Source organism: Esox lucius, chromosome 3, assembly GCF_011004845.1.
Source record: "Esox lucius isolate fEsoLuc1 chromosome 3, fEsoLuc1.pri, whole genome shotgun sequence".
NCBI lineage: Eukaryota > Metazoa > Chordata > Actinopteri > Esociformes > Esocidae > Esox > Esox lucius.
The window spans coordinates 9689886-9933678 of record NC_047571.1 but is presented as its reverse complement, the minus strand read 5'-3'; the positions used below and the strand labels follow the sequence as shown (position 1 = coordinate 9933678).

The following is a 243793-nucleotide window of genomic DNA, read 5'->3' as shown; positions in this document are numbered from 1 at the left end:
CTCGAAAGGGGACAGACCGGTAGCAGAGGTGGTCAGGGAATTGTGGGCGTACTCGATCCAGGGAAGATGTTTAGCCCAAGAGGATGGATGCTGAGCCACCACGCAGCGAAGAGACGCTTCCAGGTCCTGATTTGCTCTTTCGGTCTGGCCGTTAGTTTGCGGGTGAAATCCTGAGGAGAGACTCACAGTAGCCCCAAGAGCAGAACAAAAATCCTTCCAGACTTGAGAAACGAATTGTGGGCCCCTGTCCGAAACAATGTCCACCGGTATTCCATGGGGACGGAATACATGTAAGACTAAGAGGTCCGCTGCCTCACTGGCAGTCGGTAGTTTTGGTAATGCAACATAGTGAGCAGATTTAGAGAACCTGTCCACAATCGTGAGTATTGTATCATTACCTTCGGACACGGGGAGACCAGTGACAAAGTCCAGGGCTATGTGGGACCAAGGACGACTTGGAACTGTCAGAGGTTGTAGCAGACCCGAGGGAGACTGGTGGGATGCTTTCCCTCGGGCACAGGTGGTACAGGCTGCCACGAAAGCTCGGACATCAGCTGCTGCTGATGGCCACCAGAAATGCCTTTTTAACAACGTAAGGGTACGCTGCCTCCCTGGATGGCAGGCGAAACGGGATGAATGGACCCACTGCAACACTTCAGACCGCACGGATACAGGGACATAGAGCCGGCCAGGCGGCCCGTCGGCTGGTCCGGGGTCTGAGTCTTGGGCAGCCTTGACCAGAGACTCAATCTCCCAGCGAACTCTGGCCACTACGCAGGTAGGGGGCAGGATGGACTCCGGTACGCTGGACTCCTCAGAGATGGAGAACTGGCAGGACAAGGCATCAGGTTTAACATTGCGAGAACCAGGACGGTAAGTAAGAGTAAAGTTGAACCTGCTGAAGAAGAGAGACCATCTGGCTTGGCGGGAGTTGAGACTCTTAGCAGACTGAGCAAAAGCCAGGTTCTTGTGGTCGGTCCATACTATAAAAGGCTGCTCCGCCCCCTCCAGCCAATGCCGCCATTCCTCTAGCGCCAGTTTGACGGCCAACAATTCACGGTTACCGACGTCATAATGCCTCTCGGCTGGAGACAACTTCCTAGAAAAAAAAGCACAAGGGTGGAGTTTTCGGTCCGTGGGGGAGCGTTGCGACAGCACCGCTCCAACACCTGAGTCCGAGGCATCCACTTCCACAACAAAAGGCAAAGAAGAATCAGGGTGGATGAGCACCGGGGAGGTGGAAAACAGTCCTTTTAGGGTACACATGGCTTGGTCAGCTTCAGGAGACCACACAAACGGAACTTTAGGTGAGGTGAGTTTTGTGAGGGGAGCTACTACCTGACTAAAGCCCTGGATGAATCGCCTGTAGAAATTTGCAAAACCAAGGAAACGTTGTAGATGTTTGCGAGACTGGGGAACGGGCCATTCAGTTACTGCCTTAATCTTGTTGGGGTCTGCCGAAACCTGTCCCTTCTCAATGATGAACCCAAGAAAGGGAACAGACTCACGGTGGAACTCACACTTCTCTGCTTTAACAAAAAGCTTGTTTTCCAACAGACGTTGCAGGACTAGACGGACGTGTGTGACATGTTCAGTGAGTGACTTAGAGAAAACCAGTATATCGTCCAGGTAGACGAAAACAAAACGATTTAACATGTCTCGTAAAACATCATTTACCATAGCTTGGAATACTGCTGGTGCATTCGTGAGACCAAAGGGCATTACCAAATACTCAAAGTGTCCAAGTGGTGTGTTGAAAGCTGTTTTCCACTCATCTCCTTGCTGAATCCTGACGAGATGATAGGCATTGCGCAGATCCAGTTTGGAGAAGACCGTGGCACCCTGCAGTGGTTCAAAAGCAGAATTGATCAGTGGTAAAGGGTATTTATTCTTTACAGTGATGTTGTTCAATCCACGGAAATCAATACAGGGGCGTAGCGTCTTGTCCTTTTTCTCTACGAAAAAGAACCCCGCCCCTACAGGTGATGTTGAGGGGCGAACGATGCCTGCAGCCAGGGACTCCCCGATGTATTTCTCCATAGCCTCTCTCTCTGGTCTGGACAGGTTGTAGAGTCGGCTGGCAGGCAAGGGGGCTCCTGGAAATAGTTCAATCGCACAGTCATAGGGTCTATGGGGTGGCAGAGATGTGGCTTTCACCTTGCTGAACACTTCCGCTAGATCCAGATAATCCTTGGGGACAGAGGACAAATCGGGCAGGTTCTCTGATGCAGTCGGGGTTTTCACGTTGGGAGGGATAGCCGAACCGAGACAAGTGGAATGACAAAAACTGCTCCAACTACTGATGGTTTTGTGTTGCCAGTCTATGTGAGGATTGTGTAACTTTAGCCAAGGAAAACCGAGAATGAGAGGAGATGCGGAGGCAGACACAACTTTGAGGGTGATTTCTTCTCTGTGATTGCCGGAGAGAATGAGAGTAACTGGAATGGTTTGGTGGGTAACCGTAGTCAAACACTGATCGTCAATGGTTGTGACTTTGATAGGGGATGGGAGTGATTCGAGGGGAATGTCAGCCTGTTTAGCCAAATTCAAGTCAATGAAATTATCTTCCGCCCCCGAATCGATGAGGGCCGTCAACGGCAGTGATAACATACCTAATTGGAGTGTGGCAGGGAGTGACATACGGGGGGATGTGGGTTCGGTTACAGGGATGGGGCTCACTAGTGTACCCACTCTCACTAACGAGCCTCCTCTTTTGGGCGTACAGGACAGGCAGCAAGGAAATGGGAGGAGTTGCCACAGTACAGGCACTCACCTGCCTGTCGGCGTCGTACGCGTTCGGCTGGGGATAGCCGAGCCCGGCCCAATTGCATGGGTTCCTCTTCGTCCCCTGCAGCGGAGACGGGTGCGGCCGAGGGAACACTGTGTGGGGGTGATGAACCGGGCCTTGGTGCCCTGGAAACCCTAGTAGGAACGGGTGCGTGTCCGCTCTTCTCCCGTCTCCTTTCTCGGATCCTGTTGTCAATCTTAATGGCCAAGGAAACAAGACCGTGCAGGTTGCTAGGTTCATCGCGAAGAGCTAGCTCATCTTGAACTGAGTGATTAAGTCCATGCGTAAACACTCCCCGTAGTGCCTCGTCGTTCCAGTTTGAATCAGCCGCTAATGTCCAAAAGTCAATAGAGTACTCAGCCACGCTCCGTGTACCCTGTCTAAGGTCCAACAATCTCTTGGACGCGTTTCCGACATGGTCTGGGTGGTCGAAAACGGTACGTAAACGTGTGGAAAACTCAGAAAAGGTTAACCCGGAGAGGTGTTGATTGGTACACATAGCTTCTGCCCACACTAGTGCCTTTCCCCTGAGTAACCCCAGTGTGTAGTGTACCTTAGATGCTTCTGAGGCAAAAGACAGCGGCCTTTGTTGGAAGACGAGACCGCATTGAAGCAAAAATCCTCGGCACTTGTTCAATTCCCCAGAGAACGGCTCGGGAGACGTCACCGGGGGTTCCCGGGCATGTGGTGTAGCATCCACGGCTACGGCAGCTGATTGAGAGGGGGGAGAACTAGGAGCACTGGGAAGAAACAGAGTGGCAATTTGAGAAGAAAGCTGAGCAACTTGCTGGCATAATTGTTGGTTGGTCTCCAGTAATTTGTGGATCAACTGGTCGTGTTGTCCTAACAGAGCTCCCTGATTTTTGATGGCTCGAAACATGCCTTCATCGTCTGATAAACGTGATTCCTCTGCAGGGTCCATGGCCAGTTCGTTCTGTTAGAGTACGTCTGACCCAGAACGCAGAGAAATCACACAGACCACGTAAGGTAGATTCAAAAATAAAGGTTTTAATGGAGAGCCAGGGTCGTATGAGAAAACAGTGTAGGCAGGTCCGAAGCTGGGGGAGAGCTGACGGTGAAGGCTGGGTGGTGAGGCCAGGAGCTAGTAGGCGCAGCAGAGGAAGCAGCAGGTCTGTGCAGGTAACAGGAGAAAAACATAGGGTAAGTACAAACACAGGGAACAAAGGCAAAAAATGGAGCACACGGATGATAATAGCAAGTAACTAGAACTGAGAGCCAAGTACCACATGGGTAGTAGATAACGAACTGGCGCCGAAGAGGTGATCAGCCCGGGTTTAAATATTGCTGGAGTGAATCATGTGGATGAGGTGCAGCTGCGAAGAATGGCTCTGCAGTGAAGACTGCCACGCCCCTTGCCCCACTGAACACACCCCCAGCACTCCAGGTGGAAAAACAAAACAGGGACCGAACCACCTGACTCAGGGCGGAGGGGAAGCAACCCGTAACACATACGCTGATTAGTGGTGCTGATGTCACAACATATAAAATAATTGTATTGCTGTTTGTTTATTATAAGTTCAAGTCATTGTCGAGTCTTCCACTTCAAGTCAAGTCTCAAGTAACTTGTTCTCAAGTCAAAGTCAAGTCATTTTGATACTTTAATCAAGCAAGTCACAAGTCCTGAAAATTGTGACTCGAGTCAGACTCGAGTCAAGTCATGTGACTCGAGTCCCCCACCTCTGCTTTGTAATAATGATTTAGTAAATCTAATTTCTAAGCACTGCTTATTCTGTTGAAACAAAGCGAGCCAACTATACAGAGCCCCATTGCCACAAAGTTTAACATAATGTTTACATGTTAGCTGACACCCTTATGCAGTGCAACTTACAGTCATGATTGCATATTGTACATTTCCGACCTGGTCCCCTGTGTAAATCAAACCCACAACATCTGGTGTTGCAAGTGCCATGCTCTACAAACTGAGCTAACATAGCAACTAATCTTGAATACACTGCATCCAAAAATGGCCATCACAAAGGAAACTGGCCTAATAGTAGTGTTGAAGAAATTTTACAATACTAGTTAGTAACTATCAGTAACCATACTAGCTTGGTGGTGTTTCTGCTTCCACGATGAGCACCCCTTGCCCTCTCAAAGCAATGTTTGTAAAGACAGAAACGGGTCTATAGGCCCTTGCAAACTTCAGAGAAATATTCCTAATTTTCTCCTACTGTTTGGTCAATGTAACGTGTTAATATAGTTGTGCAATTGACAGCTTTTATTCTTGGAAGGTTTTTTGACGCACTGTACTCTTTGTAAATAATAACTATCACTGTGATGTGCAGTGCTCATATGACAGAAATTGCTTCTTCTATTCATATTTGATGATCTTTTACATTTTCAGGAATAGCTTTAATATAATTCAACAGATTTTTTTATTTTGCTTTATTCTGAGTTAGCAAGGGGTTGACAGGGTGTTAAAATAAAGGACTTGGTGGTATGTAGTGCATACAAAAGTGAATACATGATGATGCTGCGTTGTCCTGTGGCAAGGACAACACGGCATCAGGGATTACAAAAGGCAAATCCAGCTGATAAGGTGCCGACTGATGCTTCCCCTCTAGACAAGCTCAACACATATGCTTACTTTGAGGAGGACGACACTTATCCAGCAGGACAGCCCTCCTTGCTCCAGATGACCAGGACCTCTCTTAACTTGTCTGACCACCAATAATTGCTCAACTGATCACACATACTCTCACACATGCAAAAAGACACACACACACACACACACACACATACTTTCTGTATATAATATAAAGTTTGTATAAAGTGTTGTTAATGTGTTTTGTGGTTTTTATTATTATTGTCTATTTTTTATCACTTTGATCTAGTTTTTATTAGTACTATTTCCTTGCATTGTCAAGCAGAAACCTGCAAGTAAGAATTTAGTTGCATCATTTGTCTTATGTATCCAGTGGATACACCCATTAATATTTGCAACTTTATCCTGTAGAATGACCTCTACAGTTTTTAGTCTCCATCTGATAGCCATAGTGAAATATAACACCAATGTAACTACATAGATTACTGGTGACTAAATCTAAACTTCGATTCCTTGTATATCATACCAGATTCTTGCAAAGCAGAGTATATATAACTTTGCTGCTCCATGACCCTACAGCACAGCAGATTTTTATTTTAGTTAAGTTTTCCCCTTTTGTTACAAAGGACAAGGCAGGACAACCACACTCCGACTTCAGTCGTTGACCTAAGAACATTTTTGGAGTAAACAAACACTGCATAAAATCAATGCTGCCAAATAGCTGTAAATTAATTGCCATTGGGATGCCATCAAGATATTTCAAATACAGAAGGACGGGCAAATAAGATAAAAATTTAGGTATATAGCTCAATTTCTTTACCATTTCTGCACTTTGATTAGGATTTTTACATGTAAACGTACTGTTTAGTTTCTAACATGTAAAAACATCTAACCTGCAATTAGACCTTTAATTTAGCCAATATATTTTTTTGCAACAAATTAGTTCATGTTGAGACAGTGGTCACGTTTTGTTTGCCAATTGTGTTAACCCTTCCTGAATGACTATAAGTGTTTGAGAGGCTATTCCCACAGTCAAAAGAGAGAGCAACTAAACTGTGGGATTTATGATATTATTACGCTTGCTTGTGTTTCGAATCTCGGGTCCGCATCCATGCTTTTTTCCACCCTTTTCCATGGTCGGCAAATGATCAAAGCATCCTTCATACGGAAGTCGACGTAGAGATTTTTTTTCCAGGTTTGACTTGCGCAGTAGCTGCTAGGGTGTAGTCGGATATAGTTCTTTTCGTTCTGAAGTTTCTCCATGGCGGTGGGCACGAAGCACTGATACGGTGGAAGTCTGTGAAACAGAAAGAAGGGTGCGCAAGTGAAAGGAGAAGAAATCGGGAAGGAACAAACGCACTCGTGAAGGAAAAGCGATTGAAACAGCTTTCCGCATGGTTTTACTTGTTTTTATCAAGTTCGCGGTAACTGGGTAGTTACCTACAAGTTGAAAGTTCGAAGGTGTAGAAGGATTCGTGGAGCAGTAGCTAACGTTTTTGAAACTTGTGCCTTTAGAATAGCTGAGAATGCGTTGGTTTATTCACGTTTTGTTTTCATTTACTTGTTTGGCAGTATGCAGCCACAGTGCTATGGATGAATGCACTGATGATCTTAATCGGCCTCAGCGATGCATGCCAGAGTTTGTCAACGCTGCCTTCAATGTCACCGTTGTGGCTACCAATACTTGTGGCTCTCCCCCTGAAGAATACTGCGTGCAGACCGGGGTTACAGGGGTCACCAAGTCGTGCCACATCTGCGATGCCAGGGATCCTAGACAACACCACAGTGCTGTGTACCTCACCGATTACAACAATCAACAGGACACCACTTGGTGGCAAAGTCAGACTATGTTAGCGGGTATCCAGTATCCACACTCAATCAATTTGACTCTTCATCTTGGTAAGCGTTTTTTGTACGTGCTTTGTTTTGACCCAAATAGTATTAACCATCCGATCTGATGAGTAGATGGTGGCGTTTTAATCTGTGAGAAAGTAGGGATGTCAAAAGTCACTCTCAATCATTATCCACAAATAAAATAGATGTTACGTTGCTGCGTTTTAAAACATCGTGAATGAACAGCAACAATGTTTCAAATCAAGTCAGGCAGTCACACAGATTGAATTCTGTTTTCTATTTGTAGCAGGTATGAGATCTGCTGAAAGTGTCATAAAAGTTATACAAGTTCTTAATGAATTCCTAAAATGAATGTTTGCTTATTCTTGTTTAAGGAATTCGGCTAATATGCTGTTGGTGCCTTATAGTTAGCCAGAATAATGTATTTTTCAAAATTAGTTATAGTCTGCTTTTACATAATGTGATTAATGGATACAATGTCTTTTATAATTGTTTGCTACAGCTCAAAGTTCTAGCCTTGAGCTATAAAGATCGGGTTCCTGTCTAGAGTAGCTGGGTATTATTAGCTTTGACAAATAAATATTAAGAGTTGTTTTGTGCAGGCTAGGTGAAATGGTTTATGACCTTGTTGTCGGGTTTCCACCTGTTAAACCTAAAATGCCATGTACTGAAAAATAGCTTCTTGACTATTAGTTATTGGAATGGGAGTACTGAAAGACTTTTTCCCGACATTGGGGCTGTCAGAGGATGCACATTCCATATGTTTTTTTTTTTAAACAGTGCTACATTCCAATGCACATTTTTTAAATTATTTTATTCTAGAGCTTGTAATTCTTCTGTGGTTTAGTTAAAGATTTGGTTGTATCTTCTTGATAACCTAAGGTGATAAGCAGGTGGTGGCTGTGCTCGCCTGTTCTTGAATTGGACATGCTCTGAAATACCTGCTATTTAATTATATTTATTTTATCAGGTTTTGAGACCAAAACTTCTTCTGATATGTTTCATTGTCAGTGTGCACATTCTTCCAGACAATACACTGAAATCGCAGTACAGTTCAGTTCTTGCCCAATGAATGTCATTGTTGCTTAGCTATCAAGTACAGTATAGTTTGGCAATAAATCACTGGTGGAGGCATTCTGTCCAATTCAAAGATATTGGTCGCAACTTTATCTGGTCTGTGATAACATTATCTATTTGATGCATACAGAAAGTTAGATTGAACTCTGTAAAATATCACTGTTCCTTTTGTGAAATTGCGCTCACATTTCCAACTTAGTATTGTTATTACCTGATCCCTCAGTCTGGTTCCTCTTAAGGTTTTGTCCTAATGTTGGACCCTCCTAGGGAGTTTTTCTTAGCCACTGAGTTGTAACTCTTGTTGCTTGCTCTTTGGGGTTTTGGGATGGGTATCTGTAAAAGCACTTTGTGACAACTGTTGATGTTAAACAAAGACTTTATAAAATATATTTGCTTGATTGTTTGATGGATGGATTGACCTCAGCTCTTGATGCAATTAGCCTTAACTTTCAGGGTTGCTGAAATTGTCTGAGTGATACATTATTAGTTTACTTGCTGGAAATGGCATGAACACTACATTTGAAGCTTTTAAAGTTATTAATAATTCCGAAATAGATACTTGCACGGATTTTTTCAAAGATGTTCTCATTTTTACATATTTCCTGCATTCTGTCATGGGCAACATTGAGCTTTTAATGTCATAGAATTTCAGACTTAGGCCTTATAGAACATTTCAGGGCCCACAAGACTGGCACTCTTGGCCTGAAGCGACCTGCTAGATTCCCATTTTCACTTGACAGGCAATTGTCCACTTATTAAGTTGTTCACATTACACGAATCAATGAATTTCTGCCTCCCAAGCATACTGATATTGTGGAGGAGGTGATTCAATGAGAGTGGGAAAGGATGCGCTTGAGCACCTATTCTGCTTGTCAGCAACTCAAAGCCACAATGGCGGAGGTGGATGGCCCGTCTTTGTAAGGCAGACAGCGCTTGTTTACATTCTTCGTGCCAAACTTTTTTAAAGAAAACAATGACAGCAATCCAAGTATTGCTTTAGGTAGTTGACTTGTTGAGGTGAAATCGAATAGTTTCATTCACTGTTATGCTGTTTTTTGACCATGCTGTTTGTGTTATTATTATACCCATTCATCCACAACATTGGCTACTTTAAGCCGGTTGTTGGTTTAATTCCCACATGGGTTGATTGAATCTTTTTTTAATGGTAAGTCACTTAAGATTAAAGCACTCGTAAATGATTGTATTTGTTTTAAAGATGTAATCTTTTGTTTGTATTTATTCATAGCTTTGATGACTTTCATCTCTTTATGCCCTTGAAGGGCTGGTTTGGGCAGGAAGAAGGCATGTTTCAACTTGTCAATACAGCAGACATTTGATTAGAGGTGGAAGTAGTGTCCTGGGTTAGTAAGCAGGTAGAGTTGGGAACTTGAAAGAAAAAGGAGAAAACTAGTTACAATCTGTTGAATAGCAAATAGGCATATCATCAAATTGAAATCAACCACTTTTCTAATAGAGTATCTTCCACATGAAATGTTGGATTGTTTGCACATGATATTCCCCAGTCTAACCATTACCCAGTGCTGAAAATAAATCCATATTCATGATGTGCCCATCTCTGAGGGAAATTCTCTTCATCTATGCACTGAAATGTCAGTCTCAATGAAGAATGTGAACAATGAGGGAGACATCCCCTTGAGGTTACTGTTTCGGATGTACTTTGAAAGCATTTGTATAGATCCTTAAAAGAGAAGGACCGCCTGTTCTAATGGCATGGATTACCTCTCCCTAGCCCACTTAAAAGTGTACAAAATAGTTGCCATGGTTGGTTACAGTTTGTGTTCCAAAAGAGTCTTTACTGGTACAGTAAAAACGAACAAAGCAAACTGCACATGAAATGACCACCCATCGGATATGTACAGTTTATCCAGTAAACAAGTAACTTATTAACTCAAATTAATGAAGAAACCGGTAAAGCTACATTTATGAGAGACATACTTTTTTGCCTGGCCTACAAAGGGTTCATTCTAGAAGTTACAAGATTGTTTTCGAAGTCCCGGTTCTGAACAAATCTTTGTCTTACTTTTGCTCAAACCCTTTGTATGACCTACCCTCTGTAGGCTTACATCTCAAACCATATAGTCTAAGAATAAGCAAAACCTATGTCTACACATAGAACTTAGGTCTTTGTTTTGTTAGTTTGACATATTGCCTGTTGAAATGTACAATGTCTTAGTATGGGAATCCTTGAATTTTCCTCTAATCTGGAACGTGGTTCGTAGCCAAACTATAGCCTTGTCCGGCACAGAGGAAGCAGTTTGTCTGTCCCAGGAACGAGATGGTGTGCATCAGTGTGGGAAAGCCAGGAGGAGTCTTTCTCTAGCCCCTGGGGTCTCTAGTCATCATATTCCTTGTAGGCATTCCCAAGAACCATAAAAGACGATAATTTCTTAAGTCTGGCCAGCTGTTGCAAATTATACCAATCTGAAAATGGAGGAAGGAGTGACAGGGACGGGGGAAACGAGACGTCATCTGGCTGGAACCTATTGTTTTGCTGGCAAAAGAGTGATCTCAGCGTGGGAAGCTTGTATTACGAATGCCATAGGTTTTTCAGATGGCCAAACACAGGTGTCTGATTTACATTTTTAACAATGCAATAGTAAACATGACTTCCCCCATAAATTACGCCCCCCTCCCCACAAGAACAGTCAATGTAATGTTGTAAATTCTGGGACTCTGTGTCTGATATCATTCACCCTTGTTTAGTCTAAGTTGTGCTAGTGGTGTCTGGTGAGTATATGTGCGTTATTTCTATACTATGACAATGTTACATAGACCTGGCATATCACGTTTAATGCAGAATAGTCGTTCTGTTCCAGAGGTGTAATGTTTAGATTTTTCCCCCCACCAAAATGGTGGGAAATTTCATGTTTGTGGACTGTATGTATTCTTAAGATAAATGTGTGACTTGTGAAGGGAGGAACCTGTGTAATAAAGTTAATAAGTGGAGGTTGACACTAATGGTTGCCTACTATCCCAGTTCAAGTAGATGGAACAGTCAGGCAGGTGAAGTGTGCTTTGGGACTGCCTGAATGTGAAAGTAGCCTACATTTCTTCCCAAAAAATTATGGACTCTGGTGTTTATACATGGGCATTAGCCCCACACAAGCCTCACACTTCTCCCTGAATTCCCTCTCCAGTCCTTGCTTTCAATACCCGCTGGCTGCGTGTTCACCATGCTCTCTTTAGCATTACATAAAAAAGCTTTAAGATTATTTTTGTAATGAGAAGCACTGATTACATCATTTCTAAGAATGTACCTAATAGGATACAGTTATTTTCCTTTTCAAATAACCAAAGTATTATTATAAATTCTAAATGGACTAGCTGATTTGAAGATGGCTCATTTATTCCAACGACAAGCTGCGGTTTTGGAATAGTATAATTGCATCCGGTCTATTTTGCGCTTATGCTAAAGCTTACTTTGCCTGACTGCTAGTGCCATTTAGAATTGGTTTTCCATATTTTTATAGCTCTTAATTTGGTTTGTTGTTTTTTTCTAAGAAACATATAGCCTTTTTTTAACCACTAAATGACCTGTTGGGAATTGAGAGCATGTAACCTCTCCAACAGGTGATTGAAACGTGTTCTAAAAAGGCCAGCCATTGCTTAACAACTCTGATGTTCAGCATGTAAAATAACGTGCAAAAGGATGCTTTAATATATTGAGCAAATTAGTATTTTATAATCGGAAAAACTGGCATGTTTTAGTTAGAATAGGAAGCAGTGTGTACCTGTAGTTGATTAATTTTGCTGAAGTGCAGACCCATAGATATAGCATTGCACTAATAACCATCTTAATAAAGACGTAAAAGTTAAAACCTTGACAATAACATATTTTCTACCTAGTAGGATGAGATGAATTCCATCAATCTAACTGTCATTAGTCTCTTGCAAACTCTTATCACATACACTACAGAAACATTACTAAGGTATATGTTACAGATGGGACTTGGCTACCTAGCAAAATATGTATTAGCTTCTTGATTTCTTTTGACTTGGGATAATAGTGAGTACTTGACTAAGTTAAGAGTAATGTACATTTGCTCAGTTTGTTAGCTAACATTTGAAGATCAGGTAATGATGCCATACATGCTCTCAGACCTTCTCAGCTCCTTTCTTTGAAGATTTTGACCCCACCACAAATTTGGTATCAAGCCATCCCTGCATTTCAGTTGCACATGCCACTTTGCACCTTCAGTTTACCTGCACTGGACTTTTAGAATTGCCATAGTAATTGCATTATTCAGTTGTTCAGTTGTTTACCACTCATTTCAGTTGCACATACTACCTTACACCTCCAACTTGCTTGATTGCACAATTTGAATTGCCCTTTTTACTTGGATTTGCCTCATCGAACAACTATTTATTCCCACCTGCACATACATGTACTTAATACATTTTCTGCCCTCTCCTATTTGCCTTCATTGCTCATTTAGAATTGCCATTTGCACTGTATTTGCCTTCACTGCACATCTATACATTCTTGTAGAGATATATTATAGTATGTTACACTCTTCTATTTGCTCTTCTGGTTAGATGCAAACTGCCTTTTGTTCTACTCGTACTGTTCAATGCCAGTTAAATTGAATAATCAAATCTAAATAGCATTTTAATAAGACTTACCTATAACAATTTATAAAAAATGTACTATATTGTTTTGGTGTATGAGCAATTTAATGAAAATCAAGATATGCTTAGACAACCAGAACCATTGTTATGTCTTTTATCATCACACATATGCTATGCATAGCCTGTCCATCCATCAGTGCACTAAGTGCTGTTCTTCAAAATCAAACAAATTAATAAATTCTGACATAGAAAGATGTGCACACACTATCTTTGATTTATCTAAAAATAAAGCATCTTGTAAAAAGAAAATACATTTATTGTGACTGGTGGACCAAAAGGTACATTTCCCACCCTGGTCTCACTACTAGTAACTACTTATAAATACATTTTTATACATTGTTCTGTACCCGGTTGTTTTCTAAGAAACAATGTAAATTCTTTACCCAAAAACATTATAGAAAACTGGGGGCAATTTGAAATGTTTTAGCTTTACCAAATCCCAGTTTAGGAATGGTGCGTGCACACCCTAAAATGTCCTCATATTTTTATAACAAAAAAACAACCATTTAATATTTTTCGTGTAGAGGCATTTAAACATTGTTAAAAGGAATGGCATTTGTGGCCTAGGGAGTTCCGTACACATGTACTGTCTAACTTCCAGCCACTGATCTCTCAGCAAACAAACAAATATTTTCCCACAGTCTCTTTCCAATAACTACTAATACTCGCTTTACCACTAATTAAACTATGTGGATTTATGTGCTCTTGGCTGTTTCAAGCAGTTGAATGTTGTTTGTTTGGGGTGGACATATTGAAAAAAACATCAGAAAGCATTGCACTCACTTTAGAATGTTTCCTCTCTGTACACTGTTTTTAGTAGAACTAGGTTTTGTTTATTGCAGTTTATAAAATAATATTTGGACATTTGAAGGAAAACATTTTTTGGGGACCCCCCTTGGCGAATAATTGATATCAACCGTATCTGAGTTTCTCTTTTTGCCTCTGGGTACATAATGTTGGTTTGAGCGGCTGTAGGAAGACCCTCATACAGTCTAAAAGACTATTTTTATTAGTGAAATGTCTGGTGACGCAAATGGCTGTCTGTCTTATTTCACAAACAATTCATAGACTTCAAAGAAAAGCATTGTGCAGTTGAAGTGAGTAACTGATCCTTCTTTTCCCCTTAAAATTGCGAGTATAAATACAGCTGTTTTCACATGTCTGTAGAGGTGTCACATGACACTTCGGTCCATATGGTAATCCACCATAATGCAGAATTGCTTGCATGTTTACAGTTCACATTTTTCTTATTTAATGTTATGGATCCGGAAGCTATTACGCATGCTCAAAAGCTGTTATTTGCTAGTTACATTCCTCTTAATTGTCTTACTGTCATGGCTAAAAATATTGGCACCATTGTATTGAGAGCGTGTTTGGTAACTGCTATCCAACTTATTTCTCTGTTTAATAGTCAGGATGTTTCTGCATGACACAGTGCACTGTGGTAAAACAAGAAACACATAAGCAACCAGCACTTTGGCCAGGTCACTGACCTGGAAGGCGTATTAACTCCCTGACAATGTTGTTTATCTGGTAATTAACATGGCAAGTTCAGCTGCTGGTGATAGTAGAATTGTTTTGATGATTTATTCTGTTTCTTCGTATGTCACTGCTCATTCCATTCCAATTCACATTGTGCTGGATGTCGTCTTTAGACCTCAGTAGCCACTGGGTGTATCGGTCAGGAAAGTATTCCACATTATCGTTGTATGTGACAATTGTCATTACACTATGAAATAATAAGTCTCATTCATCTAAATAAAGCTATCATGGTGTAAAAATAACCCTAAAGGTCAGCGAATAACCGGATCTGCAGACACTTAGGAAAATGAAATATGCAGCTTGGCTTTGACAGGCGTTATGCCTTGGGGAAAATCTTTTTCCGGGCATGATACATGCTTTACTTGAAAATGTACTCACAAAGTCACAGTGATAAAGCTTTTAGTGATTTTTGAAGTAATTTTTTTATCCCAGGTGTTTGGCTAGGCCGAAATGTGTCTGTTAGACAAGACAAGGCCAAGGCTCTTTCGATTACTCAACAGGATTTATCATAGAGGGGAGAAGCTTATTTGAATGAAAAAAGCAAAAAATGCTTTGGCTCTCTTGTGTTGGTCCAGTTCACCAAAGATCACTTTGGTTTCCGCAGACGAAAGTCAAGCCAGGGGTATAATCAGATTCCCTGTTGTGACTTCCCTTCTCTGCCTGGCCAAACATGGTCTCTTCCTGTGGAAGAACAAGGCCATTTCTTCACTTTGTTGTGACATTCCCGTCTTTGTAGAGATAACCACTCAATTTCAGCAGAATAATATTTACGGTAAATCTAGGTCTTGCCACTCTGATCTTACTTCAGTGTAAATTTCACATTAGGCAGTCATTAAAACTCAAAATGTAGGCCTTCTTCCCCCTCTTTCCTAAAAATGAACCTATATCTTACTGCAATAGGTAGACGTTTACCATAGAGTCTGCTTTTGTGAGCTGGCTAGTTTTTAGCTTTATTATATTATTCATTAGCATAAGCAAGTTGGAATTACAGTAAAGTAATTGAATGTATCGGATTGATCCGGAGAGAGAATTGGGGGTATAAATTTAATATAAAATATATGATAAACCTTTATGAGAGAATGCATTTTTCTGCAAATCGCTTCTATGTTTATAGTTAAATAGGATTTTATTTTTCACGGGACACATTAATAAAGCAAAATTGCAGCCACCTTAGGAATTCCACCAGTGGCAGTTGAAAATCTTTGTAAAAACCTTCTCTGCATCAAAAGGTCCCTCCAGTGTCTCTGACGACAGACAGTCCTATCTTTAGATCTGAGGCATGGGTGACCGCTACCCACCTTCCCCTCCTAAAGTCCTACAACCTCACAAAACCCTTTTGTCTTTTTTCTTTACACGGGGGAGGGTTATTCCGTTGCCGGATTAGTCTTTTTGTTTGGTCATTCCTACCCGTCTGGCCATATCGTCCCCTACACCCCCCATCCACCTCTTTCTCTTCTGGATCTCTCTGTTCCTTTAATTTACCTGCCTGTCTTTCCATCTTTTAGGGAAAGTCTTTCAGACAGCTCACAGGTCCAAACCTTTTTGGAGGCCTTTGGAGAAGATTCATGCTGTGATGGGGATCCCTAAAAAGCTTAACTACAGCCTGTGTTTGCTGTCTATTCATCAGTGTTTACTTTGAAGTTGAAACTTAACATTCTTGCCGGTCTGCGCTAATTAAAAGGCCGGTGGGTAGTATTAGGGCAGTCCTTCTTTGGCGGCCAAATTAAAGCACCCCTTGCTTCACGGTCACATGCCGTCAATGGCTTGACAACGTAGACATCAGGCCTGTAGATAACTCCAGATCTCAAAAGACGTTCATAGAGTGTTTTGTCTCTTGTATTGTTATGATGGCTGAGCTTGTGCTAAAACCACCAGAGGCTTGGCAATCCCTATGCCCATTGTGCTTCAACAAGGGCAGAATGTTCCTAAGACGCTTACCAATGATATTTCATGAATCCACTACCCCATCCAGATTTTCTGCTTTTGAGAACAAGCGATATTGTAAAAAATGCCACAATGATGCTAATTCGTACCTTCGGAAGCAAAATATAACCAACTAATACCCTCATTAGCCTTTGCTCTCTCGTCACCCTTTGACAGGGATTATTAAGAGTGTGGTGTTCATTCTTGTTTACTTAAGTGTTCAGGATTTTAAGTCCAACATGCTAATACAATGTTGGTAGAATATACAGCTTTGATTGCTGAAAGTAATCAACTTTTTATCAAAAATGTTTTAAAAGCCTGAATGTAAATTATTGTTCTAATCATGAGATGTTACAGTTTGAAAATTCTGGTTCATGGCGACAGTTTTATTATACCTTACATACTTTACAACACAGGAACTACCTGGAGCATAGAGTGAAGTAATTTAACTAATATAAGACACTGCAAATTGTAACATGTTTGCTGGCTGTTTGGATTCAATGACTGTTATTAACCTACCAGTACAACTATAGAAGTTGCTGTCTTGGAAACAACATGAAGCTGTTCCTGTACACTTAGGCAGACTTTTGTGTTCTACAGTAAAACAGCATTACATTCTCAATGGATTTACATTTGGTCCGGGAATTGCTAGCGACTTCAGTAATATATTATCAAGATTTGTGTACTTTGCTGTTCAAATCTGTTTCGAACATTTTGCTCAGTGAGAGTCATGAGAAGTTTTACTCAGTCATGGAAGGTGTTAAAAAAAAGAATGTCTCCCTATTTAAGCCTGAATTCATTCCAAAAGCTGGTTACAGGGATTCCAGCTTTTAAAAGCAGTATTTTGAGAGACTGCCATTCATGATAAATGCTGTAGATGTCGGCTCAGTCAAATTGCCTTTACAAAAGCAACAATGCCTGTAACCCACTTTCAGATCAACTCCAGTCCCTAGCCTTAAACTAGTATTTAGCATTGGCTGTATCTCCTGTAAAATCTGTAAGAATGGCACCCCAAGAATGATAGGATTTGAAAAGTTACGCCCTCAAGCTTGTCATTACTGTGTTTTTGCAAACAACTGAATACCTATTACTAGAGCTTTTCTCGGGACCTTTGTTATTTTAGACTCTCCCTATCAATTAGCATACATTGATTGATTGCCAACTGTTTAAGTCCCCGGTGAGAGAGTGGGGTGACAAACAACTTAAACTATTTAAATTCATGTTACTACTGGTATTTCATTATCTAAATGCTTATTTGATAACAGCACATCACACCCATGCTGATGTAGATGGAATATCAGCCGCTGTCCAAAGGCCTCTTATCCGATCAATGCATGAGAAGGAATGCTTACACTTGTTTTTCCATCAACCTTTTGAGCTAACATGTAATTTTAATGCTAGATGTAAGACAATTAATATAGCAAGATCATTTTCTAAAACTTTTTTCCACGTGTGCATTATGCTTTCATAAGTTGTCGTCTCGCCTGGCTGTCTTAAGGTTAAGACAGACTGTGTAATGTTAATGAACAGGCTTTGAAGTGACTTCTATATTATTACAGTGTAGTAATGTGAATGTGAACTGTAATTTCTTTCATCCAGATTTTTTGCCAATATGCGTTGCATCTCCAGGGAACAAACTGGTGCCAATGTTTTAAATAATGGTTCAGTGAGGGAAAACATTATTTGATCCCCTGCTGATTTTGTATGTTGGCCCACTGACAAAGAAATGATCAGTCTATAATTTTAATGGTAGGTTTATTTGAACAATGAGAGACAGAATAACAAAAACAAAATCCAGAGAAACGCATTTCAAAAATGTTATTAATTGATTTGCATTTTAATGAGTTAAATAAGTATTTGAACCCCTCTCAATCTGAAAGATGTCTGGCTCCCAGGTGTCTTTTATTCAGGTAACGAGCTGGACCATCGCCAAGCAGCTTGGTGAGAAGGTGACAGCAGTTGATGTGATTATTCGCAAATGGAAGAAACACAAAATAACTGTCAATCTCCCTTGGTCTGGGGCTCCATGCAAAATCTCACCTCACGGAGTTGCAATGATCATGAGAGAACGGTGAGGAAGCCCAGAACTACATGGGAGGATCTTGTCAATTATCTCAAAGCAGCTGGGAACATAGTCCCCAGGAAAACAATTGGTAACACACTATGGCGTGAAGGACTGAAATCCCGCAGCGCCCGCAAGGTCCCCCTGCTCAAGAAAGCACATGTACAGGCCCGTCTGAAGTTTGCCAATGAACATCTGAATGATTCAGAGGAGAACTGGGTGAAAGTGTTGGGGTCAGATGAGACCAAAATCGAGCTCTTTGGCATCAACGTGTTTGGAGGAGGAGGAATGCTGCCTATTACCCCAAGAACACCATCCCCACCATCAAGCATGAAGGTGGAAACATTATGCTTTGGGGGTGTTTTTCTGCTAAGGGGACAGGACAACTTCACTGCATCAAAGGAACGATGGTCGGGGCCATGTACCGTCAAATCTTGGGTGAGAACCTCCTTCCCTCAGCCAAGGCATTGAAAATGGGTCGTGGTTTGGTATTCCAGCATGACAATGACCCAAAACACACGGCCAAGGCAACCAAGGAGGGGCTCAAGAAGAAGCACATTAAGGTCCTGGAGTGGCCTAGCCATTAAGGTCCTGGAGTGGCCTAGCCATTAAGGTCCTGGAGTGGCCTAGCCAGTCTCCAGACCTTAATCCCATCTCACTGTTCAAATAAACCTACCATTAAATTATAGACTGATCATTTCTTGGTCAGTGGGCAAATGTACAAAATCAGCAGGGGATAAAATAGCTCTTTAGCTATGATAGTGAAAACCTCTAGCCTGTATAGCCAGTTTTTCATGGACATTTAAGTGTCATATAGCTTTTCAGATAATGTATAGAAATATGCAGGTCTACTGTGTTGACTCAATATTTTTTTATTTGCTTCCTGTGACATTTGACTGGAAATGTAGGTTATTCGTCTTCCTCATGCTGGTTCAGACTAAACAATGTCGGATACAATAGATGAAGCGATGAAATCTGAAAGCGCAGAAGTCAACCTTTTCATTTGCTGTGAAGGGGAGGCAGTTAACATTTTAGATGTTGTCTAGTTAGTAGATGGCTCCTTCCTTATCTCTTGGAGAGGCACTTTTGAATCCTAGCACTATTTTTGTATATCCAAAATAAAGTATTTCTTTTTAGCTCTTCATAACCCTTTATTCTGGCTAGATCAGTTCTGTTTAAGTTTTCTGTCACAAAGGTAGCTGAATTATATATACATACATACATACATACATACATACATACATACATACATACATACATACATACATACATACATACATACATACATACATACATACACACATACACACATACATACATACATACATACATACATACATACATACATACATACATACATACATACATACATACATACAGTCATACAGTGGATATGAAAAGTCTACACACCCCTGTGAAAATGCCAGGTTTTTGTGATGTAAAAGAATGAGACAAAGATAAATCATGTCAACTTTTTCATGGCACATCTTGATGGGCCGTGCTAATAAACTCCTGTTTTTCAATTGAATTGTTAAAGGTGGAAAAAGTTCTGACATTATTTATCTTTGTCTCATTCTTTTAAATCACAAGAACTTGGCATTTTAACAGGGGTGTTTAGACTTCTTATATCCACTGTATATACAGCTCTGGAAAAAATTAAGAGACCACTGCACCTTATTCATTTTAACCCAAGAGACCTCTGCAAATTGAAGAAAAAGGTGCAGTGGTCTCTTATTTCTTTCCAGAGCTATATATATATTAGACATTTCTGTCAGTGGAGGATTTCTAAATAAACCCACTGTGGGATTTCCCATTGGATGACATTCACCTTGATCTTTGCCAACGTGTTTGAAACCTACCCTCCAAATAATTGCATACAAATAGAAGAAAATAGACAAATCATTGACTTGAACCAGAACTCCTGATCTACTTGCTGCTTATTCTATCCTATAGTCTATATACTGGTAGAAAACCTTTGGAAAAACCGGCCCCAGGGATGACAGTTTTTTGGCAGCAGTCGTCAAGGCTGGTAGTTTGCAATTTCTACCAGTAGGGGGGAAATCATTTAACTCAGGATCCCAAAAATGCCTTGTCTTAAGTTTGAACAAAATATTAAGTTCTCCTATACTGGTCACTCACAAATCCTAGAGAGGGCTACTTGGTGTGCCATAACTCGTAGGGAGAGCTACTGGGTGTAGTTTCCAGGCATTGAAATGTCATCCTAGCCCTAATGTGCAATGGGGTGGCAGAAAGCCTGGGAATTGAATTGAATCCCGTAACCTGCTTGGTGGGGGAATAAAATATGTCCTTTTTGTCCTATAGCGAGACTGTTAATGCTAATTGCCCCTGTAAGTCACCCATGATAAGAGCGTCTGCTAAATGACTTCAATGTGACTTGGCATATTGACACAACAGTAGTAGCTGGAGACCTAGCTATGTGATTGTACTTGTCACCCTTTCCGCAGACCAGCTACACCCGTACTTCTACATGGACAACCACATCCACCATGCCACAATCTGAGGCTGTGGGAAATAGACTTAACACACCCGTGACCTCCCAGAAAACAAATAAGTGGTGCACTCAACTGCGTGGGGGGGCCAGGTTGTTGTCCCCATTGGGAAACGGTGACTTCGATGTGCCCAGGAAATGATTAGAAGTCTGAGAGGATTTTCTATTATTACAGACTGTGTGTGTGTCTGTGTGTGTGTGTGTGTGTCTGTGAAAGAGATGCATTACACAGGCATGCAGTTGCTTGCAGGATCTTAGCTTGTTCCCAGTTTGGAATGATTCCTCTGTGGTTGGGTGCAAGGCAGGTACAAAAAAAAAGTCTTCTTTCAAGGCACTCTGCAAATAGTAGTAAACAGATAATTATGGGGAGGTTGCACTAGACATGTGAACTGAATTCTTCATTGCCTAGGTAGAAATCTGATACTTGGCTCCTTTGGTTCCTCTACTTCCTTTACTGAAGACATATTTTCCAGCTGCGTTTGATAATTGTATAGTTGTTGGAGATCGTACTGGAGACCACCAGCCTTCCCACAAATGTGTGGTGTCAATGTTCAGAAAATCTGTAAATTATAAAGAAAGACCTGTGGGACAACATTTCAGTGAGGTTGTGTTTAATAAAAATACTTTATTGGAATAAATAACTTTTTCTTTCCTTTTGTGTTTGTTAGAGATGATCAATACTCATCTAATATTTGTTACATCGGTTATAGTACACAATACAGCTCCATACAACTGACGATTGAGTTCTTGTCGTTCTGTCAACATTAGGTCCAGGTGTTTGTTCCTAGCAGCACTTATCAGTTTAAATTTGTTATTGATAACGACAGGCCTGGAAATCGGAAGTAGAGGAGGATGTCATGCATCAAGCAGAGATTACTTCCTGCTACGAAGCTAACCCTGAGGCAGGGATAGGAGTCTCACTCAACCCCCCCATGCATAGCATGCTATTTGAGGAGGACGGGCCGGACATGAGGTTTGGCATGACTTCAGTAACTGTTTATGCAGCTGTTACATGTCTGACATCCATGTTAAAACATGCGTCCGGGGAAACTCTGGCTTTAATACAGTAAAATGATAGACCCATGGATGAAAGTTATGAATCTGTTGACTTATTACATAATTTTTTTTAAATGCTCCCCAAGTTCAACACTGCTAAGCCCTTCCACCTAGACAGTCCTTCTAATGAGGGTTTCCCCTGGGATTCTTTTTTGCAGCAGCTGTGGTAACCGTATTGGGGGAGGAAGTTAGTCACTGAGTACTGGGAGGAGGGGGTCGGTGTATGAGTACTGGAGGAGGGGGTCGGTGTTCGAGTACTGGGGGAGTGGGTCGGTGTTCGAGTACTGGAGGAGGGGGTCGGTGTTCAAGTACTGGGAGGAGGGTGTCAGTGTTCGAGTACTGGGGGAGTGGGTCGGTGTATGAGTACTGGAGGAGGGGGTCGGTGTATGAGTACTGGAGGAGGGGGTCGGTGTTCGAGTACTGGGGGAGGGGGTCGGTGTATGAGTACTGGGGGAGGGGGTCGGTGTTCGAGTACTGGGGGAGGGGGTCGGTGTTCGAGTACTGGGGAAGGGGGTCGGTGTTCGAGTACTGGAGGAGGGGGTCGGTGTTCGAGTACCGGGAGGAGGGGGTCGGTGTTCGAGTACCGGGAGGAGGGGGTCGGTGTTCGAGTACCGGGAGGAGGGGGTCGGTGTTCGAGTACCGGGAGGAGGGGGTCGGTGTTCGAGTACCGGGAGGAGGGGGTCGGTGTTCGAGTACCGGGAGGAGGGGGTCGGTGTTCGTGTACCGGGAGGAGGGGGTCGGTGTTCGAGTACCGGGAGGAGGGGGTCGGTGTTCGAGTACCGGGAGGAGGGGGTAGGTGTTCGAGTACCGGGGGGAGTGGGTCGGTGTTCGTGTACCGGGGGGAGGGGGTCGGTGTTCGTGTACCGGGGGAAGGGGGTCGGTGTTCGTGTACCGGGGGAAGGGGGTCGGTGTTCGTGTACCGGGGGAAGGGGGTCGGTGTTCGTGTACCGGGGGAAGGGGTCAGTCTGAGCTAATGCTACTTCGAAATGCCCCGGAACTGCATACAAATACATAGTGTGTTCCACCTCAAGTTCGTCTGTGGGTTAGTTAAAAATTTTTTTTTAAACAAAATAGGACTTCGATCAGGTGTCAGCAGGAGAAACAATTACAAAGCCTGTGCCAATTTATGTAAAAAGTTACTCTTCAAAAATCAGTGGATAAAGAAAAATTTATTTGTAGGTCAACTCCAGACTATCTTTTGAAATCCTGCCCATTTGAGTTGGTAGGGCATGGCGCTTGCAAAGCCAGGGTTGTGGGTGGAATTCCCATGGTGGGAGCAGTACGGACCAAAGTATGCACTTTGCTCACTGCTTTAAATTCCTCAGAATAAGACCCTTTACTCGATAAATTCATTGTAAAATGGATAATGTTAATGTTTTCGAGAGCAATTGTAATGATTTGGATACTGGGCCATCGCTGCCAAATTGATATTGGGAGTTATTGGATGGTAGTTTTTTTTGGTAGCAGGGAATTTATTCAGGTTAAATATCTAGCACCCTTTTATATTATCATTCTTGAAATCTTATTTTTATTTTTTTTACTTCATTACTTACTTTGAGGCTGCCCAAAGCAAGTGCCGACACGTAGTCAAGAGGTTGAGAGATCTGGAGCAACGCAAACCCCTTACCACTCCTGCCGTGTGTTAAACCTGTGGTTCTCAACCCGGGCTCTTAGGGCCCTTGGGGGTACTAGGCCTATCTGCCGGGTACTTGATAAGACTCGGGGCCTTTTGAAACCACAGTATATAAAGGAGACAAAAGGGAATATGTGCCTTATTTTACATAATATCGTACAGGATGTTTCAGTTTACATTGGCATGTACTCCGACAAGCCAAGAGAGGGTTGTGGGGGGAATTGAGGGAGCAACTTGATCAGTTCCCACTGTACCGATGACTTTTCATGAGGTAGTCTATATAAAATATTGTTAGGTACACAAGGCCGAATAGTTACTGTAGAGTCATTTTGGTCATCCATCATCCTTAACTCTGTCATAGAGATGGATCATTAGCAAACAAACATCTCTTTTTGGTGACTTTTGGGATCTTCTGCAGATGAATGTTAAATGAATTCACTATTGATTGTGTAACCTAGGTGCAGAAAAACTTTATAGTGAAAAGAATGTTATGCTGGTCCATTCTACCATTACCAGTAAAGTGTTATTTTTATAGTGTGAGGTTGGATAATATTGTTATGCAAACAACATATTGTTAGACTACTATGGGGGCTAAAATTTGACTGTATAGATCAGGGGTATTCTAATCTTACCCTATGAGGGCACATGCAATTTAAAGAAAGTGCTTTTACAGCCAGATGTACCTTATCAGACCAACTAATTAGTTTAAAACCCAAGCCGTAACTGAGGAGAGGACTTTCCTCTGACCTTTTTTCCACCAGACTAAAGATCCCAAAGCTGCACACGTGTAACTTTACCTGTACTTCACGCTTTTGTGGTCTCCTGCCCTTCACACTGTCAATTGTGAATGGTTTTTCTTGAAGTTTTACCTGTATAACGACCATTAGATCTTAATTTGTTTGTGACCATTTAGTCATTTAGCAAATGACAACATTTGGAGCTACTTACTGCAGCAGTTATAGCTTAGTCCTGTTTGGAAGTAGGACCGGCATGTGTTCTGTTACATGGAGCAGGAACATCCAGTCATATGGTTCATTTGGCTTCCTTTTTTAGATATAGATGTCTGTAACATGTCTGAGTGATGTGGTTTTGTTCAAAGAGCAGATTGAGATGCACAGACGGTGTGTGAGCGTTATCCAGACTTGCGTAGGTGGCTTATTCACTGCAAGGCTGTAAAATGCTTTACTCATACTGGTTTTAATTTAAACCAGTTTCCCCAACATGCTTAGTTAGGAATATTTACAAAGCAACAAATCTATCTAGATTTCCTGTTATTATTATTTTTAAAGCCAGAGAAATTGAGTGTATTAACTACAGTATTCAAAGACAAGCCCGGGAAGGCTATTGAGCGACACTGGGAGCAAATTGTCCCTGCTGTGCCCTGCTGGGCTCTCTTGTCTTGAGTTATTTAGGCAGGGTGGGGCAACGGAGGACATTCTGTTTGTTCCTGTCATCCATGTGTTGTTACACCTATTGACTGGGTGGCTTCATCTTAGGTGGCCTGGGCAATTGAAGGTTAGCCAAACAGAGTCATTCTTTTGTCTGGCCTACACGTCAAGGACAAAACCAAGCAGCCTGGTTTTAGTTAGCTACATTTTACTGTTCGTATTGTTATTTAAAATAAGTGTGAGTTTGTAGTGCCTGTAGTATCATATGTAAAACCTTGCCTGTTGCCAAATGCAGATATATTTGTTTTTGTCGTATTTACAAGAGACTTATTTAAAGGCCTAGCGACTGTTAAAGCCTTCTAAAATCTTAAGACATTTTAAATAACCCACTAGTATTTTCCTGCATCTTTCTGTTAATGCACTGAAAGAGTGCATTAGTCCATCCATATGTTTGTTGGGTGCCGTTTATGTCTGCCCGTTGTGTTTGTGTTATTCATGGTACTCAATTTTAGCTTTATACGGGGGGAGATTCTAGATTACATTTGAGTAGTTTTTAATCTTTAGTAAATTTTTTTACAGAAAAGTTGCCTATATGCATACCTGATAGGATGTCATCAGGATTAATTATTTTAATCATTCGATGGGCCTTTAGTGTAGCCTAGTCTGAAATCACATGAGGGCTACAGAAGCACCACTTGCTCTTATGCCTTTGAAATAAGATGTGTACCCATACACCTCAAAGGTAGGGTTTTTTTAACATCCAAACTTGTTGTTTTTCTATAAACAGAACAAAGATAGGTCCGAAAGCTGAAAAAGATTTGTAGAAAGTGCTTTTTTGCCCCTAGACAGTAACTAGTGGGAGAATCCCAGTCTTGCCAACGCAGCTCTTTTCACACTGGTAACCACGGAGATGGGAACCCCCACCACTCCAGAGTGAATGACGGGGTGTTGTCTTTAACCATTTAACGCCATGATTACCTCCTACCCTTCCTTGGTGTCTTCCTGCTTGTCCTCCTCTGCCCAACTTAATTGGAGGCCCAATGTGAGACAGAATGGGTTCTAAATTGCTCCCTATTCCTGATGTAGTGGACAACTCTGAAACCAGGCCCATGGAAAGGGGGTTGTTATTTATTACCCAGAATCATGGTACTACTTCTTTCTTACGTCAACAAGAGTCTTTTCAGCGTGTGATTTAAAACACAGTGCCGCCAATCTTACAGCTTTACTACAGTACTCATTGGTAAAGAATATTTGGTTGAGGGAGACTGAGTTCTGTGATGTATTCCACATATGTACCATATATGCCCCAAAACACTCAAACACACAAATGTTATCCCATTTAAAGAAAGTATTGGTGCATTACATTGGACTTTGGCCATTTTGTCATGGTTCTGGGTCGATGTTGAAGCAATTTAAACAAAGCACCTTTCGGGAGCCCGTCTGAATGGTTTGAAGTTAGGGGCCGCCTCGAAAGACGTGTCACTGAAAAGATTCCGATAGCCGATCACTACTTCCTGTGTGCAAACATGGAGGCATGTAGCGCTAGAATGAACAGGTCTGCCTGCCAACACCACTCAGGCCATCTTGTCACAGGCCTCGCAATAAGTATGCTTGTTTGTAATACTATCCCACTTCCTACTTCAAACATTTTAACTATTTATCAATCCACTCGTGTCATTCTAAATGACTCCAGCATGCTGATTTGAGTAACAGGAGGCAGTTTTAGGCTATGGATTAAAAAGTGAACTTATCGCTTCCTCATTCTGTCCGTTGAAAGGTTGGAATAATGCTTGCAAACTGTTATCGAACAACGGCTTCAATAGACAATTGTTTTTAGGTGTATTTGGCGATGTTCAATTCATTGGCAGAGTTGTTGTTGTTTTCTTGATCAACTGAGAGCAGCATTTTTCCTACTCAGAATGTTTTGATTCACACTGCAATGTTGATAGGGGTGGCTCTTTCAAAAATGTGACGTGCGCTACTTCGAAAGGTGGCGAGAGAGAGCGTGTTCTGCATGTTTATGCTACAAATGAATCTAGCAGCTTGACAGAGTTGGGTTCGTTACTTCCTAAATTAAATCTAGTGTTTTTTTATTTTATTTATACTTGATTCTCCCTGTCTATATAATTTTGCGGGCGAAGTCTAATTTTTTAGTGAGACCTGCAAGAACTAGTAACTTGTCATAACCATTAACGCTGCGGTGTGGCTCGTGCACACAACTACCCATGTGGCAACCAAATATCAGCCACTTTGACCAAAACAGCTGTAAAAGAGTGTAAAATGAGCCCTACCAATGGCAGTTACCATAAACCAAGTGCAACTATTAACATATGCATGTAAGGGCCAGACATTTTGTTAATGACACATTGATGTTTCAATCATTTCAACTGCTGAAGTCTTTGCACAAGTCTGATCATGATGGCTCTGTTAGGGCTTTAGAGAGAAAAATATTGAATGAGTGCACATTGTTGGTGTTTGACAGAGTTTAGAACATAGCTCAAACTTGTATATTCCATATGGGCTGGGATCCAAACTGTTGTAAGAGCACATTTTTCACTGGCAGTCCAGTTTCCATGGTTCCCCCCAATAAAGGATAGATATGTAGTTTAGGATGCAGTTCAATTCGGTCATTATTGGGTTATATATGAGCGTTATTTCATGTAACAATAATGGCTGTATTGGGTTGGAATCATTGAGAGAGCAGCCGTGTGATTCAGACCAGTGGATAAAGGACTAATCTGTAGTTAATGGCCCATACACTAAACCAGGGGTTCTTGAACATTTTGCCGCGTTCATCCCAAAGTGTTGTTGTTCAAACCCCACACCCTGGCGCGCACTTCCATATAATTCACATGTGAACACAGACGCACAAACAAACACTGTATCAATGTTGCCTGTGATTAATAGGTGTGTCACCGATAAATGTTCTAAACGTAAGTTGCAGAATTTGGGGATTTACTCCCGCCGTTTTAGCTGAAGTCCACGTTGTTAGCACCCGATATCAGTTGAGTATGACATCGTTGTATCGAGTTCACAGCAAGCAGAATTATAGTCCTACCAGTGTGCGCCGGTGGTTGAATGTTTTAATAGAAATCATGGCTTGCAATCACTGGGCAGAGTGACTGTGACAGACACAACTGTCCTCCTGAAATATCAAATTCCCTATTCAATATTGCACCTACATCTCTGTAGGCAGCTCTGTAATACGGTGCTCTCTATAAACTTATGGTAGAAACCTGATCACCTATCCAAGGTGTCATCATTATTTCACCTGCTCATCCTTTCTGTATTTAAAAGTATTCAAAATAATTATCTAGTTTTTCAAATGCATCTGATTACAATATTTTTGCTGATAACTTCATAGATTGTACTTTCTTTTTTCTTTTTTTGTGTAATGGAGTATTCTTCAAAAAGTCCTTTACTTTAAGGTCTTCCTGGCCTTTTCTGAAGAAGGCAGTGTTTGAAAATGTGAGTGTGCAAATCTTTTTGTCAGTGAGTCATTTTCAGAAATGGCACTGGCTGTGTTTGGTTTCAGACTGTCTGGTACCTTCTGATTGACCACTATCACCAGGGGCAACACTCCCACTGTTTGGTGGAAATAAAGAGCTGTCAACCTTTTGGCGTCATTACGATTTTTCTTAGCATGCTGGGAAAGCACCTCTTCCTAACAGGGGAGAGACTCCCTGAGAATCACTGAACTTGCCGGAAACCGTTTACTTTAGAGATCCGCAGGTTGAGGGGGGGGATCTTTACACTCTTCTGACAGTTCTCATCGAGACAGTTACTAACAGGCTATCTGCCCTTCGCATGGCGAGGAACTCCAGCACATTCCCCAAATTCTGCAATTGTAATGTGTTCCTCCCCCAATCTCTTCTAAATAAAATCCCAATTTGTTCAGCGTTTTATCTTGGGGGGGTTTTACTTTTCCGACTCGGACCCCACACAGCACCTGTTAAAGAGCAGAGAAACGGCCCAAATGTGCTTTTTCACCTCAGTATCCCTTTTGTTATCTGTTGTATGCAGAAGCACACCACCATAAGCTAAGGTTTCCATTTTTTGGTCTTTCCTGGGGTGAAGTTGGGTTGGGCACGCACTTGACAGTGAGGCGTGTGCAGCGTGTAAGAGAAACAATCACATTTCAAATTCCGCTTTTAGAATTTGATGTCCATTAATTAGCCCTTTAGGTTACCGGTTCCTACTGTGATCATATCAGCAAATCGTTAACCGGATTGGATTAGCGCCCGAATTTAATGGGAGTGTGGAGAGTTCATGACATAGTTGTTGCCGTGTCCTGTCTGCATCGCTGTGCATTGGCGCAGCCCGTGGGAGTGTCGAGTTAAACAGATGTTATACACATCTCCTGAGCCGAAGGGGAAAATCGCATACGAGAAGGAGGAGAAAAAAACTTGTCATGCCCACACGTTAAAAATCAATGCGGTCATTGTTCATCTTCCATGTAAAGAATGCAATGAGGTCATGGGAGGAAATTTAATTGGACCATGCTGTGGCTTGGGGCTTAAGCCTGGACATTAACCGACACCCCACAACAACTTGTAATCCCCGCCCATCCCCCAGATATTCCCCGCCACTCACCCCAGGGCCATGCTCCGCTGGGTGTTAAAGGATGTAAGGAATGCAAGCAAGGGGCCCGAATCACACAGCCAGATCATCCCAGCAAACCTTGTGAAAGGTGCATTTAAGAACACATCTTAAGGTAGCATGCTGAACAGGGCGGCCAAATCCTGGTCCCGCAGGGTCCAAACCCCTGTGGTTTTCAGACGTGGGACAAGGTGAGGGAAATAAAATACCAGCTATAGTAGAAACAAAATGCAGGTTTTAACCCTCTGGTTACTAAGACTGGGCTGCCCTGTCGTAGAAAGTAATGTTTCAAAATTGCAGTCTTTTTTTTTTAAAAGGCTTATTCTGAAGTTTTCCATTCAAAATCTGCATGGAATGAAACGCATTGAAAAGAGTTTAAGCCTAACCTATTTCTGTTCATTTGTCTGAACTTATTAAGCTTTTTCTCAATGGTCTTATTTATTTGTATTATTCCTTTCATAAGCTGAAGGCTTGAGTATTCCGTTCTTGTTTAGCAGAAGGATTGACTAAATACAAAATTTGCTGCACAAGGGTTTTATTTCTCAGGAGTCTTAAGAGAGTTGACAGCTGGCTAGAATAAAAAGGTAATTTGGAGGTATTGAGCCTTTTCGCCTAGGAAGACGCAATGACTTGCACCAGCATTTTCTCGTAAGTCTCTGTTTGCCAAAACACTCACCCTGAAGCCATCAGGTCTGTTTATGCCTTTTGGATATCAAGGAAAACTTATCCCAAACCAAGTCACCAATTATCGTTTTTTTCATCTCGCATCTCATAGAAAAGGGGTTTTGAGAGATCTCTCATCAAATTACCCAAGGATGTCAACATTACATTCAGAGGAATCTGATGTCAAAGGAACAGGAAGCCACCTAATATGAAAAAACTATTACCACATAACCATTGGGTCACTTTACACTTTTCATTCTGCATGATAAATTATTATGGTTAAGGAAAACCTTCTGGCCTTTGGGGCAATTACTGTTAACTGCCTTACTCAAGGGCAGGTCTCCAGATTACAATATCCACTGGGATTGGGTAGCCTAACACTACTTACCCTGCCTTGACACAGTCTGCAACATCCGATAAGAGGGAAACCGTAACATAAACCAGCCAGCAGTCAAAATGAAGAAAAAGTCTATCACTAGCTACTGAATGTCAAGGACACAAAGTGAATGTCTCTTGACTGATAAGACACGCACATGGGGTAGATTCTGAATTAATGGCAGAGTGGACGTCTTCCTCTCACAAATGTAAATGTAATCTCAAAGAAGGATCTCTACTGTTTTCAAATGGATTTATAATGTTGTCTTCTGGAATACCTGCCATCTGTTTTCCTTCAGTGCTCTCAGCATCGCCTATGTGATTAACAGGCAAACATCATGAAAGACGTTCCAACTTTGTGCATTGAATGGCTTCCATGTGATGATATGACACTGATATGATATGATACTACCTTTTCAAAGACCCTCGCATCATCCCCTGCTGACCACCTGGAATGTCGCCCTTGGTAGTTTTCTACAGAATGGTCCCAGATATGTCGGTTGAAAGGCCTTGGTCTTTGGGTTTGTCAGCATACAAGTCCAGACCTGTAGTGTTAACACTCGACACGTTTTCTAATGACACGTTAGAGACCGAGTCCACACCGTGGCTTGTCAGAATGTTTCTGCAACGAAAATGTGGATTTCAGAGTTCCTCCTAAACCAGTCAGTTGTTGTATCGTCAAGTCAGTGCATACTGAAGAAGCTGCATTTTTATGTGCGGAATTTGCCTGTAATTACATGATTCGTTGAATGTAAAGTCTAACACCTTTAAAGTGTGGGATAAAAACCACCTGTTCAGGTATGACCATTTATGGTTCACCAACCGGACAACCGTGTTGAAATTCAGTCAACGCTTGATTTGTGATACGTGCATGTTTTATTCTCCAGAACATGGCAAAGATCCTCTTTTTGAAACAGTCATATGCATTTACATTTCAATAATACATTTCTCCCAATGAACAGTCACCCTCAATTCTCTTGCCCGTGTTCCCCCATTAGCGTCACTGTGGAACGGAAGCACATTCCAACTAGTTGATTCTCGATCTCCCCTCCCCCAAACGCCACCGCCATATCAGCAAGTCATGGCTTCACTCAACTAGAACATCCTTGAGGAGTGGGCAGATGCACACATGGTTAAAGTTCCCTCCTTTTAGTTCTCCGCCATCAATCCCAAGAGGGAATTTTCATTTAAAGCCTCACCGAAGGTCGGGGGCCTAAAAGGCCTCAATGGTGTCTGTGTCTTAGAGTGAAAGGGTTTAAGTCGGGTTTAACCAATGCCATTTAATTGAGTAATAAGGCTAATATAGCATAACCGCTCTGGCAATTTCTTTAGGCTAATTCTTTTAGTACAATAAAGCTCATCCAAAGCTGATCATGTGTCATTGTTTTGGATTTGGAAGTCATTTTCTTGATTGAGAATCTGACAACTTTCCAGCCCTAGCATACTCTGACTTCGAGTTTTGCTAATGTGGGAAAACCTTAACACGAGACAACCGACTTTTTATGTACAATGATCTTAAGCTTTTTAAAGTTTTTTTTATACTTCTAGGACAGGGGTGGGCAATATTTTTCACTGGATGGCCACATTTAAAATGCCAAAGAGTTTCACAGGCCAGATTACTTTTTTAACCAACATGCTTAAAAACACAGCATTGCTGACTCAACTTGCATATTATATTTATGCATATTTATTTTCCATGCAATGCCATTTTCATAATCAAAGTTAACAATTTACTTTAACAATGTGTTTTGGATTATTCTCTGTTAACTGTTATTATGGCAGACAGAGGCCTCAGAAATCCCTTTTCAAGATTATTACTCAATATTATGAAATCTCTTTTGAAGATGTTCACTCAGTGCAAATGTTGGTATAATTGCCGTTGTTGATCATCATACAAGTTTTTATACTACATGCTTCTACAGTTATTCGGGCAGCCCAGACTCATGAAATCAACTTTAAGGTTACTCACAATGTGGACTGGAGAGCCTTGTGTGGGCGTTCACAAGTGAGGTGTCAGGAGTCATTTCTGTTGAAGCAATGTGCAGTGCTGCAACAAGATGCTCATCGGTGAGGCTGGATGTGCGCTTGAACTTGTTGAATTTCAGCATTGGATGACAGTTTTTAGCATTGGGCTGCATGCCTGCTCTGGAAGTGTTCTCCAATTAAAAACTGCGACGTTAGCTTCACATATTATACAAGTTGCTATACCTGCAGCATCTACAAATAAATATTTTTGTCCATTCTTTTTTAAATGCCCTTCATTAATTATCAACTTCTCTTGGACAATTTCAGATATCGCTAGCCATCACGTATTGGTAAGAACTAATGATAATTAACACGCGTGGATTGTTGTGCTGGTCCATAGTTACGTATCATAGCAACACAGAAAGCTTGTTTTAACGTAAGTATTTTTAACCGACGGTATGATACTACTGTACTTATTACTCAGTGTGCCACAGGACTTTTAATTTGAAATTAAATAAATACGCAGCTGTAAATAAAGTCAAAAATACTCGACGTAATCTGCAGAGCTCGTCAAGTATTTTTATTTTGTATTATTATTAATGTTTTGGATGTATAGCGGGATAGAATGACTCAACAGGCCGTATCCGGCCCGGGGCCTTATCTTGCCCATGTCTGTTCTAGAACAACACAATACTTCACCACAGCATTGCCATTTTTTTCTGCTCTCAAATACACATCATTTTGCTTATCAATACAATAATCAATTGTTCTTTGTAGAAAGATGAAATCCTGCTTGGTTTTATACTCTAGAGCCACGTTTCCTAAACCTCAACAAATTCAGTTAGACGACAAATCATCAAGCTTACTATTCAGGTACTCATGTTCAGGGTTAAAATAAAAATGGGAAATGTCTGAGAGGGACCCAAGGAGAGGTTTGGGAGCCACTGTTTTAGACAGCTGTGAGCCTGAAAACTGAATCATTGCCGTTCATCATTTTTTATGATGCTACTCTCATTGTTGATAAGTAGAAATACAACTGATGTCATTGCACATTGACCCTAACAGATATGGGAGTCTCTCTCTCTCTCTCTCTCTCTCTCTTTCTCTCTGTCACTCTCGCTGTCCCTCCAATCAATTCATCTAAAGGGAGAGAGGACCGTAGAGATTAGTACAATAATGTTGAGAAGAGTATAGGTGAGTACAGTAGAGGTACAGGACAGTAGAGTACACTGCGAAGCGAAGACGTGTATGATTGGTTCAGATCCGTTCTGCGTTTGCCGCTGCTACTGGCTATAAAATGTTTATCGAGAAACATTACACAACATCAATGAAACAATGGATTCCAGATGCATAGAATATCCCTGCGGTGGTGTGTCATGCTTTTGCCTAGCTTCTGTACAGGTGGCATTGGTTGGTCCAGTGAGGCAGTACCCTGCCTCCGGTGCCCTGCTGCCAGACACAACTCGTGGTCCTTTGAGCAAAACCACACCATTTTACCCCGCGGTCTGTCTGTAAAACCTGAAAATGAAAAATGGATCTGTACAACCATGCACTTAGGGCTTCTCACATGAAAGAAGGCTGCCATAACAGCTACAGCATACTGCCAAACATCTTTTGAATGGGAATGTACAAAGAAAACCCTGTCATCCAACAACTTTTAAAAAACCTGCCAAAGACTCAGGACTCAACCATCCTTTCAAAGGCACTTTTCTGACTATGTTCAGGTTAGCCTTTTCCTTGCATGTGAACTAGACCTGTAGTCTAATGACCACCTGTATTCAGTGTTGATGTGTCCATTGTCTCCACAGAGTGGGTTGCTCCCGGATGGGGTTGACGAGGGGCCCTTTGGTGTTTGCCTCTCGTCTTGCCACTCCATCGCTGCACCAACAGATGCTGTTTGTCTTGTTTGAGAGGATGCGGGGGCGGTTTTCGGAATGATATGTCAATGGCAGTGTCTGTTCCCAGTGGGATTCCCCGCTGCTCGAGTGCTCTTAGGATTGCTTGTTCACAGAATGCAGCATTGGGATACTTTGGTTGTCATGTCTGTTCGTTGTAATGACTGTTGGAAAAAGTAAGCAAATCCTATGGAAATCGGCAGACAAATGGTCGGCGGGCCAATTGGTTGAGCTCGAAGTTCTTCATGCCCATAGCGTGTTATGTAAATGTCTCATTGTAGTTCCCTCATGCTTTAATTTTCTACTTTCTCAGGGTCAGTCTGAAATGTTTGTTCCTGTTCCGATTTATAAGCAGTCAATTACCCCAAAAAGAAAAATAATATGTTTTGTTAGATGTTGCAGACTTGCCTCTAAATATTCTAGATTCAGTGATCCATGGCCTGTTCCGGTTAAAATCGGTGCAAGTCATGTTTGGTGCAAAGCAAGTACTCCAGAACATGAAGGGCATGCTTTACAATTCACTTCAATCTCACTGCATATGTATAAATGTGCAACTGAACCAGATCACACCCTGCACTTAAAGATATAGGCCATTCAGATTAACCTTGACCCACAAAAGTTTGCTCGGTTAACAGAGTTACGATTCAGCAAGTTCATTGTCATGGTGAGGGCAACAACATACAGACCTCATCAGAAGGACATTTTTGGAATTCATTATTTCTTGCAGGTTTTTCCCCTTTCACTTCTGTGGTTGAGAAATCCATGTTATAAGTAAGCTATATAGCTTCACCTGTATTTGCACATGGCACATTATTTCCTGTCTAGATTTTGGGAGAGGTCTTAGATCTGTTTATAGAGCGAATTCTTTCCAAAAGCAGTAGCTCTTGTTGCTCTGTTGAAAGATTGTCATTTCTTTGCACAAAATGAATGATCTCTATCCAAAACATTTCTTCTGCCTCGTAGCCGATATAGTCTAATCTTTATCCCTTGTAACTTCTGGCCTGCTCAGACATGCCAACTATGTTTTGAAAAAGCCCTCTAGTTTTTAGAAAGGACACTGGAGACCTTCGGAAATCATCTATTGTTTTGGCTTAAAGGGCTATGTTTTTTTCAGTACACAACACACTGTCACGGTGGCAGAACAACCGGTTTTTGCCCCTCTCCGGTTGACCCAATGTGTTTCTTGCTGCGTTGTGAAGAGATATCTGTATCTTTTATTACCTGCCTGTTAGTTTGGTTAAGTTGTATTGTGTTCACCATGAAACTGAGCTCCTCCTTTGGGTAAACTTTAATCGTTGTCCCTTTTCTTCTCCCCGTCAGGCAAGTCTTTTGACATCACTTACGTGCGACTGAAGTTCCACACAAGCCGACCAGAGAGCTTTGCCATCTACAAGCGGACACGTGAGGACGGCCCGTGGACACCCTACCAGTACTACAGTGGTTCCTGTGAGAAGACCTACCAGAAGACCAACCGGGGCTTCATCCGCACCGGCGAGGATGAGCAGCAGGCCTTGTGCACGGACGAGTTCAGCGACATCTCACCCTTGACCGGAGGAAACGTGGCCTTTTCCACCCTGGAGGGTCGGCCCAGTGCTTACAACTTTGACAACAGCCCAGTTCTGCAGGTAAATTCAACACCGGTTTATTAGTTTGTAGCGTTTTAGAGATATTGATATAGGAACAACACTGCAAGTTTATAGTTTGAATCTTCCTGTCCCTCCTGATGTGTAGTATTTTCAGACTGGTGTGTCCCTGTTTTTTTGTTTTTTTTAAATGTTTTATTATTGGCTCTCTGAGGTAAAGAGTAATAGTACATGTTTTATCAGTTGAGTTGAGGCAATCGATGTGGATGAGTAGCAGGACAGTGTAGCGATAAGTTGGCCCGTATACGTGAGATATTTTGGCAGGGACATGGGCCATTGGCAGGCGGGCCCAGTGGAAGGGAGTAGCATTAGTCCAGGTGGGAAAGCGTGAGAGCTTGACCAGTGCCAAGTGTTGCAACATGTTGCTAGGCGACTCCCCCAGATTTCCCACTACTCTACTGATTGAACTTGGCTCTACAGAGGCACAGCTGGAGATGTTTGTTGCTTTTCACTCACAAATTTTAACATTGCTTTCAGCTCTTTAGAATTTGTGAGTGTGTGTATGGGTTTGGTTTTAAAATACATGCTCTAGTAAGATACTTACTATGTTTGTGTAAGAAAGTTATTTTAACTCCTCATTTACTTTTTGTTGATGTAATACTACCTTCTTGGTTATATAGTGTCAGCAGATGCAGGATATTTCAAATATATTTTAACCTGTTTATTATTCTTGTTTATAACAAGTGTTCTGCTGATGATTTAGTACAGATATCTCAGATGTTAATGGCTGCTCTTGTTATTTTCCTCCTGGGTGTAATACTGAAGCTTTCATAGCTAATGCTCTACTTCTAGCAAATGAACTAATTTTGCTCTGGTGCCATATACTTCCATATTTGACTTTCTCATGTGGCGTATGGCTATTTATACCAAAGCCCCAGAACTCTGTTTGGAATGGATAGCTTTCTAAGGCGTCAAAGGGCTATGTTGCTTGGATGCTTGTATTTGTTAAATGGAGTCTGTTGGTAATATTTGAATGGTTGTTGGGTGATTTATCATGACATAGTCAACAGACTCAAAATAATATTTCACATATTATTTTCAGCAAACTTACATATTATAGCCCAAAGGTTTAAGATCATCAACGGTGAAGAAAAGAAAAACCTACAATCATATTTTCATCCAGTTTTGGATGAAAGTCTGGATTCCGCTAGAAATTCTTTCTTGAAATACGTTTTTAATTAGCTTGGGGGTCGTAGTTAGGCTTCTACTAATCCAGCAGACTGTTTATTGGCAGAGATCTTTGCCTGTCAAAGGGTGGTGAGGTTTTAAAATGTCAGCCAGTAGTTCTGAAAGTACTATGTGCCACAGCAGTCACTTATTTTTTCATCTTCCACGTCTTGGTAAAAGTGCGTAAAGAGAGAAACCCCCTTGAACTTATCCTGCAGATGCCCTTTTGGCTGTGTTTACTATGTTATAAAGCTATTATTTATTTGCACAGTATACATGATCCTAATTCTAGCTCCAAGATGGTGGCCGTTTAAAGTAAAGGTAGATTACAAATGTATCCATGTTGTGTGTAATTATTTGAAATTGATATCTAATGCACAACCTATCAATAACTTAACATATGCATTTGGTGTCTTTAAGATCCCGGAGTGATCTTGTCAGCATTTACAGCCCTTTCAGAAAAAAAATTTGAACAGACTGTTAAAATGTTGAATGTAAACTGCATTGATTTATGATTTTTTTTAAAGCTTTTTGTGTGGAACAGAAAACCTCTTACAGATGTTACACTATGGTTTCCAACTGTATTTAGTAATACTGTTTAAGCACTCTCCTGTTGCTTACTACATATTTTGTTCTGTTCTGCATTAGTTCTAAACAAGCATTTAAAATGTCTCCATATCTTTTTCAGTGAGTGTGTCTAAGGTTTTGTTTATTTTGGGAGTTCTTTTATACACCCTTAGGACCAGGTATCAGGCTTAATCTTCCATTACAAAATGAACCTTTCAACCCGATATTAAAATTCCTTCAACTTCAAGCAAATGTCAAGCAATCCGTGCACTTTTCTTTGAAATCTCCATTCCTCAGTCCCTTTTATTTTTTTTTACCAGTCAAACAAGATGTAAATAAATGACTAACTCCACATATCTAGAAGGCAATGCCTGGCAGACGTGTTTCAGATGTTAGTCTGACCTGGCTACGCTGTGTCTGTTTGTGTCTGTTCTGGCAGGAGTGGGTGACGGCCACAGATATCAAGGTGACCCTGAACAGGCTCAACACGTTCGGAGACGAGGTCTTCAACGATCCCAAGGTCCTGAAGTCCTACTACTACGCTATCTCAGACTTTGCTGTGGGAGGAAGGTGAGAACAGTTTCCTCTGCGACACACTATTTCTGTCCTGCCACAGCCACATCCACTGCCCTGCTTTTCCCGTTGTGCACAGAGGTTTTTTATTTCACTATTGTGGAATTTGTTACTTATTACACAAGGAAGAAAAGGATAGAGACTGCAATATGATTGATTGTGTTAGAGTGAAGGAACAAACAAAAACGCCTAATCTTACCGTTATTATCAAACTCCCCAAGTGTTGACCACAAAGATGGTTTTGTCTGGGTGTTGTCAATTATCTAAAGTAGGATCGTCTGCCGACTACAGATGGAGTTCATATCACGTCTTGCTCCCGTTTTAGAATCTCCCAGGACCAAACTCGACTAATTCTGAACTGATAAGCTGGAGGGAGAAGAGGGGATCAGACACGTATTAAACAAGTGTTTAACTGCCCCCCTTACCACTGCAGTGTCTTTTCACCTTAATCTGTTTGAAATGTGGAGCAGATTTCCATTACACAGCCACATTCCTGGCATTCCTGCCTGGGAGTGCTGGATTACAGTACACGGCGAACAGAATGGGGCGGGCCCCGATATCACGGCAGAGATGAGTCCAAGGACCAAATCGGCAAACCTCTAGTTCAGTAGGCCTCCAGCCCACCTGTCAGGACACCAGGTTCACTGTTCGCAAGCCAGCTACAACACATCCACCAGCTAAATACGTGGAAAACTGGACTGACAATTACTTCAAAATGGAAAATAGTGTGACGGACGTTGGCTTTGGTGTTCTGGATGAACAAACCACCTATTCTTCTTAATAAGCTCCTAATACTATAGTGTCTCGCTTCCTGACATCACTTTTTCCATGCTTTGTTTCCAAGGAACACCTGAAACAATACCCATAGTTGGCTGCCATGCAAGTCTTCTCTTGTTCCAAGGGGATGTTTTGGGGTGTCTCAGCTGGAGAATATTTAGCCTGTCTGCATTGGGAAAACGTCATGGTGATATCAGGGCAAATATAACTCTGAGTGCCAAAGTACTTCTGTAATAGTAGTTACGCTCTAGGACAGAGGTGACTTATGTGATAACGCTGACCTTATTGTAGATGGACCGTTAGATTGCAAGTAAGGATGGTTATACTGCTAAACCAAGTTATCACATCCGCTTTTTCCCTTGTTTCGTCTTAATCAATGAGGTGACATGGACGGCACCCGAACTGTTCCTAGACCCAAACTTCTATTCTAAGACTGGAACCGAAATCTGGCTGGTATTTCTAACACATCGGCCCATTTTTTGAGGCCCCTACAAAGACAGGAAATGCCTTGTCTGTCAGGCTCTCGATATTACCCTGGTTATTATCATTTTGCGCCAAAGTAGTTTCAGTTGGCTAAAAATCTACCAGCCCCTCTGGCATTTGCCAGAAACTCCAGATGCTCACTCCACCTCACAGGTCCTAATCCCAGATCAGCCTTGTGTAATGACCCAGATGTTTAGACGATTGGTGCGTTGTTGCTCTCCTGATGATTAACAGGCTTGTTCACCACTTCCAGGTGCAAGTGTAACGGCCATGCCAGTGAGTGTGTGAAAAACCCTGGCTTCAGCAAGCCGGTCTGCAACTGCAAGCACAACACGGAGGGGGACGACTGCAACCTGTGCAAACCCTTCTACAACGACCGTCCCTGGAGAAGAGCCACGGCCGAGAACCCTAACGAGTGTCTGCGTAAGTCTCCCCCTCCCACCGCCCCTCCCGCCCCACCCAGGGATCCTTCCTGTTCTTGTGCAGGCCTATCCAGGCAGAAGTCAGTATCATACTGCAAATGCATGACTAATCTGGTGCAATACAGGCCGCGCCATACTTCTCACAGTCACTCCCACACCCGTCTCAATCTGCCCCATAATCGCTCTCCCAAGACTAAACTTTTCCAGTAGACCACTTAGGCAAAAGCGTGCCTGATATGGATAGGTGTGCCAAATGAAATGTCCCAGCCTTAACCGCAGGGAGGATTCAGTGTGCTGTTTAGTTTGAAATCAGATTAGTGGGGAGCTGTACCAACCTCTTGCAAAGAACGTGCCCAGAAGTAAATATTTATAGTGCTCACGTTACTTCTGTTGTTCGGTGTGTTCTTCTGGCCCCCATAACCCCCCCTCCCCCCCACACACACACACACACACACGTATACATTTGTTTGAGATATATTAATGGCATTTTCTCTTCTTCCTGTAACAGCTTGCAACTGTAATGGCAAGAGTTCAGAGTGCTACTTCGATCCCGAGCTGTACCGTGCCACTGGCCACGGAGGACACTGCCGCTTCTGTGCCGACAACACCGGCGGGCCCAACTGCGAGCGGTGCCTGGCCAACTACTACCGGGATGGATCTGGCAACCGCTGCCTGCCTTGCAACTGCAACCCAGTGGGTGAGTGTCCCGGTCCTCGTCATGAGAAATGGCGACAGTTTTGATCGGTGTAAATAGAGAGATTTGCGCATTCAGATTTGTAGCCTATTTCCTGTTTGGGTTGGAGCACTGCTACTGACCAGGGGGCCGTGGGATGCGCTACACGTGGAATCGGGTGCCATTTTGGGTCAAAGCATTCCGGTTTATGTTGGGGTGAATGGACAGTATGAGGCTTGGCTTGATGGTGAGGTGAGCACCTACAGTACTGTGTAGTTGGCCTGTTGTTTACAGCACCAAGCCAGGCTTTGTTTTAGTAGTGCCGTGGCTTAGTACTTGTTTACGTTAGGAGAGAATAAAACGCTAGGTAGACTTATCTTTACTTGCATAATAATTTCCATTGCATGTGAATTTATTCCCGAGGGGCAGGGGGGGTCTATCGAAAATGTTTGTACCTCAGAAGGAGGCGTCTTGACTTATCCATATCTGCAAGTTTACACATCAAAAGGATCGAACCTCTCAAATCTGGTTCGATATGTCTCGGGGAAAATGTAGTGTTATGTAAACAAGCTCTTAGTCTCAAGAGGTTCTAGCTGTGTTTGTCGCCAATCTGTTAAGTTTTATGCTCGCTCTGCTATATAACCTCAGGCTGTCCTTACTGAACACACATCCTAGCCTTAAACCCACCCGAAAAACCGCAGGCCACCCAGACGTTTAATCGGCCGTTAAGCGTTAATTGGGACAAGGTTCACATGTGGAGCGAGTTATCTGGGCTGTTAACCGTGCGTCTGCCTGTGTGGTGAACTGTGTGTTAAACTGTTTTCTGGCTCTGTCGCCAGGCTCTCTGGCTACTCAGTGCGATAACACGGGACGCTGCAGCTGTAAGCCGGGTGTGACCGGGGACAAGTGTGACCGCTGCCAGCCCGGCTTCCACACCCTGACCGAAGCAGGCTGCAGGTACCATTACAACTGCCCTGATCTGTGTGTTTCACCCTGAACATTTCCGCCCTGTTTTTGGGGAGTCTGTTTATCTATCCTTGCTGGTGGTCCAGTAAACGTCATAAGTGTTTAGTTGTTGTAAATTCCTTCGGTGAAGCTCTTACTCAGAGGCCCAAAATTATTTGGACAGTGACACATTCATTGTTGTTTTGAGCAAAACGCTAAACTTTATTATTTTAATCCAAATAAATGTTGTCTTTCAATCCAAAATTCTGCAAAGAAAACATACACAGTGTTGCTATTCTGTTACCACCACAACAAAATCCCCTCTTTTAGGCCATTTCTCACATCTAAAACTCTTCGATTCAAGCATATGAAACTTTTTATCATTACCTGGTAACTGGTAATATGTCAGTGAATGAACAGAAACGTGCATCAACATATCTAAATGTATTAACAGACCGCTCCAGAGAAAATTAAGAGACCAATGCAAATTGAACACTTCTGTTCCTCACTCAAGACTTTGCTTTTGGGCTTTTTTTTGGAAAGGAAAGACAAAGGTGCAGTGGTCTCTTCATTTTTTCCGGAGCTGTATATGCATCATCCCTTTAAGTCTGATTAATGTGGACAGGCCTCTTACACAGTGGCTGTCAGACCCATGCTGTTGATGTGAATAGCACTTCTTCACCTCCCCCTCTGCTCTCCAGACCCTGTTCCTGTAACCCTTCCGGAAGCACACAGGAGTGTGATGTCCAGACAGGCCGTTGCCAGTGTAAGGACAACGTGGAGGGCTTCAGCTGTGACAGGTCAGCGTCAGACCCATTCACCCCCCCCCCCCCCCCCCACAGAGATTCATTACACACACACAGAGAGCGACACTGACTGACTGACTGACTGACTGACACCAGAAATACACTCTAACAAGGATGTCTTTTTAGTTTGGAATGTCTTTGTCTGGGAATTTGTACGGGTTTAGAATGGAACAGGTTACTAAAGCCTGACACAGTTTACAGCATCGTTGATTGAGGGGAACTGTGTGAAAGATCCTCGGCGTAGCAGCATTTCAGCTCCTTCCCTGTTGTGGCATTCTTGGATTAATCCACAGATGTTTAAAAGCAGCCCCTGACACAGAGGCACACAAGAGAGTGGCCCTCTCTCAATGAAAGAATGCTCTGTATGTTTGCGAAATAGAATTAGACAGGCAGGGTGGCTCCCCTAGCAGCAAAGTAGAAAACAGCCCAAAGATAGCTCACCCCTCCCCACCAAGAAAGTCTGACAGCCAGGCCTTCTAAGGCTTTTCCCGAGCCCAGCCGGTCACTGTTGCCTTGTCTGCTGTGCTGCCTGCCTTCCCGCCTGCTTGGCTCTTCTCTTTGTGCACTCGAGTCACCACCCTTCACCCCTGTGCTCCCCCGCCCCCGACACGGCACCTTTTCCCCTCCGCAGCGCCTGGCTCGGCAGCCACTGGTGGGTGTAACATTCCTCACAGCCGCCCAGCTGGGCCGCGGAGGAAATTAATGTCCCCCCAGTGCGGACGCTTACCAAACGATTCCCAATGCGCCAACATGTCGCTTGTCAGAAGACGTTTGCTAATTGAGGTGCCAGTCGGTTCAGTTTGTCAGGTGCAGCGGGGGTCACTCTCAACACGGGGCTGAAACTCCCTAGGCCCGTTTCTCTGTCTGCCTCTCAACACGGGGCTGAAACTCCCTTGGCCCGTTTCTCTGTCTGCCTCTCAACACGGGGCTGAAACTCCCTAGGCCCGTTTCTCTGTCTGCCTCTCAGGAGGCGGCAGTTACGCGCTACTAAATTGTCGTCCACCTCGGCTGTCACCCGAGTAGAAGCTGTCAGCGCATTCCAACCTCTGTCAATGTATACCCATATCGTATTTGAACTCAAATGGCAATATGTGACTCATTGCAGAAAATAGCTTACAGCTCAAACTAAATGTCAGTAGTTCTTGTGTGCCAAACCTATATTTGCAGATATAGGCTTGCCATGTCTCCACAGGGTTGTATATACTTTTTTCTGGACGATTATGTTAAGGAGGTACATTTTTTATTTCAGGTGTAAGCTGGGCTTCTTCAACATGGATCCCCGGAACTCTCAGGGTTGCACCCCTTGTTTCTGCTTCCAGCACTCCTCTGTGTGTAACAGCGCTGAAGGCTACAGCATCAGCACCATCTCCTCCAGCTTTGACATAGGTGATTCCCATTCCTGCCTTTTCCTTATGGGCCGTCCTGGCTCGGGCAAGGCTTACTTCCAGCATGTAAAGTATGTTTAGGATATACACGTTTCGGCGTTAAGATTTTGAGCATTTGGTGAGGTCCCGGTGATGAGAAATGCTGTAACAAACATGCATTGTCCCTAGATAATGAGGGATGGACAGGCCAACAGCGTGACGGCTCCCGTGTCCAAGTCCAGTGGTCTGATGTTGGAGAGATCTCCCTCATCTCTGAGGACTACAATCCTATGTACTTTGTTGCTCCAGGTACTGAGTGAAAGACACTAACTCCAACACTTTTTTTATTTAGACTTTTTATGTCATTTTTTAAAAGAAACAAAAGAATTATCCTAATGTCTTTTATTTTATTTTTTACTTGTTACTGTAGAGAAGTTCCTAAGGAATCAGCTGCTGAGCTATGGCCAGAATCTCACTTTCAACTTCCGCGTGGAGCGGAGAGACGCGCGCCTCTCGGCCGAGGATGTGGTTCTGGAAGGGGCTGGCCTCAGATTGGCTGTGCCTCTCATTGCTCAGGGAAATACGTATCCTGGGGAGAACATGCATACATTTGTGTTCAGGTGGGTGGATGTGTGTAGAATTATATAGAGTGCCACGGCTTCTTATTTTAACTCGATAAGATAATGAATTGGAATGTAAATTAACTGTTTTTCTGTGGTAATAACGTGAAGTGAAGATTGTGCTATAGAAAGAAAATGCGTAAAGTAGTGCCAATTGTTGAAATTGCCCAGCTAACTTTGTTAATGTTTTCTGTCAGGCTCCACGACAGCACAGAATACCCATGGAGGCCCAGTCTCACTCACTCAGAGTTCCAGAAGCTTCTGCACAATCTGACCTCCATCAAGATCCGTGGCTCATACAGCGAGAGAAGTACGAATGCTTACGTACTTGTACATTAGAAGTTCAGAGCTTTAGTAGTGACTGCACTGTTAGGCCAGCAGTGAGGCAGTAAGGTTGTGTGGGCTGATAAGCTTGGATTTGATGCACTTAAAAAATTAGTTTTGAGGACATGAGTTAACCACTGAGAGGATGTTTCAAAATCTAATTTAGTCATAGCAAAAATGCTCAGGAGAAGGTTGAATTTCCTTTCCTTTAAAGACATAACACAATGAGGTCATCAGTTCCTCTCTGAACAACTATCCAGATTAGTATGGACGAAACACTGTAATAAGTCACTTCACGAATACTGAAATGACCAGTTAGCACATTTTCTTAATGGCATCGTATGTTGAGGATAGTTTCACTAGCAATGTTTGGAAGTGGCTTTAAATATAAACCTCTTCTAAATGGCAAAAATGTAACTGTCATCCCGTCCAGGTGCCGGTTACCTTGATGACGTGACCCTGATCACTGCTAGGAAAGGTCCCGGGACACCAGCTCGCTGGGTGGAGAAGTGTACCTGCCCCCAGGGCTATGTGGGTCAGCACTGCGAGAGGTGCGCCCTGGGATACCGAAGGAGTAGACCAGACCTGGGGCCCTTCAGCTCCTGCGACGCCTGCAATTGTAACGGACACAGCGACACATGCAACCCCGATACAGGTCAGTGAGGGGACAAACCCTGGCCCAGTCCCAACCCACATCCCTGTTCAGAGCACCTCTTTAGATCAGGTTCTGTGAGGAAATGTCTGGTGCCGTGATTGTCCCAGTCATAAAGAGCACCCATGGGTCTGCCACTCTTTTCAAATGGGCCCCTGTTTGGAACAGCGGCTCATCCTTAAATGTCTCTTTTAATACTATACTGGAACGCGGTGTACACCAACCTCAGCCCATAATAACACTCAGCTATAAAGAGATTTGTCTGCGTGCCCAGTGGTTTAAAACATGACTGATAGCCAGACAGACTCTCACGAAAATTTAAAAGGTGCCTTGGTTGTGAAACGGCGGAACCCTTCAATCTTGCGCCTTGGCCTAGACTCCCCCTGGTGGCGATGTGGGGACATGACGCGTGTGCGATGTGTCTGTTTCTGAAGGTATATGTGACTGCCAGCACAACACCGCCGGGCTCAGTTGTGAAAGGTGCAAAGACGGTTACTACGGCGACTCCACGGTCGGGAGTCCCAGGGACTGCCAGCCGTGCCCCTGCCCCGGAGGATCCACGTGTGCCGTCGTGCCCAAGACCAAAGAGGTTGTCTGCACCAACTGTCCTGCCGGAACCACAGGTATTTTTATTAGGTGATCTAGGGTTGAGACCGATTTAAATGCTTTACGGACAAGACTCTGCAAATGTTTAGATTAGGGCCAAAGGTAATTATATCTCTTTAGAACACTTTATTCTGTGTAGAATCTCTTTGAAAGAAGTCTGGCTTTTTAATTAACTGTCGATAAAAGTTTTCCTCTAATGTAGTGGCTTTAGAATATAATCGTTCGGAATTGTGCTGAACGTTGTGCTGTCCTTTTTCACAGTTCAGGAGGTGTCCATGTGGCCGTAATCGCATCATTTAAACTCTGTTTAATCTTTGCCCAGGGAAGAGCTGCGAGCTGTGCGATGACGGTTTCTTCGGAGACCCGCTTGGCCAGGATGGCCCAGTGAGGGCGTGTCGGGCCTGCAAGTGCAACGACAACATCGACCCCAATGCCGTGGGCAACTGTGACCGGGAGACCGGAGAGTGCCTCAAGTGCATCTACAACACGGATGGCTTCTTCTGCGACCGCTGCAAAGAGGGCTTCTATGGAAAACCTCTGGCCTCCGACCCCAAGGACAAGTGCAAACGTAAGGCGTTGATCGGTCCGTGACTTGTGAGTCAATGTGTTTGGGTGTGGCCAGTCGAGTTAGATGTACTTCATTGGCTGGCAACAGACCATTTAGCTGCGATGTGCCGGCCTTTGTCTACTCTGTGTGAGTTCAAGTGTTAGTCTTAATGTTTGGGTACATTTGGAGGGAAAACCACCGATTTAAAAGCAGCTGTTGTCACCGTCATGTAGAGAACGTTTTAAATGAAATGGCTTCGATACATGGATTGTGCGTAATTCAGTTTGACCTTTGCAGCTCACTAGTGGGTAGAATTACAACAACTGCTAACAAGTTGACAGAATCACTTGCCCTTGCTGCCAACCGAAAAAGGAATGTAAACAGTGGCACTGGGAGAATGCATTTTTCTCTTGGTCAAAAGCTGTGTATTGTACGGTGATGACTGATGTGTTTATCGGTGGTAACGGAGGGCCTCCGGTAAGATTCACTGGGCCGATCGGCGCGCAGACGGTTGACGTTTCCAGCGGTAGTGACGGTAATCTCCTCCATCCCCAGCGTGTTCCTGCTCTCCATACGGCACGGTCGGCCGGCAGACTAGCTGTCTTCAGGTGACGGGCCAGTGTACCTGCCTCCCCCATGTCACCAACAGGGACTGCAGCGCGTGCGAACCCGGTTACTTCAACCTGCGCAGCGGGACCGGCTGTGAACGGTGAGTCGTTTCTCAGGAGGCGTTGGCCCCCCTTTCCCCTGAGACACACGCTGTATATTCCGGGGGAGGTTTTTACGAGCCGTCGTTAGTCTACGTCGGCTTGTTTTTCCACCTTTTGAACAACTGCGTTCTCTGCGTTTGTGTGGATGCCATCTAACTGCTGAGTCTGAATATTCCTTGGTTCTCTGTCCTGCCAGATGCAACTGCAATCCTATCGGGTCCACCGACGGTCAGTGTGACATCGGATCTGGTCAGTGCGAATGTCAACCCGGCATCACGGGCAAACACTGCGACCGCTGCGAGGTCAACTTCTTCGGGTTCGGGTCATCTGGCTGCAAACGTAAGCGCCTTTTGCTCCCTATCCTCTCTTAACCATTTGGATTCAGCTCTTGGCGTTTCATGACGAGGCACGCACCTGTGAGCGCTCCCTGGCAGTTTCTCATCCCTCTTCTGTCTCGCGGTACTACAGCGTGCGACTGCGACCCGGAGGGCTCTTCCACGGCCCAGTGCAAGGGGGACGGCCGCTGCGAGTGCCGCCCAGGCTTTGTGGGAGCCCGTTGCGACATGTGCGAGGAGAACTACTTCTACAACCGCTCCACCCCCGGCTGCCAGCAGTGCCCGTCCTGCTACTCCCTGATCCGAGACAAGGTTAACACCCCAGTTCTTTCTGGGCCATGATTGGAATGTGGGGAATATGTAGCGTGTTTGAATAGGTGCCTCAACGACCTCTCGTTTTCCCGAAACTTTTTCAAATGCGTTTGGAGATGTTTCCTGCAAGCGGGTCCTGACAAACGGCACAACCTTACCTGGTTTCTTTTTTTGCTATGGTTCAGGTGAACCAGCAGAGGCAGAAGCTGCACGACCTGCAGACGTTGATTGACAATCTGGGCTCCCCTTCGGATACTGTGAGTGACAAGGCGTTTGAGGACCGTCTCAAGGAGGCAGAGAAAGCCATCATGGATCTGCTGAAGGAGGCGCAGACCAGTAAAGGTAAATGCTGTTTTAATCAGTAACTGTTGACTTTTGGCGTTTAATTGCATTTCAGTGATATAAAATGTATGGAATGGCCTTTTTATTTGGGGACATTACGAGTCAGTCAGACGATCAAACAAACGTTGTCCCAAGAGGGAAACGAGATTGGTGTCATTGGCTTGAAGCAATGCTGTAATCTTCCGCTTAGATCAAATGACTCATGAATGGGAGTTCTTGTTCAGAGTCTGCCTCAGGGCATGACAAACCGGCGGCGGTGGTGCTTTTAGTTTATAAATGGCATAGATTAATGACTCCTCGTTGACAGACACTGCTACAGTATCCATAGTAGGAGAATGCCGACTGCTCACCTGTCACTCCTTCAGTACTTGTATATGCCATTTTCTTTAAGGATATCGCTTTCCTACAGAAGCTGTTGAGCTCACAAAGAAATTGCACTTCCGTAGCCAAAAATGGTTCTGGGTTAAATTACACTGTATGGCGGATCATTGAAACTGTTATTTTAGAATCCAAGCCCAATATACCTCGGGTTGTAGTGGATGGATGAGAATGAGTGAGGTTGTTCATTTATTTAGGTGTAAATGTGACTTGGGAATGGTGCTTTCATGTTTTTATTATTAATGTTATAATACATTCTTTTCAGATGTTGACAAAGGCCTTCTGGAACGCCTGGGGGTCCTGAACAGCACTCTGACCACTCAGTGGAACCGTCTCCAGAACATCAAGAACACTGTGGACAACACCGGAAACCTGGCCGACGAGGCCCGCAACCGGGTCCAAGATGCTAAGGACCTGATCGAACGCTCCCGCGAGGAACTGGACAAGGCGAAGGATGCTATCAGCAAAGTGGTGGGTTATCTTGGGATTCTTTCTGAGAAACTAATCTTATTTCAGTAACTAAAGAGTCCTCATAAATGCCAACCAGTACAGTACACCGTTTTCTTTTTGATCGTAAAGCCACATTCAAAAATAGACTAACCATTTAGGGAATAAGACATACTTTGAGAGACAGCCTAATACGTGTGCAGCACTAAATCTCCCAGACCAGAATGAAAAAGTCTCTCTTTATTGTGTCAATTTTTGGCCAAACATAATTTGTTCCCAAACATAGCACATTGATTAATGCCTTCGTCCTGCCTGACTAAAACAACATATTTTTCTACCCCCCAGGACATCCAAACGCCGTCAAACACTGGAGGGCCTAACAATATGACCCTTCTAGCAGAGGAGGCTCGCATCTTGGCTGAAAAGTAAGCGCTGTAGCTTCGATGATGAATTAATGTGGTTCTTTAAAATGTAATGCCATGCAGTCGTTCTCTTATTACTGGATAGGGCCCATATAAACAGCTTTATTGCCGGACCGTGTAAGCGGAGCCGGCCAAGATGAGGGAATGTCTCTTTCTTTCTGACTGACTGACTGACTGGGTGGGTGGACCTTTTTTCAACAGCGTAGTGGTTAGAGAAGCGGACTTGTGAACTATAGGTCCCTATTTTTTATCTCCTCGCAGGCGAAGCGAAGTACGCATTATGAATTGTTCCGTATAGATGAAAACTTCGCTGGCAGTTTACGGTTATATTACGACTGTTTCTGGTGGATTTTCGAAGTACGCATCCGTGCATGCGTTTTGGGTCAGGATAGACAACCTATTTGCTGCTTACAACATACAGGAGTTCCATTAACTTTAACTGAAACTGTATACGGTTATATTGCGACTGTTTCTGGCATGGAAATGTTCATCTTCAGTCCTGCTAGCAATTGCTCAATTCTTATGATTATTCCTAGGAAGTTAGTAGATACTAGTAAGCCTATGACTGGCTAATAAACTGTTAAAAAGGCCAGTGTCAAACGCAATACATAGCTGCTATTTGTGGCGGAGGTAAACTTAGCAAAGAAACGTTAGTCAGTTTAACTGTATCAATGTCATTCACAAATGGCCAATTTACTGTTAAAATGGCCAGTGGCAAAAGAGGATTTGTTCAAGATCAACACGAGGCTTTACTGACAGCCACCATTTATAGCTCCATGGTATAGTGGTTAAGGACACTGTCTTTCACGTGAACGACCCTGGATCGAATCTCAAGAAGGCAACACTTTTTATTGCGGGCTGGCTGAACTAGGCTTGCCTGGTTTCTTGTTTGAATATAATAATCATATATTTATGTTTAGTTATGGAGGCTAGCTACTGCTGAAGCACTGGAGCTCCTATACAGATTATTTAGGTCGCGGCTTGGAATTCTCGCCCTAATTCAAAGCTGTATTTCTTCTGTTACCTCTACAGACATAAAATGGACGCAGATCAAATCGAGAAGATTGCCAAGGACGCCAACGACACGTCCACCAAAGCTCTAAACCTGCTGCTGAAGACTCTAGATGGCGAGAACAAGACCAACCAGGACATTGACGAGCTCAACAGGAAGTATGTCCCTGTCTGCTGCAAGTCTTTTCTGTCATTGTTCTCACAGTTTTTGCTGTAAATTGAAGTAAAATCATGTCCCAATCACACCAGCATTAATATAATGTAAAACAAGCCTTTTAGCAGATTGTTTAAGCCCAGTCAGTAAGTGATCCAGCACATAGCTCTAGTGGCTGGGGTGTTGTACTCGAAAAGTCACTGGTTTGAATTCCTGAGCCTGTTTTTTTGCCCTTCAGGCAAGGCACTTTTATGAAAGCTACCTTGGAAATAAGCGTCTGCTAAATTACAAAATGTTTACATTTCATTTGGGTTTTTCTGTTCGTGATCCATAAGTAAAACCTATATGACAAAATCTGTGTCTCATAAACGTGTTGATGTCCTAAACTTGTCTCATAAACTAGTACCAGTTCAAATTCCGTCAGCTGTTGACTAATTGGTTCGGTCCTGTTTTCCCTCTTAGGTACAATGAAGCCAAGGACCTGGCGAGGAACCTGGAGAAGCAGGCCAACAAGGTGCATGCGGAAGCCGAGGAAGCTGCCGACAATGCCCTGAAGATCTACGCCAACCTGACCAGCTTGCCACCCTTCAACACTAAATCACTGGAGGTCAGTCATTTTCACTGACTGCAGCCCTGTTTTCGATGCCTTATCAGGGCTACATTGTCTTCATTGGTTTCAAGAACAAACTCCTTTGTTTCTTGTGTTGCTTGTGGTCCCAGTACCAAATAAATGACAGTTTACTCTTTAAATTCATTCAAAGGGTTTGTGTGCCGCAAGACACATACATTAATGGTGAATGGTTAGTAAAACGACCTCGGTGTCCTTTCCAAGCCTTGAAATTGCCTTTTGAAATTGTAGGATGAAGCGAACAAGATCAAGAAGGAGGCGTCGGACCTGGACAAGCTGATTGACAAGACTGAGAAGGATTACAATGACCTGAGGGACGACCTGAGGGGGAAGGAAGCCGAGGTCCGCAAGCTGCTTGAGAAGGGCAAGACGGAGCAGCAGGTAGGACAGAATACTTCTTTTTAGGCTTTCAGCATTTCTTGAACTTTCCACAAAAATAACCAGATCCTTAAATCCCAAGTAGAGAATTAATTGACTCCCTTCTTCATTCCATACTAATTCCAGGAATCTTTTAACCTGAATCTCTGAAAAAAACTTTCACAACCGTAGCTTCACTTTTGCTTTCTGTGGCCTTTGCTCTGAATAGATTTGTGTTGCATGTAATCTGTGCCTCAAACGGAGAGCTTGTGAAATGGTTATGGTTTCGGCCCCTTGTCTCCTTCTAAGATTAGAGTGCCTTATTAAATGAGGCATGAAATTGAAAATGACCGCATCGCATATGCGACAAACTACCGCAGCCTTAATGGGCGTCCGTACTTCTACAGCCCTTTAGTAAAGCAGTGAGGGGAAGGCCGTATAGGCCTGCATTTTAACTATGTTTTGTTTGTGGGGGAAAAAAGGTTAATCCCAATGGCTGTCTCTCCTCGTCTGTCCCTGCAGACTGCAGATCAGTTGCTGGCTCGTGCTGATGCTGCCAAGGCGCTAGCGGAGGAGGCTGCTGAGAAGGGGAGGACCACCTACCAGGAGGCTCAAGACATTCTTGGAAATCTCAGAGGTATGTAGTAGCCGAGGCCACGGGAAGGTCTCTCAGGCCCATAGTGGATCTTGGGCCTCGTGTTTTCAGAAGGTCGACTGTGAATACCGTATCGAGGCCACTATTATTTAAAAAAGAAAATGTCAGATTGATGTTAAACAAAATCGGCCGTTGTTGAAAATGTGGTAATAGATTCATAGGGTGGCATGTATAGTTAGGGCAGCAGGGCAGCCTAGTGGTCAAGAGCAGTCATTGAAAGGTTGCTGATTCTGATCTCTCGGACGGCAAGATGAAAAATCTTTTGTACTGCCCCAGAGCAAGGCAGTTAACCCACATTGCTCCCATTTCATTGCTAAAAATGAATGTATTCTTAGTAATACTTAGCTGATAAAATAATGTTATTTATTGTCTACCCAATCATATCGCTCCAAAATACAAAACTGATTTATAGAATATTATAATGCATTTTAAGACATTTTAACTGATGTGAACCTTTTGTTTCTGAAGTCACAAAAACAACAGTTTTCAGACTGATGATCCAATTCTCTGTTAATGAATTACACAGCAGTACATTGAAATGTTCTTGATATTTTAAAAAAGTGATACACAATCAATTATTGTATGGTTTTATGTTGGGAGATATGTTCCTTGCCGTGTGAGTTGTCCGGCAAGTTTTTTTTTAGCGCGTTTTACTCAGTGGTGTTGTCTTTTCCCCTGGTCTGTCCAACACAGACTTTGACAAGAGGGTGAATGACAACAAGACGGCAGCTGTGGATGCCATGAGGAGAATCCCAGAGATCAACGCCACCATCAACGCAGCCAATGACAAGACCAAGCAGGCTGAGGGGGCGCTAGGCAATGCGGCGGCAGATGCCAAGGAGGCCAAGAAGAAGGCAGAGGAGGCAGACCGGATTGCCAGCGCTGTGCAAACGGTCCGTTATGGAGTTCTATTATAGCTAGGAACATCACACGCGTCCGTTGATTGTAAATATTGTCTTCGTATGAACTCCACTCACTGGCCACTTCATTGGTTAGTCCTTGTTGTGTACCTAACGCACGACAAGGTGCTGCAACTGTATGAAGCATGCAGACATAATCAAGCGGTGATTGTTGGTGCCAGACACGGTGGTTGTAGCGTCTCAGAAACAGCTGACTCACTGCCGTCACTAAAGTTTACAGAGAATGGTGTGATAAAACACACACAGGCCGGTGAGGGAGAGTTCTACGGTTGTTATTGAAAGCGGTCTCAGAAGAATGGCCGGAATGGTTCAAGCTGACACAAAGGTCAGAAGTAATGGGTAAACTCCCTTTAACAACAGTGATTGCGCACAGTGTTGAACGTTGAAGCGGATGGGATACAGCAGCAGAAGGCCATGCCGGGTTTCCCTCCTGTCAGTTAAGAACAGGAAGATGGGCGGAATCACCCAAGCTGGACCATTTCAATTGGATAGACTCGATCTCAGTTTGTGCTGCGACCTGCAGATAAATCCATGATTATACCTTGCCTTCAGTCAACCGTACAAGCTGGTGCTGTAATAGTTAGGGGAATGTTTTGGTGGCACGCTTTAGGTCCCTCAATAGCAGAATTTGATCCATTGATGCTGACAGTCCCTTTATCGCCACAGTCTACCCGTGTTCTTCCAGCAGGACCGGGGGCGCATGGCACCAAGCATAAAGCACTCAACACCACAAGCTGGTTCTACCAACACGACAATGACTTCAGTTTACTCCAAACGCCTGCACAGTCCCCCTATCTCAATACAATACAGCACCTTTGGAGGTGGAACGGGAGGTTGGCTGCTTGAATGTGGGGCCGATAATCAGCAGGGACTTGGTGAAGCATTTAGGCTGTCATTGATGTAAAAGCGGTTCCGGCCCAAGTGTAAATCTATTGACAATAAGTCCTACTTCAGACTGTCAGTGTGTATTTAGCCTCCCATACCTTGTCAATTGTTCTGGGTTCCTGTATTGTTCTCATTCTTTTCATGCCAGGTACTATTCCAAGCATTGCGCAATTGTTTTGTCTGTGGGCAACTATCAGTTGAACGTTTAATGAATTGTATCACCTGCCATTTTCGATAGCCAGCGCGCCCTAATCCCCTTTCCTTGGACCCCGCAGGGTTCGGAGAAGACGAAGGCGGACGCGGACAAGGCCTTTGACGACGCCATGAAGCTGGACGGGGAGGTGAACGACATGATGAAAGAGCTGGGCGCCGCGGAGGAAGAGCTGGCCAGGAAGAAGGAGTTGGCCGACCAAGACATGATGATGGCCGGCATGGTGCGTGCGTCCGCTCGTCTCCCCAGCGAGCCCTGTTCAGTCCACTCCTTCTGGCCAGAGCCCCGTGTGGGGTTCAGGGCCCTTTTGGTGCTCCTGTGTCTGCGGCTCTGCTGTTTACATCCACTCATATAATCCACTCCGGAAACCCGTACTTCCTAGAGTGTATTCCTAGAATTCCTGAAAAACCTTTTTGGCTTGAAAATCGACCCGAGGGCCGTGAGAATGTTTGTCCTTAGAAGCAGCATAAACAGAGCTCGGGTTGGTTAATGTTTGCAGCCGCTGTCACAATTACTTAGAGGCATTCTAAACAGCAAGGCTGACCCATAAGCCACAGGGAACGGGGAGATACGCTACTGAGGGTTACGGACCGTTCTGAACTGTTTACCTAGTTCCAGATGTGCGCTGTGGTCAGTAGCGCTGATGGCGACTCTGTAAATATCTTCTCTTGGTGTTTCAGGCATCCGACAACGCTAAAGAAGCGGAGGACAACGCTCGCAAAGCTAAAAGCGCCGTCAAGACGGTCCTCAGCACCATCAACGACCTGCTCAAGTCCCTGGGTGAGTGCCATTGGATTTGGCCTGCTGGTTGTTTCTGAGGGGTTTACACAAGCGAGGATATAATGATGTCTTGCCATCTTGTTCTGTCATTGCTTCTGACTTCTGCATTGTGTCACCAAACTGTGTCAGCGTGGTGTTCTGGGATTACATTTCAGACCGACTGATATTCTGATATTTACATTTTAGTTTAGACATTCACCAGACACTCTTGTCCAGAGCAACTTACAATTAGTTCATTCATCTTAAGCTATCTAGGTGGAACAAACATGCAATTCAGTAATACAAAGTAAAACAAGTTAGTTATTTTAGTCAATAAAGTAGTGGTCAGTAATGTCAGTGCCAGAAGCTAATGTTTACCCCTCCTCTGTTGTGGTTCAGGCAACATTGACAAGGTGGACCTAAGCAAGTTAGGCTTGATTGAGGGGTCGCTGAAGCAGGCCAAGGATAAGATGGCAAACAGTGAACTGGACCGCAAGCTGGCCGATCTGAACGAAGTGGCCAAGAGCCAGGAGGAGATGATCACCGACTATGACAGACAGATCACTGAGATCCGGGCCGACATAGCAAACCTCCAAGACATCCAGAAGACGTTACCAAATGGCTGTTTCAACACCCCGTCTCTAGAGCGCCCTTAACCCCCATCTGTCCATCCCCCTCCTCATATCCTGTCTGTACCACTCCTTTCCACATCTAACACTCGGCCAGAATGCCACCTTTTTACCAAAACAGTTTTTATTTGTTTGTCTTGTCTTTTTTGTTTTGTTTTTACAAAATCCCAATTATCAAGCCAAGTTTTGTGAAGCAAGCGAAGAGCTGAAGCAACTTTGACGTGTGGTAAATGCAGAAACCTGAAATGAACTAAGGGCGGTCGCCAAAAGCCGCGCGTCCATTCTCCTTAGGTGCCTCAGATCTGGAGAGGTGGCATATCTCGCTACAGAGTAATCAAACCCACATGACTGCACCACCTCCAGACTGTTCCTACACTACGATGAAGGGGAAGGTTCTACCATCTTGTTTTGTCACAACTGAAACCACGCCAACAGAGAAAACAAGAAAATTCCTCAGCCTTTTTCAGATTGGGTCTGACACATGATGTATTTGTTTTTATTTGATATGGTATCAAATACGCGCATTCTGTGCCGTCATTCTAGACCCTGGGGCATGTTGGGAATGGTTTGTCTGAGATGTTTTTTTATTTTTTTAGCTTTAGGCATGTTGCAAATTCCAATACATATGTGCCATCCTTGGTGTTAGCAACCATTTGTTTTCAAAAACAAGCAGTGAAGGAATCCTCTACGCTTTTATGATTAATTTGCCTCCATTTGCTCCCAAAGCTATACGTCTTCTTGCATTAACCATGGAGGAAGTAATCCTGTTATTACACATTTTAGTAACACTTTATAATTATATAACATTTGTGAAGGGTTTATGAAAGGGTCATTATTGCAAGATTATAGATTATTTAATAATTTCTAAATCCGTTATAAACCATTTAGGAGCGGTCATATCGCATTGGTCAACATAGTGAGTTAATTGCAGGGAAGGGGTGCGTTGATAAAATCTGATAAGGGTTCATTAGGTAGGAACGATCTAATTGAGTAATTTTTGGTATGTTCATTTGACCATGACATCATGGTTTTAAATCTGGGACAAGGCAGTTTTCTGTTCCTGGGACAGAGCACGAGTGCATCACACCCAATCACAGGAAGTGTTACACACATTTTTGCAGTATTGAACATTACTCCATATCCTGTTCCATGTGCATGACTGAAAACCTTTGGAATTAAATCAGCTGAAGGGTCTTCAAATATGGCTCTGATGTTTAGATATTTCAGATGGGCTTCGACTGCCCGGTTTAAATCATGTTTAAATCATGGTTGAATTATCATTGTATGTTTCTTTTTTTACACTACAAATCATGTTATTATAATTTTTTTTGTTTTACATGTTTTTTTCCCACCCGAAGCTGCTGCTTTATACAGGTCTACTGCAAAACACAAATTACCATTTTTTTTATTAAGGCAAAATTCAACACTATGCAACGTTGTACATTTGCGTAGCAAGACTTTATCTGATACACTGGTGCTAATAATTATTTCAAATGTTATATTTTTGTGTGAATGTTTTTTATTATGATATAGAGTGAGGAATTGTTATTTGTGTAAATATATGCTTAAATGATTCAGGACTGGCTGATTGTTAAACTCTAAACCCAGCAGCCTCCTCATAGGTTCTGTCACAAAATAAAATCAACCGAGACCTCCACATAATATATAGATCTATATAATGAGTTCTGTGGTATAATATGCTTGCTTGTATACATGGCTCAGTGTTGTTGCCTCATAGCTCTGCCATTATTCATTTGTGTTTAATTCTCAGTGGGTTGTCACCAATTAATTGATGAATGCTTTTATAACAAGAACCTCTACCCTTGATTGACAAGATCAGGACTTGCCTTTTGTGTTTAAAGGATGGCTGTAAAGAAGCCACCCATCTACATTAAGCCTAACATTTCATTTTACTGAATTTATATGCTTGGTCTCAAGTTGCTAGTTAATCATTTTTTTGTGCCTTAATATGTGGTCCTAATATTCACATCACTTAGTCCCTCATAGGGTGTCACATTTTTTGTACACTTTACATTTCAGACACTCCTTTCAGTACACTCCTTTCAGTACACTCATTTCAGTACACTCATTTCACAGACACGTTGTCTCCTCACACATGGCCTACACAGGGTCCTTACATTTCAGTAGAACAGCAGGGGTTTCGTCAAGGGGTCCAGAAGAACAGCCAGCCAGTAAAAGGAGTTAAAACCAGCCAGTTGTTTTCTCCAGTCAACAGCTCCGATATCCTTTCACTCCTTTGCAAAGCCTTTTCTCCGCCACGTCATCTGTTCGGTCCTTAGGTTTTGCAAACTTCTTACCTCCTTTTATAGATGAATGGATCTACTTCGCGGCAAACCATCTTTTGCCGTCCCTTACCCCTCCGAGTCACCACAATGCCGTGGATGGATGTGCAACACATACAGTTTGATGTATAAAACAGTATTTCTAATTTATAATGTCTCCAGTATTTGTATTATTTTGTTCCAATAGATTATATGTATGTGCTGCACAATCTTTTGTCGTCCTTTGGCTTATTGAGGGCATCTTTTGTTTGAATACAAGGCGCCTATTCATGAAACGTTTCGTTTGTGAGGACCTGAGAAAACCCTGCGTGTTACCCATTTGCCTGTAAATCCAATTGTAACATTAATAAAAAAAAGTATTACAGGACCTTCTGTTGATGTGTGATTGTCTTAAATGTCATACTGTTTATAGGTTCTAATACAGTGTCCTTCAGAAGTGTTGATCTCCCTCAGACTTCCACATTTTGTGTTACAACGCAAAATCTAAATGGATTTAATCAGTTTTTGCCACTCATCAACGCAAAGTCCATTGTCATTGTGATATAAGGTATATTATTAGAATCTGCCTAGAAAAGGCTATACTCATAAAATGGATTTACCAGTATTTACACCATCAATTATTTTCTGTTTGTAGTAATTCATTTACAACAATTAGTAGATTTGTTGTAAATCTACTAATAGTGGCAAAAAAGTCTAAAAGTAGTAAATCCATTTAGATATAATCTTGTAAAACAGTAACATGGAAATATCCAATACTTTTGAGAGCCACTGTACATTCAGTTTGCTAATGTATCACAATGTTTTTCATTAATCTACTACAACTAACTTATTATATTTAGTCTGAAGAATGTGAAGTTTATTAGTTCTTTTGGGTTTATTGTATGTACAGTGGTTGTAAAAGGATTGCTTCAAAAAAAAATTGAAAGCTCTTAGCAACTGGTATACACCAAAACATTGAGATGACTGTGTGACTATTGATTGCACAATGTCCCTTGTACATCCAGTGAAGCTTGCCACTGTATTCTCATGTTTAAGATGCAGCATGTATTTTTAACAGCTGTATTCATTATCCCCAAAAAGATTAGGAGAAATCCCTTGTTCATCCGCCAAATGAGTTCTGTAGCCAAGTCTCAACTGCAAATTAAACTGACATGGTCTTTTAGACGAGGAAAAAGTAGAAGTTATTAATTCATCAAACGAGGACCTTCGATCAGTCTTGTGGGTTTTACTGGATAACCAAGCTATGTACTGTGAGGTCATTTGTTTCCCAGAGCTCTGAATCAAAAGATACAATTATGATCAATTAACCCCTTCTGTGTTAATAATATTTTATAAAAAATTATTATACTCCTCGTATGTTCTGTCTTCTTTCTTTACTGTAATCAGCATTTGTATATAGCATGTGAGGTGGGCATATAACTGTGATCTAGCCTAGGCTGTTGCTCTACCACACAACCAGTGAGAAACGTGCGCTTCACAGACAATCCAGCGCTACGGGAGGTTTTTGGCACAGAGACACAATTTCAAAATGTTGTTGCCCATTAATGTCTCAACATTAATGAGAAATGGGGATTTCTTTGATGTGTCAACAAGTTTTCCTTTAGACACAGTTCTATGCGTACAGGAGAGGCCCTAGTATGTGCTGAGGGTGTGGCGTTGACCTGAGGCTATGCTAGCAGGAAAGGCGTGGCCTTGAGGGCACCAGCGTCTGTGACTAGTGCACCGTGTCAGCATTACACTGTAAAGGCGTGGCACCCGTTTAAAAGTCATAGCCCTCAGGCACCCTTTTTTCCGCACTTATCAGGAAGGTTACTAATTGCTGCGGCTCTGGCTTTAAGTCTGGTCACACGTCTGATACTGAGGGTGTAGCCAGAGGGTGTGGCCATGCTGAATGATATGTTCAAAGACTCTGTTCTCTATACAATGTGGAAACTAGGCATTGATCCCTGTGAACTGAACAAATGTGAGAACATTTAATAGGCAGGACATTCTGATCTGTCAGCTTTTGTCTTTATGTTACTTCATCTGTAACTGACTGTGGGTGCCTTTTCATTATCATGCTTAAAGGCCCAGTGCAGTCACCATTAGGTTTTTCTTGTGTTTTATATGGTAACCTACAGAAGCTGAACTGTCTCTGTGTGAAAACGTTAAATTGGTGTTGTTTCCCTCAGCTTGCTTGGTGAAGTCAGCTGGTGTAAGAAAAATTTGGCTAGCTGACCAATTACAAAGAAAGCTCCAAAAATGTTCATAGCTAAGTGAGACAACCCCACAACACAATAGTATAAAGAGCACCTTACTTAATACATTAAAACACTGAGCCATCAGAAATGTATATACATTTTTGGACCTATAAGTAATTATGTATCCACTGATTCTTAATGTGTATATAAAAGCTCATTAGTGTAACTGTCTACCCAACTGCAAACCATCTGCGCGATTTGCTCCAATGTTTGTAAACAAAGTAAATATAAACAAACATTGTTCAAACATGGTTCAAACTATAATTTTAATATTGTGGATGATCATTATTTGCATCCACAGCTCCATCTATGAATGGCAAGGAGGGTGCTTTAGCTGTTTCTCAGGGTGTTCCCTACCCAAAGGCAAACCATATTGTCCATGTGTTCAAACATGAAGCAGATGAATCATTATCATTGTGGATTAGAAAATAAACTGCCAACCCCTTTAAGGAGATGGAAAACGTATTATTACAGCAGGGAATGTTCTTTTCAGAGTGTTGTTGCTCAAGAACATACTTCTGTGACCATGGCAAATGATTGGCGTTAGATTGAACACATACAGGATAGGTACACCGGCTCCCTGAAAAAGTAAAATTTCATTCAGAAAGGGAGGTGAATTTGCACATGGTTGCAAGAGCAAAAACACAATTCAAGTGAATAAATGTAAAGCATAAAATGTTGGCTTTTTGTATGTGCCTCCTGTTAGATCATGTTATATAGCTGCTTTTTAATGGATTTGTTTTTCTCTCAGGATATTCTTCAAAGTAATTGGCAGCATATAACCATGTAAGGTATTTTGGTTTGATGTATTTCATTTAATCCTATTTCATGGTGGTGTTAAATTTGCACTCTAGATGTATTGCAAATAATGATTATAATCTAGCTTTTATAATCTCCTCTGAAACAGTGAAAAAGCAGAAGCATCACAATCTAGTTAACTTCTGCATTTGCCCACAGCATAAAAATACCAAAAACTTAATTGGCAAATTGACATAAAGTAACTATATGTTGTGTATTGTGGTTTATGTTTTTGATTTCAATCCTTTTTCCACTGTAGGGTGTTCTCTTTGATGATTTGCAATATGCTTTTGCTGAAAATATTGAAATACCCAACATTCATTATTGAGCTTGAATCACTTAATAAAAATCATTGATCTATTTTAATACTGGGAATATTTATGTTTAAAGACCTCCTCTAGTAATTTCCCAAGAATAAACATAATAAATTCCACAAACACTTTTGGGGAGAATTTTTGTTGTTGTTGCTTATCTGCCTACTTGAGGGTGAAGGCATTCAAGGCGTTGTTCTGATTGGAGGTTATGACATGCTTTAGAACAATTACAGGACTTTCCTGAACTGCCTCTTAAGATGATTCTAATTGACCAAGTTTTCTCAATGACGCGGTTGTGCTCAAGACCATCCTACCATCCAATCTGTATGTAGAAAATGAAAATAAAGTAAATCAGGCGTTAAATTAGATACAAATTAGACTCAGGCATGTTTCACTGATTAACGTAACAGTTCATACAGCATGACATAAATCTATATGAGATTCACATTCAGAAATGTTCCCTTAGGTATGTAAACCGAATTGTAAAGCGGATGCACACATTTTGCACAAGTGAAAAACATCCAGAGAGACTATTTCATGCTGCATCAAAACAACACTCCCCTTTATTCACATCTTGACGATGTCCACATTAATGAGACTGAGCCATTTCCTGTGAGACAGTGGGCAGTGCCTGTGTTTGGGCTCTGAATCACACGTGAGTAACCTCCCAGCTGAGAGACAGCACCTGGCGTGCCCCAGCCTGCCACTGGGGAGGTGTTAAAAGAAGATCACCCAGAGATGTTGGGCAGAAGGATCAGGTGCAGTTCGTCTGATAAGCCTGTTTGATTCTTTTAGGACATTGATCTACTTAATTCCCATTAGATTTGTTGTGACCATGAAAAGCAGTTGGATATTTCTCTGTGTACTTTCTCTTTCCACCTGGTTGACTGTCCAAGGAACCTACACCTATGGAGGATGTGAGTATTTATATATTTTTTCCCTTTCCTCTCAACTGGCCTGGAATAATAGGATATTACCAATAATTTTTGTTATATATATGAGCATTTAATCTGACTTGAGAATCTTGGAATATGTTGTTACTCTTTCATTCTGAACATATATTTCAAGTATTTGGGGGAAACACACAATCGTTGTTCACTCAGTATGCCACCTGAGAATATACAGCAACAATCTGTGGATCAGTCATTTCTGTCTTGCTCAAAGACAGAATGGGAAAAAAGCTTTTTTTTACAGATTGTAGTCTCTCGGATTCAATCTAGCACCTTTTCAGTTACTGGTCAGAGGCTCCAGGCTCCAGGCCACACGCCCTCCCTTTTAGATTATTGGTCTACCCGTAGCAGTTGTGTTGTTGTATTCATGTATAGACTACCGGTACTTCTGTTTTCTGTCTTTAGCAATAGTATATATCAAAATATTACTTAAAGTCGATTGGTATTTACTAGAGGGACGCTGAGTGTGAAGCGGGTATAAAACTGGGTGTGTTTAAACTTTCTTCACACATTGCCGCAGTAAGGTGGGGCAGATGTGTGTTAAGTCTTCAAGTTGCTGAGTTAAGATTTGTTGAGCCTTGGGCAACCATATTAACCCTGAATCACTGCCCTGGCACCCTATTTCGGTGCAGTAATTGTCAAAAGAAAGTAAACTAAAAAGAGAACAGTATGGTTTGGGACGCAGGCAGTGACTCATGTGGTAAAAGGTAATGTCTGTCTTTTCTCCTTGGATCGCGTTGACTGTAGCTTCAGGCTTCTATTTATAGTATCTGAAACAAGCAATAAAAATATGCTACAAGCAGCAGCCTGTCAATGCCACAGGAAGGTTCAAAAGTGATCATTCACAGTGTGGAAATGAAGACTATGTCCTCTCAGCCCATACTTGGGAAAATTGTGATTGATAATTGTGTCGGTGTGGGTTTGATTTAACTGTAACGCGCATCACTACCATAGCAAACAAATAGACATTTGCATGATCGCAAGAATGGTTTAACCCGCAGAAGATTGAGTGATATTTCTGTGAGTATTTTTCCTCTCTCACCACTGGAGATTATGAGATTTGTGTTTGCGGACATCTGTCTATACCACTGTGAGAAAAGAAAGACTGTGATAATCTAACGCCTCCCAAAAGTTTATAAAGATGACAGACTACATAATTACACACTTTTACAGTTTTGACTGTCAAAGAGCTATCACTTTGTGTAGTGCAAGAGAATCTGTACGGAGAGGCTAACAGTCAAAACAGATCAAATTTCAAAACCAAATGTTCTTCATTCACAAACATCCTAATAATGTGTCTTTCACCCCCCATAGCTGACATCTGTCAATGCAATGGGAAGTCACGTTATTGCCTGCCTGACTCTGGGGGTCTCCATTGTGTGGATTGCCAAGGCAACACTGAGGGAAGACATTGTGAGAAGTGCAAGGAGGGATTCCACCACCAGAGGGCAGGAGACAGTTGTCTTCCCTGTCTCTGCAGCCCTGTAGGTGAGTGAACAGGAGGGAACGTCAAACGGGAACCACTAATGGGTCCTTATTTAAAAGTGCCTCATTGTGCTGACCCAGGGTCAGTTTCGCCTTTGACATGAGTGAAACGCACAAGCAGGGGGGAACTCATCCCAAGTCGACGCTCCCCTGATGGCTCCTCTTTATGATGGTCAACGGTCTGTTCCCGCTGGCATGTGACGTGTTGTGTCCGTGGTTACTTCCAGGTTCTGTTGGCTCACGGTGCGACAGTGAAGGGCGTTGCCGCTGTAAAGCAGGAGTAAAGGGGGAGAAATGTGACCAGTGCCTCGATGGAACACCTATCACCTCAGAGGGCTGTTCCGCTCATGGGTAAAGCAGATCATTCAAATGTTTATGTATGTTTTATATTGTTTTTGCTGACCAATGGTGTCTAACCGTGGATTTGATTACTTGCTGACTATTAATAAGAATAATGTGTTCAATCTCTTGTGCAGTGGTCAGCTCTCTGATAGCGCAGAGAAAGACCGAACTCTGCCTTGCTTTTGCTACGGACACTCGACTAAGTGCTCCCCAGCTACGGGATACTCGGCCTACGCCATCACCTCGACTTTTGACGACGGTAACCTGAAAACCCACACACTTGATAAGGACAGAAACAGAAGAGACATACAGTGGTGAATGTGCTCTAGTATCGCTATGGTTAAATATCTGGGAATCCTCTGTTTTGCAGGGCTGGAAGGCTGGCGAGCCGCCCCTGCTGAAGGCGGGTCCTCATCTCAAGTCCGATTCCGCTGGTCCCACACTCACCGCGACCTGGAGGTCATCTCCAAAGACCTCCTGCCTGTCTACCTCTATGCCCCCGGTGACTGCTACTTCCCTTGCTCACAGATCTCTGGTCCCAGGGTCGATCCCTCACTACTTCCTGACTCATGGGGGAAAGGTTGCATACCAAATGGGACCCTGTTCTCCACGTAGTGCACTACATTTGAACACAGCCCATGGGGAATAGGGTCCCGACGTGAGCACTGCAGGAGGGTGGTTGTTTGGTATTTCAGGCATTGCTGGATATGTTGCACCACAACATTCGTTTATCTAAAATTGAGATACTAAACAATCTGTTTTTTCTTCTTGTGTCTAGACTCTTACCTGGGCAACCAGGAGCTAAGTTACGGTCAGAACCTGTCCTTCTCCCTGAGACTGGACCGAGGGATTCGCCATCCGTCCACGGCTGACGTGGTGCTGGAGGGATCCGGGCAGAAGGTAGCAGCTCCCCTGGGAGACCTGAGGAATAATATCCGTTGTGGACAGAGAATCACCTACACATTCAGGTGGGAATCTATCAGAGCATGTGCTCGACATAGCTACAAACATGAACTGAAGCAATGAATACAACAGACCTACCTGAAGAAAGGAAACGAGAGAACGCATTAATCTATCGAGGTCGTGGGAGGGCAAAGTAATGCAGAGTGAATTGACTGATAGGAAACCGGGCTTTGGCAAATTGTCTCAAAGCAGTTAAATAATTTGATCTGCGAGTGACCGATCTACTTGTATTAATTGCGAGATGCCAAAGAGATTAAAACTGGAAAAAAAGCAGACTTTTTTCACAACTATGAATTTTAGACAGAGACTTAATTATTGTTCTTTATCTTATCTATGAAATATGAAAGCTTGATTACACTTTAAAAGCCAGGGGGGTCATCTGCTTGTATAATTACAATAATTTTCAGTTAAGGGAAAGACTGCTGAAGAACACTATGCTATAATATCTAACTGTCAATGTTCTACGATTTACTGACCAAACCACTGCATGTTGCTTCTAACATTCTCAGACTGGATGAGCAACCGAGCAGTAAATGGACACCCCAACTCTCACCATTCCAGTTTCAAACACTCCTCCAAAATCTGACCGCTATCAAAATCCGTGGTACATTCGGGGAAAACGGTGAGAGCTTATTTTCCTGTCAGTTGGACAATGAGATGAAATGCTTCACCTGAACAGACACTTGGTGTTACCCCAGCTCTTGAATATTTTTGTATAAAAAAAAAGTTTTATGCCCTCCCGTGGGCTCACCACCCACAGGAGGGACCATAAGGGGCCGGTGCGAAGAGGATCGGGCGGCAGTCGAAGGCAGGGGCCTAGACAACCCGATCTCTGGACACGGAAACTGGCTCTAGGGACGTGGAATGTCACCTCGCTGGCGGGGAAGGAGCCTGAGTTGGTGCGTGAGGTTGAGAGGTTCCGATTAGAGGTAATCGGGATCACCTCTACACACGGCTTGGGCTCTGGAACCACACTCCTTGAGAGAGGATGGACTCTTCACCACTCTGGAGTTGCCCATGGTGAGAGGCGGCGGGCTGGTGTGGGTTTGCTCATAGCTCCCCAGCTCTGCCGCCATGTGTTGGAGTTTACCCCGGTGAACGAGAGGGTCGTTTCCCTGCGCCTACGGGTCGGGGATAGGTCTCTCACTGTTGTTTGTGCCTACGGGCCGAACGGCAGTGCAGAGTACCCGACCTTCTTGGAGTCTCTGGGAGGGGTGCTGGAAAGTGCTCCGACTGGGGACTCTATTGTTCTACTGGGGGACTTCAACGCCCACGTGGGCAACGACAGTGACACCTGGAGGGGCGTGATTGGGAGGAACGGCCCCCCGGATCTGAACCCGAGTGGTGTTCAATTATTGGACTTCTGTGCTAGTCACAGTTTGTCCATAACGAACACCATGTTCAAGCATAAGGGTGTCCATCAGTGCACGTGGCACCAGGACACCCTAGGCCGCAGGTCGATGATCGACTTTGTTGTCGTCTCATCTGACCTGCGGCCGTATGTCTTGGACACTCGGGTGAAGAGAGGGGCGGAGCTGTCAACTGATCACCACCTGGTGGTGAGTTGGATCCGATGGCGGGGGAGGAAGCTGGACAGACTCGGCAGGCCCAAGCGTACTGTAAGGGTCTGCTGGGAACGTCTGGCCGAGTCTCCTGTCAGAGAGATCTTTAACTCCCACCTCCGGCAGAGTTTCGACTGGATCCCGAGGGAGGTTGGAGATATTGAGTCCGAGTGGACCATGTTCTCCACCGCCATTGTCGAAGCGGCCGCTCGGAGCTGTGGCCGTAAGGTCTCCGGTGCCTGTCGAGGCGGCAATCCCCAAACCCGGTGGTGGACACCGGAAGTAAGGGATGCCGTCAAGCTGAAGAAGGAGTCCTATCAGGCCTGGTTGGCTTGTGGGACTCCTGAGGCAGCTGACGGGTACCGACAGGCCAAGCGGGCTGCAGCCCGGGTGGTTGTGGAGGCAAAAACTCGGGCCTGGGAGGAGTTCGGTGAGGCCATGGAGAAGGACTATCGGCTGGCCTCGAAGAGATTCTGGCAAACCATCCGGCGCCTCAGGAGAGGGAAACAGTGCCCTACCAACGCTGTTTACAGTAGAGGTGGGCAGCTGTTGACCTCAACTGAGGATGTCGTCGGGCGGTGGAAGGAGTACTTCGAGGATCTCCTCAATCCCGCTGACACGTCTTCCATTGAGGAAGCAGAGGATGAGGGCTCAGAGGTGGACTCGTCCATCACCCGGGCTGAAGTCACTGAGGTGGTCAAGAAACTCCTCGGTGGCAAGGCACCGGGGGTGGATGAGATCCGCCCTGAGTACCTCAAGTCTCTGGATGTTGTGGGGCTGTCTTGGTTGACACGCCTGTGCAACATCGCGTGGCGGTCGGGGACAGTGCCTCTGGGATGGCAGACCGGGGTGGTGGTCCCTCTTTTTAAGAAGGGGGACCGGAGGGTGTGTTCCAACTATAGGGGGATCACACTTCTCAGCCTCCCCGGGAAAGTCTATGCCAGGGTTCTGGAGAGGAGAATACGGCCGATAGTAGAACCTCGGATTCAGGAGGAACAGTGTGGTTTTCGTCCGGGCCGTGGAACACTGGACCAGCTCTATACCCTCTACGGGGTGTTGGAGGGTTCATGGGAGTTTGCCCAACCAATCCACATGTGTTTTGTGGATTTGGAGAAAGCATTCGACTGTGTCCCTCGCGGCATCTTGTGGAGGGTGCTTGGGGAATATGGGGTCCTGGGTCCTTTGCTAAGGGCTGTCAGGTCCCTGTACAACCGAAGCAGGAGCTTGGTCCGCATTGCCGGCAGTAAGTCAGACTTGTTCCCAGTGCATGTTGGACTCCGGCAGGGCTGCCCTTTGTCACCGGTTCTGTTCGTAATTTTTATGGACAGAATTTCTAGGCGCAGCCAGGGGCCGGAGGGTGTCAGGTTTGGGGACCACACAATTTCGTCTCTGCTCTTTGCAGATGATGTTGTCGTGTTGGCCCCTTCTAACCAGGACCTTCAGCATGCACTGGGACGGTTTGCAGCCGAGTGTGAAGCGGTGGGGATGAAAATCAGTACCTCCAAATCTGAGGCCATGGTCCTCAGTCGGAAAAGGGTGGCTTGCCCACTTCAGGTTGGTGGAGAGTGCCTGCCTCAAGTGGAGGAGTTTAAGTATCTAGGGGTCTTGTTCACGAGTGAGGGAAGGATGGAACGGGAGATTGACAGACGGATCGGTGCAGCTTCTGCAGTAATGCAGTCGATGTATCGGTCTGTCGTGGTGAAGAAAGAGCTGAGCCGCAAGGCGAAGCTCTCGATTTACCAGTCAATCTACGTTCCTACTCTCACCTATGGTCATGAGCTTTGGGTCATGACCGAAAGGACAAGATCCCGGATACAGGCGGCCGAAATGAGCTTTCTCCGCAGGGTGGCCGGGCGATCCCTTAGAGATAGGGTGAGAAGCTCGGTCACCCGGGAGGAGCTCAGAGTAGAGCCGCTGCTCCTCCACATCGAGAGGGGTCAGCTGAGGTGGCTTGGGCATCTTTTTCGGATGCCTCCGGAACGCCTTCCTGGGAAGGTGTTCCGGTCCCGTCCCACCGGGAAGAGACCCCGGGGAAGACCTAGGACACGCTGGAGGGACTATGTCTCCCGGCTGGCCTGGGAACGCCTCGGTGTCCCCCCGGAAGAGCTAGAGGAAGTGTCTGGGGAGAGGGAAGTCTGGGCATCCCTGCTTAGACTGCTGCCCCCGCGACCCGGCCCCGGATAAAGCGGGAGAAGATGGATGGATGGAAAAAGTTTTATACCAAATATATTTAGATATTTTTTCATGTCATATTTTCTAATCAATTATACAAAATGACTCAATATATTTTTTTCATATTTCATCAATCACTCAGTAAAATGTGAAACATTCCTGTCCTCTGTAGCGCGTGGTTACCTAGACAACGTGCGTTTGGAGTCTGCCCGTCAAGGTCCTGGGGTCCCAGCGCCGTGGGTACAGATGTGTACCTGCCCAGAGGGATCTGAGGGCCTGTTCTGTGAGAAGTGCGCTGTAGGCTATACAAGAAGTTCCCCAAGCAGAGGACCATTCAGCTCCTGTAAGCCCTGCAACTGTCGAGGTGGAACTTGTGACCCTGAAACAGGTTGGTAAATCATTCAACTTTGTCCAAGTGTTACTTTATGTTGGTGTTTACAAAATAATTCTGTTGTTATGAATGATGAGATTTAGTTGATTTGTCAGGATAAAACATCCTTTGGGCATAACCTCTTTCCTGAATAAGTTAGAATAATAGTACAGTTAAAATCAAGGCTTTATGCAGCAATGTTCACAGGTAATTAAATCAAATTGGGTTACACAATGTCTTCATAAACATTTTGTGCTGTGGTAGGAGATTGTTTCTCTGCAGATGAGACACCTGGTCAGGACAACACATGCCCGTCAGGATATTATAATGACCCGGTCCGGCCAGGGAGCTGTCGGAAGTGTCCCTGTCTCAGTGGAGCTTCCTGCACTGTGAGCCCAATAACCCGGGAGGTTCAGTGTGACCGCTGTCCATCTGGCACCACTGGTGAGTCACACAAACAAATTGCAATGTCAAAGTATTGCACTACGCAGGATATAGGGCGCCATTCGGGCTGTACCACATTGCTGTTAGATTGGATAGATTGTTAATCATTCAATGTCAGCTGTTTGTATATTCGATACTTATTCCCGCCTCTTCCTCACCCTACATTCGACAGGCTTACGCTGCAACATCTGTCAGGATGGTTTCTTTGGCGATCCTCAGGGAGAATACGGCTTCCAGGCACCTTGCCAGCCTTGCGATTGCAACGGGCACGCGGACCCTAACGCCGTCCGTAGTTGTGACCCACAGACAGGGAAGTGCCTGAAATGCGTGAATCATACCACTGGCTACTTCTGTGATAGGTGTCTGGAAGGCTATTACCACAACATGCCCTCAGAGGAATGCAAACGTAAGCATGTCAACTTGGGTCTAGCCCGTTCACCTACACAGTACACGTGTAGCCTACACACGCACGAGACACAGCTCGTCCTTTCGAAGTATGAAATAGCCTACGCTCTGCAATGTCATATGCGTTTTATCCATTTTCTACTCTTTGTGATCTAGCGTGTAGCTGCAATCCGCGGGGCTCTCAGTTAAAGACATGCAGTAACGACGGCCAGTGTTTATGCAAAGAAGGCTTTGAGGGGCTGAAGTGCCTGGATTCCACATGCCCCTCCTGCTTTAACAATGTCAAGTATACGGTAAGAGCGATTGGGGTTATTTGGTGAAAGCAACATATCACTGCTCTCTATATTCATGAAATGTCATCCCAAACGGCACCCTATCCACTAAATAAAGGCCCTGGACACAAGTGCGTTACAGAGATATTAAGATGCCATATGACACTGTCGAAAATAATTAACTTGGCCAACAACCAGACAAGATATTTGTGCCGGCTTTTGCACGTAGCCATGCACAGAGTTTATTAAAATATGTTCACATTGTGTTCTGCATCCATATGCTACCTGTACTTGACTTGTGCCAGGTGTATTCTACCTGGCATGCTTCCTGTGAACTACATTAAAGGACATACGCTTTTTCATGAAGCACTACTTTCCACCTGAGCCCTAATCAGATGTAGTCCACTGGGTAGGGAATAGGCAGACGTGTAGGGGATTACCAGATTATAGTGTGGAAGGGTGAGGAGCCCAAAGCACTGAAACCCAAAACCTTTTGAAGTTCTTCCACTATCAGAACTAATTCCTTGCATGGTTTTAATATATTGATCCATGCCACACCTACCCTCCAATGAAATATTCTGAATGTGCACTAGGTACTTAGAGCAGAGCTATCAAAATACCATTTCTGTTGACCTTTACTTAATCTCGGCAACCCAGACCGAAGCCTTGTGTAAATGCTGGCCACCAGAGATTACCAGGGATTCATCTTTTATACATTTTTAAGGTGTTCTGCCTCTGTCGGGTTTTATGTTGCTACAGATAGAGGGGTACACTAGTAGACTGGAGGAGATAAAAAATCTGTTTACGGGGATGGAGAGCGGCCGTCTGCCAGGGACCGACACCCAGATGGAGAAAATGATCAAAGACGCTGAGGACAGAGTGTATGACCTGCAGACTAAAGCACAGAAACTCTCTGGTAATTACTTCCTCAATATTTTACAAGATAGACACTTGGAAGTATTGGTAGATCACACGCTTTATAATGAACGAACATGCTGTTTATTCATATCTATTAATAATCATTATTAATATTAATTTCTGAATTATTAGGCATCTGGCTCACAGTGAAGCATATTCTAAATTTCTGTCAGTGAAAACAATTTGTGAAACATTTGGTTTAGAATGAGTGGGGAAAATGTCATACTAATGCTTTTTTAAATTATTTTTAAAAATAGAATCAGAGAAACTCTTGCAGGGCAAGGTCTCAGAAATCAGTACCGATCAGCTAACTAATGAGAGAGCGATCGCGGTGATCTCCCAAACCATCGGAAGCATCAAGCTGCTGAGCGGGAAGCACGACCGACAGGTCTCCAACGTTAACACACTCATCAACGCTGTGCGGCGCAATCTGCAAGAGGCAAAACGCCAAATTGATAAAGCAGTGAGTAATACAGTAATATTATATGTTTTTCCTCCAATGTATTCTACAAATATATATTTTTTACCTTTATCAGGTAAATTGACAGAGAACACGCTCCCATTTACAGCAACAACCAAGGAGTTACTTTTAGACATATAGCGTATGTGGATACCCTTACTAATTATTGAGTTCAGGTGTTTCAGCCATTGCTCACAGGTGCAGAAAATCCAGCACATAGCCATGAAATCTCCATAGAGAAACACTGGCCGTACAGTGGGTTGTACTTTAGAGCTCAGTGGTATTAAAAGTGGCACTGTTATCGGATGACAACTTTGCAAGTCGGTTCGTGACATTTCTGCCATACTAGAGCTGCCCTGGTCCACTGTAAATGCTATAATTGTGAAGTGGAAGCGTCTAGGAGCAACAACAGCCCAGCCACAAATTGTAGACCATGCAAACTCATATAAAGGGCAGCTGAAGTATGCTGTGGTGTCACTCACCACAGAGTTCAAACAGCTTCTGGAAGCAACATCAGCACAAGAACTGTGTGTTGAGAGCATCACGAAATGGGTTTCCATGGCCAAGCAGCTGTACGCAGGCCTCACATCAACATGGGAAGTGTTGGCTGGAGTGGTGTAAAGCCACTTTCTCACCAGTGGACTCTGGAACAGTGGAAACGTGTTCTCTGGAGTGATGAATTATGCTTCACTTTCTGGAAGCCTGATGGACGATTCTGAGTGTGGCGGATGACAGGAGAACGCTACCTACCTGAATGCATAGCGCCTACTGTAAAGTTTGTTGGAGGAGGGTTAATGGGCTGGGGCTGTGTTTCAGAGTTTGGGCCTTAGTTCCAGTGAATGTTCATCTTAATGTTACAGGATACAAAGACATTTTAGACAAATGGGTGTTTCCAACTTTGTGGCAACAGTTTGGTGATGGCCCTTTCCGTGACTGTGCCCCTGTGCCCCTGTGCACATTGATCAACAAGGTTGTTGTGGAAGAACTCGAGTGGCCTGCACAAAGCCCTGACCTCAACCCCAATGTACACCTTGGGATGGACTGGAACAGTGATTGCGAGCCAGGCCTTCTTTTCCGACATCATTGCCTGACCTCACAAATGCTCTTTTGGCTGGTGTACACCGGGGAGGGAAAATGGCTAATTGGGCCCAATTTGGACATTTTCACTTTTGTTGCCAGCGGTTTAGACAATAATGGCTGTGTGTTATGTTATTTTGAGGGGACAGTAAATTTACACTGTTATACAAGCTGTACACTCACTACTTTACATTGTAGCAAAGTGTCATTTCTTCGGTGTTGTCACATGAAAAGATATAATCAAATATTTACAAAAATGTGAGGGGTGTAATAACTTTTGTGAGATACTGTAGGTGTGATGGTCGGATGTTCACATACAGTGAGGGAAAAATATATTAGATCCCCTGATGATTTTGTACGTTTTCCCACTGACAAAGAAATGATCAGTCTATCATTTTAATGGTAGGTTTATTTGAACAGTCAGACAGAATAACAACAACAAAAATCCTGAAAAACGCATGTCAAAAATGTAATAAATTGATTCGCATTTTAATAAGTGAAACAAGTATTTGATCCCCTCTCAATCAGAAATATTTCTGGCTCCCAGGTGTCTTTTATACTGGTAACGAGCTGAGATTAGGAGCACACTCTTAAAGGGAGTGCTCCTAATCTCAGCTTGTAACCTGTATGAAAAGATACCTGTCCACAGAAGCAGTCAATCAATCAGATTCTAAACTCTCCACCTTGGCCAAAGACCAAAGAGCTATCTAAGTATGTCAGGGACAAGATTGTAAACCTACAGAAGGCTGGAATGGACTACAAGAACATCGTCAAGCAGCTTGGTGAGAAGGTGACAACAGTTAGTGCGATTATTTGCAAATGGAAGAAACACAAAAGAACTGTCAATCTCCCTCGGTCTGGGGCTCCATGCAAGATCTCACCTTGTGGAGTTGCAGTGATCATGAGAACGGTGAGGAATCAGCCCAGAACTACACGGGAGGATCTTGTCAATTATCTCAAGGCAGCTGGGACCATTGTCACCAAAAAAGTTGGTAACACACTATGCCGTGAAGGACTGAAATCCTTCAGCGCCCACAAGGTCCCCCTGCTCAAGAAAGCACATGTACCGGCCCGTCTGAATTATTCAGAGGAGAACTGGGTGAAAGTGTTGTGGTCAGATGAAAATCAAGCTCTTTGGCATCAACTCAATTGCCCGTGTTTGGAGGAGGAGGAATGCTGCCTATTACCCCAAGAACACCATCCCCACCATCAAACATGGAGGTGGAAACATTATGCTTTGAGTGTGTTTTTCTGCTAAGGGGACAGGACAACTTCCCTGCATCAAAGGAACAATGGACGGGGCCATGTACTGTCAAATCCTTTCCTCAGCCAGGGCATTGAAAATGGGTCGTGGATGGGTATTCCAGCATGACAATGACCCAAAACACATGGCCAAGGCAACAAATGAGTGGCTCAAGAAGAAGTACATTTAGGTCCTAGAGTGGCCTAGCCAGTCTCCAGACCTTAATCCCATAGAAACTCTGTGGAGGGAGCTGAAGGTTCCAGTTGCCAAACGTCAGCTTTGAAACCTTAATGACTTGGAGAAGATCTGCAAAGAGTGGGACAAAATCCCTCTTGAGATGTGTGCAAACCTGGTGGCCAACTACAAGAAACGACTGACCTCTGAGATTGCCAGCAAGGGTTTAGCCATCAAGTACTAAGTCATATTTTGCAGAGGGGACGAATACTTATTTCACTCATTAAAATGCAAATCAATTTATAATTTTTTTTACATGTGTTTTTCTGAATTTTTTGTTGTTGTTTGTTACTGTCTCTCACTGTTCAAATAAACCTACCATTAAAATTATAGACTGATAATTTCTTTGTCAGGGGGCAAACGTACAAAATCAGCAGGGGATCAAATAACTTTTTTCCTTTCTGTACTTTTGTGTTAACTGCCTTCCTCAGAGACAAAATGACGTTTCACCCTGTCAGCTTGGGGATTCAATCTAGACCATTTAGACAGTTATACGTGCCGCCCCATATATACAGTATCAGCTGGCTTTAATTTTATTTTCATTCCCTGACCCGTGTTTTAGGAATTACCTTCATCCGATACAGTGGTAGGCACGGAAAACCTCTCAACTTTGGTTGAGAGAGCAAATGACCTGGCTGAAAGGTGAGTACCGCATCACAGCATATCACGTCTTAAATAGACTGGAGGATTCCATGTAAGGAAATGAAACTTTATGACTGTTTATTAGACATCAGAGCATAGCGGGGATAGTGGTCAAGACAGCCAACAGTGCCCTCGCAGAGTCAGAGATGTCCCTGATGAACATGAGATCTGTTATGCTAAAAGAAAACAGGACCAAACAGCTCATCGGTGATCTCAAAGCCAAGTAAGAAACACATTTCTGTCCATGAAACATGTTCATGTAATTCCCTCCATAGGAAAACACTTGATGAACCTGTGGTATATTGATGGGATGAACCTCTATTCAGGTATGATGCTGACCTGGCCCAGGTGAAAGCTATGGATACTGACGCCGCTAGACTGAGCATCTCTGCTGAAAACGAGAGCAAGGAAGCAGCTAACGCTCTGAAGAGGATAGCCTCCCTGGAGCGGAAGATCCCCGGTCCTCTTACGGTACTGAGCAGAGCAGGCCTTGGAAGCCTAAATTCTCTCTGGTCTTTATACTGTGACTACTCTTCTAATTATTTAAATCACACAGATTTTTAACAGTGTCTTTGTCCTGGAACCGAGTTACAGAGTAGTTCCCCTACTAGGTTTATAATGAGCTGAAAAAAACCCATGACATTTCCAGACCTTTCACTATGAACATTCATAAATAATGGTGTATAATAAATATTGTTATCTGAAGCTGTCTCATGGCTTGACTGTAAAGCAAAACCTGATGTTCACTTCCCAAGCTGCATTTAAACATTACAATGCAATTATGGATCAAGAAAATGAGTCAGCAAAACATGAGTTTAGTGTAGGGGGAGAGGTCTAATTAAAACCAGGTTGGTGAGGGAATCTAGGGCAGGTCTCTGCTGATTTGTGAGCACATGTAACTACACTTGCAGCACACACTGAGTCTGACTGAGCTTATGTTTCTTGCAGGACGCTGCCAGTGTGTTGGCAAGGTTAGATGGCATGAAAGAACAGGTGACCAATAATCTCAAAGAATACCAAGCGCTCCAAGACGAAACCCAAGAGGATACGGCTGCAGTAAAGGACCTGCTCATCCAGGGGGATTATGCTCAAAAAGTAAAGAAGAGACATTTTAAAGTCGCCTGTGTAGAACTGCTAGCATTGAGGGCCAAACAGTGACATTCTCAGTAATTAATTAAATTAATTATGTAAATACAGCATTTAATTTACGAAAGTCAACCAAAGCAAAAAGCAATGAATTGCTGGAGGTAACGTCCATCGGTGTTAATTGACTTGCTCTGCATGAGTCAATCGGTCATTCAACCCGTTATAATGAAATAAATTAGCATCCGATGAAAAGAGACAATTGGAAATACAATTTATTATTGTGAAATCAACAGTTGCCAAGGTTTTCAAAATAATCTTTTGCTATTTAAACAATCTTTTGAAAGTGAAGTGCTGTATTAACAAATTTAAAAATTAGTTCATATTGAGATGTTTGGCCCTCTATACAATAGTACATGATATCTTATTTGCCAAATCGAAAGGTTTCTGTGAACTATTTACAAGGAAACTCTCAAATTTTAAGTGTTAGTGTACAGCTTAAAATTGCTTATGACTTTACAACATTTACAGATGATTGGTCAGTCAGTCTGACACCATGTTGATTCCTGGTAAATTCTCTCATCCAGAAATACAAAGGGCTTCTTGAAAAAGCGAATGCAGCAAAGGATGACTCACAAAAGGCTCTGAAGTCTATCACAGATAACATTAATGGGGTGGATGACATACTGAACACGCTTAAAGGTATTTCATTACTTATTTCCACTAAAGTACAGTAGAAGTATTACTAAAGAACCAGCTTATTATGTGACAAGGACAGTCCGCATTAAAAAGTTATTGACAACAACTGAAATTCTAAATGCAAAGCTTGTTTTAGTCTGTTTAATCAATAATGACACCCAACAGCACTACATACAGTTACAGCAGTAGAAAGTGAATCACTGAAATGTCTCAGCGGATCATTTCCAACCTACCGTCTCATAAAAAGTTTTTTATGTAATAAACATTTATTACAACTATCTACAGCACAGTAGGGAAAAATATCTAAAAGTCTATGACCGAAAACAAAAGATACTGACACCATGTTAAACTTTTGATACACCTGAGTGTCTTCAATGTATTCTTGTATTCTGCAGATGATGAAAGACAGATCAGCATGAACAAGGATTTGGCAGACGATGCCATAAATAAATTCTCTGGCATCAACAGAACCATTCAGCAAGCTGTTGGCAGCAACCAAATAGCCCAATTCATCATAGACAGTGTGTCCGTAGACTACGACGAGGCACTGGATACCATCAGCAGCCTGGGAACTGGGATCACGCAACTGGAGGTACCCTATCCAACAGACTCATTTCATTCAGTAGAAATATCCAACTGAGATTCATATGCAAATCCACAGCTTGTGCCTTCAGCTAGAAACTTTGGAAGTAAAATGTCAGTTAGGAAACACAAAGAGGTTAATGTCTCAAGTCACTTATGCTTATGAGGCCATTTGATTCCAGACATTGCCTATTCACAACAAAAATGCTAAAACATTACACTACCAGGCCTGATTTCCTTATTTTATTATTATTATTATATTTGTTTTGTACAAAAGCCTGCATGGAAACTTCAGGATGAGCTCATGGGACTGTTTCTTGTTGTCCACAGAAAATGTCAGCCAATTTACAAGTGCCTACGGGTTTACTGAACAACACCACCAAGCTATATAACGACGTACAGGACTTAAAAGATCAGGCAAGAAGCATTGATGGCAAAGTATTGTTGGAGAAGGACAATGCTGAGAGACAAAAAGAAAATGCTGCACAGGTTGGTTTTACAAACAAATGATTGTGTCTGTGTACGAACAATGTAAACACCTTTATACACTGGTTTATCTTTCCGATATGCACAAATTAATCTTAAAATAAATATATTAAAGGTCTCCAATTAAAAGTCTATGGATTGTAATGATGTGTTTGTCTGTTCCCCAGTCTTCAATGAAAGCAACTGGTGCCTATAATTATGCTAAGGATACCAGAGGAGATGTTGCAGACACGCTACTGGCTGTTAATGACCTCCTGAGCATGTTTGGTAAGTTCCCACAGCAACTTAGTTGCCTTGCCATCCAGACCTAATATGTTTTAAGATGTTTTATGCCATAATGAGTTTTGATGCCCCCGTTGACCATAAATCCTCCTTTTCTGACAGGTGATCAGGGCAGTGTGGATGAGAAGAAGCTGGAAGAGTTGGAGCGGTCTGTTGCTGGTGCTCGTGTCAAGGTCAACCGGCAGCTGAAACCTAGACTGCAGCAGCTTGATGAGATGGAAGCTGGTCAGAAGGCCAAATTGTCCGGCCTCATTGTAGATATCGATATGATTCTGGCCGACATCAAGAACCTGGAGATGATCAAAAATAGCATCCCTAAAGGCTGTTACAACGCCCAACCTATTGAAAATCCTTAACCTCCACCTACCGAGAAATCAAAGGTGACGTCCCAAACACCACCTTACTAGCTCTTTAGTGTAGAACTTTTGAACTGGACCAATAGGGCGTAGGGTGCAATGCATATTTCTGACAAGTAAGTCAGAATATGTCATGGTATTACATGTGAGGATAATGAGTGTTAAACCAAATGTATTTGAAACTGTATGTTGAAATGTGTTAATGTTATTTGCAATGTGGTCTGTGATCAAGTGTTCAAGTCGATATTTTCTGTTGTATTCTGTGAAATAAACTCCAATATTTATTCCTTTCTTAAGAACACAAATCAGGTACCGCATAATTCTGTGCAACACATTAATGTAAATTCATGTCAGTGTGTTTCATATAAGAGATATCATTTCAACATCCAGTTCTAAGTTTACTTTGGGTTTTCAACTAAACATGAAATCAACAACAAACCCTTTCATTGGATTTTGAATAATTTAGTTAAAAGTATTTATTTTGGGCCATTTTAATGCAAATCCAATCAGTTCTCCAAATATACTTTTTTGTTGAACTGATTTGGAAAAACTTTGATTGAACAAATGTATGCCCTGTGGGTAACAGACAATATAACCAACTGGAAAATATTTATGGTTACATCTACATCTTAGTCATTTAGCACTTTTAATCAGAGGGACTTACACTTTAGTACATTAATCTTGAGATAGCTAGCTAGGACAATCAAATACATAGCACAGTCTTAAATGTTTCCTTAAAGCAGATGCATGTTTGCAAGGAAAGACAGTGCATGTTTTTTTTAAGACTAAAGAGGTAACACACTTGGATGAGATTACACACTTGGTTTATTATGCAGGTTTTAAAAGACTGAGAGCAAATAAGTTGTCAGTCTATTCAGTCCACCATCAAAGATGCGAAAATACAAATCATTTCCAAACCTGATCTGAAAGTTGAACTGTAATTTAACACGGAATTCCCTCAAGCTTTGTGTTCACGACTCCTTACCAAATAAATCAATTATCAGAATAAAGTATCGATTAAATATTTATTGAGTTATATATTTTAAACAGACTCAAAGTAACTGCTTAGTTTTTTCCCCACGGATTTCTATGAAATATAGTCTTCTTATTAATTACAATTGGTTTCCTACCAAAACAAAAACACTTATATTAATAAAGCGTTAATAAAATTGCCTGCACGATTCAACCAAGTATGTTAAGTGCTCTGGAATTTTTTGGAATTATGTGGACATACCCCAACAACATCGTAGTGTAGGACCCATACCGGTCATTTAAAAAGATTCATGCAAGTAGACCAATAAAATGTAGAAGTAACATTGTTTGTTCATCTTTTGGTCAATTCATCCTTCTCTGTAGGATGACATCTTCTGTGATGAAATAGCAAGCTTTTTTCTTTTTTTAAACAGTCTGATATTTTTTTCAACAGTTTTCTTCATCCAATTCATGCTTGGGCCACAATTATAGGATGACATTGTTTATGAGTAAACAGAATATCCACTTTTAAAAGTGAGATTCGTACTACACAGTTACTTTAAGGCCTATACCACCCACTCAGGGACTGAGTCCATACTATGATACTTTTTTCATCTGAGATGTTCCACTACGTCTTGTTTATCTGAAACCTGTCTTCAAAATAATAAATAACTTCTTATATGTAAGCGAGGTGTTAGATATGAAGACTCAGTGGAGGCATGTATAGCACTGACCGACCGCTTGAAGGGATATTGAACCCAGTTAGGTTTGTTCATCATTACATTTGGAGACCACATAAGAATCAATGTTGTGAGTCTGGAGCATCTTACACACGTTGTACGATTGATTGCATCACGCCTCCCCTCTAGGCTCTCCAAAAGGCTGGAGAACACAACTATATTGACAACCAGTTGCACTTGTTTCTCTCTTAAAAAAAGAATGAATTACGAGATTTCCAGGAGGCATTGGAATGTATCTTGTTTTTGTTTCATTGGCTATTAAAATTGAATAACAATATTGTTAATGGACACGCATGTATATATATGCAAGACGCGTCGGTCACAATTTGAGCCACTTAAACCAAATAACTGTATATCTTGCATCGACCAATGGAGCAGAATTTGGATATTATCCTGTATACACCCTTTAGGCTTTCTTGCAGTAAGCCTGTGGAATCATTATTGTGCGGGTCAATGGTTACACTCAGCGCTCATTAAACTAAACAGTCTAAAGTGTCCAAGCACTGAACAGGAGGAGCTCCAGTAAGAAGCTATTGATCAAAAGCTATGTCCCCTTCTCCTTTGCAGTACAACATCATTTGAGCACAACTTTATTTCAGGTTCATGATATTATGACAGTGTCGAGTGCAAGGGAGAGGGAGACTTTAGTATCCGTGATTCATCCTCAGGCACATGAAATGCACTTCTATAGGTTGTGCTGTTGTTTTTTCACTAAGTAGAATGTCGAGTAGCTAGCTACATAGTAAGAAAGAGGTTCATTGCATTTGTTTCTTGAGTAGTCCATTTGCTTGGTGGCATGCAGAAAAAACATGTAAAATCCTTAGCAAACAAAAAGAACAATGTACAAATACAAAAAAAACATTCTCTTATGCGCAAACAAATTTTACATGAATGCCTACTGAAGACGAAACATTTTGGCGTTGGTATGCAATCGCAGATACATAGAGACATTTCTATACAAACAGTAGAATCCGAGTGACTAGAAAATGAAGGTGGATACCCACTATATGTTGGTTTCTATGGAAACACTTTCACAACATCTCATATCTACGAAGTGAGTTAGTACTCATGCCAAAACAAAAACAATTGGAACATGCAAAAAAAAAAAGGAATCCTTTAAAATCTAAAGACTGACAGATTTAAATGAAACAGCAAATGCCAACATTCATTAGCTAACAATCTTTGCACCAGCTTTCTACACCAAGCCTGTGGCCCAAAATGGCACTGTGTTCCTTATAAAAGCACGCTACTTTTCACCAGAGCCCTGTATACCATCATCAAAAGTAGTGTGCCACGCAGGGAATAGGGTTGCCATTTGGGACGCGGGCCTAAATGCCATCTCTATCCCACAGAGGCTGCAAGAGCCTTCGCGTACTCGCTTGTGGGAGGTGCCACACAGCCTTCAGGCACCTGGCTGTACATCCACAGGTTCGATGAGTCACTTTAACACAGTCAGAAGGGACATGGACACCTAACACTCCTTAAATGGAAATGCGACAGCTCGATTATACGTTTCACATGAAAGACAGACAGGGACGAGTTGGCCAGCAGTCTGGGGCAGTAGTTCCTATCCAGAGGCATTGATGTAGAGTTGACTCTGCAGGATGTAGTCAATGACCGGCTGGTTCAGGTAGTCCACCACGTGTCCGTCCCCGTGCTGCAGGGCCAGTCTGAGGGAAGGGAACAGCCACTGAATTGGAATACACAGAATGTTCTCTCTGGATGGCTTAGTAGAACTTCAAGGGTCGGCTTAATCTGTCTGGGAAATCTCCCAGTAATGTTTAGGAAATGTTTTTGTTATACCAAAAAGCCATTGAACAGTGACCAAACATACATAACGTATTTTTGAGAAGGTGAAATAAATATGTGCAGAGTGAAATAGAGACATAGTCGAACGGCTGCATTCTTCTTGGTGCCACTCTTTTTTGAACAGGCCTAATCCAAGCCCAAAGGTCAATCAATTATGATTTACAGTGATGCTAACCTGCTCTTGGTTGAACTGACGATGGACATTGGGTGGTTGACGTCGTCTTTAACTACGATGATGTTATCCTGGAAAAGAAAATGTAGTGCACATTTCACAAGTGTTTTAAAATGAAAATAATTTTGTATAATACAGAGCTGATTTAATATTAAAACATGAACATAACATAATAATAATATTACCTTGTACTTGCGCAGCACAGAAGAATGGTTCATTATTCTCTCTGTATCAACTCCATCCCGAGGCACAACGACAATCCCAAAGTCTCCCACAATCACCTCCATCTGCAAACCATTTGTAAGACATTTTGCAGTATTGCCTTACTGAAAAGGGTCCAGTGTAATGGTAAAGGTGAGGTGTCCCAGATGAAACATCTATGCTATGGTATCAAATCATTTGCATCCACACCTCTGGTTCAATTAAAATGTAATCTTTATTCCAAACCATTTGTTCCCCTCTTTGTGTCTTTAGGTTGGGATATGTCATCTTTGAACATTAGCACGAAACTTTAGACAAATGTGTTAGCAAAGTATTCAGTAGACTAGACAAAACTAAAATAGTTATAATTTTCTGTGCGAAGGATAGTTCACAATGGCTTACATCACTGTCTTTCCATAGGCCCGGAATACAAAACGACTCTAGGAGATCACTGCCACACAAGAGCAAGATGCGCAACTCTGGAACATAGACAGAAAGCAAGAACTGAGTCACCCATTAAAAACTGAGTTAATGGGTGGAACTTTCCTGTTCAATGACACAATAATGAACAAAGTAATGATACATTGTTGTTTGCCCTAGCTAGACAAAAGCTTTAATATTTCGACAAAACTTACAATGCACCACATTAATACATTGATCCAAAGGAGACAAATAAGAGAGCGATTAGCTTACCAATTTCCTCATAGCGCATTGCAGTACCAAGGTTGGCATTTTCATCTTTTCAGATAAAAGAAAATGTTATTTTATTGATAGTAAACTTACACTTTACAATGGTAAGTTTTTCAGGAACTTGCTTGTGTAGCCTATTACTTACCCACAAATGTGAACCGGTCAATGTGGGGGCGAACACAACAAATCTTGCCCAAGCTCTCACTCATCTTCCCCCACAGCTTAGCTGTTGAGGCATAAGTATGGAAACATCAGACATTGTAGTTGTAGATTTAGAAACTACAGTTTGAAGAGCAAATGAAGACAGGTATTGGCAAAGGACAACCACTTCTTTTTAAATAAAAAATGTACAACTTTGTTTTCCAAAACAGTTGGGACGCTGCTTAAAAGCAAATGCAGTTTTTCTTGGAAAAATACATGCCTGTTTTGAATTTGATGCCAGCAAAAAAAGTTGGGACATGTTTATAACCGTGTTGCATCACCTCTTCTTTTAATAATACTCTGTAAGTGTTTGGGAAATGAGGAGCCCGGCAGCCATGTTTTCAATAGGTGACAGGTGTGGACTACAGACAGGCCAGTTTAGCACCCGGACTCTTTTACTATGGAGCCATGCTGCTGTAATACGTGCAGAATATGGTTTGGCATTGTCTTGCTGAAATACACCCCTATACCATCACGGATGCTGACTTTTGAACTGTGCGGTGATAACAAGCAGGGTGGTCCCTCTCCTCTTTAGTCCGGGGGACACATGATTCCCAAAAATAATTTCCCATTTTGATTCATCAGACCACAGGACAGTATTCCACCTCGCAGGACCACAGGACAGAGTCCATCTTAATTGAGCTCGTGGCCCAGAGAAGGCAGCAGCTGGTCTGGATGTTGTATAGATATGGTTTCTTCTTTGCATGGTAGAGTTTTAACTTGCATTTGTAGATGCAGCATTGTACTGTGTTCACATACAATGGTTTCCGTAAGTGTTCCTAAGCCTATGCAGTAATGCCACTATAGAATCGGGTCTGTTTGCAATGCAGGGCTGCCTGAAGGTCTGAAGACCATGGACATTCAATATTGGGTTTTGCCCTTGATTTCTCTCGATTTTCTGAATCTTTTATTGATATTATGTAGTGTAGATGATAAGATTCCCAAACTCTTGGCAATTTTACGTTGAGAAACATTATTCTTAAATTGTTGCACTGTTTGCCTGCGCAGTCTTTCACAAATTGGTGAACCCTTCCCCATCTTTACTTCTGAAAGACTCATCCTCACTGGGATGTTCTTTTAATATCCAATCATGTCACTAACCTGTTGCCAATAAACCTAATAAGCCCAGCTTTTTTGAAATGTGTTGCTGGCATCAAACTCAAAGTGGGCATATATTTTCCAAGAAACAATAATATTTCTCAGTTTCAACATTTGACATGTTGTCTTTGTACTATTTTCTATTAAATATATGGTTTAAATGATTTGCACATCATTGCATTCTGTTTTTCTTTACATTATAAACAATGTCCCAACTCATTTGGAAACAGGGTTGTTTCAGGTTCTAGGCAGACATCCATTCTCAACCTAATGTGGACGGCATAAATGGGACCTGGAAGATAGTTCTGAGTAATGGAGACGATCACTCACTGGCCGTGGGCTTGTTGTTATTCGTGTTGTGGTTCTGATAGATGGTGTTCTGGGTGTCATTCCGTGGCTGGCCGATCACTGGAGTGCTGGATGGTGTGTTCACGTTGGACAGAATACATCCGGTGACTCTCTGCGGAAAGGAAAAGACCATAAATGAAAGCTTCACTCTTAGAAAATGCCCTTTAATCCAGTTTAGGCCAGCGGCACAAATAGATTGTTCGGATTGAGGGGTTGCCTCTGTGACACACAGATGTAGTGGTTTTATACAGTGTTCCGAGACTGTGTTGTTGCCATGGAAACAATGTAGACTGTAAAAGAACAGGCCGTTTCAGAAAACAGCTCTAATTCCTCTCCATCTTTAAAAATACTTCCTCCAAGCATGTCATTTAGCCAGTGGGCAGTGAATTAATTCATCATTTATGACTCCATTCGACACACAGTTGGTAATTCTGCCGCATTCAATGTAGGCTACTTTTACTTTTATCAGCAATGAGCATAGCCAGTTCAGACAGGAAATCCGAGTGGTCATTGGTCAGCGACATATCAGCTGACAAATGGGATTGTTCCTATCACAATAGCAGATTTCATACTGACTATATAATTGTCGGGTTACTCACTCACTCTGATGTGCGCTGGGAACCCACCCACCACCCCAGCCTCCACCTGTTACCCACCCACCACCCCTGCCTCCACCTGTTACCCACTCACCACCCCAGCCTCCACCTGTTACCCACCCACCACCCCTGCCTCCACCTGTTACCCACCCACCACCCCTGCCTCCACCTGTTACCCACTCACCACCCCTGCCTCCACCTGTTACCCACCCACCACCCCTGCCTCCACCTGTTACCCACCCACCACCCCTGCCTCCACCTGTTACCCACCCACCACCCCTGCCTCCACCTGTTACCCACCCACCACCCCAGCCTCCACCTGTTACCCACCCACCACCCCTGCCTCCACCTGTTACCCACCCCCCACCCCTGCCTCCACCTGTTACCCACTCACCACCCCAGCCTCTACCTGTTACCCACCCACCACCCCTGCCTCCACCTGTTACCCACTCACCACCCCAGCCTCCACCTGTTACCCACCAACCACCCCTCCCTCCACCTGTTACCCACCCACCACCCCTGCCTCCACCTGTTACCCACTCACCACCCCAGCCTCCATCTGTTATCCACTCACCACCCCTGCCTCCACCTGTTACCAACCCACCACCCCTGCCTCCACCTGTTACCAACCCACCACACCAGCCTCCACCTGTTACCCACCCACCACCCCAGCCTCCACCTGTTACCCACCCACCACCCCAGCCTCCACCTGTTACCCATCCACCACCCCAGCCTCCACCTGTTATCCACTCACCACCCCAGCCTCCACCTGTTACCCACCCACCACCCCTGCCTCCACCTGTTACCCACTCACCACCCCAGCCTGCATCTGTTACCCACCCACCACCCCTGCCTCCACCTGTTACCCACTCACAACCCCTGCCTCCACATGTTACCGACCCACCACCCCCGCCTCCACCTGTTACCCACCCACCACCCCTGCCTCCCCTGCCACACACCACTGCTGCCTCCACCACCTGTTTGGTTCTGTGTTTCCTTTTCATGGGGGGATCGGTACTGTGTACCTTTCTCATTGTCTATGGGGATTGCTATTGATGATATTATGGTGTTGATATCGTTATTCGTAGTATCGTGTACATGATCATGTGATGGCAGTAAGTTACCACAGAGGAGCAGAACGTAACCCCAAGACCTGTAAACAATTATTGTTGTGCATGTTCTAATAAATTGTTAAACTAAAATGTGGTATTTTCTGTCTGAACTACACTTCTTTTATCAAGTTGCTCTTGATATGTTCCATGAATTATAAAATGTACAGCTCATGAGGTAGTACATGTTTTTTGAAATGCCCGGATTGTGGCATTTCCCAGTGCAAAATTAAATGACTGTAAGTGGCTTTGGATAAAATGATGCTAATCCTTGATTACTATTCCCTGAGTTGGCCCGGCTCACCTTCATGAGGTCACGGTGATGCTCCAGCACGCTGCATGTCGTCTGCCATGTGTCCTGGTAGCACTCCCAGGGATCCACTCTGCAGGAAAATTACTCATGATAAAAGAACTCCTGACTATTAATCCGTTCATGTACTGATTTAGGATCAAGTTCCCTCCCACACATTAATCATAATCGCAAAGGCAAAACTGATCCGGGATCAGCACTGGTACTCTTGCTTGAATACAGGCCCTGATCTACATCCTTCTGATCAGCAGGGTAATAAAACTAATGATAACTGACATCTCCTAAATACCTCACACTCCGTGGCTGATAATGGCACTGCATGAAACACATCCTGTCTCAGTGGACCAGTCGAGGAAGGGATTTTGTCCTGTTGACTGAATAACACCTCTGTCTCCTCTGACTTACTGCCATTCAAGATTCACTCAGACGGACTGCCAAACTGAACCCAGTAAGGCTCTGGTCAAAATTAGTGCACAGGGAGTAGGGTACTATTTGGGTGGCAACCTTGTCGTACTCAACTGATATCCAGTGACTCACCTGATCCAGTCAGAGGACTGGACTGCCAGTTGACACATGGTGAGACGATGTCTGCTGGGGACCAGACCCTGTGGACAAAGACACGGGGGATCAATACTCATTCAGCTGGCTGCCATTGTGTTAAGTACGCATTCCGTGGGCAGTGTATTCCCATGTAGGGCACTAGGAAGTGGATACGGTTTGGGACACATTGTGTTCATTCTCTCTACAGTTTTTCTCTGCAAGGAAAATGACAGGTTTGAAATGTTTTATTTGCAAATAATAGAGATATATGTAGAATATTTCTTGTGACTACTTTTCGTAGCTGAGGCCAATTATTTGTGGAACCAGGATGTAATAACATCCTCATTCAATCCATGTATTTTCCGTGCGAGGGACACAACAATTTGAAAAATGCACTGAAGATTTCTGATCTGAGAGATACAGCTCTTCTCTTACATTTATTATTCATGTTTTCTGTTTCTTATAGAGAAAGAAACGGGGACAAGCTTTTCATTAATTCTAGAAACGTCTCAGGAGAATAGATGACGATTGTTGTTTATGACCTGCCCAGGGACTATGGCTGTAAATAAGATGGCTGGCTAAAACATGCACTTTTACAGAGAATTCTGATTACTATGCAATGTCCTTGCAGAAATTAAAGTAATAAAGAATTAAAATTGGCTTACATTAACTGAATGAAGCAACACTCAGCAGTCACAACACAAAGCAGTCACTCATTTGCAAAAATTACCATCAGTTAGTAATATTGATAGATTACTGCTGTAAACTGTAATGACAACTGGCTACGATGAGTTACATACAAACATTATGTAAACACAGTTCTTACCGGTTTTCCATAAGAGTCATGTACAGGTGAAATAATCCCCCCAATGACAATGAACTTCCCTGTTTTGTGAAGGTATTCTCTGGCTTTTTCTGTAAAGACAAAAGAACGCGATTGTAAAATAATTGTAGCGAACGAAGGGAGCAAGAAGCGAACCCAGGTCTCTGGCGGGAAAGATAAACATCATACAAATGACACCCCTCATAGGAAAAACTCACTTGGGGAAAAATTTCATGTAGCTCATGGTGAAGGTCGCCAAACTGGCCCCTCCATTTTGGGAAGGAATTCCCCAATGTTTTGACTGACCACACCACTTTCCTCACCTTGAGCTGAGTTCTGATGGCCTTAAAGCCACCATCCCACTAAAACATAGTAGCGAACATGAGATGGAGATGAAGAGCTAACAGGGGTCTCCAGCATGAGAGGCAGACTCCCATTGCTGGTGGTTTTGCCTTGGGAACCAAATTGACCTCAGCTGGAACTAAATATTTTCATCACTATTTAATGTGCTATCTGGATTTTATTTTTTATTGTTATACTGACATTAAATGTACAAATTACATTCTTAACTTTTTCATTGCCAATACTTCCATATTGCTGATATTCTTGATGAAGAATGTTGACAAGCGCACAATCTGCTACATACATGCAGCTCTTGAAATACCACAATCTTTATCTTGAAATACTACGATTCAAGGATTACTAATGCAAAAGTTTAAATATTCCTTGTATTAGTTCTATAAAAAGTAATTATTTAATCTAAATTCCTGTTGAACATATTTTTTTACTCAGTTGTGATCAATCTAAAACCTTCAGTATGCACAATAGTACCATTTTCACCAGTCATGTTTGCCGTAATGAACGTTTGGTCACTACATTTTTGCTCGTAAAAATGTTTTATAGCTGTTGTCAATATTGAATTACTACATTGTTTGTCAAAGGGTACTGTTGTGAAATAATCTGGTGTGTTGCTGAATGTGAAATGCTTAGCAAATGCATATATAGCACATGTATCTATATACTGTATATACACTCTATATATATATACTGTAGTATAAGCAGTCCATAGAAAAGCAGTTATTGATTCAGCAAGTATTAATGTAGTCCATCTGTTATTGTTGAGTTACTTCCTGCATCTAACAGAGAGATGTATTTGTGTCCTTTTCAAATCACCCTGTCTATTGGAACCTACTCTGTGTCATCATCTTAAAGGGGTGTAATGTACAGTGCCAATGTTAAATGACCAGAGCCACTGCGGATGTCATATACGTCAATATGATTACAAAATGAATTATTCATTAAGGACAAGAGGTCATGAAGTTAGGAACTGGGGAAAGCTACTGTGCGCTTTGAGTGTTAATAAGAAAGAAAGAAAATGGTCTGGGGTTGCACTGCAAATCAGATAATCTAAATGGGCTGCTTCTCAAACAACCCTCTAATCCTAATGTAGCGCTCAACCAAAAGGCTCAGGTCAAAAGCATGCACTATTTTTAGACTGGAGAGGCCACACCAGGATCATTACATTTAATGTTTATAATATACAATAAAAACAAGATTTCAATTAGAACAATAACTTTTAAAACGTACAAGTGCATAGGAGAGTTTAAAAGTGAAAACGATTGCCTTTTCAGACCCCAGACATTGTTAATTGGAGACATTGGGTGAGATGATAAAGATTGCCAAGATTCAAGATTGTGTAGAAAATCTAGAATCTTGTCAACAATTCATGGAGAAGGATGGAAAAGAATTCAACTAAATCGCTGCCATCCATTACATTCTTAACAGAATCACCATCCTTCTCAGCAATGGCCGTCGATGGATGGAAACAAACTCAACTATGGAAATGTGTGATCTGACAACAGTTAATGTTACCTACTTTCATTTCAGCAGCTAGCCCATGCTATACATGCATTTGCTTCCCTTTTGGTTTTATATAATTCTTTTTGAGTCAGAAGGACTCACCAGGGGTTTCCAATGCTTCATATAAGCAGCAAGAGTACTTTCATATAACAGCTACTCCAGGGCATGCATAGAGGGGGGTTTGAAAAATAGGTCAGGAAAACATGGTTTTTTTTCACTTTTCCCTGATATTCCAGGTTTTCACCAGACGCAGCATAGTGACTTCACTCACTCTAATGGAGTATATAACAGGGTAACACTTTATTTTGTGCATCATAAAGGTCCAACTGTAGGAGCTCTTCAGACTATGTGTAGACTTTCAGTAACATTTCAACAATTTACTAACCCTAACCTTCTAACCTTCCCCCAACCAATCCTGAACCTAACCTTAGTAAGCAGATGCTAATCAACAGTTTGGTGACTTAAATGTTCCTGTAGAGTATGTACAGCAGCACACCTGGGCTGTCATTATAAAGTTTAACCATAAAAGGTTATACCTCATGTCTTATGTTAGTCGATGACAGTCGATGTAGAGGTGTCTTCTGAAGACACATTCTGATTATTCTCATGCTGCTCACTCACCCAGGAAGTCTACCAGAATCCTTACACGCTAGAAGAAACACACTCTCCCACCTTCTACCTAGATTTAGCTCAAATGTGTCCAAGATGCCAAAAGGACTTGCTAGAGCTCGATGAGGCAAGGTCATATGCAATATACATATACAAACTCCACAAACCAGGATGGTGCTGACCACTTGCCCTGCTTTCCGTAGTACCTCTGGGATAAACCGCAAGCAGGATTTCAACCCTGTGGTTTCTCAGTAAAACAACTAATTGTGAGGCAGTGACTGTATCATGTGCCATTCAGGGCCCCAACCAATTTCCTTTTCTATAAATGATTTGTTGCAACCTAAAGATTTCATTCACTCTACGGATGATAACTATCTCTTACTATCCAAAGAAACTCTCTATTTTAGACACTGATAGCATTTTATTAAATAAGGGATTTATTCATTTTTAGCATTCCAAGATTTTGATGAGTCAGTTTAACTGTTTAAAAAAGATTAATACAATCCTGGCCAATATGGATTATTTTTTCTAATGTATCTGGCTGTAGAAATATGATCTCCCTAGCATCAGGACAAAATTAAAAACAGTTTTGTTTAGGGTTTAAAACATTCTGGTCAACCTCGAACAAATTGCAAGGCAGCAGTCACATTACATGAAAAAACGGATGAAAACAAGTATGTATGAAAAACATTTTGTCATGAGAGAATTCATATGCTTTCCAGGCATTTTGCTCTGGGAATGAAGTCTGGCTTTTGTGTTTTAGCCAATATATTATATTTTAGATTATTGCTTGACTGTACTGGAATATGATAATAGGATTTGACGTAAGATTTCTCTATCATTATGAATGACGCAGTATCTGCTATCATGCAACCATGCCCAAACACGCACATGAAGCCCTTATGTCCAGGAGCTCAAACTCCCATAAGCCTATTGCCTTTGAATCTCCAAACAGCCAAGCCTACGTTAAAATATCTTCTTCTGTCTTTTTTGAGGACTGGTCCCACTTACGCAGCATACAACCACGAAAATATAGCAGAGGCTAATAACAAACCTGTAGATTTAATTAATAGATTGGATGGAATGTCAGTTTAAACATACACGCTAATCAAAAACTAAAAACAAAATAAAGACACCCACCACTTGAAATGTCAGCGGTAACACTATTAAGTTAATTGTAAGACAAGAGGCCGTCGCCCATTTCAGCACCCACTTCGTGGAGAGCGAACAGGCAATAGGCCATCAAAAAAGGTGCATGACAAAACATAATCCGAACAACAACACGCAATTCTCGCATAATAATATAGATCTAGAGTATATAGGTTAATTACCACGTTAATTCAGACCAAATACCGCGCTCTCATTCTCTACCTAAAACATCTGGAACACAAAACATTATTTTAAAATATCAAGAATACGTACATTATACTTACCGAACATATGAATGTGCCCTTTAGTGATGGGGTTAAAACTTCCACAAGAAAGCAAAATAACGTGCGTTTTAGTGTTCTCAGTCATGTTATAATTTGATGTATCTTTTTCTGAAACTACCGATTTCTTCTTTTTTTGTTTTGCTGTTAGCGACGCAGAGAGAGGCGAGGTTCATTTGGATGCGGCAGTATCCCAGTCTCCTCGCAGGATACAGAGCGTCACTGCACTCCATCTTAAAGGCACAGTACATTTAATAAACTCTGATTTAAAAAAAATGATTTAACAATTGATAGAATAGCCATACTGTTAGGGCATACTTTTTGTGGCATGGGCTTTTATTTTGCTCACAGGTGCATAAAATCCAGCATATAGCTATGAAATCTCCACAGATCAGCATTTCTAGTACAATGGTTCGTACTGAATATCTCAATAACTTTAAACATGGCACTTTCATAAGATGCCACCTTTGTCACAAGTAAGTTTGTGAAATTTCTGCCCCAGTCAGTTGTGAAACTAGATCTGCCCCAGTCAATTGTAAGTGCTGTAGTTGTGAAGTGGAAGCATCTAGGAGCAACAACAGCCCAGCCACAAAGTTGTAGACAACGCAAACCCATTTAGCGGGCTGCAGAGGGCTAAAGTGTGCTGTTGCATCACTCACCACATAGTTCCAAACTGCTTACCGAAGCAACATCAGCACAAGAACTGTGCATTGGGAGTTTCACAAAATGGGTTTCCATGGCCGAGCAGCTGTACACATGCCGTACATCAGCATGCGCTATGCCTAGCATCGGCTGGAGTCTGGAGCAGTGGAAACATGTTCTCTGGAGTGATGAATCATGCTTCACTATCTGGCAGTGTGATGGAAGAATCTGGGTGTGGCGGATGCAAGGGGGAACACAATCTACCAGAATGCATTGTTTCTACTGTAAAGTTTGATGGAAGAGGGATTATGGTCTGGGGCTGTGTTTCAGAGTTTGGGCTAGACCCCTTAGTTCCAGTGAATGGTCATCTTATTGCTACAGAATACAAATACATTTTAGACAAATGGGTGCTTCCAAATTTGTGGCAACAGTTTGGGGAAGGAACTTATCCTTCCCAAAATCATAATTGTCTCTTAACCACCCTTGTTAATTCAACATTTGCAGTCACATTTTAACTTCAAAAACACAAATTCCTTTCTGCTCCCCTCTCTCTACACCATTGAGGAACAGTTATTTCAAAACAGATCTCACTCTATATATTCAAAATAAACACATATCATGTAAAATAATGTTATTATAAAACACATAATTTAGGTAAAATAATTTTGGGAGATCAAAGACAACATGCAGTATCTCCGTGGACCCTAAGGGAACCCTTCACCCCTGGTTGAATACTCCTGCCTAAATGTGAAGCCAAAACATTATGTCCACCTGACTAATATGTTGTTGGTCCTCTGCATGCCACTAAAACAGCCCCAACCAACCAAGGTAGGGACTCTTCAAGACCTCTGAAGGTGTCCAGTCATATCTGGCACCATGACATTAGGAGCAGATCCTTCAAGTCCTGTAAGTTGCGAGGTGGAGCAACTGTGGATTGGACTTGTTGGTCCAACACATCCCACAGATTATCCTGCTGAAAGAGGCCACTAGCATCAGGGAACACCACTGCCATGAAGGGGTGTACCTGGTCTGCAATGATGTTTAGGTAGGTGGCACGTGTCAAGTTGACATCCGCATGAACGCCTGGACCCAGGGTTTCCCAGCAGAACATTGCCCAGAGCATCACACTCCATCCAATGGCTTGTTGTCTTCCTACAGTGCATCCTGGTGACATCACTTCCCCAGGTAAACGGCAGACATGTGCATGGCCATCCACGTGATGTAACGGAAAACGGGACTCATCGGACCACACAACCTTCTTCCACTGCTCCAAGGTCCAGGTCTGATGCTCGCATTCCCATTGTAGGTGCATTCGGCAGTGGACAGGAGTCATCATGGGCACACTGACTGGTCTGTGGCTATGCAGCCCTATACGCAGCAGGGTGTGATGCACTGTGTTGTGACACACATTCCTCCCGTAACCATCATTAACATTTCCTGTGACTTGTGCCACAGTAGACATTCCATCGGTTTGGAACAGATAGAATATCCTTTGTTGCCCTTGCGCATCAAAGAGCCTTGGGCACCCCAACACCCTGTCACCAGTTTGTAATTTGTCCCTCCTCGGACCATTGTCATGGGAATTCACCACAGCTACCTGGGAGCACCCCACAGGCCTCACCATTTCAGAAATGCTCTAATTTAGTCGTCTGGCCATAACAATTTGGTCAAAGTCGCTCAGATCTTTACTCCTGCCTATTTGGCTCATCAGTTTAGCTTAATTGTTCCTGTGCTGGCGCAATACTATTAACTGCTATGCTCTTGTGTGGCTAATGGAAAATTCACCTAGTCTGCAAATATTAAAACCTGAATGTACATTTGCAATAATAGCTTTAGACTACCTAATTATTAATAATTCAGATCAACCCATTATGAATTTACGTCATGTTTGGTAATACGGATTTAGCATTTTTGTCCCCAATAGCCTTAGTAAAACTTCCCGTCTTAGGTGATGTGCTTGACCTCAACAAGCATGTTCGCTGATTCAACACCAACTCTGCCTCTTCTTTTTCTAATTTTATTTCCCTCTTCTTGCTACTCTGGTGGCAGATGTGGGTTTAACCTGCTCTTTGGGGGAATTTGGGGGGGTTGTATAAGCGCAAATCCACTAAATCTCCCAAAAAATCTGGACCTATATGACAGTATCAAGTAGGCTCTATATATATATAGGCCACATACATACATGGTAAGCATTATTATAAATTGGCAATGATGCGTTAAAATGTTGACAAAATTGTAAAGAAATATGAAACAGTCAATGTTTCCATATAATTCGATTATAGTTAGTAAACGTACAGCCTTTTCATTTTAAAATGATTGTCCTCATCCTGAGCAGGGCAGTTGATGGTATACGTATATATTATATGAAATACGCGTTTTACCGCGAAGGATACCAACCGAATTGAAACTAAATTGAAAGCTGGGAAACCGTTCCCTACCCTGTGACGCTCATTCGTGAGCTAGCTACAACACCCTCCTGTGTCGGGCATGAGTATGTGTACACTGGGCCGGTGGCTCACTGGCTTTGCATGGTAGTTGCTTGTGACGGACTGACGAACAATATGGCGCCGGGAGTAGCACTTGCTTCTGGACCAGTTGTTGTCTAAAGACCGGCGATCCGGCAGGATGAACCTCTGCGCCCAGTATTTACGGTAAATGTCAAATTATATAATAAAAAACATTTTGGAAATATTTTTATTACCTACTGACTCAAAGGCTTGATGTGTAACAACATCAGTGGTTAGCGCGCTAACTAGCAAACCTTACTGTAGCTAGCAACGCAAAACAAGAACGCATTTGAGGTAGCAGCTACTGTACTGTAGTTAGCTACGCTAGTTTATTAGCTAGCTATATAACTTAAGAGTAAATGTGGATTGGTTGTTTATCCAAATATGTATCTGTGGTCGAACTTATGTTTACAGATGTGACTAAGTAGGGTACTTTATTAGCTAGCGATGGCTGTTAATGCTAACTACACCGTATTCTAGGTAGCTATGGGTACAGTACTACACAGCTAGCTACAGTAATAGTTAGTTAGCTAGGATGAATAGCTTGCTTAGTTAGCTGTATACCGCCGTAAGATATCACATCGTTAGCAAAGCTTACTTACTAACCACCATAGCTATTTGCATAGTTAGCTAGCTAGCTAAAACGAGTTATCCCATGAGAAAACATCGATAACTAATGCAGATTAACCACTAATTCCCAAGCGCGTTTACTAGTTACAAATATGTAATCCGTTAACTAATAATGTTGGCTAACATACTTAGCTAGCTAACCAGTACTGATTGCAGTTACTCAGGTGTAGTGGGCATGTCGTTTTAGCTTGGCGCTTGATGTCTGAGTCCGATGTCTAACATTTAGAATACTGGGCTAGCTCGTTCTCCAAAAGAGCGTTTAAACATTGGTCATTTTGAAAACATAACATATAACTACATAATCTAACGACAACGTTTACGTTAGTCACTGCAGTGAACCTTTCGGCCCATATTACGTGCTAACAATATTCAAAACATGGCTCCTCGGTTTGGCATTGGCATTAGCAAAACGTCAGGTTAGCTAACAAACGTTGCCAGGAGAATATCTTTGGATTCAGGCAGATAATCGTGCAAGGATATTGTAAATCAAACTCCAAAGTCATCAATCCAAATATAACTAATGATTACTGTTATCCTCGTGTATACATCTACCTAAAGTTAGCTATAACGTTGCCAGCCTGGGACTGGTGTCAAACATCGGAGGTGACAAACTGATAGGATTTGATGAAGTCTCTGCTACAACGTGCATTTCATTTTGTCCTGTTAAGCACGAGCTTGCTGGTGGGCTGACACTTATTCATTGTGCATGTCTCACTCAATGAACTGAAGATGTTCTGTTTTGTGGCTGCTTCGTTATCAGAAAGGAATATGTGAATATTTGGTTGTTACCAGATGGGATGACATTACAAATCGTGCTTTGGCAAGAAACCCAATAGAAACACTTCTCTCTCTACACGGGTAGCCCTGTTTTCTTTTATCACAAGCCTTTTTAGCTACATTGTGGAAGATGATACAAAAACAGTGATGTCAATTTCTACCTTATTTACGAGATGCCAATAGTATTTTATTATTTATAATGATAACAATATAGTAAAGCTGTCCTTTGTCAATTTGTGCGTTAAAAACAGGTTATATTGATAATATTATTCCATAAGACTAATGACAGCCTGTTTCCATACAAAGTTATCATATTTTTCCTTCAAACTAATTGCTGTAGTTTTTAACCTATCCAATTTCAGCATGTCAAACAAATACAATCTACTGCTGTGGTTTGATTGAATTGAGTCAGTGGCAGAGAGGACAGACATAATTGTATAGTAAATGTTTAGTTTTCAAATGTGCTATACAGTGTTTGTTTACACCAGTTATATATGGTTTATACTGAGTAGCCAGTTAGGATATGTGTGTCTGTGGGTCTGTATTGATTGACTTAGCTCTACTGCCTCTGTTGTTTACATTTGAGCAGGCAGGCAGAGGCCCTGAAGGCTGACATGACAGGTATGTTTTTCCTTTCTTTGTTTTGACCCACAGCCCCTGCATATAGAGTTTATGAATTGCACAGATGAATGTTTTCACTGATGCCTTCTAATATTAATGTCAGATTTTGTGTCCTGAAAGTTTGTTGTTCTCTGTATTGTTTTGGATGTTTATCATCCACACATCTGGGACAGGTATTGCATATTCATTTTTCCAAGTCTGCATATGTACCCAAAGGTATCTATGAATAGTCTTGTTTGGTTGAAACAAATGTTGTAGGCCTATTTGATGAAGAATGTTTAGACTAGATGCATTACCTACCTCTTTTCCCCTAGATTCTAAGCTTGGTGCTGCAGAAGTCTGGACTTCAAGGCAGGCACTTCAGGATTTGTACCAGAAAATGCTGGTGACTGACCTGGAGTATGCTTTGGACAAGAAAGTGGAGCAAGATCTGTAAGACCAATTCTACAGTAAATTGATGAAGCAATTAAAGTGTTTAGCCATAATACTATTTTTCTTACTGTTATGTGGTCATGGGGAAGTATAGGCCCAATCATAGTCTAAAATGTGTACAAGCAACAGCGTTATAGACAAGTGGACTGTTGGTATTAATCATTTTTTTGAATTCTAAAGCACAGTCTGTCAAGACACAACACATTGAAATGAATAGACTATGTATACCCAAGTTGCTTTGGGTGGCGTATGTGGGATGACGTAGATGGTTTCAGAGACAGAACTGGATGATGGGCTATCGACTGTGGGCTTTAACCTCACTTTGTAACAATGATATAGTTCTTATAATAACGAAAAAAGTCATATTGAAAGTCTTCTGAAAATCAATGATGGTGTGTTATGTAATCTTGCTTTATTGGCAGTCATTTGACCTGTAGTCCCTTAAATCAAAACAGTCTATAGTCATGTCATTCTTAGGCTGGCTGACCTGACTAGAAATCAGATTTTGTAAGATTAAAAACCACTTTAAAGAAGGTAGATAAGAACTGTGGAGTGAATTGTTTTGCTCTCCAGCACTATACAATCATATGTATGGTTTGAATTAGGTGGCTTTTCATTAACCTTTTTAATACACTCTCAAACAAGAAGGTGCAATTTGATAGCGTTTTTAAAACATTCTTTTTATTTTTAAGCTGGAACCATGCTTTTAAGAATCAAATAACGACACTACAGAGTCAAGCCAAAAACCGAGCAAACCCTAATAGAAGTGAGGTCCAAGCCAATCTGTCCCTGTTTCTCGAGGCAGCTAGTGGATTCTACACACAAGTAAGTTGCAGCTTCAATGTAGCCTATCATCTTTTTATTTGCAAGCCCGGCCGTGGTATATTTGATTAAACAAACCGTTAATTCCATCCACTGAGAAATGTTAATTGTTTCTGAATCTCTATATCAAAATTATATATATATAAAAAAAAAAAAATGTTTGCTCTTAGTGACACCCGATCGTGTCTTCCAACAGTTACTCCAGGAGCTGTGTACTGTGTTCAATGTGGACCTGCCGTGCCGCGTGAAGTCATCTCAGCTTGGAATCATCAGCAATAAGCAGACCAACGCCAGCACCATTGTAAAACCCCAACCTAGCTCTTGCTCTTATATCTGCCAGCATTGTCTTGTCCACCTAGGAGACATTGGTGAGTGTTTTTCTTTGTTTGTTTTTACACATTACTTCCATATGACTTCATACAGTGGGTACATTTTTGGTCAGTCTTTTTTTTTGTAAATCATTGTAGTTTATCTGGGGTAAAAATGCCAAATCATGCGGTGCTTTTAAGGGATTGATTTAATCTTGCCCCCCCCCCCCCCCTTTCAGCACGATATCGCAACCAAACCAGCCAGGCAGAATCCTACTACAGACATGCAGCTCAGCTTGTCCCTTCAAATGGTATGTTGAAACTTAATGTTAAGGCTGTATTTAATGGAACACACAGGATCATTGCTCTTTGCACCTTTCCAAATTTCACCTCAAGAAAAGAAAATCACAATCTTCTTTGAACCTGTTGATGAGTTACCGTGTCAATGTCCTCCTCTTTTCCAACAGGTCAGCCGTACAATCAGTTGGCCATTCTTGCCTCTTCTAAGGGGGACCACCTTACAACCATTTTCTACTACTGCAGGAGCATCGCTGTCAAGTTCCCTTTCCCAGCAGCTTCCACCAACCTGCAGAAAGCTCTTGCTAAAGCTGTTGAAAGGTATCATTGAGGATTGTTGTTGTAAAATGGCTGTTTTCAAGCGGTGTTATGCCCTTTATTTTTGCTACTTTGGGAAGTGACTAATGTTTTCATTAACATATGCTGATATCACCTGGCTGCTTTAAAGTGTGTTGACATCAGCTGCAGCTCAACCTGTATAAATGCCTTATCCCGGTCCCTCGCTTTCAGCCGTGATGAGGTCAAAACAAAGTGGAGTGTGTCAGATTTCATCAAAGCCTTCATCAAGTTCCACGGTCACGTTTACCTGAGCAAGAGTCTGGAGAAGCTGAACAACCTGAGGGAGAAGCTGGAAGAACAGTTTCAGGTTTTTAACTCTAAGTCCTTGCATGCTTTCTGTAGAGGCACTAAGGATCAATTATTCTTAGACATCACTATCAGAGTATTCGCATAACTGTACAAGCAAATGTCTGATTTCCCTGAGACTGATTAATCCTACTCCTGAACTAGAAGGCATTCCTGATTATAATTTTTTTGTTGAAATATTTAGTCCAGGACTAGGCATAATCTTTGTCTGGAAAACTGCCCGTATGTCCTAAGTGACCTAATTTCCTTACATAAAAGTACAACTTCCCCCCCCTCCAGAGGCTGATTCTGCAGAAAGCCTTCAGTTCCCAGCAGCTGGTTCACATCACGGTTATCAACCTGTTTGAGCTACACCATTTGAGGGACTTTAGCAATGAAGTGGACGACCAGAGCTTCAGCTCTGAAGAGCAGATCGGCTGGTTCCAACTTCTTGGCCTCTTCAGTATGTCACTAACTCCACTTATCAAATGCGTGTTTGGTTATGCAGGCGTTCCTTTTGGCTTGTCATTATATTTAAAATTCTGGAAATGCAGATGGCTGATTTTGGTAATCGGTCCCTTCTATTTGCCCACAGGGCTCTTTCTCCCCACTGGCAGATTTGTAATTTTTACAATTTTTCAAGGGTCCAGGTTTGTTTCAGTGCTTTAATGGCCTCCTTATCCCCCTCAGTGTCGTTTCTTGGTGTCATGTGTAGCCGAGCACTGCTGAACAAGAACCGGGGAGAGGAGATTATGGGAGAATGTCCGCTGCCGGCCATCAAGGTGTCCCTGGACTGGCTCAAGCTGCGACCCATTGTTTTTCAGGACAGGGCTGTGGATAAACGACAGTAGTGAGTTTAATTTGTCTTTGTGTCAAGGTGCAGATAGAAAGATGACTCCTGTCTGGGGGTCTTGCATTATCTATCGTTTATATGTTTTGGATCCAAGCAATATCAGTGTTCCTTTTGGGTGTTGTTCTGTATGGCCAGCTGCCGCTTTATCATGATTTTTCTTTTTCTTTCACTTCAGTGTTTGGCCTTGGCTGGTGTCAATTCTGAACAGTTTCCAACCGAAGGAAGATGATGTCTCCTGTGCATCATGTAATGTTCCATTTTATTTCTCTTCTTTCATATGTTTGTTTCGATAGCTCATACATTAACTGGTCATTGTCTCTCTCTCTCTTCCAGTGACTCCCCTTCCAGAGGAGTTTGAACTGCAGGGGTTTCTGGCTCTCCGGCCAGCACTACGGTACCCACTGCTTCTCTCAGCCTGTTGTCTGTGCAAATTGTGTTCTTGTTCTCTTATTAATTCTTCTCTGTTTTGTTGCATGCCTTTTCCAGGACCCTTGATTTCACTAAAGGCCACCAGGGCATCGCTGTGGACAAAGATGGTCTGCCAGTGCGTGCCCGACACCAGAGACTTATCAGCCTAGGGAAATGGGTGGCAGACAACCAGCCGGCGTGAGTTGCTTTGTCTCTACACACTGTTTTTTTCAAAGACTTGCTGCCACATTCATACCAACAATTCCCCCAAAGCTTTTAATCTGTGGTTCGGCCAGTCATTCCGCTACTTTCCATATGTAACATTTCTGGTTATGATGCTTCCAAACAACAAATTGTCACTGTACATTTTCTGAATGTGTTTGGGGAAAATGTAACAACTGTTTTACTTCATGGACCAGAGTCTCTGAAAAAGGTGGCCCTTAAAAGTTATGTCAAGCTAAAAAAAATCAAACATGCTTTTGAAGATGCCCCAGCCTTTCACAATGCCTATGTTATTTTGAGGGGTTAGAATAAATCCAAAGACAAGATTCTGTTTTGCATCCCGTTCATCGGGCAACACCGTAATCTTCTGTATGCTGTGTTTCAGGCTCATTCAGTACAAAGTCAGCGATGGGCTGCTGCTCTTCCTCACCTTCATTGAGGAGCTGGCCATCGAGGAGCCACAGGAGAAAGATGCCCCGGTGCTCCAGGAGTCCTCCAACGGGGAGCAAACGCCAAACGAGGGCAACGCCGGCCTAAAGTCGGTCCTTTCCGCCGGCAAGACCCAGACCGGCGTTTTGGAGAGCGGAGAGAGGCCGGTGGTTACCTTCAAGGAGAACATCAAGCCCCGCGAGCAGAGCAGGGAGCCCAGCCGCATCCACCACCAGAAGGAGGGCGCAAAGGAGCGGAGGGACTTTGGCAAAGGCAACGGCGTGCCGGGGAAAGGAGAGCAGAAGAGGGACGGCAAGAGGAAGAGCGAGGTGAAGAAGAACAGCCACGAGAAAACTGCTGACGCAGGGAAACAGGTCAAACAAGTGCATCCTTTTTCTTTCCTCAGTTGGGATGCTGTGGTTAGAAGTCGGTCCAACTGGTGCCCTGTTCCCTGTGTGGTGCACAGGTCCTCAGTCAAAGTAGTCCACTTTGTAGAGGCCTAGGGCCATTAGCGATGCGTGCCTGCTCTCCCAGCTGGAAAACGTGTCTGCGTTACTGAACCGTGGCTGTTCTGTCTGCAGGTGAAAGCCCAGCCGGAGATTCGGAAGACACCGGTGTCCGAGGCCAGGAAGACTCCGGTCACTCCAACCCAGACAAGCTGCGCCTCCCAGTTCATCCCCATCCACCACCCTGGAGCCTTCCCTCCACTGCCCAGCCGACCAGGTATCCATCAGCGCCACCTCCCGCGGTGACCGCGGATATTACCGCAAACATCCCTTGGTTTTTTCCGTTGGCTAAGTGTAAAGAGCCTATTAGCAGAAGGTTCTGACCAGTAGGTGTTCTTTAGCAGGCTGCCTTGCTCAGCAGACATTTGGGCCTGCGCTCCTGCTCTATGGGTTGACCTGGCTCAGACCAGGCTTACCTGCTTATTAGGGGAAAGTCCAGCTAACACTTGTTATTTTCCAGGTTTCCCCCCTCCAGCCTATGTCATCCCCCCTCCTGTGGCGTTCTCCATGAACCCCGGCTTCACCTTCTCCTCCAGCGTCTCTGGGCCGTTCCTGCAGCCGTCCTCCCATCCCCAGCAGCCCGGTGGTCAGCAGGTAAAGAGAGAGAGAACAGCTCTTTAAGGGCTTGTTATTCTGATCGGATTGATCCTACTCCTGGACTAAAAACCTACTGCTTTTTAGCCCAAAAAATCCTCATTGTAGCCACAAATGAATGGGTGCTTGAAATAATAAAAAAACAACAACAAGACATTAGCATAGCAAATGAATCTTGCACATTTGTCATGGTGTCCAGCAGGTCCAGGCAGGAAAGCCGTCACACATTCCGTACAGCCAGCAGAGGCCGTCGGGGCCTGGGTCCATGAACCAGGGGCCCCCCCAGGGCCAACAGGGCCCTCCCCAGCAGCAGCCCATGCAGCAGTCTGTACAGCTCCAGGTCCTGGCCCAGCAACAGCAGCAGTCGCCCACCAAGCCTCAGCAGCCAGTACAGCTGGGCAAGAGTCCGCCTCACCACCCAGGGATGCCGCAGGTACTTATAGATCCACTTGGTTCCGGACTGGGTAGATTTTACACACCGGTCCCAGTGTGTTTTAAACGCGCTGTAGTCTTTTTACACGGACGGGCTCCTCCTAATGACTGGTGTCCTGTGTTCCCGCTGACCCCACAGTACATGCAGGGTGATCAGGCTGGCCAGATGTGGGGACAGCACCCGGTCCAGCAGCACCAGGGCCAGGCCGCCATGCAGAAGATGCAGGCCATGCAGATGCCTGTCAAGCAGCCCTACTACGGCATGCCTGCGCAGGACCCCTTGAAGATCTTCGATCAGCATACCATGTCGACGTCTGGGCAGATGGCACCGCAGCAGAACAGCCTGGATAAGAAGATGAAGTACCCGGATGTGAAAATGCAGGATTTTTACTGGGAGCCTCCTTACCGCATGGGGGATAACCGACAGATGATGGGGGAGAGGATGGGCAAGAGGCCACCCCCCGGGGCCTTCCACCAGGACCAGGATCACGCACCCAGAGGACCTCCCTTTGAGGTGAGTTTTGTTTACGGCTGTAGATCTGGCACACCAGGCAGGTGTCATAAACCTAGGTCCTCCTGGATTTACAATGGTGTGTTGGGAATGGGGGAGTTTAGCCCCAGTGCAGTCAAAAACGGGTCTTCCTATTAGAGGTGGGCTGTGGAATAGGTTAGGTTCTAGAGGTGGGCTGTGGAATAGGTTAGGTTCTAGAGGTGGGCTGTGGAATAGGTTAGGTTCTAGAGGTGGGCTGTGGAATAGGTTAGGTTCTTCATAATGCTCTTTTTCTTTACTATCCCTCCCCTTTCCTTTTGTTCTTTCTAACACTTTTAAGCATGCTCTTATAATTGGATGGTATTCGTGTGTTATTTGGGACCTAAAAAATTATTTTGCACTGTGGACAGGGTCCTAAAATATGTGCATTTTAGGAAATCAAGTAAATTAAATTAAATTAAATGTTGTTGTTGTTATTATTAGGGATACCTATAAAGTGATTGGCCGTTACCAATTGCCGCTAAATGTTCACCAAGCAATTTGATGGGAGTCCATATGTCTGTGACCCTGTCCCACCGAGAAACTTATGTCACATACTGACGGTCTTTATCTTTCTCTGGACTCAACTGGATATAGAATTTAGGTCTTGTACATTCTGGAACTTCCAGGTGAAAATACATGGCTCTTCAAGCCTTGTGGAAAACCTTGATTCCTTAGACAAAGCCTAAGGAACCTGTCAATCAGTAAGTCCTTGCAAGTCTTCAAACCAGTAAAATACCTTTCTTGGTTAGAGCTCTAGCATTTTTCGCCTTGATTAGAATAGTGGTTGCACATTGCATGGGGATGGCCAGGAAATCAGTGACATAAACCCTCCCAGATTATTTCACTTTTTCCACACTGAAAAAGTGTCTGCAAAATGTGTCCTACCCGGTCTGAAAACTGAGGGACGTGGCACATAGCGCTAACAGACATGTAGGAGGGTTCTTGAAATGTTATTGTGTACTTTCAGGAAATATATACTTTTCCATGAAATAGACAGATGGATATGTTCTAGACATGTATACCCATACCATCTACTGGTTCATTGGCTGATGTGGAGTGCAGGTAATTGTTTTAGATGCAATGTGAGTTTCATTTCTCCCATTCCCAAGAATTTTTAATGCCATGATTTTCAGAGTTCTCAGACGGACTTAGTAGAAATGAAATCATAGTGAATCAACGTTTTACTAATATACCCTAGGCTTTCCCGCACATTCCGTTATATTATTGTATAATGCTTTGTTTTCCTGGGAGTGGATTACTGCTTTAAGACCTCTTAGGGAAGAGCGAGAACGGCCTGAGACTTACTGACAACACGGCTCTACCAATGAATACCGGACCACAGAATAGCAGAAGTTCACTGAGTCGATTCATTGTTTCCCTGTTGTTCTCATGTACCTGTTCCATAAACCTCTGCTCTGCCATGGTATGCTTGGTACCATCTCGGAGGTAAAGGGCGTGCATGGGATGGCAGCCTAGTGGTCAAGTGCACCGTGCCAAGAGCCTAAAGCTGGGTTGGATCCTTGAGCCGTCCTGTCAATGTTGGCTTGCCCCAAATTCTGCCTGAAATCGCTTTGGAAATATGTACACATTTAATGAAAAAAGTGCCTTTTAAAATTGCAATTTGCTAGCTGAGGGTGAAGCTTGGTTTTAAAGTGTTAAGTGCTTTTGACAAAACTAAGCCTGGCCCTTTGCCTGCCTGCCTTCATATCTTTGGACAGCTTCTCCTTTTGTCTACCTGTTTCTCACTGGCTTACCTTTCTGTTTCACTTTCTTTTTTCCTTCCCTCCTTTTTGCTTAATCTCTCACTAGGACAACAAGAGTTCCCCTCTTCTACCTCCAGACCTGTTAAAAAGTCTAGCAGATTTTGAGGATGAGGAAGAGCTGGTCTTTACTAAGCCTCATGATTTCTACCAGGCCTTGGCCGGCCCCCTTAGCACTGCTCCAGGACGAAACATATTTGTATGTAGTCTACTTTTAATCCCCCTGGCTTAACCAGCATGCTAAACACCATGGCCAGTATTCATAAAACGTGCTGATCTGGGAACAGTTTTTAAATCATAATGGGTATGATTGTACTGACAGAGGGGACCTGATCTTAGATCAGCACTGCTATGAGAAGCTTTATGAATACCGGCCCTTTGCAGTTGTTTTATGATGGGTTTTTTGTAGAATAATTGATTTCTAGGGGTCTGTCTCAGTTTAATTACAAAGGACTATACTTTTGATAAAAGATTAAACACAGACTAGTGTTGGATTATAATTGGATGATTTTGTTGCTGCTAAGTGGAGTCATCCCAATAATTAGATCTTACAAAAACACACCCACTGTTCTGACAGATTAAGCTAAATGTTGTGTATGTTGCATGACTGTATTGCTTGAATTGGACTGAAATGGATGCCTGGACACCCTGTGTGCCGGTACAGTTTGTATGTAAGTGCAAGAGCGCCACAATACTTTTGAACTAATATTCCATAAAGAAACAGAAGCTCAAGCAGTAGGCTCCGTTACATAGCTCTAATGAGCACCTGCCCAAGTCAAACACATGTTTTAGGCTATGCCCTCACGATCCACAATAAGACAAATGGAAGTGTTTGACCGTGTTCATTTGAACATTCTATAACTGGGATCAAAATGATAGTTTCCGAACTTCATTATTCACAGCAAAAGACAAACATCTGCAGTGCCAACTAGGGAAGATGACGTTTATCAAAAGGGATTAGTAATTACATCATTATCTGATCCGGTGTTCTCTCCCTGCAGTTGCCAAACCAGTCAAGAATGGAGAGTGGCCCTGATGTGATGGGCCAATCGTCTTCTCTCATGCCTTTATCTGGATTCCCAATTCAGGTTAGTGTCTATGCATGGGAAACTGTCTGCTCTTCAAAGGCCTCCTGCCAGACTTGTTTTGACTGCTGCGTCTCCCGGGAAGCGCTCTGAATTAGGCCACTCTCTGAGCCCTGTTTTGTTAGCTTGGTCTCACCGACATACCTGTTTGCGTTCTAAATGCCACATTTAATGTGTTTCACTGGAACGTCTGACGCTTTGATGGTGACCGTGAGGCCGCACTGTGCGTTCGTCCTTGGTTTAGGAGAGCTCCTATCAGAACAACAGCATTTTCAGCCAGGCGTACGGGAAAAACATGGCTCCCAACCCCAAGCCGGACGTTCCAATGCTGCAGCAGGAACCTTCCCTGTACTCCCTGTTCGAAGGAACTCCATGGTCCCCCTCCCTCCCTGCCAGCTCAGGTACCTGCCCCTCACACCCCTCCCCCCCCGCCCCCCACATCATAGTGTCCAGAAACATTGCAACGACCCACACACACCTCAGTAGTGTCAAATAACACACTTACCACCCGAAAGGGTCAATATTTCAATAATTGTACAGCAAGGCATTTCATACAGGGCACACATTTATAAGCCAGGGCATTATATTCACATGTAATTATATTACATTATAATTACATTACCATATTTTTCCATTTCCACGACAGACCACTCTACACCAGCAAGCCAGTCCCCCCACTCTTCCAATCCAAGCAGTTTACCTTCTTCTCCACCCACGCACAACCACGGCTCCATCCCCTTCTCTAACTTCGGCCCCATAGGAACGCCTGACAGCCGAGACAGGAGGATGGTGGACCGCTGGAAGGTGGACAAGTCTGGTAAGTTGGTCTTACTTCAGGATATTAGGGCCACCAAACGATTAAAATAATGAATTATTGGTCCATGGCCAAGAAGAACAAATTTGATTTGCGTAACTAAAATGGTGCGTTGATTGTAAGGGATGGAAACACCATGTGAATCTGTAAAAGGAGGGAAATGTTGAAGTTCTTTCTCTTTCCTATTCTTGATGTTTCTAACACGCATGCGTACAAAAAGTTTGTTTCCTTTTTGTCTTTCAATGAAAACAAAAATGTATGAAAATGCATTATATATAAAATAAAAATTCAAAAAGTTGTGCATGTTCAAGCGAGCGCTAGCTATATAACAGCTGACATTGATTCACTTTGGGGTGAGTGCTTAAGAATTGGTCCAGAAACCTGTCCATATGGCTTCGAAGTGAGCAGCATTTAAAAAATGTAATGCATTAACACATTTGCTTTGACAGGACTTCTGTACCTGTAGATTCAGTAGGGATGTCAGGGTTGCCTATGGGTCCCAGTTGCTGAATTACCTACCTTTTTATATATTATATAATTTTGATTTTGTAGTTATTTTTAAAGCTAGAGTCGTTATTGTTCTTAATACCTTTCTATTTGTCCAGGGGCCGTGAGTGGGTTTGGTTTGGACTACCTGCCTTCTGCATCGTCGTCCTCAGACCACCGAGGCCCTGAAAACAGCTGGCAACAGGGGAACGCCCCCAGCAGCTCCTGGGCAGCCCAGGAGTCACCCATGGAAGACTCCTCCACTGTGCTCCTAGACAGTTTGAAGGTACCCTACGGCACACACCACTTTCCCTAGGTTTTAGGTTTTCTTGAAATCCCTGTTGGAGGGTCGCAGATTTCCTGTTTAATCTCTACCAACACGATTAATATTCCATACTGAGTCTCTAGATAACTGTTATAATGCACGTTAACTGTTGTTGCTTGCTCTTTAGGGTTTCAGGCTGGGTTTCTGAAAAAGCTATTTGTGACAGCTGCTGATTAAAAATTTGATTGATTGATCGAATTTGGCGGAAGTTACCTGACTAAAATTGCCTAGGTTGTGTAGAATCGTGCTGTGGGACCTTTTATTAGAGCCAAAAAATGTCCTTTAGTTCCTGTCAGATGAAAGTATTTTTCCATGTGGTTGAGTCCCGTGTCTGTGTGTGCTCCCCAGTCCATCTGGTCCAGCTCCATGATGCAGCCGGGCCCGTCAGCACTCGAGCAGCTCCTCATGCAGCAGAAGCAGAAACAGCAGCGCGGCCACGGCGCCATGAACCCTCCACATTGAAGGGCCTGCAGTCACAAGCACTTGTGTGAAGAAGTAAGAAGTGAACGAAAGCAAAAATGACGACAAACGAGCTCCAACTCGGAATTACCGGCATATGGAGGCTGGGGAAGGCTCAACACGACGACCCAACGGGCTCACAACACCCCTCGGCCGACGAGGAGGAACGGCGCAAGTCTACTCTCCCTCCCCCTCTCTCTGTGCCTCCCATGGCAACGAGGGCGTGCAAGCACCTCCCAACACCACCCCGCCGCCGCTGAGCACGAAAGCTACTGCGGGGTCCAACTTGCAGGACTCTTTCATTGAGGAAACTGAAGACCTCTGACAGCCAGTCACAACGTTCCCCTCCCGGGTCTCTCTGGAGAGCGTCAGAGTAGACCACCATCCTTTAGTCCATCTCACTTGGATTCCGTGTGTCTGGTCTCATATCGGGGGGGAAAACCAAACAAAACTCCTCTTGAGCTGCTCTCAGTGTGGATTTACTATCACTGTCTTGATTTACCTATTGTATGAGAGAGGAGCAAAAAATGGCTGTTCAGGGTGTTTTGGGAAGGTGCGGTGGGCCTAAAATGGCAGACGTGGCGGTGAAAAAAGAAGGACTGATCTTTCTGAATTCTTGACTAAATTTTCTTTATCTCGGCGGAAGAGGACGGCCAGGAGTGCGGCTCGATGTAGCTGGGTAATGAGCGAAGGAGTCAACCGCTGTAATGCCACAGTTGGCTTAAAAGCGGGCAAAAAAAAAAGCGTGCCTATCTTAACGTGCACAGAAGGGTTTGAAAATGCAGAAGCAGATGATGCTATTGATGCGATTTTCCAGTTTGCTGATTGGACTGCAGATTGTTGCTTTCTTTAAATGTTTTATAAGGAAGGTGGTGCATCTTTAGGTCGGTCAAGGTTGATGGTTTAACAACAGAAGATTCAACAAATGAGAAGGGGGATCAGAAAATAGATGTAGGGATAGTATTATTAGCTGCAATAGAGATTGCAATTATTAGAAATACTGTATTTTGTGATTTGTTCGTAGCAGTTTTAGCTTCATGAAGTATTGGGTAACTATGTCCAATAGTTTACTGCTTATGGGGGAAGTCTATATTTATATGTTCCTCTTTCCCCCGCTTCCTTCTCTTTCCTCTTCTTTCTTTAAGTAAACAAAAAAAATGTAACTCTCGTTAATGTTCTGCCTTTTAATAGTTTTAAGCAGCTTTATTGGCTCTTTGTGCCTGGTCAGTGTTTATTTTTTATTGTCGTTACTATCATGGTTGGCACTGTCACGTGGGGGGAAACAAGCAAACGGGTCCAGCAGAGCTGCTGGTTCAGCAATATGGGGCACAAGCCAAGCGAGACACGGACAGACCATCAGACAGACCGTCAGACATTCTGTGCTAGGGGCCGGGGGCAGAGGTCCGGCGTTGTCGTCCCAGACTCGCCTTTATGGCTCGGAACGGGAGAGTTCTTTTGATTTATTGTAACTTCTTCACAACCACTACTATAATCACAACAGTTATCGAATAAAAGTAATTGCTTTGTCCTCTAGGGTAGTGGTTATCGTCATATAAAGACCTTGAGAGTTGCCTGCTTGGTTTGCTTGTCTAAAGTCATAGCTCAGCTCTACATACCCCTGTATGTGTGCAATTTTGTCATTGTTTGGGTATTAAGTTCCTGTCACTTGGGGTATTCCAGTGTGAGTCTGTAATCAGCTCAGTTCCACTGATGTCAGGACTGAAACGCCCATTTGCCCAAGCAAGATAATTATTTTTCTCCCTAATAATGAAATCCCTGAAGCACTGAGACAATCAGCAGACCAAGAGACTCCTCAGGCCCATGGTTAGAGGCATGTCTCTAGATTGTCAGTTGAGCCTAGGGGTCGCTGTTGGATAGAGTTTAGAAATATAACGACTATACGGTGGGTCCCTGTTTTTGGTTTAGGACGCAAACAGCATTTTGTATTTAAAAGGTACATGAGGACTGAACATCTTGTATGAGGGAAAGCGTGTTTTTATTTTCGTGTAGAGACAATTTTATTAAAGCCAACTTTAAATGATGTGTCTATTTTCTGTGTGGTTGTGCTTTTCCTGTTGCATAAAAATTGTATTTAATAAGAAAGGAAATAGATTGGACTGAATGTTGGGACAAATTCAGCTAAAAGCTACTAAAAATGCAAAAAAACTAATTCAGCACATCGATGCCACAGGGGAACTGTGCTGTAAATGTGGGCCTGGTTTTTCTCCTGTATTTGCTCATTGTAAAGGGTTCTGATCTGAAATGTGTGGTTCTATGTTGTTGGATCATAGTGGTCTTCCTCAGTGATGTTAAGCTGATCTGGCTGTCTAGGTGGGCTGTTGAGTTAGGAGTAAAACAAGAAAGTTAAAAGAAGCGCTCTGCTCTGTGCATCCTGCCATTTACCGCATTGTTAATGTGGACTATTCTCTTTCAGCCACATCAATAATACTAATAAAAAAAGGACTCAAATGTCTTTCAGCAACAGCAAGGTGTGTGGAAGAGAACCCCGCACTTTGGGCGTTTGTAACATTCCGTACTGCTGTAAGTCCTGTGGGACGTTAAAGGCAATGAAAGAAAAGACAGCTATTAACAGTTCCCTGCACATCTGACCAACCAACAACATAAAGCACTGTGTCCCTGTTTAAGTTCAGTATCATGGAGAGAATCACTGAAACTGCATGATGATTTTGAATTCAGAATGTTTAGAATGCTTCACCTGTTATGTGGAGTGAGGTTGAAATCCTGTGACCTATAAAGGGGATTTTTTTTAGGGAGGGAGAGCTTCATTCAGAAATGGGCTTGTGTTCTAAGCTTTTTGTGTTTTGTCTTTCTGTAGACATTCAGAAATGTTGGAATCAGCTATGCCTTTAATAAAGTAAACCATGTTCTCCCTATTTTTGTGTGATGTAATTTTTTTAAATCACTAGTTAAGGAATGTACATCGACTTTGTAAGGAAGTTGTCTTTTCTGCCCACTTATGATTCATGACCGGCATATACACTCACCTAAAGGATTATTAGGAACACCATACTAATACTGTGTTTGACCCTCTTTCACCTTCAGAACTGCCTTAATTCTATGTGGCATTGATTCAACAAGGTGCTGAAAGCATTCTTTAGAAATGTTGGCCCATATTGATAGGATAGCATCTTGCAGTTGATGGAGATTTGTAGGATCCACATCCAGGGCACGAATCTCCCGATCCACCACATCCCAAAGATGCTCTATTGGGTTGAGATCTGGTGAATGTGGGGGCCATTTCATTACAGTGAACTCATTGTCATGTTCAAGAAACCAATTTGAAATGATTCAAGCTTTGACATGGTGCATTATCCTGCTGGAAGTAGCCATCAGAGGATGGGCACATGGTGGTCATAAAGGGATGGACATGGTCAGAAACAATGCTCAGGTAGGCCGTGGCATTGAAACAATGCCAATTGGCCTAAAGTGTGCCAAGAAAACATCCCCCACACCATTACACCACCACCACCAGCCTGCACAGTGGTAACAAGGCATGATGAATCCATGTTCTCATTCTATTTACGCCAAATTCTGACTCTACCATCTGAATGTCCCAACAAAAATCGAGACTCATCAGACCAGGCAACATTCTTCCAGTCTTCAACTGTCCAATTTTGGTGAGCTTGTGCAAATTGTAGCCTCTTTTTCCTATTTGTAGTGGAGATGAGTGGCACCCGGTGGGGTCTTCTGCTGTTGTAGCCCATCCGCCTCAAGGTTGTGCGTGTTGTGGCTTCACAAATGCTTTGCTGCATACCTCAATCAATCAATCAATCAAATTTTATTTGTAAAGCGCCTTACAGCAGCCAAAAGGTGCACAAAGCGCTTTCCATTAAAAGCTTCAGTAGACAACAGAATATAAAAAATATTAAAACATATAAAAATATAAGATAAATAAAGAAAAATGTATATGTACATATATATACACATACACCCGCATACGCATATACACACACATACACACACATACACATACATACACACAACCTCGGTTGTGAAGAGTGGTTATTTCAGTAAAAGTTGGTCTTCTATCAGCTTGAATCAGTCGGCCCATTCTCCTCTGACCTCTAGCATTAACAAGGCATTTTCTCCCAGTGGACTGCCGCATACTGAATGTTTTTCCCTTTTCACACCATTCTTTGTAAACCCTAAAAATTGTTGTGCGTGAAAATCCAAGTAACTGTGCAGATTGTGAAATACTCAGACCGCTCAGAATTGCTTAAATCACCTTTCTTTCCCATTCTGACATTCAGTTTGGAGTTCAGGAGATTGTCTTGACCAGGACCACACCCCTAAATGCATTGAAGCAACTGCCATGTGATTGGTTGATTAGATAATTGCATTAATGAGAAATTGAACAGGTGTTCCTAATAATCCTTTAGTTGAGTGTACATTACTTATGTATATCGTTGCTGTCTGATTGATCAGTGCAATCTCAAAAACAGACACTGTTCAGGATATTAAAAACATCACATTAGGACCCACATTTATTGATTTAGTCAAAGTGCTCTAAGAACACCATGTTCAGACTCAGGTACAGACTAATGGTAATACCTCCTCTATGGTAATACCTCCTCGTTCCACACGACAGGGCTGCTGTCTTTGGCCTGTCTGCTGTCTTTGGCCTGTCCTGTTTGCTCTAGCCATCGAGCCTCTGGCAGTGGCTATTAGAGCCCACCCATCGATTAACAGTATACAGGTTGGGGAGCGTAACCATACTATTTCCTTTGTACACAGTTGACATCTCCTTTTTGGCCCACTCTGATATATCCATTCCAGCCCTCAAAGATATATTAAATGAATATGGGTCAATCTCTGGGTACAACATTAATTTGACAAAAATGGTGGCTCTTTTATATGTATACCTTATAAAAGGGTTCACTGTCAAAGACTTAAGCAATTAAAAAGTTGGTATATACGGGACTGAGGCTAATGACATATTTAGCTGGGATTCCTCAATCTGCTCAGTGATTCAGATTGCCATGACCAAACTTTAATACTGAAGATAAATCTTGATCAGCAACTAACATGCCTTTTGAGTGGAATCCTGAATAAAACTTATTTGGGGCTTAAGATACCAAACAAACTAAACAAATAATTGTTAAAAACAAATAAAACTTAAAAGGACAGGGAAGGACCTTTATAGATAGACTTTATCGTTATTTGGGGCGAGTAAATTCTATAAAGATGTGTGTATTACCTAAATATCTATACTTGTTTCAGATGTTACCCACTGATGTGCCCAAAGTTTTCTTTAAGCGTCTTAATACTTGTGTATCACAGTTCATTTGAAATAGAAAACGACCTAGGATTAAAATGTCGATACTTCTGCGACCTCTAGAGGGCGGTGGACTCAGTGTTCCTAACTGAATATTTTACTGGGCAGCTCAGGCAAGGACAGTTTGGTCATGGCAATCTGAATCACTGAGCAAATTGAGGAATCCCAGCTAAATATATCATTGGCCTCAGTCCCGTATATACCAACATTTTAATTGCTTAAGCCTTTGACAGTGAACCCTTTTATAAGGTATACATATAAAAAATATGGAGGAGAATATGTGTAAAAACAGGATGTAATCAGCCTATTTACCGCTGAACTCCTTTTCATGTTAATCAACTATTGCTGAAGGCACTGAGGGATGGACTTACATGTATATGGTATGTAAATGGAATTAAGACCTTTGGAGATCTATATAAGGAAGGCAAACTGCAGCCCTTTACTGAGCTTGTATCCCCTAACTGTCCCCAAACATATTTTTTCAGATATCTCAAGGTATGACATTACATTTCTACTGAACGGGGAGGTCGTCTGTTGTCTTTAAGAAACTTCCTCTAGAGAATATGTTGGGTAACCAATCTGGTACCCAACAAGGGTTTTGTCTCCTATGCCTATTCTACCTTCCCGCCAAATATTGGGTTGTGAGATGTTGGGGGTAAAAAAATAAATCTGAGGGAGATCTGGGTTATGCCTTTGAAGAAGAGGAATGGTCGGAGATATGTTTGAATAAACTGATGCAGTATAACTTAATCCATCTAGTGTACTACACACCAGAGAGAATGCATAGGATTAGTTCTAAATACTCTCCCAGATGTAAAGTGGAGACTGGTACTTTGATGCATATGTTCTGGACCTGTCCGCTTCTAAACACATAGGAGCAATGTGCTTGGGCCACTTGGCCAAATCTGGATGATGGACATTCCTGCGGAGGCACGGCTGACTGCTGGGTGATGCGTCTGTACTGGCAGTTAAAGGCTCTAAACTAAGATTCATACAAATTGCCCTTAAAGCAAATGAATGCATAGCACTATGGTGGAGGGATGAGAAACCCCCCTGATGGCAAGGTTGGTAACCGAGTTGGCTTTGTGTGTTCCTAATGAAAAGATAATGTATAACATAAGGCAAAGGCAGAGAGAATGACAAAATGGTGGTGGGTTCATATCGTTCATGGACTCTAAGGCTATCTGATACTGTCCAACCAGACCTTCCTTACATAGCACAATGTATTATATACATTCATAACTATTCCAATAACTTCACATGGTTTAAGACTGAGAGAATATGTTGCCTTTGGGTAGTACAGGTACATGTATTGTTGTAGCATGGGTGTCACCAGGCCAACTGCTCTTTCAGCAAAAAACAAAATTTTCTTGCCACTATTCTGTCCTAGTGAAGCATAACATTCCAGAAAAATACCAACTATCTTTAAGGCTGTCACCTTCCCTCACCACACACCACACACACTCAGGAAACCCTAGTGGTTTCAGGTTAGCTTGCCACATGCACAAGTCACCTGTTAATCTCTCTCATCAATACAGCAAATGATTGAAGAGTTTTTGTTCTGAAGCATTTCACTGTGTACGTTACCACACTGATTCTAACTAGCTATGTGCCCAAACAAAAACATACAACTAGTCATTTACACCAACAATGCCTTGGCTATAAACATCAGTATTCAGCCCATTTGTTAAAGAAAAACTAGTTTTTTCAGCTGTAAAAATGGGCAATACTCTCACTGAGTTCAATCATTCTTTGCAATAACAGTGTATGTTTGATGCCTACCCATCTTAATCCCAAACACAAAATAATTATTTGTATGCTTAATCAAGTGGCGTCCTTCAAGCACAGATTTGACAAAGTATTTTCAGATGCCTGGTAACAAAGGCCAACAATGAGTGGTTTGTCTTTGTTGAGTGGTTTGCCTTTTGTTATGAGTTTGTCATTATGTACTTATCTATGTTTGTCATGAATGATAGATAAGACAACACTGGCCTGACAAATGTAGCCTAAACCTTACGCTTACCAAAACAGCAGTTATGAACACCATTTATAAAGGTGAGTTCAGCCACTGTAAACTATCTAGTAGGTCAAGTAAGAGCCCTCTAATGGATTAGTGAAGAATTTTCACCATAATGAAAACAAAAAAGACTTTCAGACAGATCAAGAAGACTCCAGGAAGTAAGCATGGAGCCACTGACATTGTAACATATAGTGGCTACTCAGCAAAGCGTATACAACTAGTTTGCCTTCAAAACAGGACGACCAATTAACATGATTCTAAAATGTACCTGAAAGAGCCTGGCCTCCATAAGCCCCCTGATCCCACAAGCTTTTGTTTAAATGCTTAATACCCTTGTTATAGCTTGAGCATCTGTGGCTGCCACTGAAACTGGCTCACTTGTCTACATTGACGATATAACTAATGGCAGCTGCAGAACGAATTCTGAATAAAACTGGACTTCTTAAAGAACGAAAACACTGATGCCAACCAAAAACTGTATCTTATACATAGTTCTTAAGTCTGAAAGGTCCCGTAAAGGTATTTTCTTCCTGGTTAATAAGAGAGGAAGATTCAATGTTTAAAACCTGTGCTATTTGCTGTTTTGTAGATTAATACCAAATGTTTCTGTGCACTGAAAATGTATCCGTTTGATGAATCTTCCTTTCTACATGAAGCAATACAGAAATACTACACCAGAAAGTATAATACTGAGCATCCAGTTGACCGGATTGTTTTTGTGTGGGTTTTGGTTGGATTGCTATTACTGACTTTAATTAATTGATAATGGGACTTACAATAGACTCATCTCATCAGTCTCCTGTCGGCAACCACCTCTTCACCATTCTTTTATAAATGTTTTTGTCATCCTGTAATTCAGTGCTGTTCATACAGTATATATACTGTATTTATCATTACCTCATGTACATTACACCTGCACAAAAATTACTTATTTATTCATTCCAGCATTGTTTGCACTCTACTCCATTACACTAGATATATATCCACCTTCATTATGTAAATAATAATACCTCTACAAAAATATTTACTTCCAGCACCCTCATACCCTGCTCATTGCACTATTGTCTCATCCGTCTTACTATGTTATTGTTCTGGTTTATTATGTGTATTTATGTGTACTGTATATTGCAGTCGGTGACTCTTGTTGAGTGTCCTTTGTTTAGTTTTTTTTTATGAGTAAGCACATCATGAGCCTGTATAATCCCGATTCAAATTCCTCGTATGTGTACACATACCTGGCGAAAAAAGCTATTTCTGATTCTTCATAACCTCTTCAGTTGGAAACACACTTTTGGTGATGTTCTTATGCTTCTTTAAGCCTCCTTTTTCTAGCCATGCTATCAACTCCCTTGAGCGGCTTTTGTACTTTGTGCCCATTAGTAGGAGAGCCTATGCTTATTTAAAGTCCCTGTCCGTCTGATGGTAGGGGAATGAACACAGCATGGCTGGGGTGAGAATGGCAAGCGCTGTAGTTGTGTGCAGAGAAGCTCCCAAACCAGGCCGTAATGTAGCCTGTCAAAATGCTCTCAGTGGTGTAGTGGGAGTGTCTTGACAGGTCCCAGCGTGGTCAGTTTTCATCTTGGGGAGTATAGTACCTATTGCATCTGCTAGACAACAGTGGGGGTATTGCTGAACGATGACGAGTCTATTGTTTTGTGGACACTGATTAACTTAAAACTCCTGACTCCCTCCATTGTAGCCCTGTGGATGTGAAATGGGGCCAATGCGCCTTCCGTTGACGATTATGCATTTTAGGATGCGCTTCTGTATTTACCCAAAATATTTTTGGTTGAGGAAATGTTGTGAATCCCCTGACCGACTGACCGACCGACCCTCATTAAATAGCGACCGACCAACCGTCCAACCGACCGACCAACCGACCCTTGTTAAATAGTATAGTGCTCAGGGACGCGGGCCTTTACCTAACAATCTTGTCAAAGCAAATTATATATTAGAATTTCATCTGGATTGACAAAAACTTTGCTGGCTACAACCTGGAGTAGCTATGTTATAGTAAGCCTTAAATAAAGCTGGTTATATAGTGACTATGTCTGGTGGCTCTTTGAATCTGTGCATACTTTTAGGGGTAATATTGGTTAGATCAAAACCCGATTCTCAAAAGTAGGGGTTTCCAAGATTCTCTTTTCTTTTCTCTCTTGACGAAAAAGTCAATTATAGTCACCTATAATTAATACTTTATGGTGTCTAGGGAAATATTAAAACTTGGCATGATGTTTATGTGTGACAAAATGATCTAATGTCGAGATGCTATACTGACGCTGGGCAGATGTATAGCACTGGGGTGTAGTGGTTGAAGACATCGCTACTCATGTGGGAGACCAGCATTTGAATCCCATGGGCACAACAACATGTATGACTATTTATTGCGGGCCGGCTGAACTAGGCTTGCCTGCTTTCTTTTCTGGTTTTGATTTCTTTTTACACTTTTCAAAATGTTGTTTTTCTAATGAAAAATGATTTAATGTGAGGCTAAGTCTGATGTCTAACTCTGTGTGGGTTATTGAACTACGCTTTCTCACTGTGGGTTGGGGTACCACAGTGACTGAATGTTCATTTTGACTTGTACAAAAACCTTCAAGATGATCAGAGCCTTTAAAGTCAATACTGGAACTAACAATACTGGACAAACACATCCTATTACGGTTTTTGTATTTAGGTAAACAGCTTTGGTAATGTGTCAGTATATTATCTATTATTAGTTCAGGTTGGTGTTAACCATAGTTTTACTACTTTGATTAGGAGAGATAGAGAGAAAAGACATTCCAAATCTAGATATTTTCTCCATTAAAATTTTATTTAATTTTATTCTTTCTGTATTTGACATTGCAGACTATTTTGTGTATATGGCTAAAATAACTATGACAAACCAATCTAATGCCAGCCAAAGGTTCATGTAACCTAAATGACTGTGGGTTCTTGTACTACGTTTTCTCACTGTGGGGTGGGATACCACAGTGACTGAACCTTCAGGTTGCCTAGTACAAAAACCCTCAAGATGATCAGAACTGTCAATTCAATAGTGGAACGGAGAATACTGACCAACACTTTCCACTACATATTGGTAAATATTCAGGTTATCATCTTTGCTATTATAGTAGTATATTATTTAATTATTCATTCAGCTTGGTGTTAGTCCTAGTTTTACAATTTTTATTATGAAAGAGTAAACATATTTTATGTGTATATACTTTTTAAAAGAAATGTCCTGGTTTGTCATTTCAAACCCAGTTTGTCAAAATCTGTATTTGGCAGTGTAAAATATGTTATTTTACAAAGGACACATGCAAGAGGTTTTTGTTCTGACACGTTTCACAGTGTGCCTAAGCAAACATTTGGAAAAGCCATCAGACTCACAGTAAATTCAAGTAAGTAACTTCTCAAATATATATTTTTGTTTACAGAGAAACTAGATAATTGTAGAAATGTTAGAATGAGGCAAAAGTGTTTTGGAAAAGTTTTGATAGAAATTGTAATGGAGATATGCAAACATATTGTGAATGTTCAGCCAAATCTGTAGTTTGGGACCATGCTCTTATATGAATGTAATATTTCAAATTATTCATAACACTACCACACTGTAGACATTTTAGATGAGATCTGTCAGGTAAAAGTAATTTGATCTGAATTAGAGGAAATTAGAAAAAATATATAATTTATTAAGAATTGTTATATTAATGATAATATAACTCTAAGATAAGGGTCCAAATCTACCACACCAAGATTTATCAGAAAATACCGTTCTCAAACTAGTTTTGTATGAATCAACTTCTTATGTTATGCAAGATAATTTCCAATGCCCTAACAAAAACTAAGAACATACTTAAACTCATTGTCAAAGTAGAAAACATTTTTACAGAGGTAAATGTGATATACTTCTGGCTTGTTTACATTGGAAAAGATGAAGTTCGATAGCCTAACCATGTGTTACATAGTCTATTTGGTCTATTTGGTGTCTCTACCTAAATAAATATTTTTTGTTAATTAATTATTGATGAAAGTAAAAAAAAAATACAAGTCATCAAAACAAACTTCTCAAGCAACCTGAATTTGAGCACTCTCAACATTTGAGATTCGATTTCATGTAAATTGTTTTAATAATTTAGTCTGTAGAGCAGGAATAATACATAAAATAAACTACAAAAAACTTTTACAGAAGTGGTGTGCTTGGCAGATTATTTAAATTAGTTTGAAGTTGGGATAGCCTAAACATGTGTAAAAAAAGTTGATTTTGTCAATCTTGCGCCCATGGTTTTGGTGTTAATTCATGTTAATTATGCAAATCACACCAACTAATAGGGCCGGTTTCGCAGACATAGATTAAGCCTAGTCTAGGACAAAAAAACAAGCTCAATTGAGTTTTCTATTGAACTAGATTTTTTAGTCCTAGTCTAGGCTTAATCTGTGTCTGCGAAACCAGCCCATAAAATCCTAGTTGTTAAATGTCCATGACTTTTAAGTTTAGGTAGTGCAAACACGTAAAACAAAGATGGTTTGGTCTCTCTATTTTGAAAAGCTTCAGACCTACTATTTTAAGGTTAATTAATGCTAACTCTTCAATTTATGTTAATTTACTCATAGACATAAACCTTTTTAGAGGTTTAAGTTAGTTGGCATAGCTTAAACATATGCAACAAAGTTGGTTTGATTGCTAGCTAGAAAGCTTTAATATAGTTTATAAACATTTAATACATTTTCAATTTAAGATAACAATACATTTAATGCTTTAAATATGGTTTTATAGCTTGATTGGCTAGGAAGCATGACCATTTTGAATACAAAGGTAAACATAGTATCAAAAATCTGAATTCAAGCAACTTAACATGGACCTGTCTGAACATATCAATGTAAGTTTAGAGTTGGTAGCTTAAAAAAGTGTAAGATGAAATAGTTGCCACAATGTCTAAACTTTAGTATATGAACCTTAACCTCCAATCGAGAAGAAATGGCAGGTCATTCAAATAATGTTACAATAAAAAAATCTTATCAAAACAATCTTCTCAATGGCTTAGAGTAGATCGGGCAGAAATAATCAAATAATAATAAGAACTATTATATAAGAAATGCTTTCATTACGGCAAGCACATGTAATTATATAAAATAAGTTATTATTCTGCAGATCTTTATATCTTTGGACTGTTTAGAACAAATATGTTTGTATCTGTCTATTGAAATATTTTATGACGTGTCTATTCAACCCTGTTACCAAAGTAGTTGGGACGCTGTGTAAAATAGAAATAGAAACAGAATGCCAAGATGTGCAATCATTGAAACCATATATTCAATAGAAAATAATACAAAGACAACATATCAAATGTTGAAACTGAAAATGTTTATTGTTCCTTGAAAAATATATGCCAGAAATGCTGGGACAGGGCGACAGAAGCCTGGAAAGTTGTATAATACAAATAAAGAACCTGGTGGAACATCTCACAACTAATTAGGTTTATTGGCAACAGGTCAGTAACATGACTGGGTATAAAAAGAACATCCCGGAGAGGATGAGTCTTTCAGAAGTAAAGATGAGGAGGGGTTCACCACTCTGTGAAAAACTGCACGGGCAAATAGTGCAACAATTTAAGAATAACCTTTCTTAACGTAATTACAAAGAGTTTGGGGATCTCATCATCTACGGTACATAATATCATTAAAAATTTCAGAGAATCCGGAGAAATGTCTGTACGCAAGGGACAAGGGCAAAAACCAATATTGGATGGCCGTGACCTCAGTGGAAATCACTGCATGGGCTCAGGAACACATCCAAAACCCATTGACTGTGAACACAAATGCAAGTTAAGACTTGACCATGCAAAGAAGAAATCATACATAAATAAGATCCAGAACCGCTGTAGCCTTCTCTGGGCCGAAGCTCATTTAAGATGGACTGAGTTGAAGTGGAAAAGTGTCCTGTGGTCTGATTAATCAAAATGTGAAATTATTTTTGGGAGTCATGGACAACGCCTCCTCCGGGCTAAAAAGGAATGGGACCATCCGGCTTGTAATCAGTGCACAGTTCAAAAGCCAACATCGGAGATGGTATGGGGGTGCATCAGTGCACAGGCATGGGTGACGTGCACATCTGTGAAGGCACCATTAATGCTGAACAATATATACAGGTTTTGGAGCAACATATGCTGCCATTCACACAACATATTTTTCAGGGAAGGCCTTGCTTATTCCTCCAAGACAATGCCAACCCACTTTCTGCATGAAATACTATTGCATGGCTCTGTAGTTAGTCCTGGTGCTAAACTGGCCTGCCTGCAGTCCACACCTGTCACCCATTAAAAATATTTGGTGCATTATGAAAAAAAAAATACACAACAAAGGAGACCCAAAATCAGCTGAAGTCCTATGTCAAGCAAGAATGGGAAAACATTTCACTTTCAAAACTACAGCAATTGGTCTCCTCAGTTCCCAAATGTGTACAGAATGTTGTTAAAAGAATAGGTGATGCAACATGCCCGTCCCAACATTTCTGAAACGTGTAGCTGACATCAAATTCAAAATGGACATATTTTTCCAAAAACAATAACATTTCTCAGTTTCAACATTTGATATTTTGTCTTTCAATTAAATATAGGAATACAATTATTTGCACGTAATTGCATTCAGTTTTTATTTGCATTATAGCGTTCCATCTTTTATGGAAACTGGGTTGTATGTTTGCAGAGTTATCAATATATTCTTAATGGCCAAAACCTTTTCCATTTTCCAGACAAAAGTCCTGTCCGCCCAACACTGTCCATCCTCACCCCAGGTGGGACTGAGGGTGGCAGTCCTGAGGTGTGCCTGGCAGCAGGCTTCTTACCCAAGGATGAAGTCATGAATCTGACCCAGGTGAAAAAGGGTCCTTTAAGCCACAGGACAATCACTGCAGCTTTGTCAAGTAGTAATACCTTCTACTATGCGGGATACTCCGAAGACGGTATAGAGAACTGTGAGATGATGAACGTTAAGGCTGAGAGAACGAAGAGTACCAGTGATGATGACGGAACAAAGAGTACCAGTGATAATGACCCTACCAAAGGTGTGTGTTACTGTAATTATCTATATATGAAATAAATACATACAATTTACAGTATTTTGAACAATTGTAATTGACTCATAATTACTTAATTGGCTTTCAGGTAGTGACATAGCTGTTCCTACTTCGGTCGTTTGCAAAGATGAGGAACCCCCCTCTGATCAAACTGATACCAACTATCCCAGTTAGTGATACATTTAATTATTAAACACTTAATTAATTAACACATTATTTCTGTAATGGGTATGTGTGTCCAACGTTTTGACTGGTACAATACATATTACAATTAATTCACACAACTTTGTTTCTTACAGATTACACAAAGGTGAACTTCACATCACTAGTTGTGTATGGTTTAAGAGTTCTGTTTGCCAAAGCCGTGGCATTCAATGTGTTATTTACTGTCAAGGCCCTTGTGTTCTAGGTAAGTGGACTTAACTTTGTTTATGTGTGGCAGATTGTTGACATGAATTAATGAAATTTCAAACCAATATAATAAAATCCTTCTATCCCTTACTATTCTGTTTACAGACCTATTTGGACTACACATAATCAGTTCTAATTTCCTTCCACGTTTGGTTTGTCAATAGCTTTTTTACAAAATATAATTATTTAGTGATTTTCTCTGTGTTGAATGCTGTAATGCTCCCTGCTTGCAATTTGGAAATACTAGAGACACGTACTGAAAAACATTTATTGTGAATATTTCTATTTACTTTTATTATTATTGTATTATTTGTATTTTAAGTACATGAATGCTTTGCAGTTTGTTTAGAAATGTACAAAGCCTGCCACTAGAGAACCCTAACCACGTTTTCACCAGTACATTGAAACAGTCAAACCATATTAACAGATTAAGATCTTTCAGACACCTTGACTTCCAAGAAATGGCTCCAACTGTTACTTTATTCGCATGCGTGCTTGAGCAGTAAGAAGCATGCATTAGTGACAAACACATAGAATGGATATCAACAGTCTACACGTCCTTATTGAAAATGCAGCTGGTTTTTATTTAATGCTGTAATCAAAACAAATAATTTCATACTTTTTAGCCAACAACATTTAAGTGAATAACATTTTAATTTAACATCAACCTAACCAACCTGCATTTTAAATTGTGCCCAGTAGTCATGTTGAAAAGTAATATAATTCTCTAACTTTCTGGCATAGGGCAGAAGGGTTTGTGCCACAATCTTCTTTTAAATGATATCTGGAACGATCCTGACCAGAGACCTTGCCTGACATTAGGTGCTGTGTACTCTGTGTCATGAGCCGTGTTGGCTTTATGAAACATATCTTTTGGAATTTAAGGTAAAAACTTTCTACCGTCCAATAATCAATTTTGAGAGATCAATGTGTCCTCTTGCAAAATATAAAAGGATTGGGTGTTCTCTTTTATGGCTTTTGTCTTGCAATTGGTTGTAACATGCAGGGCAAGTTCAGTTCCTGCCGTAAATCCCTGCTGCTCATTTAAGGTTGCCATGGGCCATATAGTACACTCCCTGATGAGCTTTCTCTTTGCCCTGAAATATAATTTGGTGGGACCTGCCTGTCATCCTGCCTCCACTTCTTAATGGCGGTCTTCACAGTTTTCCATTATAGAGAGTGTAATGTCCTCATCATTTTTTGATATTTCTTTCCTGATGTGTACCTTGTTATGGTGCATCTGTCTTACACTGAGCTCTACTGGTTGGACTTATCATTTCAATCACAACCTTCAACAATAAGACCTCTAGGACTTTTGTTAGCTCCTTGTGGACCATGGCTATCTCTGTAGTATACTAGCAACAAACCTTGAAGTTTTAAAGCAAACCAACTGGAACAGCTTCTTTTATTTTTGGCAAGTCAGAATCGCTTGAATTCATTACCTTTGTCCATTTTCATAAACAACCGCTGCATTGTCAGTAAAGATGTGTATACCTTTGATATCCACTGTACCATATAATTGTTGATCTGTGGCAATATTAAAAGACTGCAATATCATACGCGCCAGACCTCAACCCAACATTTTATAATCACATGGGATTTGTAAATGTAGGCTATGGAAATATATACTGTATGTTTTTATTATTGTAAAGCATGATACATTTTGATAAGGTGAACGTCTATTGACTGATGTTAGTGGAAAATAGGATGGAAACCAGTCACGCTACCGTTTTTCAGAAACATTCGTTTAGGTCTAATTATGACTGATATAGTAGAGAGCAGTGCACCCACCTTCCTAAACGATCTGCAGCACACAACACTCGTTTTGATTGGGATTATTGGTGATAAGTCTGACACAGTGTGAGGTACATTTATACAAGGTGATTTTTATTATTGGAGGAGCTCTGCAATTTCATCATGTGACTAGAGTGCACCTTTAAAATATGGGATGATGTTGCCCCCTGCTGGTTGTAAAATAATGTTCTCTGTTGATGTGACTTCTAGTTCACCACATTTGCTTCGCTGTGTCTGTCTAAATTGTATTTACTTTATTCCTCATATCCTCTCTCCTCGTCTCCTTCTGGTTACCTTTCCTTTCATCTCCTTGAATGTGTTATGAGGTGTCAAGGAAAGACAACATTTGGGAAATAGTACTCTGTTTCACTTGTGTTCTGTATGATCATTTGAACCATTATAATATGGGTTGCTTGTGATAATGGCCGTCTTTTTTAAATAAATAAAATTTTTATTGAATGTTATTCACTTGAAAATTACTTTGGCACATTTTGGTAGAAAGGCACATATAGTACACATCTTGGGATGGGCCCTAGTTAATAATAGTGCTTTATGTGTAAAATGGTTCCCACATGTTATGAAGTAAACATTAACAATGCATTGCACCTCATATCCCATGAGACTAAGGGATACATCCTAATGTAGGTCACAGGTGAAGGTTTAGATTGGTGTTCTCTAATTTTCTCTTCAATGTAGGCCAATGGGTCATATGTATGTAAGTTATATATCTGCTATGTGGATCACTTCCTGCTAGACAAAGATATATGATAAAGTATAGATGAGTCCTCAAAGAAGAAGCATGTTTGTATTCACAAAAAAATACATGAGGACTAAACATGGTACCTAACTTTTTTACAGCAATCTGAAGAGCATTCAGCATGCATTGCACATTCAGATCATTCTATTTTACTATAACAGTTCAGTGGTGCTATGCGTACTTATATAAGGCTATGTATGAATAATTACATAATGGTTGTCTGGAGACACTGTATTTTTCTGAGTGTTTGCAGTGTGTGAGCGTTTCTTTAATGAAGGACTTCCATTGGCAAGGTAAGACTGCAGAGTCAAACTTTCTCTCTTTATGCATTTATGTTGGGCTTTGCATTTCAATTACATGACATTCATTCACATGTCGGGAGATGGTATGAAATAATAAATGTTATTTAAGCCCAAATAGAATCTTAAAACGTTTTGTATTCATGTAAAGTATTTTGACCTCAAATATCTAAATGTGGATATAATATTGGCCGAGATTACTCAATATCTTGAATAACGTCTCTGACTCTGAACATGGGCTTTTTTGTTCACCCTCTAGTGAAGAAGAGGATTCATGTACAGGAGTGTTGCACTGTGGTTGTCTGGATCTAACAATAAGCTGATGTTTGGATCTGGAGTGAAACTCATTGTGCAATCCCGTAAGTAGGATCTATTGTTTTCAATATTGTTGACATTTCCATCTCTGTTATTATGCCGAAAATTGTTGTCTTAAAATAAAAAGGTGATTCTCACTAAATCTAATATCAGCAATTCTGAGCAATGGTCTATATGTAATACTGGAATATCATCAGCTGTCCTAAATACAATATTTAGATTTTGGTTGTCCTTTAAAATATCTGATTTGAAAATGGTCCATAGTCACTTCAGTAATTGTCATGGTGCGTAGGTCAGTGTGAATGCTCAAGGGGGAAGACAGATTTATTTTGGGAATGGAATCAAAATGATTGTGGAGACACGTAAGTTTAATCTTCTTGCTTAAATCCTGTCCTTAACCTTCTTGCTTAAATCCTGTACTAAAATATATATTTTTTGGGGGCGGGGGGGTTCCAATAAATATATTCCTAAAAAGTCTGCGTACTGTTAATGTACATAAAATGATTTATTTTGGTGTGAATATTTTTTAGTATAAAAATAGTGACTCTAAATGTCTAGTAAAATGGCTAGATAAACCAGAATTTAGTGAGCAGGAATTCACTATGTGAGAACAACAACGAACAAAATTACATTTGGAACTGAGATACTACTATGGGTAGAGAAAGGTAAGATTTGTTTTCAGTATAACTTTCAGATTATAACAAAGATTTAAGATTTTTACTCTTGTACCTAAATACAAAGTAGAATATAAAAATGAAGTAACAGGGGCCAAAACTATTTACAGTGTTGGATTTCTGTGAAATATAGGGAGAATATCTATATTCAATACTTAAAAACATGCTTTATACAATCATTACACAGCAAACTGCAAAACTGTAATTGTACTACTGTATTACATTGTGTGAATACTGGGGCAGGAGGAAAACTTATATTTGCTAGTGGAACCAAACTTTTTGTTAATACTGGTAAGTGATCTATCCATCAGTATCACTGAAACCTTTCTATCTTTTTAGGGCATCTTTTATAGAAAATCTGTTTTCACAGGTTTATATGGTTTTCAAACATTTTATGATGGAATTATATAACCTGTGCATTGGGGGTTTATATAATGATGTGTCATGCAGTGTGAATGATGCCGGCACAAAGATTATTTTTGGGAAAGGCACAAGATTACTAATATTAAGTGGTGAGTAAAATGTAGTGAAGTCAAATACTCTGTTTAAACAACCATCCAAATATAGATTTTTTTCTATATATACTATAACCAGTCAAAACAGATCTTGTTAAATGGGAAATTTCTAGGCTTATCTGATTGATAAAATACAAATTTAAATCCTCAACTGAATACCACAGTATATTGTTTTTTCATTTTTATTTTGAATTTTCTTATAGGTTCATTGTAATCTACAGAATTCTCAATTGACATTAAAATGTATTGCACATGTATTGCACGCCTGTGTAGAATAGAGACTGTGGATGGTGTATACCGACTATGCAATTAGATAGTGTGTGTCTACTATATTACTAACCTTCTGTAAATCAGAGAGATTGTTTTTGAGTTGAAAAATTTACTTAATGAAAAAAATCAGAATTAGGTTGCCCATCTTATCAAAGCCAAAAAGATATTAGTCTGTAAAGTATTAGCAGGATAAGGAGTCAGAACGTTATATGTTTTATAGCATAATGATGGAAGAAGCTTTATGATAATAGGCTCTAACAAAACTATGCAAATTGATACACTGAGTTTGCAGTAAAATGCATTGCAATACTAATGATACAACTTTAAAATCTTAAAACATCTGAAACATATTGATTATTTACTATTATTAAAATTATTATGTTTTGGAAATTGGATTACCCTGTCACAGACTCATGTAGTGGTGTGTTGTTAATGAATTCTCAGCGGGGATAGAAAGATTATTTTTGTGAATGGAATCAAAATGAGACACACATGTATCTTAATGGCTATGATACAATTTTCAAACAAACTAAAATATATTAGATTTTCTCAAATTCCAACCCGAGTGGCAAAATGTATTCCTAGAAACGTATAACATAACTGTCCATATAATTTATTATTATTTTGGGATATGATTCTATTGGGTAACATTTATTTAATAATAAAAATGTCACCAAAAATAGTGACTTAGAATGTCAATTCAGAAAGTCAAGGCCGACCAGGTTTTTAGTGAGCATGGATTCACTGTGTGACAACATCAAATTACAAAATTACTTTTGGACGTGGGATTAAACTGTTTGTACAGAAAGGTAAGATTGATTTCAGTATAACATCATTAGGGCTTTTTTATGCTGTTCTTAAATATATAGTGGAATACACAAATGAAGTAGGCTAAACTAACTACAGCTTTGGCTTTTTGTGGAAAACACTTGTGAAATCAGTATTCAATACTCAAATAAAACTCATGGTTTCTTCGAGATTTATGTAGGAATTATTTAAATACATTGTATTTTAAATTTAGAATTCCTACACAGCTAAACTGCTAAACTGTTATTGTACTACTGTGCGACACTGTGTGAATACTGGGACAGCAGGAAAAGTAATATTTGGTAGTGGAACCAAACTTTTTATAAATACGGGTAAGTGATCTATCAACTGATCTTGTCTTTTCAATTCAGATTGTTACAGAGAATCAGTTTGGACAGGTTAATTTTATGCTGAAATATGATCTATGTATTGGGGGCTTATATACTGCTGTGTAGATAATGCCAAGATAAAGATTATTTTTGTGAAAGGCACAAGGCTTCTGGTATTATGTGGTGAGTAAAGTTTGAATTAGTCAATAAGTCAAAGATCTGGCAGACTTTTTGAACTGGCAGCCCTATTCTGAAATGTTTTTCTCCAAAAAGTATTCTGAGATTGTCAGATCTTTCTTAGTTGATCGGAAAGTTCTGAACTGACATGGAAACGCATTGTACACTGGATCATTCATATCAACATATACAACAAGAAAGATAGCATAAGACCAACACTTTCCAAAACAGAGATATGGTTCTCCAGTTGAAGGGTTCAAAGAGTGAAAATATGTGACCAGGGATTAAATGAATGCAACCTTTATTCATTACAGTATTTGCATGGTTTTGCATGTCAGTGTAATAACCATAGGAAGAGGCTTAATAAGATAATAAGATAACATTTATTTATATTTTATTATTATAAAATAAAAGAGTGCAGACTTATGATGGCAGGTCTTGATAAATCAAAGCTGTAAATTGATACAGCTGACTGTTGTAAAATGCATTGCAGTACTAGTGGTACAAGTCTGGAGTATTTGATAAGGTGTGTAGCTCAGTGTGAATGCTCAGGGGGGAAACAAGCTTATTTTTGGAAGTGGAACTAAAGTGATTGTGGAGACTCGTAAGTAACATCTGTAATGGAGGAAGTTTATTTTATTTAAAAATATGAATCCATTACTTTATCATGTTCAGATTGGTCATTTTTGGCTGGTAACAAAACACCAGCCAATAGTAGGCAGATTATATATGATTATTAGTTGAATCAGGTAAGTGGAGCAAAATCTGTATTCATTCATAAAAAGTTAGTAATGACAAATCACAACTGAATGAAAATAACATATTTTTATACAAGGGTAATCAAAATAATGCTATTCTGATAGTCAGTTACTTTATTGTTTTACGTGGGTGATGTACTGTCATAGCTTATTAAGACATGTTGACTGTGGTACAACTGAACTAATCTATATTTGATTACTGGGACAACATACATTCAGTGATAAAATTAAATAATCTATGCTACTTTAACGCTACCAAAGAAAAACACATATTGTCATGTTCTGTAATCATACAACATGGCATTGTGAATATTACCATAGATATTATAATAAACCAACATCAGTTATGTTATACATTTAATCTGTAGAATACATTTGATTACAACATCTACACTGCACGGTTTAGGTAGTATATGGTTTATGTAGTATGGATTTATGATGTGTGAATACTGGAGGTGGTACTGGCAAACTTATCTTTGGGACAGGAACCCGATTAATCATTGAATCCAGTAAGTTCACACATTTTCACCTTCACCATATTACAAAATTATTTAGATTTTTCATAATTGGCACATTGAAAGTTTGCCAAATTAAAATAACATTGACATGGAAAAAGTGGATACAGTTTGAATGATATCAAACAAAAGCACACAACCCAAAACACATTATGGAAATACTGCTTTTAAAGGTAATTGTGCTATAAATGTACTGATCCTTAAAAGTCATTGTCCGTGTTTACCATATGAAGTAGCATTAGAAGTTGTTAATATAATATCTAACATTGTCATATGGCAATATATATGGTCATAGCATAATGTTGAAGATTTACACAATTAAAATGTTACAGAACCATAGTTTGGACCTTTAACAATACAATAATATACGAAAATAATATATAAACTATATTAATATCTTGAATATTGATTAAGATGAGATAGAAAATCTTAGGTTTCTGCTGTTTTTGTACAGCTTTCTCTAAGGTTTTGAATACAAAAAAGCAAAAAAGCTTGTGAAATCAAGTAAGATTTAAAACAAATATCACTCATGTATCTTTTAATTCTACTAATACCTAAGCCTTATATTAGGAATTTCAGTCTAACATCTCATATAGGTTGTAAGTTATATATTCCTTGTATTTACCTTTATAAAAATGATCTGAATCAGCTTCCCAATGTTCTTAGAATAGAACTGAATATAACACAATGAGCATAATTAATCCATTGATGATTATACTGAAATAATGCTTTAATATCACATGCTACATAATTTGATGGACATAACAGTTCATTAGCGAAATATTAAATAGACATGCTTGGACTGTTTTCAATAAATTATTTAAGTGAGGGGAAACAATTGAGTTTGCAATAAAAAAAGGTGAACTAATCAGGCTTCAGATTGTAATCATTGTATGATTTCAGCATTAGATTTTCCCATTCTAGTGCTTCAAGGTTAATGCAATGTGGCATCCTGATGTGTGACTGATGGTATCAACAAAATCATCTTTGGGACAGGTACAAAAGTAATAGTTAACTCACGTAAGTTCATTTTCAGTGTTGTGTTAAATATATTATGGACAGCTCACATCATGTATTCATGTATTTAATTGAAATAGAAAAACAATATTTGAATATAAAAAGTGATAGACATGTAAGTATGTTTCTGTTGAGTGTGCCATACGCAACCTATTTTAACAGTATTTACAAATTTAGACATCTATTAGAAAGTAGAAATGTGGTGTAACACATAGTACTACAGCTGTTATACCTGCAAATATTTTGGGTCAAAAGATTGTGTTATTTGTTTTGATTTCCGCTATAAGCCAGAATTAGAGATTGGTGGCAAATCTTTTTATGGTAGTCAATTCAGGTACTAAAACAAGATTTTGGAAAGATAATAAGTAAAAAATAAATGTTTCCTCATTTAGTTATAGTTAACCCTAATTTCCTGTATTGACGGATTTACCTAGCCAATTCTTGTGCAAATAGAGCTTGGGCAGTTTTTGTAATGTGGATTCATACTGTGTGATTGGTGGAGGTGGGAACAAGATTATCTTTGGAACAGGCACACAATTAATAATTGAATCCAGTAAGTCCCTACATTTTCCTCTGCACAAATGATCTGTGTCAAAATGTATTGGATGTTTAGTTTTTTTGCAGGTGGACTGAATGTTGAAGTAAAATGTATGTACATAAGAAAGTGAAAAATAGGAGAAGTACTATTGTTATACTGAAAGTATAGCAATCAATAATTCCATCTTCTTTACTCTATATTAATTCCATCTTCTTCACTATAATAATACAGCTCCAGAAAAAATTAAGAATCCATTACACCTTTTATTTTACTTTCCAAAAAAGTATATGTATATGGTAGAGTATCAGGCTTGTAGTTTCTATGTGGATATATAGCAGAGTGTGAATGCTGGACAAAAGTTATGGTTTGGAAAAGGAACAAAGTAATCTGTATCAATGGGTAAGCAAAACCAGATCCCAACTAGTACACTTGAAACAGATTCAGTTTCTTTACATTATTAATAGAATTACAGCAAAATATGACTAAAACAAAGATATACATTGTTAAACAAAATAAGATCAACTTTCCCTTTAAATGTAAATTGTGCTAAAATTACACTTTTTGAATCAATACCTTAATTAGAGTCATATAATCAACAAAAAAGTGTGTTTTTAAAATTTCCATATAGTTGAAAAAAGTGTCATAGCAAGTAACTGCTGGTTTTTAACAATGTGTGTCATATGGGAATAAATTCATACAGGGAACAATGCTTAGCAATGACTCAAGTAAGAGCCAATTTATATATTTCATAAATCATTGTTGGGTCATTTAATAAAACAATAACAATAATAGAAAAGAACACAGCGTACTATATTGATGTCTTGAATATTGATTATGATGAGTTAGAAGCTCTGCTGGTAGGACTGTGCTGTTTTTGTTAAACACTTTCATAGTGTGTGAATACTGGAGCACAAAAGCTGATCTTTGGAAGTGGAACAACATTGTTCGTGAAATCAAGTAAGATTCAAAACAGATATCAATATTGTAGTTGTTACTTCTGCCAGCTCTTAAACTTTAATTTACCAAACTCTGTGTGGCCTCTAATGTATACATTGTAAACTGCTATCATTATTCCCAATGACCTCTACCTGCAATTTCCTGCATTTTGCTTTAAAATAATTAACTGAATATGCTTTCAAATGTTCTAAAAAGAGAATCTATACAAATGACATTGATTATTATACCATAAGCATTATTCCATTGATTAGAATACTCTGCAGAATATAGTAAGATGGTTGCATTATTGAAAGAAGATAACGGTACCCAATTTAAAGATTATCATGATAAGGTATGATTTGAATTAGATTATTATCCCCTTAATGGAAGATGGAACATTCTAGATGCTGTAGGTTAATGCTATGTGGGTTCCTAATGTGTGACTGGTGGAAATGACAAAATCATATTTGGGACTGGCACAAAAGTAGTAGTTAACTCAAGTAAGTTATTATTTTATTTTCTATTAAAAATCATGTTTAAAAGGATACAGAAAGTGTTGAATAAGTATGTATATATTATGTTGAACAAATTTTCAAATTACATATTTACAAGAATTTACACAGACATTTCTTTAGAGAAACATGTTGTTACATACCTGTTATACATGTTTCTTTGACAGAAAATATTACATGATATTAGTTTTATCCTAATTATGAGTTGCCAGATTCAGAGTTGTCACTAATCCATTTAGTTCCAGTTCAATTAGTTACTCAAATAATATTCCACATGAAAATATTGAAAAGATTATAATTGAAATTGATTATAATATTGTAAATGTAGAGCCTCCACAGTTTGTGTAGTGTAGATTAATACTGTGTGACTGATGGAGGTGGTTACAAGCTTATCTTTGGAACAGGCACACAACTGATAATTGAATCCAGTAAGTTTATTCTTTTTTCCCCACACACAAATGATCCATGTGATAATGTCTTCCATTTTAGTTTTTTTATTGGTAGATTGAAAGTTCAACTGAAATGAATATGTACATGGAAGAAAAAGAGAAAAAGAGGGGAACATATAGTTTTTTACATTTTCTTATTGCAGTCAACTGTTACTGCATCATCTTCACTATATTACCCTATGGCTATAGTAGTAGACTTGTTGTTTCTGTATGGATTTAAATTAGTATGTGACTGTGGGAGAAAAGTTAATGTTTGGAAGAGGAACAAAGTTGAGTGTATCAACAGCTAGGCAAAAATGCGATCCCAACTACCCGTAACCCGTAACACTCATCAAATGGAGTGAATATATTCTTAATAGATGATTACAGCAAACTAAGACTGAAACACACAACCTAAAAATTGTAGTTCATTGCGCTATAATATTACTGATTGACTCCATCTCTCAATTAGTTTCAGAAAATCTAGGATGTTTACTGGATGTTTAGAAGTTCTATATAGTTAATTGAAGTACCATAGTGTACAATCACTGACTCAAATTCAAGTGCAAATTCAAATATTACACAAAGCATATTTTGGTTTGATAATACACTAACATAGAAGTATACAGTAGGAACTATGAGAATATTCAGCTCGTTACACAGAAATAATGTTGTAGAATATAGTAGATATACTGCATCAATGGAGACAAATAGCTGGTCTGCAATTCAAATAAAGATGAAGTAATCAGGCTTTGGTCTGTTATCCCCATAATGGAAGATTTTACTGCTTCAAGGTTAATGCTATGTGAGTTCTTAATGTGTGACTAGTGGAGTCACAAAAATCATCTTTGGGAGAGGCACAAAATTAATTGTTAACACAAGTAAGTTCATTTTCAATATTGTCTTAAAGATATTTTGAACAGTTATTTTAAATTGAAAACCTAAATTTAAATACAAAAAGTGTAGACTTCTTAATTGTTTTGTCTTTTGCTGACTTAGACATATTTTCATGGCCTACATTTATAGTACTTACACAAATAGACACTTCTTAGAGTATAAATATATGGTATATCATTTTACAACAGTTGTTATACATTTTGTTTTTATGTGCCAATGATTTATTGTTTGCTTTGATTGCAACTACGAGTTATCTGAATCAAAGTTGGGGCCAATTCCATTTAATTTTTAGTAAATTCAGGTACTAAAATAACATGACAGAAAAATAATTTTAAGTCAGTGTTTTAAAATAAATGTCCTGTTCTTGAATTGTAGTTTACCTTCATTTGGTGAATATGCTGATTTACCTAGCTAATTGTTGTAAGCATGCAGCCTGCACAGTTTATGTAACATGGTTTTGTACTGTGTGAATGTTGGAGCTCAAAACAAGATAATCTTTGGGACAGGCACTCGATTAATTATTGAATCCAGTAAGTTCACACATTATCCCTTGCTCATATTATTGGAAGTAAGTCCATACATTTTCACCTTGCAAAAAATAACTGTGTCAAAATGTATTGAATGTTTAGTTTTTTTTATAGTTGGATGGACAGTTCATGTGAAATGTATATATGTGCATAAGAAAAAGAACAATAGGAGAAATAAAATGTTTGATTGCTATACTTTTATATTGAAAGTATAGCAATCAACTGTAATTAATCTTCTTAACTATAGTAATATATGGTATAGTAGCAGGCTTGTAGTTTTTGAATGGATATATAGCAGAGTGTGAACACTGGACAAAAGTTAGTGTTTGGAAAAGGAACAAAGTTATCGGTATCAACAGGTAAGCAAAACCAGATTCCAACTGGTAAGGATTAAAATGATTCAGTCTCTTTACATTATTAATAGAATGATAGCAAAATAACACTAAAACAAGGACATGCTGCATTCAACACAATGCGATAACATTGTCTTTAAATGTAAATTGTACTATAATGATACTTTTTGAATCAACACCGCACCAACACTTAGAGTCATAATCAACATTAAGTGTGTTTATGTTCCCAATAGATGACAAAAGTGTCATAGCAAGTTACTGCTATGGTACTTAACATTGTGTGTCATATGGGAATACATTAATATTTGGTCAGGGAACTATGCTTAGCATTGACTCAAGTAAGTGCCAATTTAAATATTTCATAAATCATCGTTGCGTCTTTTAATAAAACAAAAACAATAATAAAAAAGAACACGGCATACTATATTGTTGTTTTAAATAATGAGTATGATTGAGTTAGAAGCTCAATTATCGTGATAAGGTATGATTTGAATTAAATAAGTATCCCCTAAAAAGAAGATGAAACATTCTAAATGCTTTAAGTTAATGATATGGGAGTTGCTAATGTGTGACTCTTGGAGCTGAGAAAATCATATTTGGGACTGGCACAAAAGTTGTAGTTGACTCAAGTAAGTAAATGTTTTGTATTATATCAAATATCATGCTAAAATAATGTAGTTATGTTTGTTTTTAGAAATTAAAAGTGGTTTGGAATAGTGTAGAACATAGGTCTTCAACCCTCTCCTTGAGACACCCCAGCCATACCATGTATTAGATGTATCCCAGAACTAGCACACCTGAATCCACATTTTAACTATTATATATATATATATATATATATATATATAATGCTGAACCTATTTACAAGACTTTACACAGGTAGACATTTATTAGAGAAACATAGTGTTACATAGTTCTTCTGCTGCTATACATTACATGTTTGTTTGTCAAAAACGATTATATGATATTCGTTTTATCTTAACTATGAGGTGCCAGATTCAGAGTTGGGGCAAAAATAACATTCCACAGGAATGAATTTGACAGACAATAACTCAAATTGATTGATTTACAAAGTATTGTAAACGTAGAGCCTCCCCAGTTTATGTAGTGTAGATCAATACTGTGTGAATGATGGAAGTGGTTTGAAGTTGATCTTTGGAACAGGCACACAATTAATAATTGAATCCAGTAAGTTTCTTTTATTTCCCACAGACAAATGATCCATGTGAAAATGTTTAAAAGAAATGTTTTACTAGGAGATTGAAAGTTCTAGTGAAATGAATATGTACATGGCAAAAAAAGGGAGAAGAGTGTAACATACTGTACTGTATTTTAATGAAAGTGCAGTACTGTAATTGCATAGTTTTCACTATGTTAACCTGCGGTAGTAGTAGACTTGTAGTTTCTGTAGGGATGTACATCAGTGTGTGACTGTGGGAGAAAAGTTAATGTTCGGAAAAGGAACAAAGTTGACTGTTTCAACAGGTAGGACAAAAATCTGATCCCAACTAACCCTAACCCCTAACCCTTATAAAATACAGTAAATATATTCTTAAGATATGATGATATGTACCAAAGACTGAAACACACAACCTAAAATACAATGTGAGAAAATTATTTTGAATATTAATTGTGCAATAATTTTACTGATTGACTCCATCCCTTAGAAAAGAAAATCTGTTAAATTGAAGTGGATCTTTAAAAGTTTCATATAGTTAATAAAAGTGTGTAATTGCTATGGCATGTAGCATTATGTGTCATATGGGAATGCATTTATACTTGGTCAAGGAACAAAACTGGGCATTAACTCAAGTAAGTGCAAATTCAAATATTCCATAAATATAAGTATTTGGGTTGTTTTATAATAAAATGAACATATAAGTATACAATAGAAACAATAACAATACTTGGCTTGTTATAAGGAACTAATGTTGGAGAATATAATGGGTATACTGCATTACTGGAAACAAATAACCGGTCCGCAATTCAAAAGATGAACTAATCAGGCTTCGGGGCTTTTACACAAATTATCCTCTTAATGTAAAATGGAAGATTTTACTGCTTCAAGGGTAATGCAATGTGAGTTATTAATTTGTGACTAGAGGAGCCAACAAAATGTTTTTTGGGAGGGGCACAAAATTCATAATTAACACAGGTAAATTACAAGTTCATTTTCAATATTGTGTTAAAGACATTTTAGACAGCTTATATCCTACAGTAGTTATTTTTAAATTGAACACTTCTATACTAAAAGTGATACAGAATGTCTTCTGTTTCGTTAGCCATATTTATACAGCCATAGCTTTTGCACAAATAAACACTCTTATAGTATATGAATATGGTATTTTACTACAGCTGTTATACATGTTTTATTTTTACATGCCAATTATGCATTATTTTCTTCAATTCCAATTATGAGTAGTCATAATCCAATGAGCAAATTCCTGTAAGTATAGAGCCTACACTGTTTATGTAATGTGTATTCATACTGTGTGAATACTGGTGGTGTTAACAAGATTATCTTTGGGACAGGCACACGTTTAACAATTGATCCCAGTAAGTACATAGATTTTCCCTTTGCAGAATTTGTCTGTGTGAAAATAAATTTCATTTGTATTAGTGAAATTCATAAATATGCACATGGTAAAAAGAGGGAAAGGTGTGGAAAATATATTTTTATAATTAAATAAAATGTTCACTAAAGTAATCTATAGGAGGGTAGGCTAGTAGTATCAACAACTGTTTTAACAGTTTTTTCAAACAGTGACTACAAGATCATCTTTGGGACAAGCACAAAAGTGCTTGAGGCAAATATGTTAATGTTCAATATGCCACCAAAGATATTACGGACAGCTGAAATCTTGATCTATTTAATTTAAATGTAAAACTAACACTTCAGTATGATAAAGTATACAATTTTACAAATGTATACAATATTTTACAAAAGTATACAACCTTTTTCAGCTGAGTGAGCTATATGTACCTCTCCTTTTTAAATTTAATTTACACAGTCAGACATTTATTAGACGTAATATATGTGGTAATATGGTGTTAAATGCTAGTAATTTAGCAGTTTTGTACTAATAGATTGTTTTATTCATTTTCCTTAAATCTGATAGAATCAGATTTAAGGCCAAAGATTATTTTTGAATAAATGTACCTTTATTGAATTGCAGTTCACATAATTACCTAAATGTATTGATTTACCTAGCTAATTCTTGCAAACACAGTGCCTGCACAGTTTATGTAATGTGGTTTTGTACTGTGTGAATGCTGGAGGTCGTGAAAAGGTTATTTTTGGGACAGGCACTCGATTAATTATTGAATCCAGTAAGTTTACATACATTATCTCATGCACCAATTAAAGTGTCAAAATGTATTAAACTTTTTGCAGTTTAATGATGGACAGAAAGTTGAAGTGAAATGTATATATAATATACATTGACAAAAAAGGAAGAAAAAAACTTTAAAAGAATGCATTGAGTGAGACATATTTAAATGGCTTATTTACATAGTATTCACATAGTTAGAAACTTTTGAGGGAGTTGAAACATGCTATTGTTTCTCTGTGCCATCTGACTATTACATTATTTGTTTTGAACTATTGAGCACAGATAAGCATGGATGGGACTAATTCTGTTTCAGTCAATTCAGGTACAACAGTAACATTTCTGATACACATTTCAAACATAATATTTGAAAAATCATGTCCCTTTATTGACTTGTAATTTACTTTCATGTCCTGAATTGACTGATTTACCTTCCATATTCTAAGCATAGAGCCTGTGCAGTTTATGTACTGTTGGTACCTACTGTGTGAATACTGGTGGTGGAACCAAGATTATTTTCGGGACAGGCACACAATTAATAGTTGAATCCAGTAAGTCCATACATTTTCCTCCTTGTAAAAATGATGTTTTATTGAGGGATTGAAAGTTCAATAATACATTTACAAGGAAAATTAGAAGGATTAAGAGTGGAAAATAAATGTTTGAACTTAATTATTGCATATTCACTGTCTGTAGTGCAGTTGCAGACTAGTAGTTTCTGTGGATGTATAAAAATATATAGAATATAGAATGTGAGTTCTAACTGCAATATCTTCAACTTGCCATAATATTTATCTTAGTATACTTCCCATTGTTTTAATAACAGAACCTCAAACAATGGCATGAAATATCTCATTAAGAACATTAGTAATCCATTGATTGTTATTCTGAAACAATGCAGTAGAATAAAGCAGGTATTCTGCATCTTTTGAAGATTATAGATCCACAATAGAAAGAAGGATTCATCATGCTTTAGACTACTTTTCAAGCATGATTTCAGTGATAGAATTGTCCCTTAATACATTTTAATGCTTCTAGGTTAATGTTCTGTGTTTTCTTACTGTGTGACTGGTGGAGTTGGCAAAATCATCTTTGGCACAGGAACAAAAGTAACAGTTAACTCAAGTAAGTTAATTTAAAAAATGAAGTTAAAGATAATTTTGACAGGTCATATCATTTAAAATTGAGACCAACATTTCAGTGTTGAAAGTGATAGAAAAGTGTAGAACCATGCTTTAAAATAAGCACGCTTTGTTTTGTTGAGGGAGCCATATTGACTTGTTTATATAGTATTTACACATGACACTTATTAAAATGTCGAACCAATGTGTTACAAAGTAACACTGTTATACATGTTTTATCTTTGCGCCATTAAAATTTTATTTCATTGACTTCAGGCACTAACATTTCCCCCCCAAAAAAACCTGAAAGATAATTATTGTAAAATAAATGTATCAATTTTCTTTCACCTTCATTTCCTGTATTCACTGATTTACTTGGCTAATTATTGTAAGCATAGAGCCAGCACAGTTAATGTAATGTGGATTCATGCTGTGTGAATACTGGCAGCGGTTTCAAGTTAATCTTTGGGACGGGCACACGATTAATAATTGAATCCAGTAAGTTCTTAAATTTTCCTCTTGCACAAATTATATGTGACATTATGTATTTGATTCTAAGGGTTTATTGGTGAATTGAAAGTTCAAGTGAAACTAATATGAGTCTACATGAAAAAAAAGGGAAAATAACTTTTATTATAATGAGAGGATTAAAATCCATTTTAACCATAGAGATGGATGGTACAGTTGTAGGCTAGTAGTATCCGTATTGATATATAGCATTGTGTGACTGTGGGAAAAAGGTTAATATTCGGAAAAGGAACCAAGTTAACGGTATCAACAGGTAGGCAAAAAAAATAAAACATAATTGCATTTAAATGTAAATGATGCTATAATGTTACAGATTGTATCCATAATTTGAGACGGATAGACACTCAAATTAAAATTTGTATGAAGTTCACAATAATACCATAGCAAGTAATTGCTGTAGCTATGTATTGAAGCAAATCCAAATATTACATATAAATCATACCTCAGTTGTTCAAGAATACAATAAGGTACAAAAATCTAAAACATAGTATATCAATATCCTGAGCAGTGAGGATAAGTTAGAAGCGTTGCTGTTTACGTTAAGCCTTTTCTTAGTGTGTGAATACTGCAGGAAATAAGATGATCTTTGGAAGTGGAACAGCTTTGTTTGTGAGATCAAGTAAGAATTAAAACATATCTCAATATTGTAGCTTTTATTTCTACAAGCCCCTCATCTTTAAATTTTGAATTGTACTCTGACCGCTTATGTATATGTTGTAAACAGCTATTAATTCCCTCAATGAGTGCTAACTGCAATATCTTGAATTTTCCTTTATAAGAATTATTTGAATAAGCTACCCAATGTTGTCCATAGACAACCGCCAAAAGTTGCATTGATCCAGCTCACATCATGAAGTAGTTATAGTTAATTTAAGTGCATTTTCAATATTGTGTTGAAGCTCTTTTGGACCTCTCACACCATTAATATAAATGCAAAATAATTTTTTTTTATTAATAAAGCAATAAAATGGTGTTGAATTACTAATTAATAAAATACAAATATTTTTAGGGTGATATTGATATTTTACTATATTGAATTAACTATTTTAGTGAAGAAATCAATTCCCTTTAAGACATTACCTTCATTTAGTTATGATTTTTTTTTAATGTAGTTTATGATGATTTCATTGTTGGTGGAAAGTACAACATAATGGGAGAAAAGTTACTTTTAGCAGAAAACTAATAATTTAAACATCAGTATTGGCTTTAGTTTACAAAAAATTCAAGAGAGAATCATTAGTGACATTGCAAGGGCCCTTTTGTCCAACAAGATAGAATCTCTTCTTAGTTATATTTTTGCATAGTTGTTCATACATGAGGCAGTTAATGGGAAAAAATTCGATTGCAGAAAAACTCACCAATTGGAGGCAACAGGCATGCAGATAATATTCTAATACATTTGTCCGACATTTCACATTTACAATATTGTAAAAAATATAATAATCAAAGTCTATTTTTAATATTTTAAAGAGATTCAGTTTGCTTGTAAAGTTCAAATATTTTCCTTTTCTTATTAGATGATTTTGTCTATAGTAAAGAGGTTAATGTAATACGGGTTCATGTTGTGTGACTCAACAAGGTGGAATAAAAATCATCTTTGGGCCAGGCACAAAATTGACAGTTGCCTCAAGTAAGTTCATTAAATTAATTACAGTAGTGACCAAAACCTAAAACAAACTATTTCCAGGTTATTTACACAATTGATTATTAATTTTTTACATTCATTTCAGTCAATTCAAGCAGAACCTTTATAATAAATTCCTCTTTATTGAATTGTAATTTACTTTCATGTCCTAAATATACTGAATTTCCTTGCAAAAATATTGTAAGCATAGAGCCTGCACGGTTAATGTAAGATGGATTCACACAGTGTGAATACTGGAAGTTACAAGTTAATCTTTGGGACAGGCACGCGATTAATAATTGAATCCAGTAAGTTCTTACATTTTCCCCTTGCACAAATTATGTGACATGATGTATTTGATTTTAGGGGTTTATTGGTGAAACTAATATTTTCAAGTGAAACTAATATGAGGCTACATGAAAAAAAGTGGGGAACATACCATTCATTATAATTTAAGTATTAAAATCCTCTGTAATTTCATCATCTTAAATATAGAAATCTATAGTACAGTTGTAGGCTAGTAGTAATTTTTGATTATTATTTTGCATTGTGCCAAAAAACAGACTAAAAGATTAAAAAGACTTAACACAAGTTACATTTAAATCACTGTTGCATGATTCAGGTTAGTTAGATTTAGTTTTGTGCACAGATCTAAAACAAGTTAATGTATTGAAACTGATTCGAATGCCAGAATTTTTCAAACAAAATGTATGGTAGTTCTTCATGAGTAATTGCTAAGCAATCTAACATTGTGTTACAAGTGCAACCAAACTCATATTTGGTCATGGAATAAAGCTAATTATTGACTCAGGTAAGTGCAATTTATAAATCAGATGTAGACACAAAAATACACAAATCAAGATACATGGTTTTAAGACTGGTTTCGAGGACAAACTGTAGGTACATATTGTGTGACTACTGGTGGACAAAAATTAATGTATGGATCTGGAACAAAATTAGTAATAAAATCAAGTAAGTGTGTTTTTAAATACTTTTTTTGTTTTGTTTGGGGAAACATTACCTGGTTCAAACAATATTAATAGTTTCACAATATTATAATTTTCCTCTATTAGATGTTTTCCTCTTTTGCTAGGAGGTTTATTTAATGTTGATTCATGTTGTGTGGCTATTGGGTTGGAGTAGGCAAAATATGTTTGCACTGGCACACAATTTGTAGTTTATTGAGTCGTGATTTACATTTTCTAAATTGACTGATTTGCTTTCCTATAAGCATAGAGCCTGAACAGTTTATGAAATGGTGGTTCATACTGTGTGACTTCTTCAAATGGTATCAAGTTTATATTTGGGACAGGCACAGGATTAATAATCGAGTCCAGTAAGTTAATGTATTTTTGTTTTAGACTGAACACAAGTTTTGAAAAAACATGGCTACTAAATTATCCAGAGTAATTATTTTTGGTGTTGTGCACTAGTGTAAAACAAGTTAACGTATGCAACTGATGGAATTAGTCTCACTAAAACTAACTTAGTAATCCATGAGTAATTGTTAAGGGATCTATCACTGTGTGACAAATGCAAACAAACTAATATTTGGTCAAGGAATCAAGCTGGTTATTGATTCACGTAAGTGCAAATGCAATTTTAAAAAGTCATAAACTGTCATTTTGGTCAACATAACAAGTGTGTACCATAACATATTCTAAACATTCAGTGGAAATTGAAAAACAGTATTTTGACACAACCAAACTCCAAATATAGTTTACCGTCATTTTTAAATAATTCTTATTGTAGCTCACTATGATCTTTCTTGTTTGAGTAAGCAAAGGTCTATTCATAGATATTGTCAAGTACCAAAGTAATTTTTGGAACAAAAACCAAAATATTTATTCTAATCAGTAAGATTAGAATATCTTTTTCATTACTGCCCTAAACATGCCAAAAAAAATGTGTTATGTTGATTCAGTCAAATAAATGCTCACAACAGCAAATGCTAACTAGGGAATAATATATTTACGAATCATATATTTGTATGAATGATTTGTAAATCAAGTTCTTTTTACAGTTTATGAGTTTATGTACTGTTGGTTCATGTTGTGAATTTTAGTAACCTTGTTAAAGTCATATTTCGGACAGGCACAAAACTAACTGTTTATTCAGGTATGTTTTTTATTTCAAAATATTTTTTATGGGGAGGTATTCAAAATTGTTTAAGAGTTTCATTGTATTTGATTGTGAAATGCTTTTAGTCTTAGAAAAAGTGTATTTTACAACATGGTTTATGTAATGATGGTTAATGTTGTGTGACAAAAGATGGATATTACAAAATCATCTTTGGAGCACGCACAACATTAATGATTGACTCAAGTAAGTCCATCACATTAATCCCATTAGTGCCAAAAAAATTAAAAAGGTGGCCTATTTCAATTAGTTTTTTACACAGATAGACATTAATTAAAATGTAGAAATATAGTGTTTAATACCGTATAATACAACTAGTATACCTTTTTGTTCATTATGGCAATTTCTAATGTGCTATTGGTTTTTATTCTATGTGTAAGTGAAAATCAGCCAGTTCTAATTTAATTACTGTAAATTTAAATAGTAAAATTCAAATCAAAACAATTTGGATTATAATTCAGATTATTGAAAATGAATGCCACTTTATTGAACTATAATTTATTTTGTTTCTGAATTGAGTGATTTACTATGGTTAATTCTTGCAAACATATAACTCTCACAGTTTATGTAATGTGGATTCATACAGTGCGACTACTACAAGCCGTGACAAAGTTATCTTTGGGACAGGCACACAATTAATTATTGAATCCAGTAAGTTAATACTTTTCTTTGTGTATTGAGCAAATAATTAGATTAAATGTTGTAGATACAACATAGTCATCACAGGTTGTGTAAATATATAGCTATTGAATGACACATGCTAATTACATTTTATGTGATGCATTAATTAAAAGCAAGTACATGAATGCAAGCTGATGGAATTAGTCAATGAAAATGCAAGGTCATTCTCCATGAGCAATTTGATAAAGAATCTAACACTGTGACAAAAAACATAGATATTTATTTAACGTTTCCATTCATCAATGTACTTTTTCTTTAGCGTTTATGTACTGTAGGTTTACGCTGTGTGACTACTGGTAGCCTCGATAAAATGATCTTTGGGACAGGAACAAAATTAACTGTTGATTGGAGTAAGTTTTTTTTATACACAAAATTATTGTTAGCAATGGCAGAGAAACCTTTAATTGCAATTTTTAATGAAATGCATGTAATCTTTGAAGATTAATCTTTTGCTAAGAGGCAGTGCTTGACTTCGGCCGGAACGGTCCGGAACGGCGTTCCCATAGTACTTCTAATTTTGGGCAAACAGCGTCCTGGATCCTTTTATAGTCAAAAGAGCAAGCCTTATTGGAACAAGCCTTATTAACACATACATTTTGATAAACATAGTCTGTGTGCTTTAACAGTTTCTGCACTTATTTTAGCCCAAGTCAAGTGCAGCTAAGAGGTTTATGTAATGTGGAATAATTTTGTGTGACTGGAGATGGTTTCAACAAAATCCTTTTTGGGACAGGCACAGCATTAATAGTTCTCTCAAGTAAGTTTGTTATCACATTAGTGACTTCAGCCTACAGCAGTATGGGAAAGAGATTGCACATGTTTCTTTAATTTTATTACTAGTATGAGCAGTCAAAATCAAAGATGCAAACAATTTTAATCTATTACATTTCAGTTAATTGGGCCAGTAAAATAACATTTCAGATCACTGGAAATGAATGCTTCTTTAATTGTGGTTTAATTTATTGAATTGATTCAGCTGGCAAAATGTTCTAAGCATAGAGCATGCACAGTTTATGTAATGTGGATAACATACTGTGTGACTGCTACAGGGGGTTACAAGATACAATTTGGATCAGGCACACGATTAATAATTCAATCCAGTAAGTCTGCTTTATGTACATTATCTCAATAATCACTAAATGCTGTAGATTCAGCATTTAACACAAGTACACAAGTACAATGAATACATTGCTATCAAATGACCTGGGTTAATTAGATGCGATTAATGTAAAGTTATGCGGTAATATAAAAACAGTCACGTTTGTAATCTAAGATTTATTTAGTGAAGTTTATGCACCATGAGTAACTGATGAAAATTATAACACAGTGTGACAAATGCAATCAAACTCATATTCAGTCAAGGAATTTAGATGACTATTTAAGTCCAAAATGTACTTTCTTATGGTGGTGCAACTTAACATATGTGCAGCATAACAATTTGAAAACATATGAATTAATATGGATAATATTGATAACTCAGATCCTCAAATTTTAAGTAAAAAACAAATGTTTACACAAATATTACTTGAATGCCACAAAGATGCTGTAGATAAGCTTTTTTATAATATGTTATTGCAACTTACTAAGCTCTTTGTTGTGGTTTCAGAAAATGTCCTTCATAGATATTGCTCAAGCAGATGCATTGCCAAAATAATTATTGAAACCAGGAAGTATTACTTTAAACAAATTGCAATGTCTGTTTAATTAAACATTTCATTTAGTTATTTATTTATATGGTGAAATAAAGGCTCATCACAAGAAGTACTTAGTAGCATACAATATTGTTTCAAATCAAATATTAGTTTGAATGGTCAATCAAAAAAGGTACTTTGATTTTAGGGCTTATGTATTGCTGCTTAAGGGCTTATGTATTGTTGCTAGTAAGTTAATACAACTAATCACATTAGTGACTGAAATCTGAATATCTAGCGTAATCATATAGTATTTACCTAAGCTGACACTGATTACAGTGCAGGGACATCATTTCACATTCCATGTACTACAGCTGGTTTAACTGTTGATTTGTGGTTCCAATTGGTGTGCTGTTTGTTTTTATTCCATCAGTAGACAAAATCATAATTGTAACAATTTTTTTAAGCCCATTCAATTCTGGTAGTAAAATACTATTTTAGATCACTGAAGTAACAAGTAAATATTTAATCAATATTTTCACTTATTGGTGCCACAAACATGCAGGCAAATTTGAATTAGGGCCATAGCTCTGTTCCTTAAGTCCAGCAAACCAAGTATTCTTTTTTTACATCTTATAAAGCTCACTACCAAAGTTACTGTCTGGGACATAATAAGATTACAAACCCAATATTTATTTGAGGGATCCCTAAATCTATAAATACCTTAACTTTATGATTTATTTTGCTGTTGTTTGATGTTGTTTGACTAAAAATCATTTTCAGGATAAACTCAAAACAGTCGATTTAAGTATGTTTGTTATCCAAAAAAGATTTTCATGGATAAATTGTGCAAGTCTTAAGACAGCCTAGTCTTCTGCTAAGAGAATTATTCAATGGGAGTTAATGTTGTGTGACTGGATTCTGTGACGGATTATTTGGGTCAGGCAGCATTAATAATACACTCACAAGTTCATTAAGTTAATCACATTTGTAACTTTATTGGGCTGCAGTTCACTTTCATTTTGTGGATTTACCAATTTACCAAGCACATTTTGGTAAGCATACATCCTGCACAGTTTATGTAATGTAGATTTATACTGTGTGACTGCTGGAAGTAGTTACACAGTTATCTTTGGGACAGGCACACAATTAAGAGTTGAATCAAGTAAGTGATTTTTGTCTTGGGCATGGTGTCATTAGTATCAACAGATTTATAACAAGATGTGATAGATACATGGTTATCAAATTATCCAGGTTCATCAAAAGTGCACTAATGTAAAACAAGTTAACTTATGTAAAATTATTGCATTAGTTAACCAAAATGTGGGTTAATTAGCAATGGGTAATTGCTCGGGGATCCAACACTGTGACAATTGCCATAAAATTCATATTCAGTCTAGGAATAAAGTTGACTATAGACTCATGTAAATGCAAAAAAAGTGAGTAATCATGGTAGTGTAACACAACATCATTTATAAATATATTTTATAGATATGTTAAAATACACAACAGGTTGAAGTTAACATAAATCAAAGCACTTCTGTGTTAGAGTGGGTATACTGTATGTTCATATTTTCTGGCTATTAATGGCGAACTTAATATCAGAATCATGAACAAAATTAATAGTAAACTCAAGTTTCTACATTTGAAATACTGCTTTCTTTGGTTGATAACAATATCAATTGACGTTAAAGATAAATCTGAATTGAACAATGCGGTGGAGAAGGTCCTTTAGTTATTGCAATAGGTAGATGCATTGTGTGACTCAGTCAAGCAATAAAGTAATCTTCGGAAAAGGGACTAAGCTAATTATTGAAACCAGTAAGTATTACATCAAGATTTTTTTCAATAATGCCCCAAACATGCAGGAATATTTGAGTAAGAACATTGCCATTTATTCCAGCAAAGAAAGAGATTTTAATAGCTTATTAATAGGATAGAATTAAGGTTCTCAGCAACAAGTAATTGCTGGGAAATGTGATTGCAAATGAAATATTACATTTTCTTTTCCAAATCTATTTTAATGGCAGAAAAATATGTGAACTGTGTTTATATTTCAGTGTATTTGTTTATTGAAATGCACATACGTTTAGAGAATACTAATCTTTTTCAAAAAAAATCTAAAAACACATTTTGAGTGACTATTAAACAAAATCATCTTTTGGACATCCACAAGATTAAATGCTGACTCAAGTAAGTTAATTCAATTGATCACACTAGTGACAAAATCCTAAAAACCTCAACTATTTACATAGTATTTACATAGTATTTACAAAGTGTAGAAACATGGTGGTATATTGCAGTACAACTTTAACACTTTTTCTGTGTTTTTTGTTCCAACTGATTTATTTGACATTTGTTTTAATTCCAACTATGAATAGCCAGAATCAGAGTTTTTCCTTTATTTAGTTTCCTTACATTTCTTGAATGACTGATTTACCTAGGAGATTATTGTAAAGGCAGAGCCTTCAGAGTTTATGTGACTTAGTTCCATACTGTGTGACTACTGGAGGTGCTTACAAGCTCATCTTTGGGGCAGGCACGCGCTTAACAATTGAGTCCAGTAAGTACACTTTTTTGTAAATGTGGTTGTTTCAACAGTTTTAACACAACACAAATATATATATTTTCAATGATCCAGGTTAACTGGAATGTGAATAAAGCAAGTTTCAGTCAGGGAATAAAGCTGACTGTTAATTCACATAAGTGCTATTGTAATAATAAATATTTGACTGCTCATGGTTGTGCAACTTAACGAGTGTGCAGCCTAACATCATAAAAACATATACAGCTCCGGAAACAATTAAGAGACCACTGCACCTTTTTTTTTCCTTTCCAAAAAAGTCGAAAAGGAAGGTTTTGAGTGAGGAACAGAAGGTTTAAAATGAAGAGACCAATGCAAATGTAATGCTTCTGTTCCTCACAAATCTTTGTAGTTATTGTCTTTAATAAATATTTCTCAAAGCACAAGCCTTGTGATTTGGTTGGGCAGGAAATTAAGCATCTGAAAAAGGACCAAACTATTTATTGAAACCATCAATCGTTTTTTAATTAGTGCCCCAAACATACAAAAATATTTGAATTAGGGACATTACATGTCCCTATAATCTAACAAACCAAATCATATTAACATACATCTTATTGATATAGTAAAATAAAGGCTCACAACATTAAGTACTTACTTTAAAACAAAACAATTACAAATCAAATGTCAAGCACTTTTGATTCTGTGCATTCATATTCTCTGGCTTGTGGACAAAATATAATATTTGATCAGGAATACAATGAGTAGTTACCTCAAGTAAGATAATTGTAAATACAGTTTTTACTGTTGGGGGAAACAATTACCATCAATGTAAGAGATTAGTCTGAGCTGAAGTTATATAGCGTAAAATAACCTACTTTGCCCAATAGTGTAGAAAAAACTATAGTAATCAAAGTCCATTGTTCTTATATTAATACCCAGGATTACAATGTTCAGTGTGTTTAATGTTGAATACACTTTTCTCTTATTAGATTATTTTGTTGTTTGTTTAGAGGTTTATATAATATTTGTTCATGTTGTGTGACTCAAACTGGATACAACAAAAAATTTTTTGGGACAGGCACAAAATTAACAGTTGAATCACGTAAGTTCATTGAAATTAATCACACTAATGACCAAAACCTAACAAGTAAAACTATTTACATATTATTTAAACACTTAGATATTATTTATATTGTTGGAATATGGTGTTACATAGTAATATGGCCATTTACATATTAGATTATCATGCCAATGGATTATATTCTCTTTGTTTTTATTCAAACATAATCAGTTCAAAAATCAATTATTTTTAACTTCTGTCAATGTTGGAATTTTTATTTTGTTTAATTTTCTGAATTAACTGAGTTTACCTTGCTAATTCATGTAGACATAGAGCCTACAGAGTTTATGTAATGTTGATTCATACTGTGTGACTAATAACGCAAACAAGCTTGTCTTTGGGACAGGCACACGATTAATAATTGAATCCAGTAAGTAAAATGTTTGTGCATTGTGCCAATAATTACTGTCTGAATGTTGCACATGCTGTGTTAATTACATGGCTATTGAATGTTCCAGTTTCTTAAAGATCTTCAAGGATCTAGGTTGATTTAGTAAAACAAAAGTTAGTTTATGCAATCTGATAATAGAATAAGTCCATCGAAATGTAAGTTAAATCTCCATCAATAACTGCTAACAAACACATTTTTGGCAAAAGAATGAAGCAGACTATTAACTCATGTTTTGTTTTTAATCCGTTACTGCAACTCATTATGATCATTCTTGTTATAGATAGTGTTATTGCTAGATTCCTTGTGTGAATCTGTCAAGCAGCAAAGTAATTTTTGAACAGGGACCAGATTAATTATTGAAACCAGCAAGCCTTTCATTTCAATCAATTCATGTACTAAAATAACAGCCCAGAAAAACTGTTTTTAAAAGTTAACTGTATTTCAGCATTTCAATTATCTATTCTTGCAACCCAGAAATATTTGTCTTGTTAAGGTTTAAGAGAAGGTCCTTCATAGACAATGCCCAAGGCAAATGCATTGTGAAACTCAGTAAAGTAAGAAAGGAAATTCATATTTGGAACAGGGACCAATCAAAGTATTAAACCCAGTGAGTATTTTATAAACAATATTCTTAGGGGCCCAAACATGCAGAAAAATAGTCATTTGTGATATTACCACATCCATTTAGTCCAATCAAATAAATAAACATTATTAGTAATATAAAAACTACAGAGTACTTGCTAGGAAATAATATGATGACACATAAAAAATGTCACGGATACTTAAGTCAAGGTACTTCTACTGTATAGTTTATGCATTGCGGGTTCATGTTGTGTGACTACTTCTGGTGCCAATAAAATCATCTTTGGAACAGGCACACAATTAATAGTTGATTCAAGTAAGTACAATTAGGCTTATTTTTACAGTCTATTTTTCAGTAAATTACCTATGTACTAGAAGGTTAACTTGTTTCTGACAAAAGGTGAATGTAATTTGGTTGTAATTTGGTTCCAGTTGTGAGACTTCTGGTGGCCAAGAAATAATCTTTGATCAGCCACAAAATAAATATTTTACTGAAGTGAGTTAATTTAATTAAATATTTATGGAATGTTGGGGAAATGGAAAAAGCTTGCAGGGCAGCTGAATTAAAGTAAAACCAAAAAAATTGAAATAAAGTACAAACTACTCATATTATTTGAGGATAGCTGCTAATTTATAATATTTGCTAATATAATACTGCATAAAGCAGTTCAGTAACTGCGTTGCTGAGTTTAGTTCAGTAATCTGCACTAAAACATAACATCACTGGTATTTTATAAATATGTTAACATGGTGATTGACTTCAAAATATTAGTAATATTATTTTGAATAAGTTCAACATAATATTTACAGGTTGATCTATAGATATAGTTTTTGCTCAGGGTGTATTCAGAGTGTGTACAGTGGTGGGGGAAAGATCATCTTTGGCAGTGGAACACTCCTTATTGTAGGAACAAGTAAGAAGCCATGATGGCATTTCTTTATTTAATGGATATGGCTTTGATTTTTGGCATATACAGTAGGGTTGCATAAAACAACTAGAGGAATTTGGCAAAATAGAAAATTACAAACTGAGAATTAAAAAATCACACTTAAGAAAAATTATTATGCTTTTCAAAGTTGAGTGTCATTTGAATATAGACGTTTTTTCAAATATAGACTTAATTACCCGACAATCCAATGTCCTTTTGTCTGTCTTGCATTCTATGGATGATAATCAGTATGCATACAAAAACATTGTTTTATAAGAGCAGTATTCCCATGGTTTACCTGTGATTGTTATTTCTGAGCCTGTTTTTAGTGTGTGAAAGACAAGTTTTGCAGTGGAACATTGCTATCTTTAAAGAGAAGTAAGCCAAGCAATTAACAATTTCTCGGCTTACATATAAGAATTAACCGATTACCTAGCTTAAAATTAGAATATATAAGAAATATAATATATATAACTTCAAGAAACTACTGCAGATTTCTGCATTATCTAAATAATTGATCAGAGCCACTACGTCTTACACAGTAAACCAGTATTTCTATTAATGTTATGCCATATGTTACTGTGTGAATGATGGGACTCGAAAGCTGATCTTTGGAAGTGGAACATTACTGTCAATACATTCTAGTAAGGAGAACATTTTCAAGCATTTTCTGCATGTCCATGTAGAGATACACTGTTGAATTTGTTATTTTCCTTGAAATAGTAATCCAATCCAACCATAATCCGTGTCCGAATCCAATATTTTGATTCTGTTACGAGCCCTGCATTTTAGAATTATTACTAAAACAGGAGACATGGTTATTGGTTAGGCTTGTTGTATTTTGTAACTAAATATTTAATCCAGAAAGTCCTTTTTGGATCAAGTGCCTCTGATCACAACATTTAAAAAATATTTACTGTATGGCTCAATATTATTTGGAAAACAGTCCAACCACACCATCTTTATTCTGTACTACAATCTGTATTACAATCACCCATAAGTTTGTAATTTTAGTTATTTAAAAAAACTAACTTCATTAAATGAGATCCTAGCACCAGATATTGCTAAGAGATGAAACAGTGTGACATATGGAGCCAACAAACTTATATTTGGATATGCCACAAAACTAATGGTCAATTTCAGTAAGTATTTTAAATAGAATCCAGTTATAGATTAAAAAAACTGTAAAAGAGCATAAAGTGATAATGTTTTCTGATTGGCCATATTTACTGTGTGAATGATGGAACATGGAAATTGACCTTTGGAAGTAGAATACAACTTCTTGTAAAATCTAGTAAGACTACATTTAATATTTTTCACCAACAATATATATATATATATATTTACATTTTCTGAACATTTAGACATTGTCTAAACTTAATTCCTAAAATAGACCAAATAATTGTTTTCATCTATCAATAATACATTTAGTAAACATTTATCAAGAATGTACGACTACATTTAACATCTTTCACCAACAATGTACATTTAAAAAAAATCTTGAATATCTTTTCAACATGATTAATGTTAATAATTTCTTCACGAACGCTCCAGAACTTGAAAAGAAAAGAAGAGTATGAGATTAAAAAAATGTAAATTCTCAATATTAGCTCTTTTCTAAAACATTTTGTTTTAAATTAATTATATTATTTCATGTGTATTTCAGTAAGTAATCCAAACAGAATCAAATTGTATTATTAGAGTCCAATTGGATTTTCTAAAAAGCTATTGTTATACACCATATCGACAACGTCTTTTTGTGATTGGCAATACCTGCTGGGTGAATGATTGAAACATTTAATTAATTTCAATATGATTTATATTAATATTGTTTTCATAGACACTTCACAATCTCAAAGTTGCTTAAATGAGATGGAGTATAACAGGAGAGATACAGTATGAGACTAAAAGCTATCAACATTCCTAGCTTTCTACAGCAATACAAATTATTATTTGCATTAAGAAATTCACATTTCCATTAAATGTTTAGAGAAAAACAGAAATTGCATATATTTACTGTGTTTAAAACCATCACACAATTACAACCTGGAGTAGCTTTCTGTATTGCGAAGTAGGTTATTGTTTAGTACTAATACAATGTGTGAATGCTAACAACAGGAAAGTCATATTTGGAGCAGGAACTAAATTGATAATTGAAGCAAGTGAGTATTTTTCAAAATAATGTTTATGGAGTATTACAACACACCTTTTGTTCATTTATTTGTTATAATGAGATAAGCATTCCAACATTTCTATAGTGTGAAAATGTTTGAATGCTTATAATTGTGTGAATGATGGATGGAACAAAATCTATTTGGATGGGGAGACTATAACACAACAATGTAGCACTTAAAAAAATTTATCACAGGGCAGCAGGTGCATTGATGTAACAATTTATTTAGAAAATAAATATTTATGATCAAATGTTAAGTCATGGTACCAGATGAGGTATTTGTAATGAAGCCTCTGTCTGTGTGAATGCTGGAAATAAGATCATATTTGGAGATGGAACCCAACTAATTGTAAAAGCAAGTAAGTTGAAGAAAATGTATTGATGATACTACATTTTCAGTATCATTTTCCCACTAATAATTTTGTCTTAATTGGTTCTTGATAGGTTAAATGGGTAATGAAAAACAAAATAAGATCAAAACCAATTAAGTGCAGGATCTATTTTAACTTATTATAACTATGTTTCAGATGTTTGAAACTTTGGGACAAATGTTTGAAAACAATGCCTTTAAATGTTTGAGTGTGAACAGAAATTCTGTAATTCTTAAAAGATGATTCAGTTTTTATTTAATCCAATTAAGTTCAGGAGGGATTTCTTTGGAAAGGCTTAATTCACAATGTAAACTAGGGTATAAAAACAGTTTGTCTAGATATAACTAAATTACCTTTGCAAGACTTATTCAAGTCCATTAACATTACTGGTAAGATTCCTTCTGCAATTGGACATATGCCTGTCTGAAAACTAAGAATACTAAGAATACTAGAATACTATTCATTTTTAGTGATAGTTAGTACCCCAGTCTCCTGCAATAGTTTTTGCAGTGCTTATTTGAAGTGTGTGAATGTTGGAGCGAGAAAGATCATCTTTGGCAGTGGAATATCACTATATGTGGAGAAAAGTAAGAAACAAAATACTTATTTCAGGTGGAGATTTTCTTTATTGTCTAGGTTGATATCATCAACTCTAGTAAATTTTATTTTTTTTTATCAATAAATACACAACGTATTGACAGTCAGTATTCTGTATCAGATGTACAGACTGAAGAGTCGTCCATAATCTAATAGCTGTAACATACAGAGATGCCACTGTTAAATATCTAGCCGTAGTTTAACAATTTATGTTCTACAACAGTCTGCATGCCTCAGACAGTTCATTTTAAGTTAAGGCCAATGCATTGTGCAACTGACCAGTTATAATGGTCATTTTGGGAAGAGGAATTTAATTTGTAATTGAAACCAAGTTATTTGCTTTTTATAGTTATTGATTTGGTTAAAACAGGAATTAAATACAATCATGGTTTTGCAATAATGTCCAAATCACATCTATTGATTCTGTTACAAGCCTCTGCCTAATTTGTAATACATTTAGTTTAAATTAGATAATACTCTTATTTGCCCCAGTAAGAGGTGCAACAAAGTGTTGTGAATGTATGGAACCAACAAAATTACATTTGGACTTGACACATAGATAACTATAAGTTTAAGAAAGTATTCCAAATATATTCCATCTGCATCAAGACATATATTTAATTAAGCCACAGATGTGTTAGTGTACTTTTCACTGGCCAGTCTTGCTGTGTGAATAATGAAACACGGACGTTGATCTTCGATAGTGGAACATAATTGTCTATACAAAAATAAGGAGCTACATTTTACTCCCGGTTTAATATTTCTGAAAAAAAAAAATCTTGGGAGAAGAGAATAGTTGAATCTGATAATTTTCTTATATTCATAATGGAAATCAAAGACAATCAATTTTCATGTATGTTCAAATCAAAGATTTTTTTGTCAACAAGCCCTGTATTTTAAATTGACTACTAAATTGTGGGAGATGGTTATTGGTCAGGTTTGATGTAGTGTGTGACTACATCTGGAATCCAAAAGGTCATATTTGGATTTGGAACTAAACTGTTCATTGAGACAAGTGAGTGCTTCTAGCCTAATTAAAAATATATATTGCATAATGCTACAAATATGTTGTATTATAAAATATTTGCTCTGATTACTACTTCTATAGCACGTTATAATGTGCTGTAGAAGTATCTATATAATCCCAATATTAAAATATTTTAACCAAACAATTCAGATTTCAGCACCTTGGTAATACATTTAGTTTAAATGAGATAATACACAAACTTGTGACTTATTTTTGGCAGACGGATTACAATATAAACAATCACTTCCTTGTTTTGCAAAGTTCTACAATGAATGATGCATTAAAAAATCATAAACAATGTTAACCAATGTTCAGATGTACAGTGTCTGCATTTACCAACCATTTATTAGTAACAATTTATTAGAAATAAACTCTGAATATACATTTAAAACACAGTAATAAACTGGAGTACCTTGTGGTCTTGCAGAAGAGGTTATTGTTAAGGAACTAATACAACCAGAAAATCTTATTTAGAGCAGGAACTAAACAGATAATTGAAGCAATTGAGTATTTTACAAATATGTTTTATATTACAGTGGCAGCACATCTTATGTTGACTTTTTTAAATAATGTAATTAGCGTAAACATTTACTCTTGGAAGGACATACTGTAATACAACACAGTTTTTCATTAGTCTTAATCTAGTGTAGCCAGGATTGCATTACCTTAACGAAACGGGTTTTGAAATCTTAATGATGAAATGTTAAGTTAGGTTACCAGAAGAGGTATTTGTAATGAGGCCATTGTCTGTGTGAATGCTGGATTGAAGTTAATATTTGGAGTTGGAACCCAACTTGTTGTACAAGCAAGTAAGTTGAAGAAAACATTACTGATTGTAGTACCTTTAGTGAATTGTAGGTTAGCATATTTACATCAACATTTGTTATTCTTTATATATTTTTGCTCTGTAATACGAATATCAATCAAAACCTAAAATTATCAAATTCCAGTATTATCACTTGTAATGTCAAAATTATAATTTGTACGGATACTAAAGTTAACAACTTTAATAGTTTGCAAAGGTTAACAATATCATCCTAATATATTGCATTTTTAAGACTAACAGAGCCCATGCAGTGATGTGTTTCCAGTAAATTATATTTAGATCTGGAAAAAATAGGTTTTCCTTTTGACTAAATGCAATATCCACACAATGTACATACAACGATATACATTTAATCTTTATCAGACTATTTAGAATAAAGGATTGTTAGCAAGATATTTATATTATATAACTCAACTATCACCTGAAGTTGTTTTTGTAAGCCCATCTCGGTGTGATGTAGCATTCGGAAATGGTATCATACTAATGACAGATTGAGTATGTTTATCATATGCATACTATAGGAATAGTAGCAGTAGAATAGGTATTAGAATAGTTCTAGTAGCCGTAGCAATGTTTGCTATCAACATATCCCCTGTGCTATTGGTCCTTGATGACTCGCTATTACCTTGCTCCTTAACCTTTCACTGTTATGTTGCTCCTTAGAGTAATCAATTGAAAATGAAAATGCCTTGTTACGAATAAAATGTACGGTTAACAGTTAAGGTTAACTTAGGGCATCACAGTACTAAGGTTAGTGTTAGGATGAAGGTTAAGGGTTAGGTTGCAAAAAGAGAAAAACACCTGTCTATAGAACACAATTCCCCAATAAAAAATTTTTCGCAAGTTGCTGGAACCGAACTTGCCACCTTCCGACTGAAAGTCGGTTGCTGAAACGCCAACCACAACGCCCTGGCTAACAGCCACTCTATATAGCTATTAATACGTTCATAGCTGCCCCTAGTGGCCTGTTTCAGATGATAGGTAAATGGGCACTTCTCATGTTGACACTGAACGTAATTGCGAGTCATAAAGAACCAATAGCACTGAGATATGTTGATATTGAATGTAATAGCACTGCTTATAAGTTCATATTGAACGTAATCGCCTATTCCAAAAGTTTAATATGTATGTAAATCCTCTGATGCTGCCTTGGTAGTTTTGTAGTTATGGTATTAACTGGTTATGTATATACAAGTTATAGTATTTGTTGTGTCTGTTTGAAGTGTGTGAATGTTGGAGTGGAAAAGTTAATCTATGGCAGTGGAATATCACTATGTGTAGAGACAAGTAATAAACAAAAATATATATTTCAGATGGGGTGGAAATGTGTTGTTTGACCAGGTTTATCACAGCCACACAAAAATCGAACTATACCAACTCTTGCAAATCAATCAACATTGTCTTAATTAAAAAAAATATATAATAATATTGAAAAGGGTGGGTAGATGGATTCAATATATATATGCTCTAATGCAGAGATTTACATTACATATTCTTTGCATTATTTTAAGAATTCAAGGTTTACTACAGTCTGCATTCCTCAAAGTTTTTAGTATAGGCCTATGCAATGTGTGACTGATTCTGGATTGAGAAAGGTCCTTTTTGGAAGAGGAATTATGTTGGTCATTGAAACCCGTAAGCCATTTTATTTCACTTGATTCTGTTATTCAGAAAATACATATATACTTTAGTCACGTTTAAATGTTAGAAAGTAAAATATGAAATGCCCAATATAATTTCATAAAGAAAGAAACATTGATGAGTATGTGAACATTAATGAGTAGTCCCAAAGCCCAGTATTAATACAATCTAGGAAAAGCACATTTTTATTTAAAATATCTGAAAATATCTTTACTTTGAAGTAGTAAATAGTTGAATGTGATATAGTCACACTTTACAATTAATTTCCAGATCAAATATTTTGATACTGTGACAAGCCCTGAATTTTAAGATTAATATTAAATTGGGGGAAATGGTTTTTGGTCAGGCTTGATGTACTGTGTGACTTCATCTGGTCTCCAAAAAATCCTATTTGCATCTGGAACTAAACTATTCATTGAGACAAGTGAGTGCTTTTATGATAATACACACAAACTAAACAGTTTCCACTTTGTTCTGTCTCCCTTTTAACTTATATAAACGCACTAATATATTGTGTGAATACTAACAATGGGATTTTCATATTTGGAGCCGGGACAAAAGTGATAATTGAAATAATTATTATTGTGATATTATTATTACTTCTATAAAACATGATCATTCAAAAATAAATCAATGTAAACCTAATTGGAAGAAAATAGAACTCAGGCTTTAGTATAATTGATTAATCACAAATTATAGCTCCTTGGTAACACATCACATTTAAAAAGAAATAAAAAAGCAGTAATTGGCTGTGTAGTATGTTTTTGTTGAGTGCCTATACAATGTGTGAATACTTACAATGGGAAATTCATATTTGGAGCAGGGACTAAAGTGATAATTGAAACAAGTGAGTATTTTTCAAATAATTTTGATTTAACACCAAGTGTTTCAGTATTAGCAAGTATTCTAACATTGCAGGGAGAAAATGCACTTTGGGGTGAGTGCAAAAGTTACTGTTCAGCCTGGAAAAATGAATGGTATTACATTGTCAGAAGTTAGTGTACAGATAAGACAGGACTCAATCCTGAAATAATAAATATTTCAAAAAAACATCCTGCTATAGGCCTAGAATGAAATGGTCAGTCAAATCACAAACAGGTAAGGTTTTTGTAATGAGGCCCTAGAATGTGTGAATACTGGGTATAAGATTATATTTGGAGTTGGGATGCAAATTATTGTTCAAGCAAGTAAGTAATGAGTACAGCATTATATAGTTTAGTAGTACCTATGTGTTCTATATGTACTGTAATGTCTAAACCTATTTATATTTGATATTATACCAATAGATATCAGTATACTAACCAGTATGAAGCTTTTTAGCCGCATATATCAGAATTTTTTAACAAATGTAAAAAATCATCAAGGTGTGCTGAACGTTAAACAGTACATATCAGACCCAAATCCAGGTTTATCATGCTGCTGATAGTTAAACTTTACCTTGAAATTGCAGGGAAAGAAGGAATGAAAGGAAGCATCATTAGGGTCTGACCGATCTTAAAATCAAATTCCTAGTAAAAAAAAAAAATATTTCTCTGCTGTTTGCATAATCTGATACATCATTGAACAACAATGATGGACAATGAACAAAATCATAATTGGATCTGGATCTTAACTATTAATTGAGACAAGTGAATGTTTCTTGCACAATTCAGACAGACTAAATGGTTAACACTTTGTCCTGTCAACGACTGCCCCAATTATTACTTATATAGAACATGATCATCCTAAAATGAATCAACGAAAACCTAATTGGAAAAAAATAGAACTCAGGTTTTAGTATAATTGGTTAATCACAAACTTTAGGTCCTTGGCAACACATCACATTTAAAAAGAAATAAAAAAGCAGTAATAGGCTGTGTAGTATGTTTTTGTTGAGTACTTATACAATGTGTGAATAATAACAACAGGAAATTCATATTTGGAGCTGGGACTAAAGTGATAATTGAAACAAGTGAGTATTTTTCAAATTACTTTAATTAGACACCAAGAGTTTCAGTATTAGCAAGTATTCTAACTTTGCAGAGTAAAAATTTACTTTGGGGTGAGTGCAAAAGTTACTGTTCAGCCTAATTTTTCATGTTATATTACATTCAAGAAATTGTGGGTAATGATTTTAACATTAGCTATTTGACTGTGAATTCAATGACTTGGTTAAAAGCAAAGTTAATTTAAAGTAAATGATGATTAAGTACACTTGACTATTTTCTGACTTTTGTTGTATTTGGGGTCAAAGCGTTTTTGTCACTGAGTATGAACATCCATATTCCATGCTACTAAAAACTATAAAATATTCCTCATACGTTTGTAAACCACCACATAAAACATATGATAAAGTAATCTAAATCTTAACCTAAAGTTTTGAATTGAAAAACATTTCCTATTGATATTAGGAAGGTCTATGCAGTGGGGTAAATTGTTGAGTTAGTCTGGTTATGTAAACTTAACCTTTGGGAGTGTCACAAGATTGTTAATAGATTGAAGTAAGACCATTTAATTAACAAATAAGTAGAGATTGTTGTGTAAATAATAACTTCAAAATAATCATATTCGGAACATGATCAAAAGTTGTTTCCCTTTCAATTAAGTTAACAATATTGACTTAGTAATGAGTACAGCATTATATAGTATAATATAGTTTAGTAGTACCTATGTGTTCTATATGTACTGTAATGTCTAAACCTATTTATATTTGATATTATACCAATAGATATCAATATACTAACCAGTATAAAGCTTTTTAGCCGCATATATCAGAATTTTTTTACAAAAATAAATAAATCATCAATGTGTGCTGAACGTTAAACAATACATATCAGACCCAAATCCAGGTTTATCATGCTGCTGATAGTTAAAATGTACCTTGAAATTGCAGGGAAAGTTGGAATGAAAGGAAGCATCATTAGAGTCTGATCGATCTTAAAATCAAATTCCTAGTAAAAAAAAAAGATTTCTCTGCTGTTTGCATAATCTGACACATCATTGAACAACAATGATGAACAATGAACAAAATCATAATTGGATCTGGAACTAAACTATTAATTGAGACAAGTGAATGTTTCTTGCACAATTCAGATGGACTAAATGGTTAACACTTTGTCCTGTCAACGACTGCTCCAATTATTACTTCTATAAAACATGATCATCCAAAAATAAATCAATGTAAACCTAATTGGAAAAGAATTGAACTCAGGTTTTAGTATAATTGATTAATCACAAATTTTTGCTCCTTGGTAACACATCACATTTACAAAGAAATAAAAAAGCAGTAATAGGCTGTGTAGTATGTTTTTGTTGAGTACTTATACAATGTGTGAATACCAACAATGGGAAATTCATATTTGGAGCTGGGACTAAAGTGATAATTGAAACAAGTGAGTATTTTTCAAATTACTTTAATTAGACACCAAGAGTTTCAGTATTAGCAAGTATTCTAACTTTGCAGAGTAAAAATGAACTTTGGAGTGAGTGCAAAAGTTACTGTTCAGCCTGGGAAAATAAATGGCATTACATTGTCAGAAGTTAGTGTACAGATAAGACTAAACACGCAATACTTAAATAATGCATTTTTTTTTTTAAATATCCTGCTGTAGGCTTACAATGAAATGTTGAGTCAAATCACAAACAGGTAAGGTTTTCGTAATGAGGCCCTAGAATGTGTGAATACTGGATTTAAGATTATATTTGGAGTTGGGATGCAACTTATTGTTGAAGCAAGTAAGTTGATTTACATTTAAAAAAGTGTTTTATTACATTCAAGAAATTGTGGGTTATGATTTTAACATTAGGTATTTGACTTTGAATTCAATGATTTGGTTAAAAACAAAGTGAATTTAAAGTAAATGATGATTAAGTACACTTGACTGTTTTGAGACTTTTGTTGTATTTGGGGTCAAAGCGTTTTTGTCACTGAGTATGAACATCGATATTCCATGCTACTAAAAAGTATAAAATATTCCTCATAGTTTTGTAAACCACCACATCAAAAATTTTATAAAGTAATCTAAATCTTAACCTAAATATAGTATAATATAGTTTAGCAGTACCTATGTGTTCTATATGTACTGTAATGTCTAACCCTATTTATATTTGACATTATATCAATAGATATCAGTATACTGAACATTGATATATGAAGCTTTTTAGCCCCACTTGTGTGACTTTTTTTAACAATTAAACAAATCATCTAGGTGTGCTGAACGTTAAACAATACATATCAGACCAAAATCCAGGTGTATCATGTTGCTGATGGTTATACTGTACTTTGAAATCACAGGGAAAGTATGAATGAAAGGCAGCAACATTACTCTGACTGATCTTTAAATGGTATTCCTAGTAAAAATAAAAAATAAATCTCTGCCGTTTTCATAATCTGAAATAACATTGAATAACAAGGATGAACAATGAATAAAATCATAATTGGATCTGGAGCTAAACTATTTATTAAGACAAGTGAATGATTCTTGCACAATTCACTCTGACTAAATGGTTAAAACTTTGACATGTCAACGACTGCCCCAATTATTACTTCTACAAAACAAGATCTTCCAAAAATAAATTGATGAAAACCTAATTGTTAAAGAATATAATCAAACTTTTATCAGGTTTTAGTATAATTAATTAATAACACATTTTAGCTCCTTGATAACACAAAAAAAAGCAGTAATAGGCTGTGTAGTAGGTTATTGTTGAGTACTAAAACAATGTGTGAATGCTAACAACTGGAAAGTCATATTTGGAGCCGGGACTAAAATGATAATTGAAACAAGTGAGTATTTTTCAAATAATTTGACACAAAGAGTTTCAGTATTAACTGGTATTCTAACTTTTCAAGTAAAAATGTACATTGGGGTGAGTGCAAAATTTATTCTAGAAAAAGAAATGATCTTACTTTGTCAAGTATTTGTGAACTAAGAGAGAACTCATTATCCTGATATTTATACATTAAGTGTATATTGAACTTACAATAGGCCTACAATCAAATGGTCAGTCAAATCACTAGCCAGGAAGGTTTTCGTAATGAGGGCCTAGACTGTGTGAATACTGGAAATAAGATAATATTTGGAGATGGGGTGCAACTTACTGTAGAAGCAAGTAAGTTGATTAACATTTAAAAAAAATTAATGTTTTATTATGTTCAGGAAAATGTGGGCTATGATTTTTACATTAGTTTTTTGACTTTTGATTCATGGACAAAAAATAGACACTGAATAGGTATGTTTTGTGACATTTATTGTATGTGAACAGATTTGACCTTACTTATAACCAATAACATAAATACATAAATATACTCGAATTAGTTTGATAATACAAAGTTCTTTTGTAAATTATACCTAATATGTATGTCTTTAAAATCTATTCCCAGTAAAAATTGCTTGGCTGTTTTCACAATCTAACATATCATTGCACAACTTCAAAATCAAATTTGGATCTGGAACATAAGTTGTTCTCCTTTCAAATGCTTGACAAAAGTATCACAGTGTAGGAAAACCTTTCTATTCTATATCTACATAATTTCAACTTTTGATGTAGCTAGCTAAAGAATTGGTTATAGCTCAGAGTTAATTCACTGTGTGACTGGTACAGGACTCAGCAAAATAATTTTTGGAGCAGGAATAAAGATCTCTATAGAGCCCAGTAAGTACAACATCTTAAACCTTATTTATAAGTGATTTTACTCACCCAGTATTTTTTGCTCACAATATAAAACCTTCGTATTACCAGTATAAAAGTGCAAACTTGCTGTAGTTGAAGGGATGAATGCTAATTTAATATGATGGTGGAGGAATAGAATTTGCACTCAATTGCCACATTTCAGCAATGCTTAATGTGATATCCAAACTAATGATCTGTACATTTGAATGCATCTCCTTAAGATCCACCAAAGAGGTCAAAGAGGGAAGGTATAACCCTGACCCCTGTTTAGAGTCTATAATTGTAGTTTGTAAAGTGTGTTCAAAGTATATCCCCCAAAGCGTATTATAAAAATATTTTCCCAGTGACATTGAAAGTTTAATGGATATTTTTTATTTTATATCAAGGCTGCATTGTTTTGGTGCACAGGGATATCAATATATCAAAGCTTAAAATCATACTCAGATCTGGAAGAGAAGTTACATACTTGGTAAGGAGCAATACAAGCTATATCTGTGCTGTTTTGTCTAAATCTATTCATATATTATTTCATCACTAGCTATCAGTATTACTACACACTACTACTCAGCACTGTTAGCAACATGTCTAACCATTAATAATTCAGCTATTATTGCAGGCCACTGACCATCAGACCAAAATCAGTGGTATCATGATGTTGATAGTCATATCTTTAGGTCACAGAGAGAACATTGTTAGCAATACATGCCCTAAACTCAATCTATTTAAAAATCACATATTAATGCAGGCCATCAGACAAAAATCAATGTTGTTATGTTGCTGATAGTAAATATATTGAGGTTGCAGAGAGAGATAATGTTTAAAAACAGTCTAACAATAGCATTTTCTCGTGTCGCATATATTAAAATACAGTATATTAAATAGACTAATCTAATATGTACATTTTCTGTCCAATATTTCTAGTAACTGCTTTTTGCAATAAGACATATCATTGTGTGAATAACAACATCAAAATCAGTTTTGGATCTGGAACAAAAGTTATTGTCCTGTCAAGTAAGTTTTTATAAAAAGTATGTTCCATTTTAAGAAATGTATCTTTATGTTTTGTTATATTTAATTAAAATAATATGTCATCAAAATAATGAAGAAGTAACCTTGTTTTTATATTATCCAATTATTGTTTTCCTAATATTAGAGGGAGATGTCATAGCTGACTTACGGCAAATTCTGTTTTCAGATTTTGGTGCATGAATTGAAATTTCACAAAAATGGCCCACAGCATCAATGCCTGAATATGCCATTAGCCAACTGAGATCTGTAAGTTAGGAAAAAGCCCCTAGCAAAAATCTGGAGATGGCTACCTGAATTTCAGTCAATAATGAAACCTGAACCAAAGAGGTTAACAGGTGAAGTTAGAATCCTGACACTGACCTTATTTCAAGGTGTATAATTGTTGTTTGTAAATTGTTGTTTTGGCTATATAACTGCATATCTAAATTGCTGGTGGCAGGTAGTCAAGAGTGTTTGGCCAGTAAATGAAAGGTTGCTTTTTTCAAATCCCAGAGTTGTGTCATCCCCTTGGGCAAGGTACCTAACCCTAATTGCTCCTGTAAGTTGTTCTGCATAGAAATGACCGCTAAATGACTACAGTACAATGCGAAATGTATTATTGTTGGGTTTGTTTTGCAATTCGAGATATTGTTGTGTGATTAACAACTTGAAAGTAATGATATTCGGATCTGGAACAAAAGTTTATGTGCTGTTGAGTATGTGCACTATTTAATTGGATAAAATATTGAAACACGATTTAAACAAAATTTGTCCAGGTATTTAAGTAATCTATAAAAATACCTACAGCGCCTGCAAGAAAAACTATTACGGATGTACAATGCATGATTATAATTCGATAAATCAAGCAGCCCAAATATTTAGCTAGTAATAATTAATACCAGTTACATTTTTACTGTATTGCCTAAATGTTTCAAATTTGATCATATGTCACTAGCTGTCAGTATATTACACTACTATTCTACATTGTTAGCAACACATTTATAAATTAATCAATCAACAATTGAACTATTAATGCAGGCCATTGACCTTGAAACCTAAATCATTTTACAATGTTTTCGTACCTTTTATTCTAAGACCGAGTATGCATGAACAGTTTTAATGTAGTCTGACAGTGTGAGGTTCTGTTTTGTTCAGTTTTGATTTTGCCTTTGCTTTGTAGCGTAGCCTGTCCTTTTTGTTCTGAATGTTTTCACCTGTTTGTTGTAAGCCCTTGGTAGCACCCTACTTATTTTGCCCAGTTCTGTCTGGCCCTTTGTCGAGTTATTAATTTATATGATTGCTTTAAAATACAACATCTCTCCGAACAATTCAAATTCTGTATTATATATGTTATATATAACATAAATACATGAATATCAGTGTAGTGCGCATTTTCGTCTATTAAGCCTACATAGTATATTAGGTAGACATTAAAATTCGTAATAAGTATAGAAATTAGGCATTTCTGGGAGTTTTTTGCAACCTCAAAAATTACAGTGTGAACAACAACAACAAAATCATATTTGGTTCTGGAATAAAAGTTGTTGTCATGTCAAGTAAGTGTATATTAAAATAAGCAAAATAAATTAGCAATATTACTTCCTGTTTTTTTATCTGATATTTCATAAAAAAATACACAATGTAATTTGGTAACAGATTTAAACTTTCAAACATTATTTATTGCCAATGCCCCACTTGAAATTATAATTATTGTTATACAAAATTATTCCTTATGTAAAATCTGTGAATTTCTTTTTATTCTGTTTGGTTGCAGCTTTCTTTCGATGTAGCTAGCACAAAAAAAAATGGTTATCACTCAGAGTTAAGTCATTGTGTGACTTAAACAGCAATAAATAAACTTTATGGATAGAAAGATCGCTTTTGAGGCCATTAAGTACACATTTTAAAATATAATTTTTTTGTGATTTTACTTCCATTACCATACAGCTCATAGTAAACAGTAACTCTATCTAAGAATACCAACGTTTGTACTTCCAATATGAGAAAGCCAAGTCATAGTTGACTGAGTGGTTGAATCCAAACTTGAGATCTTCGTGCATGGGTTGGATTTTCCCTCAAATCTCCCATTGCATCATTGCATGATTAATGGAGGCTAATGTTGAAATTACGATCTGTAAATTAAGATTTCCTGCCCCTAGTGGCTGTATAGGAATTGGAAAAGCTGGTAAAACCTACATGAATGCTACTTAATTAAGATACCTGCCAGAGGGATCAAGTGCAAATATATATATAACCCTGACACAAACCTTGTTTAGGGGATGTAATTGTTGTTGGTATATTGATGTTTCAGGTATATCATTTAAAAATATAATTTTGGTGTTTTTCCAGAGAAATGGTGTTAAATCAGTAGGCTTTTGGGGTAGGTCTTTGTCTGCATAACTAGATGAATCCCGATCTTCAGTTTATTGATAACACTTTTAACGCATTCCATTTATGCCAAAACTGCTAAATGTGACAGCTAGCTGGATAAGTGTCCCACTAAAGAATAAAAAGTGCATCGGTTTATTCATGATGTAAGGCTTAAATTGTTCTTCTAGCTGTTTGTATGGACCCACACATTGTTGCAAGTTGTGGTCTAGGAACTTGGTTGACTACCTAACAACCATACCTTTGTCAATATCAGTGTATAAATTCGTTTTTTTGCAAAAAGGGCTAAAGTATATGAGTTCATTGCAATTACATTCTTGATGTAAAGGTTTTACTAATTTGAATGAATTAATTGTTTCGAATTCTTTCACCTGTACAAATCAACATGAACAGCTAGTGGTTAAAATATGAAGATCTTACAAATTTAAAATACTCACAGTGTCCTCAAGGACACAGATTGGTAAAACAGAAGAATCAATATCTGTGTATAGATTTACAGTACATCAATTCAATTTGGAAGCGTGTACTGTAATTGTTGTTAACATTATTATCTATTATTATTTTGTATTTTCAAGAAACACAACTGAGATCTAATAGAAAGGATATACATGGAGGCCCATTGTCTCAATACATGTTTGTCTTGGTATTTTACAGAGGATCATTCTGAACCAAAGTACTACAACTTGAACAAAGAAAATACAAATGCTTGCCTGGCTACAGAGTTCAGCTCCCACAGTGCTACAAATAAAACAGGGTTACCATGGCGAGAGGCCAGCAGAGTGAAGGGCGATTCCTACTACAGCCAGGTAGCGCTAATCAACAACAATGAAACATGCGAAAATGGTGAGTGTTTGAATGTCGCTCGCTACCACAAGCTCAAATCACAACATTTTACAGTACGCACAAACAGTGAACCTTGTAAAAAGATTAACATTTGGAGATTGTGAATTTGGCCACTAACTCAAACACACCAACCTGTCATTTCTATTTGACAGGAAGTCCATCAAAGAATGGAGACAACTGGCCATTAAAAACAGGTACACATCAGAGCCTTTCCCCTCCTAATTCATGAAATAATTAAATGTAAAAAAGAATAAGTGCATATTGGTTATAATATAACATTTTAATGATTATGGTATTTCTACATTTAGATCGAAAGACTAACTTCCTATCCCTGACCATTCTGGGCCTGCGAATTCTGTTCCTGAAGACCATCATATTCAATGTGCTGATGACTCTACGGGTGTGGATGAGTTAGAGTGAGTAAAGTTCACATATATTTTTATTGCAACGCGACCTGCAAGGCTTATGATGTTAGTATGACTTTATATTTTCATTTGATGGCATATTGCGAACAAGACCAAGACCATGTTGACAAATATAGATTTTTAACACTTCTAAAGATGTTTGTGTATATCAAGCTTTTTGTTTTATTCATATATTTTCAGAAGATGCCCATCAGTCTTTCAGAAGACAACATCAGCAGTCTACCAGAACAACTACAGACTTTTGACCACTTACATCATGCAAAAGTTAAAACTATATTGGTGAATTGTAAATACTTGTGTCAGTTGCATTGCAATTACATTCTAGATGTAAAGATTTTACTAATTGGAATGTATTGATTGTTTAGAATGTCAAATACTCACAGTAAAACACAGTATATTACTTTACACAGTATATTACTTTAGTACTTCAAGACAAGAAATTTATAAAAATTTGCTTTACTTGAATATTTTGCATTTGTTCTCTGAAACTGTTTTAAGTTGTTTTACTAGGCCTACATAGAACTGTTTTTGATTCTGCTCTATACCTCTGCCTGAGTCATGATGAAAGCCGATATCTATTATTCTTTATAGTGTATACATTTTCCATACTAAAAATGTACTGTTTAGCGAAACATTGCAGAACTAAATTAGAAATACTTCCTGTTTGTGTTCTGAAAAAAAAAGAAATATACTTGTAAAATGTTCTGTTTTTATGAAAATATTTATTATATGGAGTTTGCCCGTAAGTCTTAATAATATTACAAATTATTATGAATTATAAATTGTTATAATTTCACCAAAATAGTAATTTACTTAATTCGTCCTATCATAATAAGTATATATCCTAATTCCAGATGAACAGGCAACATTGTCTGAATATGTAAAGGGTTTTATAAATAAGTGTCATGTAAAGTTTTGGATATATATAAATGCAGGTCTGACTATTACTATGTATATACTGTACCTAACATATACTTTATAATACAATTGTGGAGTGTCATTTTAAAATAAAACTTTCTATAAACATTAAGTTGTTTCAGTGTTGAGATTTAGACAGTTCTCTACAAGACTAACAGCTTAACCACGTCGTTCAAACTTGAAACTTGTGTCAGTCTAATTACAGTGGGATTCAGTGATGTACTAATAAAAACTACTTTTTTGGGGGCACTTCACAGCTAGGTTACATTAAAAAATGTATAATAATCAATAATTATGCTGTCTAATCAGCATCTTGATATACCACACCTGTGAGGTGTATGGATTATCTTGGCAAAGGAGAAGTGCTCACTAACAGATTTAGACAGATTTGTGAACAATGTTTGAGATAAATAGGCCTTTTGTGTACATAAGGAAAGTCTTAGATCTTTGAGTTCAGCTCAAACAAAAATGGGGGCAAAAACAAAAGTGTGGCATTTATAATTTTGTTCAGTGTATATAAGAAGTAGTGCTGTCAAACGACTAAAATAATAAATTCTGATTAATCTCATAATTTGGATTTTCTGTAGTTAATCGCCTTTAATTACAATTGTCTGAATGTGTTCACATTTTGCCCTTAATACACAGTTTTCTGTATCAAAAGCAGTATATTATGTTAATGTTATACTGTGTTTTATTGTAAACTACGGACATTGCTTGACTTGAAGTTGGAAAACCGTTTCCAAATAAGTTGGTATGCTGCGTAAAATGCTAATAAAAATAGAATGCGATTATGTGCAAATCATATATTCCTATACAACATATCACATGATATGTGAAATGTGTTTGTTTTTGGAGAAACACAAGCCCATTTTGAATTTGATGCCAGCAACACATTTCAAAGAATTTGGGACAGGGGCATGTTTAGTTTCAAGTTTTAAAGTTTATTTATGAATTGCACCGAGTAACAAAGCATTATCCTGCACAATGAAATTGTTGTGACATGGCACAAACGACATCTACATATTAAGAATTAAAAAATACATAGATAAAAAATATAGCAAGTATAGCAATAATACATTGGGAAGAAAAAGCTAAGTATCCCACTTACAAAGCATGAAGAAGTCTATCATTTTTATCATAGGTACTTTTCGACTTTGAGTGACGGAATCTAAAACAAAAATCCCAAAAGTCACATTGTATGATTTTTAAGTAATTAATTTGCATTTTATTGCATGACATAAGTATTTGATACATCATAAAAGCAGAACTTAATATTTGGTACAGAAACCTTTGTTTGCAATTACAGAGATCATACGTTTCCTGTAGTTCTTGACCAGGTTGCACACACTGCGGCAGGGATTTTGGCCCACTCCTCCATACAGACCTTCTCCAGATCCTTAAGGTTTTGGGGCTGTTGCTGGGCAATACAGACTTTCAGCTCCCTCCAAAGATTTTCTATTGGGTTCAGGTCTGGAGACTGGCTAGGCCACTCCAGGACCTTGAGATACTTCTTACGGAGCCACTCCTTAGTTGCCCTGGCTGTGTGTTTCGGGTCGTTGTCATGCTCGAAGACCCAGCCACGACCCATCTTCAATGCTCTTACTGAGGGAAGGAGGTTGTTGGCTAAGATCTCACGATACATGGCCCCATCCATCCACCCCTTAATACGGTGCAGTTGTCCTGTCCCCTTTGCAGAAAAGCATCCCCAAGGTATGATGTTTCCACCTCCATGCTTCACGGTTGGGATGGTGTTCTTGGGGTTGTACTCATCCTTCTTCTTCCTCCAAACACGGCGAGTGGAGTTTAGACCAAAAAGATCTATTTTTGCCTCATTAGACCACATGACCTTCTGCAATTCCTCCTCTGGATTATCCAGGTGGTCATTGGCAAACTTCAGACGGGCCTGGATATGCGCTTGCTTGAGCAGGGGGACCTTATGTGCGCTGCAGGATTTTAATCCATGACGGCGTAGTGTGTTACTAATGGTTTTCTTTGAGACTGTGGTCCCAGCACTCTTCAGGTCATTGACCAGGTCCTGCCGTGTAGTTCTGGGCTGATCCCTCATGATCACTGATGCCCCCTGAGGCGAGATCTTGCATAGAGCCCCAGACCGAGGGAGATTGACCGTCATCTTGAACTTCTTCCATTTTCTAATTATTGCGCCAACAGTTGTTGCCTTCTCACTGAACTGCTTGCCTATTGTCTTGTAGCCCATCCCAGTCCTGTGCAGGTCTACAATTTATCCCTGATGTCCTTACACATCTCTTTGGTCTTGGCCATTGTGGAGAGGTTGGTGTCTGTTTGATTGAGTGTGTGGACAGGTGTCTTTTATACAGGTAATGAGTTCAAACAGGTGCAGTTAATAGAGGTAATGAGTGGAGAACAGGAGGGCTTCTTAAAGAAAAACTAACAGGTCTGCGAGAGCTGGAATTCTTACTGTTTGTTAGGTGATCAAATACTTATGTCATGGAATAAAATGCAAATTAATTATTTAAAAATCATACAATGTGGTTTTCTGGATTTTCTGGATTCTGTCTCTTACAGTTGAAGTGTACCTATGATAAAAATTACACACCTCTAACTGCTTTGTAAGTAGGAAAACCTGAAATTTGAACAGTGATGGAATGTTCATCATCTTTCTATTGGACAGGTCAGGTACATTAGTTACCTCATTTAGCTAGTTAGCTAGACTGTCATGTTGCTAGTGCTAGCAAGCTAGCATGACTATGATTTCAAGTTTGCTAGCGAGCCATCAACCAGTATCTGAATTATGGGAATGTACCTTATGCGATAGATAGCCCAGATTACGTTTTGATTGGTTTTGCTGTTTACTTTATTTATTTTGTGTTCAGTAGTTATGAAAAGGGCCCATCAACATTGACCCCACACGTGTCCACTGTTCCAGCATCGATGGTTAGAGGTAATACTGCTTCAGACCGGTCAGTATTTTAATATTTAGTAATGGAAGTGTCAGATCCAAATATTAGTTATGGAACCAGTTTTCAAATAATTGACAATAGGTGGTGCTTGCATAGTGCACCTTTAAAGAATCAGATAATTTTATAATATTCCTTACAGTTTTTTCTGAATGTGTAAACAAACTAACTTTTAGATAATGAGTTCAAACTCAAATCAGAGCTTGAGAACTATAAATAGACCACATGTACACATTATCCCATTTCTAGACACCCTCCACAAAAGAGTAATCTCTTATGACCAGGGGCCAAAGCAGCTCAGGTCCATTATCAACTGGAACAATGTTAGTTCCCTCTGGGCTGCTGTGGTGCGCAATTGGTTAACAGGTCACTCCCTTCATCCACAACGCATGATGAAGTTTTATGGCCAGACCCACAAAGGCGAGATAGCCTAATGTTTGCACAAATGATTTTTTCTCCAATGTGCTTTTGTTGTTGGAGGAGTATTACAGTTTTTCCCAATTGGGGTGACCAGTCCTCTTCTGGTTGTGCTGCGTGAACATATTAAGAGTGCACATGTAATAATTAATTCCAGAGTCTATTTAAACTTAGTCCAGGTCGGAAGCATGACCAGATGGACAAGGACTTGGACAACATGGAGGAGGTGGAGGTGTCAGCACAGTGGCAGCTGAAATCGTCAGGTATCGTCTTGATCTGCAACACAACCAGGAGGACTTTGGACAGGGACAGCAACGGGTCTTTCAAGCCTGGTACTCCGCAGGTGTGCGTCTGGACCTCATGTCCTCCTAAGTTTAAAACGGCAGGAGACAGGGAACATTTTTAAAATGCATTCCTTATATCTACAAGGATTTATAGTGGAGTGGGAGAACTTAGTGGAGAAGGAGAACTGACCCTACTCCCCCAGCACAATAGTATAGCAGCGTAAGACCTTGGGACTGAGACAGGGGGGTCAGGTGACAGTGTGGCCCTATCTAGGAGAGGCCCCGGACAGGGCCCAACAGGCAGGAAATCAATCCACCCTTGTTGCCAAGCATCAACCAAAGGGACACCCACTAACCGCAACCACCCTGAATGACACCCAGAAACACACACAGAAACATCATATCTGTTATATCCACACTGAGCATTAAGAAAACATGGTGGTGATTTGAAAAGATAAATTCTCTCACCAAAATGGAAGATGATGTAGAGAAACAGAATCCACCAACACACCCACAAAGTTTGATCTTGGCCATCCAAAAATGTAAAATGTATTTAACACATTTTGTATCATCAAGCAACAAAACGTTATAGTATTGTACAGTACACATGAGTAGAAAGAAAACACTGAAACCTCAGTCATTGTCCTGCCTGTCATATGGAGTCGGCCACATGTTTGGAGGAGGACACTCATTTGCTGATAAGGGTTTCAGTCATACACCTTCCATCGCCAAGTTGAGAAAAAATCCTCAATTGGATTGAGGAAGGGGGAATATAGTGGAAGAGGAATCCTTTGGATCTAGGGGTGGTTGGTGAGCCTGGGTGCCCTGTGTTGTCTTTTCTGGGGATGGGAAAAAAGGTCAAACACTGCATCAAGGACCACCAGAAGGAGTGCTGTGTTATAAGGGCCAAGTGGGACATGGTGATGGACAACCCTTTGGCCAGGGACCTCCACCCATGATAATGTTTTTTGCCCCTTTGGCCCGGGACCTCCTCTCTTGCTTGGTAGCTTTGGTTCCTTACCAGGCGCCGCCTCTTGGTGAGATTGAATCCTTCCTCCTCTGTGTCTTCCTCTGCCTCTTCCCCTTTCTGCTCTTTGTCACTCCATTTTTCCTGTGCAATGAGTCCTTGTGTGTACTTTTTTATACTTGACAGAATGAGGAGAACTGAGTGAACAATTTTCATTAGCTGGGTTTAAACAGGTTAAATGTGTTGTAATGGATTGGCACTTTTGTCTGGTGGCTCATGTATTCTCACAAATGGCACTGGTGTTCTCACAGTGACAATTGTGCTCACACATTGAGACTTGTGTGTTGTGTTTTACAACATGAGTGAGCTGGACTTGCAAAAAGCAACTAGAATGTGTGCTTGGTTCCGCTGAAATTATTAATAAATTCTGGCATGTTAGCTTGAACATCTGATAACTCTGTGTACGCTTTCTGCTACTGTGTATAAACGACTGGGAAAAACGGCATTTTATGAAAAGGAAATAACTTTTCCCCATAATTGGAATTGACAGTGTCTACAGACAGAAAAAGCTAAACCAACAAGTATTTTTGCCGGACTGCGTAAGCAGAGACGGCCAAGAAGAGCAAATTTCTCTTACTTAGTGGGTGAGTGACTGACTGACTACCCCTTCTTAATTAGCGTAGTGGTTAGAGACGCGGACTACCAAACAACTGGTCCCACATTTGAATCTTGTCACAGTTGAGAACATTTTGCATTAGGGTTCAATCCGGAGAGACAAGAACTTTGCTGGCTACAACCATCAGTAGCTACGTTATAGTAAGCCTGAAATAAAACTGTTTACGCTTATATTGCAACTATTTTTGGTGGAAGTACGCATCCGTGCATTCTATTTGGATCACAAATGCTTGGGCAGTATAAGAGTAGGGGTTTCCACGATTCTCTCTTCTATTTACTTCATTAAAACATCACTTATCATCACCTATATTGATAGTTATTGTATCAATGTTATTCACGAATGAAAGAAAATCTAACGTTGTTGTGCCATGAAATGAAATATGTTTGGCAATGTAAAAGTCCTTCAGTCTCTAGCAATTGCACATTCTTATGACTATCCCAATTAGTAAGTTAGTAGATACGAGTAGGCCTATTACTGGCTAATTTGCTGTTAAAATGGCCATTGGCAAAAGCCATACAGTTCATAGATGCTGTTTGTGGTGGAGGTAAACTTAATTAGAAACATTAGGCAGTTTAACACAATGCTTAATGATTTCAAGGAAATATTCAAACTTGGCATGATTTTAATGCGTGACAAAATGATCTAATGTTGAGACGCTATACCGACACTCTGCAGACTTATAGCTTTGTGGCGTGGTGTTTAATGCTACTGACACTCTGCAGACTTACAGATTTGTGGCGTGATGGTTAACGATACTGACACTCTGCAGACTTAGAGCTTTGTGGCGTGATGGTTAACGATACTGACACTCTGCAGACTTAGAGCTTTGTGGCGTGATGGTTAACGATACTGACACTCTGCAGACTTATAGTTTTGTGGCGTGGTGGTTAACGATACTGACACTCAGCAGACTTATAGTTTTGTGGCGTGGTGGTTAACAATACTGACACTCAGCAGACTTATAGTTTTGTGGCGTGGTGGTTAACAGTAATGACACTCCTCAGACTTATAGTTTTGTGGTGTGGTGGTTAATGTTACCGACACTCCTCAGACTTATAGCTTTGTGGCAAGGTGGTTAATGATACTGACACTCACATGGGAGACTTGGGTTTGAATCAAGTGAAGGCAACAACAATCATCCTTTCTAATTGTGGGCCGGCTGAACTAGTCTTGCCTGGTTCATTTATACAATCAGTGTGGTACTTTGTGTGCTTATTCTAATAAGGGTTTGTGTGTACTTTTTTTTAAGAGTTTGAAGAGCTTTGCAAGAATTGTTAGCTTTTGCGAGAGATGTATAATGTTTTGCTGGTTTGTTATAAGGTTTTGTGGTTGTGATTAATAGCCTATAGTTTCAAAGATTGTGCCTAAGCAATCAGAAAAACACTGTAACTTCACCTTGTCAAATGACAGAATGAAGTAATCACAGCATAGACTGTAATTACAACCTATTACGCAACAAAGTAAGCATTGACAGACATAAGAGAAAACATGAACAATGAATGACCCATCAGGTAAATGCCTAACAAAGGAATGTCTAACAACCTTATTAGTACAACACAAAACACAGGACAAAGACATTAACATACCATTTATACAATCTGACCAATTCATATTTCAAATGTTGATCAACCACAGACCAAAACGGAAGAAACCAGGACAGGGGTCTGAATTCCCAAGGCTGATAAAAAAATGTTTTCATCGCGAAATGTAGGATTCATCAAGAAAGGAGATAATGATCGCATCAGAGAACCACACTGCATAGAACACTTCTGTATCAACACATCATAATGCACATTCCGACACGGCATACGCAGAAGTGTATCGAAATGTACGGTCCATTTCAGATGTTGAAACATCTGGGTAGACACTGACACATGCTGTGTCGTAATGTGTGTGAAGATGTGTATGATCTTGATACAGGACTATTTTATGCAAAATCTTATAATGGATGCGCTTGTGTTGTCCTGACACAATTTAACACTATTCACAGCTGCAAATCCTTGGCTCGGCACACCAACAGTACACAGGGGTCTACACAGGGCAGTGCTAATTGGCTCAGCACTGCTCGGGGTGGGTGGGATGTCTTGGTGCGTTCTAGCGACTCCTCACTGTTGGTCAGGTGGCTGCCAGATCATTGGTTGTTTGTCCTCTCAGCGCTTAAGTGATATCTAACATTTCCTAGTTGAGCATGCAGTGTGATTATAAATACGTCTCGATCTTTAACTCTTCAGTGTGGCATGGCCATAACCGCAAAATTCAGTCCAAAGAATTCAAATAAAACCTAAAAGATTTGAACTTATGATTGCAATGACACAGCTGTACTGCACCATTGCACGTCAGAGGTTTATGACACGTGGGAAAGCAGTGACTAGAGCTTCCTCAGTGGTTAAAGTATTTTGTTGAGGAGGGCTTTTTGCACCCATGCTGCATGTAAAGGTAGTAGCGTAATTGGGTCAGGGCATATGAGGTTTTAGATATTCCTCTGATGCATGTACATTTTATTGCCATCGGTACTTAGTAGATAAGTTGGTTTTGAGTAGATGGTTTTGAGTAATCTTTTGTGTAATTCTCCACTGAGGAACAGGGGAATTCGGATGCCCCAAGTCAGCCAGTAAAAGGGTTGTTGATTATTTGTGCTGTGCTATGATATACTCACCTGTCATATCCTAGTATTTTATATGCTCCCCGCATTGTAAACCTCTGATCAACACCAAAGGCCAGATTAGAATTAGCTAGAAAGTATACCTCATACCTTCATACCATCTCATCTGTGAAGAATGGAGGAGGTAAACCTCCGATCACCACCAAAGACAGAAGGCCATATTAGAATTAGCTAGAAAGTATACCTCATACCATCATACCACCTCATCTGTGGAGCATGAGGAGGTACGGTATCATGGCGTGGGTATGCCTGGCTGCCTCTGGAACAGGCTCACTAAACTTTATAGATGATTTAATGAATGACGGCAGCAGGAGAATGAATTTAGAAGTTTACACAAGCATCTTGGCAGCCAATGTTAAAGAAAATGCCACCAGACTCATTGGGCAGCGTTTCACAATGCAAGACTCACTGTTGTTATTGCATGCAAGGGATTTGTGACTAAATATTAGCTTTTATACGTCTTACACTTGCTTTGAGTTTAATTGTCCCAATACTTATGCTAGCATGAGATAGGGGGATGAAACTCTAACAGTGCTGTTATTCCTAGTTGATAAAGCATTTTAGCGTTGCCTCATATTCATATTTTAAATGTAGTCTCATATCCATTGAGCATACAGCAAAAATAACAGTTTTGACTTGGTCCCAAGTTCGGATGTGGGCAAGAATTTTAGGGATGCAGAATTAATAGTCTAGTCATAGAAACTGCAGAAGGACAGAGCAGATCATTGATATGGTCAATTTTAACTTGAAAGAATGAATTAGTCTGAGGTGTAGGGATGCCTGTTTGTTTCAGAAGGACACTGTGGTGCTCCGAATGATGCCTGCCAGGGTACTGGTTAACTGAGATTATTTAATAATTATAAGCCAGTTCTCTGCTGTGTGATGGACACGCATTTGGGCATTGACAGTTTTACACACTTCCTGTATTGCCAGTTACGGCACCTTGCTCCTTCATCAAGCGCAGTGCAGTGCAGTTCTGGGGGCGGGGTATTTTAATGAACTACTATGGTAAACTCTAGGACCCAAGTCTGCCTCAGAGAATGGGGGTGAGATATGTCAGATTGCAAAACATTTTGAGTTGTGTAGAGGTTGTGGTCAGCGAAGCTCTAGTCAGATTCATTCAGGTCGTCAGGTTAGGTATGTGACCATGATTCTTTGTGGGGTAAAGTCAACAGAGTCCAGGAGAGCTGGAAACCTTTACTGTCAAGTTGATGGGACATCCCCCTGTGGGAGCAAGGCTGAGCAAGGAGGACGGAGTGGTGATATGATCAGACAATCACCTCATGTCCGCCTTCTCGGCTAGATGAAAAAATGACTACAATGTGTTTCTGAGCAGCTCAACATGAATATAAATGCTACTGTGATTCTGGATAACGCTGAATGAATTGTGAATAGTGACTAATAAGAATGTTATTGGGGCATGCATTTAATTCCAAAATGACAACCACCAGTTACCGTTATGGGACAGAGTTAGCCTAAAATAACTTTATTTTTATTGTTAATGGTGAGAGGTTGCTGAGAAGTGATATTGTTACATTGTTGTTACTGGAGTGAGGTTGCCAATAATACTTCAATGATTATTGTTGATTAGGATAGCAAGGTTAGCATGGGCGGGAATGACATATACTGTATATGTATATCTCTTTGTAGCTTCCTGAATCAGTATTAATCTTATTCACAATTTACTTCAAATAACTCCAAAATGACAAAATGCATGATTTGCCATTGATGTATATTGGGAACAACATAATCAGAAACACAACCAACAATGAAATGTGCCCCTAGTATGATAATTTTGGTTAACAAAAAACTTAAATCTCTCTCTTTCTAAATGACCATTAAAAGTATAGCCTAATGTCTGTTTCCGAAATGTAAGGTCATTACACCTGTAAATTCAGGTTTGTCCAAAGCAATGGAAAAGTAGGCTGCTCGTTATCTCACTCAAATGAATGGTTCATGACAGATCTACAATATAATTTGTGTTTAACTTGTCTGTCCACAAGTGATTACAAGTACAATATTGCATGCTAGAAATATGGGACCAAATCCTAAACCTTTGACATATATTTTGACTTGGTAAAAAAATATGTGTACAAAATGTACAGAAAGTGTTCTAGTTTCTTAACTCTTCGTGGTTCATCTGTTACTGCATAATTTCAAATCCAAAGAGCTTGAGTTCAAACCCAAAACAACAAAGAATGTGTCACTGTCCAAATACAGTTAGACCTCACTGCATGTGAGACTTTCCAGGGTATACCCACAATGCTGTGGGAATGGAAAGTTGAACACAGGGCTGGCAGCTGCCTCTGCCAAGCCTGTGAACTCCGTAAATAAATCCTCAACCCACATCCACACCACCTGTTTTCCACTTACCACTTACACCACCCACGCTTCCTTCCGTCTGTTTTACAGTGTCATGCTACATTTTCTTAATTGATTACCTAAATAGATAATGCATTATATTCTGTTTAAATCGAGTATTATATTTAAAAAAATAAAAAATTAGGAGATACAATACAAATAAATGCATACTTATATGTATATATTTATACCATTATTTGTGGATTCCCTTATCCAGAAAAGCTCTCATTCAAAAAGCTATTGAACATTCAAACTCAGCTTAACAATGGTTATAAAAACTGTGTGTGTATACATGTATATGTTTGTAATATTTATAATAATAATGAATTTTAAAGCACATCTACAGCAAATGTTAAAAGATCAGCAGTTTTCCTACTCTAGTGAACTCCAATGGCAACAGTTTACTGAAGATTTTTTACTCTCCCTGGGGTCCAACAGAAAGCAAAATAATACATGGTAATATTCATAATGACACAAAATATAGCTTAGTTATGTCTAAATAAACACAGTAATACAGGAGAAGACGTGTGTCTTCACAGTCCCCTGTTGTGCAGCTGAGTATATCTTTTATCCGTTTTTTCAATCTGGTTTTATTGGTAGCTTGAGTTATCTGGGGTTGCAGAGTTCAATGTGTTAATAGCTCTATTAAGTGCTTTTCATCTCCCTGCTTCCATTCTGGGACTTTGAAGAGAGCTCTGGTTGAAAGCCTTAAGTGGTTCTTATGTGTCCGAACTATGTACTAACTGCATGAACTGACAGCTCCAAACACATCTACACCTCAACACATCTACACCTCAACACATCTACACCTCAACACATCTACACTTCAACACATCTACACCTCAACACATCTACACCTCAACACATCTACACCTCAACACATCTACACCTCAACACATCTACACCCGGCACAAACACCAACCGTCAATCACTTGCCGACTATAAGCCAGTAGAGACTGAGGCAATTGCAATTTGATTACAGTATTGTTTATTTGCAGTATGTGACCACATGTGTACAGTAGTCCTGGTGCCATAAAATGACCCCAGTCATGTTGATTGAGAATTTAGGCACAGAAACTAAAATATATATTGCTTTGAACTTGCAAGTATAATACAATATGTTTAGTTAAAACCCAGGCAGCTGCCCCATGTTGCCTCTAATTGGGGACCCTATTTAAGCTGCCCTTTTAGACCTTTCAGTTGTGGATCATTGTTTGTGCCAGTTGTGTTGTGCCTCAGTTCGTGGTTTGCCTCTCCTTTTGTTATTTTGTGTGTTATAATAACAGGATGTTTCCCTTTACTTGCTCTGTGCCTAGTGTCCTGCCTACCTTCAACTGTAACAGTAACTTTGTAATCATTTGTGAATCCTTATTTGACCTAAAATGTAATCCGATTTTCAGTTAAGGGCTATAAAAGTAAATAATAAAATCCATTGTTCAAAATATTTCCTAGAAACCGTTAACCTACAGGCTGATCAACACAATAAAGTGTGTTCAATTAGAAAATGTTTAGTATTAGGTCTGAAATCCTTTGCATTGAATGACAACATCAAGCTTGTAACTTATCATATCTTATTGTAAAATGTGCAGAATTCTGGAGTCTCTATTGGGTTGTGCCCGACCTGGATTGTATGGTAAATAATTTATTATGACTATTATTATTATTATTCACTGTTATTGTAAGTCAGAATAGAATATATTACATTCATGTGGATGCTACCATTAATATGGAAAATCATAAAACATTTTGGAAAATGGTAAGTGAGAAGATCACATTTTTTATTGTTGAAATTGGGGTCACTGAATCTATAATTAGGACTTGTTCAATCCTGTTCAGAAAAAGTCCCTTGCCGCTGTAGGCCAATAATCTTAGTCAATGTCATGTCCAGGGCTCCGTACCTACGATAGTAATTCAGATTTTAAAAGTTGTCCATATTTCGTCATGTGTAGCTTGAAACACCATTAGTGTAGCTGCACTGAATTGGATGGGCAAACACCTTTTATCACAAACAAGACTGTAAAATAACTGTTTCACTCTTTTCGAATTGCAATCGTATTGCCATAACACCCGAGTTTTCAGTCAAGACTGGCAATTCACCAACACTGTTATTTTAAACACATTTAAACTGTAATGGCAGATTTGATGTTCTGAAACCGTGAACTTGTTTTGTTTTGATAATGATTTTCAGCCCAAAGTGGGTAAGTGGAGTGGAACAGCATGAGGTTGGGTTCTCATTATTATTTCCACGGGATGTGGTCCTAGTATAAAGCTGTGTGAAATGGGGCTGGTGTCGAGTAACTGCGTCAGAGACGTCTGTGGTTGTTTTCACCTCAAGCACAGCCTATGACAGGATGTGTGTGTGTGGGCGTCGACAGATAACAAGGCCAAGCATGCTATGCAGCGCACCGAGAAGCGCGTGCATCAGATAGCGCTTCTGCAAACGTGGTTAAGGAGGTATTTGTATTAGAAAATAGATCACACTCTCAATGACACAAATGCAGCCTTGCTTGCAACCATTGTTTTGTCATATCATATCATCATATCAAATGGTCTTATTAGCATAAGTAGTTGTTGCCAACCAGTGGGAAAATATGATTCCTTATTGATAAATTCACAGTGTGGTGAGAGGAGAAGTAGTACACAAATCACCAATCTTGGTAATGCATGACGTGAATAGGCACTGACAGAAAATGTTGCCTCCCTATGTTTGTCAACTACTGATATGCCTCTGATAGTGATTTATCATATTTTAATGCATACATAAACAACACTTTAAAGCTCACTTTTTATGGAGGTCATGCATCATTTTATGAATAGTCCAAAATCAATGAATGTTCCATCTTTGGTGACAGCGTCGGGTCACAGGATGAGCCAGGCGGAGTTGTGTTTGAGAGTTCTCATGGGCTGAAACAAGAGAGCAGGGTCAACCCAACAAGTTTAGGGTAATGGGATTGGGTTACTCTAGACTTTGCTTTTCCAGCTCACCTTCTGCCTGACTTCAGCATGAGTGAGGCCTAGAAGCATAAGGTAGTTTTACCACTTCCATTGAGTCAAATACAATGAGTCATTTCCATACAGCACTTTGCTGGTAAACCTGTCCTTAAAATAATCATTGCAAAGTATTGTGTTACCAGATGTACAATCATAATAGAGTTGCTAGTTGACTTTTACACACCTCTTCCAGTCTTCACCTTTTCTCACTTAATCTGTAATGGGTTTACATCTGATCACAATTTTCCTTTTCCAAGTACTGCTTTACTCTTTTTAATCTTCACCACCAGAGATAAAACTTGGTGAAAGCAAATTTAGCAGCAATTTTGAGAAAGATTCCACCAACCTAAACCCAAAAAACATGGGTAATTTGGTTGGCAACCAGTGGTGCATACTGTAGCAATATTTATAGAGGGTCTATGTTTTTCAAGAAAATTCTAATATTTTACTAGATTGTTCAGAAATACTGAACATGTCTTGGAAAGCCACCCTGGTGTGTTTTGGCATAGACATTTGTGCAATTGTCCCCCCTAAACAATGCAACTCCATGCCAGGGATAGGTTTCAGGAGACTGCGACAGGTTTCCCACTAACTTTTTACCTGGGCTGAACTCCTATAGGGGTTCACTGAAGCCTTCTTTATGCTTCCATTTTACCTTTGGAAAGAGGTACGCGACTAATGCCTAGAAATGTAGGTTACTGATACTTTATTTCTATAAATAAAGTTAAACAGTGACTAATAACTGTACAGTATTGTACTTATTAAAGACTACATCAAATAATAATTGCTGAGCATTGGTACCAGAAGTAGAGACTGAATGAGGTTGCTAGTGGACTCCCAGAGTTAGGTATTAGGGAGACTACGGCAAGTGTTCCCGCTGTCATTACCTGGGCTTTACTCCTTTTTTATTATATATATAAGTCCCAGCCCCTGCCGATGACAATCACAGGATAGGTCAAGCATAGCATCGACAAGCTGCCAACACAAAGCTTGTGTTAGAAAAATCTGTACAAATATATCAGTTAAAATACACTACAACAACCTAAATATCAATCCAAAACATGTGTAGGCCACTAATGTATTGTCTGCATTTTAAAATTCCCTAGTTGCACAATGGGCTTCAGAGTGTTTCTGTGTGGTCGAATATTCTTGAGAAATTAAAATAAATAAATAAAACAATAGATAAACATGTATTGCCATAAGAGTTGTGCAAAGTTGGTAGAATCTTCACATAAGCAGCCAAATACACTTTCATGAAGAATAAAACAATTTGGTGTGAAGATATTAAATTCAACATTTTATGTCAAGGCAGCAACAATTTGAAAACTTTGCAAATGCTTTCTAGAGTTTAACCCCAGGCACAATATTAAATCAGAAGTAATATGTATGGAAAATATATGTGTATGCAGTATGCAGAAAGAAATAATACACCACCTGTCAAGTGCTGCCCACACTGAAAAAATTATCAACAACTTGATGGGCCTCTAGTGACACCTATTGACTGCCAACAGTATCTAACCTCTTTGATATTACTTTTGTCAAGATGGAACTATTTTAACATTATATATACAGTATCTACACTAGATACAGACACTGTATGTGATTGCGAAGGGATAGAAATGCATGTTCTGGTGTTTTATTTTCATTGTTTACAAGTTTAATGTATGTTTATGTAGAACGCTTTAGAAAATCTCGTGTTAGGTCATACCTGACAAACTCAAATGTTCTGAATTACTTTGAAATACGCAGACAGTGTTTTCCTTGTACTATTAATGATCTCTTTGATTTATTTGAATCCAATGCCTGTTGATCACGCCCACACACACACAAGGATGCTACGTAACCAGACAGCACCGCTGGGCTTAAAATATACCATTGGCCTCCATCTCTTATCCACGACCTTCCAACCAGGCGTGTGAACGCACCCCTACCAGCAGATCCCAATCACCTGAGTACTAATCACTGAAATACCACGAACCTGTGCCCTCCCTCCTACTCCAGACACTGTTTAGTCTGGTCATTGACACCCTGTCCTTGTGAGGTATTGTTTGTGTGATTGCAACTCTACTGAGCCTGTTTCTCTGAGCATTCTCTCTTTGTCTTAGAAGTGATTAACAGTCTATTTTGGTATCCCGACCCTTGCCTGCCTGTCTGACCGCCTCTCTGGATGATCCCCTTCTGTACTTTGGCTTCTGGTCTACATTGATACCCAGTTACCAACCTCCTGCCTGCTCTTAAACTTTGTGCTAGTCTGTCCCTTGACATACCTTTGCTAGTCCCAAATAAACATCCTGTGCTTGGATCCACCCATCAATCCTTCTCTGTGTGCATTCATTACATTGCCTCAATCTATTTTGTAATCTATTCCTCAAAATATTTCATAATCTATGTATTGTTAAGAACAGCTGTGTACATAGTCTTTTTAAACTGCATTACGTCCACTCATGTACAGTGGGTTTTCCCCGCCCTACTTGGTGGATCCACCTTTTGCTTGAAATAAATCCACGAGTCTCTTTGAATAAGTGTCTACTAACTTTGCACACCTAAACTGTGGAATATTTGCCCATTCTTCGTGGCAGAATTCAAGCTTAGTTAGTTCAAGCTTAGTGAATTTACCTAATGACTGCTTATGAGCTGCACTTTTCAAGCCATAGATTCTTGATGGGATTTAGGTCGAGGACCTGTCTAAGACACTCAAGGACATTCACCTTCTTGTCCTTCAGGAACTGTATGGTTGCTTTGGGTCATTGTCATGTTGAAACATGAACCATCTTCCCATTTTCAACTTCCTGGCAGAGGACTGAAAGTTCTCCTCAAGACTGTCAGTATTTTGCACTGGTCATTTTCCCTTCTATCCAGACAACTGCTTCAGTCCCTGCTGAAGAGAAGGTGCTTGGTTATACCTGAAATACTTTGCAATTGCAAATAATTGCAATTGCAATTCTAAGGAAGGTGTTCACTTATCCAAATAGGGTATTTTGCTGTTTTAATTTAAAATACTTCACTTAGGTAATGTGGGCCACAGTGTGCAAATAAAGCCAGAAAATGTCAGATTTGTATGTCTTCATTTCAGGCTTTAATGCAACTGTATTTGCAATGTACAGGCTTGTGACAAGAGTTTAGCAAACGTTCTGGACCTTGAACATAATTATATAGTGCTTATGACAATAATAATAAAAACAGGGGAGTCAGTTATTAAGATAGAATATAATATAGTAACATTCCTACACAATTATAGAATAGTTACATCAATGTATCTTCTTCACCGAGGTCACAGTATGAGACGAGGCCTAGAAGTAGTGTTACTGCTTACTGCTATTAAAGTATAACAATGAAAAATCACAAAATAGTGCACTACAAAAACGTAGACTGTCTACTGCCATAATAGTTGGGCAAAGCTGGTCGAATGTTTTTCGAAATGCTTCACAAATGTAATGACTGCGAAAGTACTTCCACCAAATAGTAACTCTGGGGTATGAATACATTTGCATCAAGACAGTTTAGGCAGCTAAATCAAACAATAGTCGTTGTGCTCTTTATCCCAGGCCTGTATATGACAGTGAGTATGACAGTAACGGTAATCAACGGTAAGTGTACGCTGTTTGATGGAAAAATAACAAAACACTTCATAAGGTCCTTACATTGTAAACTGAAGATCAGAATCTAATTGCTTGGTCTCTACTGACACCTGTTGATGATCCTTAGTATCTTAGCTTTGTATTTTAAAAAATAAATAATAATATTACCCCTCCCCACATACACACACACCACCCTCAACTGGACAAATCTATAACCCCTCCCCACATACACACACCCAACCCTCAACTGGACAAATACATAACCCCTCCCCACATACACACACCCAACCCTCAACTGGACAAATCTATAACCCCTCCCCACATACACACACCACCCTCAACTGGACAAATCTATTACCCCTCCCCACATACACACACACCACCCTCAACTGGACAAATCTATAACCCCTCCCCACATACACACACACCACCCTCAACCGGACAAATCTATAACCCCTCCCCACATACACACACCCAACCCTCAACTGGACAAATCTATTACCCCTCCCCACATACACACACAACCCTCAACTGGACAAATCCATAACCCCTCCCCACATACACACACAACCCTCAACTGGACAAATGTATTACCCCTCTCCACAGACACACACCACCCTCAACCGGACAAATCTATAACCCCTCCCCACATACACACACAACCTTCAACTGGACAAATACATAACCCCTCCCCACATACACACACAACCCTCAACTGGACAATTCTTGAAATCTTTTTTGTGTATTTGTTTAGTAATTTATTAATGCTCAGTCTACTGTTTTTATGCTCAGTCCACTATTCTTATTTGTTTGAATATCTATAACAAATTCCTAGTTTGTTGTTAAACTTGGCAATACAACTCTTTCTGATTCTGAATGATTTATACTCACTACTGACGTCTTCTCATGGACTTACAATCAGTTGATGTCTTGCTTTTGAGTTGATTAAAATATTCCTGGAAGCAAACTGTTCATTAGGTCCTGGAATTCTGTTGTTGTCTGTTTTTTGTTAGTTGAGTACCAGTTTGAGTTTGGTAATCAGTATACTGTATGGGTGTGTTGATCCACACTAAGCCTGTTTGCTGTGAAAGCATTGGAGACTGGATACCTAATGCTGTACAGTAATTCTGACCACCCACTTGCGGAACTAGAGTTTTATACATGGGGTGGCCACAGGGTGGCCAAGGCTATTTCAAGGGGGGCATAGACCATGACAGAGATGTGTCTTAAACCCTAATCTGATATTGAAGGAGTGTGAATTAATCCTATGATGGCTGATTAGAGGCAGAATTGATAATTCACTTAACCAGGAGTTCCTCAATAGTTTGACCCACTACAATGTTTTAACACACTAGAAATATTCAGTGTTTCTACCTCAGAACTGCAGCTGATTTCTTTTTCTCTCTCTCTCTCACACACACACACACACACACAGTACTGTACTCAGACACATACTAAAGTAACTTGGGTCACTCTGTTTTCACGAATATATTAACTGGTTCTAGATTTTGAACATCCAAAATATTTTCAAAAGATTAAGCTCAAGCACAAAAGGAGATAAAAAGCATTTGTGTGTTACAGAAATTGCTTAGTTCATTTACAAAATATTATATTTCAAAATAAAACACACTGCCATTTGACATGTATCAAGCAGAAATTGACTTAGTTGGTGCCCATCAATAGTACAAACTTAGAGTATCATAAAATCAGTGCAGTGTGACATGAATCGAACATAAATGGACATGAAAAAATAAAGTTGTGCCCATCAATATGACCAATTTACATAATCATATTTATGCTCATATAATGTTAATAGCATAAAAAGACCTGGAATTGGACTAATCAAGATCAAATATCAGTGTAATGGCTAGAACACTGCAGGTTTTTATCATGACCAGAGGGACCACCTAAGTGCTAAATTGTACTAGGCAGATTTGTGTTCAGGGTTAAAACTTCCATAACCACAGATATTAGCCATATTAATAAAATACCAACCCTAACCCTAACACATCACTGTTTTAGTGCTAGATACAGTGGACATAACATGTCTACACACCCTTGTTAAAATGCCAGGTTCTTGTGATGTAAAAGAATGAGACAAAGATAAATCATGTCAGAACTTTTTCCACCGTTAATGTGACCTATAACATGAACAATTCAATTGAAAAACAAACTGAAATCATTGAGGGGGGAAATTTTTTTTTTTTAACTCACAATAACCTGGTTGCATAAGTGTGCACACCTTTAAACTAATACTTTGTTGAAGCACCCTTTGCTTTTATTACAGCACTCAGTCTTTTTGGATAGGAGTCTATTAGCATGGCACATCTTGACGTGGCAATATTTACCCACTCTTCTTTGCAAAAGCGCTCCAAATCTGTCAGATTGTGAAGACATCGCCTGTGCACAGCCCTCTTCAGATCACCCCACAGATGTTCAATTGGATTCAGGTCTGGGCTCTGGCTGGGCCATTCCAAAACATTAATATTCTTCTTCTGGTGAAGCCATGCTTTTGTGGATTTGGATGTGTGCTTTGGGTCTTTGTCATGGTGAAAGATGAACTTCCTCTTCATCTTCAGCTTTCTAACAGACACCTGAAGGTTTTGTGCCAAAATTGCCTGGCATTTGGAACTGTTCATAATTCCCTCCACGCTGACTAAGGCCCCGGTTCCAACTGAAAATAACTGCCCCAAAGCATGATGCTGCCACCACCATGCTTCACTGTGGGTATGGTGCTCTTTGGGTGAAATGCAGTGTTGTTTTTGCGCCAAACATACCTTTTGGAATTATGGCCAAAAAGTTCAACCTTGGTTTCATCAGACCTTAACACATTTTCCCACATGCTTCTGGGGGACTTGATGTTTGTTTTTGCAAACATCTTCTTTGTAAGAAAAGGCTTCTGTCTTGCCACCCTACCCCAAAGAATACGGGAGATTGTTGTCACATGTAGCACACAGCCAGTACTTGCCAGAAATTCCTGCAGTTCCTTTAATGTGGCTGTAGGCCTCCTGGAAGCCTCCCTGACCAGTTTTCCTCTCGTCTTTTCATAAATTTTGGAGGGACAACCAGTTCTTGGTAATGACTCTGTTGTGCCATATTTTCTCCACTTGGTGATGACTGTCTTCACTGTGTTCCATGGTATATCTAATGCTTTGGAAATTATTTTGTACCCTTCTCCTGACTGATATCTTTCAACTATAAGATCCCTCTGATGCTTTGGAAGCTCTCTGCAGACCATGGCTTTTGATCAGAGATGCAACTAAGAAAATATCAGGAAAATCCTACTAGAACACCTGAACTTTATTTGTGATCAATCAGAGTCACTTTAAATGATGGCAGGTGTGTAATAACTTTTTTGAGTTTGAATGTGAGTGGTTAATTCTAAACACAGCCACATCCCCAGTTATAAGAGGGTGTGCAATTAATTGTTCACATTAAAGGTCACATTAAAAGTGGAAAAAGTTCTTACATGATTTATCTTTGTCTCATTCTTTTACATCACAAAAACCTGGCATTTTAACAGGGGTGTGTAGACTTTTTATATCCAATGTATTGATTTTCCCAATTCCCATAATCCTTTGCAAGTAGCTAGTGAACTTTCATTGTGGTTATATCTATTGCATGTGCATTTTTTTTTACAATGTAGCATTCACAACTATAAGATAATATACAATTTACTGGGCACGACTCGAGCACTTCGAGACATATTCCTCAGCTGGTGCTAATACATTTCAAACGAAACTCAAGTGTGTGTGTGCTTGTTGTGACATTCATTATCATAACAGTGTGTGGCTGCATATCAGCCAGCAAACATCATCAATCATAAATGTTCTAATAATGTTAACAAACACCTATTAAAACCTTTCTGGGTCTGAGGTGATTTCGGACGGATTTTACTACTTGGACATTTTGGGTTCTATATTCATTTCTGTAACAGTTTTCATGAAGAATTGTGTATCCTGGTAATCACAACCCCTTCTGGGCAATTATTTTGAAAATGAATGTGTTGGAAAGGCAAAAACAATATTCTACAGAGAACATTTCTGTGATATGGTATGATAAAATGTTTTGAAACCATGATGAAGTTTAGTTTCAATGGCTTTTCTTGGTATCAGAATGCCTTTACTGTCATATTAGTGTTTTAGGCTAGAATATGGAATATGAGATATGCAAATGTGTCTGTGTAAGTACACCAAAGTATTTGTAATGACACCAAATGGCCACTAGATGGAAGCAGAGGATTGGTAGCGCAGTTTGTATTTACTTACCTGACTGCTGAGTTGGACCAAGTGGACACTCCTCCTCATTGCACCACCTGGTCTTTTTATCCATTAACCAATCACATCACACATTCCTGGTTTAAAAACCCTGTCAGTTGTTTCTCCCCCCGATTCTTTTTGCTTTATCACACAATGAGATTATAGAGATAAAAATGCTTCATACATAACTTTTTGACAGACAGACAGACAGACAGACAGACAGACAGACAGACAGACAGACAGACACTCTTCGTTCATCCATACACCACATAGTATTAGCACATACATCTCACTTTATCCTGCTTCATGTGAGTATGTATTGCTGTGGGGTTTGCTGTTGTCTGGACAATTGTTTGCAGTTTAGTCCCTGTTTAACCTGTTTGTTTTGTTTGTACTTGGGAAAAGGGGATTTTTAGCAAGTTGCCCTTGGGCATACAACCCATAGGAAAACACCAATAGTTAGAACTGAGTGGACCACCCAATGTATTTTTTGTATATTTTAGTAGTAAGCTAAGCAGTTCTTGAGGCAGGCAAGATCAGTTTAGGGGTTTTTGACTTTATTATTCCATTCCCTCCCAAGCATACAGAGACCACCTTATTACCTATAAAGATCTCCTCTCAGCTGCTAAAACATCTTTCGATTCTGACATCATCGACTCTGACATCACCAACACTGGTTAAAAACCCATAAGTCAACCGTCTCCTTCAGCCCCCTGTCAACTTCACTGCAGACCCCTCCCCTGAACAATCCAACTAATTCCTTACATTCTTCAACACTAAAATCCTCAACATCCATCAACATCTAGATACAACCAGTATAACCCTCAGACAACCTGTCTTGGATGAAAATATAAGAAGGGCCTGTCTATACCACCTGTCCCTATGACTTCATACCAACCACTGCAGTTCAAAATCATCCGCCTTCCAACTTGTCCCCATGCCCACCACTCTTGTTAAAGCGTGCCTTCCTTCCATCTCACCCCTACTCACTCACCTAATCAACTCCTCTCTCACCACTGGTGTTGTCCTGCCCTCCCTGAAGATTGCTGCTGTCACCCTAATCTTGAAAAAACCAATGCCAACCCTGAAGACCTGAACAACTACCGACCCATCTCCATACTGCCCTTTCTCTCCGAAACCTTGGAGAGGGTGGTGGCCATTCATCAACAAAACCATCTTAATTCCAATAACCTCCAGGAACCATATAAGTCTGGTTTCCGCTCCAGCACTGAAACAGCCCTTGTCAAAATCACCATTGACCTCCCCCGCACAGCTGACTCTGGCATACTACCCATCCTTGTCCTCCCAGACCTGAGTGCAGCTTTTGATACCCATATCTCCCATCCACTCCTCCTGGAACGTCTGGCTGGTGTTGGTTTCCTGTGTGTTGCTCTCTTGTGATTCTCCTCCTACCTCACTGACCATCAACAATATGTCCATATCAACAATCACTGATCACAGTGTGCAGCCAGGGGTCAGTGCCTGGACCGCTGCTCTTCATTATTTACCTCCTACCCCTGGGGATGATCATGTGACAACACAACATTAACTTTCACTGCTATGCTGATGACACCCAGCTCTACCTCTCCAACAAACCCACCTCCTCCCTCCCCCACATCTCCCTCATCAACTGCCTTCAGGATATCTGGAGCTGGATGAAAAAGAACCTCCTTAAACTCAACAGCAACAAGACAGAGGTCATTCTTATCGGCTCCCAATCCACACTCTCCAAACAGCAAAACCTCAGCCTCACCATTGACGGCTGTCCGGTCCACCTGACTTCTAAAGTAAAAAGCCTCGGTGTCACCCTGGACAACACCCTCTCCTTCTAATTCCACATACAAACCATCACCCGGACAGCTTTTTTCTACCTCCGCAATATTTCATGTCTCTGACACTCACTTTCACATTCCAGCATCGAAGCTCTCATTCATGCCTTGGTCTCTTCCTGCCTAGATTACTGCAGCACTCTTCATACCGGCATCCCCACCAAACTCATCAACCAACTCCAACTGGTCCAGAACTCTGCAGCAAGAATCCTCACCTACATCAGGTTATCCGAACATATCACACCAACTCTTTCAACTTCACTGGCTCCCTTTGCGATATAGGATTATATTCAAGACTCTCCTCACATTCAAAACCTTCCGCACCCTGGCACCCACCTACCTCTCTGGCCTCCTCTCTGGCCTCCTCCCACTCTATGCCTCCTCCTGCTCCCTACACTCCTCCTCTGCTGGTCTCTTTGTCACCCCCCCAATTCAGTCACCCCCGATACAGGCCGATACTGTCACCTCATTCACAACACACCTTAAAACACATCTATTCCGTACTGCCTATAACGTTTAGCCTTTCCTATGCTTGCCCTGTGTATATGTTAGATTTTTCTCCTGACTTATTTTTTTAAACTTAAACTGTTAACTCACTAGGGTGTTTTGAAAGGCGTCCCCCAAATAAAATCTATTAGATACTACAATAAAAACTGTATCCACCGAATGGGTCCAATACCATCGGTCAGTGGATGTTTAGGAAAAATATGACACAGCAAGACAGTTAATCACATTTTGGATACTCTCTCCTTTAGCCCTGCATTGCCGCAAGGATGCATGCTCTCACCCCCGCCCTCCACTCACGCTACACCAAGGACTGAAGCATCAACATATGTCAATCGAATCACGTTGTCAGCACTCTGGTTGGTCTCATCACTAATGGTAATGACTCCAGGTACAAACTCACCCACTAGGGGCGAACTTGAATCCATGTACCCTAGGATGATAATACCTTCAGGGCTTAGCCAACCCCCGGCCAGCAGTGTAAGTGTACATGCTAGCTGCCTACACTTACACATTGTCACTTGGACAACAATTCTTCAACGGCACTTGTTATATCGCTCTTAGAATAATGATTTGAAATATTTATTATATGCACAGCTGCCAGGATCAGATGCCAACAATGACAAGCCCTGTAACCACTGCTCTCTCTCTCTCTCTGTCTCTTTCTCTCTCTCTTGCGGCACAGAGACTGCTGAGGAGGGCTGGTGGTCTTGGGCTGGATCTGCAGCTCGTCCTCATGAGACTGCAGGGGCTGAAGCTGTCCGGGGTCTCAGACTTCTATTGTGCAGTTCTGAAGGCCTGGGGATTGCTGAAGTTTGTGCGTGAGGACGGAGTGATACCTGGACCTTGGGTGTGGAAGGATCTCTCTCTCTCTATGTCTCTCTCTCTCGGTGCATGCTGGGAGTGTTTGGGGGTGTGTGAGGGTTTCACGTGGAGTGCGGGAGTTTTTTTCGCATTTCAATTTTCTACTGCACAAAGAGGTATACTTTTTGACTAAGGAAGCAAAGACATTGTTTATTTGGAAACTTTTGTGGCGGCATCGGGATGGCGTCTCACCCGCGGCCGCGGAGGTATTGGCGTCACCTGTGTCGCTCCGTCATGGCTTCAGGTGTGTGCCTGCACAAGGCGTGACGGTGGAGGACGTGGATGGTAAAATGATCGGATTTGAAAATATTTTTTCAATAATAAGGCGGTAGTGGTGTTTGTGAAGGAGGAAGGACTGGCTAATCGATTGATAAGCGATGGAATTGGGGTAGGTGAAGATTTTCTAATTGTTTTGACGCTGGTAACGCCAACAACCCGTATAACCGTGTCTAACGTTCCCCCTTTCATTAATAATGATGAAATTGAAAGAGCGTTGGCGAGATATGGAAAGTTTGCTAGTGGGATTAGAACTATTCCATTGAGATGCAAAAACGAATCTTTGAAGCACGTTATGTCGTTCAGGAGACAAGTGTTTATGTTTTTTAACCAGCCTGAGCTGGATGTATCGTTTAGAATTGGCCACGAGGGAAAAACGTATGTGGTTTATGCTAATATTGGTAGCATGAAGTGCTTTGAGTGTGGGGATTATGGTCATAAGAGGATGGCGTGCCCACATAAGGCCCAGGATAGGCAGGAGGAGATAGCTGAACATGGTGCTGCTGCTGTTAGGCAGGAGGAGGTGGCGGAACATAGTGCTGCTCTTGTTGAGGTTGTTCAGGAAAAAGATGATGATGTCCAGATTAATACTGATGAAACAAATGATGAGAGAGTGCCAACGCAGAGTACAGTGGAAAGGAATGGTGTTAATGCTGATTTGGATGTCAGTAATGATCAGGAAGATGATGTTGATGAAAACGAGATTTCTAGTGGACAAAATTATGTATCTGAAATGGGGGACAGTAGTGTGATGACTGATGTCAACAAGGAAAAAATAAATGTTGGAATGGCTCAAACTGACAATTCTGAAGTAGCTAACAGTGCTGAATTGGGTAATGATTCTGAAATGGGAGATGATGATAATTTCTCTGAAATTTCAGATATTGGTTCACAAATGTTGGAGGACACGTATACATTGCAAGAAATAAATAACTTTCTTGATGTAACTTTTGGAAAGACTGTGGAAGTCAAAGATTTCTTTCCAGACATAAGGAAATTTATAGTGTCGGTGACTTTGTTACAAAGAAATGTTAGTTATGAGGTTCTTAGTCAGCAGAAAAGATTTCAGTTAAGGAAGACCTTAACAAAGTTAAGAAAGAATAAGGCAAACGCTTCACAAAATGATTAGAACACACAGGGTGTTGGCTAGGCCTATTCTTTGTCTCTTCTTTTTATTTCTGTCCTCTTTATATTTTTCCCTTTTTATGGAGGTTTTGAGAGCGGGCTCCTTAAATATAAATGGGGGTAGGGATGGAAGTAAGTTAGCAATGGTGTCAGAATTATTTAGAATTAAGAAGGTGGATATTTTTTATTTTTTTTACAAGAGACACATTCTAATAGAGAAAATGAGTCAGAATGGGATAGGTGGTGGAACGGAAGATGTGTGCTAAGCCATGGGACAAATTTGAGTGCTGGTGTGGCCATATTATTCTCCAAAAATATGAATGTTAATATTTTGGTTGTAGAAGAAGTTGTAAAGGGAAGAGTATTATTGGTGCATATAGAGTTTAAGGGAACTGTGTTTGTGCTTATAAATGTTTATGCACCAAATATTGGGCCTGAGCGGGTGGAGTGTTTTATGAAACAAAAAAATGCTGTTAAAAAACTTGGAGATCATGTGTGTTATCATTGGAGGTGACTGGAACTGTACTGTTGATTTTATTATGGACAGGAATGGGGAAGAACCTCATAATGAGTCGTGTGTTATTATCAAAAATTATAAGAGTTTAATTTGATTGATATTTGGAGGAAAAGGAATATGGGAATTAGACAATATACATGGCTTAAAGCATCTGAGAATAGAGTTAGCGGGGCAAGACTAGAGAGATTTTATATTGATAAAACATGGAATAATAAGGTGATGAATGCTGTTTTTTTACCGGTTGGGTTTTCAGATCACCACTTGGTTTTATTTGATTTAAACATGAGGATGATTACAAAGCCTAATTATTTTTGGCATTTCAATGTTAAATTATTGCAAGATGCTTTATTTTGTGATAGTTTTAAATTATTCTATATTATAAATTATTATATAACAAATGGAAAATGTGGAAAAATTCTTTTGAGAACATGTGTCAGTGGTGGGATGTTGGCAAGGTAAATATAAGAATATTTTGTCAAAATTATAGTTCACACAATACATCAGTAAAACGCTTGGAGAAAGACATTCAAAGACTGGAAAGTACAATTTTTATAATGGAACTGGGCAGAGTGCGCTTTTGAATAAGAAAAAGAACTTGGTTCATTATTACAGGAGCAAGTTAAAGGAACTATTGTAAGGGCGAGAATCTGCTTTATTAAAGACATGGACGCTCCTACATCATTCTTTTTTTAACCTTGAGAAGAAAAGCTCCCAACAGAAACAAATATGTCATCTTCAACGGCCTGATGGGACTGTGACGTCAGATCCCGGGGAAATGAAGATGCTGGCAGTTAACTTTTACAAAGAACTGTATGACACTGAGGACTGTGACGCTCAGAGTGCTTCTGATTTGCTGAGTGATTTACCTCAGGTCGAAAAAATCACTAGACAGTCAAATATCTTTTCAGGAGATTACAGAAGCAATTTCGCAGTTATCAGGTGGTCGTTCTCCGGGAATTGATGGACTGCCAGTTGAATTTTACCATGCTTTTTGGAATATATTAGGACAATATCTGTATGATGTACTCATTCAAAGCATCAAAAGTGGAACGCTGCCGAAGAGCTGTAGTGTCTTCGCTTCCAAAGAAAGGGAATCTAGGTCTTTTAAAGAACTGGAGACCCGTTACTCTATTGTGTTTGGACAATAAAATTCTGTCAAAGTGTTTAGCAAATAGGTTGAAGTGTTATTTAAATGTATTGGTTCAAAATGACAAGACATATTGCATTCCCAAAAGGTCAATCATGGATAACGTCTTTTTGTTGAGGGATGTAATTGATTTTAATCAGTTTAATGATTTAGACCTGGATATTCTGTGTTTGGACCAAGATAAATCATTCGATCGGGTTGACCATGTGTATCTTCTGAAGGTTTTAAAACAATTTGGATTTGGAGAGAATTTTATCTTATATTAAGTTGTTATATTCAAATGTTTTTGTGATGGTTAAAGCTGGTGGAGGATTAAGTGCCAATACCGGTATCAATGGGTATTAGGCAGGGTTGCCCACTTTCTGGACAATTGTATAGTCTTGGTATTGAGCCATTGTTGTGTAGGATAAGGAGAGATCTGGATGGAATTTTACTTCCAAGGATAAATAGTAGTAGTAAGGTGTCATTATCTGCTTATGCAGATGATATCACAGTCTTTATCAAGAGTCAGAATGATGTTGACATTTTAACGGGAATTATTTCGAAAATATGAGGGGGCATCTTCAGCAAAAATGAATTGGGGAAAAAGTGAAGGGCTGATTATAGGACAGTGTGGAGCGTTAGGAACTCCAAAATTACAAGGTGGTTTGCTGTGGGTAAGAGAAGGGTTAAAAATGTTAGGTGTTTTTTTAGGAAATACAGCATTTAAAGGAAATAATTGGGAGGGAATGCTGGAAAAGGTGACCGCTCGATTGTCTAAATGGAAATGTCTGTTACCACTAATGTCGTACCGAGGAAGAGTTCTGGTGGTAAACAATTTGGCAGCCTCTATCTTGTGGCATAGACTGGTGGTACTGGAGCCACCTGAGGAGTTGATCCGCAAGATACAAAGTACTTTTGTGAACTTCTTCTGGAGTGGAGAACACTGGATTCGCGCAGCAGCACTGTATCTTCCAGTTCATGAAGGAGGCCAGGGTCTGGTGGATGTGAGGAGCAGAATCTGTGCTTTCAGAATCCAAGCACCACAGAGACTTCTCTACCATAAGGACTTGGTTTGGTCTCAGACTGCAAAGGCGATTCTTCAAAAAACTGGGGGTCTGGGATTGGATATACATTTATTTTTAATCAACCTGGAGAAGATAAGCATGTCTGAACTTTCACAATTTTACCGGGCAATGTTGCATTCATGGAGAACTGTTTTTAGAGTTGACAGAGAGGTTGTTGAATCTGGGAACTGGGTTCTAGAGGAACCTCTGTTTTTTAACCCAATGACTCAAACCAGACTTCTGTCTTCTGTAGGCGTAAGTGCATGCTTACAGAGAAATGGAATTGTCAAGCTGGGACACCTCTTGAATAGAGATGGATGGAAATTGCTGGAGGAACTTAAAGTAATGACTGGCTTAAGATCTTCACGCTTGACAGAAAAGTTGATGGAGGAGATTGTCAGTGCCGTGCCAAGCAGTTACCGAGAGTACATTGGGAAAGGAACTTTGATGGACATGACGAGTGAACGGGAACTCCCAGGAATAAAAATCTCTCATCTCATAAAGATGGAAAATTAAGATGAAGGTGTGGGGTCAATTCTATCTTTTAAAACCCCGCAGCTGGAATACTATGAGTTTGCATCAAAGAAAGCAATATACTACTCTACAGTCAAAGTTTTACACAAGGACAAAAAGCCTCAAGGTGGCCAGGTTTGTTGAAGCCAGACTTCCTCGTGAGGGACAGGTGGAGAGCCCTGTATAAGCCTCCCATAGAGAAGCGCACTGCTGATCTACAGTGGAGGCTTATTTACGGGGCAATAGCTACGGACAAACATGTGGCGCACCTGAATCCAGCAGTGGGGGAACAGTGTAGGTTTTGTGGAATGGTAGAAGATTTGGATCATTTGTTTTTAAGATGCAGTAGGTTGAAAGGTCTTTTTGATCTTCTTGATAGATGGTTTCAAGCATTTGATGAGAAACTTTTAGAATACGTATTTTTTGGGGATGTTCTTGATCAGAAGGAAAGCGTGTTTGTTAAATTATTTGATCGGAACTGCAAAAGTAGCTATTTGGAAGACGAGGAAGAATGAAGGGCTGATTCTTCTGAGTACTGATGCTGAATTAATGTTCAAGAACCTTGTAGCTGGAAGATTACATATAGAGTTTGTATATTATAATCTTATAAAAAATGAGGGGTGTTTTGAGGATGTTTGGTTTCTTGAAAATGTTTTGTGTGTAATTGATGAGGGCCAGTTGGTTCTGAATTTTTTATTAATTTAATTATTTTATTTGTTGATTAACGAGTACTTGATGATGTTGTGCATAATGCTGTTATTATGTAAACAATAGTCTTGTTAAACCTCTCTCTCTCTGTCTCTCTCTGTCTCTCTCTCTCTCTCTCTGTCTCTCTCTGTGTCTCCTTCCCTCTCTCTCTCCCTCTCTCTGTCTCGTTTGGTTCAGTTTGTTTTGTCTGATTTTTTTCCCTGACTTGTAAGGGAAGTTTTCTTCATACCAGATTAGCGGGTAGGTTTTGGAGGTGAAGGGGGAAGTTTGTTTGTTTGGGTCTTGACGGTATGGCAGCCGCAATGGCTGCCTTGCCAGCTGGGGAGGAGGCGATTTCGCTTAGGCACGGTTTCAGGTGTGTACCGGTGGATGGAGTTAGAGTTGAGGAGGTGTTGCTGGCCGTTGGCGAACAGGTAGGTGCTGAACATATTCACTCGGCGTCTAGAATGAACCAAGCAGTTGTTGTGTTTATGAAGAAAGCTAGTGGGCTTTTTGTTAGAAATGAATTGTTTGTTTCGCCTCTTTCTACACCTTCGCCTAGGGTTGTAGTGGCGAATTTGCCGCCGATCATTACGGATGAGCAGATCCGAAAGGAGCTGGTTCGGTTTGGTAAAGTAGCTAGCGGTTTTCGCGTCCTGTCGGCAGGGTTTCGGGCCGAATCAGTGAAGCATGTTGTCTCGTTTCGTAGGCAGGTGTTTATGTTTCTTAATAATGCGGATCAGCAGCTCAATGTCTCTTTTAAAATCCGTCACGGGGATGGCGTGTACGCAGGTTTTGCTAGTACGGACAGTCTGCGTTGTTTTGAATGTGGTGATCTGGGACATAAAAAGTTTGCGTGTCCGCACAGGACTCTAGGACAGGGAGAGCAGCCGCCCGTGGCTGCCGGGCGGAGTGTCCAACAGGTAGGTAGGGAGGGGAAAAGGAGCAAGAAATAAGAGACTCATAATCACCTTGATATTGAGCCCTTTTTGGGTCTGTTACGCAGGAAACTGCAGGGAGTGGCCTTGCCAGGTATGGGGTTGAGGGCAGATTTGGCGGTGTCTGCCTATGCTGATGATGTCTCAGTCCTGTTGAAGGATGACCAGGATGTCCTGGCATGGGAGTCATGTTTAAGGGTGTATGAGGGGGCATCATCTGCCAAGTTGAACTGGGGCAAGAGTAGAGCATTGCTGTGTGGGGCATGGGGGGACAGGGTACCTGCTGGGCTTCCTGGGGGGTTGGAATGGGATAAGGAGGGGCTTAAGATTTTAGGGGTGTATTTGGGATCAGAGAGTTGGGTCACAAAGAACTGGGAGGGGGTGGCTCAGGCGGTGGTGTCTAGGCTGACGAAGTGGAGGTGGCTCCTCTCCCAGGTGTCATACCGAGGACGGGTGCTGATCATTAACAACTTGGTGGCGTCCTCCCTGTGGCATCGACTTGCTGTTCTTAACCCCCCGGCCGGGCTGCTGGCAGACTTACAGCATCGGATGGTGGACTTCTTCTGGTCTGGACATCATTGGCTGTTTTGTTTTTACCGGTCCGGGAGGGCGGTCAGGGCCTGGTGGACCTTGAGAGCAGGGTGGCAGCTTTTCGTCTTAAAGCGGCACAGAGACTGTTGTATCAACCAGGTGTCAGTTGAAGGGGACCGGCTTGTGCTTTGCTGAGGAGGGCCGGTTGTCTGGGGCTGGATCAGCTCTTCCTCATGAGACTGCAGGGGCTGAAGCTGTCCGGGGTCTCAGACTTCTTTTGTGCAGTTCTGAAGGCCTGGGGATTGCTGAAGTTCGTGCGTGAGGACTGAGTGATACCTGGACCTTGGGTGTGGAAGGAACCCATTTTTCACAACCCGCTGATCCCTTTGGGTTCTGTCCATTCTGCAATTCTGCTTGGACGGTTAATGGCGGCAGGTATCAGGACACTGGCGGATTTACGGTGGCCCGGGGGTGGAGGCTGGAAGTCCCCGCAAGAGCTGGCACTACGCCACACCGGGTGCTGGAGAGGTTCATGGGTGAGGTACAGGATGCGCTGGCGGAACCGGTGAGGGGAGTCTTAGAGGTGGCACTGGGGGAGGGGCCACCACCGTTTCCACCACTAAAGGTAATGACAGAGACGGGACTGGCAGGGGGGTCAGTCCCTTGAAATGGGTGAATTTGCAGAGGTGGGGAGCAAGGGTTTGTACTCCCTCTGTGTAAAGGTCAGGCACATTAGGGAGTTAAGTGTTAGGGGCCACCAATGGCAGGGGGTTCTGGGCTCTGATGGCATGGCTGGGTATAGGTGGAGGGTGCTCTATAAACTCCCAGCTCCAAAACGGTCTGGTGACCTCCAGTGGAGGGTTTTACATGGGGCACTGGCCACCAATAGCTGGTTGACTCGAGTTGACCCTGGGATTGGGGAAGGCTGTGCTTTTTGTATGATGGCTGAGACTGTCCAACATGTCTTCTCTGTATGTGCTAGATTGGTGCCGTTGATGTCATTGTTGGAGTCTGTGTGTGTGAGGTTGGGGGAGTGTTTTTGTTTAGAGATGTTTGAGATGGGACCTCTGTATTCAAGGGAGGAGAACAGCAAATGTGTTTTGTTGAATTTTTTGTTTGCCCAAGCTAAGTTGTCTGTTTGGTTGACAAGGAGGAACCGGGTCAGGGGGTTAGGGGTTACGGACCCGGTGTTGTTATTTAGGGGGATGGTCTCTGCGCGCCTTAGGGTCGAATTTGAATTTTACAAACGTATTGATAGTGTTGAACTATTTGAGGAGGTTTGGGGATTTGGGCGGGCTGTTTGTGTGGTTGGACAAGGGGGGTTTGAGGTCCAAATGTGATTTGAGGTATGTAATTGTGTGTGGTATAAGATGTTTGTGTAGGAGGTGTAGCAGCACACCATGTGTTTTTATGAGGGTTGGGTTGTGTGTGTGCTGGGGGTCTTAATGTAATGTAGATGTCTTATTAAAGAAAGATAAAAATCTAAATCTCTCGGTCTCTCTCTGTCTGTCTCTCTCTGTCTCTCTCTCTGTCTCTCTCTCTCTCTCTCTCTCTCTCTGTCTCTCTCTGTCTCTCTCTGTCTCTCTCGGCGGGCGCACACAAAATGTGCACGTGCCAAATAGTGCAGAGTAGATCTGATGCTGACAAACAAAGGGCCCAATTGAACAATATCATTTAACACCTGAGCAGCGCTTGACATTAACTCTTTTGCTCACCAGCCACTGTGGCTAGTGGTTTTCCAAAGTTACTAGCCACTCAGCATTTTCACTGGCCACCATTTTATTGTTGGGGAATTACAATTTATTTGATACATTTTGACTATGGTGTGCTACATCTTAGCCTGTCTTGTTCACTGGTTCAGTCACTATTAGGAAAAGGAGAAGGCATTCGACACAATTGAATGGGAATACCTTTTGGCTTCTCTTTAGAAGTTTGGATTTGGGGACAAATTTGGCTCATGGGTCTGTCACATGTATACGTCTCCCCAGGACACTGTCTGTACTAGTGACACCCATTGTCGTTGTATGCTGATGATTTGTTGCACTGTGTCAGTAACCTGCACCATGCTTCCTTTCCATCCCAGGCTTGGAATTTCGTCATTTTAGGGGCAAGGCCATTTGGCCTTCGGTGTCACAAAAATGTTCAGAGCACAAAGGCCATTGAGGGAAATAAGAGGATTTGGAGTATAGAAATAAACAACTTGAATTTCTGATCAGAAAAATACATGCATGGCATCATATGACAGTTAAGTAACGCAAAGGCTAACATTACCTCAGTTACACGAGACTAAACTGTGAACTATCCTTTAATATCACTTTCACCTGCGCTAATGAGTATGAACTGTGCAGAGCAAGTCATTTCTGTTTTTTTATCTTTCACCACAAACGCTACCATGTCAAGTGATATCAAACCTTACGACTTTACTTCTCTGAGCTCTCAAAAGGCGTTCAGGTGTATTCTCCCACTCGGATGTCAGAACTTTCCCACTTCCCATTTCCTCATGAACGCACATTCCAAAACAGAGAGGTTGAATTCAGTTAAGTACTAAATAAGTCAGCTATCGATCATTAGATAACTAGCTATCTTCCTTGTCTCCATCCATGCATGTAGTCTGTTCTTGTTGCTTTCAGTTGCACTCAGTCGGTACATTGACCGGCAGACCCTGAGATTCTTGTGGTCTGGTCTGTAATTAATGACAGAGGAAGTGTATTAACATTCATGATACCACTTCCACACGCAAGGGAACATGAGCGGTTTGGGCTGCTATTTTGTCTTTGAGGCATTAATTATTTTTTACCTCACCAAATACCTTGCAATGAACCATTTCACCAAGAACACTTTCCTGAAGGAACTCTTCAGCAGCAGTGCAACTCCAATAGTCCACAAAGCAAACATGTTCACAACAGCACAAAACTCAACCCACTCCTTTGAAAGTTGAAATTGGAGGCACTCCTCCAGTTCACACTTAACGGCATGTCTTCTGCCCCATGTTTTTGCGCAGCACATGTATGGGCACAGAAAACCCACATCTTGTCTTCTGCACCAGGTATATACCATTTGTGGCATCAACACAAACATTGTCTAAATGGGAAACCCTAGTAATGTTTTCTCCTAATGCGGCCTGGAAATGAACATGTTCTTTTTCAGCACATTTACAGACCAATGGGGACATTGGTTTTTCTGTTGATTATGTTTTTTTGTTTTTTTTTACAGTCACAGAAACATTTGTGGAAGCAGGAGACTGAAGAGGTAGTGGTGTATGCATCTGTTATAATGGGCAATTGAACATCAGGTGGAATTTTGGAGGTGCACTGAACAGCTTTTGGTGTGCCTTGACATGACTGCAGGTTTTCATTCATACGGTATCTCTTCATGATAGGACAATGACAGTGACCATTTGTTTTTCAGTTGCAACAGCATATCAAATATTCTGCAAGAAGAACAGAACAGTAGGTTTGTGAAAACAAATCTACAGCTCAAAAAGCAACAACATGGAAATATTCAAACAGAACAACAAAAAACACAAACTTTATTTAACAAAGTCAGAGATGTTGGACTGCAGTAAGCACTCTCATGGAGAAATATTAATCTAAATCATTTTTCATGGTTTAGTCATTATTCTGCACACTGTATGTCCATACATTTCCATGAACATACATACCTTTGAACAACACAGCGATTTCCATGTGGACTTCCATGTGCTCCTGTATTGGTCGTAATATGGTGTGTTTGAAAATCATCACTGATCAGAGTGGGCAGTGAAAAAACTGACAACATGAGGAATAGCTTGATTACTGTAGCAGGGCATCTGCTATTAAAATTGACTGGTGCATCTGTTCAATAAGAATGGAACCAAATATTATAACATATCACTCGTGTGTGTAAAAAGAAATGAGTACGGTGCTTACTTTATTATGTTTAACTACTCAACTATTTAGACACTATTTCACAAACACGTAGTATTTTACCAAAGCAGCATGCAGACAATTTACAGGATCAGTCAATTTGTTATGAATAATTTATCAGTTTTAAGTTTATAAGTTAAGCAGAAAAGTTCTGTTTTATCTGTCAAAGAGCTCTGCCAACCTCTGTCCTACTGGTGATGATTCTGTTAGAGTCTGTCAGAATGACGTCTTTGTCCTGTGATTCAGGGGTGTGTACGTTGTTAGGTTTAACCCCTTCAGGTTAATTTTGATACCACACCACCAAGCAGTGGTAATTGTGAGATGGGGCTACTACCAGCATTAATTCTAAACTGCTATTCCAACTGACATAGAAATACCAACCTGAATAGAACTGAAGACTACCAATTGAATACCTTTTATTGAGGGTGAATACAAGAGTATGTGAAGTGAAAAAAGCTCAGGTGTGACCACAATTTTCTGATCAAAACATCTGTCATTTGATAAATTGAGGTTTTATGTTTGCTTTTGATCCTGACAACAACAAAGCATTTTGATGTGTAGGTTTTTGTACAGTCTCTTAAACACTTTGTATCACTGTGTATCATCATAGAGAGCACAGTAGTAGAGACCTGTGTCTGCCAGGGTTACATGTTTGATGACCAGTTCATTTGTGCTCCAGTGTATTGTTGATTCATATCTCTCATCAGGTATATAATCACTATAAGACGACCCTTTGGCACTTTTATAAAGTAGTAATTTAGGTGCCTCATCAGGATAATATCGATACCAGTAAAACCAAGTTCCTGTATAACTTGTATCATATGTGCAGCTCAAAGTCCCAGATTCTCCCTCTGTGTTGATCACTTCGTCCTTTACAGGAGTCATTTTAGCACCAGTGGTTATTCCTGTAAAGAAAGATATTACAAAATAAATTGAGCAACATGCAGTTGTAGAAATCACCATGATGGAAAAGTTGATATATTGAACTTTCTATAAGCAGCTTTCTATAGAGCTATACATTATTTTATATAGCTCTATCCAAGAAGGGGTTACTCCTTATTGTTTTACTATAATATAACAAATCAGAACACAAGTGTCTGACCTTTCCTTCTTTAGAGACTGTCCTTGACCAGTTCACCTTTCTCTATTGTTTTGCTAATGGTCACATTCCCAAGATGAATTTCATAACTGCCACTTACAATACAGTTTAATTTAAATAAACATTAGTTCAAATATGTCTATAAAAATAGCAAGCAAGTTTATTAATATAGCATAATTCATATACTGAAGCAATTCAATGTGCTTTACAAAGAAAAACATATGAAAGTACAATAACATAAAAACATCAAAGCAAATTAATACATCATAATAATAAAAAATACAATAAGAAAACATATAAAGTTTAAAATTGGGATAAAAACATAGGAAACTATTAGGCTAAACAGTGTGGTTAAGTTTAAGTGCTCAGTCATAGGCACGTGAGAAGAGAAGTGTTTTTAACCAGGATTAAAAAATGTATACGTTTGTGGCAGATCTAAGATCTTCTGGTAGTTCATTCCAGCTGTGTACAGCATAACTGCTAAATGCAGCTTCTACATGTTTAGTTTGGACTCAGGCTCTATTAGCTGACCTGTGTTCATGGATCTAAATACTATAATTTCCAATTATTAAGATACAAATAATACATTCCTTTTTGATAGTAGTACTGTCAAATTGTCAGTTAGGATGTAACACATTACTTTTACTCACCTACAATTACAGAGAGGAGAAACACTGGGTAGAGAAACATAGTGATGTCTGTAAGTGTGTTCTCAGGAGGAACAACTAAAGAAGTTTCAGTCAGAAGAGACTCATCCCTCCACCTCTAATCTAATTACTTCCTTCTATTCAGTAAAAGGGCCCAGATTACATCAACAATTTGATCTTTGATCTTTCTTGTTATGTTACTATGTTTATGAACTTTGATTTTAGGTCTTCATTGGAGAAAGTTTATTATATTAATTAATGGTGTAAGTGCAAATAGTTTTGGTAGACATTTCCTTATTCTATAGTACATTAATATCATATTGCTTATTCTAAGTATAATCCAGTCATTTAGTAAGGCCATTATATGTTTTGACTTTGCTCACTTGTACAGGATGTGCCTACAACAGACAGCTATAGTTTTGGTTTAACTTTTTAAAGGCTGTAAACATCTTATCTTTCTAAGCCGAAGTTCGCAGAGAAGATGGTGAAACGTAGACTAACCATGCATAGGAAGGGGACACAGTGGGCTCTACTGAATGTATATAGATCAGAGCTCAACCTTCAACAGAGAGCTTTTGACCTGACTCTGCTGAGAGTGTTGTTAAACTGCTCCAGGTTTTAAAATTTTGAATAAAGCTTTACTTGTGAAAATAATCTACAGTCTCTGTGCCTTTCCCATTTAGTGATTTCCACGACAAGTTTTCATGGCATTTGGCTTTAATAGTTTTTTCCACAAATGTACAGCTCTTAATTCGGGAACTGGAATTTACATTTTGAAAAACACCCCTTCATCAACAATTCTTAGTCATCCTGAGCAATTTAAAATACATGTTCTGCCAAGCAATGTGTGCCACATCATCGGTGACCCTCTATGCTGTCAGATGATCTGCGATGGAAGATGCCTGATATGTAATATCGAAGCTGTTCCCACATTCTATTTTGGTTATTCAGTTGGCCCTTTTGAGATGTAACTGCAGAGAATTAATATAAGCTAGGGGTTATTAGGTCAGAAAGGCTTCAATCCTCACCAAATTTGGTTAATTAACAGTAAATTCATTGTAGTTATGTCAGTTCACATAAGTTACCCTAATTAATTAAATAATTTCAATTGATCATAAATCTGATTTCATCTAGCTTGATAATATAGTCAGTCTACTTATCTAGTGAACGGAATGTTCATGTATTAAAAATGAAACCGTAAATAGGCTTATGCATTTAAACTCAGGGTCCGAGGGGATTTCGGCCAGATTTCAGTACTTGGACATTTTGGGTCCTAGATTAATTTCTGTAACAGATACCATGGAGTATTGCATATTCTGGTATTCACCCCACATTCAGCTACAATAATAACACATAAAAACAGACTTCTGGGTCACCATTTAGAAAACTCATCTGTTGGAAAGGCACAAAAATAAAATCTGAAACGTTTTCTGCCATTCAGCATGATAAAACTTGATTGAAAGCATTATGAAGTTTTGTTTCAATGGTATTCCCTGATAGTTCCATGCCTTTACTGTCATATAAAGGCATTTCAACCCATACATTGCATTGGGTTGAAATAGAAGGTCAAAAATATAGGCACCCCCAAAATAAGTTATTCTACCTAGAAATAAAACACTATAAAAGAAATTAGAAAGAAAATAAATCATTTCAGGTTTTTTGTGTAATGACGCCAAACGGCAGCACGAGATCGGTAGTGCAGTTTGGACTTTCATTATTTATATAATTTACCAAAATAACCAACTTTTTCCCAAAAACCCAAGAACATCCTCATGCTATGTTGATATATATATTTTTAATATCATATTTATAGTACAAACGATGTATTACGGTTCAATACATCATATATATCGATGTACACCCTTGTAATCCCTATAGTCTTTACACATTAGCCTTTCTAAGATGCATGGTCAATGTCGTTGCCGGGTGACAAGTTTTCCTCCTGCAGGCTGTGGTTCCCATAGCAACCCAAACAATACACGGAACGCTTGATGAAGGTGGCTACATACAATATGCATTGAAACCGGACGATTGTAGCGATTACGTTTTCATTCATATTTATGCAAATGAGCACAGAGTGCTCCATCCGGGGATGGAGACCTGGAAGTGTTTAATATGTCGGCAATTTTTTGGCCAAACCATGTCCCTGCTGCCCGGGTGGTTGTGGAGGCAAAAACTCGGGCCTGGGAGGAGTTCGGTGAGGCCATGGAGAAGGACTATCGGCTGGCCTCGAAGAGATTCTGGCAAACCATCCGGCGCCTCAGGAGAGGGAAACAGTGCCCTACCAACGCTGTTTACAGTAGAGGTGGGCAGCTGTTGACCTCAACTGGGGATGTCGTCCTCAATCCCGCCGTCACGTCTTCCATTGAGGAAGCAGAGGATGAGGGCTCAGAGGTGGACTCGTCCATCACCCGGGCTGAAGTCACAGAGGTGGTTAAGAAACTCCTCGGTGGCAAGGCACCGGGGGTGGATGAGATCCGCCCTGAGTACCTCAAGTCTCTGGATGTTGTGGGGCTGTCTTGGCTGACACGCCTGTGCAACATCGCGTGGCAGTCGGGGACAGTGCCTCTGGGATGGCAGACCGGGGTGGTAATCCCTCTTTTTAAGAAGGGGGACCGGAGGGTGTGTTCCAACTATAGGGGGATCACACTTCTCAGCCTCCCCGGGAAAGTCTATGCCAGGGTTCTGGAGAGGAGAATACGGCCGATAGTAGAACCTCGGATTCAGGAGGAACAGTGTGGTTTTTCGTCCAGGCCGTGGAACACTGGACCAGCTCTATACTCTCTACAGGGTGATGGAGGGTTCATGGGAGTTTGCCCAACCAATCCACATGTGTTTTGTGGATTTGGAGAAGGCATTCGACTGTGTCCCTCGCGGCATCCTGTGGAGAGTGCTTGGGGAATATGGGGTCCTGGGTCCTTTGCTAAGGGCTGTCAGGTCCCTGTACGACCGAAGCAGGAGAATGGTCCGCATTGCCGGCAGTAAGTCAGACTTGTTCCCTGTGCATGTTGGACTCCGGCAGGGCTGCCCTTTGTCACCGGTTCTGTTCGTAATTTTTATGGACAGAATTTCTAGGCGCAGCCAGGGGCCGGAGGGTGTCAGGTTTGGGGACCACACGATTTCGTCTCTGCTCTTTGCAGATGATGTTGTCGTGTTGGCCCTTTCAAGCCAGGACCTTCAGCATGCACTTGGACGGTTTGCAGCCGAGTGTGAAGCGGTGGGGATGAAAATCAGTACCTCCAAATCCGAGGCCATGGTCCTCAGTCGGAAAAGGGTGGCTTGCCCACTTCAGGTTGGTGGAGAGTGCCTGCCTCAAGTGGAGGAGTTTAAGTATCTAGGGGTCCTGTTCACCAGTGAGGGAAGGATGGAACGGGAGATTGACAGACGGATCGGTGCAGCTTCTGCAGTAATGCGGTCGATGTATCGGTCTGTCGTGGTGAAGAAAGAGCTGAGCCGCAAGGCGAAGCTCTCGATTTACCGGTCAATCTACGTTCTTACTCTCACCTATGGTCATGAGCTTTGGGTCATGACCGAAAGGACAAGATCCCGGATACAGGCGGCCGAAATGAGCTTTCTCCGCAGGGTGGCTGGGCGATCCCTTAGAGATAGGGTGAGAAGCTCGGAGCTCAGAGTGGAGCCGCTGCTCCTCCACATCGAGAGGGGTCAGCTGAGGTGGCTTGGGCATCTGTTTCGGATGGTGTTCCGGTCCTGTCCCACCGGGAGGAGACCCCGGGGAAGACCCAGGACACGCTGGAGGGACTATGTCTCCCGGCTGGCCTGGGAACGCCTCGGTGTCCCCCCGGAAGAGCTGGAGGAAGTGTCTGTGGAGAGGGAAGTCTGGGCATCCCTGCTTAGACTGCTGCCCCCGCGACCCGGCCCCGGATAAGCGGAAGATGATGTGATGTGATGTCCCTCACCTGTTTATTGTGGCAGTATTGCCCTTGTTGGTGATGACTCCTTTAAGTTATTCATGAAGTCCCTTCAGCAGGGGTTGTTCCGCAGGTGAGAAGATCACCGCTCTAGTTCTTGCTTCTTTTTTGCGACATGGTATCTTCATTTTGATGATCGCTTGTTCTGGGCTGCGTATGCCGTGCACGTGCATAATGCACATGGTTAAATTATGTTAATGGTTCGGCTTGAGTCGTAAGTTTATTCAAGCCAATTGATTTCACTAGCGGCATTGATGGAATACCCTCCTGGAAAGATGGAACAATGCTATCTCTGCTGTATTTCAGTAGTAGAGCACAGTGAAGGAACTGGATTGTGTCCCTTTTAAGATAAATTCCAAATTGTCAATGAATTAATGTAACAAATGAATTTAATATACAGCTCTGGAAAAAACATTTAGACCACTGCACCTTTTTCTTTCCTCTATAAAAAAGTTGAAATGGAAAGTTTTGATTGAGGAACAGAAGCATTCTATTTGCAGTGGTCCCTCCTGTTACTCATTCAAAACCTTCCTTTTCGACTTTTTTTGAAAGGAAAAGGTGTAGTGGTCTCTCAATTCTTTCCGGAGCTGTATAAAGAGAGTATTACAATTACAGTGCAAGTATTAAAAATGTAAGTTCTCTTTAGATTCAAGATGTTTGCTAGAGCAAAGGCTCAGGTTGAAGGATGGTAAATGCAATAGAGAGCTTTCCCAAACTCCACTCTGGTTTATATCCCCTAACTAATGGTGTGGGGGTTGGTTTACTGACCTAATTATAACAAAACTGGTCCTGAAGAATAGACCCTTTATCAATTAGAGACACATTCGGATCTTTTCTGGGGCCATCCCATATGACAGAGTGGTGTAATCTCGAGAAGCAAGTAAGCTAGGCAATAACAAGCAAACCTTTTGTCCCTGCATTCATACCTTACAGAAATCTGTTAACCGTTAACATTCCAATGATTGCCTACTAGGATAGAAATCAAGTACATACACCGATCAGCGATAACATTATGAACCACCTGCCTATTATATACACTGATCGGCCATAACATTATGAACCACCTGCCTATTGTATACACTGATCGGCCATAACATTATGAACCACCTGCCTATTATATACACTGATCGGCCATAACATTATGAACCACCTGCCTATTATATACACTGATCGGCCATAACATTATGAACCACCTGCCTATTATATACACTGATCGGCCATAACATTATGAACCACCTGCCTATTGTATACACTGATCGGCCATAACATTATGAACCACCTGCCTATTGTATACACTGATCGGCCATAACATTATGAACCACCAGCCTATTGTATACACTGATCGGCCATAACATTATGAACCACCAGCCTATTGTATACACTGATCGGCCATAACATTATGAACCACCTGCCTATTGTATACACTGATCGGCCATAACATTATGAACCACCAGCCTATTGTATACACTGATCGGCCATAACATTATGAACCACCAGCCTATTGTATACACTGATCGGCCATAACATTATGAACCACCTGCCTATTACATATACCGATCAGCCATAACATCATGACCACCTGCCTAATATTGTGTAGGTCTCCCTTTTGCCACCAAAACAGCCCTGACTCATCAATGCATGGACTCCAGGACCTGAGGTGGACCGCAAGACCTGAAGTGGGGCATTAAATGCCAGACACCCCTCAAACTTCATTCATTAGGCTGAGTTCTGTAAGGAAGAGTGGGCAGAAATCCCTCAAAAAGGATGTCAGAGACTGATTAGTAGCTATAGGAGATGTTAACTCGAAGTTACCTCTGCTAATGAAGGTCCGACGAACTATTGAATGAAGGGGTTCACTTATTTCCACACAAATGCAAATGCAAACAATAAAAATATATATTTTTTAAATGTAATCCTTTTTAAATGTCCAATGTCTAAATCTCCATTAATTTAGCCCCCCTGCATAAATGTGATGAGTGAGAATTTTGGAATTTCTGGAATCCCATGGTACAAATCCAACTTGAATCGGAACTTTTTGAAGAGCACCTTAATGAGGTTAAAGCATGATAAACATATAACTATTGAAATATTAAAATATTCTTTGTGGATTTCTTCTCTATTTTTCTAATCCTGCATAGTGACCACACCTGCAACATTCAGTAATTCCATTTAAAGTGAACTTTCAAGGAGTTGTTTCTTTCAACAGACTTATGTTGATGGTCAAATTAGTCCATACAGACAACATAATACTTTTTTCAATCTCAGATGTTTCTTAAACTTGATGTGCTCTCCAAGGTTACCTAATGTGAATTAATGATTAGCTGGAGTTATCCACCTGTTTGTGGTTTAACAGACATCTGGGGATAAGTTAACAGGAGCCTCTGTACATGAACATTCATCAACTGATCCCTGTCGTCCTGATGTAATCACCACAAAGGGATGAGAAATACAGATGTATTCCGCCATTGCCTTTTGTTTATGCCATCAAAGCTCTTGCTCAAACCGTAACATCTAACAAAGCAACACTAGTAAAATCTAAATCTAATGGCTCTACATGCAGTAAAATTCACCTCTAAGTAATTGAACCCAACCCATAATCTCAGTCATATTGGACATATATAGAATAAATAAATCGACTGACATTATGTCAGTCCATTTATTTTTTCTATTTAGAATCAACAGTGATAAGACCAAACTGATGAATAGACTCGTTTGTTTTTTTGACAGTATAACCTTGTTACATGGAATACTGACCACTAGGTGGAGCGATTTAACATTTTGAAGCACCAATAATAAGACCAAACTGACGAAGCCCTGCTGGATTTTCTAACCACCGACAGGACAGAACGTTGGAGTCAGGTAAACGTAATGGCGGAGGGGTCTGCATTATGGTTAACTCTTGCTAGGGAACGGATGTTGGTGCTCTCAACACACCAGACCCGGAGCTACTGACTGAAGGTACGTCCCTTCTGCCTTCTGCAGGAATTCAGCTTCGATATAATCACAGCAGTCTGTACACCCCTGCAGGCTGATAAAACATGTACACGGGAAGTCCTATACAGAGTGATTAATGGACTAGAGGACACCCACCCTGAGGCACCTTCTATTGTTTATTTTTTACTTCAATTGAACAGATATGAGGAAAGGTTTCCTGAAATAGCACCAGCACATTAACTTTCCTATCCAGGGTGATCAGACTCTTGACCACTGTTATTCACAAATACGAAATGGTTACAAACCCCTGCCCTGCAATCAGTAAAGCATTTCACACATCATTGATTCAGCCGTTGGGAACACTTATGAAGACACAGACTTTGTCTCACCATATATCTCCAAGTGCATCGATGATGTCTTCCTGAGGGTCACTGTCAGGACTTTCCCCAACCAAAAGCCCTGGGTAAATGGTAATGTCCGTGCTAAGCTCAGTGCACAGTCCTCCGCCCATAGCTCTGGGGACCTGGAGGCTTTGAGGAGATCCAGATATGACCTATGGAAGACTAGGGGCGGGAAGAGAATACAGAGATAAGTTGGAGTCTAACTACCACAGCTCTGATTCCAGATGCAGGTGGGGTGGATTCCAGATGCATGTGGGGTGGATTCCAGATGCAGGTGGAGTGGATTCCAGATGCATGTGGGGTGGATTCCAGATGCAGGTGGAGTGGATTCCAGATGCATGTGGGGTGGATTCCAGATGCAGGTGGGGTAGATCCCAGATGCATGTGGGGTGGACTGTGACACATCACAGAATACAAAGGGAGAAACAAAAATGATGCGCCTTGCTCCCTGACGAGCTTGTGGAAGATGGAACGTTTGCGATTTATTAATATAAAAACTCCTCAGAATCTGGTATAACATTTTATTATTTCAAGTTTAATTACGTGGATCCACGGGAACAAGCATCATGACAAAAAGATTACAGAGACCAACACAGAGTGGTGACAGATTGTTCCTGAGTGTGCATTTCAAGTTTCAAGCTTATATTCTCTTCCAACAGTACAGATGACGGAATTAGCGTTTGCAGAATGTACAACAGGGCATAGTAGCCAACAGAGGTGGGAGACTCGAGTCACATGACTTGACTCGAGTCTATTACTCGAGTCACAATTTTCAGGACTTGTGACTTGCTTGATTAAAGTATGAAAATGACTTGACTTGACTTTGACTTGAGAACAAGTTACTTGAGACTTGACTTGACTTGAAGTGGAAGACTCGACAATGACTTGAACTTTTAATAAACAAACAGCAATAAAATTATTTTACATGTTGTGACATCAGCACCACTAATCAGCGTATGTGCCTTTAACGCTGCACAATTCAAACCGCGCCAAACATGGCAGACAGTAACGTTAGTCGAGCTCCACAAATAGTATCGTTTGGATACAAGGACTTTGAACTGGACCGTGTGAATAAAAAAAAGATTTGCCAGATGCAAAATATGCAACAACGTCAAATTTCATTCGTTATTTTAAGAACCACAAGGAATGGTAAGAAAGTAATCTCTTTATATTCAGTTTCACTAAGATCTATAACGATTAAGTTACTAATGTAATGAATTAATCTTTTGTTTGTCATAATTTGGCCTTGGTTGCATATTATGTTTTTTTTTTTTTTTCTTGTTAGAAATGTGACCATTATCATTACTGAATACGTCTGGTAAATAGATGTAAGGGAATTTGACTATAACAGTGGCACAGCCTGAATGTTGATGGGCATCTTAAAATGAGCGGGCATGTATATTATTACACGTAGGCTATAATGTCTGTATTAAATGTGGGCATTTTCAAGTGTTTGTGGACTGCGTGTGGAAACTAAAAAGCATTGTGCTTACACCAAACAGTTAACTTACTGCATGAAAGGCTAACATGGAGGCGCCGATGTGATTATAGTACCTAAACATTTCGAAGAGTTTTTTTTTTACTCATACAGACAAGAATAATTACAGCGTAATTACATATTAGGCAGTTTTTCAGTCACAATATTTAGTTTATAAGGTTGTTATTATTAGCCCTTATTACATGGATTGGCTGAATTCCAGTGCAGAATGCGTGTTATTTCTTGATAACAGACCGTTGCCTTGAAAAACAGCGCGTTGCTATGGACGCAGCAGGATTCTAACCAGAGACGGAACGGACTATTTTCTTTAGAGGAAGCAATACAATCGTTTTTAAATCAATAAATTCCTTTTGAAATCAATATTTTGTGGGTATAGCGAGGCGGTTGTTATAGCGAATACAACCCCTTCAGGCTGATTCAAGATCCCTCCGCTTCGTCCCCCCAAAAAATTGTACCGCGGAGGAGAAAAATATTTGATTTTGAAATCGAGCTTCGCACCGAGCGCACGTCAGAAACAGAGGACAGTGTGTGTGTGTGTTCATCTCTTTAGTACTGTGACTTGACTTGAAACTTATAAGGACTCGACTTGACTTGCTTAGGGTGAACCCTTGACTTGACTTGCTTGATTTATCTGAACTGTGACTTGAGACATGACTCGAGACTTGATGGTTTAGACTTGAGACTTGCTTGGACTTGACCATGTGTGACTTGTCCCCATCTCTGGTAGCCAATATGAGGTAGTCTAAAAATGCAAGGTTGCACAAATAGCTCCAGGAGACAGAAAATCATAGAATGTTGGTTGCCCAGACAACCCGGTCGAAGACTGAGATATATCAATCTGGACAGTTACTATATGGGGACATAAGTTAACTATGCTCTTCCCAATAAGGAATAGAGCTCTGTTCACCTGTAGGATGTAAGTAATAATAACCCCCTGCTGTTCAAGAGCTTCCTCCTAGAGAACAGTTTCTTATGGCGGTTTTATGGCACAGGCAGAGGCCTGTTTCTCTTACTGCTTAAAGGAGCCAAGGCCCTGCTCAGCCAACATTCCATTCATCACTGCCCCTGAACACAAGACACTAGCCTTATAAGTTGGAGACAGAGAGAGACAAGTCTTTCATTATACGTGTAATTGATACATACAGAGTACAAAACCCTTAAAAATAATAAATAAAAATAAAATAATTAATAAGGGTGACAATAAATACATTTTAAAGCTCAACACCTTCTATGCAAGGTTTGAGGCGACCAATACAATTCCTTTAGTGACGTTTGCTGAAGACCAGGATGACTACATTCTGTCCCTAACCAGGGCTGACGTGAGGAGATGTATTTTTTAAAGTGAACCCTCGGAATCCTCAGATGGCATTCCAGGCTGTGTCCTCAGGGGGTGCGCTGACCAACTAGTGAAGGTTTTCACCTCCATATTCAACCTCTCCCTGTCAATGTCTGTGGTCCCCTACTTCAAACAGTCCACCATCGTCCCTGTAGCAAAGAAACCTTCCATCACCTGCCTGAATGACTACAGCTCTGTAGCACTGACCTCGACCATCATGAAGTGCTTTGAACGGCTGGTCAGAACTCACCCTTCCTGGCACCTTGGACCCCCTTCAATTTGCATACCGCCCCAACAGATCTACAGACGATACAGTCACCCTAACAACACACACCGCCTTCTCCCACCTGGAAGAAGGCAACACATACGTGAGGATGCTGTTCGTGGACTACAGCTCTGCATTCAACACTATTGTGCCTGCCAAGCTAGTTCCTCAGCTCAGGACCCTGGGTCTTAACACATCCCTTTGCAATTTGACCCTGGACTTCCTGACGGGTAGACCCCAGGTGGTGAGAATAGGCAACCTCACCTCCTCTGCACTGACCCTGAGCATCAGAGCCCCCCAGGGCTGCATAGTCCCCTCCTGTACTCCCTGTGTTACAAACCCAGAGGCCTAGGGTGGATGTTAAAGAGACCCGTAACATAAATCTCATGCAAAGGGAAGTAGTGTAAAGGAACAGTGAGAACAAAAGATACAGACAACCAAAGCTACTGGCTAACATAAAACATTTATTAAAAACACACAGTACACGGGTTGGGGAAAGGGGCTGAGCTGGACCCAAGGAATGAAATAATAGAGTCAATAACCCTTAAACTAAACTTGCCTGAACTCCTTAGCTAATTACAAAACTATACAAAAATACAGTGGGTGGTCTGATGAGGTCTAACTGGTGTTTTTAGACAATGTTTTCCTTTGGGTTGTATGCCCAAGGGTGACTTGCTAAAAATCCCCCTTTCCCAGGTACAAACAAAACACAGGGTAAACAGGGACTGAAGGGCAAACAATTGACTAGACAACAGCAAATAAAACACCACAGCAATACATACTAACATGCAGCAGGATAAAGTGTGTGCTAAGACTATGTGGTGAATGGATAAACAAAGGATGTGTCTGTCTGTCAAAAAGCTATGTACCAAGAGTTTCTGTCTCTATAATCTCATGTGTGATAACGCAAAAAGAGTCTGGGGGAGAAACAACTGACTGGGTTTTTAAACCAGGGATGTGTGATGTGATTGGGTAATGGCTAAAAGGAATAGGTGGTGTAATCAGGAGTGTCTACTGATTGGTCCACCTCAGCAGTTCGAAGATGAACTGATGACTGCGGTGGGACACACCAACGACAACAATTAGGAACATAAGTAACTCCTGTGAATAGGGCAGAAGGAGGGGAAAACACACATTCACATACAGGGTACCTGCATGCATAACACCCTGTTCATGCATGACTCTGTGGTGAAACACAGCTCCAACATCCTCCTTAAATTCACAGACGACACGACCATCCTGAGTCTCATCTCCAACAATGATGAGGCCGCATACAGAGAGGAAGAAAATAACATGGCTACATGGTGCCATTACAACAATCTCTCTTTTAATGTCAGCAAGACTAAAGAGATTATCGTGGACTTCAGGAATCGACAGAGGGGCTCATGCCCCCATGCACATCAATAGAACTGAAGTGGAGAGAGTCTCCAAATTCAAGTTTCTCAGTGTGTTCATCAAAGATGACCAGACAAGCGAACTCGGCATTGAAAACTGCCCAATAGCAACTATGCTTCCTGAAGAGACTCCTAAGAAATTTGGCATGTCTGTAAAAACTCTCACCAATTTCTACAGGTGCTCCGCTGAAAGCGTCCTCTCAGGCTGCATTACTGCCTGGTACGGCAGCTGCTCCGTTGCAGGCCGTAAGTCTCTCCAGAGGGTGGTGAAGTCTGCGGAGCGCATCATAGGCAACCATCTCCCATCCGTGCAACGAATCTACCATACATGATGCCTGAGGAAAGCACAGAACATCATCAGAGATCACAGCCACCCAGACTATGGTTTGTTCACACTGATGCCATCTGGTAAACTCTTCTTGGAGCATCAGGGCACATACTTCCAGACACATAGTTTTTTCCCTCAGGCCATAAGGCTCCTCAACCAGCAACACTGATCCATGATCATACTGATCACACACAAACATTCCAGATGCTCTGATGGTTTTTCAGGTACTTTTAAATGGACATTTAGAATATTCCTTTGCATGTACCATTCGTAAGCATATTACACTCATATGTGTCAATAATATTAAATAGTTCTACCATTCTGTTCATACTCCCCATCCTACTCTTATAAAAATAGCTACTAGTAAATTTAATGTATATTATTGCCATACTTGCCATACCTATAGTTTCAATACCACTGCCAATATTGCTGCTAGTTTATATTTTCTTCTTTCCACATAGTTGATGGGTGTCTTGTCACAAAAATTTTATGCATGATGACACTTTGTTGTTCGCTGCATTTGACAAATAAACCTTCAAACTTGAACATGAAACTGAATTAACTCTTGGATTTGTTTTTAATGTATTGCCTTGTTACATAGAATTCTGACCACCAGATGGAGATATTTTATAAAAAATACAGAACAGACACATTTCATTACAACAGACCTGCTGATTATGTGTTCAACTGGAGAAAGCAATATCTTTTTTATAGTACCACCATAAAAACATGGTTCATCAAGCAATTACATTTTCTACTTTAATACACACTGGAGCTACTGGAAATCATGTGATATACAATTTATCCTTAGGATACTCACCTAATATACTCAACCACACCTACAATAAATGTGGAAGTAGGTTACATAAGCTATATGTGCTGTCAGGCTCACCAGGGTCATGTCAACTTTTAAATGCATATCAACTTTTAAATGTATATGCAACAAGCACATTAAATGTTTATCATGTGGCCTGTGTTTAACTTCAAGCCATGTCTGGGAATATTCCAATAATAGGCTTCTGTTATGAAAAGCAGAGGCGTCGCTAGGATCACAATACATTCGGGGTTTAACAGAAAGTTCAGGGCATTGAATATACTTGAGGAAAATGTAGATGTACATGCTAGTGACCTTCACAGCTATACGGTCTAATACGATCAAAATTAGAGATGAATAGATCATGCTATTTTTTTATTATTATATTTTTGGGCCAATTTGAGATCTGGGGCTTTTCATAAAAGATCTGAGGCTATAGCCCCAGCTGCCCCGGCCTAACGACATCAATGCTCAAAAGAAAATGCTTTGAATTATAGCAAACGTCGTACTACAAATCCCACCCTATCACAGCAGAATTTTCACCTGTACAATCATTTGACGCTAATGTTCACCAGGGTCGTAACTGTCAAAAGCAACAATGAATTGATCAAACTGATAAACAAGCACTTGGATTTTTTTTTTTAGGTATTGCCTTGTCACATGGAATTCTACCCCCTAGATAGAGCTATTTTCCATGTAGAGACACCAATGATAAGATAAAACTGATTAATAAACTCTTGGAATTTTTTATGCTATTACAGTACCTTGTTCCATGAAATTCTGACCACTAGAGGGTGCTAAAATACAAGCCCCCCCCCCCACTTCCTCTCTCCCTCTCTCTTCCACCTACTTCCAGGTGGATTTTTCCATTTGCACAGGACATAAATTAACTGCCTATGGTTCTTGCATCAGACAAATTATCTGTATCTGTCTTTGGACTTGGGACTGACTTCAGGGCACTTCTGCTTTCACATTTCAATAACTGGATCAAAATGGTCCCAAACAGTGGGTGGATCAGGTTTCTGTGATGGTGTGATGGAGCAAAAAACAATTGGTGATCTGTCTGCAGTGCGCAGGATTCCAATGTAGAGCGTGGTTTGCTGATGAGATCTTTTAAAAGGCACAGACTGGATCTCTTTACTGTGTTTGCATGAACAGTTCTCACTGAAGTCAATGTGCAACAAGCAGTCATTGCTCTTCATGCAGTTCCCTAAGTTCCCTATGGACCCCATATTACCAATTGATATTAAAGATGTGCTCTTTAATCTTGGCAAACATGTCTGGGAACTGACTGACCAGTTCAGTCTCAGTCTGTTATTTTGACCTCCCTCTTCACGTTCATCATAGAGCTCTAACTTTCATCTTTCTGGATCTTCAAGGTCCATTACATCAGGGGAACTTCCACATTCCCAGGAGGTTTCAGTGTGGATGAGTGGTGAGGAAGCAATCCTTACAATCATCATACGTAATCATCTTAGATTGCAGGTCTCACTTAGATTGAGCTTGATTCAACCATGTCTCCAAGTTCCCCTTGCTGGTAAACATATTTAACACATGGTTAGGATTCTAGAAAAGGGTTAATCGATTAGTGTTATGTTTAGTGATTAAGGTTTGAGTTAGCAAAAACCACAGAAAGCTTAGCAACTAATAATCTTATATTAAACCTTGAAGGCTGATTTACAGGAGTTGTTTGGGACTGCAGCAGGGCACCACCTTGGCCCTGGCTCTGAGTATCCTTTCTGAATCTCCCAATTCTTCTTTTTTGCACACTGCACTTCGTCACTGAGTTCACCTATTGGCTTCTTCCCTGTCAGTGTACTGTATCTTTCCTCCATTTCTCCCTGTCTGTTTCTAGACACACCCTCCTTGTTCCTTGATCGGCATTAAAGCATTATTATGTCAATACTGTGGCGGTGTTGCATTTCTTCAGAAAGTCCTGATTCAATTCATGTATTTTATTAAATACTGCAAAATTGCTTCCCTACACACATAAAGATCCTTTTGAAATTTGAGCTAGTGTATATTTTATGTCAAACAATCAGAATGGTTTATCTTTACCAAAAGAACACTTGTCATGATATTGACCAAGAAACCTTTTTTTGGGCCTGCCGTTCAGAGAGCTGTCCTCTCTGGATTATTTATAGAACTGATTTTTCAGTGGCATTCAGATGGGTATGAAATAATTCTCACTATTAGTTTCACCACGTCTAAATCGATCTCTTCTTAGCATAAACATAGGGTTGCCATTTCCTTGATTTTACCAAAAGAGATGGAGTCACTTAGAAATTTGCCATTGGAACACAGGACTAATGGTTACTGATAATGGGCCTCAGTACACCTATGTTGATATTCCATAACAAATCAGCCATTTCCAGCTACGATAGTCATTTACAACATTAACAATGTCTACACTGTATTTCTGATCAATTTGATGTCATTTTAATGGAGAAACAAAAAGGTTTTATTTAAAACACAAGGATATTTCCAAGTGACCCCCAAATCTTTAATGGTTGTGTATATTCACAATATGAAATACTCACAAATAAGATAAAAAGAAACAAGTGCACTGAAAGACACAGATACAGAGATGTGTTTTATCAAAGCAGCATATAACATACAGGATCGGATAATTTGTTATGACTAATCAGTCAGTTTAAAATGTATAAGTTAACAAGCAGAACAAATCTGATGTATCTGTCAAAGAGGACTGCCAACCTCTGTCTTACTGGTGATGATTCTGTTGGAGTCTATCAGAATGACGTCTTTGTCCTGTGATTCAGGGGCGTGTACGTTGTTAGGTTGCTCCTTCAGGTAAATTTTGATACCACACCACCAAGCAGTGGGAATTGTGAGATGGGGCAACTACCAGCAATAATTCCAAACCACTATTTCAACTGACATAAAAATACCAACCTGAATAGAACTGAAGCCTACTGATTATTCAGGGTGAATACATGAGTACATGACGTGAAGAAAACACCGGTGTGACCACAATTCTCTGATCAAAACATCTGTCATTTGATAACAAATTGAGGTTTTATGTTTGCTTTTGATCCTGACAACAACAAAGCATTTTGATCTGTAGGTTTTTGTATAACCTCTTATACAGTTTGTATCACTGTGTATCATCAAAAAGAGCACAATAGTAAAGACCTGTGTCTGCCAGGGTTAGATGTTTGATGACCAGTTCATTTGTGCTCCAGTGTATTGTTGATTCATATCTCTCATCAGGTATATAATCACTAGCACCTGACAATTTGCCACTTTTATAAAGTAGTAACTTAGGTGCCTCATCAGGATAATATCGGAACCAGTAAAACCAAGTTACTGTATAACTTGTATCATATGTGCAGCTCAAAGTCCCCGGTTCTCCCTCTGTGTTGATCACTTCATCCTGTACAGGAGTCATTTTAGCACCAGTGGTTAGTCCTGTAAAGAAAGATATTAAAAATAAACTGTCAGAGCAACATGCAGTTGTAGAAATCACTATGGTAGAAATGTTGATAATAAATGTTCTACAAGGAGCTTGAAAGGGACAGAAGGTACAGAATAGACACATTATTTTATATAGCTCTATCCAAGGACAGTTGACACAGAAAGTGTGTCTGACCTTTCTTTCTTTAGAAACTGTCCTTGGCCAGTCCATCACTTTCTGTTGTTTTGGTCATATTCCCCAGGTCAATTTCATAACTCCCACTTGCAATATAATTTTATTTAAATAAAATATGTAAATAAAAATACTATAATTTCCAATTATAAAGATACAAAAACTATATTCCTTTTTGATAGTACTATTGTTAAATTGTCATTTAGAATGTAACTGACAATTTTTCACTCACCTACAATTACAGAGAGGAGAAACACTGGGTAGAGAAACATAGTGATGTCTGTAACAGTGTGTTCTCAGGAGGAACAACTGAAGATGTTTCAGTCAGAAGAGACTCATCCCTCCACCCCTAATCTAATTACTTCCTCCTATTCAGGAAAAGGGCCCAGATTACATAAACATTTTGACCTTTGATCTTTCTTATTATGCTTTTCTGTTTATTGACTTTTTTAGATCTTCATTGGAGAAATGTTTTTATATTAGTGATTTCAAGTAGTTTTCATGGCATTTGGCTTTAATTGTTTTTGCTTGAGCGCATAATTGGAGCCAGCCTAGAAGAGCGAATGTCTCTGATTTGTTCTGGATGGAAAAAAACGTTGTTGGGTACAATAGCTATGTTATAGGAAGCCTAAAATAAAACAATTCTGGTGGATTTTCAAATTATGCATTAGGATATGTTCAGGGTAGACAAACACTTCGCTGGCTATATGATTCTCTTGTCTTTTCACTGGAAGAAAAAGTCAGTTATCGTCACCTATATTGATAGTTATTGTATCAATGTCATTCACGAATGGCTAAGAAGCTGTTAAAACCACCAATGTCAAAAGTCACACAGTTAATAGATGATATTTGTGGTGGAGGTAAAATTAATAAGAAACGTTAGTCAGTTTAACAAAATGCTTAATGGTGTCTAGCGAAATATTCAAACGTGATGTTAATGGTTGACAGAATGATCTAATGTCGAGACTCTATACTGACACAAGCTGGTGTAGTGGCTAAAGACATGGTCTCTCATGTGGCTGACCCCGGTTTAAATCCAGTGCGGGCAACAACATACATCACTTTAATCGCGGGCTGGCTGAACTAGGCTTGTCTGGTTCCTTTTCTAGTTTCCACAAATGTATATTGTAAAAAACCCTTTCCACAGCACAGCTATGTCCCATGTTGTAAAATAGTACTGCATAAAAAAGGCAGCTCACAGGTCCTCAACTGACAGCTTCATTCAATGGTACCCACAAAACAACACTCAACATCTACAGCAAAGAAGCAACTCCAGGATGCTGGCCTTCTGGGGTAGTTCATTCTGGTCTGTCTCCATCATTGGGTCTATCACATCTGCTTCTCCGACGATGCCACTATCGGGCTGACACATTGCCAGTTCAATTGTCTCATCTATTAAAATTTGCAAGCAATCAGCGTGATTATTAAAATGCGGAATTAATTAAGTCAAATAACATTATTGGATCAATTTTTATACTTGGTCTTTTATGCCCTTTTTTATTTCTGGTATAGTGCTGTGCAAAAGCATTAGGCACCTGAAGGTCGAACTAGAAACATTTATTTGGATAGGATGTATTTATTTGTTAAAATAATATATTATATTATCTATTATATTCATGTATTTATATACATTGTTTTTTTTAATTAAAAAACTTACTACCCAAATAAATGGCCTTATCTTGACTTTCAGGGGCCGGAGTCTTTTATACAGTAATGTATGAGTGATGTTACAGCAGTTTTGTCTGTTTAGACTAATGACGTAAAGCACTTGGAATTGGCCCTGAGTATGAAATGTGCTATTCAGGCCACTGCTGAATAAAATTACTGAAATTTAGATGGTAAACAAATTGCCTATACATTAATAGAACAACTAATATACATAGATACCCAATGTTACCATTGCCAATATTTGGAATGTATGTGTAACGACTCGTCGTGGTGTAGTTTTGGAGGAACCAGGCGCAGGCAGTAATCTGGAGGGGCAGCCGGAAGAGCCGAAGGAGGGGCTGCGGCGGCCGGGACAGGAGAGGGCGGTGGCAGCCAAACCCCGGCAAGCTCAGGCGGTGCAGGCCACTCCTCCTCGGCTTCAGGCGGTGCAGGCCACTCCTCCTCGGCCTCAGGCGGTGCAGGCCACTCCTCCTCGGCCTCAGGCGGTGCAGGCCACTCCTCCTCGGCCTCAGGCGGTGCAGGCCACTCCTCCTCGGCCTCAGGCGGTGCAGGCCACTCCTCCTCGGCCTCAGGCGGTGCAGGCCACTCCTCCTCGGCCTCAGGCGGTGCAGGCCACTCCTCCTCGGCCTCAGGCGGTGCAGGCCACTCCTCCTCGGCCTCAGGCGGTGCAGGCCACTCCTCCTCGGCCTCAGGCGGTGCAGGCCACTCCTCCTCGGCCTCAGGCGGTCCTGGCTGCTGCCGCTGGCAGGAAGGAGGCGCTGGCTGCTGCTCCAATGCAGCAGGGGGCGCTGACTGCCGCCGCTGGCAGGTAGGAGGCGCTGGCTGCTGCTCCAATGCAGCAGGGGGCGCTGACTGCCGCTGCTGGCAGGTAGGAGGCGCTGGCTGCTGCTCCAATGCAGCAGGGGGCGCTGGCTGCTGCTCCAATGCAGCAGGGGGCGCTGACTGCCGCTGCTGGCAGGTAGGAGGCGCTGGCTGCTGCTCCAATGCAGCAGGGCGCGCTGACTGCCGCTGCTGGCAGGTAGGAGGCGCTGGCTGCTGCTCCAATGCAGCAGGGGGCAATCGGCGCCGTGGCGCAGGGACAGGGGCGGCGGAAGGCCGCAGAGCAGGAAGCGGTCCTGTCCTTCCTGCCTTCTGCATGTCCTGCAGGAGACCCTTCACCAGCTCCCCTTGTTCTTTGGTGAGGGGCTTGACCACTCCATACTGGTCCATGCCCCACAGCGGCACCCCGAACCCGTCTTGGGGCAACCCCCAGCACTGCTCCCCAAGGGGATCCTCCTCCACTCTCTCATAGACCGCTTCTTCATCGTCCGATGAGAGGGAGTCAGACCCCCAATCGCCCCTCCACGTATACACCCTCTCTGGAGGGGCTGCCTGCTGGCTCCAGTTGCGGTGGATCATTCTGTAACGACTCGTCGTGGTGTAGTGTTGGAGGAACCAGGCGCAGGCAGTAATCTCGTTCGTGGGTTTTATTAAAACAACAAACAAACCAAACACGAACGGAAAACGAAACTAACTACTGACTGAATGAAATAAAAGTGCGCAACATGCGTCTTAATAATCAACATTCAACAGTACATTAAACAACACTCACCGATTAACAACCAAACAATGCCAGCACCAGCAACAATGATCCACAATGTGGGGAGCAGAGGGGAAACATATATACACATACAAACGATACAAATTGGGACCTGGTGTGGAAGATTGGAAACATGTGACAGTCCGGGATGTGTTTGTGAGGTATGGGAACTGAGAAACTATGGCACGGTGGCGCTGCTGCTCACCGCACCATGACAGTATGCATTTAATCAATGTTTTATTGTAATAGCCTGACATGTGTCTGTTATAAAATACTATACACTTGTCTAGTTTGATGGATATGACCTAATGTTTTATTTCATCAACCTGTTAGAATAAAATAAAAGTAGCCCAGTCTATATGTTCCCTAGAAACCCCTTTTCTTTATTCAGATAATTGGACTGGCTGGAGGGTAGGAGGGCCAGTTGTTGCCAACTTAGCCAAACACCTAATATACATTATTATAACAACAGAAACATTTTGTAAAATAAAAACTTAAAAAAAAATAATGAAATAAAATGAAAAAGATACATACAATATTTTTTTTTACCAGCCCACCTTAAATTAAAGATGCACTGGCATTTCAGATTTTTGACCGAATTACAAGATGGCCAGTAGTACCTAAAGTTGTTCTGTTTACATCCACTCATCCGAACATGTTCTCATCATTCACAGACAGTTGAGGATTCTGTAACTCAGATTTTCTTTTTCCTGAGAGTTTATATTTTATCATTCTGTCTCAAATCTATTTTCAACACATTAATACTATTAGTTTTTCAAAATGACACTGTTAAAAATGAAGTGATTACTTACATACATGTTCTAAAGCAGTATACAAGTAGGGACTGACTATGTGGCTGAAACTGGATAATAAAATGATACGCGCGTCCTTGTTACAATATCTATCTGTAATGTAGGTGATGCATGTATTTACATTGAACTCCAATCGAAGCACCATATTCTATATCAACATAGTGTGAAATTAAGATGCAAAAAATAGCCAAAATGTAAGAGAATGTTGTCGGAGTTCATTTGAATATTTTATGCCATGACATTTTCATGGTTTACCACTATCTATGCATATATAAGGCCATTGGCTCTGATGTCACTAACTGTTTCTGTGGAGGGTGAAGAAAATCCACTATAGCTCTGATAAACATTATGTTTTATGGTTCCATCAAGCACCTCTTTTCATTTCATTTTATGCAGTTCTGAGAGTTGATCAGAAGACAACTTAATTGGTCAGCAACTCGGTTAAAATGAAAACTATTTGGCTGCAATCATGAGAACCATTTTCATCATAGCACTTGGTGGTTTCAGGATTGACTGACCTTCATGTCTTAAATTAGTAATGGGCTGCTGTTTCTGTTTGAATATTTGAGCAGTTTTTGTCCATAAAATGGACTACTACAGGACAGGCATAATGAGTCTTCTGTATAGAAACCCTACCTTATCACAACTGAAATACCCTTGAATGAGTAAGTTTGTCCAATCTTTGGTGTGCACTGTATATTATTGCTTTTGTATTACAGAGATGTAGCAGACAAATGTATCTGCTTCACAGTTTGAAACTGATTAAGAAGCATATATCTGGTATGTAGACACCTTAAAGGAAATAGTATCTAAAGTGAATGCTGAAATGTTGTTTCATGGATACCCAGATGATGCATGTGCATAGTTCTGTGTAGGAGGGATTGAGGCGTAAAGGATGTTAGAATCTCATTCTGAGTTATTCTTCTGTACTACATGAATGTTAACAAAATGGCAAATAATGACAACTAACAATATCTTCCACTGTCCCCTGTAACTATATTTGCATGTTTGTGGTTTGGGTTGTTATGGACAGCAGAATGTCTATTATATCATACAATTCAAAGTGTCTCCCAAAGTTGATGGGTTTATTGATCCTCTTACCACTCTTTAGAAAGTCACCCTCTGAATTTGTTCTGCAACACATGACAATGGAGGGCACTTTGAGCAAGTTGGTTTGGTTGAGTGGTTGGTTTGGGGAAGACACATTTTATTGCATCATCAATTCCCATTGACTACAATGCATGAATTGTGAAAATGTATTTTATTCATGGATCAGTGATCTGGATCGTGTTTTCTTCAGTGACCTCTGTATTTAGCTTATTTCGTCCTTCCCTTCTGACCATTCTCCCATGATGCATGATTCTCCTACTACCAAACTTCAACTTGTATAGGGTTAGCCAAGTGATTACCTTGTTGTCACCATACGTATTTATTGGTTTTCAGACCTAATATTACAGGTGCTGGTCTTAAAATTTGACACCTTGCACAAGGAAGGCAAGACACAAAAGGTCATAGCTAAAGAGGCTGGCTGTTCACAGAGCTCTGTGTCCAAGTACATTAATAGAGAGGCGAAGGGAAGGAAAAGATGTGGTAGAAAAAAGTGTACAAGCAATAGGGATAACCACACTCTGGAGAGGATTGTGAAACAAAACCCATTCAAAAATGTTGGGGAGATTCACAAAGAGTGGACTGCAGCTGGAGTCAGTGCTTCAAGAACCATCTCGCACAGACGTATGCAAGACATGGGTTTCAGCGGTCACATTCCTTGTGTCAAGCCACTCTTGAACAAGACACAGCGTCAGAAGCGTCTCGCCTGGGCTAAAGAAAAAAAGGACTGGACTTCTGCTGCTGAGTTATGTTCTCTGATGAAAGTACATTTTGCATTTCCTTTGGAAATCAAGGTCCCAGAGTCTGGAGGAAGAGAGGAGAGGCACAGAATCCACATTGCTTGAAGTCCAGTGTAAAGTTTCCACAGTCAGTGATGGTTTGGGGTGCCCTGTCATCTGCTGGTGTTGATCCACTGTGTTTTCGGAGGTCCAAGGTCAACGCAGCCGTCTACCAAGACGTTTTAGAGCTCTTCATGCTTCCTGCTGCTGACCAACTTTATGGAGATGCAGATTTCATTTTCCAACAGGACTTGGCACCTGCACACAGTGCCAAAGCTACCAGTACCTGGTTTAAGGACCATGGTATCCCTGTTCTTAATTGGCCAGCAAACTCGCCTGACCTTAACCCTATAGAAAATCTATGGGGTATTGTGAAGAGGAAGATGCGATACGCCAGACCCAACAATGCAGAAGAGCTGAAGGCCACTATCAGAGCAACCTGGGCTCTCATAACACCTGAGCAGTGCCACAGACTGATCGACTCCATGCCACGCCGCATTGCTGCAGTAATTCAGGCAAAAGGAGCCCCAACTAAGTGCTGTACATGCTCATACTTTTCATGTTCATACTTTTCAGTTGGCCAACATTTCTAAAAATATTTTTTTTGTATTGGTCTTAAGTAATATTCAAATTTTCTGAGATACTGAATTTGGGATTTTTATTAGTTTTCAGTTATAATCATCACAATTAAAAGAAATTAACACTCGAAATATATCAGTCTGTGTGGAATGAATGTGTACATTATACAAGTTTCACCTTTTGAATGGAATTACTGAAATAAATCAACTTTTTGATGATATTCCAATTTTCTGACCAGCACCTGTAGATTATGGTCTCATCTGCCCAGATAATCTTTTTCCTCAGGCTCTTAGAGACATTCAGGCAGCATGTCATTTGCCTTTTACTCAGGACTGGCTTTTATGTAGTCACTATACCATAAATGCCTGATTAATGGAGTGCGTTTGAGATGGTTGTCCTTCTGGAAGGTTCTCCAATCTCTGCAGAGAAACTGACACTGTTAAACCCTAGGCATACCTCTGAGTTTTTGTTGCTCCATTTATTTATAAAAGAAGGGGGGGTGGGGGCAATTATACCAGGCGAGAATAGTGGGTGATGAGCTGACGTGAACTACCAACCCAATCTCAAAGAAGAGCTTCTAGTAGTCAAACAAACAAGGAAAAACAAATAACAGTATTTAATTTTTCAAGTACATGTATGGACCAATCAGCACTTGAATACAAACTTTGTCATGTAATTCTTTAACACGTACATGTGACGGTGCGAGTGCCAAGTGTGCGTAAAAGTGAGGCAGTGGGAAAAAGGAAACTAAACGAAACTGCAGACGGTTCAGTTCTTCGTGTATCACGCACCTCACATTAAATCACAGGAAACAATAATCTGTGCTCTGCAGTGGCTAACAAACACAATAAAAAGTGAGTGAGTGAAAACAGGTGCATTGAGGTGCGCTCCTGCCATCACTCTCCGGCTGGTGGTTAGTACACTGGCGAGGTGGAGCGCCAGAGAGGAAGAAGAGCTGTGATTCCACACGGAGCAGACGTCACAGTACACTGTTCTTTTATGTAGTGGCTACTCTAAGACTTGTAATCACCAAGTGATACACTTTCACTTCTATCACTTGGTGGATGTAAACCATGTTCTGTAAAAAACAACCTTTTATTCAGCTATTTCCAGGACATCGTCTGTTTAGCTGGGAAAGCTGGCCAAAAAAAACAAGCTAGCTGGTGGATGAAAACAATGTCCTTCCCTTACAAAAAAAAGCATAACGACATAATCTGTTTCAGTTACATAACTACCAAGGTGTTATATCATAATTGCTATACTCCTATGTTGTGAGAATGTTTTCATTGTTGGCCTTGTTTGGACCTGATCCATTCATGTACACATATGAGTCCAGATGGTATAACAGTGTTAGTCAGCTTTGTGGCAACAACAACAGGTTGCTAGCTTGTTTAGTTTGTTGTAATTCATATCTATAAGTTATTCTCCAGTTCAACTGTTTTAAAAAAGCCAATTAATATAGTCAAATGAATAAAAATCAATAAAATCATTGCTATGAATATTGATAGGGACCTGAGTTGCTGGTCTGTTTCTTATTTGATGAAATTATTTGAACGTGGTCATTTGGAGTCGCAAACAAACAAACGTCCCATAGTCAGCATCCACATTGAATCAATGAATACACAATGCAGACTTTCTTTTACCAAGAGGAAGAAAATCACTTCAATGTCAAAGTTGACCAATCCCTTATAAAAGGGGCGTAGACATCGGTCCATTCACACAGTGTTGAGATTGGGAAGCATGACCTCATAATGCCCGGACCTTTAAAGCATCTAATATGCGCCGCCCAACAGGACCCCCAACATGTACTTGAGGAAATCTTCCTTGAGGTGAACAAGGTAAAAGGAGATGCAGCCTGTCCCTTTGTCACTGACTTGCAAGCTATTTTAACAACACTGTCAGTGGGTATTTGTTGTGAAAGAGGGACCATTTCTAAGTAAAATTATTATGTTCCTTTGTTGATGAGGAAGATAAAAAAGCTTTTCTACTGCAAATGCCATACACCTGTATGGGCAGATGACTGACTTCTGGCATGTTTGGCATGTCAGGAGCAGATCTGCAAGGGGCAAAAGAAAGCCTTTTTCATTATTGTCCCCACTTCCCCAAAGTTTTGAATTGTAAATTATGTGAATACAAATTGATTTATTTTTAACGGCAAGCATTGCTTTGGGCGGATTCGTTTTTTGGGGTCTCTAGTGTTTATCTCATGCAGTTTCTCATGAACAACAAGGGCTATGACAATCCAACAATGGGATGGCAGTTTTGGTCAACCATGGAAGCGAAACCTTGAGCATCTTCTACTGCACTGCTTCCTTCATGTGGTTGGAATGGCTAAGCCATGTGTTTGGTTCCAGGAGTGAAGCAGGTCTGTTAACTGCCTTTCAAAAACTGCAAAATATATTAAAAAAATTTAGAAACAATATTACATTTGCCCTTATAAAATGCACCCCATATTTTCTGCATTTCATATGCACCTTCAATATCAATGGTATGAAGGTGCCATATGCCTTCATACCATTTTTCCTGGTACTTTTGTCAGCTGTATATTACTTTATGCTTAAATATGTTTTTACTCTCTACAGGTGTTACCACAACCATCTAATCTTCTAAGCCCGTGCTTCTCTGAGCCTGATAATGAACTGTGGTCAGGAAATGACACGGAAAATAATCTTAACAAGATATCTATCAGTACATCAGTTTTTGTACAGCCTTTAAAGACTTTGTATCACTGTGCGTCCTTCAGGGCACAGTAGTACAGAGCTGTGTCTGCGAGAGTTACTTGTTTTATTTCCAGTGTAGTTGACGTTTGGGATGTTAGACATTTATACCTTTTGCTAGAGCTTTGTTCATCTCTATTTGTTCCAGCACCTTTATACAGTAGGTACTGAGGTTCCTGATTAGCGTATTGCTTGTACCAGTAAAGGTAGATGTTACTGCTCTTCGTTTCATATGTGCATGTCAGGGCCACAGGTGATCCTTCAGTGGCTGTGTACTCCCCCTTCTCAGGAGTCACACCATCTACATTTACCATTCCTGCAGAAAGAAAAAAAGAATGGAAACAATTTATTATTTTAATACAAAATTATTAATTATCTATATTTTAACAATAGACTAAATAACCAGATTATAAAGATGAAACCGTATCAAAGTTTTGTGTGTCTTACTTGTTATTGTTATCAGAAAGATCAATACACTGACTGAATTTTCCATCTTCACGCTAATGTTTGTGTGTGTTCAAACTCCGGGTTCTTCATCATGTCACTGCTTGTAGAGTACAACCCTGCAAATGTCACACCCATGGCAAAGGTTAGGCAATGTTGATGTGGCTGATGCACATTTTTGCAAGCGGCTGTATATCCTGTTGTCACAGTGGGCTTCAGAGCACAGTAGTACACAGCAGAGTCAGACAGCTGCAGTCTCTGGATCATCATGGGGACTTAGTTTTGTTTGGCATTAAGATGTGCATGAAGTCTCCTTGAACTCTGTAGCTTTGTACCCGGGCCCAAATTTGAACAGCAGAACCATTTATGTGGGGAAGCAGTTTGCAACATATATGTACCAGATTAGATATGGACTTGGATTATCTATATCATAGCAACAGGTATGTGCTTTTTGTCCTCCTTTAGTGCTCTCATCTTCATTTGGCTGTGCCACACTTTGCATTCTGGAGAGAAATGAGAAGTAACTTTAAGAATGTTTTCTAGGCTAACTTAATAATTGCTAAATAAGTAGGAACATACAGTGTGCAACTACGTTTTCATAACTAAGCATTATTTTATCAATTTCAGTAAGAAATTAAATGTTATCATACCACAATAAACCGCAGCAGCAAATAATAGTCAGTGACCACCTCTAGCATTAGTCACCCACTATATTTACAACATGAACACTAATACATTTCAAACTCCCAACTATTTACAAGTTGCAGTACTTAGTAGCCCACTCCACCAGTACTGTACAGGGTAAAAGGGATTTTGAAGAAGGAAGGCAAAGTAATATGAAGAGATTTCCCCCAATACTTCCTGAAGCACCACTGGCTTGATGGGCACTTGCAAAGTTTGGACCTCTGCTTTGGGTCATTGTCCAATTGCAGGAGGAAATTGGCTCCAATCAAATGCTGTCCACATTGAACGGCATGGTCTTATATTGAGTGATAGCCTTCCTTCTTTAACATCCCTTTTACCCTGCACAAACCTCCCTAATTACCACCACCAACACTCCCCCAGACCATCACATTGCCTCCACCTTGCTTGACAGGCAGCGTAAGGCACTCCTCCAGCATCTGTTCATTCAGTCTGCATCTGATGAATGTTCCTTGTGATTGGAGCACCTCAAACTTAGATTTGCCTGTCCATGACACTTTTTTCCAGTGTTCCTCTGTCCAGTGTCTGTATTTTTTTGTGTTCTTTCCATCTTAATCTTTTCTTTTTATTGTCCAGTCTGAGATATGGCTTTTTCTTTGCAACTCTGCCTAGAAGGCCAGATATGATAACAGTTGCCACTCTTCTGGGAAAGCTTTCCACAAGATTTAATGTGTGTCTCTGAGAATTTGGGCCCAATCAGCCAAAGTGCATTTGTGAGGACAGGCGCCGATGATGGACAAGGTGGCCTCACTCTAGATCCTCCACACCAACCTTGTCAAACGATGTCTTGATGGACACTGCTTTGTGCACAGGGACACAGTCATGCTGGAACAGGATAGGGCCTTCCCCAAACTGCTGCCACAAATTTGGAAGCATCCAATTGTCTTAAATGTCTTTGTATCCTGTAACATTTAGACCCTTCATTGGAACTAACATGTATCAGTTGCTCCAGTGAAGATGACCCTTCACTGGAACAACTGACATTTATCACAAAATGTATATGTATCACCAGAGGCGCCATATAGGGGGGAAAAGTTTGGACAATTTCAAGGGTCCATGACTGACAGGGGCCCCAAAAAACAGGTAACAGCTGCGCAGAGGGGGCCCAATGTCATGGGGCCCAAAATTCCTGGTGGCGCCCCTGTGTATCACAATTGATTGAAGTTTGTGTTTTGATAGTAATCTATTTTTAATATAGATAATCAGTAAGTTCAAATAATAATCAAATTGCATCAGTAGGGGGAGACCAATATAACCAGATGGCGCGGCACTTGCACTAGCTGGATCTCACTCTCCAACAGTTAAATTCTTCAAGATGTATGTCAACAGCCTTGGGTGAGTGCTAACTGTTCTGCCTGCTGTGCACAACGATGAGGGGCGATTCAGCAACCTCAGTTACTTCAGATAGCATAGCCTGAATCTAGTGACTCATCAAGGTTTTTACTACTGCCATCCCCATATTAAATTAACTGTGAGTTTACCAAGGGTGTCTGCTGTAGGTGTCTTCCTAGGAGTAAGTAAATGTTGTGTAGTGAGTGCAGTGCACCATATAAATGTGTTGGTAACAGTGACATGGTTTAAAGGATCACAGTACATGAGTGAAATTTAGTGTTTCAGACAAAGCAGTGTCAATCCCTTGTTGGACAAAAGGCAGATGTGAGTGAATTAGAGAGAGTGGACAACCCACCCAAGGATGAGGAGTTGAGGACACTGGCAATAGAAAATAAGCCACTGGCCTTCAACCCCCCCACCCCCCCCCCTCCATTACAATATGAATGTACATGTACTGTGAATGTGCCTAGATAATGAGAACAACAGAAACCTCTCTGTTTAGATTATCTCTCTGTAGGCTGTGCTCTGATAACCACAGGAATGTTAACATGGCATGGGGGTTACTGTCTTGGAAACCTGATCTTTGTTTGGTAGACACACCCTTCAATGTATATATCAGCTTGTAACCAACATTACAGTGAGAAGAGATTGAGTGTGATGAGATTGAGGTTGTGTAAGGAAGACCAGGTCCGTAACCTCATGAACAAGACTATCTAATGCTGCAATAAATAATTGAATTACTCTCACCCTTGACAACCGGGTATGCGATAATTATTTCAACCACTATACGAAATGACTGATTTCTAACAGTACCGAGAGTTTGTGTCTATGTAACCTCATGCACAATAAAGCAAAAAGAGTCTGGGGGAGAAACAACTGACCGGGTTTTTAAACGAGGGATGTGTGATGTGATTGAGTAATGGATAAAAGGAATAGGTGGTGCAATCAGGAGGAGTGTCCACTGATTGGTCCACCTCAGCAGTTCGAAGATGAACTGATGACTGCGGTGGGACACACCAACGACAACAATTAGGAACATAAGTGACTCCTGTGAATAGGGCAGAAGGAGGGGAAAACACAAATACACATACAGGGTACCTGCATGCATAACACTACTCAAAGTGCAAATACTTCTTTCTCTGACTGTATCTGTGATTTGGTTTGTGTTGGGAGCAGGGTCGACCTGACAGCCGGCACTGGGATTGCTGTGATGACTCAGTCCCTGCAACACACATACCAGATATTTGACAGTGAAGACTGTGATACTTTGGGACCTTCATAGCCAGCGGTTGGAGCAGAACCAGTGTGCCCAGAGTTCAAGCTTCTTGTAATAATGAGGCAATCAGCAGGTCAGCAGTGTACTGGATGAGGGTGCTACGCTGGGGAAAACCAGCAGCCTGATCCTTATAAGCAGGGTGTGCCACTGAATCGTTGGAGCAGTGAAAGTATAATGCTTAACCTTGAATGAGAAAGCAAAAGGATACTGTGAGTCTTTGTGAATACTGTTGGCAGAACATATGCATAATAAATATCTACAACAGTGGCCCTTCTGGTTGACTTTCATACCACACCACCAAGTAGAGGGAAATATGAGGAGCAGAATACGTGCTGATCTTTGTCAAATTTGCAATGGCATTTCCAAACAATATAAAAATACCCACCTATAGTACATGGAATTGAAGACTGCTGACTGAAGGACTTTTGTAACAGTGCATAAAGGATGACAAAAATACTGGAGTGTCTGTAATGTGACGTGAACAAGGCACAGGTGTGACCACAAATTGCTTTTACAAAGCACCCAGCCTGAAACCCCAAGGAGCAAACAACAACAGTGTTGAATTTCAGTGGCTCGGAAAAAAAAACTAAATCTGCAACACAACAGGAACAACAACGAGTCCTTCAAGTCCTCCTAAGTTTAAACAGGGCAGGAGACAGAGATAATTTTGAAAGTGCATTCCTTACATCTACAAAGATTCACAGTGGAGAAGGAGAACTGACCCTACACCCCTGGCACAATAACATAGCAGCGTGAAACCTTGGGGCTGAGTCGGGTGGTCCAGTGACACTGTGGCCCTATCCGGGGGAGGCCCTGGACAGGGCCCAACAGGCAGGAAATCAATCCACCCACATTGCCAAGCATCAACCAAAGGGACACCCACCAATGGCAACCACCCTTAAATGGCATTGGAGGGAGGTCATCCCAGCGGCGATGAAAGCCCACCTGGCAAGACAACAAGAGTGGACAGTATCAAGCCTTCACACCCCCGGGCCAGACTGCACTCGATCATTCAAAAACTTGCTGTAAAAACTTGCTGTATCAACCTGTTGATAACACTGTGGACTGTTGAACAAACAAATATTTCAAGGGAGGACCCTTTCTTCAGGGAGCCGAGGGACAGTCTTAGAGTTTTGTGGTGCACCTTTTTGCATCACATTGCTGCTGCTTCTAGGTTTGGTTGGCTAAATGTTGATTTAGCCGTAAAGAGCATGCGTTCCCTGGTGCTCACACACCCCATGGCCATGAGAGTGATAGGGCATTGTACATGTCTTTACGCAACCGTACAGCTGACATAGGTGTGCTACCAGGGCAGATTTCAATGTTGCCCCTCTATTTGACACGGTCCTTTGCGGGCTTCCATCAGCTCTGGGGTAGGGTTAGCCAAAGACCTTAGGCCGTAGTAATAACATAATAACTTGAAAAAAAACTTTATTGGAAACATATGTCTACATATGCCTTTAATTTTACATCACGCAGGTCTGAGAACTGATCAGAAAGCAACTTAATTGGTCAGCAACCCGGTTAGATTGAAAACTTGAACTCTGTCAGTCATTTATTTGGCTGCAATCTGAGGTACAGTCATGAGAACCATTTTCATCATAGCACTTGGTGGTTTCAGGATTGACTGACCTTCATGTCTTAAATTAGTAATGGGCTGCTGTTTCTGTTTGAATATTTGAGCAGTTTTTGTCCATAACATGGACTACTAGAGGGCAGGCATAATGATGGTATTTTGTATACAAACCCTACCTTGTCACAACTGAAAGACCTTTGAGTAGGTTTGTCCAGACTTTTGGCTGGTACTGTATATTTTTGCTTATGTATTACAGAGAATGGTAGATTTCGTATTGCAGTTAAACCTACATTGAATGTTGAAATGTTGTTTCATGGATACCCAGATGATGCATGTGTACAGTTCTGTGTAGGAGGGATTGAGGCGTAAAGGATGTTAGAATCTCATTCTGAGTTATTCTTCTGTACTACATGAATGTTAACAAAATGGCAAATAATGACAACAAACAATATCTTCCACTATCCCCTGTATCTATATTTGAATATGTTTGTGGTTGGGGTTGTTATGGACAGCAGAATGTCTATTATATCATACAATTCAAAGTGTCTCCCAAAGTTGATGGGTTTATTGATCCTCTTACCACTCTTTAGAAAGTCACCCTCTGACTTTGTTCTGCAAACACATGACAATGAAGTGCACTTTGAGCAAGTTGGTTTTGCAACATTTTGTTGCATCATCAATTCCCATCAACTACAATGCATGTATTGTGAAAATGTATTTTAATCATGTAACAAAATGCTCTTTAAACCAACTCACATCAGAATCCCATTCATAATTAATTTTTTAGACTAAAACAAATCTAAAGATTCTCCTGTCACATAAATCTATATTTGAAAATGTTTGTTGTTGTAAAAGGCATCATTCAAGCAGGGGTTTAAGGCACAGTTTAAAGGGACATTATTTGGAATTTAAGTGTGTGTGCTGAAGTTTACTCTACATTTCCCATGTAATGGAAACCTTTGTCAGCATTTCTGAGGTTGTTATAGAGTACCTAAAACATTCTGTATCTCAGCAACATTAACATGGATTGCGCTATCCAGTAACCATGTAAATATTTATTCATCCATATTGCAATCAACAATCATACATAATTCACATGCTCATGTTGTTATCTTTATGCAAAATTCTGTGAAATTAAAGTAAACAATTTACTTTTGAAAGTTGTCTTCAAATGTTCTTTGCCATATTCAATTTCCAACACCATTTGTCTTTCCTTCTCCTTCTGTTTCCTTTGGTCAAATTGCCTTGACACCTCATCCAGGTGGACTGTCACATTCTCCTTACTCTTCCTCACCTTTTCCTTATGCTCTGCTTTTTTGGCCCTGAACATCTCTTTGACTGTCTTTTCCTTTCCTTCCTTTCCCTTTTCTCCTGCATCTCCTTCACTATATGGGCGTTTAGTGAAGGAGATGCCCATACTGAGTTACATAGTCATCTGAGATATTAATATCACTCCTCCAGCATGAAGATAACTTAATCTATTGAATGTGATAATGTGACCCTTAGATGACATGTGACCTCCTGAACTTTGACTGGTTAAATGGAGTACTGTACCTGTGTCTGCTCTTTCTCTCTGAAGCTCAGGAGAGTCTACATGTGATACAGCTGTATGTGTGCATCCTTTCTCTCTGAAGCTCAGGACAGTCTACATGTGATACAGCTGTATGTGTGCATCCTTTCTCTCTGAACCTCAGGACAGTCTACATGTGATACAGCTCAATTTGTGCATCCTTTCTCTCTGAAACTCAGGACAGTCTACATGTGATACAGTTGTGTGTGTGCATCCTTTCTCTCTGAACCTCAGGACAGTCTACGTGTGATACAGCTGTATGTGTGCATCCTTTCTCTCTGAACCTCAGGATAGTCAACATGTGATACAGCTGAATGTGTGCATCCTTTCTCTCTGAACCTCAGGAAAGTCTACATGTGATACAGCTGTATGTGTGCATCCTTTCTCTCTGAACCTCAGGACAGTCTACATGTGATACAGCTGAATGTGTGCATCCTTTCTCTCTGAACCTCAGGACAGTCTACATGTGATACAGCTGTATGTGTGCATCCTTTCTCTCTGAACCTCAGGACAGTCTACATGTGATACAGCTGAATGTGTGCATCCTTTCTCTCTGAACCTCAGGACAGTCTACATGTGATACAGCTGAATGTGTGCATCCTTCATCCTCTCCATCTCCCATCTCTTCTTCTCTTATTCATGCTGGCTCAGAAGCGTCATCTTTTCTCTTTCCAAAGCCTCTATCACTCTCTCCTTCTCTCTCAGCTCAATCATCCACTCCTCTGCTGCCTTTGTGCTCTTCTTTGTTATCTCCTCCTTCTCCTTAATCCATCTTTCTCCTTGTTGATCCCAGAAGCTTTGTAGACAAGCATTGACCCTGGCCCATCTCGCCTTTTCCTTCTTCCAGGCTACTATGGTCTGATTCTTCACCTGGTCTGCTTTGGTCAAAGCTGTCTCCAAACCATTTCTGATAGAGTACTATCTATTCCTCTTGCTGACCCTCTGCCTCTCCACTTTTTCATTATCAGCAAAGAGTTTGTTAATCTCTTCTGTCACCTTCCCTAAAAAAAAAAAAATTGCCTCTGCTATCTTGTCCAACAACCTTTGTCTGTTTACTGCTGTGTTTTCTTTCTCTTTCTCTAACACATTCCTCATCTTTTCTATAATTTCTCTGCAACTAATATTTCTCTCTTTTTCTTTAACATATTTCGCTTCCTTTCATTCTCATCCAACATCCTTGTGTACTACACTATCACCTTCTCTAACTGCTTCACTATGTCCTGTTTCATTCGCCACCCTGATATTTATCTCATGTCTGACATCTCTTTCTTTCTGTTTCTAAACACCTCTCTATCTAGCTTCCATTGATTTCTATGTTTGTTGATAGTATCCTCAGTCTCTTCTTGCTCAGAACCTCTTCTATGTCGCTTTGTCTTTCATGCTCTTGTTCCTCCCTCATCTTGTTAACAATTCTTCAACAATTCTCCAATATTTCTCTCTCTAGCTTCCATCGTTGGTGGTCTACATTGTTACAAGTCTCAATAGCCTTTCTCATTTTCACCAGCCCCTCCATTTCTCTTAGTCTTTCATTCTCGTGTTCCTCTATATCATTGCTATCCTTCATTTCCTCTCTTTCAGTCATCTCTGTCTCCCACTGACCACAGTCTGCTTCAAGAGAGGAGAAATATTTTCTTTCTTCAAAAAATTCAGACGTATAATCACTAAAGAAGCATGGTACTAAATGGGTACAGTGTTTTCTTCTCTTTAGTTTTTTAACTTGTTGTTATCTAGCCTAATCATTGAGTCATAATGACTTTGGAATTCTGTATTGTAACATTTGCATTTTAAATAAGTATTTGATCCCCTCTCAATCAGAAAGATTTCTGGCTCCCAGGTGTCTTTTATACAGGTAACGAGCTGAGATTAGGAGCATACTCTTAAAGGGAGTGCTACTAGTTTCAGCTTGTAACCTGTATAAAAGACACCTGTCCAAAGAAGCAATCAATCAATCAGATTCCAAACTCTTCACTATGGCCAAGACCAAAGAGATGGTCTTGTAGCCCATTCCAGCCTTGTGTAGGTCTACAGTCTTGTCCCTGACATCCTTGGACAGCTCTCTCAGAGAGGCTCAGGCAGCATGTCATTTGCCTTTTACTCAGGACTGTCTTTCATATAGGTGGGCCTAAACAGTGGGAGGATCATGTTTCCGTGATGGTGTGATGGAGCAAGAAACAATTGGTGATCGGTCTGCAGTGCAAAGCATTTCAGCGTGGTTTGCTGATGAAATCTTTTAAAATGAACAGACTGGATCTCTTCGCTGTGTTTGCATGAATAGTTCTCTCGAGTCAATGTGCAACAAGCATTCATTGTTCTTCATACAGTCCCTAAGCTCGCTGTAGGCCACATATTGCCAATGGATTTTAAAATGTGTTTCCTAAACTTTACTAGCGTATCTGTGAGGTTCTCGCGTTGTTCCGGATCCAGCTCCTCCCCGTCACGCTCCTCACCTGCCACCGTTACGCTCTCCCTTCCCTTCCCGATACGCATGAACGCATCCAGCAATCCAGATCCCAATCACTGGAATACTAAACACCTGTGCCCAGTTTACCTCTCTATTTAGCCTGTTCTCTGCCTCCAGGTATTGTTCGTAGTGGACCTGCTAAGCCGCTGTATAGCGCATTGCATTTGCCTTTTGACTCCCAGCCTGTTGTTCTCTCCCTTCCCCGTCCCCATCCTATCTCGTTATATAGAAACCTGCCTCCTGACCTGTCTGCCTGCCCCTTGGATTCTCCTACCGTCAAACCCTGCCTGTACTGTCATCGCGGACTAATCACCCGGTATCCTGACCTGCCTGCCTGCTTCTGGTTTCTCCTCTCTGTCTATTCCTGCCTGTGCTGTTGCCTTTGTGGACTGATCTCCTGGTTACCGAACCTACCTGCCCGTTTTTGATCTCGCCTACTCCCCTGTATGAAAATAAATCAACAGTTGCGGTTCTGCAATTGGAACCACACACCCCTGGTCTCTGTGTTCATTACAGTATCTTGAAACTGACTGACCAGTTCAGTCTCTGTCAGTGCCGGCCCTAGTCTTTTGGGGTGCCTAAGCAAAATGTTATTTGGGGGCCCCCTCTTCCATAGTGGTCCGAGGCTCACAAGTCTGGGGCCCCCTACCGGCCAGGGGCCCTAAGCGACCACCTATGTCACTTATGCTTAGGGCCGGCCCTGGTCTCTGTTGTTGTGACCTCCCTCTTCACTGTTATTATGGAGCTTTAACTTTCATCTTTCTGGATCTTGTTCAAGTTCCATTACATCAGAGGATCTTTTACATTCCCAGGAGGTTTCAGTGTGGATGAGTGGTGAGGAAGCAACACTTAAAATCATCATACGTACTCATATTTGATTGCAGGTCTCACTTAGATTGAGCTTGATTCAACCAAGTCTCCAAGTTCCCCTTGCTGGTGTTGCCTAAAACAAATTTAACACATGGTTAGGATTCTATGGGAATAGTTGGAGATTAAAGTGAGGAAAAGGGTAATATGTCTAGGGATCAAGGTTAGAGTTAACAGAAACCACAGAAAGCTTAGCAACTAATAATCTTATATTAAACCTTGAAGGCCAAGGGTGATTTACAGACGTTGTTTGGGACTGCAGCAGGGCACCACCTTGGCCATGGCTCTGTGTATCCTTTCTGAATCTCCCAATTCTTCTTTGAGTTCACCTACTGGCTTCTTCCCTGTCAGTGTACTGTATCTTTCCTCCATTTTCCCCTGTTTCTAGACACTCTCCTTCTTCCTGGATCAGCAATTAAGCATTATCGCTGTTTGTATTATGGCGGTGTTGCATTTCATCAGAAATTTCTGATACAATTTGAAAAGAAATGTGCATTCTTTGACATATTTATATTTTGAAATATTAAATTCGATTAACATCTTTTTTATTTTTGCTAAACAGGGCGCACATGTTATGACGTGAAGAAAGCACAGGTGTGCCCACAATTCTCTAATCAAAACATCTGTCATTTGATATCAAATTGAGGTTTCATGTTTGCTTTTGATCCTCACAACAGCAAAGCATTTTGATGTGTAGGTTTTTGTACAGTCTCTTATACACTTTGTATCACTGGGTACCATCATCACTAGCACAGTAGT

The 243793-nt window shown here is 40.0% G+C and overlaps 5 protein-coding genes and 1 gene segment (V, D, J or C); 5 read left to right on the top strand and 1 right to left on the bottom strand.

Moving 5' to 3' along the window:
- Positions 1 to 6577: 6577 nt before the first annotated feature.
- lamc1 (laminin, gamma 1) lies at positions 6578 to 58539 on the top strand. The gene is made up of 28 exons (XM_010883307.3): positions 6578 to 7253; positions 35866 to 36170; positions 38362 to 38492; positions 40009 to 40178; positions 40686 to 40874; positions 41690 to 41807; positions 42497 to 42595; positions 43851 to 43987; positions 44155 to 44274; positions 44396 to 44585; positions 44783 to 44895; positions 45343 to 45564; positions 45996 to 46184; positions 46490 to 46735; positions 47270 to 47423; positions 47621 to 47763; positions 47893 to 48071; positions 48257 to 48413; positions 49057 to 49262; positions 49584 to 49663; positions 50693 to 50830; positions 51288 to 51432; positions 51685 to 51834; positions 52333 to 52447; positions 53159 to 53358; positions 54546 to 54704; positions 55162 to 55261; positions 55640 to 58539. Exons 1-28 carry the CDS (start codon positions 6881 to 6883, stop codon positions 55894 to 55896), a joined length of 4785 nt encoding a protein of 1594 aa, XP_010881609.2. The 5' UTR covers positions 6578 to 6880; the 3' UTR covers positions 55897 to 58539.
- Positions 58540 to 62256: 3717 nt separating this feature from the next.
- Positions 62257 to 79341, top strand: lamc2 (laminin, gamma 2). The gene is made up of 22 exons (XM_010883293.4): positions 62257 to 62441; positions 63789 to 63962; positions 64187 to 64310; positions 64436 to 64560; positions 64672 to 64803; positions 65080 to 65269; positions 65774 to 65886; positions 69171 to 69386; positions 69633 to 69812; positions 69985 to 70218; positions 70374 to 70510; positions 71249 to 71405; positions 71665 to 71870; positions 74984 to 75063; positions 75149 to 75286; positions 75390 to 75534; positions 76012 to 76158; positions 76734 to 76848; positions 77241 to 77437; positions 77758 to 77916; positions 78081 to 78180; positions 78298 to 79341. Exons 1-22 carry the CDS (start codon positions 62360 to 62362, stop codon positions 78549 to 78551), a joined length of 3405 nt encoding a protein of 1134 aa, XP_010881595.2. The 5' UTR covers positions 62257 to 62359; the 3' UTR covers positions 78552 to 79341.
- Positions 79342 to 79358: 17 nt separating this feature from the next.
- On the bottom strand, positions 79359 to 92273 carry nmnat2 (nicotinamide nucleotide adenylyltransferase 2). The gene is made up of 11 exons (XM_010883279.5): positions 92063 to 92273; positions 88164 to 88252; positions 87335 to 87402; positions 86792 to 86870; positions 84765 to 84894; positions 83281 to 83361; positions 83139 to 83183; positions 82848 to 82924; positions 82430 to 82531; positions 82248 to 82315; positions 79359 to 81933 (listed from the first exon to the last, which is right to left on the bottom strand). Exons 1-11 carry the CDS (start codon positions 92145 to 92147, stop codon positions 81831 to 81833), a joined length of 927 nt encoding a protein of 308 aa, XP_010881581.1. The 5' UTR covers positions 92148 to 92273; the 3' UTR covers positions 79359 to 81830.
- Positions 92274 to 95098: 2825 nt separating this feature from the next.
- smg7 (SMG7 nonsense mediated mRNA decay factor) lies at positions 95099 to 111518 on the top strand. Of its 5 annotated transcripts, none has more exons than XM_020045394.2 (24): positions 95099 to 95352; positions 97205 to 97236; positions 97551 to 97668; positions 98361 to 98493; positions 98687 to 98858; positions 99038 to 99109; positions 99266 to 99416; positions 99606 to 99741; positions 100020 to 100182; positions 100410 to 100569; positions 100748 to 100818; positions 100906 to 100966; positions 101059 to 101178; positions 101588 to 102005; positions 102213 to 102354; positions 102598 to 102731; positions 102931 to 103164; positions 103303 to 103677; positions 105505 to 105654; positions 106457 to 106543; positions 106785 to 106941; positions 107301 to 107357; positions 107960 to 108126; positions 108514 to 111518. In XM_020045394.2, exons 1-24 carry the CDS (start codon positions 95327 to 95329, stop codon positions 108625 to 108627), a joined length of 3450 nt encoding a protein of 1149 aa, XP_019900953.2. In that variant the 5' UTR covers positions 95099 to 95326; the 3' UTR covers positions 108628 to 111518. The 5 variants fall into 5 exon arrangements, with proteins under 5 accessions (XP_019900953.2, XP_019900952.2, XP_010881557.2 ...); XM_020045393.2 differs by having other exon boundaries at positions 95100 to 95352; positions 101588 to 101960; positions 107187 to 107357; XM_010883255.4 differs by having other exon boundaries at positions 95101 to 95352; positions 102934 to 103164; positions 107187 to 107357.
- Positions 111519 to 119285: 7767 nt separating this feature from the next.
- LOC117594261 lies at positions 119286 to 123509 on the top strand. The gene is made up of 4 exons (XM_034291516.1): positions 119286 to 119326; positions 122677 to 122988; positions 123089 to 123169; positions 123300 to 123509. The coding sequence occupies exons 2-4, from the start codon at positions 122784 to 122786 to the stop codon at positions 123407 to 123409; spliced, it is 396 nt and encodes a 131-aa protein (XP_034147407.1). The 5' UTR covers positions 119286 to 119326; positions 122677 to 122783; the 3' UTR covers positions 123410 to 123509.
- A 3398-nt stretch (positions 123510 to 126907) lies between these two features.
- On the top strand, positions 126908 to 170409 carry LOC105018089. The segment is given in 5 exon segments: positions 126908 to 126938; positions 168769 to 168957; positions 169110 to 169151; positions 169266 to 169373; positions 169563 to 170409. Coding segments are annotated over 4 exon segments (354 nt in total).
- The last annotated feature ends 73384 nt before the right edge of the window (positions 170410 to 243793 follow it).

Excerpts from the sequence above, each read along its gene's own strand:
- smg7 (XM_010883246.4), top strand. The coding sequence starts at position 95,327 with ATGAACCTCTGCGCCCAGTATTTACG. Across the intron at positions 95,353-97,204 it reads CTCTGCGCCCAGTATTTACG|GCAGGCAGAGGCCCTGAAGG; the intron begins GTAAATGTCAAA and ends ACATTTGAGCAG. Across the intron at positions 97,237-97,550 it reads CCTGAAGGCTGACATGACAG|ATTCTAAGCTTGGTGCTGCA; the intron begins GTATGTTTTTCC and ends CTTTTCCCCTAG.
- nmnat2 (XM_010883279.5), bottom strand. The coding sequence starts at position 92,147 with ATGACTGAGAACACTAAAACGCACGTTATTTTGCTTTCTTGTGGAAGT. Across the intron at positions 82,316-82,429 it reads CTGTGCTGCGCAAGTACAAG|GATAACATCATCGTAGTTAA; the intron begins GTAATATTATTA and ends TTTCTTTTCCAG. Across the intron at positions 81,934-82,247 it reads GTCAGTTCAACCAAGAGCAG|ACTGGCCCTGCAGCACGGGG; the intron begins GTTAGCATCACT and ends CCCTTCCCTCAG.
- lamc2 (XM_010883293.4), top strand. The coding sequence starts at position 62,360 with ATGAAAAGCAGTTGGATATTTCTCTGTGTACTTTCTCTTTCCACCTGG. Across the intron at positions 69,387-69,632 it reads AACTTGTGACCCTGAAACAG|GAGATTGTTTCTCTGCAGAT; the intron begins GTTGGTAAATCA and ends GTGCTGTGGTAG. Across the intron at positions 69,813-69,984 it reads CTGTCCATCTGGCACCACTG|GCTTACGCTGCAACATCTGT; the intron begins GTGAGTCACACA and ends TACATTCGACAG.
- lamc1 (XM_010883307.3), top strand. The coding sequence starts at position 6,881 with ATGCGTTGGTTTATTCACGTTTTGTTTTCATTTACTTGTTTGGCAGTA. Across the intron at positions 36,171-38,361 it reads ACAACAGCCCAGTTCTGCAG|GAGTGGGTGACGGCCACAGA; the intron begins GTAAATTCAACA and ends CTGTTCTGGCAG. Across the intron at positions 40,179-40,685 it reads GAACCCTAACGAGTGTCTGC|CTTGCAACTGTAATGGCAAG; the intron begins GTAAGTCTCCCC and ends TTCCTGTAACAG.
- LOC117594261 (XM_034291516.1), top strand. The coding sequence starts at position 122,784 with ATGAATCTGACCCAGGTGAAAAAGGGTCCTTTAAGCCACAGGACAATC. Across the intron at positions 122,989-123,088 it reads TGATAATGACCCTACCAAAG|GTAGTGACATAGCTGTTCCT; the intron begins GTGTGTGTTACT and ends ATTGGCTTTCAG. Across the intron at positions 123,170-123,299 it reads AACTGATACCAACTATCCCA|ATTACACAAAGGTGAACTTC; the intron begins GTTAGTGATACA and ends TGTTTCTTACAG.